At 51.2% G+C, this 227,619-nt stretch overlaps 1 protein-coding gene and 1 long non-coding RNA gene across 5 annotated transcripts; one reads left to right on the top strand and one right to left on the bottom strand.

The window, feature by feature from the left end:
- The first annotated feature begins 9,432 nt into the window (after positions 1-9,432).
- On the top strand, positions 9,433-222,311 carry GLIS1 (GLIS family zinc finger 1). 4 transcript variants are annotated; one of them, XR_016018632.1, is made up of 12 exons: positions 9,433-9,529; positions 10,570-10,870; positions 136,539-136,716; positions 141,671-142,553; positions 199,382-199,543; positions 204,227-204,337; positions 208,463-208,595; positions 213,654-213,807; positions 218,472-218,650; positions 219,268-219,435; positions 221,512-221,672; positions 221,782-221,917. XR_016018632.1 is itself a non-coding variant. In XM_019742765.3 (11 exons), exons 2-11 carry the CDS (start codon positions 10,612-10,614, stop codon positions 221,937-221,939), a joined length of 2,373 nt encoding a protein of 790 aa, XP_019598324.3. In that variant the 5' UTR covers positions 9,433-9,529; positions 10,570-10,611; the 3' UTR covers positions 221,940-222,311. The 4 variants fall into 4 exon arrangements, 3 of the variants coding, with proteins under 3 accessions (XP_019598324.3, XP_019598322.3, XP_019598323.3); XM_019742765.3 differs by lacking the exon at positions 221,512-221,672 and having other exon boundaries at positions 204,227-204,325; positions 221,782-222,311; XM_019742763.3 differs by lacking the exon at positions 221,512-221,672 and having other exon boundaries at positions 221,782-222,311.
- LOC141572106 (uncharacterized) lies at positions 163,366-176,186 on the bottom strand. Its single transcript, XR_012497227.2, has 3 exons — positions 176,037-176,186; positions 175,073-175,167; positions 163,366-172,852 (listed from the first exon to the last, which is right to left on the bottom strand). It is a non-coding gene; the product is annotated as an uncharacterized LOC141572106 (long non-coding RNA).
- Positions 222,312-227,619: the final 5,308 nt, after the last annotated feature.

Raw genomic sequence — 227,619 nt, 5'->3', positions numbered from 1 at the left:
CTTGTATCTTTTGGGCTGCTATAAAAGGACATTTGGTTCTGGAGTCAGTCTTACAAACTGGCCCGACATACTGCTATTATTATTTCAAATTTTGTAATGTTGTGTGGTTGCTATTAACTATATTATTAGAACAGAAAACAGCATTAACCTTTTAGATCGTCTTAATTAACTAATAGATGAAACTGGCTTATTTTTGTCAGCAAATATTTAACAAGCTTTCACAGGGATAGCGTGTAGCTCAGAGAAGCAAAGCGAAGGCTGTAGTGAGGGGAGATAGACAATGAATAAAACGTGCATGTGGTGGTGAGTACCCCCAAGAACAAGGAGAAAGTAGGGTGGGATTCTATTTTCGGTGGTACCTGGTCAGAGAAGGCCTTCCTGATAAAGTGATGTTTAGCCAGAGGCCTGAGTGAGGTAAGAGAGAGCATAAGTGGGTATCTGGGGGAAGAGTTCCAAGAGGCAGAAGGATCCTGAGACTAAGAACATGACTGATACGTTCAAGGGATAGTAAAGAGGGCCGGATGCTGAGCACAGCCGGTGAGGGGAACAGTAGAAGGCGGGGTCAGAGACACAGGAGAAGCCCAGATCTGTCAGGCCTGGGAGGCTACAACAAGGACTTTGCTCCTACTCTGAGTCAGAGGCAGCCATTGGAAAGTTCTAGCAAAGGAGTAATGTTGACCCACTTATGTTTTATAAAATGAAGTCTGGCTGTCCTTTGGAAAATAGACTGGGGAGAGGGGGTGGCAGGTACGAATGAAGGCGGGGAGGCTCGTTACGGAGCTACTGCTGTCAACCAGGTGAGAGAGGAACCAGAGTGACAGTGGCAAAAACGATGAGAAAACAGGTCTGGGGCTCCAGGGAAGGAAGATCTTTTATGTGAAAAATAAATTCCCATGATATTTAAGCCATCATTATTTTGAGTTTTTCAGTTATATGTAGCCAAACTTAACTAACGCATCTTACTTGCCCCCCCCTGTAAACCCGTTCCTCTTCCATCTCAGTAAATAGCAATTTCATTCTACCAACTGCGCAGGCCAAAAACCTTGGAGTCAATATTAATGACTTGTTTTCTTTCATAACCCACAACCATTCTGCCAGCAATTCTCAGGAGGGTTATCAGGGATTCAGGCTCATTCTTGCTCTCTCCTTATCTCCAAGGTGTGGCCCTCATCCTGGTCCCACACGGCTGCTAGAACTGCAGCCATCATATCTGAATTCCAGGCAACAGGTAGGAAGAAGAGAAGGGAGAATGGTGTATACCTTCCCTTTTAAGGGGACTTCCTAAAAGTCCACACACTTAACTCTTGCGTCTCATTGGCTGAAGTCGTATGGCCACATCTATCTGCAAGGGAGTCTGGGAAATGTGTTTTAGATGTTGTGTGTAACCCCTAAATAAAATTGAGGTACTATTACTGGGGCTCCGAATGAATGTTAAAGTAGGCTGCCAGTAGTTTCTCCTCTAGAGTTTGGAGTTTGACTTTGGAAAAAATGAGTTCTAATCTTATCTCTGGCACTATTTAGCTTTGTGACTTTGAGCTAAGATTCTATCACCTAAACCTCTATTTCAACTGCAAAATAAAAGAATTGGACTGAATGATTTTTAAGTTCCCTTCTAACTGTTACATTGCATGAGTCTTTGAATTTGTTGTATAATAAGGTAAGTATAGTTTTCATAAAAGAGGTAAGTCTTGAAGAGAAGATTATGCAAGAAGATGTCTATCAAATGTCTTAAAATTGAGTTTTGTAATTGAAAGATTCATTTCAAACTTATTCATGAATACAACTCCATTCTTCTATTTTTCAGAATGCTTTCTGCATATCGGTATAGATGATTTTAATACATGCTTGAAAAGAAGAGATGAATTACATAAAACTAGTATATGCTGGATAAACCTGATATTTATTTTATAATAAAAAATTTAAGTAAAAATATGAGTAATAAACTATCCCACTCCTTACCCCATGTATATATTAGTTGTAGCCTCACTTACCAACTTTTGGCCTATTTGAAAAATGGAGTACTTGTGTTCAAAACCACACACTGCTGCTTATCCCGCATACATACGCATTAAAGTCTATGGCTTCAGTGGGTGTGCAATTGGGAGTACAATAAGTACACAAATAGGTGTATAAGTATGCGGAAAATAAGTGCTCTGAGCGGAGCATTGTGTGCTTGATTGGGAGGGGATGCATGCGATGTGGAGAAATGCCATCTGAGGTTAGCCTTGCAGATCTGAGTGGGTCCGGGTGGGAGTTGTCAGCTACAAAGGCATTCTGGATGAAAGAGAAGGAGCGGTCAGGCGACAGTTCCAGTTCAACTGTAGAGGAGGTACGGTGGCACAACTGAAAGATCGTGGTAGTTAGGATCTAGTACACCTAAAACTGAACCCTGAATCTGTTACTTGGCTACTTGAGACCTTGGGCAAGTCCCTTAACCTATTTGGGTCTCATTTTCCCCATCTGTCTCCTCAGAGGAGACAATACTGCCCTCTTCATAGGGTTGTTGTCTGTACGGAATGTATGTATGTCCTGTCATCTGCAGTAATTTATATAAAAGAAACTGCCACAGGGCGTGGTACTCTGTGCTTCCATAAATAGCTGGCCCCGTCTCCTATATGGATAATCGGTATTGGCCCTCATAACTTTTCAAGCTGTCAAATCATTGTCCTCATCAGCAGCATTTGCTGTGCATTTTATATTAAGTCCTATTCTGTTTCCCTACAAATGCAGTGATGTGCTGCGAAACAACTAACATGTTTATGGAAAAGCAGTTGCATAGTAATGAGAGTGAGGAAGGGGTATCACTTAGTGGCGTGGTAATTGTGGCATCTTTGCTTCCAGAAACCACCATTTAGTATGAGGAGTGCCTTGGGCCACCCAGTGCAAGTTCCAAACTCGAAAACTGCTGTTCTTCCAAACATCCATCCTCTCCTTTTCTTTCACTCCCATCACCCAGGCTTTTCAAATGTATTGCATTCCAGCCACTTCTCCTGACTGTTCTTCCAGCATCCACAGTTGTCCCCTTTCTCAATCTGTCTTCCACACAACAGCTTGAATATTTTCAGAACTGACCCGATCGTGTCAGTCTCCAACCTACAGTTCTTCACTGATTTCGGACCCAGCCCTCCCTTCCCGTCGCATCTGGTGCCTTCCCGCCCCTCGCCCCGTGGCTCCAATCACACTGCCCTTTGTTGGCTGCTTGGAAGGGATCTCAGTTCCCATCGTTTCAGGACTTTGGCACGAGCTCCTCCATCTGCTGGAATGCTTGTCCTCAAATCTACAACCAGTAACTTCTTATCCTCTTACATTCGAGTTTAATCATCACCTCCTCAGGGAAGACTTCTTTGACCCTTTTAGAGTCTGTCAAGCCTCTGACCCCCTCCCCACGTCATGTCTTCTCATCACATGGCACATTTCTCCTTCAGGGCCTTTTCCTTGTTTGTAAGTCTGCATTCATTTATATGATGAGCTGAATACTTTGAGTCCACCAGCAGTCAGAACCTCCATGCCTCTCTGGCTCCTAGGGGCAGTGCCGGGGATAGGGTAGGCGCTCAGTTGATATTGTTGGGTCAGGATGGAGGCCGCTCTGGGATACAGACCTTGGTGCTTCCCCCGGCCACTCTTAGATATTGGCTTCTGACCTCTCTGAATGAGTTTCTGGAGGGCCTGCACATCCTTGAACAACTCCTTCATCCACTTTATTAATTTATACATTTATTCAACTGTCTTTCACGTAGTGTGCATAGATACCAGGCACTGTGCTTGGTATTAGGGCTACAGTGGCAAGTAAACCAATTCCTGGCCCCAAAGAGCCAGGGACACTCAGAAGGCTTTAAGTTAGGACAGCGACATGGCTGGATCAGTGATTTAGAACGAACACTCTGGCTTCAGGGAGGAGGATGGGTTGGAGGGGTCAGGCTGGAGGCAGGGAGACCCAGATGAGAAGCTGGTCCGGTGATTCAGGCTACAGATGAGGCCCGATGGGGGTCCCGGCTGTGGAGATGGAGAGAAGGAGCATTTACAGAAGGTACATAGGTAGGAATCACAGGCCTAGGAGTCTGAATGTGGGCAGGAGGAGAGAAGGGGACCTAGGATAACCCCTAGGATCCCAACTTGGTGGTGTCATCAATCAGGAAAGAGAAAACACGGGATGAGGAAGGAAGAGAGGAGGAGAGCTGGAGGAAGTGAATTTAGTAGAACTTGGCTTCCCAAACCGTTTAGCAGTTTCTATGTCTAGAATGTGTCTGATTCACCTGAAGCTTCATTCAGAAAGGACTCTAATGTTAAAAATCATCAGCTTGACTCTTTTGTTTCTTTAAATTTACGTGCACTAAAATTCACAGTGTACAGATCTACAAGTTTTGACAAATGCGTAGAGTCACATAAACACCGCCACAGTCAAGAGAGCAGCTCACGGTCCCTTCCTCCCCCAAATTCCCTCATTCTTTTGTAGTCAAATAGTTTCTAATCCTTAACTCCTGACAACTATTGATCTGTTCCCTATAATTTTGCCTTTTCCAGAATGTTACATCGTTGGAATCATACAGTATGTAGTCTTTTGAGTCTGGCTTGTTTTACTTACCATAATTCATTTGATTCATCCATGTTGTTATGTTTACCAATAGTTACGTTGGCATTCTCGCTGAGTAGTATTCCATTCTGTGGATTTACCACAGTTTATCTATTCTCCAGCTAAGGTACTTTTAGTTTCCAGTTTTTGAAGATTACAAAGAAAGTTCCTAAAAATCTTCATGTACAGGTTTCTGTGTAAACATAGGTTTTCATTTCACTTGGGTAACTCCTGGCAGTGGGATTGCTGGCTTATATGGGTTGTATGGTAAGTATCTTGTATGGTAAGTATTATGTTTAACTTTATAAGAAAGTATCAAACTCGTTTCCAAAGTAGTTGTACCTTTTTGCATTTCTATCAGCAATGTTCGAGAGTTCCAGTTGGTCCACATCCTTACCAGCATTTGGTATCGCAGGTTTTTTATTTTTTTAAATTTAACCATTCTAATTGGTGTGTAGTGATCTCAATGTGCTTAAAATTTCATTCCCTACTGACTAATGATGCTGAGCATCTTTTCATGTGCTTATTTTTCCCCCCACTTTTTTCTTTTTAAAGATTTTTTTGTTTTAAGATTTTTTTTTTTTTTATTGGGGAAGAGATACAGGACTTTATTGGGGAACAGTGTGTACTTCCAGGACTTTTTTCCAAGTCAAGTTGTCCTTTCAATCTTAGTTGTGGAGGGTGCCGTTCAGCTTCAAGTTGTCCTTTCAGTCTTAGTTGTGGAGGGCGCAGCTCAGCTTCCAGGCCCAGTTGCCGTTGCTAGTTGCAGGGGGCACAGCCCACCATCCTTTGCAGGACTGGACCCGGCAACCTTGTGGTTGAGAGGATGTGCTCCAACCGAACCATCCGGGAGCTCAGCGGCAGCTCAGCTCAAGGTGCCGTGTTCAATTTTAGTTGCAGGGGGCGGAGCCCACCATCCCTTGCCGGACTCGAGGAATTGAACTGGCAACCTTGTGGTTGAGAGTCCACTGGCCCATGTGGGAATCGAACCGGCAGCCTTCGGAGTTAGGAGCATGGAGCTCTAATCGCCTGAGCCACCGGGCTGGCCCCTCATGTGCTTATTTTTCATCTGCATATTTTCTTTAGTGAAGTATCTGTCCAAATCTTTTGCTCATTTAAAAACTTTGGTTATTTTCTTTGTATTAAGTTGTAAGAATTCTTTATGTATTCTGAATAAAGTCACTTGTTGGATATATGATTTGCAAATATTTTCTCCCAGTTTTTTCGTACTCTTGTCAGTGTCTTTTTTTTTTTTTTTTTAGTTTCAAAACAATTGTTTAGTGTACAAAACAATGTAATAGTTAGACATTTATACCCCTCACCAAGTGATAACCCCCCTCCCCAATCTACTATCCCTCTGACATCACATATAGCTGTTACAATTCCACTGACTCTATTCCCTATGCTGTATTCCACATCCTGTGACTATATATATATTAACTTATAGTTGACATTCATTATTATTCAGCTTCAGCTTCAGGTGTACAGTGCAGTGGTCAGACACCTACACTGTCCATGAAATGTACAGTCAGTGTCTTTTACAGAGCAAAATTTTTTAATTTTTGATGAAGTCCAATTTAACAATTTTTTCTTTTATGGATTGTGCATTTGGCATCATATCTATTTTCTGTTTATCTAACCCAAAGTCACAAAATTTTCTTTTAAGCTTTTTTCTAGAACTTGTAGCTTTGCATTTTGAGCCATTTTGAGTTAATTTTTGTATAGTGTGTGAAATACAGGTAAAAGTTCGTTTTTTTGCATATGTATGTGCAGCTGTTCTAGTACTGCTTGTTAAAAGATTATCCTTTCTCCACTGGATTGCTTTTGTACCTTTGACAAAGTCTATTGGCCATAGATGAGTTTCCATAGAATATGGAATATTCTATTCTATTGATCTATGTGTATATTCTTTTGCCAATACCACACTGTCTTGATTACTATAGCTTTATAGTGAGTTTTCAAATCAGGTAGTGAGTCCTCTAACATTTTCTTTTTCAAAACTGTTTTGGCTATTCTAGTTCCTTTGCCTTTCAAATACATTTTAGAATCAGCTTGTTGGTTTCTATTGAAAAATGTTGCTGAGATTTTGATGGAAGTTGTATTGAATTTATAGGTTAATTTGGGGAGAATTGACAACTTAAAAATATTGAATCTTATAAACATGATACAACTCTTCATTTATTTAGATCTTTGATTTCTCTCATCAGAGTTGAGGTTTTCAATATATAGATTCTACACATATTTTCAGCTTTATACCTAACTATATCATTTTAAGTGCAATTATAAGTGGTACTTTAAATTTCTAATAGTTTATTGCTGGTATATATAAATGCAATCAATTTTTAAAATATACATCCTACAATCTCAATAAATTCACTTATTAGTTCTAGGAGCTTTTTTTTTGGGGGGGGGGGTGGCAGGGGTGTAGTTTCCATGGGATTTTCCACATGGATGAGACAGAGATTACTATGAGAGTGTGAGTATGCAAGAAGAAAATAATTCTAGCCAGAGGATTCAGGGAAGGCTTCTGGGAAAAAGTGACACTTGAGCTAGGTATTAAATGATTCATAGAAGGAGCAAGAAGATGAAAAAGAGGGAAAAGTGTTAGTATAGGAAACATATAAAGCTGTGATGGCATGAATACAAGTTCTGGGTTCTAGGAGATGAAAAATATTCTGGGGTGCTTGGAACATAGGATAGGGATAATTGGTAGGGTGAGAAAATGCTTTGACTATCTAAATGGCCATTAGAATTTGTTAATGATTAGTGGCTTAAACAGGGAAGTGACAGTGTCAAGTCAATGTTTCAGAGATTGATAGGTATGGAAAATGGATGATAGGGAATAGGATGAAACTGGAAGCCGGAAGAAGAGTTGGGAAGAAATGTAGAGGATAAAGAGTGGGGGATCGATAGGTGAACTTATGGCAAAGCAGATATGGGGGTATGGGGAGAGGAGGGGCCTTGGATGACGCTCAGATTTCTGACTTGGGGACTTGGCTATGGGGCCATTCACCCATACAGGGACATCAGAATAAGAAGCAAAGTTGGAGAAGAAAACATGATGTTTGCTTTTGCAGATGGATCCAGATGGAGACATACAGTAGACAGACTGTACGTGGGACTGGAGGACAAAATAAAGTTTGAACTGGAACATGAGTTAGTGTTTAAAAGCACATATTACTGTCTGGTCTGCTAAAGGGAGGAGTGGGTTTTATTTGTTTTTCTTTGTTTTGTTCTTGACAATGAAAATATTGGTGACTTTTATTTTAATAGCAAAAGTCTAAGAAAAAAAATACAGCCCATAATCCTACTTAAATAACCCCTGTTGAAAGGAAGGAGGATAATGTATATTACTTGAAAATACAAATAGTTCAGAAAGGTATAAAATGAAAAGTACAGGCCTCCCGCTAGTCCCCCATTCCCTTAACTACTGTTAACACTGTCCGGTGTTTCCTTCTAGGAAAACACAATGTATGTATCTCCAAAGTTGTCCTGCCATATACAGTGTTTAAGAAGCCCATTTTATCGAGCAGGTTAACCTCATTACTTTTTCAGGCTTTACAAACCCATCTGTCTGAGGGAGTGGAGCCGTGTGCTAACGGGGGGAAGGCAGGATAGGATCCCCGTATCCCAGCTCTGGGTAGGTGCTCAGTGAAGAATAACTGAATGAGCCATTGCTGCATCTTGGAAATGTGGAGCCCTTTGCCTGCAGTTCCGGTTGGTTAATTGACGTATTCAGCAAATGTTTTCAGAGTCCTGACTAAGTGTATGTGTGTGGTGATGGAGGAAGGGCAGAGGACTTGGCTCCCAGACTCACTGAAAGGTAGAACTAGAAAGGCCAGTGATCTTCTACCTTCTTGCTTTTTGAGGGGGAAACAGGTCCAGAGTTAGGTTATGATTTGCCTAAATCCACAAGGACTTAAATGATTCCTAGGAAGGAATATGAAGATGGACAAGAAGGAAGAGTGTTAGCATAGGAAACACAGAGAAAGCTATGAAGTATATGAGCCAACACTGGACCTTCAGAAGTGTGGGGCAGGGAGGGAGGAGTACCTGGTAGCAAGTTGGAGGGATTGGTGAACTACTCTCGCTCCTTTCTACCCCTCCCCTTCTGCCATAAAAGTAGCAACAATCCCCAACTCTAAATCCCCAGACAGAGGCCAGAACTATAGCACTTCCAGACAGATTCACAGATTCAATTGGAATATTTTCTAGTCGGGATCTGGGATTCTGTTTCTTTGTTTGCCTTTTATCCTTGGAGTTTGAAATCCTCCAGCCAGGGCTTTTCCCCGTGAAAAACACCATCAAAAACAGAAACGTAAGAAAAGTGGTCTGAGAGCCTTGGGTTTGGGTCCCAACTTTGAAGCTGACTCAGTGTGAAATCTATGCGAGCTCTAAAGTGAGCGGGTTGGAAGAAAACTTTAAAGCACTTTCACATCTACTGCCTTCCCCTTAGCAGGTTTCACCCTTCCCATTTGAGAAGAAAATTGACCAGGGACGCGGAAGGGCCTTGCCCCAGCCACTGGGAGAGACGGGGACAGAGCCGGGTTGAACCGGCTCTCCTGACGCCCAGTGCACTCCACCTCCCAGGCCGGCCCAGTCTCAACGACAGAGCACAGCCTCTGTCTCCCGCGGCGCCTTCTTAAGCGCCTGGCCCACTCGTTGGCGGGAGTGTGGCAGGCAGGGGAGTGCTTGGGCCGCCACCGCCTGTCAAACCCTCCGCCCAGCCCCGCCCAGGCCCCCAGGCGAGGAGGCCCCGCCTCGCGCCGCGATTGGCCTCAGCAGGACGGCCTCAGCGAGCCAGTGGCCGGAGTGGCTGTCGAGCAAGCATTGGCCCCGCCCCCACCCCGGGGTGCCGCCCCGCAGGACGCGGCGGCCGCAGCCGCGGCTGCGGGGGCTGGGGCGCCAGTGGAGGCGCGGCGAGCCTTGCGCCTCGCGAGCTGCTGCGGCTGTGGCAAGGTGAGAGGGGGCGCGGCCCGTGCCGCTGGGAGGGGGCGGCGCCCGGGACCAAGGTCTGGGGCTGGCGTCCCAGCGACGCTCGAGTCTGGGGAACTTTGGGATGGCGCGGGGAGCGCCAAGGGGAAAGGAGATTTTGGGGTCCCCGGTCCCTCGTTCTAGAAGGGATGACGGAAAGACCGAGGCTCTGTGGAGGGGGAATCAGGGCGCGCTTGTGGAGTGTGAAACAGTGCGGCTGCTAGTGGTGCTGAGTGCCTGAGCGGGTGAACGGGAGAGTAGTATATGTGTACGTCATGTCCCCGAACGTGCATTGGAGGGGGTGTGTGATGTGCGTGGGAGTGGGCGTGCATTGGCGTCACTGACTTGGTGCGGGTTTGAGCGCGTGGTGGGTTCGATTTATCTGCTGCGCGTGGGAGCGTGCGTGTGTGATGGTTTCACCTCACCGGATTGAGCGCCCATCCTTGGACTCCCATTCGGACTCCCATTTTCGCAGCTTAGGTGGTCGTGGGTGAATCTCCGAGGGTCTGCGCCTCGACCCGTGGGTGCGCAGTTCCCGGTCTTTGGGAGCCACCTGGTCCCAGAGCGCCCCCAAGGCGCAGCCTGCGACCCACCTGGAGCAGTCTCTGCGGCTTCGCCAGAGCCCTGCCCGGGGAATCCTCGTTGCCGCCTACTCCCTTTCTCACTGGGTAATACCGCACAGGCGCTCTCCCCTCGCTAGGCCTCAGTTTCCCCATTCGTTCAAAGAGGGCTGAAGTCGGTGGAGGCGGATTTGGGTAGGAGGGCGTGGAGGCTTCGGGGATGAGCTGTGGCGGCCGGCGGCGGCGACCCTCGACTAACCAGGTAAGGAAGTGCGGGTCGCTTACGCCTCAGGAAGGAGCTTTTACCCGGGGTCAGGAGAGTTTGCCAGGTTAGGGTAAGTGTGCTAGCCCAGTTTTGAGTAAGGAATGAACTGAGGGGTGGTGACCCGCCCAAACCGCGGCCCCGGGACCAGAAGGGAGCCGCTCCCCTCCTTCTAACGCTCCTGTTCTGTTTCTGCTCCCCAGGAGTCCGGCGCGACCCCCAAAGGCGCGCCCAGCCCCGGCGCCATGCACTGCGAGGTGGCTGAAGCGCACTCAGAAAAGAGGCCGAAGGAGGCCCCCGGCGCCCCGGGTCCTTGTGGTGGGCCCGCAGGCCTCAACGCACACATGGCCTTCAGGGTCACCGTGAGCGGTGGCGGCTGCGGGGATGGGGACCCTCGTGATCTGCTGTCCCGGCTGCCCGTGCCACAGCCGCGCGCCCACGACCTCCTCCGGCCCCGAAGCCCCCGGGACTATGGTCTGTCCAAGGTCGCCGCCGCTGGGAAGGGTAAGTCTGTCTCTGCCAACGTACCAGGCCGCGGCGTGGAGAGATTCGGGCAGCCTAATGTCGCCACCGCACGCCTTTGTAGGAATCCTCCGGAGAACTTGGTGGAACTTTCTCCAGAGGTCTTCAGTTTCTTTCTAGTTGTTTGGGACTAGCTTGTGTGTCATTCTAAAGCGATGCCTGTTTAGGAAGCATCTAATTTAAACTCAAGTCTGTTTTGGGCAAGTGTGTGTCTAGAAAGGTCAGATTACATCATTTTGCTTCTGGATGTTTCTGATAAAAGTTATGTGAAACTTGTTAAAATCTCATAAATTAGGGTGAGTAGCCAGCCACTTGAGTATCTCTCTGAGCCCGCTAAAGGCATATTTTGAAATATTCCAATCTCTCTCAATAACAAAAACCAGAGGCCTTCAGGAAGACTCCTCTCCTCTTGGGACCTCAGTTTCCCCACCTGTCAAGTAAGAAATTAATTACACCAGGTGATTTCTGGATTCCTGATGGAAAATTTTATGAATTTGTGATCCAGCTTCAGTCAAGTTCTGACTTGAAAAATGGTTTTTCTGTACTGGATGCTTCAGAAGCATAGTCTTTGGTTAAAAGTTATTTTGCAATACTATTCCTCTACCCATTAGGGTGCAGTCCCCAGTACCATTTACGGGCTCAAAATCAGCGATGTTGCCAGGATTCTCATGAGCATGTTCTTTTCATCACAGTTAATTATTATTGAGCCATTATTTATAAGTTTCATGCTGACAGATAATTAACCAGAAATTAGGGAAATTGTTAAGGCTCTGTGCCCTCCTGCCGCCCCCCACATACTTTTTTTTCCCCCGGGGAGAAACCAAGGTTTTGGGGTTTCATTTTTTTCGGCGTTTGGGGCCTGTTGGTTCTATTTCCAGGTGATTCTCAAGGAAGACAAAAACAGTTTCTTTTATGGCTCTACAGGCATCATCCTTTAGCAGCAGCCCCAGCAATTTAGAAAAGGTAGGGTGGTTTCCTTTTAGAATTGAGAGCTCCCGGGGAAAACATACCCGACTTCCCAATTCAGGGACTGGCCAAATGAAATAAACATAAACAGGTTTTTTTTTTTCTTCTTTTTAATGAAAACACGTGATTTTGTGGGCGAGCACTATTTCTTGACTTGTTGTTTTAAACATCAGCCTCTTTTCCAAGAGGTAGAGATCATATTTTAGAGGAAAGATAGAGAAACACCACCATTAGAGTAATACTGCTCGAATACACGTATGAGGTTCTCTTTTACTAGGGAGAGAAGACTGCTACGCAGCAAGACGTGAGTAATATTTGCTGCCCTGAGCTCCCTGGTTTGCCTCCCTCCCTACACAATCCTCACTTAAACGAATACCCTCTTACAGCGTTTTGTGTCTGAAAAACTCGTAGCTGTCTTGTGAACATCGCGGTTCCACTGACCTGGTGATTGGCTTTCCCAGACATAGCCTTTGTTCCAAGCTGTGGTTAGACACCTTTCATCTGGATGCTCGTGTATGATCTTCCTACTTCTATTTTCCCAAACCCCAGTTATTTTTATCTATAACCCCTTTCCCCGCAATGTCTAAAACATGAGCTCTTTAAATCAGGATGGTATTTAGAAAGGCAGAGGAAGATGAAGGGATGGGAGGAAGAACCTCTTTCTTTGTACCTTAAGATGGTCATTCTGGGTAAGCTTTTTGTAAGAGGCTGTTTTCCTCACAGCCTGCAGTGAGGCTGGTGAGATAGGATTTATCACACCCATTTGAAAGATGAAGAAACTGAAGCCTGAGGGTGAGGGTAGTGTCTCATTTGTAAAAGGCCACCCAGCAGGTCTGATTGGGGATCTCTAGCCAACCCATTGCTCACGGACCTGGGCTTGAAGAGGTTTCAAGAGGTTTCTGACCTGGCTTCTGTCCCTCTGGGCAAGTTCTTCTTCACAGTCAAGTCACCCAGTGGCCTGAGACAAAAGCAGAACTGTGGTAGCTGTCTTAAAAGTGCTAGAAGGAAACAACACCTTGTTACTGCCCTTATTCCCACCAAAATATTCCCCAGACCACGTAACCCTTTCAATGTTTGTCGTTTAGCTCCAAGTCTGAGGCTTATTGGAAACAGACAGATAGAAATACCAATTGCAAAATATTTATTGACTGTGTTGGAAGTTGTAAGACCCTGCGGCCGATGATCTGTGGGACCTCGGGGGAAGTTATTTCACTCTCTGAGCCTTGGTTTCTTCGTTTATAAATCTACCGGGAGACTTACTTTGAAAGACTGAGGAGAGCATCAGTGATAGAGTGTGAAAGGGCTGCTTCAGTGCCTGATTATGTGGGGTATTACTCCTGTAATGTGTGTACCGTTCTCAGCCTCTGGCTTTTTATTTGCACGAGCGATCATAATACTTACCTCCCAGGGTAAAGGAAACAATGGTTGTAAGGATGCTTTATAAAAAAGGAAGAAGGGGTTTCTTTTATTAATTCATGCTGGGAACCATGCTGCAGTCAGGAATACTTGAGCTAAAGGGGGTAGGGCAAGCGGGGAGCAAGGTTTGGTTTTTAAAATGTTGAATGTGAAGAGCATTAACTGACGCTGTAGCCAGGGAAGCTGAGAGCAGCCCGGCTTCAGGGCTGGTGTGGCCATTGCTGCGCAGTGACGGGAGAGGAGACGATATTGCTCGGTCTGGAGTCAGGTTTCAGATGATCTGCCTTCTGTCTTGGACAAACCCGAAGCTGAGGAAGGGAGCGAGCTCTTGCATTCGGCAGCTTATCCATAAATGTTGGGGTCCTCTGTGTTTCCAGATCTGGAGTCAGGAGGCATTGGGATGGTGCAACGTTATGGACTAACATTATCATCATTTACAATAAGAATCACGATCTGTTTATGGCAGAGTCCCGTTTATCCAGATTCCAAACAGCTGGAAAGGCCAAAATACCAGATGCTGCGTTTTTCTTTCTTATTATTAAACACCCGACATTCTGCTTGTGGAAGTCCTGACAAGGAAAGAAGGTAAACATCTGGGCTTCATGGAGGTGGTCAGCTCTTGTTGGCGATGGCCTGATGGGGCTCATTCTCCGTGCACAGCGCTTTACAGTTGTCAGCGTGTGTGCCTACATATTCTCTCATCTGTCCTCGCGCCAGCTGTGTTCTACCTTGTGGGCTGTTCTGAGGGAACAGATGTAGAAGCACTTTCTAGTCTGTAGAGTGCTGGGCAGATACTGGCTCTAATTACTATGATTCCCGTTTTATAGGTGAAGATATAAGGTTCAAGGATGTGCTCAAAGCTACAGGCAGTATGTGGCCATTTTCAAGGTTTCCTGTTCCAAAAATTCAATTCTGGTTCTACAACTTGTACCTTCTACATGTGTCTGGTTGGGGCCGAGAGCTGGTGTTCAGCACGGCCTCCCAAATGTTCCCAGAGAAATTAAAATACTTTTCGCTGTTAGTATTTCTTCTGTCTTAAATCTTTGGAAACTGGTGACTAGTATCTGTGACATTGTTAGGAAATGTCTCTGTTTACCAGATGATTCCATTTGTCCAGAGTCGCTGTTCCCAGACGATACCAGATAATAAACTCCCTTTTTAATTCACAGAGACTCACTGGGCCCTTTTCACCATGTGCTGAGATTAGACACGTCCTAGCAATAAAAACAGGACTGGTGATCACGACAAATGAGGACCCTGCCATTAGTAAACAGCCGTCATACCAAGGCTGTAAATGCCCCAAAGTAGTCAATCTTGTAACTTAAAAATGAAAAAGCATATATGCATATATATATATATATATATATATATATATATATATATATATACACACACACACACACATATATATACACACATACACATATATATATAACACATATAAATATATACATATATAAATGTATATGTGGAAAACAAAGAAGGAAAGCAATTGTAGGTTGTGTGTAGGGACGTTGGAGGCTGCTGGTGCTAGAGAGTAAATGTAATGGGTTTGGTGGCGTTACCTGGTAGAGTTTCTCCATCTGAATCAGAAGCCACTTGTTCTGGGGCAGCCTTGGAGGGGCTATTGCATCCGTAATAGAAAGGTATGAGTTATGGTGAAAGCATTTACCCCCTCCGGCTCTGGTGGGCAATTTGCTTGCATTTCATCCATTTTAAAGTGCTGGTCCTGTGATCCGGAAATAATCAGATCCAAATTTTTTCGGGGCTTGAGGTTTCAAATAAGGGGGAGAAAAACCTGCTGGCCAAATGTCAGGCTCAGTGAGACAAAGAGAAACATGTTTGTGTGTGGGTACACAAATAAGATAGGAAGTATGTTGTGTCTACATCTCTAGGAGTTACGTATCTGACAAATCTTCTATAGACATAGTGCAAATATAATTCCCCAAGATTCCCTAAAAATCGTGTACAGCTAGAATTTCTCTTCCCTTCTTGCCTCCCTAGCTCTCTAGAAGCTGCTAAGACTTGGCATGCATACGATCTCATATGAGATCGTTACTTAATTTAGGCTTAGCTGTTTCTGAGCAGTTTACCTGCAGTGCTTAACTGGGCTGCGATCTCAGGACGCTCTCAGCTGTGGAATCACATTGATAGACTGTGTTGTTCTGTCTGTGATTTAAAAACATGGTTCTTCATATGCCGTGGTTTTCCCTCACACTTCTCCTGAATTAAAAACCAAAACCCACCCCATCTTTGAGTTACTCATCTCCCTTCGCTGCATTTGCGTGAGAAGCTCAGTGAGCCAGCGCACTTATTTTTACAATGCACTTATTTTTACAATGCGTTAAAATCTCATTACAGGCATAAGTGCACAATGAATCATTTTAAAAAATATATTCTTATGTTCTTTGTTCTGAATGTTGCATAATTGTCATCATTTTCTTCGGTTTTATTTTGTGGAGTTTGGCCAGCACCCTAGAAAAAAAGGAGAGAAACTAAAGTTTGGAATAGGGTTTGCAATCCTTTTTTGGATCGGATTAGGGAAAAAAACAACAAACAAATAGATACCAACTTTATTTCTAGGTTGACCAGTGACTCTCCCTAACTGTGTCTTTTTTGTAGACAGTGTAATTTCCCTTTCTTCTCTCAACTTTCTTGGAAAAGAAATCTCTGTATTGAAGCCCATGTGGTGGTATTTCAACAATCTCACCTTCTAGCTATGATTATATTCAAAGTTAAATTCTAATGTGTGGTTTGCTAATTCATTTTCTTAATACCGATTTTAGTTGCAATTAGTTTGGACCTAGAGAGTTGTGTTGCTTCTTTTGGTAGGGGGTAGTTTATTTTTGTGTTTAAAGAAACAGAAGACACTTAGTGCAAGCGGGAGAAGAAATGAAACAAACTTTGCAGTGGGCCTTGAAAAATTCAACTGCATTATGCAAAGAGCACAGCTGTAATACCAGGGCCAGGAAAAAAGAGCACACTTTGAAATATTTGTGCTGCTTGCCTTCACTGTGCTAATGATTCTAGCAGTTTAAAAACCGAACTTCTTGTTTATCAACAACCGCTGCCCGAATTAATAGTTTACAATGAAAAAAAAAAATGCTTTCAGCATTAGAAGCAAAGTCCGGGACTGATAGCTGAGTTACTGAGTAAGGAAAGCAAAAAAAAACAACAACCAAAAAACGGGGGGTGGGTGGAATGTTTTGTGGCTGCTTTGGTCTCCCAAGGCCTTATTTATAAGAAACTGAAAGAAAACAGAGGCTTGGGTGGGGTGGGGGTGGAGAGGATACAACCCTAACCCAGTGGTCTTATAGTTTAAAGTCACTTTAAAGCATCTGTTTCTTCCCCCACCCTTCCCAACGTCTTTCCCTAAACTCCAAAGGGTTATTCCTTCAGAAGGTTTCCGGCTGGTTGAGGCGGATTGTGTTAGCATTACGAGCTGTGTTTTTAAAGTCAGCATTTGAGTCAGATGCACTGAGAGGAGACCTTCAGTCCGCTAACTGAATAATGCATTTCCTGTATGGCCTGAATTTATTTGGTGGTTATGGTTGGGCCTGTCTGGAGCAAACACATGCGCCATTGTACAGCCTCCATGCATGTGGACCATGCCCTTAGCTTTAAGCCTCGGGTTCCCTATCTGTAAAATGGGAAGCAGTTTAATGGGATGAACTATAGTCCCTTCCTGCTCTAATGCTCCAGGATTCCACATGAACTAGGCTGGGAAGGTTGGGAAGAATCCAGGGTGTGGAAGGAGGCCACTTTTGTCTGAGGCCAGGTTATAGACATGACCTCTCCTTGGAACTCTTGACTCTTGAAGCTGACCATCGAAGGAACCGGAGGAGGGAGGTCAACTAACCTTTATTGAGTACCCACTCTGTGTCAGGCCAGGTACTTTCTAGCTGTGATTGCATTTAATAATGCCCAACAACCTGATGAGGACAGGAGGCCTTATTTTAATTTTACAGATGGGGGAACTGAGGCTTGGAAAGGTTATTGATTTATCCTAATAAGCTCACTATGTAATTCACAGCGACTCGCCATGCAGGTAGTAAGTAGTAGAGCCTGGGATTCGAACCCAGCTCCCTCTGACAGCAAAGCCGGTACTTTCCCACTAAAGCACAGGGCTCTCAAGGATAGCCTTTAACACCCAAGCGGTGGCAAGAAGTCACTGTGGCTGTAGAGTGTGCCTGGAAGTGGAGGGGAAAGGCAGCGGAAAGCCATAGGCCGGGCCAGACAGCCATTCCCTGGAGCGGCACTTTCTGAGTCACAGCTAACAGGCCCAGGTGTAATTTTCAGGGGGGACTCTGTCTTGGGGCTCTACCCACCGCCCTGCTTCAGTGGTTCCCAGTTGTGCCATGGGGTCCTCAGGCAAGGGCTCTCTGAGGCTATGGAGGGGCCCCTTACAGCACCCCTTCTCAGAAGCAGCGGCACACACGTACACACCCCATCTGTGAAGGCGGGTTTTAGTTCCTGTTTGAGACTTTCACGCAGTTTGGGGAGGTTCCTGGCCCAGGCCCTGGGTGCGGCCTCCCTTCTATGGTTTTTGAAGACATCTGTTTGAAGAGAATTCCTCACAATCTCCACCACGCCTGGTGTGTAGAATGCGTGCTTCCCTGGGCGCGGTGTCTTGAGATCTATTAAACAATTATTTCTTATTAAACACTTGGGATGAAAGAGGGTTTGGGAGGGAGAAAAGGCCAGGGATCAGAGTGAACCTGAGAGTTTGTTTGTGGGAAATGGGCATTGTGTGTCAAATGATGACTGAACCAAATGACCCGCTATGGAAGGAAAAGGTCTCTCCGCTCGTCTGTGTTTGTGGCCTTGCATAAGGCCAAGTGCGTTCATGAGAATGTGCGTGCCGATATTCTCAAGGCATCACACTTATTCTGAAGGTGAAATTGCAGGAGTCTTTATTGCCCAAGGCTTCTCTGCCTTTGGATGTGAAGACGGTCTGAAAGGGAGAGTAGGCAGAAGTATCAGCCTGGCTCTGGCTGCCAGGTGGCCCAGCATTTTCCTATTTGTATCTTTCCAGCAACAAGATTACTCTTTTAGATATTATTGCTTTTGTTTTTAAATAACAGGTTTGATGGAAAATAAGGCTTCAGTAAGAAACCAGAGAGTTATTATAAACCTGACTTAAAAAATACAGATCCCATTTGCTGTTTTCAAGCTCTCCCCAGGGCTGGAGATTGGGTTTATTTTGGACGGTTGCTGGACTATATGAATTATTTCTCTGAGGCTTGAGTATTTAATACCTAGTAGAAGTTTGTGTAAGAGTTGATGATGTATTTTGCCGACTTTCCAACCCTGTAAATAAATTACACGTGCCGGCAGAAGCTGCCAGGATCCACTGTATCAAATGAAGCTTAATTTTTATCCCAAACCACTTAATACTTTTGTCCTAGCAAGGAGAGAAAGTTACGGGGTTCTGCCCGGCAGCCGGCCCATTCCGAGCGCGTTGAACAGGCCTCCGTGGATTCACTGATCTTGACACAATTTTCGGTGGTTAAGTGGCTTCACCCTCTCAAGTCCAACCCTCAAGGCAGAGAATGAGAATATAATTTTAAGTGTATCGTAAAAATGAAACTCAATCGCTTCCACTCCCCAAACCTGTCTCACTCCCCTTCTCTCTGGAGAAATCGGCCGTAATTGTGTATTTAATCTCAAGACCGCCTGTGCATTTTATCTTATTTGAGTGCAAAGCCCAGGTAATAACGTTGGCATTTCCAGCGCGAAACAAAATAGGGTTTCTAATTTGGAGAACACTATTAAATATTTCATGCTTCAACCAAACTCAATTCTTTTTTCCTATAATAAGTTTAAATATTAATTCCCTGGAATGTCAGACGCCTAAAGCTAGGCATTTAGTCATCTGCAGTTTCAAGTATCTCGAAGAAGGTTTATGAAACAGGATATTTGTCTGGGAGGGATGAGTAGTGAGTTTCAGCGATATCTGAATTCAAGGCAGCGTCTTCTGATTTACTTTTTAAAGGGAAAAGGTCATAAATAAGTTGCTTTATGTGCTGAAGGATTAAGTGGCTTAGGCTGAAATAACAGCAGAGACTTTACTGTTTTCCCCCCGTTATATTTTAACAATGCTTTTTGGGGGAGGGAGTGGGTCATTTTCCCGCCTGGTTGTCTCCTCCCCCATCACCCCCCCCCCCCCAAGCCAGATGGCTTTAATTCTAACCAAATCCCACGCTGAGGCCAAATGATTGATCAAACAGTCATTTGTACTTATGCAGCGCTCTTTGTGAGAATATCTCTGCATTGGAGCGTCTCGCTGGGGTAGGCTCATCTCTGGGCTCCCAGATGGTTGATTTCCAGCAGCTTGAGAGGCTTGGAGAAGGTGGGGGTATAGGGCAGGGGTATAGGTAGAGAGCAAATATCCCAGACCTTGAATCCTAGCAACTCCTTGCTTAAAACCTATCTGTTACTTCTATCCCTGACAGCAGAGATATTCAAGTTTTCTAAATCCAAGGACAAAAATCTTTCCCATGTTCACATGCTAACAATTATATTTTTTAGTATCTGTTGATGGAAAAAATACCTAATGAGATTGCTAATTTTAAGAGGTCTCTTAAATAGGTTTGTATTTTATCAACTACTCACACATCTGTAGAAATGTGCTTTAATGCTCTCCTCTGAGAGACTTGGCTTGTAGATTGACAACCGCTTGGCCAATAGGAAAAACCCAAAGCGCTTTGATCTGGCAGTTAAGGCTTTCCCGCCAGTCCAGCATCATCCTTGCTAATGCCTGCTTGGCTGGTTCTCGGGCAGCGTCAGACTTCCTTATGCAGCTCCAGACCTGGAATTTTCTCTTTATTTGTCCTGTCCTGATACATGCGAGCTTCTTTTAATTAACCTTTGTGCCTCCTTAAATCATTTTTAGAACAAGTTGGAAAATAAATAGTTACCCAAATATTTCCCTTTGTACCCTGAGTCCAGTATCAGGTCTGGCACAAAGTACACATGGGAGAAGCATATATGGTGTTCATTGAGGTTGCGGGTGTGGAACAAGGCCACGAGGCTCAAATTCTGGCCCCGATGCTGACTTGAAGATCTTGGGCAAGTTACTGAGCTCTCTGGGCTTCGATATGTAACGTGGGGGTAATAATGCTGATGCTCTCAAAGGGCTGATAGGAAGATGAAGTGAGTTAATACTTGTACATGTAAGTGCGGATGTACAGAGATGGACACATGGTAAATGGCTCAGTGCATGTTGGAATTCTCCTCCTCCTTCTTTTTCTGTAAATGTTTAGTAAACAAAAGCCTTGGCAGGGCCTTCCTGCCCTCCCTTTCCACCAGACTGACTCCTACGTATTCTTTAAGACCCAGCTGAAGTGCCGCCTCCTCTCAGAAGCCTTCCCTTTCTTCCTAGGCTGGGTCATGCTAGAGCTCTGGCCCCTACGGCCCCATCCTTCCTTCTGCTGTAGCACTGGTCACTCTCTCTGGTGAATTTCTGTTTACTTAAGTGCCCTTGAGGACGGGCTGAGTCTCATGATCCCTGCACCCCGCGTGCCCAGCACAGGGCCTGGCTCAGAGTGGGTGACCAGGAAGGTTGGTGATGCCCTCAAGGAACTTGTAGCCTGTACAGGAGGAGCTGAGTTTTGCGTTCTTTTTCCTACAAGGTTGACCACACGGAAGGCTCTCAGCCCACACGAGACTCCAGTAAACATGCAATGAGTTCTCCCGTGCAGACCCGGTCATATTTTCTTTCTAGCACCATCTTGGGGGCTCTTCATAATGACGTCTTCCCCATGGCTTTCAAGGTGACCTTGGACAAGTCTTCTTACCTATCTGGGCCTTCTTCCCTTCCCCTCCCTTTTCCCTCCCCTCCCTTCCCTTTCTCTCCCCTCCCCTCCGCTCTCCTCTTCTCCCCTCTGTCTGCCTGCCCTCCTCTCCCCTCCCCTCAAAGACTTGGCTTCAGTGATCACAGACCCTTCTTAACCAAGAGCTGCCAGGCGACTAGAGGAGCTGGAGGCCTGATGGCTGTCCTGCCTGGCCTGCCTGGTCCAGGGTTGTAGACACACTCTGTGCACACTTACCCTCCCTTCTAGGCAGTGCCAGGCGCTGTAAAATGTGTCTTGTCTTGTGGTTTAAAGAGCAGATATTGGTGGTTGCAACACATCTGACCCAGATTTCTCTAAGATGAAGAAGAACCTTGGACCAAGTATTGGAACTGGGAGCCAGAGCCCGCTCTCGGCAGCCCTGCTGGGATGGAGACTGAGGTACACACCCCAGATCCCCATTCCAGGACAGGCTTAGACAGGGGCCTGGGGGGATTGTATTGGTCTCTTGGCTCCTCTCCAGGCTCTGCTGTGGTTTGACCTTTGTAAACTGTCAAGTTCCGCCCAAATCATTATTCGTTCAATCCCCCTTTGAGCAGATGGAAAGACTAAGGTTCAGAGAGGCCATATTACTTGTACAAAGGTGGCCACATGGCTTCTGGGGTCAGAACTGGTTTCAGATCCCGACTAGACCACTTGCTGGACCTTGGGCACGTTCATTGAACTCTGAGCCCCAGTTTTCCTCACTGGAGAAAATTTAAAATGACGATAATTCCTATCTGATAGGGTTGATGTGGGGATCAAGCCGAGAAGTCTGTAGAGCACCTAGCTCAGGAGCTAGCACATAGTAGGTGTGTCACAAAGCTGAGCTGTTGTTATTAGTCTTAGTGCAGAGCTGGGACTAGGTCCCCGGTCTGACTTGGTCTCATGCTATTTCTCTTCTATACCACAGACCCTACCTCTTTACTCTGATATTTTTTTTTATTTTTTTTTTTGGTAAATGAATAGAATAAGGACTTTGGAGTCACAGACTGAGGTTTTAATCCATGCTAGAGACACAGATCTGATTGGCTGGCATCTTGGCTGCGCTTAGGGTGAGGGGAAGGTTAGGAGCTGTGTCCCTTGCTGAGCTGGGCATGGGCTGCCTCCGCGTAGCTCTCTGACAGGTGCTGGCCCTGGGGTCAGTCCAAGGCGCTCACTCAACCTGTGGTCGCTGTGATGTCCAGAGGAGGGCCTGTTTGGGGGGTGGGCCAGGAGGCTCGGACCTGCCCCCATCCCTGGGTCGCAGTTGCCTTCTGATTCTAATACCCTCCTTGATTGTGCCTCCTAAGTGTCTGATGCCATCGCTGTTCTGCTCCCACTTCCCCTCGCTGGCGACTCTCGGCACTGCTCCAGGGGCTTCCATCGGGGAGCCCTGCTGTGAATAGATAGCTCATGAAGCCGTTTCCTTCTTCCTACGCTTACTCCTGGTGAGGGAGTGCCGTCACCCTCATTTTACACATGAGAAATACTCAGGCCCAAAGAGGCTAAATGACCCGCCTGAAGTTCCAGAGCTGATAGGGGGGAGCCGCAGGCCTGTCTGACTCCACACCCACCATTTCTCACCTCACAGGGTCTTCCCTCAGGTCGTCTGGACGTCTGCTGCCAGGAGTCCAGTCTTACGCATTCACCACAGAGAGAAACTGCCTCCTCTGGCCAGAAGGCCCATTTCCTTCCTTCATCTTCCAACTGCCCTTTGTCACTTTTCTCTCCCTGAACAGTCAGGTATTGAGATGCTTAGTTCCATGCTTTCCTCCCTGACGAGACTCCTTGGAGCAGTGTCTGTAATGAATGCATGTCTGACTTGCAGAGGGAGTGTGGACCAGAGAACAGAATGCACGCAGGACCCCAGTGGAATGAATCTGTCCCTCTCCAGTCACGGTGTGGCTTTCCTGAAAGTCTTCCAAGCAGATTTTCAGGAAAGCAACCCAGAGTGGCCCTCTAGTTCTGAGCCTCAGCTTCCCATTTGTAAAGCATCTAGAGTAATCCGTGCTCAGTTGTCAGGAGCATATGGGATGAAGTATGTGAAAGAATCCTGAAAATGGAAGGGCTGCCCCTGATTGTGGTTGTTACTTGGTTGGTTCATCAGTGTGTACTGAATGGCTGCTGTGTTGCAGGTTTTGGGTTGGTCCCCGGGACACCATGGTGGGCTCACAGACAGAGCCCTCACCTGCACGGAGCTCGCAGTCTGGAGGGCAGAGGACAGCGGACGAGTTTTCACAGCCTGGCCAGCTTCTCAGTCCTCTGTGTATCTTCACTGCTTTATCACCTGGCTCCCTGTGCTAAGCAGCCTCCTGGGCTCCAGCCAGTCTAAACCTTGTGATCTCGGACAATCTCACGGAGCTTTGGTTTGCTGGCTCATAAAATGGAAATATTTGCTAGCGAGCTCCCCTTGCAAGGCGAGTGAGAGAGAATCAGTGAGGTCGGAGGGCTGACGGCTCAGCCTCTGGGGACAGCGGAAATGCCCTCTGCAGGACACTGACGGTGAAGTGGCATAGGTTAGTCAGTCCTTTTCTTGTACCGGCGCAGTTCCCGTTGACTGAAGTCTTCCTCTTGGAGGAAATGCCTCTCTCCTTGTCTCTGGCTGTGCAGGCCAAGAACCGGCCGTTTGCAAAGTGTTCGTTCTCTCCTCTCTTAGCCTCAAACCCCTCCCTCTCCTCTCTTCCCGGTTTTCCATGCTCTCAGTGGCTCTGGCTGCTTATGTACTCAGAATACATCGGGCAATTTGCTAGGGAGTCACAGACACAAGGAAATTCCCACTGTGTGATTGGCCGAGTAGGTGGGCCCTCTGGGCAGTTAGGGACCCTCCCTCTTCCTCTTCATCATTTCCAGTATCTTGCAGGGATCGTCTGTTGAGGACTGTAAGGCACTGGATCACCTTGTTTCCTTTTCCTAATTGATCTCATGCAATCTTATAATGACCCCGTCAAGTACGTGTTCTTATGGAAGACCTTCTGAGTACTTCAATTTAAATTACTTACAATTCATTCATTCACAATATAATTAACGAATTAAAAATTCAGGCCCTCGGTCATACTAGCCACATTTCAAGTGCCCAGTAGCCAGTGGCTACCATGTTGGAGCAACCATAGAACATTTCTATCACCACAGAAAGTTCAGTTGGACAGCGCCAGTCTAGAATATCATTCTTTAATTTATTCATTTGTTCCACAAACATTTCCGGGAGCCCTGTCATATGCTAGGCTCTATGTCTGGCCCTGGACAAGTAAGTGTCACCCAGGCCTGGCCTCTGCCTTGGAGAGTATCCAGTCAAGAGGGCAGGCAGATGGGCCTACCAGCTTGGAGGTGGGTTCAGCATGCTGGGTACCAGGCCTGGCTCCTGTTAGGGATGCTAACATGAGTCCTCGGTCTGTCCTGCTTTCAGAGAGCTCACAGACCAGCACTGGTGAGAGAGGTCAGACCAGGCTTCCTTGAGAGGCGGGATTTGAGTGGCCAAGCCCTGGTGGGTGGGTTCTGCCGGTTCCCCAGGGCAGCAGCCCAGGGAGGGCAGTTGGTTTATGCAAGTGCATCGCTGCAATGGGCACCACGCTCAGGGCTCCTGATGGCGCCCTGCAGAGCCGCCTTGTGGGAATGCATTCCTGACCGCCAACAAAGTACTCAGTCTCGCTCCTAACCCTTCTTTGCGACGTGGCTGACCCTTTAAAGATACCTTCATTTCATCATCTTTCTTTTTCCCACATACGTCAGTAGTACTTCTTTTTTTGTAGAAAATTTGGAAACTACAGAAACATGAAGCTAGAAATAGTATTTGCTCACAATCTCACCCTCAGTCAGGACATCCATTTTTATTTCGGTGTATTTCGTTTCAGTCTCTTTACTGTGCTTACCTGTCCTATGTTAATATTTTTTCCATCATTGAAATCATTCTGAATATGAAAGTCTTGTATACTTACTTTTAAACTTCATATTCTAACATAATAAACCTTTCCCATGTTATTAAAACTCTTTGTAAGCATTCAAAAGTATGTCACATTTTATTAAGTTTGTTAAATTAGTTTGAATAAGCGATACATTAAAATGATTCAAAATTCAGAAGACCCAAAAAGGGTTCTTAGGAAAAGCCTTCCTTTTCTCTTTTCCCCCGCTGTTCCCAGTTCCCATTGCTGGAGGCAACTAGTAATGCCTATGTTTTTGTTTGGCCTCTCAGAGATCGTTTATGTTCACACAAACAAATACGGACATATATTATTTGTGTGTGCATAATGCTTAGGGTTTTTCAGCTTCTCCCCTAGTATAGATGCTGCTGCAGTGAATATCTTTATGCGGTAGTCTTTATTTGCATCTCCGAGTATTTTCTTAGGATAGATTCCCAGAAGTGAAAATTGCTGGGCTAAAGGGTAGTAACATTCGACACATATTACCAAATAGCTCCTTAGAAGGTTACACAAATGTTCACAGCTGCAGGCAGTATCCTAGAGCGTTTACTGCCCTGGATCTTCACCTGTTTCCAAAATAATTTCCTAAGTCATAGGTGGAAATGATATCTGGTTATCATTTCATTTCACATTTATTTAATTGTTCATGTAGTCAAATGTATATTGTGTGTTGACTCACAGTTCATAGCTCCTCTTTTGCGAGTTGGTGTTTGTGTTGGAGTCTGAATATTTTACTTGTAAAATTAAAAATTTACATATTTTGAAGTGCTCAATTAAGTGAAGAGTATTAATGCCCTGTTCGTATTTGCTGCTAGTATTTTTATGAATATACTATTGAAAAGTTTTTAATAATGATTTTGAAACAAAAATTAAAAATGTTTTATATAGTCATACCGTGTTTCCCCGAAAATAAGACCTAGCTGGACCACCAGCTCTAATGCGTCTTTTGGAGCTAAAATTAATTTAAGACCTGGTCTTATTTTACTATAATATAAGACCAGGTATAATGTAATGTAATATAATATAATATAATATAATAAATATAATACTATACTATACTATACTATAATATAATATAATATAATATAATATAATATAATATATTGGGTTAATATAATGTAATGTAATACTGGGTCTTATATTAATTTTTGCTCCAAAAGATGTATTAGAGCTGATTGTCTTCCAGTTAGGCCTTCTTTTCGGGGAAATACGGTATTTCTAAGATTTTTTTCCTTTGTCGTTTCCTTCATTGTTTTTCTTTTCCTCGTTCACCAAGTCCTGTTGCTTGCTGTTATTACTATTTTGAGGAGCTTGTTTTATTAACATTCTAAAAACAAAAATTTTTTAGTAAAATAAGGCTAAACATAGCTTTAAAATCACCTTATACTATAAGAGTTTGAAGAGAGTCAGTCAGTCCCCTTTCCTTCATTGTCACCCCCGTGAGAGGCAGCTGTCTTCGAGCAGGGCTGCTGGGATGCCCGCCTCCAGGGGGCACCACGCATGCCCCGTGTATGTGGATGGTGCTGTCTGGACGTGTGCAACACGGTGGCCCTGCCTTCAACCCATTTAGTTGTCGTTTTCTAGTATTTTTGTGCATATGTCTCAGTTACAAACATAAAAACAACATTAGCTAAACTTGGTACTTAACCATGGTCTAGTCAGGCTCTAAGCACATTACAAACATCATTCCTTTAATTCTCCCAACAACCCTATGAAGGAGTTACTGTGATTAGCCCTGATTCGAAGAAACAGACCCAGGGAGGAAAGTGACTTGTCCAAGGTCACACAGCTGGTCAGTGGTGAAGCCTTAGCCTCTGAGCGCCGCCGCCTCTAAGGAAGACTTACACTGCAGTGTCTGCATCAGTTGTACTCACTGCCCACTGGCTTCTTGTTGGGAATGATGAGGATTTAGTTCACTTAAACCCCACCTGCACCCCACTTCTTTTCCCACGTGCACTGCCCCTCCCTTCCCTCCTGCTCTGGTTGCAGCAGAGTTCTTTGGCTAAGCCAGTGCTCAGGTGGGGCTGTGTGTAATAGGAGGCCACTGTGGGGACTATTGGCTGAGCCCCAAGACAGTAGGTACTGACAATAGGTATTGGATGCTACCTTCTAAAGTGGGACTTTACCCTCTGCATTGGGACTTGACGTGTCTAAAGTCTGGATTTGATCCTTACCAGGCACACGCTTTGAGGGTGTAAAGGGTTCAGGTAGAGACCAGAGAGGGTTTCCTTGGCAAGAGCTGTGAAAATGCTGTGACATTTTCTTCCCCCAAGCCAGGTGGGTGGAGGGGATTGCTTTGTCCTCAGCACAGTTCAGGTGAGAGGCGCTCTAAGATGCCCACTCAGAGCTGGGCACAGCCCGATGCTGCAAGAACACGTGTGTGTACCCATGTCTGAAGGTGTCAAAGATGAAAGCTGTGGCTGCAGCCCCTGCCCTGGGCAGAGTGGAGAGGCAGCTGTACTGTTGCGTTGTGTGGGGCAGAGGGTTGTGTTCCAAGGGACCTGCCTGTCCTTCGAGGGCTTCCTGCCAGGCAGAGGTGAGAGAGACTGGAGGTATCCCATGGGGCGCAGTGGGGTGGGGGTGGGGGGACATCTGTCAACCAGGGGAGCTCTCCTGGGAACCCACAGAAGTGGGCACTGAACATCCGAGTCCAGAGAGCTCCCGTGGTATGTGACAAGGGTGTCCCTTCCTGCCATTCCAAATAGAGCAAGAGGACTGGAGAATTGTCCCTCCACCCTACCTAGGGTCCCCAGCCTGAGGCAGGCCTGAGCAGGGCAGGTTGGGAACTGGACTGCAGTGAAGCTCAGAGTTGAGATTATTAATCTGGACGGGACATCTTAATTACTAAACGGAGACTGTTCTTGGGACTAAAACTGTCTGGAAGATGTTTTATGATCTAAGAGTGGGCCAGAGTTAAGGGAACTGCCATAGACCTCACAGGATGGAGAACAAGTCTGAAGATTGGGTTTTAAAAGGGACAGTGGAGGTGGGGGGGTCATTCCATTGTTTCTGTGGCTCCCTCTGGAGTCTGCTCTTCAGCACAGTGATTCCATTTGGAACAGGTGTTGGATCAAGTCAGGCACTACAGGAGCTGTTCCTTTGGGTACAGCCTTTTGTTTTCCTGGGGTTACACAGGACCTCTTTTTTCATTTGCATAGCTTTATACTTATGTATCTATTACCATTTTCACTAAATGTTCCATCAGTTTTGTCAAATGCCTGTCTTCACAATTTTCTAGGTGTGCAAACGCGTCAGCTTATCTTAGTTCCACGTCTCCCGCGTCCCAGAGAGGCAGGAGGTACTTGTATTGCAAAGCTGACCCCCAGGGACTCTCTCTGAAGCTCTCCTGGGTGGGACTCCCCATTTCCTGGCTCACCCATGTGTCACATACTGTGACTGATTTAAAGCAGAAGAGAGATTTTATTATAAGGATGCTGGGTGGCTCTCAGAATTTCCTACTGAGGCTAGAGAACCAGGCTCGGAAGCTACACAGCCAGGAGGATTTCGTTCTCTCAAGTCCTGCCACAGGGCTGTGTAGTGAAAATGCACAGTGAAAGTGGGTACCAGACATTGGCAGAGAGCTGGCTGCCTCTGACCTATGTGGGTAGATTTGAGCCATCCCCCTAGAGTCATGTTCCGGGGCGGGTGCTTCTAATTGGCTTAGGCCATGTGCCCAAGCCTTGGCTGCAAGGGAGGCTGGGAAAGCATGTATTTTCCTTATTCAACAGCTTTTTATCGAGCACCTGCTATGTGCTAGGCGCTCTTCTGGAGTCTGAGAAAAGAAGCAAACAGGCAAAACTTGCTGTATTCATGAAGCTTACATTCTATAGGGGGAAGACAAAATTATCAAATAAATCAGTTTACCAAATAATGGTACAGCCTGTGGATAAAAAGCAAGATTGAGGGGCTGCTGTGTTACAATGTGGAGATCATAACAGGGTGACATTGAACAAAGACAAAAAATTTGAGGGAGTTGACATTTTCTGTGTGTATGTTCGCACGTGCGTGCGTGTGTGCGTGCGTGCGTGCGTGTGTGTGTCTTGGGGTTGCCTTCATAAGGTGAGTAATTTTCCTAGTAGAAGAAAGGTGTTCAGATGCTGGGCACTCAAAAAGAAAGGCACGTGTCCTTTGCATTGTAGTTTCCTTTTTCTTAGTTTAATCCTATAATTTGCTGGAGAACATCCTCCAATGACTTTGTAAGAAAGATAAGAGAAGATGTTTGTCTGAAAAGTATCTCATTCCTGATTAGTAGTTTGGCTGGGGAATTTTAATAATAACTAACTGGTTAAGTACTGGTTGCTATGTGCCAGGCACAGTTCTAGGTGCTTTACAGGGATTCATTCTTCCTCACAGCAATCCATTGAAGTAGGTGGTAGAGACTATTAGTATTTTCATCTTGCAGATGAGGAAATAGACCCAGTGAGGTTAAGCAACTTGTCCATGGTCACACAGCTAGTAAGTGGCAGGGCCAGGAGTTGAACTCAGGCTGTCTGGCCTCAGAGCTGATCTTGTTAATAATTTTGAGGATAGTTTCCAGTGGGAACTATCAGCTTCCCTTACTGCTGTTGAGAAGTCCAAAGCCATGTGGATTTCTGATACTTCGCACAGATTCTTGGCCCTCCCTCTATTTTCTAGAAGCTTTCTGGATATTCTCTCCATCTCTGGTATTGTGAAAATTCCAGTGATGTGCCTCGCTGTGGATTTTCTTCCGTTAATTGGACTAGCTGCTTGGTGGGCCCTTTGTTTCTGAAGATTCATGACCTTCTTTTCTCTTCTAGACATTTTGGTGTATTAGTTCTGGGAATTTTTTTCCGTATCCTTTTTCTATTGTCTTTTTTTGAAAATCCCACTAGTTGCATGTTTTGCTTTCTGTATTGATCCTCTAATTTTCTTATTGTCTTTGACTTTTTGATCTGTTTTCTGAGAATTTCCTTGACTTTGTCTCCCATTTTCTTTTTGTAAGTTTTAGTTTGCAGAGGCACCTTCTTGGTCTCTACTGGTTCCTTTTCATGCATTCTATCTCTTTATGAATTCACAATCTTATCATACGTCTCAGCAGATTTTAGGATTTGAAACCATCATTTCTCCTATGGCCTGTGTTCCAGTTTCCCATTTGTTTGTTTTCCATTTGCTGATGGTGCGGTCTCATTCTTTCAGGTCGAGGGCTGTCCCCACACGCTGGTGACAGTGCTCTGACCTTATGATGACACCACATCTACAAACCCTACTGCTTTTTGCTGCCCAGCGCCTCTTGTGTCCTCACTGCCCTTCTTCCCCCCTTAGAGTCCATCATTATGGTCACTCCTTTCCCAGCAGCCACTCTTCTCACTGTCAGGCCTCAACAGCCCTGGGGACTGGTGCTGGAGGACGCACAGCCGTGCTGAAGGGGACCTGTCTTCATTCATTCGTCACCTCACAGCTCCCATGCCCCCCCCCACTGTGTGCTCGCCTTGCCACTGCTTTTGTCAAAGGCCAAACTGTCCTGAGAATCCCATCTTCAGTCCTTTTCCTCAAAGACTTTGCCTCCACAGTGACCTCTCCTGCAGCGTGAATCTCGCGCGCTCTAAGCGTCATTCAGTCACCATGCTCACGTGCTCCAGAACCTACTGGCCGCATTCCTTCCTGGAGCTCACACGCCCACCTGCTGCTGCTCATTGCTCTGCTTCTGCTGAGGGCGACGCTTCCTCAAGGAGTTGCCTCAGTTTGCAGTCTTTCTTCTCTCACTTCCCGGTCCCTGTCCTCCCCTATCCACAGACTGCTCTTGTCAAGGTCCCCAGGGCCTCTGCGTGGCCGGATCTGCCATCACGTGTGTCTTCATCTCAGTGCCCTCACAGCAGCATTAGGCGCCCTGGGGCTGCCCTGGTCACCGTCTCCACCTGCAGCGCCATGTTCCGCGGCCGCTGGCTTCTGGGCTCAGTCTTGCGTCTCCACCAGACCAACTGGTCGGTGCCTCCCCGGCTCCTCTTTCCTGGTAGCCTCCGAGGAGTTGCTCCTTTGTCTCCCTGCTGCCATCTTGCCTCTCTCTAGTCCATTCTGTACCTAACAGCTGGTGTAAGTTGATTTAAAATGTAAATTATACCATGACAGCTCTCTGTTCAAAGCCCTCCATCGTTTTTCTGTTCTCCTGGCCTGGCCTGAGGCTGGTGTGATGGCCATCCTCCTCTTCTACATTCCTCTGTGCCTCCCTTACCATGCTTCGGCCAGGTTGGCCTTTCTGTCCCATGAACACAGTTAGCTTGTCCTCTCGTTAGGGCCTTGACACGGCCTGTTCCCTCGGCCTGGTGTGCTTTTCCAGCTCACCTTTGCCTGGCAGACCCAGGTGTCTGCTCAAGTGTCATCTCCCAGAGGGCCTTCCCTGACTACCCAGCTGCTTTGTGTTATTTTCTTCTGCTGCATTTTTACCCGAACGCTTGTCATTACTTAGTATTCTCTTGTTCACAGTATTCCTTCCTCTCAAGAATGAAAACTGTGAGAAGCCGGGACCTGGTTGGGGCCTAGAACAGTGCTTGCAAAGAGTAGGCCTCTGAGCCCAGTGGGTGGAATGCTCCCTCACTGCTCCTGCCTATCTCAGCCATGGGCGCATTGCATTGTCCATCTCCCCAGGGAGGCAGGGCCACGCTTCATCCCTCTCTGTGCCCATCTCTGCACAGGGCCTGGCACAGCGTGAGTAGCGGCTTGGTTCCTCCTTGTAGGAAAGAAAATGCATTCTTGTTAATCTTGTGTGGACCTTTGCTTCGATGCCGCCTGCAGCTGGGATAGGAGAAAAAGTGGGGGGCCACCGTGGACTGAATTTCCACACTGTTTTGAGCACTGAGGTTGCCACATAAAATCTCTTGGTTTCCTTTTCTGTAAAATGGGGTGATACCTGGGCTCCTGTGAGGTTTAGGGGAGATACAGGATAGGAAAGGGCTTAAAAACAACAACAAAGGCTAGAGAAGAGGTTGTTTCTGTAACCCGTCCTGCAATTCAAATGCAGTGACCATTCGTGAAGCATCTATTATGTGCTAGAACAAGGCCGTGTTCTCATGGATACATAACTCATTTAATCTTTTCAATAGTCTTGTGAGGCTCTGGTGATTCTGTAGCTGAAGGAACTAAGACTTGGAGGAGCTGAGTGATTTGCTGGCTCCAGATGAGTGACTCCAATCCATGGAGCTTGTGTGGCTCCATTTTCTTAGGCTCAGCTCAGTCTCCTGCAAGTTTTGGACCTCGTCTTTAGAGGAAAAAAAGAAAAAAAAAAAAAGAACATCAAATTGCTGTCCCCAGTTTCTTTCTTATTCTTTATTTAGTAATTTATGGGAGAGGGGGAAGATTGGGAAAGGTAGAAGGAAGTGAGGAAAAGGTCTTAGGACTGACCCTGTCCAGCCGCATACCCCAAAGCCAGGGGTGGAGATGGAGGCACAGCATGAAGAGACCTAGGTACTCAGGGGTCCAAGGTGACATTTTGTGGGGAGGCTGTCCTACATCCTGTCAATGAATGCCTTTCAGGATAAGTTAGCTGCAGCCTTAGCGGCTGTCCCCTCCCCGGCTTTCTCTCTCCCCCCCATCTTTCTTCTTTCCTTCTGTCTTGCTCTCTAGCTCGTGCTCTCTGTATCTGCTTACTTCTTTCTGTTGCCATCTCTTTACTCCTTTTGGGGTCTCTATACTGTTTCTATTTCCCACTTTCTCTTTTTTTCCCTGTGGAGCATTCCATGTCTTCCTATCCAGGCTTCTCCCTGCCTCATTTTTCCTCTGTGTTTTTAAATTCCTTCTCTCTATTTCTGCCTTTTAGGGTCCTTATTCACACTTAGGCCCCTGCTACCTGCTATTTCTGGCAAGTGCCACTTTTGCAGTTGTGTTAAAGAAGAATCTGTGTGGCAGCCCATGGCCCATTGCTGCTCTTCACTGCACTTGAACTGCCTAGAAACAGAGGCCTGGAAGAAGCAGATGAAGCCTCACGTGGGCCAGTCCTGGGGGCAGGGCACCCTCGCTCTGTGCCAGTCCTGTGTTGGGCAGCAGGGCACTGCCCCAGCCTCGGGCTCCTGGTGGCAACGTGGGCTTGGAAACTGCTTGTGTGAGTAGCACTGGGCCGGTGACTCTCAGGGATACATCCAGGAGAGCAGCAGGGGCTTTGCGAATCCTGCTGTGGTGCGGGCTTCTAGCAGAGGGGTGACCTGAGCCAGGCTCTGAAGGACGAGGAGCTGCTTTACTAGAATAGGGAGAAGGCATTCTAGGCCCTCGCTGTTCAAAGTGTGGTCTGCAGACCAGCAGCAGGGCCAGTAAAACATGCAGAGTCTCAGCCCCACCCGGACCGACTGTGTCAATCTGCTTTTCAGCAAGATTCCCAGGTGAGTGACGTGCCCGCCGAGCTGGAGAGCACTGCTCTCAGCGAGGGCTGTCTGTGCAAAGGCCTGGTGGGGAGACGGCCCGTGCGTTGGGCAGTGGGGAGGAATTAAGTGTTGCAGGATGAGGCTGAAAGCGGCCGAATGAGGCTAGAAAGGCAGATTGGACTGGAACCGTGCTGAGCCTTGCATCACCCATCAGGTGAGGACGGAGCTGTGCCTGCTCCTTCCCGGTACCTGCCAGACCACAGGCTACAGGCTGCCGTGCCAGCAAAGGCCTTTTGCGATCATCAGTCCCTGTCTTCTCACGAGACCAATGGGGACCCTGAAGCCCAGAGATCCCAAGTGACTTGCTTAAGGTCACACAGTAAATAAGAGGAAGGATGGGACTGAAAAACATGGCTCTCTGATTGCTCAGCTAATGCTTTTTGCAGAACGTATTTGTTTTGCTATTTATTAAAGTCACACTACAAGCCGTGCATGAGACCAAGTGCTTCCCATGGGGCTAATGAAATAGGTCAGTCCCCTATTGTGATTTGCATTTAACAGACAGGAAACTAAGGCTCTGAGACGTAAAGACGTCTGCCCCAAGATCAAATGACATGAGCACAGAGCTGGGCTCTGAACTTACGATTGGCTGACTCCAGGGCCTGGACTTCGCGGCCGCCGTGCTTACCCACCTGGCAGATAGGCAGAGAAACACAGCTTTATCCTTGAGGCGGTGGGAAGCCCCGAAAGGCTTTGGAGCCGGGGAAGGATCTGGTCAGCCCGGGGCTTTGGGGAAGGTCACCTGGTGTGGTGATCACTACGCTCGTTGGGTGGCCTTGGGTGAGCACTTTCCCTCCTCTTAGTTTCCTCACCGCTGGGGTTTCCACGGCACTTCCAGTAGAGGGTCTCATCCATTCTGAGTCTGGCTTTGTGTATGTCATGCTCCGATGACAGAGCTGCTGCTGGGTGGCTTGATCCGGGTCCCACAAGTGTTTTCCTGTTGGTCTGTAATAGGGTGCGGGTAGTTTCAGTCCTGGGGTGTGCGTAGTCAGAGAAACAGGGCTTACGGGAGGCAGAAGGGGTGTGAGGGGAGGAGACTGACCGGCCCCCTTCAGCTCGGCCACCATCGCTGACTCCATCCCACATGTGATTCTGATTAGGGGCCTGTGTCAGAGTTACCTAAACACCGCTCTAATTACTCTGTTTGGGAACATTCACATGCGTGGGAGGGTGCCTGGCACTGGCTTCCCACATGTGCTGGGGGTCTGCGGGAAGGCACCACGTTTGCACGAGCGTGACCGGCACCGTGTCGGAGCTCCGCCGTCACCCGGGGCTCAGGGATCCTGCAGGACGAGCTGAGGGAGCTCTTCCCAAGGGCCTGGTGGGCAGATGGGTGGGAGTGACTATTCTAGGCACTGGCTGGTAGAGGAGAATCGCTCACCCTCCTCGTGAAGTAGGCCATCTCGTCCCCACAAGGAGTGATGGAGAGCCCTGCAGGGCATGTACCAGCAAGAGCACCGCCGTGGAGACAGCCGGATGGGTCCTCTCGCTGTATGACCTTGGGCAAGTCCCCTTAGCTCTGTGAGCCTTGGTTTCTTCATCTGTCAGACTGCCTGCCTAGCAGGCTTGTTGCGAAAACAAAATGAGATTTGACTGTGGCCGCCGTTTTGCACAGCTCCACTCGCAGGTTCTGCAGCTGCACACAACTCCTACATGTGAAACGTAAAAGGCTGTGGGCTGCTGATTTCATGTCCGTATAGTCCAGTGGGAGGGAGGCCCTCAGGTTGGGTACAATGAGGTGTGACAATTAAATTCGCAAACTTGTTGCACCGATGTTGCTAACCTTTTTTGATAACACAGGGATTATTCATTACGAATTTGTACCAACCAGACAAACAGTTAATGAAGTTTACTATTTGGAAGTGCTGAAAAGGCTGCGTGAAAAAGTTAGACAACCTGAACTTTTCGCCAACAATTCATGGCTCTTGCATCACGACAATGACCCAGCTCACACGGCACTGTCTGTGAGGGAGTTTTTAGCCAGTAAACAAATAACTGTATTGGAACACACTCCTTTCTCATCTGATCTGAGCCCCAATGACTTCATTCTTTACCCAAAGAGAAAGGAAATATTGAAAGGAAGACATTTAGATGACATTCAGGACATCAAGGGTAATACAGTGACAACTCTGATGGCCATTCCAGAAAAAGAGTTCCCAAATTGCTTTGAAGGGTGGACTAGGCACAGGCGTCAGTGCTCAGCTTCCCAAGGGGAAGCTCCTCCTTCGGAGGTGACCGTAGTGACACTCAGCAATGGCGTATGTAGCACTTTTCCTAGGATGAGTTTGTGAACTTAATTGTCCGTCCTCGTATTCAGAGTCCCCCCTGGAGGTGGAGAGGGATGGCATTTGGGGGGATCTGGCTGGTCACAGGGCAGCTCCCAGCACTCTTTGGAGCTTCAGGAAGAAGGAACGCTTGTCTGAGCTGACTGGGCAGACCCCGCGGGGGCTTGTAGCTCGTGGACAGTCTGTCAGGGTCTCCCCACTTCTTTAGGCTTGGATGAAGGGGTGTGCCGTCCTCAGAACAACTGGGACGTAGATAAAGGTCTCTCTTCTGCCCTGTGCGTCCCGTCTAGGGGCCCCCTCCCATCCTCTGTACCTCCGTGGGTACCCCCTTATGCCTCCCTGACTGGCCATATACCATCCCCCCAACGGCGAGGCTTTCCCCCATCCAGATGTGCACCGTCCTTTCGTCCATCCAGCCCCACGCCCGTCCTCATGCCCATATGCATGAACACCCATCGGTATTTTCATCCATCCACCCAGTCACCCATCAGCCAACAGCACCAGGCCCATCCTGTTCCCTGAGCTCGCTCTGCACTGGGTCACCCTGAGATGAATCAGAGCTGCCTCTGTGGGAGGGGCCGTTGGGGGTGGTCGTGGTTTTCTGACTTGGACATCAAGGAGGGCCCTAAACCCTGACTGTCCTTTAAAGATGAACTGGGTTAGAGAGTGAGTCCTTACTTTCCAGCTTTCCTTTGCCTCCACCTCCTTGTCCAGTTACCCATTCACCCATTCACCCATTCATGTGTCTGTCTGTCCGTCCACCCACCCATCTGTATAACCAACCATGAAGCCATCTAACTGCCAGGAGCCACCCAACTACCCTAGTAGCCATTCAGCCACACAGCTACCCAGCAGCTCATTCACCTTCACACCATCAACAAGGACTATGTTTGTAAGCTCCCAATATGTACGCGGCGTGTATTAGATCCGGGAATATGAGCCTGATGTATGACCTGGAGCAGGTGAGTTACTGGGACTTGATTTTAACGCTCGGACATTCTATACTACACAGAAGCACAAGACGGGGTTCTGCTCTCATTTCAATAAACCCGTATACCCGACTGTTGCTGACATTTTTATAGATACTTGGGGTCCTGTGGTGAACAGCACAGACAGTCCTTGACCTCGTGGAGTTTACATTCTAGTAGGGGAGACACACACTCACTAGTCAGCAAGTAGAGATTGTAGTGTGTGTCTCTGTGTGCCTGGTATGGACTAGGCTTCCTCAGGGAGCTTCCGATTCGTTGGGGGTGAGGCAGGTCTGGGCAGAGAACACGCCCAGGATCTGCGCACGTGCAGCTCCTAACTGGATGCTCTTCCACAGCAAGGACTGCAGGTGGTGAGAAGGACAGGCAAGGAAGAGGTTCTGGGGAAGAGACCAGAGTTCAGCCTGTAGGAGGTCACAGTATCAGGCAACCTGCCGAAATGTGCAAAGTGCCATCTGACCCCGAGTGCCATCCAATGTCTGGGATGCAGTGTTGGCCTTCCTGCCAACTTGCTGGGTGAAGCCAGTCCCTTTCTCACTCTGATCCCTTGTCCCAAGACCACAAAATGAAGAGGTTGGATTAGATGAGCTGTAAACTTTCCTATGACTCTGAGATCTATGAATTTAATTAAAAGGGGAGACATATTTATCGTGTTCTACAGTGGCATTCTTGAATATAGCTTGTAAGAATCCTGTGAGGGAGGAGGTACTACCCCCATTTTGCAGATGAATAAACTGAGTCTTCCCACTCTATCAAGCTGCCTTCAACCTTTGCTTTCCTTTCAAAGCTCTGGGAAAGCTTCACTGGGGGTGGATGGAGGTGTGTGTCTGAAAGCTTCAGCCTGAGCGGGGTGCATGAGCCCCATCTTTGCCTATCTAAGATGGCAAATGCTCGTTTTCATTTCTTTTTGAAGACAAAAACTCAATACACGGTTGTGATGTCTTTAATAGCAGGAACGCTGGAACAGAACATATTGTAATAAACTGCTTTCCTACTAGATGAGGGTCAGACGAGACTCTGGCAGCAGCTACTTGGTCTTACATGGCAGAGCTGGGACTCAAACCCAAGGCTGCCTGACTTCCTCAAACATCCTCATCCTCTCCCTCGTCTGTGTCAGGACTCTCGAAACAGTCTGGGAGTGTGCCAGGGAAGAAAGGGACTGACAGGGAAGAGGGAAGGTTGGTTTTTGTTGTTTTTGGTGTTGTTTTTTATCATACTCTCCTCTCCTGAATCCTCCATAGGAAGACAATGCCCCCTCTTTTAGAAAAGAAGTTTCTTGGGCTCTCTGAGCCTTTCTGCCATGGAGAGAGCCCGTTTGCGGTGTAGCCAGGCGTGCGTGGTGGTTTCACAGGTGCTGCAGAAGCGGAGTCTTTTGTTGGAAGCGCTTTGCATGCACTCGCACTGTGCAAACGGGACGAGCTCCAGCCTCCTATTAATTATGAACATTTAGAAATGTTCCCGACTAGACCCAGCGTTCCCGCTCGTGAAACTCCCCAGGTCAGAGGCCACACATGTTTTGATTTTCTTATTTGAGGTATTATGTGTTCAAGGTAGATTTATGCTACAACCTTTGTTTATTGACTTGTACTTTTCCCTGTGAACCTAATGGAACATGACAGATGATATTTACAAGGCACGTGTTTCCGATTAAATCATGTAAGACATTAAAGCCCGATAAATGAAAGGCCCTTTGAAAGGCCAGGTTCAGAGAGAAGGAGGCTGTCCCTGGTGGGGCCTTGCTGGTGGAGTCGCCCCAACTGGCTGCAGGAAATGCGGAAGGTGGCAGGCAGTCCCTTGGCTTTGGTGGACCCAGTGGTCACTCCATCCCAGTGAGGGACCCAGGCTGCATAGAGGTCTGAAAAAATGGGTATGAGAGCCCCTCTTACTCTCAACCACCTGAGGAAGAGGGAAGGGAAAGAATGCTCCTTTTTAGAGCACCTACTGTGTGCCGGGCTCTGTCGCATAAGTGCTTTCCTACAGGGTCTAGCTGAAGCTCGCAACAACCCGAGGTGGTTACCCACTTGAAGGGCGTCAGAATGGTGCCGGGTTAGGAATGCTGACTGGCTCAGCCTGCAGGAAGCCTTCCAGGTCCCGCTGGCTTTGCCAGTCACTGTCTGGGAGTCTGGGCAAGTTACTAAGCCTCACTAGGTCCGGTCCCTTCATCCGTACAATGGGGATAAGAATAGTATCGGCCATTCACTGTGCTTCACAGTACGTTAGCTAACGTTATTATCCTCATGAAATAAATGGAGGTACAGAGAGGCACAGCAGTTTGCCAAGGCCGCTGCCCAGAGCAGGTTACAGCCAGAACCCAGGTCTTCAGGTTCCCAAGTCTTTCCTGATGCTGCTCCGCCTGCTTTGGGCGGCTGGGTGTGGGGCACAGTGGGCAGCAGATGGCCAGGGAGGGAAGCCTGCTGACCCCTGCACCAGGACATGGAGTGTTCCCTCGGCCTTCCTCAGGCTTCCTGGAGCATTAATGGGAAAGCTCAGTAGGCAGGATTAGTCTAATCGGGAGTCTTTCCATGGAGGTCAATTAAAGGATTTGGGTAAATAGAAAAAGTGGAAACAGCTTGGAAGGCTTCCCCCACCCTCACCTTTCCTCCCTGGCTCTCCCTCCCTCCCTTTGCCCCCTTTAGTATCACAAGGGGTCTGGGGGGGGTGTGTGGTCTGCTGACCCATGGGGCTGAGCACAGCCAGACGACCCACCTTTTACTCCTGTTCTGGACACCTGGTGGCAGGTACCAGAGAACTAACAGATGGGATTTTCTTTCCCTTATGTTTAAAACTTCTTTTTCGGACCTCTAACTAGCTTAGCTGCTGTATAGGAGAAGCAGGAAAGATGCCTCCCCCTCTGCCTCCCTGAATGGAAAAGCTTGCTTTGGGAAACATTGACTTCCTTTCTGAGAGCCTTTACTGACCACATTGGCCATTTCCCTGGAGATGGGACATCTGATTTCCATGGGACGGCAGGGTAAGGGAGGGCTCTGGGGTTGTGGGGAAGCTAAGCTGGCTGTGCAGTCAGCGGCTTGGACTCACCCTCCAGTGGCTCTGCCACTTGCCATGTGGGTGTCGTGGGTAGGTCACTCTCCCATGGGCCTTGGTGTCCTCGTAGGATAAATAGTTGCCATAGGAGGCAGATGCTGTAGTAGATGTGAAGGATCTGGACTGGACACTGAGCTGGAATCTTCCAGATCTTCCCAGGACGCAGCAGGGGCCCTGAGAACCAAAAGGCCGTCTTCATTCATTGCCTGCTATCCGGTTAAGTGCATGCTGGGAGCAGGTGTGAGCTCAAGCTGCCCCTGCTTATTTCCCTTCCTCCGGCCCCCTTTACTCATCTGCAAAATGGGGAAGACAATCCCTTTTCTGCCTCCCATGAGGCAGTGCACGTGAAAGCACCTGGGAAACTGCAGACCATTCAAAGCACAGTAATGGCAGCAATGATCGTGCCTCACAGGGATGGTTACAAAGAGTATCACTGCCTTGAGCCTCACAGCACTCCTCTGGGGTGGCTGTCATCTTTCTCTCTAGGAGGCAGTGCTGGGAGGGGAGGTGACTTGTCAAGATTTGGGGGCTACTAGGTCCCATAGAGCCAGGAGCTAAACTGGGGTCTGTCCCACTACAGGTCAGGCCTGCGCCATCCCTGCCCTGATGACCCACTCTCGGAGAGACCCTGGACTCCCGGAGTCGGAATGGTCATGAAACAGGAGCTCTCTCTGTCCTAAGTGAGCTCTCCTCCTGCCCTTCTCCATCTCCTCCCTCCCTTTTCCCTCCCCCTTCTTCACCGTAGTCGGTCTACTCACCCGGGTTTAGGATGGTGTGGCTAAGGGGTACGAGACGGGGAGACCGCTGAATGAAAAGCTCTGGGAAGGAACAAGTGAAGGACCCTGCCATTAACTCTGTGTGTCCTTGGGCACGTTCCTTTCCCTCTCTGTGTCTCGATTTCTCCATGAATAAGACAGGATTGATAAGACCTGCTTTATTCCTGCCACAGATTTGTTACAAAGGGTTGAAAGTCGTGCTGGCAGTGAGCAGGTGCGACTCAGTGAAAAGCGCCGTCAGGCCAGGTGCTGTTTGAGCGCTGGGTCCTGGGAGAAGGCCCCGTGTTCTGTAGGCTTGGCTGTGAGCAAATGTTCCTTCCACGTTGGGAGAGAAGGAGTTGCAAAGGCCATGCACAGTCCTAAATGCACAGTGGAACTGAGGGAGAGAGTTTTGTTTCTTTAGTAGGTAACACTGATTCTCAGAGCAAGCTAAACAAATCCCCTCTTATTGAAGAATGTTGCTCGGGGCTAGACTTGATTAAAATCGGAAAATCTAAGAGGCTTAAATGTGTGCGGTTTAGGTTGTGGAGGGCTCTGGAGTGCTTTGCCCTGCGCTGCGTCTCCTGGGCCATGGTTATAGAACCGTGAGACCACAGTTGGTCTGTGGCAGTGACCGGCCCCTCCCGCACCCCGTGTTACCTGTGGGTCACTGGGAAGCCTTCCGGTCCCGGCAGGCAGAGTCCAGGGCACCAGCCCGGCTCCGACTGCTGCGGATTGGGAGGTTTGTGTTGAGGGCTGCAAGGGGATCAGTTGTCTTCGTGGCCTGTTTGGGGCAAGGGCTGTCCTATCGCTGTCAGACGCCCTAAGCCCTGGCCCCATGTACTCAGGGGATGGAGGACTCGTGTTTTTGAGCGGCTCCGAATGCCAGGAGCTGGGCTTGGCACCCTGTGTAGGTGTCTGTCCCCTGTACACCTTTCTGTCTTGTTCCCTTCTCTGTAACATGGGGACAAGAACAGTGCCTGCTGCATAGGGCAGGGGTCACGGCAAAGTGAGTTAATACCTAGAAAGAGCCTAGAACAGTACGGGGCGCAGGATAATGCAGTCAGCGGCAGCCCCATGACCACCCTGCCAGGAAGGGATGGACTTACTTTTTACTTTGAACGTGGCTGAGACTTACAGGCAGTCACTTGCTCGTACTCGTGAGTGGCAGAGCAGGGCTTCGAGTCTGGGTCCGACGGACTTTAAAGCCAGAGCAGTTCTGTTGAAAGACGAGTGAGTGCTTCCATGCTGCAATGCCCTTCACACCGCAGGAGCACGCCCACAGGGGACAAGCTGTAGTGGTCTCCAAGGTCACTTCCCTCATCAGCCCTGTGAACAGGCTTCTGAGGACAGGGTCTGTTGGAGGGTTTAGTAGACTGGCCTGGGTTGGCTCTTGGCTTGGAGTTTCATGGCCATGCAGAGAAAATGGCCAGAATCTTCCATGGCTGGAGTCCTAAGGCAGACCATCCCTTGCTGACACAATTGTTCCCTCTTCATTGGCTGGGTTCATTCACGGCAGACAGCCTACTAACAGTGACCCCTGCCCTGGAGAGCAGCCCCCACCCTGGGCTGACTCAGGAGTGTGAGCCCATGGCTGAGTGGCTCAGGGGCAGCCGTCTCTCTCCCCTGTTTGTACCTCAGCCAAGAGCCCTGCTCCCCTACGCCATAGGGCTCAGAGCTGTGCTTCTCTGTTTTGGCAAGGGGGGTGGATGCAACGGGAAGGTCCCTTGTGGGAGCTGACATTTACCGTACACTTCTCCTGAACCTGGACCTCCGTGAAGCTCTTTCTGTTAACTCCCTCATCTTCACCTTAACCCCAGGAAATGGGGACTGTCAGTATCCCCATTTTACAGGTGAGGAAAGAGCCTTGGCATTTTCCTGGAGAGGCAGCTGGGTGAGGGGGAGGAGCACTGAGCTTGGAGGCGGGACTGGAGCTCTAACAGCCCAATCAGGACCCTGCAGTGCCCTGCTGCCCCTGATGGAAAGGGGCTGGAAGGCATTGGAGGGAGAAGGCACCTATGTGAGCAAACACAGGGAGGGAGAAATACGGGAAGCCCGTCTCCCATAAACTTCTATTAAATACTTACTGTTGCTGGGCATTGCGCCAGGGCGTGGGGCTCTGGGCTGACCGTGGAGGAAGCTGGGGTCTCTGATAGCAGTAATAGCTAATGGCAATGCAGTCCTTTCATTTTCAAACAACGTATGTTCCCAGCAGTGTCTTTTTTGACTCAGGAGGTAGAAGAGCCTGATGGTTAAGAGCCAGAGCTCTGAGCCGGACTCCGTGGTTGGAACCCCGATTCCACCACTTATGAGCTTGGGGCAGCCACTTCTTTCTGCATCTGTAAAATGGGGATAATAATAGGGCTCAGAATAGCACCTGGCACATGACGGGCACCCGCGGTGAGTGTTCCTTTGGGCAGGAAAGGAGGGTGTGGGACAGGAGGGGATAGATGGTGGAGCTGATTCTGGAGACTCTGAACCCCAAAGTTCTTCTTTATGGGAGAAGTCTGTCCCTGAGTCAGGAGTTCAAAACCCTGCCTAAACCACAGTGAGATGCCTCGGCACCCAGTCATAAAAGAACAGACAATAACAAGTGTCGGCGAGGATGTGGAGAAACTGGAAGCCTCAAACACTGTTGGTGGGAGTGTGAAATGGTGCGGCTGCTGTGGCAAATCGTCTGGCAGTTCCTCAAAAGGTTATACGCAGAGTTACCAAATGACCCAGCAATTCCATGCCTAGGTTTATACCCAAGAGAATTGAAAACATGCATCTACACACAACTTGTACATAAATGTTAATAGCAATATTATTCGTCATAGCCAAAAAGTGCACACAACCCCAAATGTCCATCAGCTGATAAATGGGTAAACAAAATACAGTCTCTCCAGACAATGGACTATTGTGCAGCCGTAACAAGGAATGAGCACTGATACATGTGACAACATGGGGGGACCTCGAAAACCTTATGCTAAGTGAAAGAAGCCAGACACAAAAGGCCACATATTACATGATTCCATTTACATGAAGTGCCCAGAATAGGCAAATCTATAGAGACAGAAAGGAAGTTACTGGTTGCCAGGGGCTGTGGGGAGGGGGAAATCGAGAGTGACTGCTAACAGCTATGGCTGATGAAAATGTTCTGGAACTAGGTAGTGGTGATGGGTGTACTAAAAACAGTGCACTTTAAAAGGGCGAGTCTTGTGGTTTATCAGTTATATCTCAATTAAAAAACAAACAAAAACAAAAACCCTGCCTGACCTGACCCCTCTGTCTCCTCTGGGGACACGGGCTTCTCCATCCCTCGGCCCCGAGGCAGGCTGTCTGGGGCCAAGAATCACACTTCATAGGTGATCTCTCCGGAAGAAGTCCGGAGCTTTGGAGCCACTGTGCCTTGCATTCTCCTATTCTGGCCCCTGCCTCTGGATCTCAGTTTCCTCACCTAACATGTGGTATAGGACTGTTGTGAGGGGAGATGAGGGCAGGCAGGGGCCTGGGGTGGGTATTGACCAGAAGCATCTGAGTTCTCCATCGTGCATTCGTTCCTCCGGGTCGAGTGTCTTGCTTGTTTGGGGTAGTGTAGGACCCAGGCCCTGGCTGAGCACATAGTGGGGTTCTGCCATCACCTGGTAGAGGCAGCCCAGCTGAGAGTCCTGGCTATGAGTCAGGGAGACCTGGATTTGAATCCCAGCTCTTCTCCTTCTAGCTGAGTGACCTTTGCAGATCACTCAACCTCTCTGTGCTTCCGTGTCATCTTTAGTAAACACAGGCTGTGGTTGGCATGCTGTGGACTGAATTGTGTTCCCCCAACAATTCATATGTTGAAGCCCTCCCCCCGTACCCCCCGTGTGATGCTATTTTGTTGGAGGTGGGGCCTTTGGGAGGTGATTAGGGTTAGATGAGGTCATGAGGGTGGGGCCTTGTGATGGGATTAGTGCCCTCAGAAGAGGAGATGCCAGCGAGCTCTCTGTCTTTCTGCCGTAGGAGGAGACATTGAGAAGGTGGCCACCTGCAAGCCAGGAAGAGAGCCCTCCCCAGAAACCAACACCCTGAGCTCAGACTTCCAGCCTCTAGAACTAGAACTGTGAGAAATAAATGTCAGCTGATTAAGCCGCCTAGTCTATGGCATTTTGCTATGGCAGCCTGGGCTGCCTCTGACAAGACATTAAAAACAATAAAGGATATAACGCTTGTAGCACGGTGCTTGGCACGTGGGGAACACACCTGCTATCACTGTTAGGTGACTCCTTTTATGACTGTGGTCGTTAGTAGTTGTGGGAGCTTGAGCAAGTCACTTTACTCTCAGAGCTGTTTCCTCCTCTGTGGAACGAGGCCCAGATGCTGCCCACACAGGGCTGCAGCAAGGGCCGATGACACAATGTAGGCTGAGAGGCTCCTCAGCTCTGACACGGCGTGCCTGTGGAAGGGCTGGGTGTTTGTGGAATGGAAGCGATGGGAAAGCCCTGCAGACAAATGTGGGTGAAGTGTGAGCAGCACCATGGAGACAGCAGGTCTGGAGGGCACTCCTGGCTCAGAAGCTGTCCTGTGGCCCTTTCAGGATGTGACTGGTTGGCAGCAGCTTGTACACTGTCTGATTGTACCAGGTGGTAGCGGCTGAACAGAGGTCCCGAGGCTGATGTTTTGGGCTCACAAGTGTCTTCTCCCTGAATGAGAAAGGCGGACAGGAAGCGGGGCCAGTGCCACCAGCCGTGGTCTGCTCAGACGTGGGAGGAGGAGGCCCGCCTGCAGACAGCTCACGACCTTGCCTTTTGGCATTTCTGGACCCTCCGGGAGGGAGACCCTTGGGTAACAGAGAAACCTCACAGGCTGCAGCCAAAAGCTGCCTTTGGGGGTATGAGGAGACCTGGAAGCACGAGCCCAGCCGCCTCGTGTCCCCTGCTCCATGACGTCAGGGGCTCGGAAGTCTCCCATGGAAAATCCCTGTCTGGAACTCCTTCCTCGTCATCCTCTGGCGCGGGTCCCGAGGGGCTCCTGTTGCCTGTTGCATTTGTCTTCAGAGCTGTGGGCTGAGGTCGTCCCCCAAGTTGAGACAACTCCCCCAGCTCAGACATCCCTCACTGGAGTGTGTTCCGGGAGAGTTTATGGGATTTTCTGGTTGGTTCTTTAATCCTGTCCTGTTTGTTTGCTGTCTGGTCTGGGGCGGTGGGGTGGGGAGTCCTCGGAATGTTGGCCTGAGCAGCACAGAAGGCCTCTCTGGGACAGAGGCGGGCAGACGTCAGAAAAAACGGATGTGGACACGGGGAGGTTTGCAAACGTAAGGACTAAGGGGTTTGGTTGCTACAATAACTCTGGTCCAGCCCCACCCGATAGGTCCTTGTATTTCAGAGAGGCATGTCGTGTTGGCTGTCATGGTTACAACCGCTGGGTCTGAGCCCAGTTCCATCTCTGACGGGCTCTGTGACCGCAACAAGTTTCTTAATCTCTCTGTGCCTCCATTCCCTCATCTGTAAAACAGTAATAATAGCAGCTCCCTCATTGGTTCTTGTTAGGAGGTTATCATCTGCAAAAGCGATTAGAACCGCGTCCAGCACAGAGGACGTGCTGCATAAATGTTAGCTGGACTGCGCAAGACACGTGGAGGACGGGGAGGTCCTTCCAGCAGAACTGTTTCTCCTTCAGCTCCACTAAAACTTCCGGAGACCTTAGTGGGGCCAAGCCCCCCATTGGGACTTGGTCTGAGCCTCTGAGCCTACCCCAGGATAGGAATGCTCGCAGCCTGGGCAAGGGAGGCTCCAGAACAGACAGTGGCCGCCCAGAAGGGGAGGGGTCAAAAAGGCGACACAGGACTGTGCTGTGAAGGGTGAATAGGAGTTCCTTAGGCAGAGTGGTGGGGAGCAATTGCGTGTAAGGCAACTAGAGTCGAAAGTGCACGGCTGGTGACCTGCTCACAAAAGGCCTCCAATGCCAAGCTAAGGAAGTCTGAACTCTGCCCAGTGGGCAGGGGGAGCCATGGAAGAGTTTTCGGCATTGTCATGCCCCCCACACTTTTCTTAGAGAAGCTGTCATTACACATTCTTGGGGTCGTGTAGGACCGTCTGCCCTCCTACCTGGTTAGTGTCCAAGGGCGCTTGTCTTGCCTCCTCCCAGCTCCCTTTCCTGGTCTTGAAGGAAGCAGGCCTTAGAGGTCACTGAGTTCATTTATTAGTTCACCCAACGAATCTGTTTTCACCTCCTGTAATGCCCCGGGCACCATGCTAGGCACAGTGGAGGGACACACACAGAAGAGGCACAGGGCCATACCGTGTCGCAGGCGTTCTGTTCCCAGTCCCAGGAGGCTCCCCCAAGAGGCTGTCACTCAGAACTGGAAGGGGTAGGTCTTCATGAGACTGAGATCCACAGGTGAATGGCCTGTTCTAGCTGGGGAACTGGGCCAGGCTGCTGGAGGGCGTGGGCCTTGGCGCACGGGTGGGAAAAGGATTCCAGGCAGCACTGTCAGCGTGGACAGAGGCCGAGGTGGGAAAGCAGAGGGCACGCATGAGGAGCTGCATGAGTTCTGCTTGGCCGGAGGAAAGGGCGCATGGAGGGAATGGAGAGAAATAAGGCTGCAGGGTCTTGAGTGCCGGGCTAAGCGGGGCCGGGAGCAGGCAGGTTTGGTAGTTTCCCTGTTCACAGGGAGCTGGGGGAGCTTCTAGCTGTGCTGTAGACCCTTCGGTTTGGCACACTGTGGTCTTTGGAGAAGGGACACAAAGTGAATTTCTGAGTCTTTAAGATGGGGGTGAGTCGTGGATCCTGCATTTGCAGAAAGGTAACTTGCGATGAAGCCATTACAAAAATCCTTAGAGATTTCTGCCTTAATGAAGGAGGCAATTTTTCTCCCATAGAGTCTTTAAAACTTGGGCTTCAAGCCGGGAATAGCGACACATAATTTATTTCTCCTGGTGCTTGATCTGAGATCCCATGGGAAAGAACAGGAAGGAATTAGTGAGCTCTATATTACAATTTAATTGCTTGAAGGAAAAATATTATTTTTTATTGTTAGCCATTAGCTGCTTCTAGTTTTATTAAACTCAACCCTCTGCTTAGCACAGCATTAGCCACTTGGCGCTGGCCGGCTCCCTCGGGGGGGCGCCCTCCAAGTCGTCCCACCTTGTAAAACAAGGTGACCGCTGGGATCTGTGCGCCCCGGGGATGCTTGCGTTTCAGGCATCTCTGGACTTGGAGTGCAGCCTCCTGACGATGGGTTCAGCTCCCATTCTGTCCCCTGGCAGCAGGGACAGAGGCCAAGAAGGGCCGAGGAAAGGACCCTGGTGCCTGGGTCAAGTCCGAGTCTCTTCTAAGATGGACGAACTTGGCTGCATTGCTTCATCTACTGTTTTGTAGATGGGGAGTTGTCCTTTCTAGGGGTAGGTGCTAAGGCTAAAATGAGATACTGTATGTACACTGAATATTTTGGTATTTAGTAGGTGCTTAATAAATCCCAACTAACGGTCCCAGTGCTGTATTCTTCTTTAGGTGGTTTCCCAGCCTTGGATCTGACTCCAGGCTCCAAGTTCTTGCTTAAAGGGCCAGCCCCAGTCCACTCCCCGTGACCAGGTGGAGGGGAGAGGCCCCCTCAGCCTGACGTCTCCACTGTGCCAGGCAGGTCACTCCTTGATGCAGGCTTGACGCCAGCTCTGTGAGATATCTGCCATGTGTTGGCACTGAGAAATGCTGTGCGTTAGGCCTCTGCTCTCAGGGAGTTCCCAGCGCGATGGATGAAGATGGATGAGTGAACCTCAGTGGTGAGGAGTGGCCAGCAGGGCACCTCGTCCTCCTGCAGGTGCTGGGGGGACTTCTGAGGGATGAGCTCGTTGGGGAAAAGCGCCTCCGTTGGCTGTCACAGTGCCCTGTCGGCCACCGTCTGAGGGCTGGAAGGTCTCAGCTTTCCTTCAGTGACTCTCCTTGACTTCTGCTTCCTCCCTCGGCCTGCTCCTTTGCTGTTCACCTGCAGCTCGTGACTTATACACGTCTTCTCGGTGGACTTTCACCAGGACCTTGGTGGCTTATCACCCCCTTTTATAGGTGGGAAGTCACCAAACTGGGGATCCAGGCCGAGGTCCCGAGGTGAGCAGCAGACCCGGCTGCTGCACACACACGGCATTCTCACAGCTGTGGCCCTACTGTGGGTTGTCACATTTTCATGGACTTACTTCCCCTGACTTATGAGAGCCACTTGCTCCCTTGCATCTGTGGGGGAGGTAGCGAGCCAGCCTTTTTTCCAGAAGGGCCCTGAGCAGCCTCGCACCAAGGCTGCCCTTCCCCCCTCCCTGCCGGGATGCCTTCGGCCGCCCTCTGCATCAGTGCAATTGCCTGCACAATATTTCATGCTATGACCTAGATTTTGGGAGATAACCTCAATTACTATGATGGTGAGAATTTAGTTCCCATTGTTGAACACTTAATGGTCTGTGCAGGTCTGTGCTGGGAACCGTGTGTAACTGTCTACGGTAACTCCTTTTACCTCAGGTCCAGGCTCTGAGTCCTGGAGTGACTTGCCCAAGGTCACGTCGCCATTAAAAGGTGGAGCTGGGGCAGCATCTGCCCAGCCTGGGCGTTTTTCCTGAGTGGCACTTCTGCTTCACTGGCCTCTCCTCAGCATGGTCTTAATTCATGGGCCGGGTCCAGTGTGGAGCCCAGATCAGGTCAGCAGGGCTGTCCTGGAATACTGAGTCCCAGCCCATGGAGAAGAGAAGGCAGAAAGGGTCCGGGCTGGGATCAGCTGGTTCGCGGAAAGGGCGTGCGGCCTCCTGAGCTTGGACCTGAGTGCACGGGGCGTGTGGGGGCAGGAAGCGAACAAGCGTGTTCTATGCACCCATCCTCTCTCGTCACCCCTTCCCGTGAAAGCACCACCCTCCCTGTGTGCCCGCACCCCCCCCCCTCCCAGTACTCTTCTCTCTGCCTAGCGCGCCCTGGCACCCTTCTTTATTGGGCTAACTCCTGTTGGTCTTTTAGGACTCCTTTCAAGGTCACCCTGGAAGACCTGTGCTGACCCCACAGACCCCCGACCTTCCCCACAGCATCGGCCCCTGTGTCGTGATCACCTGCTCACTGTCTGTCTCTCTGACCAGGCGGCTCCCACGACCAGGGGGTGGCACTGTGTTTATTGCGCTGTGTCCCCTGTGCTTCCCGGTGCCCGGCACCCTCACAGAAAGCTTATGCAGTTTGAGTAGCAGTGATCGAACCCCCTTCTGTTTGAACCATATCGTCTGTTTTCCAAGCGTGTTCACATCCATTGTCACACGGAGCCGCACCATGGTTGGTGTTAGGTAAGGCTGTGGTGGTAAGGTGAGGAAACTTACCCAGGAAGCTGCCCAGCATGATGGTGGGAGAGCCTGCCTTCTAAGTCCAAGGCTTACTGCGCACTCTTTCCCCACCGCCTCAGGGGTGCCGCCGAAGGCGCCTGCTTATGGCGCCCACACCCAGGCGACCCCGCGGCCAACATGGCTTGTAATCAGATGGCCTCCCTCCCCGCTGAGCTCATGTTGCTGAGGGAATGGAAATTTGGACCAGTGGACGGGGGTGAGAGGCTGGGTTGGGGGAGCAGCTCTGGGTGGGTGGGGGTGGCTGGGCGAACACATCAGAACCAGACTTAGTTCTTTTCCACTGAAAACCATTCTCAGTGGTTGGCCAGACTCCTGACCCATGCGTCTGGGTGTCCAGAAGATTTTGGATAATCAACAGCAGCGAGGAAGATGAATGTGACTCCTCTGGCCTATTGAGGGTCAGTGTCTCCAGACACTGACTGCCCCCAGGGAGACCTGGGTTCGAACCCTGCCTCGTCAGTAATGCCACTGACTGGACATGGGGCCCTTCTCTGTACCTCAGCTTTCTCATCTATAACAGGGGGATAATAATAGTCTGTTAGGGGCTTAGGGAGGATTAAATCATCAAACAATGCCTGGAACAAACCAAGTAGCACAATTTCTGTCTCTGTGAAATGGAATTGTCCCTACTCTGCTTGTTATCTCCCTGGGTTGATGAGAGGTCCAGCGGTAGCAGTCTGCACACTGTAAAGTGCTGTGTACCCATCTTCTCTCAGAAAGAAGGGAGGTAGATGTGGAGGACAGAGCCTGGCTCTCAAGCTGCTTCCTGGGAGGATACGCCCGAGGAGCCAGCCCGAGGGCTGGGCTGGCAGATCCAGAGAAGACTGCGCCATCTGCAGCCAGAGCACGGACGAGCAGTCGACAGGCTCCAGGACGAGCCGTGGGGGGCCCTGAGGGTGGGTGTGCTGGTCCAGAGACCCAGGGCCTGCAGGGGCCCTGGGCCAGTGTGTGGTTCCAGCCCAGCAGAGAGAAAGAAGGCCGAAGCTTGAAGGGGGTGTGTGTGTGGCGGGGCTGGAATTCTCTCACTTCTCAGCCCTGTTCCTCACCACAACCCCGAACTCTGAATCAGGGAGAATAATAGCACCCACTTGGCAGTTTGTGATGACAGTTAGTAGAACTCTGTGAGGTAATGTAAGTAATATGTGTTAATATGTATAAAGTACGTATTACGTGCTCAGTAATTGTTACATGATATTTTTATTGTTATGATCACATTCTTCACTTTATTACTACATTCTTTCCCCACGCGTCCAGAGCACACTGGCTCCCACTTGCTGTTTTATGGTTGTGCTCAGGACTGTTACGCTTCAGGCCACGGGGAGCCATGGAGTGCTTCTGAGCAAGGGCATGGCATAGAGCTGGGCTCCACGATGATTAATCTGGCGGTGGGTTTACTTCATTAGGAGGCGTGCTTCGCTCAAAAGAGGCATTTATTGTTTCATGGGATATTTAAGGTGGAGCGATGCAGAGATGAAGGACCCTTGTCTGGCAGACACGAGCTCCGCCAGTGTATGGCTGTGTGGCTGCAGAGTGGCCAGTGGCACAGCTAGAGGGGAGGTGGGAAGTGGGTGGGAGGGAGAGGGAGTGGGAAGGGAGCAGGAGCTGGGGAAGGAGGGAAGTTTAGAGAAATTGGAGGGGGGGGGGCGAGCAGGCCACTCAGCTTCTCCGGATGTGTGTGCATGTGAGTCCCTGGGCCCAGGGGTCTTCCCAGGCTTTATCCCCAGTGACTGTGACTCAAGGAGTCTGGGGTGGGCCTGGAAATCTGCATTATAAACGAGGGTCTGTGGACAGAGGCAAAGGAGCAGTCTCTAAGGAACACGGATTTAGGTCCACCTCTAGCTCCCACGTAGGTGGAAGGAATGATGCCACAGGCAGCGGGTGGTGAGCCGGGCTGGGCCTGGGCAGAGGGCAGGAGGGACTCCCCATGGGGCTGCAGTTGGTGGAAGGGGAGGGAGAGAAGGTGGCCCTAACCTGGGCAGACGTGGGGGACCCTGGGCTGGGTGAGTGGGAGTGAGGTTTTGGAGAGCTTTGTTTAGAAGCTGGTCATGAGTGATGGTAAAGTTGAGGGCATGTGGGGATCCACGAGCTGGGTGGGGACTGGATAGGGAATCAGACTGAAGGGTCAGCAACGGGCCCACCGCTGGGAGACAAACGAGGGCCAGAGCAAGCCTGTTGGTGGTACAGATGGTGGCTCCAGTGGGTCCTGGCCAGAGCGGTAGGACCAAGGGCTGAGCGGGACCAGTAACTCCCTGAGCGTCACTCGGGGTTCCTTGAAACCTTTGCAGATTTTCCAGCTGGCGACTGGTTAGGCCCCAGAGCCTGTTGGGAATGAGCACACTGTGCTCTGTGTGTGTGTGTGTGTGTGTGTGTGTGTGTGTGTGTGTGTGTGTAGGGGGGTGTGCGTGATCCCAGAGACTGGTAAGGGCTTCAGACCAGGCAGCTAGTGTTACAGGTGCGGAGAGATGCCCAGACTCTCCATTCAGTCATCCACTGTTTGCTCATCAAATATGAATCAAGGGCCAGGAGCTGAATAGTCTGCTTTCACATGCTCCCTTCCTTTTCAAGAGGCAACGTTGCCTGGTGGTCAAGACAGAATGGGACCCTGGCCCTGGGTTTGCGTCTCCCTTCCTTCACCTGCTAGCTGGGCAGTGTTGGGAAAGGTGCTTCACCTTTGTGTGTCATCTTTGAAAAGGGGGAAATAATTGTACCCACCTCAAGGGACTGCCATGAGGAAGGAGTTTCTGAATACAGGCAGTGAGGTTCCAGTGGCACCCAGTTTTTGTTCTTGCTCCAGCCACACCCTGGGACAGGCCGTGCCGTGCACCATCACCAGCTGGTGATGCGACGCCAGTCCCTCTGCCAGATGCCCTTCCTCCCATCTCTGCCCAGTTGAAGCGTGCTACCCTCTGACTCACATTTTCTTAGCTGTGACAAGGGGTTAATCATTCTGCCCTGCCTGTTTCCCGGGGTGACAAAGGGGCAATGGGACAGTGCTGGCACACTGAATGGCGCTGTCCAATGTAAGCTGCGCTGCAATCTCTTACTTGTTCTGTTGTTCCCGTTTTAAGACGCAGAGGTTGAGGCTGAGAGGTACTTACTGGGTTAGAGTTCTTCCTCCATCACAGGGTTTGGTTCAGGCAGAGGCCACTTGATGTTTGGTGCTGGGCGGAGACCCTGCCACGTCCCACGTGAGACTGGCTGGAGGGGTCCCAGCTGCGTCTTGCATTACAGACCTTCAGAAGGACTTGGAGGTCAGCTGCTTCTCCATTGTAGTGCTGATGGGGGACTGGAGCTGTGTGTGTGTGTGTGTGTGTGTGTGTGTGTGTGTGTGTGTGTGTGTGTGTGAAGACACTGCCCATCCCTGAAGAGGCTCCTCCGTGGTACTCAGTGGGTGCTATGGGTTAGGCTCACCAGTCTGATGCCTTCATTATAGCATGTGGTTCAGGCTTCCACTGGACCTGCTGCTGTTTGAGTCCTGGTCTCTGCACCTTCTGGCCAGAGCTGGAGGCTGAGGACCCAGAGATAAATCAGGGCCAGGCCTGTCTTGAAGAGCTCCCAGCTGAGGGGTCAGGCAGCGGGGTGTGACCACACAGGGTGACTCCGGGTGGGGAAGCCTAGCGGGAGCTTCATGCCCAGAGAGGTGGGCTGCCTGGAGAGCCGCGAACCTCCTTCTTGCCTTTCCCCTCCTGCCATGTCTGCACCTCCCCGTTTGGGCGAGGACCCAGCCTGGCACACAGTGCCGCTGCCCTCTGCCACGTCTGTCTTGCTACCTTTACTCCAGCCGCACTGAGCCTTGAGCTCTTTGCTCACAGCGCTGGGCTTCTGTCTGCTGTTCCCTTGCCTGGGCCGCCCTTCTTGCTGTTTGTGCCTGAGTACTTGCTACTTGCTCTTCAAAATTTAGCTCAGATGTCTCCTCTGCGAAGCCCTCCCTGACCGCCTGCCCTCTCCCTGGGCCTGTGGCCCTCTCTGCTCTAAGTACCCCCTCTCCTTTCTCTGTGTGTCTTTCTAACTCACTCTGTTCAGTGAGGGATTAAAGAATGGAGGTACTGGCTTCGGGCTGGTCGCTAACCTCCCCTGTCTCACAAGGGTGGTGTCTATGGAGACAGTCAGATAACCTCAGAGAAAGGGCCCAGTTATCCACAAAGTGCTATTGAAAGCAAAGGCAGTGCTACCGTTTCTAAAATTACCATGATTGCGTTTTATCCCCCCAGCGAGGCCTGGCACAGAGGCGGCCTCTGACCTGGGGGGATGTGGCTGATGCCAGATCTGCCCAACTCCTGGGCAGTGGAAGGTTCTGCCAGCAGGTGCCCCTCGAGGGTTCTCACAGTGCTCGCCCAATGAATTCTCCACCATTCAGTACAAACTCGGAAATTGTCAAAGTGAGAACATTAATTTATGGACTTACTCATTTAGCAGATTTTTCTTAAGCACCCACTGTGGCACATGATACTTTATGGGTACTATGGGCCTGCCCTTTCTCCATCACAGGGAGAGCTTATGGTCCAGTGGGGAAAGCAAGTGTCAGATAAAGGAGGAAGCACATGCTGTGGAAGCTCAGGGAAGGACGGCATGGTCCCCAGTGGGGGCAAACCAGGGAAGACATCCTGGAGGAGGGGGCACTAAAGAATGGGAAGGGTTTTAGTGGCAGTGATGGGGGAAAGCAGAGAGGGTGGTGGGAAAGGCAGGCGAAGGTGTGGAGGAGGCTGGTGCCTGCTCGTTTGCTTTAGCAGGAGCTTGCACCTCTGCCCCAGGAAGGAAGGAGATCCTTCTTCCCTCCAGCCCTCCTGCCCTCCCACCTTCCCACCTTTCCCTTGCTAAGTGCCCACATACCAAGTGTTGTAGGCACCAGTCAAAACGCATAGACACAGAAGTATGTATCCCCCGTGAGCCAGGGTCTCATTCCTGGGCACTGGAGGGGTGTGGCCTGTGGACATGTTTTCAGAGAAAACATGAGAGTCTGAGGAGGCGCTCATTGTGACCCGGGTGGAGCAGTTGTCACCTGCCACACATGAGGCCAGGCCACGGGTGCGGAAAACACTACTAATCTGGCAATGGGGCCAATCCGGCCTTCCGCGGGGTGGCCCCGGGTCCTCAGCCTCAGCAGTCACCCTGCTGTCACTCGTGGTGGTTGGACTATGATCACAGGTCTAGTTTACCTCTGTGACTGTTTCCTCATCTGTGACAGGTGACATCACTGGCCTCCCCTAGTCGGAGTGAGAGGTAGATACAGGGAGGTGAGCAGCTGCCCAGAGCCTGCAGCTGGGGCAGTTGTCCCTACTACCTGGTGACGTGTGGTTGCCATCAGAGCCTGGGGCTGATAACCTCAGTTAACTGGAACCCCTGTTACCTAGAATTCATGCCCCATCATCCTCCCTGTGGAGAGGAGGTGGCCCGATGGTGGAGGACAGACCCCTGGCATGGGTGGCGGGAGGCAGGGGCTTTGGTCCAGCGCCATCTCTTAGCGGGGGAGACAAACCATTTGTGAAGCAAATCTTATGAATGGAGGAGGCAAATGAACAAACATATTCTCTAGCGGGGTGACCTTTTAGGGAGGAAAGGGTAACAGGCAGATAGTAGTATCTCCCCAAACACATCATGGTGGGGAGTAAACTATACAAGGCCTGACACGGGCTTAGTGCGTTGAATTTGGATAAAAGCAGGGTTGGCTGGTTGGATCGGCTGGTCAATGTCTCAGTCTCCTTGGAATTTCTGGGAATAAATAATTAGTAAAAGAACCCCATGAGAAGTCCTCAGGAGACCTTTACTTTCTTTCCTCCTGCCTGTCACCCCCCCCCCCCCCCACACCCAAGAGAGTGTCTGAGAACCATGGGTAGGCGGAGGCTTGAAGGGTGTGAAAGGTGTGAGCTGGGACCTACTTCCCTCCCGTGTCTGCAGAAGAGTTGAGTGGCCCCCTCCCAAGTCCAGCTCTCCTGCCTGGCTTTGGTTCTGGCTCCCTCCTCCCCTTGTTCCTCTGTCTCCATCCTGTGAAAATCTTCTCTTAACTCTGTAAATGCTGGGTTCCAGCCCCAGTTCTGCTCCTCACAGGCTGTGTGACCTCAGCCAAGTCACTTGGCCTCTCTGAGCCTGTGTCCTCACAGGAAAATCCTGGCATTGGAACAGCTCTTGGGAGCCTACTACACACTGTTCTGGAATCCTTTGAATATTAAGGCCAGGGAAGGGCTCAACACTGTCACAAGTTCAGTTAGGTGACAGAAATAGTGATCCTGGAGGACATGGGCTGACCTCCCTAGCGTGGTGGACACGGTCCTTTGTGATCTGGCCAGTAAACTTACCGTTTCTTTCCTGCCCCGGTTTTGGAAACCCTTAACCTTTTTCATCCTCTGAACATACCATGGGCTCTATGTTTCTTTCCCTTTGCACGGTTGCTCTTTTCTTGGCTGGAGAGCTCTTATTTATCTCTCAAAACCCAGCTCAGATGTACCCTCTTTGAGTCCTTCCCATCTCTTTCAAGGTGACCAGGTACCAGCACCCTGACTCTGTGTACTAGTTTATCTGCTCCCCTTTCTGCAGCCCCCAGGTGGCTTTGAGCTTCCCAAGTAGGGTCTGCTTCGTCTGGGCCTCAGTGCCCAGCTCAGGGTCTGGCACAGACCAAGCGAGGACCTCTGTCAGAGAGGCTGAGTTGCTGCTGGCAGTGGAATGGGGCTGAGCCCGGGGAGAATCGACCCGCTAATGTGCTGCTTCCAAAATGGGCTGCAAGGGAATCTTCGTTTGTTCGTTCGGTCATTCATTCATCATTTAGTGGGAACCCAGCTTCATGTCAAGCATTGCTCTAGTCCTCAAGGAAACAGTGGAGAATAAGAGAGAGGGGCTCACAGTCTGGTGGGGAAGATGGAGGAAGCACGGACCGTGGGGTGACTGGGAAGGAAGCCAGCCCAGCAGCCTGCGTGGTGAGCCTGGGCCGAGCGTGTGAGCTGGGTGAAGGGTCCAGGTGGCGGGGAGAGCATGTTTGTGACAGAACCTGTGCATAAGACTTGGGATGTCCATGGTGGGGGTGGGGGAGAGTCACAGGTCAGGTTGAGGGGTCAGCAGGGAGCCGTGCCTGTGGCCAGATGTTTGGGGACAGCGGTGGCTCTGCTCCGATCTGGCTGCGGGTGGCAGCAGGGGGAGGAGGGGTGGATCCGGGCCCCCTATTGGAGACTTGGCGACCGATAGGATGTGAAAGATGAGGGTGAGGGAGACAGTCACCGACAAGTGGGGAAATGACAGTTGTCTCAGGAAATAACTTGTTGGGAGAGAGGGGAAGGACACAAAGAACTCAGCAGGGATCCCTGCAACTCGGGTAATTTTGGCTTTGGAGACCCAGCTCTGCTAATCAGATTGTAAAAATCAGGTACTGGGGTTTCTGCAGAAAATGAAGCAGATCAAAGCCAGGGTCGATTAGGCTCTGATTAAACATTGCCGAGGAGGGTCAGACTCATTACCCAGGAATGTACACAGGCCGGCAGCCCTGACGGGGGATAATAACAGATCGCACCCGGCAGCGCAGACACCACGGCGCTCTGGGGCCGCCGTGCTCCGCGGCAGGGCGGCCGCAAGGAATGGTATGTCCGCGGGCTTGGATGGGAATGAAGGTGGCAGGGGGCGCGTGTGGAAGTCTAGTCCCCTCTCCGTGGCCTCTGTTTCCTTCTCCACAGCCTCCATCGACAGGACTGCTCTTGCCAGCGGGGCATTGGCTGCGGTCATCCGGGGCCCGGGACTCACTGTTTCCACCTTCTCATGTTTGCTCGTGCCCTTCCTGCTGTTAAACGTCTGCCTCACCCTCTTCTATCTTCTGTTTTCCCCAGGACACTGCTTGCTCGCACCTCCTCTAGGAAGCCTTCCCTGACGCTCAGTTCAGGTGTCTCCTCTGGGTCCCCAGAGCCCTGCTCACATGGGGTTGTCATCATCTATTTCTGTGTGTCCCCAAACCTCTTCATGAGCCTCTCAGTGGTAGTGCGCTTCTCCATGCCCTGTGTGTCCAGCTCAGGGCCAAGCACAGAGCTGCATGTCAGGCTGAGTTCCCTGATCTGCACGGAGCCAAGTCCCTGAAGCCACATGGCTGGGAAGAGCACCGCAGGGGTGGGCTCTGCCTGCCTGCCTGCCTGTCCCGGGAGCAGCCCCAGCGCTTCTGCCAAGAGCGGCTCTTGGGTGAAGGTGGGGTGCCAGGAGCCTGCCGGCCAGGGTCAGGAATCCCCAGGTGTCTCACTCACCTGCTGCCCCGCCGAGGAGAGGCAGGTGGCCCCACGAGGCTGGAGTGCACGAAGGAGAGTCGCTGGGAGGGAAGATGGAATGAGTGCCAGGCTGAAGAGTGTGGATTTGATGCTCTGGGCACTGGGGAGCCACTGAAGGTTCTTGATTTGGGGGTGCTGACAGAAATGGAGCTGTGCTTCAGGAAATGCTTCCTTTTCCTCTTCTGTGAGAATGGGATCTCTTAACAACCAGCTGCCCTGGTGGATCTGACCTTGACTGCTCCACCTTGCGGTGTACCGTGAGGCCCTCCTGCACGGTCCCCATGTCTGGCCCCATTCCTGACCATGCGTGGCTGGTCCTGAGCACGGAGTGGCCACACGGCCCAGGAGTAAGATGGAGCAGGGCTGGGCTAGCCTGAAATCTGGCTGGGCGCAGTTTATACACTCTGCACACAGACACCTACTGTGTGCCAGCTCCCTGCTGAGCCCTGGGGGCGCGCTGAGGTCCTGGTAGCTTGGCTCCCTTTGGCACTGGACTGCAGAGTCTGGGAGGGGGCGCTGCCCACTGAAGGAGACGTGTATGCCTGCAGACCTGGCGGGCACGTTTGGGGTTTAGAAGGAAGGAACACAAAACCCTTAACCTCCCGACTGGAGTGTGGACACTTCATCCAGCCTGCTCTTCTGTCCCTCTTCCAGCCCCATAAGGGGCCTATTTGGGGAAAGGATTCTGCTCTAAGCACCAACGGAAGAAGGTTAAGAAACTGAACTCCATAAAATTGTTCATGCTCTCGCCAGCTGGTGGGTGGGGAGAGTCCCCGAAATTCAGGTCTGGAAAGGACTGTGCGAAGCCCTCCTCCTCCTAATCCAGGTCCTCCCATCGTCCGATCCCTTCTGCAGCGTCCCCAGCAAGTGGCCACCCTGTGCATGCTTGAGTACTCTGGGACAGGTGCGCGCTACCTCCCTGTGTACCCACTTCATGACCATAACGCTCCGTAGCTGACGACCACTGACGGCACCTGGCTCCTTCCTTCGTTCCACATACTGGTTCGGTGCCAGGCCTTCCCCCGGTGCTGGAAACACGGTTTGCTACGGCGAGTCCTGGCTTCCATTCTTTGTGCTCGCTATGAGCCAGGCACGGTGCTGACTCATTTGTACCGTTTGATCCACTTGGGGGACTCTCCGCAGTAGGTGGTACCATCATATCCCTGTTTCACAGGTGGGTTCACAGTGATAGAATAACTCACCCAGCGTCACGCAGGAAATGAGAAGCAGAGCTCGGGCTTGAACCCAGGACTCTGACCCGCGGTCGAGACGGGGCCTTTGGTAAGGGGCTCGGGCTCTGGAGACTGCCTGCCTGGGTTCATAGTCACCCCGCCAGATGTGAGGCTGGTGGAAGGGATTTAATGGCTGTACTGCTCAGAGGAGGCCAGCCCTTGGTAAATGCTCGGGGTGTTAGCCGTGTCCACCAGCACGGCAGGTGGGGGAGAGAGGAAGTGGACCCCAGCCTCCACGTGCCCGACTGAGATCGTCTGGTCCTTGCCTGGTGTCCCAGCCTCACTGAAGGCTGCCACCATCAAACCTTTGGAATTGTTCTTGGGGGCAGCTCTGACTCCCCTACTTCTAGCCCCTTTACCAGCCCTGTCATTTGGACCTCCTGGATCTCGCTTGAGTGTGTCCCTTCTCTCTATCGCCACTGTCACAGCCTAGGCCAAGCCTGGCCAACGGAGTGACCTCCCTGCTGGTCTCCTGTTTTCCCTCTAGGCTGTTTCCCACCCTGTAATTAGGGTGACCTTTTTATAACAAAAATCTGATCCTGTCACATACCCTCACCCTGCTTAGGACTTGACTCGTTTGCTGCTGTTTTTAGAATAACACTCACATTTTGTACCTTGGCCCCAGGGTCCTGTGCAGCCTGGCCCGATTGCCCCTTTGGCTTATTCCTCGGTGGCTGTCCCTTCATTCTCCACACTCCAGCCACACTAGCTTGCTCGGTTCCCTTCCAAAGCACTGTTACCTCTGCCTTGGGCCTTTGCACAGGCTGTTCCCTTGACCTGGGATGTTCCTTCCTCTGCTGCAACCTTTGTTCACTTAATATTTACTCATAATTCATGTCTCAGTTCAAATGCCACTTCTGCAGGGAAGCCTTCCCTCACTTCTCTCCTGTGCTCCCATAGCTCCCTGTACACACTGTTCATACCACTGACAGAGATTATTAGGCATTTATTTGTGTGATTCTTTGGCTACTTTAGCACGCTCACTAGACGTTAAGGTCAAGGCAGGGACATCTGTATAGCTCATCGTTATGTCCATGGTGTCTGGCACATAGTAGGTCCACACAAATACTTGTTGAATTAAAGTTCAAAGGAAAGAATGGCAAGGTACCTGGGGCCTTTGGAAGGAGAGGAAGAGACCTCAGTGGAGCTGGCTGGGTCTCAAGGTAGCCAACATTTCCAGGGACCCCACCTGCAACAGCGACTCCTCATTGTGACGCTTGGTCGGGAAGCTCACTAGTTAACGGATTTCTGCAGGTTCGTCAACATTCGCCTTCAGCTTCGAGCACCTTTCCCTGGAAGGCAGGGGTGGTCTGGACTAATGAAGCCAGGCTGTCTGCTGGATACCACACCTGGCTTCCTGTCCACGTCCTGTTCCTGCGTCTCTGTGAGGCCTCCGGCTGCCCCTTTTCTCTTCTGGGCCTCAGTCTCCCCATTTGTAAAATGGAAAGGTTGTTTGAGAAGATCGTAAGGTCCCTTTCTACTCTCTGGTAATATGATTTAATGTGTTACTGCGGCTCCCCCTACCCCCACTTTCTTAAGTGTAAAAGACAGAACCTAATAGATGGACCAATGGTAAAAGGACCTCTCCTAGTTTTTCCTCCTTGCCTGCTCTTCCTGACTCTGAAGTTATTGCTCATGAAGAATCAGTCCAGACGAGAGCGTGGGTGTATTCTAATGAGCGATGCCAAATCCACCCTCGTGAAAGTTACCTGCCTACAGCACCGACACTAAGGGCCGCAGCCAGGGTCCTTGGGACCTGCTTGTGCCCCAGCGTGCCTTATGGGGACACCTGTTGAAAGGTAACCCACAGAGGAAGGCCTGTTCTGGTTACATTCTGTTTATTTCAGTCACATCTGTAGAGTGAGAGGGGAATGGCCCTTGGGCATCCCCCACCAGCCTGTGAGCTCCTCCCACAGGGACACAAGGGACTGTGTCTGATTGACCTCTGATCCCCCAGCCTTGCCCAGAGCCTGCCACCAGGTGTCAGCTCTGTCAGTGGCTGAACAGCTGAAGGAGAGAATGATGGTTGCAGAGTGGGTCCCAGGGTCAGGGTCATTGAAGGGGCTGCTGAGAGGGAGAGAGCCTTCTCACCTGTACAGCAGGAAGCATCTGTGCGGGGCTGCTGCCGACTCTGCCTGGAACGGCCCGGCCGGCCAGATGCCAAGAGTTTATTGCATGCAGTATAGCAATTTCAAATTTCCTTTATTCTCCAAGAACCAATGAATTAGTTGAGAGATTAAGAACACTTGTAAAGTAGCTGACAAAGTGGTTTAAGTTAGTGTAGTGTAAACTCAGTGCAGGCGTGTGTGTGTGTGTGTGTGTGTGTGTGTGTGTAGGGGGGCAGGTGGAATGGCCAGGAAGGTCCCTGAGAGAAGGCACAAACGGCTGCCGGGGTGCTTGTGGCCCTATAGAAGGAGGTGCTGGGAGATCAGAAAGCGGGTTTGAGTCCCAGCTCCACCGCCTGCCAGCGGTGTGGCCTTGAGCACCTCACTCAGCCTCTGAGTCATCTGGGAGAAAGTGAGGTGTCCACTGTAAGCTCCCTGAGGGCGGAGGCCATGCCTGGGTCCTCTCCTGTCCCAGGCACCACATGTGGTTGTGGGACAGGTGGCCACTGGTGGGCTCGGCCCTTTCACCTGCCCCTCCCTCGTATAGCAGTCGTCATCCTGGAGCTGGGGGTTTCAGGAAGCCCAGTCCCTCGCTTTGTCAGCACAGAGAGAAGGTGAATGTTCTCTTTATGGGCCACCTTTGACCGGACACACTTGCCCAGGCCGGCAGCATCCATTTCTCTCAATTGCACTCACCGTTTGACATGGTCTCCCAAGTCTTGCTACCAGGTCCAGACCCCTCTCCTGCCTCTCACCACCATCCTCCAGCCCACTTGGCATCGTCCCTGGAGCAGTGAGGCAGCAGTCCAGACGAGAGGCTGTGCGGCCCGGAAGCCCTGCCTCGATCGTCTTTGCCCACTCTGGGTGAGGCCCTGGTCCTGGTGACGAATGCCGTGCTCCCATCGCCCCGTCCAGTGACTAAGAACTGGCGCCCCTCCTCAGGCAGCCAACTCGGAGGAAAGCCCGGCTCTCCTGGTGCAAGTGTGGATTCCAGGGCAGCCCGCAGAGTGCCTTAGTTTTCCTCTTTGACTTAATTTCAGAGACTCAGAGGCTTGTGTGGGCCTCAGGCTGAGAAAGAAGGGCCAGCGTATGTCCCTCTGATACCGGCAGATGGTATCAGTGTTGTCGCACCCAAGGCCCAGGAAACGTTTACTCAACTGTGTCCAGCACTGAGCTTATCTGGCCCGTGTCTGCTGCGGAATGGAGGTGTCAGATGGTGGCAGGTGTGTGTGCCATCACCTTCTGGGGAAGTTCACCTTGGGTGTGGCAAGGGGTGAAGCGCTCGCCCACTGTCAGTCCTAAGTCTTCAGACATGTCTCACCTGCTCATTTGTAGCGGTAGAATTGGGGATATTTTATTCCTACTGCGTACTTATTAGGGCGAATTAGTCTTAGCATATTTTCAAGGGGCCTGAACAGCTCTGTTTTTGGAGTGTCCTTTGTTCATTAGTCCACTCATTCACTCAGCGTGTACCAGGAGCTTCACACACACACTTGTGTGTGTACCTATCCCCTCCTCAAATACGATTGATCTGTTTTCTGACCATGTGAGTTTTAAAACCTTCCCTAATTATAACAGGATGATAACCTCTCACATTTCCATGTTGTTTACAGTTCATAGACACCTCCCCTTCCATTATTTCATCTGATGTTGAGGGGTGGGGATTTTATCCCTATTTTGTAAGAGAAGGAAACAGGCTCAGAGAGGTTAAGTGTCTTGTACAAGGTGACACAGCTCTGTCAGTAGCAGTGGTGTGTGGCTGTCCCCTTTGCCCACAGGGCCCCAACCTGGTACTGGTGCCACGTGCCCCATGCTCATGACATGGGTAGCGGCATCCACATCCTGCCAAGGAGCAGGGATTTGTGGAAAGGGAAGTGAGTTTTCTTTTCATTTTTTTCTCTGTTTTTTTTTAAATTTTGTTTTTTTATTGGGGAATATTGGGGAACAGTATGTTTTTCCAGGACGCATCATCCCCATGTCAAGTGGTTGTTTTCAATCTAGTTGTGGGGGGCGCAGCTCAGCTCCAAGTCAAGTCGTTGTTTTCAGTCCAGTTGTGGAGGGCGTGGCTCACTGACCCATGTGGGAATCGATCCGGCGACCTTGGTGTTGTGAGCGCCAAGCAAACCAGCCGCCCCGGGAAGTGAGTTTTCTTAATCTGTTTGGCGTCTGTGTTCCTGCCTGTGAAATCAATGTGATGGAAATGTCTCTCCTTGCCTTCCCTTATGAGGACATTGAGGAAAAAGGCTGTATTTGATATGAAAAAGTTTTAGAGCTATTAGCTGAGACGTGATGGACCACCTGTGCCTGTCAGACCTTTGCTAAAGCAAGTGAAGGCTCCTTCCTTCCATGCCATCTCACTCCTTCATTCAACAGATGTCTGGGCACCACTGCTCTGTGTCCAGCCGTGGGCTCTGACCTGGTCCCCGGACTTGAGGAGTTCACAGAATGTGGCAGTGGCCCTCCCCAGGCCAGGTGCCTCAGGTGGGCAGCTTGGGTGTCCGTCTTTACAAGAAGACCGACCAGCCAGAGGGAAAAGGAGAGAAGTGGGGCTGGCTTTGCCGTCACGGAGCCCCCCTGTGGCCAGCGCTGTGCCAGGGGCTTTCCAGACCTCCCGTTTCCTCCTCCCTGGAGGGCAGGAGGCACGCATGTGCTGTGCCCGTTCTAGAGCTGAGGGTATGGGCTCAGCGCACAGTGACTTGCCCAGGGTTCCACAGCTGGCATTGAACTTTCATCTCTGATTCCGAAGGCCAGACTCCTTTGTGGGACCCCTTGTGTCTGAGTAGCCCTCCTGAGTGTCTGTGTAATGAGGGAAGTGGGCAGATGGAGGTAGGGTGCTGGCCTTCCGGGCCCTGGACAGCCTGTGGCTTGGGGCAGGAGTCGGGGGCTCTGGGGCTTCATCGCCTTGTACGGGCGGCCCCTGCCCCCCAAGCATGCGGGGATCCCGCCGGGCAGCAGATGCTACATGTCAGATGTGCAGCCTCACATCTGGTCTCGCTCCTCCTTTCATCTGAAACCCAACTCACAATTGTCTCAGTAAACAAACAGTAAATTCAACAATACAATCTTCTTGAAATGCCTTGTAGTTATTTTAAGGCTGTTTGGGGGTTTATTTTAATTGCGGACCCAGCTCCCACAGTCATCCAGCTGCTGCTGGGGGCATTTGCGGCTGCTGCCTCCCTCTCCCCTTGTGGACCCGTCCCCTCCCACCAGAGTCCCAGGGTGGCCTGGGGTAGCCAGGGAGATAGAATGAGGTGTAAGGCTACTCCCTCCCATGTCCACCTGCTCCATCTAAGAACCCGACGGCTGCAGTGGCCAAGAGGTCAGCTTCGGAAAGGGAGACATGGGGGTGGGGGGCCACCTCTCAGGCTGAGGAGGGGTCACTAGGGAAGGACCAGCCGGGCCTAGTTGTAGGGTCACACTGGTTACCAGGACCACGGACACATGCCCCTGTACAGCTGAAATAAGCTGCAAAGTGCGATCCAAATAAATCAGATTTTCTAGTTAGGAAGGGATCCTGACGGTCATCAGTGCCTGCCTTTCACAGTTAAGGAGACAGGTCCAGAGAGGGAGGGGGCTCACTGCCTCTCCTCACCTCCCCCAGACCCACAGCTTCACTCCTGCTCTGCCCCCAGCTAATCGCGTCTGTGTCCCAGCTGAAAATACCAGGTATGACCCCCCCCCCCCCCACACACACACGCACACCCTCGGTGAGTTGCGTTTGAGTCAGTGGCCCTGGAAGTCTGAAGCCTTTAAGTCACAGGGAAACTGGCGCTGATGGTGGGTGTGACTACTTGGCTGCTGTTTCTGTGCCACAATGTGTCCCTGCGGTGGCCTTCCCATCACGGCTTGGGGGGCAGGTACCAGCTTTTTCTCATGAGTCTGAATTAGAAGCTATTGGGGCAGAGAGTCCAGATACCCGGCTTTCTGCCTGACGCCAGGCACGTGATCTAACCTTTGGGCCTCAGTTTCTTCATCTTGTGTGTGGAGGGGTGAAGAACCTCTGCCCATTGAGCGCAGCATCTCCCCAGCTGTCAGAGACCTGCTCACCCGTCTTTGTGTTTTGGAGACAACTGCCGCGAGGCTTTCGATGACAGGCTCCCTTGGGGGCGTGATGTGCTGGGGTGGGGGTCTCCAGGAGGGGTGGCCGGCGTCTCCAGGGACTGGGCTGGTGGGGAGCGCAGTTGGAATGATGGGGGCACTCCCTGCCTCGGGAACGTGGGGGCACCAGGCTCAGCTGAGCTCCGGGCCCTCCCCAGTCAGTATGTTCCCCAGGGGGCTTGATTCCTCCACAGAACAGTGGAGGAATTCTACATTTGGGTCCGTCTTCTAAGTGGCAAGTGCTGTGGTGGGAACATCAGGTATTTTTATTCTCACAACAGCTCTGGCAGGAAGACACCACTATGCCCGTTTTACACATGAGGAAACTGAGGTTCTGAGGGAGAAAGTGATGCCGGGAGGCTCCCAACAGGGAGGTAGGACCTCCCTGATACCTTGCTCTTACCCTTGGGGCAAAGAGGACTGGAGGAACCCCCACAGATGGACCGTTCTTGAGGTGATGACAGAGAAGGGGAGAGGAGACAAGCACGCGAGCAGATCCTAGAGATGGCGTGAGAGCAAGTGAGAAGTGAGGGTGCTCCTCGTGGCGCCCTGGGCCACATCCAGTCGGAGCAGGGCCCAGGCCCTGGGAGACGTCTGGTCTGGGCCTGGCGAAGGCCCCTCTATTTATTTGTACATCACCAGATGTAAACTAATTTGTTTAGCAAGAAAAAACACATTTTTATTGCCTTCCAAACTGAGCTGTTTTTTTCTCCACTGGCCATTGTGTGTCGAAAGGCCAGGCTGGGGGAGCAGAATTTTTGGGAACATGCTGAGGTGTTGGTGAGGCCAGGCTGTCATTTACAGGGTGTTTCTCTCTGGTGGGCTCCGGAGCCAGCAGACCCGAATTCCATCCCCAGCTCTGTCACCATCAGCTGGGTGACTCTGGCGACTTGTGTGGCTGCTCTGTTTCTCTACCTGGAAGATGGGGATGCCCACACGTCCTGCCCAGAGGAACCTCTCTGGTGCAGAGGGAGGTGGGAGGATCACCGGGGAAGACCAGGGGAGACGGAGGTAGAACTGGTGGGAACCTGCAGGCTTGGAGGTTCCTAATTGGGTGGCTGTGCCAGGGTGTGGGGGAGGGGCAATGCTGGGGGGCTGGAGGAGGAGACAAGCTCTTGGGCAAGGAGGGGTGCTTCTCAACCCGGGCCTGGGTCCTGCTCTCAGAGCTCTAAGGAGAATCAGGACTCCTGCCGGAACGGTGAATGGTCTTTTCTTATTTCCCGTCCCTTAAATGGAGCCAATGAGACTGACGCCTCTGGGGCCTGTGGAATGAGGTTCCCCAATTGTTGCTTCCCACAGACCTGACCAAAACCGCAAACCCCAAACCAAAGAAAACGGTGTTAATTTGCTGGATCCCAAACCAAACCCGAGGATTTTTTTTTTTTTAACTGTGAACCAAGTTGACAATTTCTTCCTCAAAATAAAAGAAGTTTCTGTTTAAGAAGTTTAAAATCTTAAACTGTGCCTCTTTCCCCTTTCTGCTTTGGCCTGGGGGTTCTTGGACAGGGTCCTGGTGGCTGCTGGCTCCAGGCTGGGCTCTCTGGGCCAGGTAGAGGGGGGAGGTGGAGTGGGGTGGGGTGGCTAGGGTCGCTGTTCCGGGGGTGACTATGGGAGGACGTTTGGTGAGTGAGGTGGCAGGACAGTGAGAACCCTCATGAAGGGGCCCTGGCCCAGGAGCCAGATACCCTGGTTTCAAGTCCAGGCTTGGGTGCTGTGTGCCTCTGTGAGAACTTCACATCTCCAAACCTCTGCTTAAAGGAGGAAAACAGTCCCGTTGCCTATGGGTCATGAGCAGTTTCCCCTGCAAGTGTCTGTCTCTTGCAGCCAGCGGTGAGCAGTGACCAGACAATGACACCCCTATGTTTGCACATCTCCCTATTTCTATTTTCTGGTGAGATTTCTTGAGACAGGCCTAGGAGATAGATATTTCCCCCCCTGGCTTTAGGGAATCTGGGCTCACTCATAGGGGGACTGTGACTTGCCTAGTCTGGGACCTAATTTGGGGCTCAGCCAAGCCCAACGCCAAGCTTCTAATTCAGGGAAGAGCACGAGTGGACAACGAGCTTTGGGGTCGGCCCACTCTCCTCGGCCTCTCTGTCACTGTGTAACCACAGGTGGTCACGCGCTCTCTCTGAACCTCACTCTAGAAGCAGAATAGTAATCCCACAGGAACAATTTTCTTGTCATTGCTGGGATTGAAGGTATCTGACGATGCCTGATGCACAGAGAATAATGGATGTGAGTTTAAGAGTCAGGATTGGGGAAAGAGACTGTTGTGAGGAATTCTGGGTTGCTGGAGCATCCAAAGCTCCACCGTTACCCCAAGTCCAGCAGAGCAGGGGGCCCCAGAGAACCAACCATCTCCAGGTGAGACGCTGTGGCTCCTCACCTTGAACTTCAGCCCGTGTGAGGCTCCTAGCCAGGAACGAGTTGGGAGTATTGAGTTGGCCCCTACTGTGTGCAGGCAGCCTGTCCTCACTGTTCTTGGGCCAAGGTGAGTGAGGGGTCCTGCGTGGGCACGTGGGCTTGAAATCTCTGTAGAAGCCCTTTATCCCAGGTTTGGCTCACCCACACTGCTGAGCGACCTTAGGCCAGGCTTGCCCTCTCTGGCCTCAATTTCCCCCTGTGTAAAATGGAGTTTGTATGTTCCTATCCTCTCTTACGGGGACAGCTTCTGTTCAAGGGCCTCTGTGTCGGCTGTGAGTTTTGTGGCCCCAGCCACACTGGGGAGCATGTCATTACTCCTCCCCTCAGGTGTAACGTGGCTTTATCCCACGCCTGCACTCTGGGGAACAGACCTCTGGAGGCAGAGTGGTGCTGTGTCTGCTGTGTCTGTGTCCCTCCGTGCTCCGTGCGAGCCGGGTTCCTGGTGGAGGCGCTTAGTGACAGCAGCACGCCTCGGACTCCCCTGAGCGTATTTACATGCATCGTCCTCATTTTGCCGAGATGGACACCGGCACAGAGGATGTGAAGGACTTAGACCTGTGATTGAAACCAGTGTTTCTCCAACTTTCCTTTGCAGAAAAGTCCTGTCAGGCTGTTAGAATCCAGATTCCTCGGCCCCATGCCCAGAGAGTCTGCTTCAGTTGGTCTGGGGTGCGGCCTGGGAACTTGCATTTCTCCTAAGTTCCCAGGTGGTGCTGATGTCCTTCAGGTAGCCCCAGTCCAAACCACCGTCACACAGGTATGTGCAGCGTGTTCACCCGCATCTCAGCTGCCCCTCCCCGCAGCCCTGCGGAGCCGGGCCCCACAGGCTCCTGCTCATTCTCGCCTTCTCGTGGTCATCAGCACCGCACACCAGGCCTGGTGCTTAGCGCTAGGTACAGTGGAGGAGGCGTAATTCTTTTTCTGAAGATGAAAAATAGGCCCAGAGAGTTGAATTTTGTTTGTTCTTTTGTTTTTCCATCCATCTATCTGTCCATCCAACAGATGCCTGCTGCTCCTCTGTCCCAGGCCCTGAGCTGGGTGTCCTTGGCAGAGGAAATTCCAGTGTAACAGTGGATGCACGGGAAGCTCCAGGAGTAGTGGGTGCCCATAGACAGGGATTGGGGTGGGGAGAATCAGGGAAGGCTCTCTAGAAGAGGTGACTTGCTCAAGACCATGTGACTGATAAGTATAGAACCAGGGCTTAAAGCCAGTTCTCCCCTGAGCTGCGCTGTCTCTCCATAAAACCCTTTTGGCTCATTTTCTCAACATGGTCTAATTGGAAGGATGGATTTATTTTGTTTTTCCTCTGTATCTGGGGCTGGGTTTCCCTGGGCAAGTGGCCCCGATGTTAATCCAGGCCCTTTTCGAGTCATTTTATCACTGCTATCTCTCTCAACCACTCGAATGTTCCACTAATAAAATTCTGTGGGGACACTATGGACAGGAGGTTAAAGACATAACACGTACAGTCCTGAATTGAGAGTAGGCTCGGGGCGGTGCAGGCAGCCTCCTGGGGACGCAGACTGGAGCAAGGCTTCCATGACCACTGGCGCCGTGCTGGCCATTACAGGCTTGAGATTATGGGAACATGACGTGTTTGCCAGCTCAGGGAAGAACGTACCCAACACTGGAGTGACCTGGCTGGGCACAGACCTGGCGACAGTCTGGCCTGGCTGGACCAGGCGGAGGGACCTGCACTGCCACCTCCTGGCGGGTGGGTTTCAGAGTCACTGAGGGCCAGGTGCCATTACCTGCAGAGCAGGGTAAGGTTGCGAGAGCTCCAGGCACTCTCGCTGCTGTGGGCAGGTAGGTTTAGGAGGCATTGTCTGAAATAGTACGTGGCTAGGCTGAAATAGTATTGTGGGGCACAGGAGCGAGAAAACAGGCTCGGGTGGGGCAGGTGGGGTGAGAGGAGCAGGTAGAAAACTTGCTCTCAGAGGCTCCAGGCAGACGGCACAGAGATCTGCAAAGGCAAGACTTGAAAGGCTACATTGGTTTGGGGTTGGCAGAGAGGACTTGTTCTCAGTCCAGCTCACCAGTCTGTGCAGCTGGAGGCACATGGCACCTGCTCCAAGGTCCACGGTCAAATAAATAGCCCAAAGGTAGGGCATGTTCTGAGTGCTAGAGAAGCACAGAGTAACTTACTCTGGGCCTAGGGATGGAGGTAATCAGGGCAGGCTTCACAGAGTAGGTGACATTGGGCGTAGCCTTGAAGGATGTGTGGGAGTTCACAGACAGGATGGTGAAGGGGCATTGCAGGCAGAACCCCATGCAGCTCCGAGTTGGCCAGGTGGGTGGAATGGTTCCATTTTGCGCAAAGGCAAAGCAGGGCTCGGGAAGGTGGAGTGGCTTGCCCAAGGTGAGGAGTGTCAGACCTTCTCCTGATTTCTTATCCGGTGTTCTACCCACTGCCCCACACTGCTTCCTAGATCTACTCTCAAACACCCACAGTAGCCCTGGGAAGGCTTCGGATGTGTCCTGGGCTTCTGTTGCATTTTAGCACCTGGACTAGTGGGAATGGCTGGGCACGGTGTCTTCAGAACTGCCCGGAGGCAGGGCTTGACTCCCTGGCCTTGGCCCTCGTACCCTGCAGAGGGGCCAGGATCTGCTGTGTTCCCCAGGCCACAGCTCACCGATGGAGAGTTGAGAATTTCCTCATCCTACAGTTGGAGGAGGTCTGAATGAGGATGCAGTCTCCTCTTGCTAATGAATGAAATATTTAAGAAGTTAAAAGAGTGAGGGGAAGGAGCTTTGGCGTTGGCAGATCTGGGTTTGAATTCCTGCTCTGCCTCAGCCCGCTTTGAAAGCTTGAGCAAACCATTTCACCTTCCTAAGCCTCGGTTTCCTCATTTGTGAAAACCCATGAAGATTCAATGAAATAATATATTCAGAGTGTATTCATTTTCATATAGGTGCTTAAAAAATATGTTTTATTTTCCACAGCATACATGAAATTCATCTGCTTATTTCTCTCAAATATTCCTGATGGAAAGTCTCCAGTCTGTCCCTGAATACACGTAGGGATAGGGAGCTCTCTGCTCTCAGGACAGTTCTTATATTGAGCAAATCTGGCTCCTTGTAGCTTTTCCCATCGATCCTGGTTCTCCTTCATGAGGCCTCGGACACTGAAGGCCAGTGAGCCTTCTCTTGTTCAGGAGCCACATCCCCAGGCCATGAGCCTTGGGCTCTTCTCAAAGTAGGTACCCAAGCTCCTTTTCGAATTTGGTGCCAGAAGTTGAGCCTCAGTGCCCCAGGGGACCTAGCTGGGCCCAGGTAGGAGGAAAGTTTTTACACCTGAACCTTTCTAGCAAACACAGCTTCAGACGTCGTCAGCTTGTTGACTCAGTGTATACAAACATCTCCATCCTTCAAAACCCTCCATCCTTTGCAGACATCGTCTGCTATTATGGCAGGTTTCTTCCTTCCTGTTCTTGTGCAGGTTATTTTAAAAAATCCTTCACTGGTAACACTGTAGCAATAACTGATTCAAACATGAGATGCATTCTTTCATGAACCCACGCCCACAAAAAATCACCAGTTTCCCCTGCTCATTAATCCTTTCGACCTCTGTCCACATGCATAGTTTAAAAATAGTTTTTAAACCATGGCATAGGTGATACTTCTATATTCTACTTTAAAAGTTTTCTTCATGAGCTACAGCCTCTCAAAATAATGGCCACATGTGTTTCATTACCTGGACACAGCCTACTATACGAATCTTTCCTCTGTTGCTGGACATTTAGGTTGTTTCCTGCTTTTCACTTACTATTGTAAATAACACTGTGATGAACATCTTCAGATAACAGAGAACCAGTAACGTGGGCCAGGTGACGTGCTGGGTGCTGGCGAGCAAAGCTGAACAAGGCACCTTGAAGGAGCGCAGCTGGAGACGGGTGTGCACAGACTGGAGTCTGGTTGGTTTTCTGCTGGGAGTTTGCACAGAGGCTGGAGCTCTGCTTGGAGACCTTAGAGGCCCAGCACGTAGCAATTTGAACCTCATCATAGGACTCGACGTTTAGCCCTTTGGGATTTCATTTGGCTGGTGTCTGCGGGGTTGGATGGAAGGTGCCTCTTTAGAAAATTGTTAAGATGTGGAAACCATAAACTTTTACTAAGCAATTCTGTGTCCTGGTATCTGGAGCAGAGAAGAAATGAGTGCGACTCACCCTACCTTTGAGTCAGTCTTATTGGTAAAACAAAATAGACATCAAAGATGCGTTAAGAAGTTAAAGGGCTTAGAAAAGGAAGGCATCAGATTGAGGCTTTGCGGAGGAGTCTCACTTTGGGAGGATTTACAGTCTAAAGGGTTGTTGCCACAGTGAAAACCTTCACGCTGCCTGAGTTATTCCGTCTCTGTTTGGTCAGGTGCTGTGTGACTTGGGAAGCTACCTCCCCTCACTGGAGATGTGGGATTGAGCTGGGAAGGCACTCAGTTCCTGTCAGCCGAGCCCTTCGTGGCCAGAGCTGGTTGAATATTGAATCCAGAGAGAGATCCAGTCCAGAAATAGGATTCCCACCTGGGCTGTGGCTACTGAGCCATTTTTGTTTTATGCTTTGGGTCACTTAGGTTCAAGCAGAGAAAAAGCCAGACCAGTAATCGCCATGTGTTGTCATGAAGGTTGTGCAGCAATTTCAAGTGTCTGGTGTGACAAAACCCCTCTGGGCTGCAAGCTGCCCTGGTCAGGAAGTCCTCTCGAAAGCAAACAGAACAACTCTCACTCCAGTCCTTGGACCACACCAGCAATGGTCCACTCAGGGCCAGGCTCACAGCTGGGTGCTAGGTGTGGGGACTCAGGAAGAGTTCGACCAGCCTTCGCTTCCAGGGAGCTCTCAGGACACACGTGTGGTGAGAGGCGCGGGGACTGAGGGAAGCACGGGGGCCGTGGAGCCTGGACGCTTTGCCAGCCCGTGGGGCCCGTGGGGGCTGGGGTGTGTTGGGCCTGTTTGCCACAGTACCTCCAGGACCCTGGGCGTTGCCTGGGATGCAGTAGATGCTCAGTAAATGTGAACTGTGGCAGAGCTCCACTCCTGCCTGGCTGGGGGCCCACGGGATGCAGTGCCCTGATCTGGGCCTCAGTTTCCTTGTCGACAACATGGGAGTCATGAGAGCTGTGGAAGTGGCCATGCAAAAGCAAGGGACAGAGGCACTTTGGATGGGCTCCCAGCCAGCAGGGAGCTCGTGTTTAGGGAGGGTTGGGGGTTGATAAGTGTCATACATGGAGTGGGGCTGAGTGTCATTGTGGGGGAGCAGGGCCCCCCGGGCTCCCGGGGAGGTTTGGGGTGGCGCGTATACACAGTACTTTACAGTTCCCCACGTGCTTCCTGCTCCTGAATCTCTTTATCCTCATTATTGTGCTAAGACGGATACATTAATCACCAGCCACGTTTTCCCAGCGAGAAACTGGGTCCCCCGACGTCAGGGGAAAGGAGGTTCCCTGTAGAGATGAATGGATGCAGCAGCTGGGGACGAGCAGCGTGGTACACGGTCACCAGGTGTGTGAAAGGAGCTGTGCTCCGGGCACAGAGGCAAAACTGGGCTGCTGGTCCCTGACTCGGGGGCAGGCTGAGCCTGCAGGGAGACGCAGGGTCACTGGACAGTGGCGTTGGGAGCAAGGCCGAGTCTGACTTCACCACCCCTGTCCTGTAGCTCCCTAGCCTGGCCCAAGACCAGCAGCATGGAAGGGGTTTGATAAAGTGCTACAGAGGGCATAGGGGGTGTATGTGAGTATTTGCACCATCCAAGGGTGTGCCTGGCTCATGCCCCTCTCTGCTGCCCTTTCAGTCTGCCAGGCTGGGGCTTGGATCCCTAGGAATGACTGCAGTTGGGGGGAGAAGGGGGACAGGGCAGAAGATGAGGCGGGAGAGGAGGCAAGCCAGACCTTGCAAGGACCCAAGAGCTGCTCGCCGTGCTCAGGTTCTCTGTCAACCAGGGAGTTTGGGGGCCCTCAGCCAGGGCTGTGGCCTGGTCCCTGCCCGAGCAGAGGGATCAATTTGGGTGCCATCCTGGAAGCTGTCAGTTGTGGCCACAGGCATGGGAGTCACCCTGACCGGGCTTCAGACACTGGTCTCACCTCTTGTTAACCCTGAGTTCAGGTTTCCTGATCAGCGAAGTAGGGAAATAACAAGCAGCCTGCAGCCGGTGGAGGGGAGATGCCACGCTGTCGGTGGTATTCGTGAAGAGCTAGCCTGGCACACAGCAGGGGCTAAAACAGCAGGTGGCTGTATGTGCATTGAGTAACTGAGTAAGGACAGCAGAGCGGAGTAGTTGAGACTGGCCAGAGGGCCAGCCTGCCCAGGTTCAGATCTACCTTCACCATGTGCTGGCCAGGCGACTTGGGGCCCTCTGGTGAGCCCTCTCTGTCTCTTTTGTTTTGCTGTTTTTAATTTGTAGCTGAGGAAAGTCATACTGACCTCATAGGATTGTTGTGAGTATTCAATGAGTTACATTTTCCCTTGAATCGACTCCACTCCGACTCTCCTCCCCACCATGGGGGTCACCCAAGTCCATCATCAGTGCCCCCGGTGTTGCTGCTGGATCCAGGGGGTGGCTCTTAGGCCTCATCATACTTGACCTTTCAGCAGCGTCCGACGCAGTTGCTCCCTCCCTCCCCCTTGCGACATTTTCTACATTTGCTTGGAGGATGCCTCCTGGTTTCCCCCTTCCTCCTGGTAGCTCATTTTCACGTGCCTTTGCTGGTTCCTGCTCTTCCTTCAGACATCTAGATGTTCATGTGCCCCAGGGTTCTCGTCTCTGTCAGCACCACTCTCTTGCCGCTCTCCTCCACGCCCATGGCTTTAACTGGTAAATCCCAAATTTGTATTTCCAGCTGGGGCCTTGCCTCTGAACGCCAGACTGCCCTGTTTTTCAACTGGATATCTAATAGCTATCTCAAACTTAGCATATCCAGAGCTGAACCATAACACCCACAACATACCCCCCCGGCTCCCCCATTTTCTTACTAGTTGCTCAGGCCTAAATTCTTGGAGTCCCCTTTTCACCTCCTTCTCACGTCCTCCAGTGAATCCATCACCCCATCTTGTTGGAGCTCCCTTCACCACATGGGCAGAACCTGACCCCTTTCGTCCTTTCCCTGCCGTCAGTCTGGCCCACATGTCCATCGGTCTCCCTTCGATTATTGTCATTGCCACCTATCTGGCTCACTGCTTCCACGTGGCCTCCCTGCCTTTGGGGTCCTGTTCTGACATAAGCCCGTTGATGTCACTTCTCTGCTTGGAATCCTCCAGGGGCTGCACAGCAGAGTCTCTGGTGGGGCAGGGCTCTCCCCTGGACTGGGTACTATACAGAGCCTGTCAGGGTTGTTTCAGACTCCCTGGCTGGCAGGGCCCCAACAAGGTGTAGAGCACGTTTTGGGTTGCCCTTCTTTTTCTGAGCTGTGTTCCTTGCCCACTGGACAGGAGAAGGCGAAAGGGAAGTGAGTGAGCATGGAAGCCGGCCTGGGAGGGGGCCACCCAGGCTAGTCTTCTGCTGCACTCCTGGCTCTTTTCAGAGGTGTCTGGAGCCACATCAGAGGAGGCTTTTCCTAAGACATGAGCCCCATAAATCACGGCTCCTTGTAAAGGTCATTGCCTGGGGCCGTCTGGCCACTGGTCCAGAGGGGAGTCACAGCTCAGCCTCAGAACTTTTTGTCCTCCTGACCCCTGGCTCCAGCACCCTCCCCCGAGGGAGACCTCTGTGGGGCGTGGGCAGCCAGTGTTTCTCGAACTCCAGCTGCATGCCAGAGCTGGGCCAGTGAGTCACTGATGTTCAGCCCCCCTGCCGGGAAAGGATGGCTCGTCTCACTGGACAGACAAGGAAACCGAGGCACAGGGCAGTGAAGGGCAGTGACGGAGGCACAGAGGCCAGCCTCATCTCCCGTCTTAAATTATGGCTATCCCTCCCCCTTGCAGTCGAGAGGAGACATTCCAGCTGGTGGGACGGAAGGAGCCTTGATTTGTCGAGTGGCACTGTTACACCTGGAGGGCTCCTTGGGTAGATGAAAAGGGATAATGGGTGGAAAGCACTCAGCCCGTACCCGGCAACCAGGAGCCATCCATTCTGCTGCCTGCGGCCCCCACATCAGCTTCAGCAGCCCCCAGCCTCCTGAGTGAGTTTGGTTTGGTTCTGTGTAATTAGCGCTGATGGATGCCTGCCTGCTTTGGGCCAAGCCCAGTACCAGAAATTAGAAGCTTAGAAAAGAGCCAGCCAGGTCCAAGCACTTGCATTACTCACCATGGGTGTGGCAGACAAGTGGTCATACGGGCTGAGATGAGAGGTACTGGCAGCTTGGACCAGGGTGGTGGCAGTGGTCCCAAAGCAGAGTGCAGAGATGTGAGAGACATTTAGGAGATGGAAGAGGCAGTTCGTCGGCTGTAGATTGCCCAAGTTCAAACCTGGCTCTAGCATTTACCAGCCATGTGAGCTTGGGCATGTGCCTCACCTTCCTCATCTGTAAAATGGGGGTGTTAACGGTGTTTTCTTTAAGGGCCAAGGAAGAGAGCCTTGAGAAGGCTTAGAACAGTCTCAGCACTTGTGTGGGGCTCAGTAAACTTTTGTTGTCATGACTGTTCTTATTGGTGACCGATCAGGTGGGGGACCGGGCCAGAGGGAGGCATCGAGGATAGGGCCCTGGGTACCTGGAGGCGGGAAACGAGGAGCAGGTGTGGGGTGGCATGGCTGGGTGCTTGGCTGTGTCCAGGTTGCCTGTGGGGCATCCCCTGGAGATGGTGGGGCCTTCTTGGGGTTGGCCAGAAACTGCTTCCCGGCCGCCTCCAAACCAGGAGGCTGATAGCCCCACAGGTGACAGATCTGCCTTCAGGATCTGCGGGTAGATTATTTTTGGCCCCTTGGGGTTCCCGAGTCAGGAGATGGGAGAAGAGCAATCGTCATCACCATCATCATCGTGATAATGGCAATGATAACAACTACCATTTGTGTGGGGATTTACTTTTTACAAAGTGCTTTCTCATCCATTACCTCACTGGGAACACATGGTTCCAATAGAAGCAAAGGATGCTTTTCTCTGGGGTCCTGTGGGGCCCACTCCTCCGAAAGTCTGTTTCAAATGATGATAATGCTGCGCGTTTTTATAGTGCTTTGTACTTTGCAAAGTGCCCTCACATCCGTGCTTGCCTTTGGCCCTCACTGTGGCTCCTCACAAGGCACATCAACCAGGAATGAACATCCTGTTGGACAAGAAAATCTGAGGCCCCGAGAATTCCAGTGACGTGCTTGAGGTGTCCAGTTTGTGGGGCTGCGACACAAGTGGTGGAATGGAAGGCTCACGACATCTTCATTTGCAGTTTAGCCTCCAATGGGGCAGGCCTCCCTTCTGGAGCAGCAGCTTAGCCACTTGGTGACGGACCTCCAGGATGGGAAGCTCACCACCTGAATCGAGTGGAGGTCTGTCCCCAGTCCATGGCTCTCTGTCCCTCCCGCTCATCCCAGCGGTGTGGCCTGGCTGAGGCATCCTGGGTGTCTCCCCTCATGTGAGCCCTGGGCTGAATTGCCTTTCAAAGGACCAGGGGGGACCCAGGCTTCCCCCCCCCAGCTTAGTCCTCGTCTTTGTGTTGTGTCTGTCCCACCGTCTCTGCTTTCTTGTCCCCCAGGAGGGCAGACTCTGGTGCTTCCTCAGAGATGTGGCAGACTCAATGCCACGTGGGGAGTGATGGTGAGACGGAGTCTTGGGCTGAGTACCTGGGGGTCTGGGCTCCGTCGGACCCTGACAAGTCAGCACTTCCCTAGGCCTCCTTGAATCAGAAGGTTTTTGGGTCCCTCAGTGGCCCTCAACACTCAGTCATGTCCTCCCCAGCTGCCCCCCACCTTTAAGGTCTTTCCGACTGTGTGGGCCTCTGTGGAGTAGTCTAGGGGAGCTTAGAAGACCAGACGTTTGTGTGTGGGGGTGATGTTGAGGGATTGTTTTTGATGAAAGCAAATTCATTTTTGGGGGGAATTTTGTTCCAGAACAAAGGCCAAATGTATAGCCGAGCAAAGAAGCCTTTCATGGTGGGCCTTCCCTGCCTCTATGAACCTTCCTTTGCCCCTCTGCCTTGAATGCTCTGCCCTCAGTTTTCCTACCCCCCAACCTTCTGCCCAGCTCAAATACCCCTTCCTCCAGGAAGTTTTCTCTGACTTTCTTGACTGGGTGAGGAGCCTTTTCTGGGCTCCTGCAGTCCTCAGGCATCTCTCTGTCACCAATCGTTTGCTTTCTTGTCTTCCCAACAAGGCAGGGACCCCAGCCTTGTCCCTGATCCGCAAGAAGTGTTAGCATTTCTCACTTTGCACCTCTCCCAGTTGCGTCCTATGAGCCAGGCAGTGCTGAAATACACACACGTGCATGTGTGTTCACATATGTACACGTCTCCTTGCTCAGCCTTACAACCCTGTGGGGTGGGCATTGCCCAAGGCCATGCAGTGGATGAGTCGTAGAGCCACAGTTCAAACATGGGTCTGCCAATGCTCATTCCACCCCGCCTGGCCGCTTCCCCAGTGAATCCCACTGTGACGACCGTGGTCTTCCCTGCCCGGCTGGGAGAGCGGCCTGCTGGTGGACTGCGCTTTGATTTGCAGTGACCCACTGCTCTCTTTGTAGTTGCTCCTCCCCACTGAGCCCTGGGGGACACATTCCTGTAAACCTGAGCGCTGCAGAAAGCCGCTACCTCCCCCATCCAACCAGATGAGAAGATGAGAGGCAGGAAAGCCTAGGCTGGGCTCTGCGCAGGGATCTGAATCTGCATGCAGCCCCTGGGGCTGTGCTTTTCCCGTCTCCCTGCCCTACTCGAGGCCCACTCAGTTTCTCTCCTTTTCTCCACCCATGGCCAGGGGTCAGGTTTCACGCAGACTGTGCGCCCTGCTCTCTCCCTCCTCCACCCTTGCTCAGCCTAGGCTGCCTGGAAGCCACCTGAGGGTGGAGTGTGTGCTTGAGCTCCAGTCCCTTTTCTGCTGTGTACCAGTGTGACCAGGGCCGGTCACTTGCCCTCTGTGAGCTGGCTTCTTCAGGCACACGGGGGGTGCCATCCCCATCCCTGAGCTGCTGTGACAGTTACGTAGAATTACGTGCGTGAAGGGCCTGGTGCCCTACCTGGCACATAGTCGGTGCTGAATACATTACACTATTGATTAGAAACCGGCCCCTTCCTTGGTGAGAAAGGGAAAATTGTGTGTGTGTGTGTGTGTGTGTGTGTGTGTGTGTGTGTGTGTGAAGTGAGCCAAGAAATACCTTACATCTGGAGATGGAAATGAGGCAGTAGGTCCCTGGCCTCCGAAGGAAGGCCCTGATGCCTTTTGGATGTTCCGCCACCTGAGGTGTCCGGTAAAGCGGCGAGGCTTCTTGTACCCTAATGAGATGGTGCCCCAGCTTAGAGAAATCTGGGGAAACCTAAAGTAGATGTGAAGAACTTTTGAGCTGGCCAGGATCTTTGCAATCCCTTGTCCAAAGAGTTCACTTTAGATGAGGCAGAAGAACTCAGAGAGGGAAAGAAGCCTTCCGAAGGCCACTAGCTAGAGGGGAGCTGAGCCTCAAATAGTTAAAGGGGAAAAAAAGTCAGCAACTGACGTTTATTGAACCCTTGCAACATATTGGATCTATTCTGAGTGCTTTTTATCTTTTATCCCGTTAATCCTCACACACATCCTTTGAGGTGGGACCCATTATTATTTCTATTTTACAGATGAGCAAACTGAGGCTTGAAGTAGCTGAACAACTTTCCCCGGGTGGCACAAGCCTCTCAGTGCTGTAGAGCCGTGGAGTTAGGATTCAGTATCAGTGGGCGGGGCCTGGGAGGTGTCTGGGGGTGGAATTTGCCTACAGCCCCCCTCATAAACACCACTGGCTCTGGGTCATGAGGAGAGCCTGTGTGCGGTGATGCATTAACTGGGAGTGAGGAGACCAGGGTGTAAGTCTCACTGTCAGCAGCTCACTATGTAACCTTGAGCAATTCCTTTCGTTTCTCTGGGCCTCAGTTTCCCTGTGTGCATCTTGAGGAAGATTGAAAGACCCTCCAGCCCTGACTTTCCTGACTTAAGAGGTTACCCAGTTGCTGAATGCCCTGTGATGGGCAGCTCACTACCTGTCTCGTCACCCCATCCCCGTGCTGGACAGGTCTCCTCCACACAGAGCCCCACTAAGTGCTCAAGGGCTTCCCTGCCGCCTGTTCTCCTGGTCCCCCCCCCCATCCCTGGGAGTGGCAGCCACGCCCAGGGCCTGGCCCTTGGCTGCTGGCTTGGAAAATATTTTCTTCCTTTCCCTGGCTCCTTCTGGAGGCTTTCTCTGGGGTCAGAGCACCAGGAGGACTTCAGGGCCCGGGGTCATCCGTCCATCCCTCAGTGACCCGCTGATGCCCAGACGCCTGTTTACCAGGTATCAGTACACACTGCTCAGTGCCAAGCACTTACCGCCCCGCCCCTCCATGACTCCTGTTCACAGAGGGGACGTGTGGGGTCGCGCAGCCAGGACAGTGGTGCCGTCAGTGCCCCACGGCTCCTCGCTTCGTTCTTTGGGCCTCTCTGAGCTTCCTCCCGCCCACCATGCCTCCACACCCTCCTCCTCATTCATTTCCACGACCAGCCTCTTAGGGCCTAGTCTGGGTGAGGCCCAGGGCTGGTCCCTGTCTCTCAGAGGGAGGAGCGACAGAACCCAGTTATGATGCCATGGGAGAGGTCAGCTTGTCTGAACGCCCCTGGCTGGGGAGTGTGGATACAGCCGTGAGTGGGGGGTGGGACACGTGAGCGACCTCTGTGAGGCAGTCAGGTGAGTGCAGCCAGTGGGAGTGCAAGGGGCAGCCTCGGCCCAGAGGACTCTGGGAGAGCTCCTAGCGGAGGAGACTCTGACACCAGCATGGTCCTCCTCCTCCAGTAGTCCTCCCTGACTACCCGGGCCCAGTGGCTTCCGTCTTCTCTGACCTGGCGTCCGGATCACTGCTGCGCTGCTTGGCGGCATTCTTTGTTGAAATTCAACTTTCTCATGTTTTCCTTCCCTACACACAGCTTGGGGCCAGGCCCTGCACTGAGCTTCCTGCATCATGCGTTTGTTATTTTATTAACTTATTCTGTAAAACTCTATTGGACTCTATGGCAGGTACCACGTTAGTACTGAGCAGATAAAAAACCAAGAGCTTCTGTCCTCTCCTCCAGCTGCGTCCCAGCCTAATGTATGACAGTACAGGATGGTGAAGGCTACAAAAGCCCAGAGGAGGGAGCCAACAAATGCCCTGGATTTCAGCTGGGCACTGGAGGTTGAATAGGAGTTTGCCAAGCAGACAGCAGGGAGCAGGGCATTAGGTAGAGGGAACAACATATACAACAGCATGGGGGTCTGGGGAATGGTGAGCATAGGGTGTGAGGGGAGTGGTGGGTCAGGTGGCTGGAGAGGTGGGCAAGGCCTCACAGGGCTCGGCGGTTGGGTGGATTAGAGCCTCAGCTTGGCAAGGTCACTGGAGGCCCGGGGAAGTGTGGCTAGGCGGGGACCAGACGGGAAGCTGGAAGCCAGGCCGGGGTGGTCCTCTAGGCTGAGGTGGTAAGGCTGTGAGCAAGGGAACAGGGAGGACGAGGAGGAAGGAGCAAGGCTGGATGAGCCACATAACAACTTCCCCAGCACTTAGCGGTTGAAATCACTAACGGTTTCACTATGGCTCGCAGTTCTGTGGGTCAGGAGTTTGGAGCAGGGCTCTTCCAGGTAATCCTTCTGCTCCACGTCACGTCGCCTGGGTGACTATGGGGTATTCAGTTGGCGGCTGGGCCGATCGGAGAGTCCGGGAAAGATTGATCGTCGTCTGCTGGCACGTGGGTGAAGGTGGATGGAAGGCTGGGTTCAGCTGGACCCTTCTCCCTGTCCTATAGTCTCCTGCTGGGTGTCACATCACCAGCAGGGTAGTCAGGCTTCTTGTGACGGTGCAGGGCTCCCAGAGACCAAGCGGGAAGCTGCCGGTCCTCAGAAAGGCAGGCGTATGAACAGGCACAGCGTTGCTTCCACCGTGCTGCTTTTGTCTGCACCGTCACAGGCTGGCCCAGATTCAGAGAGGGGCACAGACCTACCTCTTAATGGGAGACTGGCAAAGAATTTGTGGCCATCTTTAATCCACATGCAACCTCCCTCCCTCCCCCCCTAGAGAGCCGAGCTCCTCAGAGGACTTGGAGGACTGGGAGGTGGAATCTTCCAGATGCCGGGTATCAGCCACTTGGTAAAAAAACAACTCAACTCTGTAGCGCAGATTTGAATCTGTGACCTGTCAGCACTCACCTCAGCTACTGACCCATTCCACACATCTGCGTCCCGAGCTTCTCAGTACGTACCGAGACCATTGAGAGGTGACTGCACACCACTCGTGCTTGTGCCGCCAGCGCACACCCTGAGCTCCGGGCGGGCAAGCAGGCTTCTGCTCTCAGCCCAGCTTTGGCCACTTGCTCGTGCTGCCTGGACAGTTGTGTTGAGAAGGATTCTGAGCTTCATGGGAGAGAATTGGGGTGATCTACTAGTGATGTCTGCTTTGTCCAAGGCCTGGGGAGAGGCACTGTCACTGTCCCTCAGCTCACTATTCTGTTGTCCCCTTTCCCCTTAGCACCTCCAGGACCACTGCCATCGTAGGGACCCCTCCACGGCTTTGGTCTAGCCGTGTGTACCCAGAGGGTCAGCAGGTTTGCGTCTACTTATCCCTTCAGAAGCCTGTCGTGCGGCACGCCTCTGCTCCCAACCCAGTGCCACCCGCCGGATGAGCACTCCAGTGGCACGCGTCCGAGTTGTGGACGCATTAGCATCCTCGGGTCCTCTCCTGCCAGCTGGTACCTGAGCCGCAGACACCCCGCTCCACGGTGCTAACACCAGCCGTTATCGGCCTCACGCCGCATTCCTTAACTTCACCATCTCCTGTTAGCCCCCTCCGACCCCTTTCTCAACCGCGGAAGGTTTAATTGTTGCAAATGGAATCCGTGTTCTACAGAAGTCCAATAAATCTGCAGTCTGTCTTCCTGGTAATCAATCACAGATTGCAAATCGCACGAGGAGAAGGCTATAAGATATGTTCTTCATGTCTAGTATGTTGGGTTATTTTCATGTCTTGTGGTTTGAATTTGGCCACTGTCATTTTAGAGGAATTTCCTGCCATCTGCGTTCAATTGGATTTTCTCACAGATTTGTGCTTGCTTGTAAATACTAGGGGCTGGCAGAAAGGGGAGCTTTGTTCTTGGTCACATTTCAGAAATCCGTTAATGCAGGCTTGTCGGCTGATACGCAGCTTGGCCGGGAGGGAGGCGTGAGGTGAAGGGAAGGTGCGGATTCCCACATGGCAGCACTGCTTCTCGGGCGCAGGCCGGGCTCAGCTCCGGGTTGGGGTGGAGTCGGGCGGGGCTGCCAGGTCCGCTCTGTGCCCCTCCTGCCTCTCCTGCCTACACTTGGGCTCTGGTTCCCTCTGTGCTTCTGCTCATTACGAAGTATTGTGCATCTGGCCAGCTAGTCCTTCCTCTTCTGCTGGGGGCAGGGGGACAAAAGGCTGAGAGTCGACACCCGCCCTCCAAGCAAGCAGCCAGGTCCCAGCAGTATATCCTGGCTGCACCCCTGGTGATGGTCCCAGGCCACTAGCCGTGGGACTGGGCACCCAGCTGCCCTGGTGTGGGCCCCAGCTCTGCTGTTACTTGCTCTATGACCTGAGGCGATTTATGTTACCCCTCAGAACCTCAGTTTCTCCCATTGTAAAATGAAACATTGATCCCCACCTCCGTGGCTGCTGCAAGGACTGAGTGACGTGCGGCTCACAGCTGGGTCCCAACAAGTGGTGGTGGTTTATTCCAGCAGCGGACTATTGCCTACCTGCTGTGCCAGACCCTCAGCGAGGCATTGGAAGTCAAGCATGAATAAGAAACAATTGGTCCTTGAACTTGAGGACCTCACTGTGTGGACCAGTGACCACTAAGCTGGGGCACCAGGACTGTCTGTGGGATGCGGGAGAAATACTAGAACGTGGTTTATAGTTACGCCATATCTCATTTTCGGTGTAATAACAATGATGATGAACTTATGTGTCAGGCTCTGTTCTGAGCACTGCATGTGTTTTTAACTCATGTCGTTTTCACAACAACCCTATGAAGCAGGTGCTCTTGTTATCTCCCACTTTATGGATGGGGAAACTGAGGCACAGAGAGGTTATGTGGGCAGCTCGCCCAAGGCTGCGTACCTAGCGTGTGCTAGAGTGTTTTAATATGTATAAGAATCGTAGTTTGTGTCTGTGCTTTATGAATGAATGTGTTTTCTCCTGTAGGGACCAAACAAGCTTGGTCCCCAGTAGTGATTGTCAAACTGTAGCGTGCACGCGGAACACTTAAGGAACAGGCTAACATCAGCTTCCTGCCCTGACTTGGGCGTATAAGAGGTTTCTAAGAGGGGACAGGTGGGGAAGGAAAGCCCGGGGTGACCGCTCTGGAGGTGCAGGCTAGCGCTTTCAGCTTCAGTGTCTTCATGTGAAAACTGAGGACAGGTACCCTGGCCCGCCACCTCTGCGGTGTGTGGGTGTCAGGTGGACCGTGCACGGGGTGCCCCTCTGCGGTGTGTGGGTGTCAGGTGGACCATGCACAGGGTGCCCCTCTGCAGTGTGTGGGTGTCAGGGGGACCATGCACAGGCTGCCCCTGTGCGGTGTGTGGGTGTCAGGTGGACCGTGCACAGGGTGCCCCTCTGCAGTGTGTGGGTGTCAGGTGGACCATGCACCGGCTGCCCCTGTGCGGTGTGTGGGTGTCAGGTGGACCATGCACAGGGTGCCCCTCAGCCACTCAAAGGCTCTGCCCGAGCAGCATGCCTGCTCCTGCTGCCTCAGCACTTCCTCCTGCTGAGTCACTCCCATCCCGCATAAGCAAGCGGTTCCTTCTACCATATTACAAAACAAAACAGACCTCTCGACCCACTTGCCTTGCTCTGGCCTTCCTTTTAGAGCACCGCTCCTTGGAAGAGTTGGCTGTACTTTGTGTCCCGTTTGGCTTTCACATCCACAAGTGCTGTGACGCGGCTCCTCCAAAGGCCCCGTGGCCTCTGTGTCAGCCGCCTCACTGCCACCGCACGCTCCCCATCTCTGCCCCCCCCCCCCCCGCTGCTTTCTCTGGCCCCTTCCCTGGGTCCACCTCATCTCACTGACTGGCTCAGCCTCGCAGTGATCGCGTCCAGGCTGTGGCTGGAAACCACCTCAGGCGTGGATGCCTCCCACGTGTACATGCCCAGCCCAGGCCTTCCCCTGGAGCTCAGACCTGTGCATCTAGTTGCCTCCCCTGCACCCCCCGGATGTCCAGGTGGCACCTCAGATGTAATGTGGTCAGATCTGAGCCGGGGATACTCTGGCCCCCACTGGCTCTTGTCACAGTAATGGCCGCTCCATCTGCACCCTCCAGTGTAGTCCATATGTTGCTTGTCCGTCTCCGCCCACTAGCAGGTCAGCCTGACGCAGGCAGGGGCGTTCGTCCGTCTTATTCCTGCCCTATGCCAGGACCTAGAGCTGTGCCTGACACCGAGGAGTGCTCAGTAAGTACCCGTTGAGAGGATGGCTGGGATGTCAGGCCTTGACATTGAGAAGCACTGGGCCCACGCGTGCAGGTGACTAGCGTTGCTGTGGTGCTGGGCATCTTACATGTCTGATCTTAGCCCCAAGCCAGCGGGGCTGTGGTGCTGTCCTCACAGAGACAGCCCCCGATTCTGCCCACTCACGGTGGCAGTACTTTGGCTGGGAGCCCCTGACTGCAAGCAGAGCCCACTGGCTGCATGGCACCTGTTCGGTAGGGTCTGGTCCAGTGGAGGCCTCTCCCTTGGGTGCCCTCCTTCCTCACCCACTGCTGGCACCCGGGAGGGCGGGGCCAAGGGAGGCACAGGGATGGGGAGGAGGTGGGATGCACTAGTGGGGGGGCGCATGGCAGAGAGCCTGGTCTCCCCTGCCTGGGACCTGGCTCACAGCTGCACTCTGGGCCACTCCCCCTTTCAGTAGGGGTGTCCGTCTCACCCCATCCTCGCTCACTGCTTGTAAGCAGTGTCTCTCGGGATAAAACACCTGCAGGCTCACCTGTGCCTGCGGGAAGCGGGGCTTTCACAGGGGAACTGGGAAGACAGGCGGGCAATAGGGTGCGGGGTAGGAGAGGAAAAGAGAGAAGCCAAAAAGAGAGGCAGAGACACCAAGAGAGAAGGAGGAAGACACCCACCTATAGAGAAAAACAGAATGAGACAGAGAAAGTCAGAGACCCGGTGAGAGAGACCGGAAGCCAGAAGAGACAGACGGCCAGAAAGAGACAAAGAGGGAGGACAGAGACTCAGTGGAGCCTTCGGCCGTGATGCACGCTGTTTACAGGCACTTGCATGGGCGGTCCTTCATTCCTTTGTCCCCATCCATATGTCCATCTTCTGTCTGTCAATCCAATTTTAAATAAGCGCCCGTTCATGCCAGACAGCCTGTGTCCTTTTCTTACCCCTGCGTCTCTTAGGACCACTCTCACCTCCAGTCCGACCTCTAGTCTGGGTTCTTCCCTGTGGGCCCCAGGGCTTTGCCCACAGTAGGTGCGCAGTCAGAACTTGCTGAGAGAGAGACAGAGATAGCAGAGAGGAAAATGGTGAGACTCACGTGTGTGCAGCACTTGTCATCCCCTTCCCTTCTGTCATTGGACTCTCTCAGCAACCCTGGGAGGCAGGATTGTTGCTATTCCATTGCCCCACTTAGAGAGAAAGTAGGAGCTCAGCGGCACCCCCTTTTTGCTGGCGGTAGCCTGTCCTTGTCATCCTGGCCCTAGGGTCTGAGCCCCTCCATCACCCCGTGGGTCTCAGTTTTAAGAGGGGCAACGTGAGAGATCTGTATGATGTAGGGACCCAGGCTTCCACCCAGGGCCACCTTCCTTGCGAACCACAGAAAACTTAGGGAAGGTGTTGAGGACTCATTTGTTTATTAATAACCTTCCCTGAGTTTTGGGCTGTTCCCAGCTCGGCTGGGCACTGAGGACTCAGAGATGAGTCAGGTGCTTTCCCTGCCTTCCAGAGGTTGACAGTTACAGGGCCTGGGGGACATGGACACATAAGCCCTCCACCCCAAGGTAGTCTGGGGCTCCTGTCATCCTAGCCTGGCCTCCTCAGCTGTCCTTGCCACCCCTTTCCTGGTCAGCACTGGTCTGAGTGTCAGCAGCTAAGGACCCCCCTTCAGGAATGGCACCTGTGAGATCCCCCCCCCCCAGCCTCCGATCCAGCCTCCTCTCCCCGAGCTCCCACAGCAGGCCATACTTCCTGTCCTAATGAGCTGCATTTCCGCTGGGAACAGTGGCCGACTCTTGTCTCTGCATCCATAGCACAGAGCTGTCCCCGCAGAAGGAGACTAAAGGGCCCAACATCAGATGACCACCTGCTGTGTGCCAAGCATGTGCTGGATGCTTTACATGCAGGGACGTATCAAGTGCATAGAACAGCCCCATTGTACAGAGGAAGACACGAAGCCCATCAAGCGACAAAGCGACATACCTGAGATTTAAATCCATGTCTATCTGACTGCCAGTCTTGCAGTCATTTTTGCCCACAATGGACATTGTCCTCACTGGCTGACCACGTTTCTTTGGAGAAGCCGTGACACTGCATTTGTCTCATTCACCCCTCGTTCCCTCCCTCCACTCAGGTGGAACCCAGGACGGAGGGCGCCCCACACATCAACTGACAGTTGAATAAAGGGAACAGCACTCTGCTCACCCGCCCTTGGCACCAAGAGGCGGCTGCCCCACCCAATCCCCCCGGGGACAGTGTCCCAGGAACTTGGGTCTCAGTTTTGGTTGCATCTGCGTGCTCCTCCTTGTTACTTGTTTCTAAAGAACAACTCTGGGGAAATGTTCTTGGAGATTATGTGGTAAATTTTGTGTTTTTGTTTAGGGAGGGCTGGGAGGGGGAGCTCTCATTAGTATCAGTGTGGAAAAAATACTGAGGCATTCACAGCCAATTGCTTAATAGTCTTCATTGAATTAATTGAAAAATGAGAACCGTGTTTCTTTTATTTAGCAGTAGAAAACAACTTCCACATTCTGCCCAGTATCAGCCTCAGTTACAGGCTCTCCACAAACAACGGGCACATTAAAGGCATCGCTCTGCCCATATGTGGAAGGAATAATTTGGGGCAAACTATTTATTCTAATAAGCACATGATGCACTTAACCATTTCTTATTTTTTACTGTCGTGGTGACAGATCCAGCCCAGAACCGGACTGTTAAAACAGACTCCGGCTCTTCCAGGCTGTGAAAAAGTGGACTAACATTTGAGAAACACCATAGGGCTGAAAGGAAATTGTTAACTCATTTGGTCCATCGTCTAGGGCTCCCCGGGCCAGTGTGCAATGCCAGAGAGAGGCTGGTAAGGGGGTTTTAATAGAGGCTGCACTAATTAGGCCAGTGCCAGCCCCAAAGAAACATAAGCGTGGGGAGAGGAAGCTGGGACATGGGTGCTGTGAGACGAGCACATTGAGGGGCGTGTCTTGCTTCACTTATTCGTTGGTCCATCCATGTCTTTTCCCCCCAGTTTTATTGAGATACATGATTGACATATAACATTGTATTTGTTTTAGAGGTACAACATAGTGATTTGATGTAAGTATATATTGCGAAATGATCACCACAATGAGTTTGGTTAACATCCATCACCTCACATTTTTGTTTTCTTATGGTGAGAACTTTTAAGATCTTCTCTGTTAGCAACTTTCAAATATACAATACAGTATTGCTAATTATAGTCATGTGTGCATTACATCTGCAGGACTTATTTATCTTATAACTGGAGCATCCATCTCTTTATTCAGTAATTATTTATTGGAGCTCTGCCTTGTTCTAGATGCTGAATTAAAATCAAGAAAATGATATTTATTTTGTTCTCGCTTTGACAGGGCACTACACCCCTTATCTCATGGCTGCATGAGGGGGGTGGTAGTGGTTTGATTCCAGTGATTTCTTCCTGGAGTGCGGCCCTTTTCATACGTTTATTTTTTTAATCTTAAAGGCATAGAATTGGATAAAGCACAGATAGTAGTTTGCCACTATCTTGTTTGGTCCATTGATGTGCCCACTTCTCTTCTCCCCTCCCTCCCCCTCCCCTATCATTTGAACACTAATAAGCAAAATTACAGTTTCCTATGTGCTCTGCCCTATGTGGTCTCCTGCCTCCAGTCTGGAGGTAATCACTTTACCAAATTTTGTTCCTGCTATCCTATTTTAATTATCCTTTTTATTCAAGTGAATCTTATATATAGAACATGCATAAACCATAAGCATGCAGTTTGGTGAATGTCACATGTGAACATAACTGTGAGACTGATACTTAGATCAAGAAATAGACCATTACTGTCCCCTCAGGCAGCTTCGCTCACTCCTCCTCCCAGTGTGTCCACTTCTTGCCGCCCTCCCCAGGATGGCCTCAGGCCTGCCTCCTAGCCCCACAGAGCAGCTTTACTTGTTTTTGAACTGATCTAGCTAGGGCTGTATCCTGCGAGGTGGCCTGTGGGTTCTCTGCTCTCGCTCCCCACGTAAGAACGCAGGATATGGCTAGGCCAAAAAGGAACACCCACGGAGCCATAGATAGGGAGCCATACCACTGTAGTCTCACTGGCAGCACTATAATCTCACTGGAGCCAGGATCCACATGACCTGCAACCTGCCGTCCGCTTCTCTACCTGCCAACCAACCGACTGACCAACCAATGCAGACGCTGCAGTTATATCAGTGGCTAATTGGCTAACTGGTTATAGCTGGTGGCCAACTAGCCACAGCTGATGGCCATCTACTACCCGAGCCAGCACCTCTCACATGAGGCCGAGAGCCTGGAAACTGCTCTTTGGGGCTCTGTCCCCACAGGCTGTATTGTACATACTCGCTGTCTAGCGTCTTGTACCCAGCAGCATGTTTCTGAAATCTGTTCATGTGGTTGTTTAGCTATGGTTTATTCATTTTCATGGATGTGTAATGTTATAGTTTGTGTTGTTCTTTTCCCCACAGCAGGTAAACATTTGGGTTGTTTCCAGTCTTTGAGCATTATGAGTAACATTCCTATGAATATATCTGTACCTGCACTTCTGTTGGGTGTCTGTGTAGGAATGGAATCGCTGAGCTGTGTGCTATGGGTCTGTTCATTTTTCTGTGCAGTGCCATGCAGTTTTCCAGAGCGACAGCACCCACCAGCAGAGCCGCAGAGTTCATTGCTCATCGTCGTTGCTCACACTCGGTGTTGCTTGTCTTCTAGATTTTAGCCATTCTGGTGCGTGTGTGGTGGTACTGCTGTGCTTTTGATTTGCATTTTTCTCATGATCGATTATACTGAGCACCATTTTATACATTTGACCGTTGAGTAGTCGCTTGTAAAGTGCCTTTGGAGCCCCCCCCCCACCCTTTTAAATGGCAACGATTTTTTACATTGTGATAATGCTGATGGTAGTATGGTAAGATAGCAGTGTCTGTACTGTGCACAGAAATATACATTGATTGAACTTTTCTGGTAAGCAATTGATGTATATGAAGACTCTTCAGAATACTTGCAACTATACTCAACTGAAGAATTGTAATCCTAGAGATTTATGCTGGAAAGTAATCAGTAATGTGGGTAAATACTTATATGCAAAAGATATTTATGACAACTGTATTTATAGTAGATTTTTTAAAAATCTGAGTAGGTTTTGCCAACTCTGAATGAAAGTAAAAACTATTAAATATCCAATATGGAAAACTATTAGATAGCCAATAAGGGGAGGAATGAATGCATACATTGTTGTTCAGTCATTGGATGGAATATAATTATTCAAGCCCTTTAAACAATTTTTTTTTGGGATTATTTGCCTTTTAATGTGTAGAAGTTCTTTATTCTAGATTTAAGCCCTCTGTTAGGCAGGTGTGCTAGAAATATCTTTTCACACTCTGTGGCCTGTCCTCCTCATGATGCCTCATGATGAGTAGAAGCTCTTAGTTTTAAAACAGTCTGCTTTACTCATCCTTCTTTTTATGGTTAGTGCTTTTTGTATCCTAGTTAAGAAATCTTTGCCTGCCTCAAATTGTAAAAATAGCCTCCTGTATTTTCCTCTTGAAACTTGCTTGTTTTACACTTCATATTTAGATCTAGAATCCATCTGGATTTGATTTTTGTGTATGGTGTGTGGTAGGGGTTAAGTGTCTATTTTTTTTTTAAATATAGAAATCCGATTGAGGGAGCAGCTTTTAGTGAACACACTGCCCTTTCTCCACTCTCCCTTGCCGTAAATCAGTTCAGTGAGCAGCTCTATTTCTGAACTCTTTCTTCTGTTTTATTGGACTATTTGTTTATCTTTGTGCCATCTTCACAGTCTTAATTACGACAGTTTTACAATAAGGCTTGCTATTTAGTAGTGAAAGTTGTTTGACTTTGTTCTTCTTCAGGATTACCCTCGCTATTCTTGGCTGTTTGGATTTTAATATAAATTTTAGAATTAACGTGGTAATTTCCACACATGAAAAGAGCCTGCTGGGATTTTGATTTGGATTGCATTGAATGTCTTTGATGCTTTTGGGAAGATAAATGTGGAATTTTCAAATTCATGTTTGGAATCTTTTGACCCATGAATAGGTATATATCCCTCAATTCATTTAGGTCTTCATAATGTTTTGTAATATTCTATGTAGAGGTTTTGCACATCTTATGTTAGATGTATCTCTAGGTATGTGATGTTTTTCAATATGCTCATAAATATCTAAAAGTTTTCCTTTTCTGTTTATTGTAGATAGACTTGCAATTGATTTTTGAGTGTTCACCCCGTGCATACTGACCTTGTCAAATTTGCTTATTGATGTTAACAATTTGTTTCTAGATTCTTTTTGATTATCATTTGTGAATAATAACAGTTTTCTGTCTTTCTTTGTAATTCATGTATATTTTATTTCTTTCATCCCTGCTTACCCACTAGCGGTAAATTTATTTCTTTCTATTTCTTTAAAATAGTTCTTATGAAAAAAGTCTTTGTCATATATATGTGTGCTTAAACAATATATTGTTTAGTTTCAGTTGGTTTTGGACTTTAGTCTAGATTTTGGGATGCACTTTTTAAATTTAGCATTATGTTACAGGTCACGGCAGGTGCCTCTGGTTGATTCATTTTCACTGCTGTATAGCATTCCATTGTATGACTAGCCCACAGTTACTGTTATCCACTCTGGTTGGTGGGTATTTGGGTTGGTTCTAGGTTGGTTTGTTTTTTGGTTTTTTTTTTGGCTGTTACTAGTGGTGCTGTGATGCAAACTCTTGTCCACATTTCCTGGTGCACGTACACAAGGGTTTCTCTAGGGCAGCGGCTCTCAAACTTTTTTGGCCTGAGGACCCCTTTTACTCTTAGAAATTATGAAGGACCCCCAGAGACCTTTTGCTTATGTGGGTGATATCCAGCAGTGTGCTAGTAAGTGTTTAACAACTGGCTCTCTGGGGAAATAAAAAAAGAGCCCTGATTGTAGTATTTGCTGATTTCTGTGGTCTGCAGACACCACTTTAATTACTCCTGTTCTTAAATGTCACCGAGGTGTGGAATCTCTGGGCTGAAGGGCATGTGAATCCTTCTTTGAAGATGATGCCCAGCACGTTTCCAGAGTGATGGGCCAGTCTGCACCTCACAACAAGGCATGGAAGCTTCTGTTGCCATAGCCAAGCCTACACGTGGTACCGTCAGACTTAGTAGTTTTTGCTTATGAAATGGGTGTAAAATGGCACCTCATTTTGGTCTTGAATTGCGTTTCCCTGTGGTCCCAGCTTCCTAACACATTTCGCATCTCACGAGGAAGGCCTGACTGCTCCGACTCTCTCCTGTTTCAACCTCCTCTTGCAGGTCTCCGTCCAGACCGCAACACTCACCTCCAGGCTTTTGTACATGCCATTCCCTCCATGAAATACTGCGCTTCACCTTGGCCCTCGGCCCCCTAGTTCCCTGCTGCCTTCCTCAGGACCACGTGTCAGGCATGGCATGGCGGGTCAGTAAAGCTTGATTTGAGTAAGAACTGGAAGGAGTCAAGTAGACTCAAGTTCAAATTCCAGCTCTATATAACTAAATTCTGTGACCTTGGGAAAGTTACTTAGTGTCTCTGAGCTTCAGGTTTTTCTCTTGAGTAGAAGAGATAACACTGGCTTTGTGTGGTTACCAAGAGGTAACTTGCCTTGAAAACACACAGAGGGCCAGCCCTTCCTTCTGCTCTGGCCTCTGCCTCTAGGGCTGTGGTTGATGGGGTCTTGCTGTTGGGCAAGGAGTCCTCGGCCATCCGCTGCTGCCCCGGCCCAGCACCCTGCTCACTGAGCAGACAGCGAGCGTTTTCTGGCCTCCTGCTGTGCGTCTGTCCTAGACACCAGGGGTTAATCCGTGACTAAAACAGAAAACAATCTCTGTCTCCCAGGAGCCTATTTTCTAGTGAATGGAGACAGACAGTAAGAAAGGAAAATATAGAGTATGTCATTTGTAACAAGTGCAACAGAGAAAAAGGTGAGCAGGGAAGAGGGATAGGACATGTTGGAGAGCGATATTTGGTATGCCCCTCTCAGATCAATTGTCCAGGAAAGGCCTGAGTGTGCAATGACATTTGAGTAAAGATCTGAAGTGAGGAAATAAACCATGAAGATATCTTAGGGGAAGCGCATTCTGGGCAGAGTTCACAGTAAGTGCAAAAGCCCTGAGCCAGAGTGTGCCCAGCATGTATGAGGAATAGCAAGAGGCCAGTGTGACCAGAAGGCATGTTTGCCTATTTCAGTCAGTCTGTCAGTCATTTCGCAGACATTTCCTGAGTACCTGTATGTGCCAACCCTAGTTCTGGGCACTGAGCTAATGGTGATTAACTCAGATCAAGTGTTACCCTCATGGGTCTCGTATTGTTGTGGAGGAGGCAAACAATAAACCAGAATACAAGTGAGGCAGTCTGCTGTCAACACAGCAGCCCGAGTGATCCTATTATACTGTGGGTCAGATCTGTCACTCAGAGCAGGAGCCTGAGTCCTTAGAAAGCCGCCTCCAGTATGATACCAGGCCTGGGACCCTACTGACCACAGCACCGTGTGCTTCTCTACTTCCTCCTTCCTCCACTCCACTGAGCACACTTCCTTTTCAGGGCCCTTGCACTGTCCGTTCCCTCTGCCTGGAAAGCCCTTCCCCCAGGTGTCTGCTGGACCAACTCGTCCCCTTCTCTGTGACACCCGCCTCAACACCCTGTTTAAAAGTTCTGTACCTTCCCTTCCCTGGCCCACCTAATCCCATTACCCTGCTCAATTTTTTCAAATGACTTTTCACATTCTAACATACTATATATTTTATAATTTTATCATGTTCATTATTTATGATTTATCTCCCCTTCTGGTATGCAGACTCCAGGAGGACAGGGATTTTTGTCTTGTTCACGGTTATTTCCCAAACATCTACAGCAACTTCTGGTCCATAATAGGTGCTCAATAAATATTTGTTTATTGAAGGAAAAAATTGGTACTGTGTCTGATAGCACGATATAAGGTGATAAAAAAAAAGGAAGATGAGAGGCTGGAGACCGAGGGGCGGGAGTGGTATTTCAGCTGGATGGGGAGGGCTCTCTGCGGTGGTGTCATCTGAGCAGCGGCTGGGGTGCTACGAGGGAGGGCCCAGCGTCCTGTGGGGAAGGGTGTCCTGGCAGCCTGAGCGCAGGGGAAGCCAGTGATTGGGGAGGTGGGACAGAGAAACAGGCAAATCGGCTGACCCTAAATGGTGTCTTTTAGGCACATTTTCCAATATATGTGAGTTGACCCTAAGATGGATTCTTGTCCACTTTGCCCCTTCTTTTCAAAACAAGATGACCTAGAACATTCTCTGTCAGAGAAAGAACAGTGGATTGGCATTGGGAGTCCAGGGCTGGGCTCCCAGCTCACTGAATTACAGGCAAATTAAGGCCCCTCTCCAAGCGTCATTTCCCGCGTCTCTAAGATTGTGTGCTCCCTTTCTTCCCTGAGGGATGAATTTGACTAGGGATTTGGAAGGACCTTGTATCCACTTCTTAGCATCTGCTGACTGAGGGTGGGGAGAGAAGGCCCACTGGCAGAGTGGAGAGGACTTGCCATGTGCCAAGTGCTGGTCTGTACCCTTCTCTACCATGAACCCCCTTAGTGCCCATAGCAGCCCTCAGAGGTAGGTGCCATCCTGGCACAGTTCTCAGTGACTTCCCCAAGTCACGTAGCTAGTAAGATTCTAACCCACAGCTGCTGTGTTATGCAGTTTCCTTGCACATTAGTGCTAGATCTGGCCTAATCTCCTTTCCTGTGGTCATTGCACAGAAGGGGAGACTGAGGCCCAGACTTAGCTTATCAAAGCCACACCCATGTGCGTAGCAGAGTCTGTACTTAAACTCAGGTCTCAGGCCCCATCCATTGCACCTTGTTGAATGACTCCACCTACAGGGTTACCTGGAGGACAGGAACATCGGGGAGCCCCTTTTTTCTCCCCCAGATAAATGGGCGATTTCCTGTTGCACTGAAGGTTTGTTCCCAAGGCTTGCTGGGGCAAAGGTAAAACTTTACAGAGCTTCTGGAAAGAAGAAACCTGAGTGTAAATCAGGTTTATGGCCTGGATAATAAAGAGTCTGTTCCAACTGATACTTTATTCCTCGGGCCTCTTGATTCCTTCCATATGAAGCCTTCTGCGTTTGGGTCTTGGCAGTTCTTGGTGGTTTCATTTATTTAGTTACTGGGATCCGGGTCTTCTTGTCAGTCTGAGAAGACAGGATACAGAGGACCCAGACCAGTCTGTGAGCCTCTGACTGTCCTGCCTCTTGGCTGTTTGATAGTGATTGAACACATTTCTTCAGCACATGTTCTCTGAGCACTTACTAAGTGGCCTGTACTGGGTGCTGGGGACAGAGAGCTTCTAGGTTAGGATGGGACACCAACTGACAATTAGAGTCCGAGGCAAGTGCAGGGAGCTGGGGAGCCAGGGCAGCACCCAAAGCAGCCTGGTGGCAGATCAGAGTGAGCCTCCCAGAGGAGATGGCGTCTAATCTGAAACAGGACAGGTGAGTTGGAGTTAAAGCTGCAGAGAAGGCAGGGGGAATGGCATATGCGAAGACACGAGAAAAGATGGAGCTTAGCTCACGTGAGGCTTGAGAGACAAGCCTTAGAGCAGGAGGAAGGCGTGCTTTACTACGTGGGATGCTCAGAAGGCTTCCTGGAGGAGGTAGCATTTGAGCTGGGTGTTACAGGATGTCTAGGCCTTCATCAGCACAGGGAACAACCACTGCAAAGGCCTGGACATGTGTAATAGTACGGCGAGTGTGGGTCTCAATGAGCCGTTCCAGTGGGGTTTCATAGAGGTGGGGGTCCCGTGGTAGAAGGCCAGGCAGCAACTTGAAACTCCCTAGCAGTGTGCCGGGAAGTCGGTGTAGAGGACCCTGGCTCCTCCTGCCTGTGATGTCCAGAAAAATCTAAATCAAGCCACTCTGCTGCTTGCCCCCATCAAAGCAACGCGCTCCCCCAATCCCAGATTGCTGAGCTGCTGATGTTTATAATTACAGCATCCCACCATCAGAATCTTTGTTCATCAGACTTCATACGCCTGATTTATTTGACATGCACTGGTCCTCACTCATAATGGGGAACAGAAGCCGGGCATCATGCTGCCTGGGGATTCCTCAGGGGGGTTGGGGCCTGGCCCAAGGGGCTGTGGGCCTGCTGGGCCACTGAGGGGTCCCAGCTCTGGCCAGCTGGCCTCAGGAACAGCCTGTGAGGCCCGAGGCCTGGCAGCACCCGAGGGGGGAGTGGACACTCTGTCAGGAACAGCCTTGGCCTCCGACTCGGGTGGGAGGCTCCGGAGTGGGAGTATCCTGAGCGGGAGACCTGGGCCGAGCAGCTCACTCCTTGGGACCAGTAGCTCCCTCAAGAAAGAGAGGTATTAGGCACCCACCCCTCCTGAGGGGCTAGCTGTGGCACTTCCCAGCACAGATGGACAGACAGACTGTTCCGATAAGCTTGAGGAGAGGTGGACAGATGTCAGGAAGATGTGTTAGGAATATCACCCTCACTTCACCACTGAGGTTCCCTGTCCCCAGTTCCCCATCATCATCACTACCCCTCATTGCTGTTATTTATTGAAAGCTCCATGATTCACAAAGCATCTCCATACCCTCAATCTTGTCACACCTTTTTGACAACCCAACAGGGCAGAGTTTGTTACCCACATTTTTTTCAGGTAAGGAGCCCAAAGCACAGAGAGGGGAAGTGAGTTCCCCAAGGTCACACCGTCGGCAAGTGACGGAGTCAAAACTTGCACCCAGGGCTCTTCCCAGAGAGCTTGGCTCCCCTGGCCTTCCCTGCCTCCCTCCTTTACCAGACACTGCTGGGGCTCCTGCTGTGGCACTGGGGCGTGCCATAGAAAAGCTGCTCCTGCCCTGGAGGAGCTTGACCGTGGGAATCAACAGAGGGACAGAGTCACTGCACACTGTGCCAAGCAGGGCATGAGAGAAGACAGCAGGAGCACGGAGGAGGGGTCAGGGAGCACATCCTGGAGGAGGTGAGCCCTGGGGCAGACCTCCTAGTATGAATTCTCCAGGGGAAGAGGCTTTGCAGCCAGAGAGACAGCATGTGCCAAAGCTGGGAGGCCCACCTTTGCTGAAGGATGGCAGCCCTGTTCATTCGTGGCAGGACAGCTGCCATTTCCAGGACAGGCTGGTTTTGCTGTTCATAAATCCCTTTTGGCTAATGGCTCAGGAAGGCAAGTGCGGCCCTTTGTCCGGGTGTTGGGCTGGACCAGCCAAAGCGGCAGGGTTCCAGTCGGGTCTGGATTTAGACCCTGCGAATTCCAGGACTGACTGGGTATCTTTGGGCGAGTCCCTTTGCCCTGTGGACCTCTGTGTGAGACATGAGATAGGAGAGCCTCGTGTGGGGTGCTCATGGACTGAGCAGCCATTGGGTGAGGCGCCAGGGTTTTTGCAAGCCTGGGTTTTTGGGATTCTCTGGCCTTTGGGTTTAGGTTTCTCCAAATGCAAAGTGGGAGTAGGGACATTTGTTTCTGAACTACCCCAAAGAGAAGCCATTGACCAGATGCTGCAAGGCTAGGCAAGGGGAGGCAGGGGATTGACAGGGCTTCAGGTGGGAAGCGTTTCTGACTCTGTCAGGAGAAGAACAGGGAACAGAGCAGCTTCACTGGCTGAGTGGGAAGGGAGTAATGGTGTGTGTGTGTGTGTGTGTGTGTGTGTGTGTGTGTGAGAGAGAGAGAGAGAGAGAGAGACAGAGAGACAGAGACAGAGACAGAGAGAGACAGAGACAGAGAGAGACAGAAAGAGAGAGATGGAGTGAGCACCTTACCCTGTAAAGATTTTTATTCTCAGCTTCCAGGAGGTTGGATCAGGCGGTTTGCTACTTCTCTCAGAAAACCTGCCCTCCAGGAGTGTTGTGCTTGAACCTGCTGTGGCTCCCTACTGCCTCAGATAAGCCACAGTCACCTTTGAGAGGCAGGCAGGCTGCAAAATGGCAAATGCTAGGCTCTGGGTTCAGACAGACCTGGGTTTGAGTCCTGATCTGGCCTCTTTCCATGGAAAGCACGTGGCACAGGATCTGACTCCGTGTTCATTTCGAGGATCCTAGCCCCAGTGTCCCTTCATCTATTTGTCCATCCGGCTCACACAGCCAGGGCGACCCTCTGGAGCCAGGAGGCCTGGATGCCGCTGCTTGTCGAGTCCCAGCTGGGCTGCTGATTGTTCAGAAGAGCTGGGGGCTCTTTCAAAGGAAACTGCAGTCAATTAGTGGAGAGTGGAATTTGAAAAGCCCAAATCCCTTTTTTCCCCAAAACTTCAAATCTGGTTTTCGTCAGTGGCTTTGAAAACAAATACCAAAAGAACCCTTTTTTTATTATTTTTTTTCCTTCTCCCTCTGCCCTTCCCTCCCTTGTGTGCTCTTGTTTCCCCGAGCTTTTATCTCTTTGCAGAGTCAGCTCTGGCAGCCTGGCCTGCCTGGCCCGGCCACACCATTGTGGCTGAGCAGGTGGCTGGCGGGATGTCACAGGCCCTGCCCTCCCAGCTCTGGTGGTTGATGGGGCATCCAATGGGACACTTTTACCTGCAATTTGCAGCCCCTCCTGAGTCCCTCTAGTTCATTTCCACGTTCCTGTGCCCAGCCCAGACTAGGTGCTGGCTCAGCATGGGCATGAGTGAATGTGTGTATGTGTCTGAATCTCAGTATAGGTGCCCCAAAGGAGAAATGTTAAGAGAGATGGATGGGTGAAATGCTGTCAGGTCCCAGAGGGGGTGCACTGTGGGGGACAGACAGAGCTAGGTCTCCAGAGAGGGGTTCTGGCCACTCATCCCTGCCTCAGCCATCTGTTGAGTTACTGACTCATGCGTGTCATACGTATCCCCCGAACACCTGCTCTGGGCCAGGCCCTATGCTGGGGACCCCAGGGGAACAGACAACAGACACAACGTCAGCCCTGGAAGAGCCTGGCCTAGTGGCTCTGGAGCAGGGCTGGGACGGAGAGAGGCCCGGAGTGGCGGAGCCAGAAGAGGCACTGATGTAGCCTGTGGTAGTCAGATAAGACTTCCTGGAGGAGATGCTGTTACACTGACTTCTGAAGGATGAGTAGGAGTTTGCCGAGGACAGTGGTGAGGAAGGACGTTCCTGGTAGATGGCTCAGGGAGCAGACGCCCTGGGGCAGCAAAGAGCCAGACTGCTCTGTAGGTGATTGGGTGCCATGTACCCTGAGAGCAGGTCACGGTGAGAGGTGGGCAGAGGCCAGGCTGAGCTCTCGCCATAATTCTCCATGCTTGGCTGTCCCATTAACTCCTAAGGCTAGGTTGGCAGTGTCAGGGTCACCTCTGAAACTGTCATCTGGTGTATTTTAATCGCTAGGACAACCCTATATGGCAGGTGTTATTATCCATATTTTGCAGATGAGGAAACTTTGGCTCAGAGAGAATAAGGTCACAGTCCTGCTATGAATCTCAGCTGAGCCCTGACTGGGGGCTGCTTCCTCATAGGCCCAAGTGTGTGTGTGTATATCTGTGTGTGTGTGTCTATCTGTGTGTGTCTGTGTCTGTATGTGTGTGTGTCTGTAGGTGTGTGTCTGTATTTGTGTGTGTCTCTGTGTATGTGTGTGTGTGTGTGTGTGTGTGCGTGTGCCCGGGCACAGGGCAGGGATAGGGGCAGCAGAGTGGCTCAGGGGCCAGACTGCCTTCGTTTCCAGTCCTGCCTTCACCTCTCTGATGACTTTAGGCAGCTCCTTTTCCGCCTGGTGACGCTCTTCCTGCCTGCAGTGGGCACGGTGGTGGTGCCCCCCGCCTCAGCGGGTGTGGTAAAGCGTGAGCCATTGTCCAAGTAAGCGCTCAGCGTGGTGCCTGCACCTAGTACGTGCTCAGCAAATGGCTGTGGCTGTTGGATTCCACACACCCACCCACAGGCAGGTTCGGATCCAGGCCCAGAGAGCGGCAGAGCGCCGGGAACCTCAGACATCCTGCTGGCAGATGAAAAACTGAGACCCAAGGAGAGGCAGGTCAGGATTCTGGCCAAAAAAGGGGCAGAGTAACTGGACTGCTTTTAAACCAGACTCGTGGCCTTTTCGTATTCCTTCTGTTTGGTTCCAATGAGAAGTAGTCACATCACTAGTTGGATCTGGCTGCAGACTCAGATATTTTTCTTTCATTCTGGGCATTCTTCATACAAGGGGTTTGTGGGACCTTGGAAAGGTGAGTTGCTGTTTGCCCGGAAGCCTGGCAGCCCGGAGAACCGGATGGGTGGCGCTGGGTGTGGCACCATGACTGACTTCAGGGACACGTCCCTGTCTCATGGGCAGGCCCAGCATGCAGACGCACCCATTGGGCGCATCTTCCGTGCCTTTCCTTCTCTGGGACCAGCTGTCTTACTGCCCCCTGAAGTCATGTGGGGTGGGGCTAGGCCATCCAGTTGGCTACAGGGAACAGTGAGAATGAGCACGGACTCTGGAGCTAGTCACGTATTTTATTTTAATTGAAACCTCACCTCATTACAATTTGTTATGTACATGATCTCTGTTAACAAAACAAAAATAGCAAAAATATCAGTTGAGGCCCAGTGAAGTTTCAGAGCTGGGATTCGAACCCAGGCCCCTCAGCAGCAAAGCCACAGCTTTTGGGCACATGGACACTGCTGGTTTCCTCAGGCAGAGCCTCAGGGGTAGCTGTGAGGAACATGGAGTCCTGGGAGAAAAGGCCTTCGCACGCTGGGAAGCCCACAGCAGTGGTGGCCACCCTTGTGACTGGCTTCCCCGAGCCTGGGGGTCTATAAATATGCAATGAGTAAACCTGGGTTTGCTGTCAGCCCAGAATAGAGGGCTGGAAAAAACTCCACCCTGTCTCTGAGGTAAGACAGGAAAGAAAATATTATCGTCACCCTCGAGTGGATCTAGGCCCAGCCCGTCAAATTGTGAATCACCTGAGAGAGTCTGGTTTCATGGCAACCGCAGAAAAGGGCCAGGGTTCCAACCCAAACAACTTGTGCGCGTCTGCTTGGAATTCATTGATTGATTTATAGGGCGGTCCTGCCAGCCCTGAGGAGATGGACAGGACTTCCCAGAGCTGCCACCCTGAGGGGACAGCACTCCTCAGGGTCCAAGGAGAACTCCTCTGAATGAAGGGGGAAGCTGGCTGCAGCTCGAGAGGTTCCCCCGCAGCCTGGCGTGATGGCAGCAGACTTGGTGCAGTTGGGAGAGGCATCCAGGTCCGGTGGAGCCTGCTGGCCGCACCCTCCCTGGCCTTCCCCAGCTCCCTTCCTTGTAATGCTGGACAGCGTGTCATCATTGTTAGGCTGCTCTTCATCACCTGGTGAAATTTAATCTCTAGGACAACCCTAATGGGATGGTGTTATTATCCCCATTTTATAGATGAGGAAACTGAGGCTCAGAGAGAATAAGGACTTGCTCAAAGTCACATAATTCCCAGTGGCAAGTCCTGGTTTCAGTCCTTTCGTGTTAAAGCTTGTGTTATCAGTGCGAAGCTGAAAGGTCTTCGGAGCATCTGGTCCAACTCTCTTCTTCAGCCTTCCACTCTCTGCCCTCAGTTTATGGATGAGGCGATGCAGGCACCGAGAGGGGTCATGATTTGCCTGAGGTCTTCCCCTGAGTTGAGGCAGATCTGGGAAGCAGCAGCCCCTTCCCACTGGTCTTGCTGTTTTCTAGCCCACTGGTCAGACCCCCCTTTTCCAGCAGCCTCCCTGACCTCTCCCCTCCAGGGTCACTGCTGGGTTACGTCCATTGGCTCCTGCTGCCCTCCTTCTTTGGCCTCTGGGTATGTGAAATTTGGGGGTTGGAAAGTGGCTTCTTGACAGCTGTCTGAGCTGAGGTGACAGTGAGGTGAGCTGGCCAGGAACACACAGGAGTATGTAGCTGGGACAGGGACACAGGACCCCTGGGTCCCTGTGGCTGCTCCACACTGTCTCAGTGGCCTTTCTGGGCTTGAGCAGCAGCCCGGCTGGGGAAAGGGCGGGACAGACCAGGCTCCAGACTGTGTGGCCGCTTCTAGACTCTGTGACTCTGCGGTGGCCCCTGGTTAGCCCTGTGCAGGTCTCGTCCTCATCTGTCAGTGGAGGGAAGGTCCTGGACGCCCGAGCCTCTGGGCCCGCGGGGGCTGACCCGGAGGACACCGGTCCTTCCGGGCCAGTGTCTGTTCCTCTCAGCCTTTTCTTCCCGCAGCCGGCACCCATTACAGTGCTGGTAAGGAGCTGGCGAGCACCCTTACCTTTACATGTTAGGTGTCCAGCACCACGGAGGCCTGTGGTTATTATCTGTCAAAATGAACAGAAACAAGGAAATCCCCTTTTCCCAGAGATGCCCTGCCTGGTCCCCCTCCCACATATATTTCCTCTTTCAGGTAGGGCCCCCCTTGAGCATAGCCCCACTCAGGTCTAGAGCTCAGTTTAGAAGCCCCCTCGTCCTGGAAGCCTCTCCTGATATTATAGGCTGGATCTGGCACCTTCTTGCTCGCACCACCCTGTTTGGCCATTGTCAGCCCACCAAGGAGGGACAGGGTTTCAGTGTGCACTTTTGTGTCCCCAGCGCCCACCCAGCGTAGAGCCAGTGCAGAGCTGCTCAGTGCCAAGCAGTGGAAATGGTCTCTCAAGGAGAAAGGAAGAAGCTGATTGTTGTGGGCGAAGTAGGAAGGCCCTGCCTGGGAGGCAGGGTCCTGCTGCTGCCGTCATGCTGCACCGACTCAGCCATCGTCCCACAAGCACTCGCTGGGCCCTGCGGCATGTGAGGGGGTGGGGCCCAGGTGAAGCAGACCTGGTCCTGCCCACAAGGACCGGAAGCAGCTGTGGTCGGGACAGTGACGCTCGCAGAGCAATACAAGAGTTGTCCCTGCCTTCAGAATGCAGTCTGTGTGCAAGGGAAGGCAGAGACCCAGCACAGCACAGAGCAGGTGATGACTGGTTCCCAGAAGGCTCAGGGGGCATTTGCTGAGTGACTGAGGGAGAGAAGAGGGAGAGGATTGAAGACAGGTAAAGCTCAGGTTAGAATTAGAGATGGGAGCGCTCTACGTGGCCTAGAATCAGAGAAACCTGGGAATGGATGTCTGCTCTATTCGTATATCCTTCATCTTTGTCTTTTGCCTTCATCTTTGCCTTTCCACGCTGGCTAGGACCCCCATGGTATAATATACAGTATCATCATATAGGCTGTAATAAGAGTGGAGGGTGGGGGATAGACGGCAAGGACGGAGGGCTTCTTGTCCTGCCTCCATCATCAAAGGGAACGCGTTCAGCATTTTACCACTGACTGCGCAATGTGCTGTTGCCTTTTTGTAAATAGCCTTTATCGCATTAAGGAAGTTCCTTGCTTTTCCAGATTAGCTAACAGTTTTCTTTTAAAGCCATGAACAAATGTTGAATTTTATCACATGCTTTTTCTGCAATTATAAACATGCTGGACTATTTTCTTTCTAAATCTACTAATGTGGTAAATAACATTAAATGATTTTCTAATGTAAAACAACTTTGAATTCCTTGGATATACCCAACTTGGTCATGATATATTTTTCCTGTTACTTACTGCTGGATTCAGTTTGTTCATATTTTACTTAGAAATTTTTGCATCTGCGTTCATGAATGAAATTAACTTGTAATTATCCTTCCCCACGCTGTCTTTCTTGAGGTTAAATATCAGGGTTTTCCTAGCCTTACACAGTAGATTCAGGAGTATTGCCCTCCTTGTAGTCTTACAGATGAGAATTATTTCTTCCTTCAATGTTGTATAGAAATCACTAGAAAAGCCTGGAGTTTTCTTTGTGGGAAGATTTAAGACCATTTATTCAATTATTTAATGCCTATAAGACTATTCAGTTTTTCTAGCTCTTCTTTAATCAGTTTTGGTCAATTATATTTTCCCAGGAATTTGTCCATTTTGACTATATTTCAAAATTACTGCGTAAAGATATTCACGAACATCTTTTTATTGCCTGGAGCATCAAATATGGGATCATTTTTATTCCTGATTTTAGTTATTATTTCTTCCTCTTTCTTTCTGTAACCTGTCCTATCAGTTGTTTGTGAATCTTATTTATCTTTTCAAAGAACCAGTTTTAGCCTAATTTATTGATCTTCTCGATTGTGTGTATGCGTGTGTGTATATTTCCTATATTTTTTATCTCTGTCCATGTCTTTATAATTTCTCTCTTTCTGCTTTGTTTTGCTTTTTTAAAACTACACCTTGAAATGAATACTTAACTCATTAAATCTGAACACTTTTTTTCTAACAAAGGCATTTAAGACATTAAAACCCACACATTTGTCTTGAGTACTGATGTAACAACATCCCATAAGCACTGATATGTAGAATTTTCATTATCCGTCAATTCAAAATATTTTCTAATTTCCATATATTTTTGACCCCTGGTTATGAGGCATGTTTTCAAATTTCCAAATACATGAGATTTCTAATTATCTTTTGTATTGTGTTCAGAGAATGTGTTCTGTTCATTTCAGTCCTTTGAAATGTATTGGGACTTGTTTTGTGCCCAGCCCATGGGCAATTTTGTAAATAAGGCTGTGGACCCTTCTCTCACTTACTCAAGGACAGCACTGCTCCAGCCATTCTCCCCTCTCTCTTCTACACCAATTTTTGCCCCCCTCCTGGATCATTCCCATTGGCATATGAGCCTGCTGTTATCTCTAACATCTTTAAAAAAACCCAAACCCAAACCCAAACCCTCTCCTGACTCCACGTTCACCTCCAACCTCCTGCTCATCTCCTTGCCTGGTGCTGGTATTTTCCTTGGGAGGTGACCCCAGGGAGCAGGAATGAGAGATGGGGGCCTGGTACAGGGTGGGGGGAGACCCTATCAAGAGTGCATTCTTGGCTCTTCCCTCTGAGGGGCCTTCAGATGCATTTCAGGCACCAGCAAGGGGGAAATCATTCGTGGGCACCCCTCCCCACTGGCCGGGCTGCTCCAGAAGCATTAACCCCGACCCACTTTAAGGTTGGGTGTGTGAGTTGACAGCACATGCGCTGGCTTTGTAGGAGGCCTGTCAGGCTGCCCCTGCCTGAGCGCGGAAGCCTGACTGCAGTGGCTGCTGCCACAGTGACAGCAATAGGAGGTGGGGCTGAGAGACGGCAGAGGCGCTCAGGAAGGGTCTGAGAAGCCCTTACAGCAAACCACAGGGCTGCCATGTTCAAGGTCGCAAGGTTCTCTCCTCCCGGTCCCTCACGAATGAACTCCAGTCAGGCCCTCATGCCACCCTCACCCCTCAACAGTCTTGGGAAGGTTTCTAGTGGCTTCCATGTTGCCAAATCCAGTGGACAACTCTTCAGTCCTCATTTTCGTTGTCCTGTCAGCAGCCGTGAACACAGCCGATCACTCCACTCCTTGCAGCACTTCCTTCTAACAGCTTCATGACACTTCTCATGCCTGGTTTTCCTTCTATGCCTCGGGCCCCTCCATTTCAGCTGTCTGACCTCTAAACATAGGTCTGCCCAGGGCTCAGTACTTGGACGGCTTTCTTTTCTGTGTGTGTGTGTGTGTGTGTGTGTGTGTGTGTGTGTTTTAAGAGTTTATTGGGGCAGGGGAACAGGACTTTATTGGGGAACAGTGTGTACTTCCAGGCCTTTTTTCCAAGTCAAGTTGTTGTCCTTTCAATCTTAGTTGTGGAGGGTGGCATTCAACTTCAAGTTGTTGTCCTTTCAGTCTTAGTTGTGGAGGGCGCAGCTCAGCTCCAGGTCCAGTTGCCGTTGCTAGTTGCAGGGGGCACAGCCCACCATCCCTTGCGGGAGTTGAACCGGCAACCTTGTGGTTGAGAGCCCACTGGCCCATGTGGGAATCGAACCGGCAGCCTTTGGAGTTCGGAGCATGGAGCTCTAACCGCTTGAGCCTCCGGGCCAGCCCCTCTTTTCTGTTTATACTCACTCTCTTGATTGTCTCTTCTTGTAGAACTGCACTTTAAACACCATTGATTTGCTATGGCTCCAAAGTAAGGTCTCTGGCCCTGATCGGGCCCCTAAACTCCAGACGTGTAAATCCAGCTGCTATTCAGCACCTCCACTTGCATGTCTAAAAAGTGTCTCCACGTACATGACCAAGGCTGAGGTCCCAATGGTCTCCCCACACCTGGTCCTTCTCCTGTGGTCCTCATCTCAGTAAATGGCAACTCCATCCTTACAGATTCTCAGGCTAAAACCTGGGGTGTCACCCTTGACTCTTCTCTTTCTCTCACTCCCGAGAGCTGATCTGTCAATAAATCCTGATGCCTCCGCCCTCACAGCGTATCCACAGTGCAGCCACTGCTCACCACCCTGGCTGACGCCGTAGCCTCCAAGCTCGTTTCTCTGTCTCTGCCTTTGTCTCCATCAGCACTGTGACCAGAGTGATACTGGTAAAGCAGCGGTTCATACTGGGGGCCATTTTGCTTCCCAGAGGACATTTGGCAATGTCTGGAGACTTTTTTAATTGTCACAGTGTGTGTGTGTGTGTGTGTGTGTGTGTGTGTGTGTGTGTGTGTGTGTACACGTACGTAGATATGCGCATGCACATGAGCTACTGCTGCTAAACATTCTGCAATACATAAGACAGACCCCGGAACAAAGACTTATCCAGCCTAAGTGTCATCAGTGCCGGGGTTGACAAACCCTGTGTTCAAACATTAGCAATGCTGCTCTTCTGCTTAAAACTCACCAAAAACGCATCCAGATGTGGGAAGTAAAGCCAGACCTGTGAAGGTTTGTGTGAAGCAGACACACACGCACACACACACACACACACACACACACACTCACACACTCACACACTTCCTTATACCTCTGGTCTCAGCCCTTCCTTCATGCCATCATGTTTACTCCATTCTGGTCCCACTGGCTGTTTGCTGATCCTGGAGCATATTTGCTCTCCTGCTGCCTCAGGGCCTTGGAACTGGCTGTTTCCTCTGCTTGGCATGTCCTCCCCGCAAGCCCAGACATCCTCACCTGTGTCAGGTCTTTACCCACGGGACACGTCTCAGTGAGGTCTTCCCTGAACGTTGTATGTAGAAGTGCATCCTTCCCACACATACTTCCGATGCTCCTTCCTGTTTTATTGTTTTTCTTATCACTAACATTCGGTATCATTCACTTATTTATGTTATTTCAACCCCCCTCCCCGTTAGAAGTTGTGCTGCATGAGAGCAGAGATGATTATGTATTTTATTCACTGTGGTATTCCTAGCATTTAGAATAGTCTCTAGTGCAAAGAAGGCGCTCAATAAAAACGTGATGAATGAATGATGAATGAATAATTTTTTGTAAAGTAAGTACATACATGTGATATTTGTGATTATTAATACACTGTGGTGCTACTACGGAGATGGTAGAAACCCTGCTCTACAGGTCTTGAGAAAAATAACACAGATGGGGGCAATTGGTTAACTATTCAGGGAAAAAAATAAATCCTCACCTACATTATCCTGCAAAATACATTCCAGATGGATTAAGGAGTTAAGAGTGAAAAATGAAGCCACACAAAAAAATTAGAAGGTATTATAGGGAAATATTTATCTTATGTCTGGTTGGAAAAGGCCTGGCTTTACATAAAGCCCATAGAAGTGATTTCAACTAAAGACTTAGATACAACCACGTGAAATATTAGAACACTTTTACATGTAAAAGTTTATAACAATTAAAGGCAATAAACACACTAAGTATTTGCTACAGAGAGCAAGACTGATATCTTTCTTTATTTTTTTTATTTATTTTTCAAAGATTTTTTTATTGGGGGAAGGGGAACAGGACTTTATTGGGGAACAGTTTGTACTTCCAGGACTTTTTTTTTCCAAGTCAAGTTGTTGTCCTTTCAATCTTAGTTGCAGGGGGTGCAGCCCACCATCCCTTGCAGCAGTCGAACTGGCAACCCTGTGGTTGGGAGCCCACTGGCACATTGTGGGAATCGAACCAGCAGCCTTCGGCATCAGAAGCACGGAGCTCCAACCACCTGAGCCACCGGGCTGGCCCCAAGACTGATACCTTTAATATGTCAAAAAAGCCATGATCCAAAATGATAAGAAAAATGGAGAAAGGACAGGAATAGGCAGTTGGCAGAAGAAGTACAGATAGCTAAATAGTATTTTCAAATGTGTGCCTCTACTAGTAATAGAATCCAAATAAAAGTGAAGCATCATGTCAGTCTCACAAGTTAGAGATGAAGGAAAGCCTGCTTCCCCTTGCTGCCAGGTGTGGTGACGTTGGCCGCAGCAGGCCCCGGGGAAGTGTGGGTTGGGACAGTTCTGGAGGGCGGTGTGACCACGTGTTCCATGAGCCTGGAAAGTATTCAATCCCTTTCACCCAGGAATTCCTCTTCTTGGAAGTTACCCTGAGGAAACATTTGGAGATTCAGACAGTGATTTATGTTCAGGGTGCGCGTCACAGCATTATTTATACGAACCCAAACCAGGGAAACAGCCTAAATGTCTAACAGCAGGGACTGGCTGAATAAATTACGTTGCAAGCCCATGTCAGAATACTATGCAGCCATTCAAAAGGCGTTTTTTTGAGAATCCTTAGTGACAAGGGGAAAATGCTCGTGATTTGATACTGAGTGTAACAAATACTAAACAAATGTCTCTATGTGGTAAGATGCTAAATGTGTGTGTGTGTGTGTGTGTACAGACAATCACACACATAGGTATAGCAAAAAAATATGAACATATAAAATCTATGCAGTCTGAGAGTTGGGATTGTGGGATTTAAAGTTTCTTTGAAGGTTTTTTCCCTAAAATTCACCATAATGAACATGTACAGTCAGCCATGCATATATGTATGTCTCAGAAAGGAAAGCCCAAGGCTCACGTATTGAATGGTCTAGGATGGCCTTCTCAGGGGTGTGTGTGTGTGTGTGTGTGTGTGTGTGTGTGTGTGTGTAGGAATGATCGAGTCCACTTACTTAGCAAATGTTTACTGAGTTCAGAGAGTTCCTGCCACATGGAGTTTGTGCTCAAGTGGGGCAGATGGACAGCGAACAAATAGAATACTCTGTGGGTAATGGTATGTTCTAAGGAGAAAACTGAAGCAGATGAGGGACTGGTGATGATGGAGGAGGAGGTCGGAGGAGGTCTCCTGTAGGAGTGAGGTCTGAATGACCAGAAACATCCATGACCTGCCAGGGCAGAGCACATCAGGCAGAGGAAACAGCCCGTGCAGAGGCCCAGAAGGAGGAGAAAGCTGCCGGTGTGCGCGGAGCCAGTGTGGCTGCAGCACGGTGGGGCGCGTGGGACAAGGCTCCCAGTGAGTCCCCTGCTTCCCCTCTTTGTCCTGGAGTCGAGGCCTGTTTTCCAAGACCAGCACGTGCCTCCTTCGTTTCCAGGGGACCCTTCTGAGCCAGGCACTGGGCCAGGAAGTCAGGCTAGGGGATTAACTAGAGAGAGCTCCTGAGAGCCCACTGTCCAGTGATGGGAACAGCTGGGGCTTATTCACGGGGCTGTGAAACATGGCAGGGTCTGCGAGGGCTTCAGGGGGAAGTATTTGAGCTGGGCCTTGAAGGATAAGTGGAATGAATTCACCCGGTTGAAGTGGGTGGGAAGGCATTTCAGGAGAGGGAGCAGCATGAAGCATGCGTGGGGGTGAGGTTGCACATTCAGGCATATTGGACCGATGGTAAATAGCCGTTAGGCCTGGACTATTTGACTGTACGTTTTGTGTGTGTGTGTGTGTGTGTGTGTGCGTGTGCGCGCGCGCTAGTGCACAGCCCTGGCAGATCAGACCAGAGAGGTGGTGGTTTGGAGCCAGGCTGTGAAGGGCATTGAATGTGTCGGTGCCAGACCAAAGAGATGAGACTTTCTCTTGAAGACACGAGGTAGGGCTGGCACCAGCCTGGCCTCAGCAGGACTCTCTGGAGCATTCGTAAAAGTAGAGCTTGCCAGCCCAGATCCCCTGAGATTCTGACTGACACATCTAGGACAGGGCCCAGACATAGTTTTCAAAAGTTCCCCAGGTGATTCTGATGTGTCAGAGAGTCTGCGGCCCATTGCTGTGGCCGAGGACTCTGTCCTCCGCCCTGGGAGCTCTCCCCGATGGCCGTCCCTTCTGGCCTCTGAGGACGTCGTTTCCTGCCCCTGGATGGGAGCCTTTGGTCATTAACTCCATCCTGTCCCCACCCTGCATTTTGCACTAGTGGCCGCTTGATGTTCAGCATACAGTAGGTGCACTTAGACCTGCTCCTTTGGCGAGTGGGATGGGGCTTTGCTGACGCAGGGCGGGCCTGTGGCGGAGGAGCCTTGTGGCAGAGGGGGGCCAGGGGTGCATCCCACGTGATCCTGGCCGAGTGGCTTCAACTTCTGAGCCTCAGGTTCTTGTCTGGTAGGTGGCTGGCGGTAATGATTCCTCCCATAGTGCTGATAGGGCTGAATTCGTATTTTATAAAATGCCTAGTACTTGGCTGTAAGCTCTGTGAGGGCACTATGTCTGGTGCAGGGTTCTATCCATGGTGCTGGTACAGAGTGGGCACTCAAAACGTGTGTCGAATGAACCAGTGAGGTGCTCTGTACAGATTAGCTTCCCGCCCGGCCATCCCCCTGCCCTGGGCAGATGTGCTGCTGCTGTTCAGGGTGCTGGGGCCTCAGATAATTCAGTTAACAGCATCGAGCACCTCCTGTGTGGCCATGGTGGACATGGGGATGGATGAGGCCATATGTATTTGAGGCAAGCCCTCTGGGGATAAACAAGACAAACACAGAAATGCTGTAATTCAGTGCTGCATGCTGTTGAGATCAGAGACCCAGGCAAGGTCCTGGCCTAAGCATGAGCTCAGGAAATGACACTGAAGGCACCTCAGGGAGAGGGCACAGCAAGGCTAGAGGCCCTGTGGTGGAAAAGTGCACCGGCCACGTACAGGAGCTCATGCCCTCCCTGGCTGTCTGTCTCAGGTCCCTTGTGCTCTCATGTTGGGCCATCGCTTTTCCTACATTTGTCGGGTGAGAAGAGCAGAGTTAGAGCCTGCGAGCTCTGTGGGCTGGCACACGCTGTCTCAGCATCATGGAGTCCTCATCCTTAAAATGGGGACAGTACTGTGGTTGGCATCGTAGCGGAAACAAAACAAGTCATGCCCAGCTCCGTGCCTGGCACACAGCAGGCACACAATTGGTGCGGGGTTTTATGTCCCTGCTCTCATCCCATCCCAGCTCTTCTTTGGCTGATAATCCGCCTTAGGAAGTCCCCAGTGGCTCTCCCAGCCAGGCGCAGTGGCCCTACGTTCTGCTATCTCTTTGAGATAATAAATACGAACAAAACTGAAATCCATTATTAGCTTCTTCTAGACTGTCTGCATGATTTATGGCTTCAAAGTGTCTCTAGTTAATCTGTCGAAAGGGATTTTAAATTTCATCCGTCTTCTCTGCTGGCAGCCTCCTCTACCTTGAATTCAGCTGTTTGACATGTCTAGTACCGGGGTCCCATTTTAAAAACATTTACAGTGGGCCTGCAGGAAAAAAAGTCCGAGACGGAGCAGCAAGCGGGAGGCTCAATTTGGCACATCTGCTTTTAATTCCACGCATCTCCAAAAGTGCAAATAACTTGAAAGTTCGCCCAGGGAAGAGGTTCACTGTGCCCACGAGGGCTGCCTTAGGTGACTTTAAAGGAGAGAGGGGTAATTACTGAAAATGAATTGTCACTGAAATAGAACCCTCCCAATCGCAGGGCTGACCATCTGCTGCTCACATGTGCAGGCTGCTCTCCGTACTTCCTTCCCCCTCCTGGGTCTGTGGGGCACTCAGCTCTGTGGTTTTCTTAACCTCTGCCTCCTGGGCTGCTCAGGTAATGAGTGGTTCAAGACCCACGCCAACTGTGATAGGAGCTGCACTGTTCCAACGTGTGGCTGTGGTTGGGGGACCGGGAGTTAGGGCACAGGCGGGAACTGCCCAGAATTCAGTTCAGCATCTGTGTGTGAAGGCCCTGTCACCGCAGGCCCTGGAGGTGTGTGTGTGTGTGTGTGTGTGTGTGTGTGTGTGTGTGTGTATGTGTACACAGCACTCTACAGTTTACAAAGTGCTTCCACATTTATCACAGGTGGGAAAGCCAAATTGCATTCTTTTATTTATTCAGTGAAAATGTATTCGGCCCCTGTGGCAGGCCAGGCCCTGTGTTAGGGGCAGAATAAGGAGCTGAATCAGCCGTAGCCCTGCCCTCAGGCACCAGGGGGAGAGAGGTGCAGGAGGGGATGGTGAGGTCTGCGCATCTGAGGGAGCTGAGCAAGGGTGTCCAGGGAGGTCTTACCCAGGAGGTGTCGTGTGAGCTGGGTCTTGCAGGGTTCATGCCCAGGACAGATGTTTGTTGAATTCCTGTTATGAGCTAGGCAGTGTTCTTGGATCTGGGTGGTGATCAAAACAGACCAATTCCATGCTCTCAGAGTAGAATATAAAGATGTGAACAAAGACACAAATGCTTTTAAATAACGATGAGTGCTGTAAAGATGGTCAAATAGGATGGTGTGACACTGGGACTCCCAGAGCATCAGGGAAGGCCTCCCGGAGGAGGTGGCATTTGCACCAAGACCTGAATGGTGACAAGGAGCTGCACAGACGTGGAGAAGAAAGGCCAGAGAGATGAGAAACTTCAATGTGTTTGAAGATGAAGCCAGGATCTTAGTGTGTTCAGGTTGCTATAACAAAAACACAACAAATGTTTATTTCTCCCAGTTCTGGCGGTTGGGAAGTCCAAGGTCATGTCGCCGGCAGACTCAGTGTCCAGTGAGCACCTGCTTCCTGGTTTGCAGACGGCCGTCTTCTCAGTGTGTTCTCACATTGGGGCGCACAGGGAGAAGCAAGGTCTCTGGTGACAGTCATAAGGGCACTAATCCCATTCATGAGGGCTCCACTCCCGTGACCTCTGCCCTAATTACCTCCCAAAGGTCCTTTCTTCTAATACCATCACATTGGGAGTAGAGTTTCAACATAAGAATTTGGGGGGACACAAACATTCAGTCCATAACAGTGAGTGTGGCTGGAGCAGAGAAATAGGGCTGATAAAGAGGCAGAGAACTTAGCCCAGCCAGCTCAGGGATTCCCTGGATGCAGGTGGGGGCCTTCAGGCCTCGGTAGTGGGGGCCAGTGCAGAGCATTTGGAGCACAGATGGGGGTTCCTGGGGTGAGGTGGCAGGGTGCAGAGCCTGTGGCTGCCAGGCTATCGAGGACAGACTTGGCAGGAACTCCAGAGGGGTGTGGGAAGGCTGCCTCCTGGGGAAGTTATGGGTTGTGTCTGATGTTTGTTTATTTGACTTGCCTCTAACTGGATTAACAACCCCACTAGCTGCAATAATGAGGACTGCAGTATTTGGCCAGGGTCTGGTTATGCCAAAGAGAGGTGTGGGCTTGCAGGGGGGCGGGGCTGGACCTTGGCACCATGCCCTGCCCCCTTTGCCATTCCCAGGAGCAGCCCCACTCTGAGCCAGGTGGTTCTACCCGGAGGCAAAGGGACAGATCACCCATTGTCATGACCGAGTCCACGGTCATTCAGCCAGGCATCGGGGGCTCGTCGGGACCGCTGTGAGGGAAGGTGACTCTGCCTCTGATGGGAGAGGCAGTCCAGGCAGGCAGGTGTGAGCTCCTCAAGGGCAGCATTGTAACCACCTGTGTCCCATCTGTGCTCCTGTGCTGGTCACAGGACCTGGCCCACAGCCTGCACTTGGGCACCGTTTCTGCGCAGACGGGTGGGTAGATATGAATAGGGATTTGGGAGTCAGGTAGGCCTGGGTTTGAATCAGCTTCTCTGAGTCTTTCGTTTATGCATTTGCAAAATGGAGAAAACATGAGAATTGAATAAGATCTTGCTTATGTAGCATCAGCTCCAGCTACTGGCACACAGTAGCAGCTCACTCTGTGGTGGCTGTACATTCCAGAGAAAGGACCGGGCTGGGAATGCGGGCTGCTCTCTAGGCGAGGCAGACGAAACGCGTCAACAGTAGGTGTGCAGTAAATGTTTGTTGAATGAATACTTGAGTAAAAAAAATGAATGAATGAGTAAATATGGTTTGCATATTGGGATTTGGGCTATACCTGGGCCGAGTGCTAAAATGATAGCGAACAAAGTCCCAGGTTACTGATGTGGCCCACCGGGCCTTACCTGCCCCAGTCCCTGCTCATCTTCCTTCCTGGGCTTCCTGGTCCCGGGTGGGAAATACTCCACGCTCCCAAATACTTCCTGCTGTTGCAGGTCTCTGGCTGGGTGCTACTCCTTGCACTTTTGATGTGCTTCTTGCTCTGTCTTCTTTCAGGATTTAGCTCAAGAGTCATTTCTTCCAGCAGTTTTTTTCTCGTTTCTTCCTGCTTAGACGCAAGAAAAGGAAGTCCGTAGCAATGAACCCAGTGTATCGTCCAGACCTGGAGCTGCCAGAAGCTGGACTTGCGCTTCGTTTTCTCTTCAGAAGTGGCTGCAGGAAGGCAGCCCTTCGTGATAGCAGCATCATCAGACCTCCAGGGGGTGTCCAGTTACCCACGTTTCAAAAGCCAGGGTTGCTGTTGTCCTCTGGTTTTATTTTAATTTCCCTGATGACGAAAGCTGTAGAGCATCTTCTCATTTTCTCATGCGCGTGTTGGTATGTGCATATCTTCTTTCAGGAAGCATCCAGTCTATTCAAGTCTTTTGTCCATGTTTCAATTGGATTGTTTATATCCTTTTATTGTTGAGTTGTAAGAGTTCTTTCTATATTCTGGATACAAGTCTTGTTAGATATATGTTTGCGGCATATTTTCTCCCATTGTAGTAAGCCTTGTCTTTTCATATTCTAAATGGTGTTTTTCAAAGAACAAATTTTTTTTTATTTCGAAGCAGTCCGATTTACCAACTTTTTCTTTTATGCTTCCTGATTTTGTCTTCTATCTTAGAAAACTTTGCCGGCCCCAAGGTATGCTCTCTTCTGGAAGTTTTATGGCTTTAGCTTTAAGTTTAGGTTAATGATGCATTGGGAATTAATTTTTGTGTATGGTGTGCGAGAAGGGTAAAAGTTCATTTTTCCAGTTACCCAGTTGTTCTAGCGACATTCGTTTGAAAGACTTCTTTCCCTCATCGATTTGACTTGGCACCTCGGTAAAAAATTCCTTGATCATATTAGTGTGGGTTTATGTGTGGACTTTGCGTTCGTTCCATTGATCTGTATGTCTCTTCTTACACCAACTACTGCACTGGCTTGGTTACCGTAGTTTAATAGAAAGTCTTGAAATCAGATAGTGTGACTCCTCGAACTTTGTTCTCCATTTTCAATATTGTTTTGGCTAGTCCAAGTCCTTGGTATTTTCATATATGTTTTCAAATCAATCTGTCACGTGTTACCATAAAGCCTGCCGGAACTTTGGTTAGGAGGGCATGAAACTTACCGATCAATTGGGATAGAACTGACAACAATATTGACTGTTTCATCCAGGAACATAGCACCTCTCTCCATGTATTTAGGACTTGACTTTCTCTCAGCAGGGTTTAGTAGCTTTCATTGTAAAGGTCTCATACACCTTTTGTTAACTTTGTTCCTAAGTGTTTTATGTTTTTCGGTGTTATTGCACGTGGTATTGCTCTTTAAATTCCATGTGCCCATTACTTCCTCTAGGATATAGAATTACAGTGGATTTTTATGTGTTGACCTTGTATTCTGTCACATTGCTAGGTTACCTTATTCTTTGTATGTGTTTGTTCTTGGAGATTCCTTCAGACTTTCCATGTAAATAATCATGTCATCCGAGAATAAAGAGTTATGCTTCTCCTTTTCCTATTTTCATGCCTTTTTCTTTCTTTGCCTACGTGCACTCACTAGTGAAGGTCTCTAATGCAATGTTGAATAGAAATGGTGAGTATGGACATGCTTAATTTGTTCCCAATCTCAGAGGAAAGCATCCAGTTTTTCACCGTTAAGCATGATGTTAACTAAAATTATTATTGATGTGCTTTATTATATTGAGAAAATTCTTTCTGTTCCTACTATGCTGAGAATTTTTTTCATGAATGGATATTGCTTTCTCTACATCTGTTGAGCTGATCAGAGGATTCTTCTCCTTTATTCTTTTGATTTAGTAAATTATGTTGGCTGATCTAGAAGCTTGCATTCTTAGGATAAACCTCACTTGGTCATGATGATTTATCCTTTTTTATATATTCTGAATTTAATTTGTTAACTTTTAAAAAAGAGGTACAGGCGTTCAGTTATAAAATAAATAAGTCAGGGGGATCCACTGTACAGTGCAAGGAAGGTAGGCAGTAATATCGTAATAACTTCGTATGGTGGCAAATGGTTATGAGACTTACCATGATGATGACATCGTAAGGTATATAAATGTCGAATCACTATGCTATGCCCATAAAAACTAATATAATATTGTATATCAACTATACTTTATTTAAAAAGTGTAGATTTGATATACTTTAACTGTAAATATGAAATTGTAAAGAAAGTAAAAAAAAGTTGGTTAAAAACCATAAAAAGTCTGAAAAGATGGGCAAAGTAATATATAAACTAAAAAGTAGCACAAGCAGCCATATCACAGTTGTGTGGTAATTGCTAGAAATAAACAAACTAAAGTTAAGTTTCTTGAGAAATTAAGAGTCTTTTAAAGGAAAATTAAGAGTCTTTTAAAGGCAAAAAGCTAAGAGCAGGTAAAACAGAAAATGGCATGAACTAATCATTAAAAAAATGTATACTAGTTTCCTGAGGCTGCTGTAACAAATGATGACTAACTTGGTGGCTTAAAAACAACAGACGTTTATTCCCTCACGGTTCTGCAAGTCTGGCATCGCGGTGCTGGCTCTGGAGGCTTGAGGGGAGAATCTGTTCTTTGCCTCTTCCAGCTTCTGGTGGCTGTTGGCATTCTGTGACTTGTGGCCGCGTCACTCCAGTCTGTGCCTCTGTGGTCACATTGTCTCCTCCTTTCTGTCTGTGTGTCTCTCCTAAGGACACTTGTCATTGGATTTAGGGCCTATCGGGATAATCCAGGAAGATCTCATCTCAAGGTCCTTAACTTCATTACATCTGCAAAAACCCTTTTCCCAAATCTGCTAAAACTAGAACCATCTCCTCCAACATAAATTGTTGTCATCTTTATAAATGGTTCAAATAAACAAGTTTTGGGTAACTGGGTAATTTGGGAATGTAGCCATTTGGCGAGGTTATTTGTGGCTAATTGGCTTTTGATGAATTGGTCATTTGACACATTGATTTTTAGCCAACTGGCTCTTAGAGAATTAATGTTCGTCAAGTTGGACTGCCTCCCACACAGGCCTGGGGATTGGTGTCGGGGGCCAGGCTGTGAGGCCCACATGGGCGCCTGGCAGGCGAAGCGCTTGGTCTGGGCTCCAAAGATCATCTTAGACGCGGAGGGGAGAATCCCAGAAGACCTGGCCACCCCCAGCCTTGGCCGCCCGCTTCATCCTGAGAGCCTGTTCTGTCAGGCAAGGCTCTGTGAGATTTGGGGGATACAAATCACAGAATGAGGGTGACTTTTATTGACTGTGTGCTGAGCCCGGAGCCAGGCACCCATGGACATCTTCTCATGTGACCCTCACGACGAACCCCTGCCCCAAGCACGACTGGTTTGCAGCTGACAGATAAGGGAAGGGAGGCTTAGAGTGGTTAGGTTACCTGGCCAAGAACTCACCAGCGGGAGAATGGCTAAGTTTGGATTCCAGACCCAGTAGGTAGGTGTCTGTCTCTAAAGTCCATGCTATTCATGGCTGGGCCAAAATGGATCGGATATAGCCCTTGTCCTCAAACAGCTGCTGCTGCGGTTAGCTCATTCATAAAGAATTTCTGACAGTCTCCTTGCAGCCTGACAGTGGAGCCCTTTCCTGTTTCTCCATATGAGGAAACTGAGGACTGGGCAACATGTGAAATTTGCCGAAGGTCACACACCCATGTTAGAGCTAGGATTGGGACCAGGCAGGGCCTCATTCCTCCCCACTCGCTGCCTCCACCTCCAGCCTGGCTCCTGGATTTCTTCCTTTGTGTTCTTGTCTCTGAAAGTGGGACAAACCCCAGTGGCCTCTCCGCCTCCCATCCCCCAGCTCTCCATGTTTATGTCCCTGTTAATGGGCCTTTGCAGGCCGGCCCAGCTGCCGAGTGCGAGCCAGCGAGCCACCTGGAGCTGCGTCTGCCACAGAATGTTTACGGTGCGCGGAGCCGAAACGAAACAACATCCATCTTGTTGACTGGTCCCAAACACTGCACTCATTCATGGCTAGCCTGCTGACAGGGTCCCTGCGCTTGGCAGGGAGCTGCCGCAGCTCACCCGGCAAAACCTGGCAGCAAGAAGAGCGACAAGAAAGCAGGCAGACGTCAGGGAAATCACATCTTGTGCCCGGGAGGCCTTCTGGCCCATTTTCTATCCACCCTATTCTCTAACCAGATACATCCGTTAAGATGGTCCATGGCGACCTCAGGGTTGATCTGAAGAAAAGATGCTGGGCACTGAGCTGGCATCAGAAGTGCGGGTGAGTGCTGTCCACCAGCCGTGGTGAGGACCGATGAGATAGATTATCTGTGGACATGTGAAGGGCCACGTCATGGAAGCCAGCAGCACAGCGTCTTGGAGCGAGCCCAGGCTTTACCCTGGGCAGACCTGGCTTGAGTCCTGGCACGGCCCCCTCCCCTCCCAGACAGTTTCCTCATCTCTCCAGGGGGTTAACGATGACCTCTGCCTTGCAGAGCTGATGGCACAACCTTTGAGATACACTTGTAGATCAAGTTGTCCCTGTAAGTGTCCCATGTCACCTGGGATGCCAAGGAGAGCGTTATCCCCTCTGACTGCATTTAAGAAGCAGCAGTGAGGTGTTGTGGAGTGACTTCCTGGTGGAGAGCTAGGTCTGGTCCTGACGTGGCTACGGGCTGTGTGACCTTGGACAAGCCCCTTGTTCTCTGTGGGCCTTCGTCTCCCTTTTCTGTGAACTAGGAGGCTGAGATTAGATTATCTTTCAGGGCCGTGTTAGCCCTGACATCTTACAATAGGATGATTGAAGGATGCTCCTCGGGATGGGTGCTGTCCCCCTAGGAATCTGGGCCTGTGGGCAGCCTTGTGGGCAGCCCTGTGGGGGGTGGGAGGGTTGCTTTGATCGCTGTAACTCCAGCCAATTACTGTCATCTGGAATAACTGGCCCTAGGATTGAATGCCAGGTCTGCTTCTTTCTAGGCAGAAGTGATTGCACCTTCCAGGGTCTCAGTTTTCTCATCAAAGAAATGGGCTACTTGATCTATCTAATAAGACTTTTGAGAGGCTTAGATGAAACATATAGGAGAGTGCTCTGCCCTCCCAGATACATACACAACTCTTATATCACACGGTAAGGGCCACAGGGGAGGGATTCCAGCATGCATAGGAGTGGAGAACCACGTAGGGAGAGGGTGACAGGGTCAGAGAAGGCTTCGTGGAGACAGTGAGCGCACTGGAGGAAGGATTAGGGAAGGCAGGCATACTAGCTGGTCCTAGGTAGTGGGGGCGACGTTCAGCCCTAGCGCTGAGCCATCCTAGTCTTCTTTTTTGTTTAAGGGTCCATGTCGCTCACCAGCCTCCTGAGAACACCACTGGTGCTCGGCTCATGTCTGTGTCCTAGAGTCCAGGCCTGACACACAGTAGGAGCTTGGGGGTGGATATATAGGTGCTGTCTTTGGCCATTCCAGAGAAAGCCTGGGCTTCCTGTGGGAAACAGTAGGTCTGGCAGGTAGTGAGGCCTCGCAGACATTGGGGCTAGGCCCGCCCGGTGCCAGTTCCTTCCTTCTGAATCATGAGGCCTTTTGACGGGATTCATGATGGCTCTCCGGGATAGAAGAGATCACACACATTTGGTGGCATCTCCAGTCCACTTCCTTTGTTTTACAGCAAAGGAAACTGAGGCCCAGGGGCTGAGGGCTGCCCAAGACATGTCATGAGTCTTCGGTGAAGCCTGCCCAGGGGGGCCTTTCCCCGCCTCTTGACCTGAAGTGTGAGAAAGGGGATCAGGACTGAATGTGGGGGCTACTGGACCAAAACACCTGAGCATTGATTCATTTATTGTGGTGAGAACCTGGCTCCCTCCCATGGAGGCGCAGGCTTTCTCCTCTGCAGCTGCCCAGCCGTGGGAGTCCCTGCGTGGGCTGCCTTGTCAGCTGTGTTTCCCTAGAAAGCCTCCCTTGCAGCCTCAGAAGCCAGGGCAGTGTGGTCGCACGAGGGCTGGTGCAGCCCAGAGCGGAGCCCTGGCTGGGCGGGCTGTGTCTGCAGGCTGCCCTCCCTTCAGAGGCCTGCTCCTGTTTGCAGTGCAAACACTGCTAGGTGCTGTTCATTTCATGTCCCCGCAAACATGTTTGTGGAAATGCTCATGATGTGTCATCCCCCGTCTCTCCAGGGAAAGCACTGGGTTACAGCCAATAAAGTGGTAATGGCTAGAGTGGGGTCTATGGCTCAGCTAACCCCCCCGCCCCCCAGGGCTGCATCGTAGAGAAAAGTCTTCTGACTCTCTTGTCTTTCTAGGTCTGTTTTTCCTGGCGGCTGTTCAGGTGTCACTGAAGGCCTCTCAGTTCTCACCCAGTGTACTCTTCTCTGCGTTTGTCCCTCCGACTGGCGTTTGACGCGCTTCCCCATGAGCCACACTACACAGCGAGGGAAGCTCTGATGGGACACACAGGGCTGGAGCAGCACAGAGGAAGCAGTGAGGGCACGCTTGGTGGGGAGAGGGGACAGGGCAAGTCTGGGCGGCTGTGAGCAGTTGGGCACAGCCGCACGGTGGGGAGAGTGTTGGGTGTTGGGAACCAGCAGAAGAGGGGCTGGATGGTGGGAACAAACAGAAGGTACAGGGTCTCGTTTGCCTGACTTAGGCATGGAGAGGGTATCTAGTGGGTAGTGGGAGCCATGGAGGTTTAGGAGCAGAGGGAGATGCGTCAGATTTTTGTGCTTTGGAAAGACCCCGCTGGCTGTGGTGGAGTGACGGAGGAGGAGAGGAGACTGAGCCAGGTTTGTGGGTGGTTTGATCTGAGGCGGAGACAGCGAGGATGGGGAGGAGGGATGACTGTTAAGTGGGAGGAAGGGGACTGAGGCTGACAAAGAGAGGAAATGGAATCCAGCAGGAGAAAGGGCAAGGCTGGGTGCAGGAGGACGGGAGTGGGGAGGTGAGCTCCATCTCATGTCTCCCTCCCCGCCCTCCCCGCAGCCTCTGCTTATTGTCCAGTCCTCGGAGACTGCACCCCTCTAGGCTGCCCCTCCGAGGGCTTCCCACCGTCAGCCTGGCACCCCCCACCTCATGTCTCTAGCACAAGGCCTAGACGAGCGACTCGCCTTCCCTGGGACGCCCCCTTGGGAACTGCGTGCCTCCCTTCTCAGGGTCCTTCTGGGCTCAGGGCTCTTTGTGTGTTGCTGAATCCAGAAACAGACCCTGGGATTCAAAGGCATCAAGACACGGCTGTGCCTTCGGTGTGTCTCAGCGCTGTTGAGTCAGAGGCACCTGGCCAAATCCCGGCTCTCCATGTCACCTCACGGTGTGGTGTGACTTTGGAGGAGACCTTGCTTTCCCCACCTGAAAAACGAGGGCTTGGCCTGGGCCCGTAGTTCCCAGCAACGCTTCCTTTTCTGAACAGGGCCTCTTTTATTCCCCTGAAATGAAATTCATACCTAATGTAACCGGCCTTCACCAAAATTCTTAAAAATGTCATCTAATGTTTCAGTTGCATTATCAAGAAGAAATACAAAGGAAGTAACTCATAAGTAATGTGTATTTGCCTGTGTAAGCGTTCAGCCACGACTGGGCCAGAAGACGGGGTGCTTGTCAGTTGCTTGCACCCTGCGTGCAGCATCCTCGAGCCTGACTGCTACAGACACACACACGTCACACGCAGAGTGACCGAGGGTGACGTGATTTTCTCAAATAGTGAATGCCTCCTGTTTAAGTTCCAAACAAAACACAGTACAGTCTCTCCTCAATTTACATGGTAGTTCCATTCCTGGAAAATTCAGTGTATGTTAAAAACATGAAAAAAGTACTTTGTGTTTGTGTGTAAAATGGAGCTGTGTTCTAGGCTTAAATGACCAAGTTGCTCGCTTACAGTTATTTTGAATACATGGCAAGATACTCAAAAGTTAGTGTAAGGCTGACCCACCCTTGGCAGTGAGTTGTCTATCCCCGACTCCTCCCACTAAATTAGTGGTTCCCAGCCACTGTGACCACCAGCCCCTGCCTCCCTCCCCCCACCCCCAGTGGTTTTCAGTGTACCCCCTGGGATGAAACCCCACCCTGGAGAACCCCTGCTGCCATGCTGCCCCTTGTGCCCTGGCAGGTGAGGGTGACTGGAGCACTAGTTATAGGTCCTCAGAGAGGGCAGAAAAGAACAAAAAACCTTATGGGACAGGGCTGGTCAGGGAGGGCCTCCTGGAGGAAAGGCCCTAGCTGCTGATTGGTTTCAGATCTGGGGAGTTTTCAGAAGCCAAAGCAATTTCTGTGACTTCTCCAGTAGGTTTTGCCAGCCTTTCTGGCCATACTGTGGAGCGCATCATCTTTTCCACAGAGTCTAAAAGCTCTGAGCCTCTCTGAGGGATGAGGACCCATTCCTGCTGCCTGCTTTGTGCTGTATTTCCGGTGGTGTCATTTCCTGGAGGTTGCAGTGTCTTCCCGCAGGATGGTGGTATTTTCTCAGTGAGAACAACTGATCCCTCTCAGAGAGACAGGGATGGAGGGAAGGGATTTGAAAGTGCTGGCGTCTCGTGTACCCCCGCTCCGCTCCAGGTGCCTGGAGCTGTGCATCCCCGACCCCCCCACCCCCCACCCCATTGCCCTTAGGTCTTCTTTCTTTATGTATTTTTTTAATAGTTGGGGGATGTGGGGTGTGGGGGGACCAACATGGGCATGGGCATAAGAGTTAACTAATTAGCTTGATTTAAGTGGAAGATGTTAGGGAAAAAAGGCCAAACATAAAATAATAAATATATGCCTGATATAACATTAATGTCCTGTATTTACTGAAAAAACACAGATGGAAATGTTTGTCTTTGAGAAGTTTTTATAGATTTCAACAGCCTTTCCTCTGGTTTTCTTGTCATCTCATTACTCTCCTGGCTCTTTTGGGCTTGGAAAAAAAACAAAGGGTTTTGGTGATTATTACTATTGCTCCCTGATGATCTGGGCCAAGCATGGGCTCGTGCGGGGCTCAGGGCACCCTAGGACGCCGCAGGCTTTTTAACCTGGGATTTTATGACCTTGGAATCAGAGAATCTCCTTATGTCCAATCCATGACATCGGAGAATCTTAGAGCCATAGTAATGTAAACGCTTAGCTTTATAAAATGGCATCATATCAGAATCAGAGAATCATGGCATTTTCGAATCCCAGATGCACTGAAATTTCTCATCTTAAATGTTGGCAACATGATGGCTCAGTATGATGAAACATAGAATCTGCGAATTTTAAAGTATATCATGTTCATCTCCTAGACCACCTCTCCCCAGCCCCTGGGAGAGACTGAAATACACTAAAGGCAGTGCTTTCTTCTGCCAACCTTTGGGTCCCTTGCTTTGCACTGCTCCCGCCACTATTCAGTCTGGAATGTCTGTCCCTCCTGTAGGGGACACTGGCAGTCATTTACAGTCGGGGTGAGTGCAGCCTTTCCTGCGAAGGGGCTGGGAGGAGGAGGAGAGGCCCATCCTGGGGATGCACTGGGTAGCGCATCCTTCCTGTCAGCAGCCTTATCTCATGTGAACGTGCCTGTCTCCTTTAGGGCTGCTGTCCTCTTTGATAAGCCACGAAGAGGAAGGCTACCCTGGGGTCCCCACACGTCCCATTCCCTGGTAGTGCTGGCGATGGGCTGAGAGGGACAGGGCCTGTTTGCAGACCAGTATGCTGGAGGCTGGTCCATGCCCAGTTAGCGGCAGCACTTGGTCTATTCTCAAGAATAGTTTGCACACAGTTTTTAAAAATTATTAAAACAATATGAACTATTTTGAAATGTAATATGGAGATTATTTTTAAAAACTATTTTAAATTTTATGTACAGTACAATTCAGTTTGTGTGTGTGTGTGAAGAGTTGTGTGAATTTTGACAAATGCATAGTCATTACATCAGAAATGTAAATACAGTCAGGAGTCGGGACAGTTCCCTCCCCCCAAGAAAGAAGGGAGATTTTTGGAAACACTTCTGTAATAAAGCCACCTTTCTCCCTGCATCTACTCTATTCTTTCTAAAGTCTTTTGTCAACATAAAACTCAGATATCGGTCCGTACCACCGGTCAGGTCTGGTCACTCCTGCTGGCACCCTCCAGTGGCTCCCTGCCACATGGGCATAACACCCAGCTCCTCACCAGACCCACAGGACCCTGCACATCAGCCCCGCTTCCTCATCACCTGCCTCGCTCACCTTGCTCACTGGGCTCCAGTCACACCTGGCTGTCTCTGTCCAGCCTTGGACCTGTGTGCTTGCCGCTCCCTCTGTGGATGCTCTTCCCCCAGGTGTCCACATGGCTCCCTCCTTCACCTCACTCTGTGCAGATGTCAGCCCTTCGGAGAAACGTGGCCCAACTCTCCCCATCTCTCTGCGCTTTCTAGCTTCTTACTTTTAATGTTCATTCACAACGTTTACTTACCTAATATCATGGTGTGTGTTGATGTGTTTACTTTTGTCTTAAATTGTCTTCTCTCTTATTAGAATGTAAACACCATGACAGTAGAGATTTTCGTTTCTCGTTCATTCCTGGTGACTGATACCTAGCTGCTGCATGTCTGGTACTCAGAGCCGGGTCCTGGTATATAGGAGGTACTCAGTATACATGTGTTGAATGAATGAAATGAAAGATTAATATTTGATGTATTGATTTTTCTGTTTTTTTTTTTTTTTTTTAACTATTCAGGTTATTTTTATGTATATGGAATTTTGAATCCTGCTCTTTTTCATTTAATATAGTTCTTATCAATATTTTCCCATCTAATTGAAACCTTTAGTAAATCCAGTGAAACCCGTGATACAATGCCTTTAGGATGAGGCAAAATCATATAAAACATGATCGGCAGTTAGCACTTTCTCTTGTCCAGCCTCTTCAAAAATCAGACAGAGAGAGTTCTTTTCTATGGGGTTTTCAGGGGATGATGGGTTTAGGAAGTGACTGCCTCATAACCACTTGATATCAGTTCTTAGTGTGGTGTGCACTTTGTGATAAATGACCTGTTTCCTACATGTCTAATAAGTGAAAACTTCCCCCCCCACACACACACACATTAACTAGAAAAACCACCAAAAGTGTATTTTTTTTTTATTAACTACATAATAACACAACTCTGCATTTTTTAGTAATTGAAGGTTTTGGACCATACTTATTGGATTATTGGTGGGATTTTATTATATCATGTTTAATGCCTACATAAAATTCCTGAGGAACTTACTATAGTTTACTTGATCATTCTTCTATTATTGGATATATGCAGTCTATCTCCTATTTTTTTCTATTATAAATAACTCTGAGCTGGTAAATTAAACAGGTTTTTAAAAATGAGAATACTGAGTGCTGAGAGTGCAAGGAAAGAAGTGCTTTCCTATACTGCTGATGGTATAGGAAATTGATATATTCCTTTTGGAAAGCAGTTTGAAGTTCAGGTAGCAAAATTCTTTAAATTTTGCATGTTGTTTGACTCAGTAATCCCACATCTAGGAATTCATCTTAAGGTTATAAATATGGACGGACATGAAGGTGGGTCTATAAAGATATTCATTACCTGATTGTTTCTAGTTTAAAACTCTTCTAAACAATCTTAATCCCAAGTATGGATAAATAGATTAAATAAAATATGTACCACCATATAATGTAATACTATATAGTCATTAAAGGTATTTGTTGGAAGGGGCTTTTTGCATCTCACTATACCAAATAAGCTTGGATCAGACATTTCTTCTGGATGAAACATAAATACCAACTGTTTGAAGGTATCAAATAACAGCCAGAACTTGAGAGACCAACATTCTGAAGAGAAAGGAAATGCACTGAGGTGAACCTGACACTGTGCCTCTTCCTTTCACGTATTTGCCATTTTGCAAGTGATGTATGACCAAGAGTCAGAGAGCTGAACAGAACTTCCTGCAGCCTACACTGTGCTGGAGAGACAGAAACGGGGGTTTAGGGCTACCATGACAGGTAGATCTTGAGGGGGTCAAGATTCCATGGAGGCAGGAAGTAATGAAAAGTGAGCCTAACATTTACTGTTGCTTTTCCTTCCAAGATAGTTGTTGATTTTTAAGCAGCACCAGCTAAGCAGCTGAGAAATGAACCAAGTGTGGTAGTAAAGAGGTTGAGATGCAAGGCAGACCTTTCAATAGCTTTAAGTTCTGGGAAAACATATACCGAAGTTCACTGTCAACTAAGGAGGAGGAGCCCTGGCATCCCAAACTTTCAGTTGGGGCCCCTGAGGGCGACATCCTAGAGGAGAGAATGAACAAGAAGTAGCACAACCTTTACAAAGCCTGAAGCCCAGCTTTAAAACAGCTAAATCCCAGACTGGATAAAGATCATCTTTCCCTCTTTTAACTGCCTATAAGAAGCAAAAGAAAATTCCCTCTGGAGGAAGATAACATCATCTGGAGCCTGTACAAATTTCATACACAATGTTGGGCATTCAGTCAGATATTACCGGGGATACCAGGACTAGGAGGGAGAAAAAAACATGATAAAAACAGACTCACAGGTGGTCCACTTGTTGGAGACACAGGATTTGAAATAACCGTGATTAATATGTTCAAAAAAATAGATTACCAAATGAAGAATTTCAACAGATACCTGAAAGCTATAAAATTAATCAAGTAGACACTTTAGAACTGAAAAATATAATAAATTTAAGAACTCAAAAGATGGGTTTAATAGATTACAGTTAAAGAAAAGTTTAATGAATTACAAAAATAGATTAGTAGACAATGTCTAAACTGAAGCATGAAAGATAAAAAAGGATGGAAAATTCAGAAAAGAGCTTAATAGATATATAGAACATGGTGAAAAGTTCTAACATACATTTGTTGCCCAAGAAAGATAGAAGAAAGGTAATGGGCAGATGTAATGTCTGAAGTGATAATGGCCCAAACTGACAGAAGCCATCAAGACACATATTTAAGAAGCCCTATGAACCTCAAGCAGAATAAATACAAAGAAAATCACATGTAGGCATGTCGTAGCCATAGTCAAGCTACTGAAAACTAAACACAAAGAGAAAAATCTTTAAAATGGGGGTGATACAGTCTTTAAAAGACTTGCAGATAACTTTCCAATAAAAATGATGAAATCCGGAAGACAGTGGAAGAATTCTGTAATATACTGAAAGAAAATAACTGCCAACCTAGAATTCTATACCTAGTGAAAATACCCTTCAGAAATAAAGGTGAAAGAATAACATTGTCAGACAAACATCACTTGAGAGAATTCCTTGCCAATAGACTAAAAATTTTTTTTAAAATCTTTATGCAGAAGGAAAAGGACTCTATATGGGAGCAAGAGGGAGGGAAAATATTTAAGTAAATGTTGACTATACAAAACATTGATAGTATCTGGTGAGGTTTAAAAATAGATGTAGAATTAAAATGCACAACAGTAATAACAGAGAGAAGAGAGAGAGAGAGAGAGAGAGAGAGAGAGAGAGAGAGAGAGAGAGAGAGAGAGAGAGAGAGTCAGAGTCCTGAAGTTCTTGCACTTTTCAGGAAGTGGTAAATGTACTAGTCTACATTAGACTGCAGTAAATCAAGGATGGATGCTATAATTGCTAAGATAACTATTACTACTAATAAGAATGTGTATTTTGCAAGCTAAAAGAGGCAATGGAATAATAAAATCATACTTGATTAATTTGAAAGAAGGCAAGAAAGAGGAAAAGAATATAGAATATATGGGACAAATGAAACATAAATAGTAAGGTTGTAGATTTAAACTGAAATGTAAGTTACATTAAATGTGAATGGTTTAAATGGACTAAATACTCAAATTAAATACAAAGATTGTGAGAGTGGATAAAAATTTATTTTATAGAAGAATATCATATTAATAAGGATGCTTTTGGTCGTAAGTGGCGTAAAATACATCCGAGACAAGCTTAAAACACTATAGGAATTTTATTGCTCACACAAGAGGTTCTTGGTGCCACTAGTGCTGTGACGTAGTTACTTTGCTGTCCTGGTTGAGACACCTTGGTTTATTGACATTGTCTTCCCACAGACTTCCCTTAGGGTAACAAGGTGGCTTCTAATAGCTACCAGCGCCACACGCTTCCTTATTCGCATAGAGAGGAGGAGAGGCTGTTCTTTCTTCAGTCATTAAACAGAAATTCCAGGCCTCTGTCTAATTAAACCAAGTCGTGTTACATGCCAGTCTTGGAGCCAATCGCTGTGACCCTGTGGCCAGGGAGAAGAGGTCATGCTGATCAGTTAAGGTGTCCACAGCCACCCTGGAGTGATGCTGACCATGAGAATGACCATGAGAACAAGCACTGACATAGTGTCCTACTGTGTGTCAGAGGTGTGTTCTAGGAACTTTACAGAGGGTGGATGAACTCATTGCAACTTCATAAACTGTGGCACAGAGAAGCTAAGTCATGTGACTTAGACAAAGTCACAGCTAGTAAATGGCAAAACCAGGATTCAAACCTAGTTGCTTGGGCCCCAGAATCTGCATTCTTACCTGCTGTGTGATACTGTCTCTCTTTCTCAAGATACATATCTCTAGATACAGATATGAAAAGATGGGACTCTATTAGGGAGGGCAAAGGAGGGAATGAACACCAGGTATTACAGCCTGGATGTTTGTGTCCCACACCCCCACCCCTTGCCCCACCAAATTCATGGTGAAGCTCTAACCTCCAGTGTGGCTTTATTTGGAGATGGAAGCTCTAAGTAAGTAATTAAGGTTAAATGAGGTCATAGGGTGGACTGTGATCCAATAGGGTTAGTGTCCTTGTAAGAAGAGACACCAGAGCAAATTCATTATCTCTCTCTCTCTCCCCCCCCCCCCGCCTTCATTCATGCACTGAGGAAAGGCCATATGACGGACATAATAAGAGGTCTGCAAGCCAAGAAAAGAGCTCTCACCAGAAACCAAATCAGCAGGAACCTTGATCTTAGACTTCTAGCCTCCAGAACTATGAGACAATACATTTCTGTTTAAGCCACCCACTCCATGGTATTATTTTGTGATGGCTGACCAATACACTAGGAAATAAGCTGCCTTGGCTCTGAAGCCCTTCACGATGTGGAATAATGCACTGCCCTCCACATCGGAGAGAGCTGGTCTTGCATCTTGACTCCACCACTTACCAGCAGGATGACTTTGGGCAAGTTGCTCTTCCTCTGGAAAATGGCGTTAATAAGACTGGCACAGAAAGACCCTGGTACTACTGGGCGGGCACTCCATGAACTTTGGTATTCATGATATGTTACTAAATGAAAAAAGCCAAGTACAAGAAAATAAATATATAATCTTGCTTTTTTGGTCAGAAATCTATGGAGATGCATAGGGAAATATCACAGAGGTTTATATGTCATCGTGTCTGCTGTGGCTCTCTCTGGTGGCCTTATAGGTGATACCTGTTTTCTAATTATTGCCTAGGTACATTTTCTAATGTTTTCATACTGTAAGTATGTGTTAATTTGGTAGCAATAAGAGAATGTGAGGGAAAATGCAGCCCATATATGTGTTTATATATATACATGCCTGCACCTACCTGTGTAACCAACGTTGGGCTGCTCACTTCCTGCGCTGGATTGGGACAGAGCCGAGGGCTCGCTCTGGTTTCTTTGCGGCGCCGTCCTGAGGTGAGCCTGCTCAGGTTTTACTGGCCTGAGTCCCGTAAATCGAGCTTAGCTTTAAAGGGGAATTTATGGAGCTTTTGTAATCTGGGGTAAGAGACGACGGGTGGCCATAAACCTGGCATGTGGCCTCGAGCATCAGGCTCTGTAGCTCCGGAGGCCCTGCCAAGCTTACCGCCCCCTTCAATGGCCATGAACCCCCCCACCCCTCGAGGTGGCTCCAGGCTGAGTGAGTGTGTCTCAGCTAGCCCATCCTGCCAGGCTGTGGAGAATGGAGAAAAAGCCCAGCTGTCTGCCTCCCTGCTTCTTTCAGAAGCCCCCCACTTCCTGCTGGTTGCCAGGCCTTTGGATTTGGTGAGGAGGGAATAGAGGAGAGGACGAGGCAGCATGGAGAGGAAGATGGGCCCTGGAGTGTGGATGCAGTGTGGGCTTGCTTCTGCTGTGTGTCCTTAGAGAGCCACTCACCCTCCCTGAGCCTGAGAAGTGGAACCCTGTGTCTCCCACTCTCTGGGATCTCTAGTGCCCCTCCTGCCCAGCCTGGCACTCCTACTGCTCAGAGGGGAAGGCTCAGGGGGCTCAGAGAGGGCTGAGGCCCTGCTCTGCACAGACTCAGCCTGCAGAGCCTGGGTGCCAACTCAAGGTTCTGTTTGCCTGAAGCTGCCCTCTGTGGCCAGCGGTGTTCACTGCCCAGGAAAGCAGGCCTTTGTTCCTGGAGACGCATGTCACCCCAGGAGGCTCACATCTCTCCTGCCGGTCAAGAGAGCCAAACCAGGGACCTAAAGTGCTGACTCCGTGCCAGACACCATGCCTTTACATATATTATCTCATTTAATCCTCACAGGCACCCCCTGTAACTGGGGTCCTTATCCCCATTTTACAGAGGAAGAAACTGAGGCTCCAAGGGGGAGGTAACTCATCTAGGATCAAATAGCCAGAAAGTTAATGGTGGAGCCAGGGCTTCAACTTAGGTGTGTGTGTGTGTGTGTGTGTGTGTGTGAGCGAGAGAGAGAGTGTGTGACAAAAGCTCGTTCCGTTTCCTGTCACAGTGTTTGGCATACAGTAGGCAGGAGAGTCAACTTGAGAAAGTCCTTTCAGTCACCCACCCTCCCAGGGTTTCCAGGCACCTCCTGTGGGTCTAACCGTGTGCTAGGAATGAGGGGAGCATCCCCAATGGGGCCCGGGTGTCTAAAGAACCTGCTTGCTGAGTGGCTGGCACAAGCCTCTCCCTCACCTGGGCCCCTGGTTTCTGTATGTGAAGGAAATTGGACAAAATCATATGTCAGGACGCTGTGACATTCAGCAGCTCGGGGGCTCCAAGACCCTGGTCCTAAAGGGTCTTCACAGACTCATGGTGGAGGCAGGACTTTAGCTGCCCTTAAAAACAGCCACGTGCCGGTACAGAGCGTTCTCATCCCGACTTTGGGTGACGTTGCAGAGACTTAGAGATCAAACATAATGAGTGTTCAGCCTATTCTGGGTGAGCAGAAAGAAGGGGCACCTTACATAGCGACTATTCACAGGGACTGCTGTGAGCTGAGGTAGAGGAGCTCAGAGAGGTCAGGAGAGACCAGGGAACATTCCAGAAGGAGATCCACTTCTGCGGAGCTCTGAGGGCCCAGACGGGTTTGGGAGGTGTCAGACCGCCCTGACTGGATGGGTTAGAATGTGCGCAGCACAGCAGCAAAGCATCATGGGAGTGTGAGGTAACAGTGCCCAGGCAGAAGTGTGAGCCCAGGCTGTGGGGGGGCTTCTTGAGCCAGGTGCAGGCACTTCCATTTATTGAATGCCCACCAGGAGCCAGCCCTGCATTCACTGTTTGACAGTGGTTTTCAAGCCGTCAACTGCACCCTGTGAAATTCTCCCCGTTTCACAGATGCAGGAAAGTATGATAGATTCAGATTTTGAAGCCCTGATTTTCTAACTGCACAGCCCTGTCTCTAGCTGCTGCACTAGCTCAGGGGTTGGCAAATTATAGCCCAAGAGCCAGTGAGCTGTTTTTCTAAATTAAGTTTTATTGGAGCACAGCCCCACTCATTTGTTTACACATTGTCTATGGCTGCTTTTCACAGCCCAAGTTGAGTAGTTGTGACAGTAGACTGTATGGCCCACAAACCCTAAACTATTTACCATCTTGCCCTTTACATCAAAAGTTGGCTGACAAGATGGCCGAGTCCCGCTATCCAGTGTAAGTCTGAGCCCTACATTTGCTTCGTGAGCTTGGGAAATTGCTTGTCCACCGCCCCCTCACCCCCCAGCCTATCCAGCTCTGCTGAGGGTGGTAGTGAAGCTCCTAGGTGATGGCTGTGAAATGTTTCGTAGACTGTCACCGGTCTGTCACCAGTCTGGTGCCTGGTGGGCACTAAACATTTGCTGTGCTTGTCCATGAAGGAGGAGCAGTCGCTGCGTAGGCCGTCCTAGACCTGCCCACTGGCACTCCCGGGGTTGCAAGGAGGCGGCCTCCGGGCCTGCGAGGCTGAATGCACCACTGTCCCTCTAATGCAGTCTTGGCAGCTCTGGGCGCACATTAAAATTCCTGTGGGGAGTCACCTTATATGTGGTGCCGCTTTATAGCCAAGTCATTACGGTAATTTGCAAAGTTCTGTGCTGTGTAACTGGAGACATGTGCTTCAGATTTGCTGGCTGTGACCTCATTCAGGCTGCCTGCTCCTGCATTTGTGACCCCCCGAGCCTTGGGGGCTTGTCCTTTTGAGTCTGGCCTCAGGGTCATCCAGACCTGACCTTCCTGGGGACAGAATGCTTGTCACACAGGGCCCTGCCTCCTGGTCCCGTCCAAAGCTTAAGGATAAAGGGAAGAAATCATTAGCATGACCAGCATCATTACTTTTCAAGTGCTTGCTATGAACCAGGCATGTTCCAAATGCATTGTGATCATATCTCACTTAATTGTCACCACGACCTTGTGAGGTCAGTTTTAGCACCATTTTACAGACGAGAAAACTGAGACTTGAAACTAAACCAACCTTTCCTTAGTCCCCCACGGTGCCTGTCCAGCTTCTGTATAGATTTGCTGTGTGACCCAGGAAGGTCCTTTCCCTCCCTGAGCCTCAGTTTGTTCATCTATTAATGAAATAGATGGTCAGTCAGTCCCAGCCCTGCTGTTCTAGGTTTTCTCATCAACTTGTAGAAATGAACACGAGATCCCCCTCGTCCTCTAAGCCTCCAAAGAAGCTTCATTTACATGGGGAAAGCCAGGTCCAGGGTCTGGTCCCCTGTGGCACAGAGTGAGACATGGCTTCTGGGTACAGCCCTTTCCCAGGGTTATCCCCAGCCTGCCTCAGGGCAGTGGGGCCAGTGTGCCCCTCTCCTTCCCCTGCCTCCTCTGAGAAAGACTCAATCCGTGCTCCCTGGAGGTGGAGAGTGATCAGGGGTGGGTCCTGTGATGCACTTGGGGACAGAGAAGCAAGACACCAACAGGTGGGAGAGCAGTGGGAGGTCCCCAGGTGGACTCGTGCCTGGGGTGGGCGGCAGCCATGACAGGAGCCATATCTTTCCAGTGGTGGCAGCTTCTCTGGGACACATGTTACGGTCTGTCATTTAATTTCTAGCCTTTGAGAAAGCAGGTGGCCCAGGGTAGTGTCTGGCATAGGCCTTGGGAGAGCTGGGTTCGGGCCCTGGCTGTGCCAGCAATTGGCATATGACCTTGGACAACTATTTGCCAGCTCTGGTGCTCGCGTTCCTCTGCAAGGTGGCGAGGCCCATGCTTTCATCCAGGGTCTGTGAAGTTACGCAGGACGAGGTTTGAATGGGCTGGGAACCCTGAGCAGTGCCAAACTCTGACCTGAGGGGCTCCTTCCTTCCTCCCTCCCAGAGCCGGCTTGCTTATGTATTATAGGAAAACTCCGTACTGTATCCAACAGAGAAGAAGCCAACAGGCCCCAGTTGTTTGTCCCGTCATGACTGTCTCTTTCCACATCTTGGCGCAGCCCCTGACTCCCAGTGTGTCTTTGGACAAACCACTAAACTTCCCTGTGCCTTCGTGTGCCCATCTGTAGATGGAGCGGTCCTACCACCTGGCAGTGGTTGTACTGTCACTTCCCCCAAAGGTCCGCCAACGTGGTCTTCATTGGAGTCCCAGGTGGGGATGCTTGTTCGGGGCCCCACTTGTTCACCAATTGGCTGAGGGGCAACAGGACAGAGCTCGGGTTTTGAAGTCTGAGACATCTGGGTTTGACTTGTGGCCCCGCCTCTTATATACCCCTGAGTTTGGCTGAAAGCCCCTCATCTCTCCAAACCTCAACTTTTCTCATCTGGAAAGTGGCTATAATGAGCCCGCCTCACGGGGATGGAACTTGAAAGGACTGAAAGTTCCTGGCGCCTAGGAAGGGCCGGATGAATAAAGGCTTGATAAGTGCTGGCCTCCCCGGTGGCTTTCTATCACGCCACACATCCTCCTGAGTGAAGGAGGGGTAAGTGACCCAGAGTCCCCAATGGGCCTGGTGGGTCCTGGAAGGAACCTCAGAACCGTGTCCCCGACCCAAAGACTCTGGGAGAACAGCCCCGTGTAATGATTAAGCTTTCTCTGCTCCAAATGCTATTAATGGTCATAAAATTATCCACAGTTTTCTGAGGCTCAGTCCCAGGATTTGCCTCAGTGGGACAATAAAATCGCATGCAGAAACGATTTGGAAAAGGCCAAGACCGCCAAGCACAGACGGAGTTAAACGAGCGGCAGCCTGCTCTCATTAACTCAGGCCATTCACATTTGTTACCAGGGATTTCTTTTTAATTAAAAAACAACCAAGTTATTAAAAAATAAGCTTGTGAGGGGCTGGCTGAGCAGCAGCCCAAGCCAGTGGGAGTGGGTGTTTCTCACAGCAGGACCCGGGCCCAGCCTCCGCCTGGGAAGGTGACTCAGAGGGCGGCTTCTGAGCAAATGTTCATCCAAGCCACCTCAAGCCGCTTGCCTGGGCCTGGGGACCTGGAGACTTGTCCGAGTCCCTCACCCGCCGTGGGACCTTGAGAGCATTGCATTCTCAGCTGCAAACTGTAAAGTGCTTGGCCAGTGAGTGCTGGTGCCTATCCAATGCCGTGGGCACATGGCAAGTTAGCTGCGAGTGTCTGGCCTTGGGGGTGGGCTAGAACTAGGGTGGGATTGGATATTTGGCTAAGAGACCCCTTTTTATTACACAGCAATTACAAGGGGAGGTTTTGGTCTGGCAGACCTGAGCCAGAGAGCCAGCCTAGACTCTTTATAGCTGTGTGATCTTGGGTGAGTCATGTAACCTCCCTGAGCCTCTGTTTTGCGCTCTGTGCAATAGGGATCATAATACTCTACCTCCCCCAGAGGGTAGTGGGGGTGCTCCATGAAGATAGTGGCCTTGCAGCCAGCCAGGCCCTGCACACACTGCTCAGCAAATAGTACGTCTGTCGTTCTTGTTCTTACATGAGGGGCCGATGGTGTTCTGGGTCAGTCCTTTCCTCATCGCTTAGTGGTAACAGCACCTGGACAATACTTGGGCTGTTAATAATGTTTTATTACTTCTCTAGGGTACTTTACGCTTTTCAAAGTGTTATTTGGCAATAAAAACAATTTCTACTCCTGGCGCACCTGCTCGGTGCCAGCACTGTGCTCGGTAGGGCGTCTGTGCCTCAGCCCTCAAAACCTCCCCGCGTCTCTGGAGAGCTGGCGTGCGTGGTGGAGATGTCTCCATCGTACTCCACCAGGGGGCTGAGCGGCAGCCTCAGGGAGGGTCAGCCGTGGGGAGGGACTTGGCCAAGTCACGGGCTTGTGTGTGGGCAGTAGGCGCTCACACCGAGGTCCGCAGGGCCCCAAAGCCCACGCATGTCCTTTCCTCCTTAGCATAACCCTGCCAGGTGACAGGGCACAAATCTAGTGGCACTTTAGAAGAAGAGAGTTTCTAGACTAACCCTCCTCACATTGTAGATAAGAAAACTGAGGCCCAGGGAGGGGAAGTAACGTAACAACCACGCCTAACATTTTTGTTACATGTTATATCGTTTTCCAAGGGCTTTCATATCTACTGCCTCAGTTAGTGTTCATAGAAAGCCAGCAGCTTGGCCAGGCAGGGCACACAATCGTCAGGCGATCCAAGAACCATGGAGGGTACAGAGGTGCGGATTACTGGATCCTGCATTTCTATGCTGCGGGGCCATTGGGGCAACAGCATAGACTGAGCTTTGGTGGTAACGAGCAGATGCTGTTCAGTGAGCAGCTGCTCCCTGACATACAAACACCAGTGATGCTCACCCGGCCTGTGCAGCCCCAGCAGGTGGCCACACACCTTGTCAGATGAGCACGCGGTGATGGACACGAGGCTCACAGGTGATGAGCTCCCAGGCCGTGCTTGTCTGGCTGGCTCGGCCGTGTTTCCTGTGCCCAGCGTCATGCCTGGTCCTCTCGCTGATCCCGCTGCTGATCGTGGGACTCGAAGGAGGTGTCCCGCTGCCGTGAATGCAGCAGAAGTTCCGTGAGTGTTAGCTCACGGTGCTCTGTTCCATGCGGCACCAGTGACGACCGTCTCCCCGCAACGCTGAAGGCTGTCCTCACTCACTCTGTGCCCTTCTCCTGTCTTTCTCTGCCCAGTGAACGGGAGCTACGGCCACTGTACGCCGGCCTCGGAGAAGAGCTTGCTGGACCTGGACCTTGCCGAGGGCCCCAGCCCCACCTGCCGCCAGGGCTTGTTTCTCCCTGCAGGAAGCCCCCCGCCCCGGGGCCACTCCCCTGCCTGCGAGAGGCTGCTCCATTTCCCTCACCCTAGCAGGTATGTGCTCCATCCCACCGTCAGCTGCCTGCTGTGGACATTCCCTGGAGGCCAAGGACCGCGGGCCTGCAGACCCCACCTTGTCTGCCTGGTCCATGGGATACATAGGGCAACAGGCACAGGCTTGCCAGGGACCAGCCAGAGCCCAGTAGCAGTGAGGCTGCCTGGTCTAGGCCCACACCTCCTGCATCACAGGGTCTGATGAGAGACAAAGGTGGTTTTATTCAGGTATATTTCCCCATTGCAGAAGCTGGGGTAGCTTGTCACAGAGAATCAGCCATTTCAGAAGAGGAAGATTCTGGCATGAGTTGGGGAAGGAAAGCTCAGCTCAGGGTTCACAATGTCAAACTCTGGAGTACTCGTAGCCCGGAGAGGGGGCTCCTCCTCCTGGGCCATCTCCGGCCCCAGGAACCGTCGCCCCTCGGCGCCCTGCCAGGTAACCCTCATTCAATGCTCATACAATTCTAGTGACATCCGCCTCTGCACAGATGTTCCATTAGATTGCATAGTGAGCTGGACTCTTCCTCCTGCGGCTTTCTCCTGGGCTCCCACCCTTACCTTCGTGCCCTCTGGTTTGCTGACAGGTGGAGGTCACCCACACACAGGCCTGTGTGCCCACCCACTTGGCGCCCAGGGCCCTCTCCCCACTGCTTAGGGCTGCTGAGATTCTAAAAACTCGCCCAGTTGCCTGTTTGCAGTTCCTTCCTTTTCCAGCCATTTATCAAGCGCCTGCTGTGTGCTAGGCACTGCGCGTTACTGCGGGTGCCTTGCGAAGGAGGCAGAGATCTTCCCGATGGAGCTGACTTTCCAGTGGGAGCGCCACAGTGGGAGATATTACTCAACAGCAGGGTGCTTATTCTTTCTACATGGAACCATTTTTCTTTGAGAATTTAGATTCCCTGGGGCCTTCTTTGATGTTAGTGAGTCTTCTGAGGTCTAGGAGAGTATTAGTCTGCTCAGGCTGCCGTAACAAAACACCACAGACGGACTGGCTTAAATAACAGACATTTATTTCTCACAGTTCTGTGGGCTGGAAGTCCAAGATCAAGGTGTCAGCAGGATGGGTTCCTCCTGAGGCCTCTCTCCCTGGCTTTCGGACAGCCGCCTTCTCGCTGTGTCCTCAGATGGCCTTTGCTCTGTGCGCACACCCCCGCTGTGTCTTCCTCCTGTAAGGACACCAGTCCTGTGGGATTAGGGCCCCACCCTCATGACCTCATTGAACCCTGAGTGCCTCCCTGAAGGCTCTCTCTCCTAATAGTCACATGGGAGTTAGGGCTTATGAATTTAGGGGGACATAAATGCAGTATATAGCAAGGAGCAAGCTTCCTTCAGACTTTGAGCTGTGTGTTGTGTGGTGACAGTCAAATGCTTGATTATTCACTGAAGCTCCCGAGATGTGTCCAGTGTCTCCATGAAGTTCTTTCTATCACAGGGTGGAAGCTATGCTAACCTAGGGAAAGCTAAGGAAGTGGCCTTTGTGTCTTGATAGAGATGATCAGAAAGATCACTTGTCATTTTGAATGTCATTTTGACAATTTAGGGCACAGGAGAGTCTGTGCCCAGAACTCTACACCAGCGTCAATCTAAGTGGCTGCCACTGAAGTAGTTGAATTAGTCTGGCATTTTTAGACTCCCTCATTTTCCTAAAGAAAAAGAGGACCCAGCCCCTATCCCACACCCATCGAATCCTGTCCCTTCTCTCTCCCACTAGATTGCCTTGTGTTTGCGGCCCCTCCTCTCATTCTTGCTGTCCCCTCCTGAACTCCGGCACCTTGTTCCCCTGCCGGGGTTCCTGCAGCAGCCACACCAGCCAGCCTCCTTGCCACCAGCCCAGCTTTCTAATACTATCAAATAGCTCCCACTTTCTGAGTGACTGCCACCTGTGCACATTCTTTCATTTAATCCACACAGTCATGGAGGCCCAGGTCCTACTGCTAGTAAGTGACAATCTTGGAGCGCTTACTATGTGCCACAGTGGGCCAAGCACTTTACACGTGTTAACTCGCGCAACTCACAACCACCATTGGGTGGGGAAACTGAGGCCGTGAAGGCTACAAAACGAGCCTGAGGTCACCCAGCAAAGTGTGAGCAGTTTTAAGGACCTTCAGCAATATTTTGATTTTGTCATTTGTGTGCTTAAAATGACTGCCCGCCATCACCATGGCCAGCAGCATGTACTGTTAAGTGCATAAGTCCTAGCTCCATCACTGGCTCTCTAGGCGACCTTGGGCATGATGCTGACCCTCTCCAGGCCTCACTTCCTTACCTGTAGATGAGGATAGAAACACAGGGCAGGCCCCAGTAGTGCCAGGAGCTGCCCCTGCCTGCCATCACACCAGCTTCCTGACCTTGCTCTGAGTGGGCCACACATGTCACAGCTGCACGTCTCAGCCTTCAGAGGCCCCTTGCTGTCTACTGTTTGCCACGACTCTACCCTCCCCTCTGCAGTTTAAGCGTTCCCTTGGGCTGGCCCTCAGTTTCCCCATTAGAAGCGGAGCTTCTCAAGGGCAGGACCTGGTCTTTGAACTGTGTTGAGTCCCTAGATCACCCAGCGCAGAGTGAAAAGCCCGTGGAGTGACCACGCTGGCCCGCAGCCCAGGCCCCAGCTCCTGAACCACCAGCGGGTTCACGGACCCCACGAGGTCCAAGATTACCCTTCTCTCTCCTTGAGTCGCTTCTAACGAAACACTGAGTTCCGCAATTTTGGCAGCTCCCTTCTAGGGTCCAGCGTGACAGATAGTCAGAAGCACGTTTGAGTCCTTGAGACTCAGGAGGTTGAGGCTGCCAGGAAACGTAATGGTCATTAAATTAGATCCCTGTACAGATGAGGAAGCAGGACCCTGGGCAGAAGAGTGTTGCAGGAAAATCCCAGGCTCTGATTCAAACAGATCTAAGTTTAACTTCCTGCTCCATCACAGACTGCCTCTGCCAGCTTGGGCGAGGGCTTCAGCTTTCGTAAGTGTAAAACAGATGGCGGCCTCTCCCTTGAAGAATTTGGTCATGCATTCAACAGATACCATGCGTGGTTCTCCTGCGTTGATTGCACGAGACAGCCCTCGGGAAAGTGTCTGGCACGTGGGGCTGCTCCGAGGTTGTTTGCTCTGTCTGCAGGGGACTCACGCTCACACTTTCTAGAGGTGTGATGGGAGTTGCCTGGGGTGCAAAGGGTTCGGTGGCAGAGCAGTGCCGGAACTGGGGCCTGTCCTCCCAAGGACAGTGAGGGAAGTGGAAGCCAGGAGACACCAGGACCACAGCTGCCTCCTCTCCACCTGATGTCATTCGAGCTTCTGCTGTTGATTATTTGGATGACTAAGTCACAGACTGCTACAGCTACTCTCTTCTGGTTGCTTTCACCTGCCACTGTTTTTAAAGGGATTGCTAGAAACAGAGGCTTGCCTGGCTGGCCTTCCCTGCCCATGCCCCCCTCTGCCAGGCCCAGGAGCAGCTGTGCTTTTATTTAATCTTTTAAGTGCCACAAAGTCACCACTTGTATATCAGATCTTTAAGCTTCTCAGAGCTCTGCTGGTGATGGTGGGCCCAGCGTCCCCAGGCTGGGGAGGGTTTATGTGTGTGTTGTCTGCATTGGAATCTAAGCTCCTTCTGATGCCACCCACTGACTACGCTCTGGGCAGCAGAGTGCCTGGGAGGGAAGAGGGGTCTCCCTCGGCATAGAACTGCGCAAGTGTAGTTGAGAAACAAGCTTAAGAGCCCCTCCCCCAAGCCTTTATGCAGGGAGGGCTTCAGGTCAGTTCTATACAGGAGAAAGGTATGCGGACACGTTCTGGTCCAGCCCTGTCACTGGCTTGCTGCTCGTGACTGTGGGTGAGCCCTTTGCCGTCTTCACTCCTTTCCTGTCAGAGTAGTGAGGGGTTGGCGGTGACGCTCTCTGAGGGCTCTGGACTCTCACTTTCAGCTTGCTGGCCTCGCCCCTTCTCAGAGTCCTCTAGTGACCAGCAGGCCCTGGACTCTCTCCCTGTACTTTCTTGCCCCCAGTTTGGGAGATGCCCTCTTTAGGAATGTATGGATCACATGTGTGGAGAAGACACACCTCAGCTAGCCTGCCATCACAGCAGCCTCACCCACAGAGGGGAACCGTTGTGAGGTTGGGGTGAGGGGAGAGCCCCAGACCACCTTGCTCAGGTGTGCCCAGCTGGGAGTGGCAGACCCTGGCCTCGAACCCAGGTTTCCTGCCTCGCACATGCCGCTCTGCTTGGCCTGCCTGCCCACTGCTTCTCCCCAAAGTGGCATTTCATGCAGTCACATTGTCTGGGCTTGAAATTCTGGGACATCCCTAGCTAAGATGCTTTTCCTCAGTTATTCCTATTTCCAACCATGACTGTGTTTGCAACCCACCACCCACTGACGTTCACAGTGGAAAAGACAGATTGTTTGGGGGCAAAATGTCACACAATTAATATTGTTCAGGATTATGAAAGATTATAAAAATGAACAAAGATTTAAGGAACATGTAAAAGCAAGATTTAAGACAGATTGGACCTGGGTATCCTTCAAAACGTCAACCTTGGCTTCCTTCCTCCAGAACTCACTAGAAGGTCAGGGGGAGAGGGTCAGAGCAGACCCTGGGGAGGCTTCAGAGGGAGGATGGGAGGGCACCCAGGGGCAGAGGAGGTGGCCGGCCTTGGTAAGCAGATGAAACAGTGCCGCTTCCTGCATTCTCCTCTTCAGGCCTCCTGCCCTTTTTGAACCTCTCCCCAGCCCCACTCCTCTTCCCCTCTCTATCCTTTTTCCTCCACATTCTTCCCTGCTGACCAGACAACCAGTCTGTCCTCCTCCGTCCCCTGCCCCCCTTTCTCTCTGCTTCCAGCCCTCTGCCTTCCTCTCTTGCTCTGGGCGTCCCTGGCCCTCGGTCCTCAGGCTCCCTGCTCTCCCCTACCTGGGCCTCCCCCTGTGCAGTACCCACCCTCTCATGGCCTCTCTGGTCACTGTCTTCCAGGTCACCCAGACCCCAGGCCATGTATGTGAATGGCGGCCTCCCGGCCACACAGCACATCAAGCAGGAGTCCCTTCCTGGGTACCGGGCCATGATGGAAGCTCGAGCACCCCTGTCCGCCCACTGCCGGGCCCCTCCAGCCACAGGCCTGCACACAGACCTGGACGTCCCAGGCCGAGGCCTCGCCAACCCCGCGCCGTCCTGCTACCTTCTGGGCAGTGAGCCCAGCTCCAACATAGGCCCCCCGCCTGAGGCCCACCTCCCTGAGGGCGGCCTGAAGCGCTGCTGCCTCCTGGGCCTGCCGCCCACCTCCTCTGCCTCCTCCTCACCCTGTGCCGCCTCCGACATCACCTCCATCATCCGCTCCTCCCAGACAGCTCTGGTCACCTGCATAAATGGACTTCGGAGCCCCCCTCTGCCGGGAGACCTGGGGGGCCCTCCCAAGCGGGTCCGGACTGGCCCTGTGACCACTGAGAGCCATGAGGGCAGTTTGCAACTTGAATCCTGCCGGAAGGCGGGCTTCCTGAAACAGGAGCCTGCGGACGAGTTCTCAGAGTTCTTTGGGCCTCACCAGCAGGGCCTGCCACCCCCGTACCCCTTGTCTCAGTTGCCACCAGGCCCGGGCCTTGGTGGCCTCGGGCTGGGCCTGGCAGGGAGAGTGGTGGCCGGGCGCCAGGCGTGTCGCTGGGTGGACTGCTGTGCAGCCTACGAGCAGCAAGAGGAGCTGGTGCGGCACATCGAGAAGAGCCACATCGACCAGCGCAAGGGTGAGGACTTCACCTGCTTCTGGGCCGGCTGCGTGCGCCGCTATAAGCCCTTCAACGCCCGCTACAAGCTGCTCATCCACATGAGGGTGCATTCGGGCGAGAAGCCCAACAAGTGCATGGTGAGTTCCCACGGCCCCCAGGCCGCGTCCAGCCTGACCGGCAAAGCAGCACCCCCTCACTGCCCGGAGAGGCCTACCTGAGCCTCTTCACCTGGCGGCTAGCTAGAATCTCCTGTGGTTAGGAGGGAAGGACCAATGCCATGGATGTAGCCACTGGTCAAGATGGCCAGTGCCCCATCCCATGGAACCTTGGCGGAGCACCCCGCGTGCTATCCAGGTGCCCCATCCCTCACCCCAAGGTGAACTACATGGCCTCGTGTCCCACGTACTCGTTCAGTTGATGACACACATGTTCCGAGGTCAGAGCAGGCTTGGCCAGCCTTCTCGCTTGCATGCACGTGCTTGAGAGCTGTGGGTCCCTTGGGGCATTGATGAAGCAGAGGAAGGAAGGAAGCAGTGTGTCTGGTTTGCAGGGCCAGTGTCATAGCCAAGGTCGAGTTCCTCTACATTCTGTGTTGTCACTGTCACTGGGCCCTGCTTCATGGAGCACTCAGTCTGGGAATGGATGTAGTGGGAACAGGGGACACACATCTGTCCCTGCTCAAAGCCCAGGGCAGCATTTGTGGGAGTAGGGAGGAAGCAGGAAGTACTGGCCACCAGCAGCATAAACTCCATCCTGCAGGGAACAGGTATTTGCCCTTTGGTCCCCATCTGCTTGTATTGCTGTGAGCTGGGGATGCACTGGCCCAGCTTATTCAGCTTCAAGGAGGCTGGGTCTTGAGGATGAGAAGGAGTTCACTTCAGAGACAAGTAAGAGGCAGTGCACAACCTCTCCAAAGGCCCAGAAGTAGGAGGGAGCCTGTGGTTGGCGTGCAAAGGTCATGGGGAGAGGCTGGAGGGAACAGGCTGAGAATTTGAGTTTATCACATGCCTTTGGCCCAAGAGTATGCTGGAGGGAGAGCTGGTGGCTGGGCCACTCTCTGGGGAGTGTTGTGACACATAGCTTGCAGAAAGGCGTGTCCCTGCCTGGAAGGATATGACCAGTAGACAGCACGGGCCAGGGTTGCTAGAGACAGAGGGCCCTGTCTCCCTCTGAGACCCTGGAGCTGACAACTGCTGAGCTACAGTTCTCATTAATACCCTGTCTCCTGTGGGGGATCCTACTGGTGTCTGTGGGGCCTACGTGGAGGCTGCGTGACCTGAACCCCAGAGTGCTGTGGTCAGTGGCCTTCTCACACTAGGCCTCCCATGTGGAATCATAGCATCCAGGAGTTGTTGTGTTGGCCATTAGGGCCGTTGGAGTTGACTGACGCCTTCACTGCCCATTGTCCAGTTTGGTAAATGCAGAACCAGCACGTGGGTGGGAGAAGCCCAGATTACTCGGTGTCGTCTTAGGATGTCTCTCCAGGGCTCTTTCTCCTGGACCAGCCTGCCGGGATCTTGTTTGATTCTGTGGACTCCCCAGCACCCTGGCTTACACCTGGCTCACGCCTGGCTCTGGGGACCCGACCCTGACCTGCTAAGGTCTTTGCCTTGGGAGCACTCACAGTCAGGGATGGGTGTGGAGATCCATGACAGGTTCTGGGACGGAGTTTGCATCGGCTGCGGGCGGGGCGGCCCAGAGGGGCTGCAAGGAGGAGACGATGTAAGAGCTGTGTCTGCGCTCACCCATGGTTGCATTTAATCTTCACAAGAGTCTTATAAAACCAACGCTTTTTATAGATGAGGAAACAAAAGTCCGGTGGGGTCCAGCTAGCCTTCCATCCACCGCTATGAGAACTCCTCATCTTGCCTCTTTGGGGATTTCGGATTATGGCGCTAATACCGGCCCGCAGCTCCTGAGTGTTGACCATATGCAGGGGATATTCTAAGTGATAATTCCACGTGGTCTTCACAGCTACCCTATGGGGTGGGTACTGTTAATCCTCATTTTACAGAGGAGGAAACGGAGGCTGAGAGAGTACATAATTTGCCCCAGGTCACACAGCTAGTTACAGATGAACAATAACAACAATAATAATAGAGGCTGGTAATCATGATAGTAATACCGTGTTTCCCCGAAAATAAGCCCCAGTTAAGATCTCAGCCAAACAGATGCATTGATACATTATGACGATGTTCCAGAAGAAGATGACATGACTATATTTGAATAAATGTAGATTGTTGTACATGAAAAAAATATGACATCCCTTGCAAATAAGCCCTAATGGAGCAAAAATTAACATAAGATCCTGTCTCATTTTTGGGGAAACACGGTAGTAGTAACAAAAACAAATAAAAATAATCTGCCCAAGATTACGCAGCTAGTAACCATTGGAGTGGAATGTGAACTCGCGTCTTTCTAACCTGTGTGCTGTGGTTTGTGTAGATCTTCTCCCGTTCAACTGATTATTCTCTGGGGTCCTAGGGCCCGCGCTGCTGGGTGCCACATCTGGAGATGGTAGCAGAGATCTCCTCTGAGCTCCTCCCAGCAGCCATGGGCGTGCTCCCCCGTCCGCAGATGCTGGTGCAGTAGGCAACCCCTGGGAAGGAGCGGGCCCCAGCCCGCACCCAGATAAATAAAATCACCCTTCCCTGTAAAATTATTAATTTCTCATGACAGGCCTCTGCTACCATGTGCTGTAATAGACAAAGGAATTTTGGACCTGGAGCCTCTGGAGAACAGGAAATAGATGAGACATTTTGATTGAAGAGTAAATGGCCCACTAAAATAGCAGTTAATCCTTTTATTATCTTTCCAGCAGCCGTTTCCACAGTTCTTTCATGAGGTAAGCCTTCCCCACTCCATCCAACTGTAACACTCCCGTCCTTGCAGCTGGTTTACATTTAACCTAAGTGTGGAGCCTCAGCTCCCGCACCAGGCGGGCCTCGAGGTGTCTCAAGGAGCCCAGCTCTCCTCGGCCGAGGCCTCTTAGACCTCAGGCCAAGCCTGGGACTGGCACCCACCTCGCTGGCCGCCCAGTAGACCACACCATCCATCCCCCACCCTGCCCTCTCCCTGGCTCGTCCATGCCGTCCAGAGGAAGCGCCGTAATCTCTTTGCAATATCCTGTTATGTTTCTTACATTGTCCGAGTTGTCTTAGCCTTATTAAATTGGGGGTTTCATCTGTGTTACGATAGCAAGGTTATGTCCAACCCAAATACCGCCACGACGCCTCTAAGACGTTAACTTTGAAAAGATTAATTTCTTGCTTTGTTAGATTGGCTCTCCCAGACAGTTGGAATTCTGATAGTCTGAGACTGCAGAAATTAGCAGACTGTAGTTTGCTTTTGTCCATGTCAAGAAAAAGAGAGGCAGGGTGAAAAGGAAAACCTCTCATCGTCTTGGGTTTTATAAGAAATAAGACTGACTGCAGTCCCTGACTTTTGTGGAGTTTTACCAAAGCTGTGAGTACAGCGTGGAGCGTGTGTATAGATAGGTAAAACGCACAGACCTGGAGTCACATAGACCTGGGTCCCTTCCTCGCCCTGCCGCATACCAGCTGTGTGACCTCAGGCAGGTGAGTTGGCCTCTCTGAGCTGACGCACACTTGGTTGTAAGATGGGTTAATAATAGTACCTGCCTTTTGGGATTGTTGTTTGGGTAAAAGGAGATGACATAGGGAAGTTCTTAGTTAATGCCCTCCTTCCCCCAGCACACTCTTTCACACTGATCATTTCGGGACATTCGTACAGTAGCCCTAGGACTTAGGACAGGATCGTTGGTGACTGTTTTACAAATGAGGAAACGAGGCTCAAAAGAGCCAGTCAGTGGTAGAGCTGGATGGTGAGGTCGACTAATTGCAGCAGCCTCCACTGTTGGTGAGGCGGGCAGGGCCGTCATCCGTGCTGGTGGCTTTGTCAGGTGTCTGCCAGTGATCTCGAGTGCGGGCTCTACACCAGGCAGTGTCTGGTGACTGGAGCTAGAAGGGGGCTCCGGGGTGGGGGTTCAGGGAGGAGGCTGTGGTGCAGTCCTCCCAGTCCCAATGCTCAGCTGGAGCCGTGGGGTTCCATCCTGTCCGGGTTCCTCTGGCAGCTGCAGTGGCACTGGCCATTGGTCCCCATCCCTCTCTGCCATGTGCCAATCTGTCCTGGGTGCCGCTGCACCTGGGACCAGGGAAATGTATCTGACCAAAACCTGAGCATTATCGATTGGCCTTAACCAGCCAAGGAACTCAGAACACTGGCCACCTGGCTGGACTTTTTGGGAGTGCCTTGCTCACCTCCCAGAGGGCCAGCCCAGGCCAAATTTACTCTCATCTTCCATAATCCTGGGGCTCCCAGCCCCCCACCCCTCCTGAAAAACAAAACCCTGGGTGCTAAGATGGGTGGGGAAGAAGTGGGCGTTGCTGTTTATTGAGATTCAGAGATTCTTATATCCTGGCTCAGTGTTGGCCCTTCCCCATTCCATCTTCAGAACAAAAACTGGTGAAAACTCGGCGGCCCAGAGAGGCTAAATCACTACCCAAGGTCACACGTCTGCCATGTGGCAGGGGACAGATAATGACTAAGTGCCCAGCCAGGCTGTGAGTTGATAGTCAGGCTTGACTGGCGGTCTGGGATCATAGCTCATGGGCAGTCCTGAGAGAAAAGAGAACTGACATATTCTGGGACATGCTATGTCCACCATGCGTTACCTTGCCCATGTTACTGACATTCCCAGAGAAATGGCCTGTTCTGCATCACCTTACTCAGCTGCCTGGACCATTCCGTAGGCCGCACTGCCTTCCACCTACCCGCCTTTGCCCAGTCTCTTCCTTCAGCAGAGTAGAGCCCTCTGCGCTTCTCAGATCACAGCCAGTGGAGTCCCTGGGCATCGCTCCTTCCCCGCCCACCGTGGCCTGAGACCAACCTTGTGGGCTGGGCGTATTTCTAGGCCAGCAGCCGCCCTGACGCACCTCAGCATCTCAGGCTCAATCCTGGGAATTATCCAGGAGCCTGAAATCTCTGAGCAGGCAGGTCTGTTAGTCCATCCTCCTCATGGAAAGATTGGATGGAGAGGACGGACCCTGAGAGGGTGGTGAGGGGCCCGGAGTGCACAGCAAAGGGGCTTCAGTGGGGGGCTGTTTCCCGAAGGAGCTGGTAGCCGACAGTTGGGGAAGGTTAGACTGTGGGAAAGTGACCCTCAACTGAGGGAAGAATCTTCCTGAATCACTTGCCTCACCCGAGGAGTAGGCTGCCCTGTGTGCAGGGCCTCGTGCTGGGACCTGGGGGTCTGGAGACAAAATTATGGGATGTGAGACTTCTGGCACCGTGGGAAGGATGCTGCCCTTGAATCTTGTGATATTATTGCTGGACGATGGAGGAAGGGAGGGAGCCAGGAGCTGAGGATTTGAGGCCTGGCTGTAAAACTTTGTCCAAGTCGGTCAAGGGGGACGAGAACGTTATTCAATTTATATGGGGCTTCCCCACATGTGTGATCGCAGCCAGAACATTCCTAGAGATTGGAATTATTATCCCCATTTCACAGATAGGGAAAGGGCTGTCCATTTCACGCCCAAGTTCAGGCCCCAAATGTATCATGGGTCAGATTTGAACCCAGGTCTCAGCCTGACTCCAGAGACCCCATGCGACCTCCCAGGCAAAGAATCATTAGTCTGCTTACAAATATCAAGAGAATATCCAAATATGAAAGTCATTCAGCAAGCGGTCACCGAGCATCTCCTGTGTGCCAGGCCCTGGTAGACCTGAGGTCACAGAAGGGAATCAAAGCCAGCCTGGCCTCAAGGAGCCCTCAGTCCAGCAGGGAAACTGACAGACATTTGCATTTAACTCGTTTTCCTAAGTCAGTGGCCCAGTCACCTTGAGAGCCTGTTGCTGTCCCCTGCCCTGATGACACGATGGGTCTTTTGTTCTATCTTGGAGGAGAGAGTGCTCATGGGATAAGGAATTAGACATTTCACCTTCAAAATAAATAAGTCATCTGAAAACAGTCTTCTTTCCTGGAGGCTGGGGGTTCTGTGGAGCTTAAAAAGCTGCAAAAGGGAACATGGTTCAAAACCCCTGCCCTGGAGAACCCTCCTGTAAATGAGCCTAGAAAGGCCAAGCTGGTCCAACCAGCTCAAGTCACCAAGTCCAGCTCCTTTGGGAAGGGGAGTTGGAGTTGGAGCCTCGTCTCATTCCAGATGGAAGGGTCTGGGTAGGAAACCTTCCTGGGTGAAGGCAAGCTTCATCTTGGCATCCAGATGTGCCTCATTAACAACCCCTCTGGGGTCACATCAGTTCTTGTGTCTATTCATTTATTAGATGGGCACGCTGAAGCCCAGAGAGGGGGTTCTGTGGCCCAGCGTCGCCCAGAGAGTTAACAGTAGCCCTGGGATGCCTGCTTTATTTCTCCCTGCCCTGAGGCTTCCTTTCCTCCCAGATTCTTTCACTCCTCTGGGCTATGGCTTTTGCTGGTCCCTCCATCTGGATTGCCTTTCCCAGCCCAGCAAATTCCTAACCATCCTTCACAGCCAAGTCCGGTGTCCCCGTTTCTCCTACCCCTTCCTCTGTGCCTCCTGCTCTCCCAGCACGTGTTGCCCCATGTATAACAATGTTTCCTGGTGCGGCTGAGTGTCTTGGGGACCACATGCCCTTTGATGCCTGGCCTGGCCTTGGAGGCAGAACAGCTGAGCCTGCTCCCTAGTACAGAGGCTCTCCCCTGGTGGACATCCAACCTCTCTACTCCAAGGCTCTGTGAGGTTGCCTGGATACTGTCCTCCAGACCCATTTCCTATGAAGTCACACGACTGGAGGGACCTTAAAGATAGTCACGTTCACCCCCCTCATTTGGTGCTTAAGGTTTTTCTGCAAGAAAGCCTTAACTTGAAGCCTGGCTTGGCTGTCTACCAGCCTGTGATTGTGTGCAAGTAACTGACTTCTGCAAGCCTCTGCTTTCTTACCTGTAAAGTGGAGGGAATGGAACAGTGGTCGGGCTTCCATAACACATACTATACATGAGCTATTTAACATAATGCCTGGCACACAGTAAGTGCACAACGGATGGATCTGATTTTTCTTGGCCGTTTGTATTAGGAGATGAGAAAAGGGAGAGTCTAAAATGGATAGTGACCACGCAATGGCCAACATTCCCAAAGGAGTAGACATGGCTCTTATAAGTCCCTACTCTGCCAGGGACAGGCTTTGTGATCTTGGATAGGACTTCGCTGTGCTGAGCCTCCGTTTCCTGTGCTGTGAAATGGGATAATGCCTAGCATTCTGTGTTCAGTGAGGGCCCAATAGAAGCAAAGATCCTTTCCCTTCTTGAAGCCAAGTTTCCTCCTCCATAGATCTTGGCTTATACTGGATGCTTTCCCCCTCCCCTCGTTTTTAAAAATCAAACTCGGGCTTTCTGAAGCTCCAGCCTCGTGATTAGGTCAGAGCCCTAAGGGCCTTCTCTTGTCACTGTCCAGAGGGGGAAACTAAGGCCCCAGAAGGAAATGCCATGCCTGGGGAAGGGCAGAGGAACGGGAGACAGGTGGAGCTGGAATCCCAGTTCTGCTGCTCACTGGCTGTGCAGCCTTGGACAAGTCACTTCACTCCTGAATCTCAGTGGATGCACCTGTAAAATGGGCTTGTGATGCCCCTGGAGAGTCCCTGTGGGGGGTGGAGGGTCTGTGCTGTGCGAACTGCAGAGTGATCCCCAGAGGGGATCAAGTTGAGTTTCTGACTCCCACTCCAGTGCTTCTGCCTGTAACGGGGCCTCGGAGTCCACAGTTACCCTCACAGGAGCGTCCCCCCTGGTAGGTTTCCCATCAAGCATGTAACTTGCTAGCCACATGCTCCCCACATGCAGTTTCTGGTCTGCAGCTCTCCTGGGCTTCCCCCTTCCCTGCCCTACAGGCCTCCCCTGCCCATCCCCCACCCCTCACCTCCACTTTCATCCCCTACCCTACCCTCTTCCCATCCACTGCCCTGTCCCCACCCCTCCCTCTTCTCCATCCCTGACCCCTCCTTTCCTGCCTTATTTAAATTCTGAGCCAGGAATTGGTGAGCCAGGGTGGACCGATGGCTAAGTAAGCACATAGGGTAACCCGTGGGGTTCAGATTCCTGCTCTGCCCCTTACTCACCTGTGAGATCTCAAACAAGTCACATGGCCTGTCTGAGCCTCAGTGGCCTGTCTTTGTAAAGGGGAGAGTGTTGTAAGAATTCAATGAGATCATGTATATGGAGCACTTACCTCATGCCTGGCAAATACTTGGTGCTTAAAAACAGGAGCCCTTGTTCCTTTTTTTTTTTTTTTTTTCCGAGTCATCAAACCCGAGTTCTTGTAGAAATGAGAATTCCTGGGAGCACCACGCTTGAGGAACGCTGGCCAAGTTTTGTGAATTCAACACTGCTTTATGGAATATGAAAAAAATTAAGGATGAAAAAAAACATACAACCCTCTGAATTGAATTTAAAATAATAAAAGGGGGAAAGAGCTTTTGAATTAAATGTAAATGGAATTGAAATGATTCTCTTACTGGAATGAGAAAGTCAGATAAAATCAACAGTGACTCTAAGAAAGCGTCTAGACCATGTTTTCGAAGAGGGACATCCTGGAAATGGTAAACTTCATGATTGGGCATTAATAGGCTCTGTCTCCGCTGATGGCAGATGGGTTAGCTGAGCCGACTTCCTGGGCTTCATTTAACTGCTGCAGTAACAGACCTCAGTGTCCTGGCCTCATCTGTTAAGTGGGTGATGGGTCACACGACCCTATGGCCTCGGTCACCCTGGACGCTCCAAGACCCAGAACACTCAGGAGTCCCTACTTGTGCCCCCACCTAAGGAGAGAGCCTTAAGCTCAGCTATACTGTCTCCCCGCTGCCAACTTTTCAACGCAGCTGTATTGACACCCGCACTGTGCCGGATTTTACTCTAGAAGCAGGGGGTACAACATCAGATGAAGATGGGGGCAAGGGAATTAACCAAGGGCCACAGAGGAGAGAGAAGACTTCCCCCAGGACGTCATAAGAGCTGGGCATTGAGGGGAGCCTAGGAGCTTTTCAGGGGCAGACCATGAGGAAAGCTATTTCAAGGAAATGGAACAACTTATGCAAAAGTTTTGAGATGTGATAGTCTTGACCCTTGAAGGGCATGTAGGTGTCCTCTTTTGCATGGAGTGTGTTATATGCATAGGAGCTGGGAGCAGAAATAGCAGTTGGAATTGGACCTGAAAGGGCCTCAAAGTCCAGTATGAGGAGCTTGGACTCTACCCTGAGGGCAGTGGAGAAAGTCGTGGGAGGGTTCTGAGCAGGAGAGTGACGCAATCAACGTTAACATGTTGAATGTTGGTCAAGGTGGGTACATGGGGGGCTGGGAGTGACAATAGGCAGGTGAGGGTCCAGAGGCCCAGGAAGGAGCCCTCTTCCCTGGCTCCTCCAGAGCATCCTGGGTCAGCTGTGCCCCGAGACAGCAGTGCTTGGCTGGCAGCCAGGGCCTGGGCATCGTGTCTGACCCGATGGGGTAACGGAGCCCAATCCTCTTTGGAAACGGCGTCCAGCACATTTACCAGTGGGAAATGGGAAAGGCATTTCCCATAATGTAACTCCGTAAAGTTTGCACAACTGTTCTTTGTTTTCCATCCATCTCCACAATAAATCTCCTTCCACTGCCAGGACTGGGGCCAGCATGGTCTGTAAGTGATTACGGCACTGACTCGCGCCGTGCTGCCTCCTCACCACGCATTCTTCTGACGAGGCTAATGATAAAGTGAGAGTCCATCACGGGGACTCCATGACCCTGCTAGTGGTGATTTCCAAAGGGCTGCGAGGTGGCTCCCTGAGGGAGCACAGCCTGCGCTTGGCCCCACCACACCCCCCCGCCTGGCCTCCCTTGATCCGTCTGCGTGTTGGGGGCAGATGGTATGGTGGTGCTAAGCTGTGCATTTCTTGCTGAAGGGACAGTGGGACTGGAGGTCTCTGCAGGACTATGCGTTTCTGGGGACATGACTGGGAGGTCTCTGCTGGACATGGAGCAAGCCAAGCACCTAGTGAGTGCATGTTCAACTGGTGAACCCTCCACCAGCCGCTTTGTTTTATCAGCTGAAAGGCTTAGGGTTTTCGAGCTGAGAGTAGCATTTGTACCTGCCCAGGCGTGGCCAGGCCCTGGGTGGGGCCCCAGAATGCAGACTTTCGATGGATAGTCGCTGTGCTCCAGGAATGCACAGGGAGGTGGCGGGCTCCCTGTTTCACAGTGGAGGTCACTGAAATCCACAACGTGGAAGCTACCTGGCCAGGTGTCACACCTGGGACTCTACCTCACGTCCCTGGCTCCCTGCTCCATGATCATCCCACTGCCCAAAGTTGCTTTCCACACCCCCGTTTAACCACGACTTGCGCTTCCCAGAATCGGCTGAACTCCAAGTGTTGGGAGTCAGTTGAGCCTACAGGGTCATTTCTGACCAGGAGTTGCCAACGAACATGAGCGCAGTTGGAAGTCAAGAAGGAAAACGAGTCTGCTGTGCCTCGGAGACTTCCTCAAGATGCTCTCGCTCACTCCCCACCACCAGCCGCCATCCCTTCTCCCCAGGTCCCCAGGACGGAGGGGGTGGCTCACCAAGTACCAACGCCTGTGTGTGCACTTGTGGGGTTTGCTGATGTGGAAACTGAGGCCCATAGAAAGGATTTGGCTCATGGATGGTCACAGAGCAAAAGTGATCCAGAGAACAATGCCCCGTGCCCTACCCACTAACAGAGCCACCATCTGTCAAGTATCTACTATGTGCTAGGCCCTGCGTTGAGGGTTTACATGCATTGCTTCCATTTACACCATCACTGGCCTCCCAAATTCTGAAGAACGCTTCCTAGTGTTGGGTTTGCACTGGCGAAGAACCTTCCAGGGACTCTCCTCTGATGCTGCTCCAAGCTCTTGGAGCACCCTTTGACAGATGGGGACCCGAGGCCCAAGGCAGGGAGATGACCTGCTGGAGGTCATGCAGCGGGAGATGGCAGGCAGCTTGTATAGTCCACACGTGTCAGAATCACCTTTCCTCCTGGCAGGGTCTGCTTCACAAAGCACCTCCCAGCAGGCCCCAGGGAGACTTTAACCAGTGGCAGGTCTCTCAAACATCACACCTCCTATGTGCATGAGAAAGGCACGATGATGGATTGCTGGGCAAGGGCCCACGCAGGCATGGTACGTGAGTTTTCACTTCCACTGCCCACCCACCCCTTGCTATCTTCCTGCACACAGAGCCACCTGACCTTGGAACCTCAGTTTCTTCATGTGTATGATAAGGATTTTGATTAGTTCAAAGCTCTGAGGCCTCATGACCCTGATTCAGTCAGTCTTGGTCAGTCAGAGAGTGTGGGCCAGGGGTTTAGAGCTCAGTTTCTTCCCCACCTCTGCACTCAAATTGCCTTGTTGTTCTGGGAAAGTCACCAGACCCTTTGGGGCCTCGTTTTTCTCATCTGTAAAATGGAAGGCTTGGACTCCAGAATCCCTAAGATCCTTTGAACTGAGACATTCTGACATCCATAGTTATCTTTCCATATTCCTAGCAAGGCCCAGGGGAGGAGGAAGGAGATGGAGGACAGGAAGGGGTATGTGTGTGACCCATATTGAGTTCTCAGACCTCAGTTCCTTCCACATTCTCTCTTGCTCTGCGCCAGCCTCAGTGGCTCCAGGCTGTTCCTCAAACATGCTAAGTTTGTTCCCACTTCAGGCTCTTTGTATGTTCATTCTGTCTGCTCAGAATGCTCTTGCTCCAGCCTCACCTCCCTATACTCAGGCCCACAGAGGCTTTCATGGAAGTTCGTGTCTCCTCCTCCAGGAAGCCTTCCCTGACTACCGCATGTCTTAAGTGGCACCTTCAGCTGCGTAGCTCCTCATAGTACCTGGTATTTGTTTGTCTGTGATCTGTCCCTGTACTCAAATGTAAGCTCCATGAAATCTAGTCTTCTTAGGGCAGGTTCCCTGCTGCATCTCCAATGCCTGGAATAGTTCCTGACATACAATAACACAATCAACAACTGTTTGCTCAATGAATGTGATTGAATGGAAAGGGGAGTGTGGGGTAGAAGTGATGGAGTGTGCTGGGAAGGGTTCAGGCGGAGGATCAGGCGTCTTACCCTGTATAATGAGGGTTTTTGCAACAAATTCAAGGCGGGGGTGAGGATTGCTCAGGTTCAAGATGCATGTCTGGGTTCGGCTAGGTAGGTAGTGTGCCCAGAGTGGCCAGCACAGTGCCTGGTGCACAGTAGGTGTTCAGACATGTTAGTTCACTCCTCTCACCCCATCACTTGCCCTGACTTCCCTCCCTAGTTAATCTACAGTGACACCCTGAGTCCACCAGCTCATAGAACGTGAGACCCAGGCAAGAGCTTAGAAACCATCTGGCTCAATCCTTTTATGTATCTGGAAACTGAGGCCCAGAAAGAAGGAGTTCTCATCAGGTTCCCACGCTGTTTCTGGGGCTCGGAAATAAATTTACAGTCAAGTCGTCCACGTAGTAGATGTTCGGTAATTAGCTGCTGTTGCTGCAGCTGTTTATCATTAATTCCATCTCCACAGACCCTGTTTTTATGACCATGGGCCCAGAGATAGAGCAAGAATACAATTTTGCATTAATTGATGACAAAAGGCCTATTTTACAGCCAAGAATACAGCAGGGGAAATGATGAAACTACCCCGAGGCAAATACTTTGAAGTGTGGGAAAAGAAAGTGGCATTGGTTAGGGAATGTGCTCTCTTGTCTGTGTTTTCTCAGTGAATCTTTTGATACTGGCGTTACTCTCCCACTTGCTGGATGAGGAGACTGAGGCTCAGAGAAGTTAAGTGCTGGGATTCCAAACCCTGGGCTCCCACTGCTTCAGGATACCTTCTGTGTCAGCGAGTTTCTGTAATAGAGCATGCACTGATTACTTCCTGTTTTCATTGCACTCGCCCCAGAGGACCCCTCACAAGGCACCTGCATTAGTTACTGCAGCTCTTCAAAACAATCTCATGTAATCTGAGCTTTTCAGAAGCTGATTCAGTACCGGGTGGGGGTTGCTGTATCAAGACTCTGCACCATGAGCCCCAAGCGTCCGTCCTCGTGTCCCACCCCCACTGGAGTCTATGTGAAGTACGAGAGCTGACCTCACAGGTTAGGGGAGGCAGAGGAAGAGAGGGGTTTGGGGGCAACTGCCTTGGGCTCCAGCCCTGAGAAAGGGTGAGGGAAGCAGGTCAGGTGGAGGGGCTGTATGGCTCGTGGCCGCACACACTGGGCAGAAGAGAGGTTGTGGGGACGTCCCACAGCCAGGAGAGCTGGGTCAGGACTTGAATCCAAGTAAGCCTGCAGGTGGGACCACTCCTCGGGAAGACCCAGACCCTGCCTTCTGGGCTCCTGGATCCAGGTCTATGTCCAAAGCCTCACTGGATCCCTTGTTCTGGCAGGGCGAGCTGTTTCCTTGTTCTGGTGTCAGTTACCTTATCTGTTCAGTGGGAATGAGAATCCTGCCTCATCTGCCTGGAGTTCTTTACTGCCCTTCGCCCCATATAATCCCGTGACAACCTTGTGTCTTTGGGACCATTGCCCCATCTTCCCAGTGAAGACCCTGGGGCCTGGAGAAGCAGGATAGCCAGCGGACAGTCACACACAGGGTCAGCAGTAATGCCTGGGGTCATTCGGGGTCAACAGTGATGCCTGGGGTCATTCGGGGTCAACAGTGATGCCTGGGGTCATTCGGGGTCAGCGGTGATGCCCAGGGCAAGCCATTTCCCTGCCATACCGCTCCTCTGAGCTCTGTTGCCACTTGACCCTGAGTGGGATGGTGTTTCGCAGGACAGCTCCGCTCCCACTCTGCCCGCACAGTGAGCCCAGCTCAAGGCTGGGGAAGACAAGGTGTGGTCCTGAGGCGTGAGGAAGGAGGGTCTACCGCCCGCGTCAGCACCTCCGTCAGGAAGTTCTCAGCTTGTGCCTTCAAAGCCCCAGCTCTTTAATTGTCTCCACATTTTGAACCCAGGAAGGTTTGTCCTGACAACTCGTTGGCAAAATCAGCCAGGGGATCCCCTCCCACAGCCGGGCGGCGGTTTCAGCCTTTCAAGAGCTGTCTGAGGTGGTTACTGCAGGGTATAAATTAGATTCACCTGGCAAGGCCCCACTCTCCCTACAATGTTCATGAAAACGCTCCCTTTGGATCCTGTCAGAAAGGGAAGTGCAGAATAGGCCTGGGCCCCCAGGAAGCCGGCAGGTGGGAAGTAGGAGCTTCCCGTACTCACCGGTGAGATGGGTCAAGCCAGCAGGGCCTCCTCGTGACATTCGTGATGCTGGCACTTTTGGCTTTGGCCCCACCTCCATCAAAAACATGAAAAATCCCATTGGTGTAAAGACCACATATTCACATTATGTGTTAAAACATTTTCTTGGACTTAAAAGTTCTTTCTTTTCTTTCGATTTTACTTTAAAACATTTTCATGAGTGAGTTGACCTTGAACAACATGGGTTTGAACTGTGTGGGTCCATTTATCTGTGGAAGTTTTCAATTGACCCGCACAGTTCAAACCTGCATAGTTCAAAGGTCAGCTGATTCTAGGTAGTGTGCCTGCTGTGCCAAGTGGATAATTCAGGCCAGAAGCCAGGCCTGCAGAGGCTGGGAGCACTTGAGGTACGGTCCATGCTCCCCTTCTCTGGGCTTCAGTCTCGTCCTGTGAACAGGGATAAGTGGAGGAAACACCAGAAAAATCCTGCTGTGGTGTCCTAGGCCATTCCCTTCTGTTCTAGCCCATTTTATTCCTTATTGAGTTTTGGTCTTCTATTAATACATGGGTGTTTACAATAAAAGATCTATATGTAGTTAAACGGGTGGAGATTAGAGAAAAGGACAGACATACATGAAAAAAACCTAAGCTCATTTAGTTAAATTGTGATTGAATCCTGTATTTTCCTGGAGCTTCCTAGGAGCCAAGGCACAGAAGGCAACTTGTTGAAGTGCAGTGTTATTATTGTCTGGGAAAGAAAGCAGGTCAGCCAGTTTGTGCGTTGGGACCCATTTTGTCTGGATAGCAAATGCTTAATGAGAGTATCCTGAAGCAATGGGAGGCCAGGGTTTGGAATCCCAGCACTTAACTTCTCTGAGCCTCAGCCTCATACATAAAATGGAGAGTAATGCCAATATCATAAGATTCACTGAGAAAACAGACAAAAAGCTGAATCTGGTATCTGGAGGAGAGCACATTCCGGACAGCCACAGCAAGGGCAGTGTGGGGGATGATTTTGGTTGTCCTTTCCCAGTGGACACACTGGGGTAGTTCAGGTTGTTCACTCCCGCTGGGCCGCCTTGAATTCTCATCCGTTTCTTACTGACTGCACCTGCGCGTGTCTCCGAGAAGAGACAGCAGGCTGGTGGGCCGGGCCCTCCTATGCAGTGGCTGCTGCAGCAGCCTCCGTGCCTGGGGCTGCTCAAGGGCCAGCTCAGAGCAGGTTGGTGTGTGTGCAGCTGTGTGCATGTGTTACTCACCTCTATGCACCTACTGTGTGCCTGCCTCGTGCTCAGCATTGGCCACGCAGCCAGGAGTCCTGTCCAGGAGTTGCTCATGGTCTAGAGCGGGGGCAGACTCAGGACCCCAGTTACAAAACCCCCAGGATGTATCCCCTGAAGGGATATAAGTGGGGACCGAATGGAGAGGATTTAATCCAGGGAGGGAAGCTACGTAAGACTTATCCTGGTGTGAAAGGATGGGAAGGGTGTCCCACATGAGAGGGAACAGCATAAGAAAAGGCCTGGAGGCCCAGAACACTGAGTGATGGAGGGGTGAGCAGGGCTGGTAACAGGGCTTGGTGTGTCAGGTGGAGGAGCTCGGGCTCTGTCCTCAGGGCTGCAGAGACGTGAGGCTGGGCTGCAGCGGGAGAGGCGTGAGTACGTGTGAACATAAGTGTGTGTGCCTCAGGAGCACGTCCACACACTCCTGCCAGGGGGGTAACTAAAATCTCTGCCCCCTTCTTGTTCACTAGCAGGTAATGACTTGATTCGAGAGGCTTTTCCAAGAATGTAGTTAGTGTCTTTGGTTGCAGTTTCCCAGGGTTTAATAACCCCTTTTCTCCAAATTTATATAGGTTGCTGGAGAGCACTGCATTTGCAAGCAGTTTTCCAACTTGGCCCAAGTATCCTCTGTGCTGGGCCAGGGTGTCCAGTGAGGGCCCCTGACGAAACGTCAGGTCCAGATGGGGCCGCCCACTCTGCCCCTGGAGTGACTGCACCGCTTGTTGAGAGGGTAGGGCGCCCAGGCGTTGGGCGGGGTGGACGTCTCCCCTCCAGCAGGCCTGTGGTCAAACCCTGGCTGAACTCAGCCCTCCTCCTCTTAACTGTATTCACATCTAGACCCCACGTCTAACGAGGATCACAGAGCTCCTGGCTAATGGCACAGCTGGAACCGTGAATGTGGTTTGGGCATGCGGGTAAAGTGGGCTGTTTCCTCTACCCCAGTTAGGAACCAGCAGACATCAGGACCTCATCAACACCCTCAGATGAGGGGTGGGGAGGCGGCCTCCCCAGAATTAACCGCCAAGGGCAGGCTGTGCTGTGTGACATTAGAAAGTGACTTTACCTTTCGGAAGCTTCCGTTTCCTCGTCTGTAAGACAGTGTATAAGTGCGTGTCCCAGAAGCAGACCCTGAAAGGAGGACTCGTGTACACGTGATCTCCCAGGGAAGACCGAGAGGGAGGGTCTGCCACTAGTGTCTTCCAGGGTGGGGAGGGAGTTCAGCAGTCCTAATGGAGTCCTTGGAATACGCCCAGCAATGTGTAGGGTGCTAGGGACAGAGGTGAGTGGGACCTGGGAGAAAGGGAGGGTCGGTGGGCAAGTTGCAGGGGAAGCTGACCAAACGTCCAGTGACATCTGGGGCAACTGAGGCTCAGAGCTATGCTTGACCAGGGCCTCATGGAGAGTGACCCTGAGGGAACTCAGAGCAGTACCTCACAAGTGGAAACCAGAAGTGCAGATGGCCTGGTGTGGGCGAGGCCGATCCCAGACCACAGGATCCTGCTGTGTAGAACATCTGGAGCAAGCAGGCTGCAGGCTGGTATAGGGAGTAAGTGGCGAGGTCTCCACACTAGTTAACTGGTCTGCGACAGTCGACAGTCGCTGTTCTAATTGTTATTATCTTGCAATTTGTGTGATGATGTGTGTGGCATGGAATGAAGCAGAGACTATGTCTTGAATATCTGTTTATGCCACTTCTGAAAAAGCTCCTCAATGTCAGGCTTGCTGAGTGACTAAGGGGAGACCTGTGGTCTCCGGCATTAGCCTGAGCTGCCCCCAAGGGACATGTTCAGGGTAAAGCGAGTCCCTTTCTAGGAAGGCCTGAGCCCCGTCCGCTAATGGGCTCTGACCCGGGCTCCCTGGCTTCTAGAGTTGCCCAGTGCCTCTGGGGCCCTGTGTTTATATGTGTTTGCCTGTCTCTGAGTGCCAATCACCGTGGCTTGATGTGTGCTTGTGTGTGTGTGGGGGGGTGTACATGCGCACGTGTGCACAGGCGTATGTCTGCACGGTAATATCTGTGGCTACTCCTGTGTGATTGAATGTGTCTCCAGGGGCCAAGCTGCCGTGCGCTGCTGTGTGTGTGTTTGTCTGTGGCTGTGTGACTGTGTCTGCACACCTCTGCGTGTCCGTGCAGCATGTGTCTGTGAGTGTGGGCTCTACAAGCCTGAGGAAGCCATCGTTCCTCCAGGATGGCAGGCAGAATGCCCACTGAGTAGGGCATGCGGATTTGGGCCCTAGAGAGTGGGTACAAATGGGGGTGGGGCTTCTCCTCCGCACTGTCATCCCCCCATCTCAGCTCAGAGGGAGGAAGCTGTTAGGAAGCAGGTTCAGCTCAGTGTCAGGAAGGACTTGCTAACAGGCAGGACCTCCGCCAGTGGAGGGAAGGGGTGAGGTTCTCCTCCGGAAGTGGGAGCAGAGGCTGGCCTGCCACTGGGCAGTGGTGTTCAGCTCACACTCGCTGATGCTTCGTATTTGGTACCAGGCCTTGCTCGGGGCCCTGGGACACAGCCATACTTCAGGCTGAATTCCAGGACCCATAGACTAATGACGATGACCCTTGAGACTGGGTCCCCAAGGGAATCATAGCTAAAAGTGATGGGCCTCCCTGTGGTAAGCACTGGTCTACGTGCACTAACGCATTTGATCCAGGTGCTGTTTTACAAATGAGAGGCTGAAGCAGCCTGCCTGGGGTCCCTGCAGCAAGCAGAGGCAAGGCTAGAAGTGGAGCCCCCCCCAAGTCAGGACTGAGCTGCCGGCCCCCCTCCCTTACCCCAGCTCCAGGTAATGGTACCAGCCAGGGCCTGGAAGAGGCTCGTTTCTGTCCCCAGAGCACATGTGCATCCAAGAAGTGCCTGTGCCATCCCACCTATTACCTGCCAGCCATTTTCTGGGGGCTCTTAGCACTAGGCCAGGTTATTAATAACCAAGGCCCCGAGGCCACTACAGTGTGGGCTGAGGATTTTAATCCAGCAGGAATGTAAACATCGCCTGACTGCAGAGGGGCTGTTGGCCAAGGCGCTTCTGATGCAGCTCCTCTGACAAGGTTGGAAAGAGCCCCCCTGCTTCAGCTCACAGGGGCCTGGGGACCCCAGACAGAAAGGGCATCATAGAAGGAGCACGGGACTGAGAGGTAGTGGTGGAGGCTGGGTCCATGTCCTGCCACTATGTTTATCTTCATGAATAGTAATAATAAAAGTAGCCAACACTTACTCAGTGCTTCATACATGCCAGACATTGCGCTGAGTTAGGATTGGCTCCAAACACCTCCGGAGAGAGGTGTTACTGTCCCCATTTGTTAGATAAAGTAACAGAAGCAGAAGCTTAGGAAAGAGACTTGTGCAGGTCACACGCGGGAAAGTGGAGACACCAGGGTTGGAACCAGCACTGTTCAGCCCCACAGCTCTTACTCATGTTTACATTTAAAGAATTATATCCTATTTGATACATTCAAAAGAATACATGCAAATATGTGTAAGTAATAACGCGTAGCAAAATGAACATCCATGACGTTCTGGAACCACTGCTCGTTTTCTGTCTAGCATTCTCTGCTTTGCGTAACGCGGTTTCATCATACGTCTAGAGCCATAAACAACGTATTGTTTGGTTTTGTTTGGTTTAAAACTTTACAAAAGTAGTATCCTACTTTATGTGATCTTGAATTGTTTCACGTAATCTTACGTGTTTAAGATTTTGTCCGTATTATTGTGTGTAGCTATTCATCCATTCATTTTCACTACTGAGTAGTAATATTACATTGTGTGAATAATCTCAACTTTAATCATTCTCTTGGTGGTGGACATTTGGGTTATTTCAGTTGAATGCTAGTTCACACTGCTGCTGTGAACATGCTTCTTCGTGTGTCTTTTTGGATCAGTGGAAGAGTTTCACTAGACTGTGGGCCTAGAAATGGAATTGCTGGCTCAGGGAACATAAGATAGTGCCAAATTGTTTTCAAAAGTGGTTATACTAAATTACCCACGTACAGTATATAGAAGTTTTGTTCTCCCACATCCTCAAAAACATTACATAGCTTTGTCAGTCTGGTGGGTGTGAAATGGTGGTGGTCTTACTTTTCACGTAGCTGATTAGTAATGAGATGGAGTACCTTTTCATAGTTTGTAGGCCATTCATGTTTCCTCTTCTGTGAAATGCCTTTAATCTCCTTTGCTCATTTTTCAATTGGTTAGTTGTGTTTTTCTGATTGATTCATAGGAATTCTTGACATTTTTTGCCAGTTTGTGACTTATTCTTTCTCTTTCATGATGGTACTTTCCTAGAATAGAAGGTCTTAATTTTAATGAGTTGAATTTATCATCCTTTCCTTTCATTGTTTATATCTTTTGTGTCTGTTATAAGAAATTCTCCGCTACCTTGATATCACAAATAAATCCTCTTGCATCACAATAGGAGGATTTATTGTAAGGTTTTTAAAGTTGTATTCTCATTTAAGGTTTTAATCCATTGGGATTAGTTAGGGTGTATGGTGTGAGGTAGGGACCCAATTTAATTTTTTTTCCCATCTGAATAACTATTCATTTAATTGCCCATCCTTTGTCCAGTGAGTTGCAATTCCACCCTCTCACATATCAGCTTCTATATACCAGGGGTGCCAAAGAAATGTATACAAGCGGACACTTTGGTCAGCGTTGCTCAAGCAGCAGTTCACTGTCATCAGAAGTGTCTGGACGCTGATGGTAACCACTTTGAGCACCCCTTGTCATTGCAGAGTCAAACGTGACTTGGATTCATCTTTTGTTATTGGTATATATCGAGTATTACAATTTTAATAGTTTTTTCCTTACTGAAAATGTGTATACATTTTTTTTTGGCACCCTCTGTATTTATGAATCTGTTTCTAGATGCTTCTAATCCATTAGTCAATTTTCCTATCCCTGTGCCAGTATCAGACTATTTTAGTTACCATAGTTTTGTAAGAAGTCTTTGCTAATATCTATGTAATAGGAAAGACCGTCACCCTACTCCCACTCCAATCTTTTTTTAGGTGTCCCTTGGCTATTTTTAGGTCTTTTCTATATATATCTTAGATTCAACTTTAAAATTTCCATGAAAAACTCTTGAGATTTTGATTGGAATTCCATTTACTCTGTAGATCAGTTTAGGGAAATGGACCTCTTTATGATGTTAATTCTTCCTGTCTCTAAACATGGTTTTTGTTAGTGATTTTCTGCAAGATTTCATGTTTCTCCATATATGTATCACATACATTTCTTTCAAATATTTATTAATAGGTTTCTTTTGTTTTTTGTTGCTAACTTAAAATACATCTCTCTTTAAATTATTTTTTTTGTTTGTTCCTGGTGAATAGAAATACAATTGCTTTTTGTATATTTATCTTCTGGCCAGTCATCTTGACAAATTCTCTTATTCTTTCTATTACTTTTTGTGAAGACTCTTTCGAGATTTCTATACAGACTCTCATATATGTGAATAATGATGATTTTATTTTGTGCTTACAATCATTATACATTTTCTTTTATCTTTGAAAGAAACAATGACAGTTGGCACCCTTGTGTTGCTGCTGATTTTAAATGCTTTTAGTATTTTACCATTAAGTATAATGCTTCCTGTAGGATTTCTGTAGATACCTTCCATCAGTTGGAAGGCATTCCCTTTTTTAAAAATAGGTTGGTTTTTAGAGCAGTTTTAGATTCACAGACATTTACATTGGGTTCACAAAATAAAAGTACAGAGGGTTCCCATATATGCTCTGCCCCAAACACACAGCCTTCCCCACCATCAACATCCTGGACTGGAGCACATTTGTTACAATCAGTGGACCTACACTGACACATCGTTATCACTCCAAATACATCATTTACGTTAGGGCTGACTCTTGGTGTACAGCTATGAGTTTGACAAATGCGTAATGATATATATCCCTCATTAGCTCATCAGATAGAAGAGTTTCACTGCCCTACAAATTCTCTGTGCTCTGCCTGTTCGTCCCACCTTCTTCCCAACCCCAGGCGACCAGGGATCTCCATAGTTTTCCCTTTTCCAGAATGTTATGCTATTGGAATCATATAATAAGCAGCCTTTTAATACTGGCTTCTTTCACTTAGTAATCATATGCCTTGAACGTTTTCCATGTCTTCTTGTGGCTTGATAGCTCATTGCTTTTTAGAACTGAATAATATGCCATTGTCTTCATGTACCAGGGTAAGTTTTATTTACCCATTATTTACTGAAGGACATCTTGATTGCTTCCAAGTTTTGGCAATTACAAATAAAGTTTCTACAAACATCCATGTGCAGGTTTTGTGTAGATATAAGTTTTCCACTCACTTGGTTAAGTACCAAGGAACATAATTTCTGGATCAAATGGTAAGAGGATGTTTAGTTTTCTAAGAAATGACCAAACTATCTTCCAACGTGACTGGACCATTTTACATTCCCATCAGCAATAAATGTAAGTTCCTGTTGCTCCACACCCTCTGCAGCCTTGGGTGTTGTCAGTGTTTTGGACTTTAGCCATTCTAATAGATATGTGGTGGTATCTCATTATTGTTTTAATTTAATTCCCTAGTGACATATGATATGGAGCATCTTTCATGTGCATGTCCATATGCTTATTTGCGTCTGTGTATCTTCTTTGGTAAGGTATCTGTTCAGATCTTTGCCCATTTTTTAATCAGGTTGTTTGTTTTCTTATTACTGCATTTTAAGAGTTCTTTGTATATTTTGGATAATAGTTCTATATCAGAGAGGTCTTTGTTAAGTATTTTCTCCCAGTCTGTGGCTTGTCTTCTTATTCTCTTGACAGTGCCTTTTGCAGAGCAGAAGTTTTTAATTTTAATGAAGTCCAGTTTATCAATTATTTCTTTCATGGATCATGCTTTTGGTATTGTATCTAAAAAAGTAATTGCCAAAGCCAAGGCAACCAAAAATTTCTCCTGTTATATTCTAGGAGGTCTATAGGTTTGTATTTTGTATGTAGGGCTATGATCCATTTAGAGTTAATTTTTGTGGTGTGAAGTCTGTGTGTCTAGATTTCTTTTTCATGTGCATGTCCAGTTCTGGCACCATTTTTTGAAATGACTATTTTTTTTGCTATTGCATTATCTTTTCTCCTTTGTCAAAATCAGTTGGTTATATTTTGGGGGGTCTATTTCTCGGCTCTCTATTCTGATCCATCGATGTATTTGTCTCTCGTTTTGCCAATAGCACACTGCCTGGATTACTGTATCTTTGTAGTATGTCCTGAATCAGGTAGTGTCAGTCCTCCAACTTCGTTCTCCTTCAATATTGTGTGGGTTATTCTTGTTATTTTGCCTCTCTGTATAAACTTTCAAATCCGTTTATCAATATCCACAAAATAACTTGCTGGTATTTGGATTGGGGTTGTGTTGAATAGATAGATTAAGTTGGTAAGAACTGGCTTCTTGGTAATATTGAGTCTTCCTATCCATAAATGTGGACTAGCTCTCCATTTATTTAGTTCTCCTTTGATTTCTTTCATCACAATTTTGTAATTTTCCTCATATATATCTTGTACGTATTTTGTTAGATTGATACGTAAGTGTTTCATTTTAGGGGAGTGCTAATGTAAATGGTCTTGTGTTTTTTATTTCAATTCCTTTTTCTCATTGTTAGCATGTAGGAAAGAATTAACTTTTGTATGTTAAACCTGTATCCTGCAACCTTGCTATAATTGCTTATTAGTCCCAGTCATTCTGTTATTGATTCTTTTGGATTTTCATTCATGTCACCTGTGAAAAAAGACAGTTTTATTTCTTTCTTTTAAATCTGTATTCCTTTTATTTCCTTTTCTTGTCTTCATTAGCTAGCGCTTCAGTTCAATGTTGATAAGGAGTGGTGAAAGAGGACATTCTTCTCTTGATCGAGACATTCCTTTTTACTCCTAATTTGTTAAGAATTTTGGAATATATGAGCATTGACTTTTATCAAAGGGTCTTTCTGAATCTATTGAGGTTATCATGTATACATAGTTTAACTACTTCAATTTGTAAATATGGTAAGTTAAATTTATAGATTGTTCTGATGTTAAATCATTCTTATATTCCTAAGATCTACCCAACTTGGTTATGGTGTTTTCTTTACATCACTAAATTCAAGATTTTTACATCTTTCTTCATGAGTGATAGTTGCCTGTTATTCTCCTTTCACATACTTTGCTCATTTGATTTTAATATCAGGGTTTTATTGATTTGGGGAGTATTCCTCTTTTTTTTATTCCTTGAAGAATTTTTAGAAGATTGGAATGACATGTTTTTTAAATATTTGATAAAACTTGCCTATAAAACTATCTGAGTCTGGTGTTATCTTTATGGAAAGATTTTAAACTCCTGTTGCAGTTACCATAATTGGTATAGACCTATCAAGGCTTTCTAATTCTTCTGAAGTTAGTTCTCCCGTCCCTAGGAATGTGTCCACTTTGTATATGTTTTCAGATTTAATTGCATAGAATTTGTTATAGTGTACTCTTTTTATTTTAAAGTTTTTGCTGGGCCTGTATTATATCTGCATTTTTATTCCCCGTATTACTCTTTTTTTATGCCTTCTTTCTTTTTTTCTTAATTCATTTCACCAGAAGTTTTGTCTCTGTTATTAGTCTTTCCAAGAACTAATTCCTGGCTTTATTGGTTCTCTCTTTGTGTCTTTGTTTTCTACTTCATTAATTTCTGCTTTTATATTTATTATCCTCTTTTATATTTTTTAGTTTATTTTTCTGTCCCTTTTCTAACTTCTGAAATGGGTCACCTAGCACATTAATTTTCAGACTTTCTCTTTTTCTAGGACAATCATTTGCGAAATAAATTTCTCTTTCAATGCTGCTTTTGCTGAATCTCAGAACTTTTTATATGTAATGTTGGCATTATTGTTTAGTCCTGAGTATTTTAAATATCCATTATGATGCTTTAATTGACCCAGTGAGTCTTTAATTTTCCAAACATAGAGAAATATTTTCCTTTTTGTTATTGACTTCTAATTTAATTTCACTGTAGTTGAAGAACATTTATTTACATATCAGCCATTATAACTGTATAAAGCAGTTTTTTTGTAAATGTTCCATATGTGCTTGAAAAGAACGTGTATATTCTACTTTTGTTCAGTAGATCAAAAGTCTTATTTTATTCACAATTTCTATAGCTTTACTAATTTTTTTTGTTCTGTTAATAATTGAGAGAAAGGTGTTGAAATCTCTTACCAAGATGATAGGCTTTGTATTTCTATTAATATTTGCAACATAATTAGTTTCCTAGAAGTTTAAAACTTTTATCATTAGATAACTCTATCCTGAATCATTTTTTTGTTTGTTTTGGTTTAAATTCTATTTTCTCTAATATTAATACGGCTATGCCAGCATTGCTTGGAAGAGCATTTTCATGGTGTATCTTATTCTATCCTTTAACTTTCAAATTTTTCATGTTCTTATGTTTTAGGCGTGTAATTAGCAAACAGTGGGAGGTGTTATTTGTTTTGTTTCTTCATTCTGCTGAGCTCTCTTTTAATTAGAGTTTGGTTCGTTTTCAGTTATGATTACTAAAGTATTTGGACGTGTTTCTTACATTTCACTTTCTACTTTTGCTTTTCCTGTACTTTTTTGTTTATTTTGTCTTAATTTTTGTTGTCATTTGTTGTGTTTTATTTTGCTTTATGACTGATTAAGAGAAGGGGTTTTTTTGTTCTTTTTCTCCTTATTACTTTACCCCCTCTGATGGTTTGGAAGTTATACATGCTAATTCTTTCTGTTTAGTGATAACCTGTGAATTTTTACCAGGCATTCTTAACCTAAAGAAGCCTGAAGTTAGTACCTGAACCTCTTCTCTAGCCATACAAGGACCTCAGAACACTGTGTAATTAATTATTCCATCCAAACTTATATTCTACTGTATTGCAGTATTCTAGATCTGCCCTTGTTTCAACTCCACAAATTAGTGAGCATTATTTTATATGACAATGTTTGTTTAGCTCTACCTACATATTTACATATTTATAAATTTATTTGCCCATCATTAACTCTTGGCCATGTTAGACCTTCTTTCTGGTACCATTTTCACTTAGAAATTCCCTGTCTAAGTCCATCAGTGTCTCTCTCTCTCTCTCTCTCTCTCTCTCTCTCTCTCTCTCTCTCTCTCTCTCTCTCATTTATTTATCTGAAAATGTCTCTTCTTTCACCCTCATTTTGAAAGATAGATTTTGGAATACCCATCTCTAAGTTGACAGTTATTTTCTGTCAGCACTTTGAAAATACTATTCCATTGCCTCTGGCTTCCATTTCCGTTTTGTTGTAGAGAAGCCTGTTGGTATAAATATTGTCCTTTTGTGGGTTATCTATGTTTTTTCTCTATTGCTTTTAAGACTTCTAATTTGCACTGCTCTGTGAGTAGGTGTGGATTCCTTTTATTTTTTTCCCTCCTTGCAGCATGGAAAATTCTCAGTTATTATCTCTTTAAATGTTACTTCTTTTCCATTCTTTGTTGCTTTTGAAGCTTTGGTTAAAGGTATATTATGCCTTCTTATTCTCGTCTCTATATCTCTTATTTTCTAGCTGCTTGTCTCTTTGATTTGAATTCTGTGAAATTTCTTCAGCTCTTCCCGTTCAGTTGTGTCTAATCTATTTGACCCATTTCGGTTTTTAAAAATTCATTTCAACAATTATATTTTTAATTTCTAGAAATTCTGTTTGGTCCTTTTCAAATTTCACTGGTTATTTTTTACTAGTCTTTTATTACTTGTTTATATTTTGTGATCCCATCCTTTATTTCTTTAAACATGTCACCCATATTAGTTTATGTTCTAAGTCTGTTAGTTTTTAAATTTGAAATCCTTGAAGAGGGCATCTAATTTTGTGGGGCTTTTTGTTTGTTTCTTCAGGTTCTCCCTCTGCTTCTTTCCTTGTCTGCTGGGTAGTTTTGAGTGTGAGGTCACGTAGTTGATGTTTCCCTCTGAGCCCACTGGAGGCCTGAGTTGAACATGCTTTCCTCCCTAGAGGATTAGCATCAGCGTTTGCCAGAAGCAAGGAGCACTGAAAACCAGGTTACCTCCAAACCTGGCCAGGTCCCCAAGCGCAATCTAGGAGTTGAAAGTCCAGCCCTCACACCTTGCTGCAGCTCTGATGTCAATATCTGCTTCAGGACAACCCCTCCACCACCTCGTTAGTCTGGTTTTCACTTATGGCTTCTTCCTTTTGTTTCTTCCCTTGCCTCTGAGATTGTCCTTACTTTCTAGGATATAAGCAGCTCCACAAAAACTATATTTTATGCATTTTGCCGCAGAAGTGCCCAGAAGCAAAACCTCAGTTTCCTCATCTGTAAAATGGTCATCAATAATAAGAACAGTAGTAACAACTACCCCACACATCGTAAGAATCCTAGGAAATCATACAGGGCAAAGCACCATAAAAGTGTTAGTTTGAGAACAATTGCTGTATGTTGTTGATATTTTATGGTGCTGAGTGTTCTACGTGCAATATTTCATTTAATCCTCCAGCAGATCTGGTTTTTTCATCAACCCCACTTTACAAAAGAGGAAGTAAGGTTTCAAATGGTTAAGGTTCAACTGCATCACGGTTATTCTGATCGTTATTGTTACCTCGTTGTTGGAAGAGGAGGCAATGGGAACACCTGTGGCGATACCGGTCTAAGGGAATGGGCTGGGGGCCTGCCCATTGGTTGAGGGGCAGCGTGGTGTACTAGGGACTGCTGGGATTGCTGGGACTCAGGAGAAGGGGTAGGGTTGTGGTTCTGACTGGTTCTTGTTCATGCTCTTGAACCAGCTGAGCTTGTGGTTTGGGGTGCTGGCTGCAGGAATCTCAGCCTGCTCGTCTGTTAGGAGCAGAGGGGTGAGCTGTGGGTGCTGCAGTGTTTGCACACTTTGTGAGTTATCACGGAGGTATGGCCCCTGTTGTTTCCCTGGTTGGTTGCACTTCTCTGATGTCCTCAAGTTCCTTGTGTGTCTCATCTCTGTGTGCAGTGGAAGTTTTGGTGCCGTTTTCTGTTCACCACTTAGCTCTTGAGCGGCCAAGCTCCTTGAAGGCAGGCACCAACTCTTCTTGGCTCTTTGTCACCTGGCAAGGGCCTGGCGTATCACAAGTGTTCAGCAGATGATGAATCCCGGACTAAACAGTGGATCCTTCCTACTGCATCGTGCAGGAGCCGCACTGACAGCACCTTCGTAAACCTCTGCGTATCCAGCTGGAAGCTCGCTGCTTCCCCCAGCACTGTGTTCCGGCATCATCCCACATTCCAGCGCTCCATCGCACTGTCCTCGCACCCACACGTGTACTTGTCATTCTGGGTGGACAAATTTTTGGTTTGGCAAATATGATCTCTGTATCCCATCTGCCCCCAGGTCCTCGCTTCATGTGTGGTATGGAAAAGGGCTTTGGAACGAGGCATCCCTGGATCCAAACTGTGGCTTCTCCCCTCACTGGCTCTATGAACAAAGGGTTTAACCTGTGTGAACCTCAGTCTCAGTCTTCCTACCTCCAAAATGGGGAGAGTGAAGCCAGCCTCCCAGGAATGTGGAGAGATGGGCATTGTGTGGGTGGGTTTGTGGTGAGGGAGACTCTCCTCCAGTTTCCCTCGTGGGCCTCTGGACCTGCTCTGTTTGCCGGCATATTACACCCGACCTGAACTCTGTGGCTCCCAAAGGGCCTGAGCGTCTTTGGCTCCACACCACTTATGGCTGGGCCCACAGTTTCCTTCGGCCTCCACCAAGCCCAGCACATTCTGAGGCTTCCCCAGGACGGGCTGGGCCCCCACCCCAGGCTCATTGCTCTAGTTCTTGGCTAGCTGGGAGGCAGCTGCCAGCCAACTGTTTACTTATGATCATGGTCTCCTCTGTGGCAGCATTTGCCAGCCATGGAGCGAGGGCAGATTTATGAACTCGGTCACACAGAAATTATTTAAGGCCCTGGTTGGCCAACAGTAATGTAAAGACTTACAGTCCCTGTGTGAAAAAGGATTGCATTTAGGTGCCCACACTTGGGTCTGATTTACAGTGTAGGCCGAGGATCCAATTAGCATTCACAGCCGTCTTTTAGCTAAAACCCAGCGCCTTCCAGGATTATGCAGACTTTCCAAGGCCTGGGCTATGATGAAATTATAGCTGGAGGCTTGTAAAGTCATGCACCGTTTATAAATACTCTATATTCTTAACTGCCCTACTGCTCAGCTTACCTGAAAGGTCTGGGGCCCCCATGGCCTAGCTGCTTGTTAAAGTGACCCTAGGAGATTATTGGAAAGGGGGTTCTGGTTTCAATCCTGGATCTCTACTACTTGCTGTGTGACCTTGGGCAAGTGGTTTAGCCTCTCTAAGCCTAAATTTCTTCATCTATAACTTGACTAATGTGGTAGAATGTGACTTGAGAAGAGTCACACACTCTGCTTTGTGGAAATCCAACCAACTAGGTAATGGCTATAGATACCCATCACAGTTCCTGGCACATAGTAGGTGCTCAGTAATGGTGTGTATATTAGAGTTCCTGAAAGGAACAAAAACCCGGTATGGTGCTGGCCTCTTCTCTGATACTCTGCCTGATTGCCTGACAGTGGCAGGCAATAGAGTGTGGTATATTGCCTGCAGTCCTTGGGGCAGCAGGGCCGGGAATGGGTGCTGGGTGGGCTGCGTGGGGGCTTGTCACCATTACCATGGGCTTCTGAACAGTCTATTGAACAGACTGTGCTTGAGGCCTTTTTAAAGCACCTTCTGTGTGCGTGAGCGCTGCGTGCCTAGCACAGTGCCAGAGTCATAGCAGGCATAACAAAAATGTGCCGCAGTCGTGGGAATGTCGGTCATGCTGATGTACTCACAGACCAACCAGACAGACCCGGACCCTGTCTCCAGTCTTCCCTGTGGCACACGCTCCTCACTGAAGCTCCTCCCCTCGGTGGGGGGTGGGGGGTCCACTGGTGGGCGTTGGAGGGACGCTGGCGTCAGGTCAGCGAATGCACAGGTTGTTGCCAATCAGTACTGTCCACTAGTGGGAATTCTGTTCCACAAGCAGGGAGTGAGCCCTGTCACTGAGGTGGGGAGCAGGCTGCGTGCTGCAAGGGGATTCAGTCACTGGGCAGGAGCAGGCCTCGTGACCTCGGGTCCTTCCACTCCCCCTGTGCTGGGACACAGCCACTCCCTCCGTGCTCAGCAGAGCCAGCTTTCCTTTCTCTGGCTTCGCTGATGAGCTGTGAACTTCTGTAGCTTTGTGTTAGATGTTCTGTGTCTCCATGATCCCTGTCCATGGCAACATCCAGTGAAAACTTCTTTATATCGCTGTGTGTCCAGGGCTGGGAATACAGCTGTGGGAACATAGAGGGCCCCTATCCTGGCCTGGGAAGTCAGGGAGGGCTTCCCAGAGGAGGGACCGCTTGAGCTGGACCTTGAAGGATGAGGCAGTATTAGCCAAAGGAGGAGGAAAGCTATTCCAGGAGAGGGAATGGTGGGCACAAAGGTGTATGTGTGTGTGTGACAGACAGTGCACTCTCGCAAGCCCATCAGGGCGGCCAGCTGCAGGTGGCTGAAATGGGCTGGAGATGGGTATGTCGTGGGAAGATGAGCCAAAGGAGGGACTCACGGGGGCTGCGGACCAGGCCCTTAGGCCACGCTAAGGCTGTCAGGCTGGACACCGGGAGCCATGTGGTGAGAGAATGGATGGCAGAGGCAGGCCCGATGGGGGATAGCGGTGGGCGTGTGCTGGTCACCACCCCAACCGGAAGCGGTGTGGCAGGGTCAAGGCAGGGACTGAGCAGATGGACGGCGGTTCAGGACTGTCCCTAGGACTGAGCGATTGACAAGCAGTCATGACAAAGCAGTGTTCTGACCTTGTGAGCTCTGGACCTTGAGTCCCCTCTTCAGGCTGCAGTCCCCAGTGACTGTCCATTCTGTGCCAGGTCGGGCTCTGAGTGGCTGGGCACAGCCACGAAAGCCTCGGTCCCTGCCTCAGAACAGCCAGGGATTTCAGAGAAGCCTGAAAAGACAGGATTTGTACAAAATAGCAGAGGCCAGCAAAGCCCACTACGTTATAAGTGACTGTTTCTGTGAAGTCCCAGGGTCCCAGGGCCTGTAAAATGTCCCAGGCCTTCTAGCTCTGGGTCTGATTCTTCTCTCTGCCATGGCGAACCCTCATCAGTCTGGGCTTTGCGTCTCTCCTGCTTTTCAGTTTCTACATGACGCAGGCCAGTGCAGGACTGTTCTTGTTACCTGCAGGCCACAGGGCACTGTGACGGTTCCAGGTGGTCCGGGGTAGGGAGGAAAGAAGTACACACTGAGGCTGTCCTACACATCCAGGGTCCTGATCGAGCATGGGGGATACAGGGTTCCCACAAGGGGAAGGTGGGCGTCCGTTCACTCGCTCACTCAGCCTTTGCCAAGAGCTCCTCTGGGCCAAACCCTGGGCTGGGGGTGGGCACCAGGACACAAATAGGACACTTTTCTTCACTTTGCCCCAAGTCTGGTTGAGAAGCCAGACACTAAATAAAGCAAGGGAAGTAGACATGTGGGTAGGCCCAAGGGGTGGGAGTTTGTTAGGAAGAGAATTGGGGACAGTGTGACGGAATGAGCGTCGTGTTTGCTAATGACAAGGAATCTACTGGGCCTGGGTGAAGGGCCTGGGGTGGAGGGCAGCAGATAGGAGACCAGAAAGGCCAGCTGGGGCTGGGGCTCAGGCTCGTAGAACCTGGATTGCTTGCATGCAGAGGAATTGGGACAATGTTTGGAGATCCTCCAAGAGGTGCTGTCATCAGCAGCGTTTTTCCAAAGATCACTTGGATAGTGACAGAGGAGGCTGAACCCTAGGGAATGGCACCCAGCACGACCCTGGGCCTGCCTCCAGGGGTCACACTGGGCCCTTTGAAGGTGCCCCTCTGGGTGCCCACATGTTGCTACGCTTCCCAAACCCAGGCTCCGATCACACTGACCGTGTACCCTCCTTCAGCCTGACGAGCAATCCCCATGCAGGGCCTGGGGCTGCCAGCCCCCACTGGCCGCATCCCTCATCATCCAGAATCCTGGTTCCCACCTCATTTTCGGCTCCGTCCTGCTTTGATTTGGGGCTCTCCTAAGGACGTTTGATTGGCAGTAACTGTAGTGAACCATAAGTTCATGCAAAAGGGAAGATTATTTATGTGTTTTCTGCTGTTCTGTTAACAGACTTCAGAGGGGCATATGGTATAGATAACGATTATTTAGAAATCAGAACTTTTGCAAGAGACTGGAAAGAACTTGGTAAAAATCATTTAGGTACTGTGACGTGCTTCATTTAATAGAATATTATATGTACATAGAGGCTTTCTGATTTTACAGGAGGTGATTTAGGAGAGGTATTCAGTAATGGAATCGGAGTGACAATTAGTTCCCGGTATCTGCTCAGCGGTACCCCACACCCACGTGATCTGCTCTGTGTCTGCGTCAAGGCACACCTGAAAGGGTCAGAGCCGCGCTCCCCCGCCGGCCTCAGCCACAGGCTGTGGTTGCTCTGCATCTGGGTACCAGCTGCCATCCCCGCCCTGCTCGTCCAGAACCCCAAGAGGCTTTGCGGACTCTTCCTCGCTGCCTTACATCTAGTCGGTCACCCAGTGCTCGCCTCCTAAACTTGTCTCGTGAGCAGACTGCTTGAGTCAAATCCCAATTGCTACTATTTTGTATCTGAGTGAACATGGCGGTTACATCACCCCCTGTGCTGCAGTTTCTTCATCTGTAAAATGGGGGTCCTGATGATAACGTCCACCACTGCGGCTGTTCTGGGGACTTGACGATAGAATGTAGAGCGTCCAGGGTGTCCAGCAAACAAGGCACGGGTGTGGGCTAAGGGATACACTGTTTCCAATTCCAGTCCTGGTCGGCAGGATTGCCCTGGAATTTAGGGCGTGAGTGGGGCTGTGGCGCTGGCTCGTGCTGTGCACACATGGCGCGAGCTCCGGGCTGCTGTCTCTGAGGTGATCACACTTCACACTGGCTGTGGGTGGTGGATGAACATGGTCTGCAGCTTAGCCCTCTCCTCCGCAGCCTGGAAGTGAACTCTCCTCGTTTTGACTGCTCCCTAGTGGGCCTGGTTCAGAGTTGAGTGTGGGCAGGCTGGCAGATGGAGGGCTTTTGTTTCTCGCGTGTCTCCTGAAGCCTGTCAGCACAGCCACAGTCCTACAGCCCACATGCACACGTGCCCGCAATATACCTGTACGCACACACTCACCTGCATGGCCTCTTCTGGTCCCCTTCTGTCCCGTGCTGTGGCCAGGATACCGGTGCACCGTCACTCTGAGAAGCCTTCAGAGCCACCACCAAGGTCTGAGGTGGAGGATTTACAGAATCAGAGCGGCCCATCGTATCATAACACACTGCTTTGTAGGGAAGGTAGTAACCTAGTCACCTGAGCGGGGGTGGGGTGGGGGTGGGGGGTGTTGCCAGTGTTTGGATCTGAGAGTCCCTGTGGCACGTTTTGGAACATACCAACCCTGTGCATTGCTGAGCCTAGAGAAGCCACCGGTGGGCAGCACTCAAGGCCATCCAGAGAGATGGCCATCCGTAACTGCCGGTCCCCTCAGATCCCAGGTTCCTTTTCCGTTCTGCACCCGAGAATGTGTCGTTCAAGCTTCAGAGGCTCTGATGGAGCCTGGGAGGATGACAGAGTGTCCTGTACTGGTGCCTTCCGCCCGATCACGGGTTGTCGGGTGGAGAGCCTTCCCGAATCCCCCAAGGCAGTGGCTGTCAGGGAAGTGTCCCCAGCTTCTTGGAGCTTGTCCCTGGAGCCTGATGACAGTTCAGGATTGGTGGAGCCTGTGTCACTGCTTCCCTGATGTGACGCATCCACACCCACACTTTTTTGCCCAGGGTCTTTGCCACCAACAGGCTCAACCCCGAGTCCAAATTGGCATCAGAAGAGGAAACTTGCCTGAACTAATGAGCTGCTTGATTAGTCCTGTGGTGCCAGACTAGAATCAAGTCCTGGCTCCGCTTCAGATTTGCTGTGTGGCCTTGGGCAGGTCACTTCCCCTTTCTGAGCTTTGGTTCTCTACTTTTACAAACTGTGTAAATAGCCTGGCCCCTACTGCCTACTACTACCTCAGTTAAACAAACGTTACCCCACAGGGCTGCGGTGGGGTTGGTGGGGTCCTCTGGGCACCCCAAAGAAAGGGCTTGAGTTCAACTCTACTCACCATGTGACCTCAGATGATTTTTCCACCTCTCTGTGCTTCAGTTTCCTCATTGGACAAAAGAAAGTTGTCGTCCTTGAGATCTCAGCTTAAACGCCACTTCTGCAGAGAGGCTTTCCCTGGGCACCCCGGCCCCATCTCAGTACTCGTGTCGCATCACAAGACCAAGTGCTTTTTCCCATAGCACTCACATGGTCTGATATTATCTTATTTATTTGCTTACTTGGTTGGTATCTGTGTCACTCCAGCATGTGAGCTGCACAAGGGTAGAGGCCATAAGTGTCTTGTTCAACATTATGTCACCAGCAGCTGGAATGCTGCCCGGCATCTTGTAGGCACTTCACACTGGATGCATGATGGATGGGTGAGTGTGTGGATGGATAGGTCACGGTGGATGGATAGGAAAAGGCTGCCTCTTGCTGGCCAGCCGGGGCAACCTCTCAGCAGGCCTGTGAACCGAGGGCAGTGGTCCCTGGCAGGGGGCTGAGGAGTAAATTCCTATCCTGGGGGAGGGTTGATGAGATAACACACAAGTCCCTCCAGGCCACGCTGTGCTTTCCTGGTTACCCTAGATCTGAAGCACAACTAGGGTTCCCCAAGGCTTCCAGCGATGGTGTTGGCTGCAGCTGCCAGACCAGCCAGTGTAAACATGCTGGGTGGGCACAGAAAGCAGAGAAGGTCAGTGGTCCCCTGCTCGGGATATGGAATCAGTTGGAACACCAGTTCTGTGTTGACTTGGTTGGGACCCGCCACCAGTTGAGGGCTTGAACAAGTTGCTTCCTTATTACCTCTGAGCTTAGTTTGTTTGTATATAAAATGGGGATAACACTAATACCTCGCCCCGCAAGATTGGTAAGTGTTTAAAATGGCTGATTAAATGGGAGTCCCCTTTTCTGTTGCTGAGGGATTTGTCTCTGCTTGCCCAACTATCGGGTTGACAATAAAAATAAGAATAGAAAAACTCCTAGAGATAGTCTCACTTGGAGCTGTGGCCACTGGACGGCCAGATGCTTCTCCTGCCCCTCGGCTGTCAGGCGGCAGGGGTGGGGGCTGGGCAGCCAGCCGTTCCTGGGAATGAGCCGAGGGGCTGAGCCGATGGATGGTGGAGCGGGAATGTTCCTGTTAGGCCACGGGAATGTTTGCTTTTCTTCTCCAAGAACTGGTTGTGGTCATGTAAATCACCCTGGAGGAAAATCAGTGGGTCCCCAAATGCATCTGTTGGTTTTTATTAAAAAAAAAAAAAAAAAGTAAGACAACAATCTTTGTGGTTGGCTTAAAAGTATTTTAATCATCAATGAACAAGGGAAGAATAAACCCCTGGAGCAGGCAGGAATGTGGCCAGGGGACCTGAGAAGGAAGGCCTGGTGGGGGCAGCCTATCTGCCTGCCACCTGGTCCCGCTGTGCAGGCAGCCGTGTACACGCTTGTGTTCGGGATCACAGGGACCTGCCTGGTTCCACTCCCATGGGGACATGCTCTCCACCCAGAAAGTTTAAGGTTGTGGTGTGCGGTGAGGCCTGGGGGGCTGGTAGGGAACAGTCTTGGGAGGGGGGTTTCCATCTTTTGGGGTGGGTGAGGTTTTTGTGGGAGTGCGTATGTTGGCTACACCTGGGCGTGAGTTAAGCGTTGGGGGGATTGAGAGAGTGGATATGTGTATTTGTGGAATTAAGTCTGTGTGGATGTGTATGCGAGTTGTCTGCAGTGTGATTGGAATGTGGACGGTTGGAGAATCTATGTCTGGGATTGTGACTGGGGTGTGTGTGGGGTTTAGCATGGGATGGGGGTGTTTATGCAATTGATACGTGTGTATTGGGGGTGTGGTATATGTTAGAGATAGACATACACCCATTGCACACCCCATGGGGCCCTGTGCACGACACCCGAAGGACACCCAGACACACCCACGACCTGACCCGACACACCCCACACCTACTGAGCACCCCACACCCCACACATACTTCCATAGCACACTCAGACACACTCCTGTAATAGTTATGCACACGTGTGTGGGTCGGGTTGAGCGAATGTGTGTACTTGTGTATATGTTGGAATTTGAGTTTAAATTGGTGGGGGGGCAGCACGTGGTATGTGCTTGTATCAGAAGAGGGTAATTTGAGAGTGTGGCTGGGTGTTTGGGTATGTGTTGTATGTGCAATGCGTGTGTGTTGGGGGTATGGTGTTGCATTGGGTGTTGGTTAGGTGTGGATATGGGGGTGTGTGTGTGGTTAAGGCAGGCATGTGTTTGGATGAGTGTGTTGGAGAATCTGTTCTGTATGTTCCTGTGTATGGAGTGTGGGAATGTGTGTTGGCATTGGGTGTGTGTGTGTGTGTCGGGGGTGAAATGTTGGATGTACGTGTGTGGTAGGTGTAGGGAGTTGGAGTAGAGCTCACACTGGTGGGGAGAGATGAGTCTGCTGACCCAGCTCAGCCTGTGATTTGAACCCAGGAGCCTGTAGCCCCCAGTCTCTCCTCCTCAATAGAGGGGGCATCTGGGAATATTCTTGGGGGGGAATGAGAGTGAGCAGGGCCTAGAGGGGTGAAGAGAGCACTGAGTCCATGACCTTCTGGGCAGAGGGAGCAGGAGGCAGAATGTCACCTGGCGCGTCCAGGGAAAGCCGTGGACATGGAGAGTGGAGTACAGGGTGAGGGAGAGCAGAAGGAAGTGGGGCCATAACACGGGGACTGAATGTCAGGCCAGGAGCAGGCCTCGATTCTGCGGGAGAGGGAGGAAGAGCTGGAATAGGCTGGACTGCAGAGCTCACAATGGAAGAGGCCCTAGAGGGGCCGTATTGCCAACAGGGCTCTGTGAAGTCCTCATAGGGACCCTGAGAAAGGCAGTCCCTTCATGAGGCTTCACGTTAGTCCCCCAGGCTCTGAGCTCCCGCAGTAGAGTGAATGTTTGACTGGGGGTCCTCCCAGCACCCAGGGAGGCCATAGAGTAAATCGTTAGCCCATTGGGCTGATGAAAACATGGGCGGGAGGGAGAAAGAGGCCTGTGGCTTGGCCTCAAAGGAGAGACTCCTCTTCCTCAACCCGGGAGTCTCCCATCACCTGAGAGAGGCTTCCATCCTGGGCACGTGGTTCCCAAAGTTCTGCCTCGTAATGTCCCCCGGCTTCACTGCCAATCCAAGTGGCGGTTATTTTGAATTTCTTTCTATAAATGGGACGTCATCATATGCTAGAAATTTTGCAAAACCAAAAAGAGAGAGCAGATGACTCCAAACCAGCAGAGTGGAAAGTTTTCTTTGGGCCTGTTCCTGTCCCTGTGTGACACTGAGAGCGCTGAGCACAACGTCTGGCACGTAGTAGGTGCTCAGCAAGGGGTGAGTTAAAATGTATTGCTGGGATTTTAGAGTGAGAAGGGTCTGAATCCCAACCCAGACTTTCTCTTGGGTGAGGTGTTCATCTCTGTGTGCCTCCAGTTCCCAGTGGGGTTGTGGAGAGGATTATTGACAATAATTTGCATTGATAAGTTTAGCATCGTGGCTAAAACTTTCCCATGATTCCATGGAGCATCATAGGCATCGTTTTTCGTAGCAGTTTTATATCCCATCTTGCAGATTGTGGTACAACGTACTCAGCTTTGCTCGCTCTGCTGGATATCTAGGTTGTTCCTTAATTTTCCACGATTCCTAGTTCATAATAAGAATATTTCATTAACCATCTTCTCCCATAAATCTGGTCTGATCTCCAGCCTGGGTGGTCACCTAGAACTGAGATATCAAAGTGCGATTGGAACCTGACTCTGTGTTGAGTCGGTGTTCGCTCTCAACGTACGGTCACATCTAACCCTCCAAACCCTGGGGGCCAGACTTTCTCCCCTCTGGGCCCTGTGTTTCCCCAGCACGGCCTCCTGCTCCCTTCCGGCCCAGGGCCCGCTGCAGAGAAAAGCCCAGGATGCTCACTTGCCAATGTGTTAATGAGCGAGGCTCCCTCTGGTGCTGACGGCTGAAAACATCCTCAGCCATGATTTGCAGTGGGTCAGTTCCTGAGCCAGACTGGAATCTCCTGGGAGAAAATTCCCTTTTCACCCAATTCTGAGCAGGCATGGCTCTATGGAAACTGATTCCTTCCTGAATAAAATGGAACTCAGATCCCTGAAGGTTGGTAAAGGAGACAGAAAACCTCGTGAGGTGGGCTCAACCTGGTGACCCTGGCTCCTGGGTGCCCTTTGCGGGGTCTCTTGCTGCTCTGCCTCCATCAGCCCCAGGAGGCACTGTGACATTCCCTTCATGCCCCAGAGCTTCCACTTTGCCCCTTCCTAGATGGATGACCTGAGTAGGGTACTGCACTGTGTGTTTAGTCAGCTGTACTATGGGGCGATAAAAACAATAACAACAAAAAGAATACCTACCTTGTGGAGTTTTAATATATATGTATATATATTAGCTCTTGTTTTAGCTCAAGAATGACTTTACTTTTGCAATCACATTTATGGTAAGGGACTTGTGTCCAGGATATATTAAGAACTCTTGCAATTCAATAACAAAAAAGAGAAATAACGCAATTTTTAAAAAGAGCAAAAGACTTGAATAGACATTTCTCCAATGAGAAAACATGGCCAAACGCACATGAGAAGATGTTAACACCAATAGACATTAGGGAAATGCAAATTAGAACCATAATGAGATACTTACTACTCCATGCCCACTACCCTGTTTTCCTGAAAATAACACCTAGCCAGGCAATCAGCTCTAATGCGTCTTTTGGAACAAAAATTAATGTAAGACCTGGTATTATATTACATTATTATATTATTATATTATATTATATTATATTATATTATATTATATTATATTATATTATATTATATTATATTATATTATATTATATTATATTATATTATATTATATTATATTAAGACTAGGTCATATATTATAGTAAAATAAGACTGGATCTTATATTAATTTTTGCTCCAAAAGACGCATAAGAGCTGATTGTCCGGCTAGGTCTTATTTTCGGGGAAACACGGTAGGATGGCTATAATAAAAAAGATGGGTAATAAGTGTTAGCAAGGACGTGGAGAAATTGGAACCCTCATACACTGATGATGGGCATGTAAAATGGCGCAGCTGCCTTGGAAAATAGTCTGTCAGTTTTGCAAACGATTAAGTACAGAGTTACCATATGATCTAGCAATTCTGTTCCTAGGTAAACAAATGAAAACATATGTCTACACAAAAGCTCGGACATGAATGTTCATAGCAGCATTATTCATAATAGACACAAAGTGAGAACAAATTAAATGTCCATCAACTGATGAGTGGATAAATAAAATGTGGCAAATCTGTACAATGGAGTATTACCCAGCCATAAAAAGGAGTGAAGCGTGGATACATGCTACCACACGGATGGACCTTAGAACATGCTGAATGAAGGAAGCCAGTCACACGAGGTGTGGCCTGCCAGAGCCAGAAGGGACCCGGGGGATCATCCTCAGCCTTCTCCCTGGTATTTTACAGATGGGAAAACCGAGACCCAGAGCGGTAGAGTGGAAAAGAAGAAATACATTGGAGTCAAGACAGGATTGCATTCAGGTCCCAGTCAGCCAGGAATCCTGGGGTGGCCTTGGGCAACAGTCGCCTTTAAAATGGGGTGTTGCCGAGGAGGTAAATTGCGCAGACCCAGGATCCAGTTAGAGTTTGGCAGCTGGAGGGGAAGGACTCATCCCGCGTTCAGCAGGAACCACCCCCAGGCAAAGAAGCGAAGAGGAAGGCGGGCCAGTAGGGAGGAGTCGGAAAAGGAGGAAGATTCTGTTCTTGGGTTTTTAAAAAAATAAATATTTATGAAAGTTTTATGTGTTTATTGCGGAAAACATGGAAAATACAATAAGCACAGGTTTACAAGAAAGCAAAAGTCCTCTCTACTGCCCCCTCACACAGAGCCTCAACTTGGACCTTTTTCCGCTGCTCTGGCTCCTTGAGTAAAATAGAAATGGGCTTTATGAAACATATTTCTAATGAGAAATTACCGCCCTTCTGCTCTGGCAATCCCTGGCAGCCCAGGTTTGGCTCGGCACACGGAGAGAGGCAGGGCAACAGAATTTGTCAGACCTGGACCCAGCCCACCCAGTTCACCAAGTTTGTGTTCCAGAATGTATAGTCATTCCCAAAATGATGAAAACCTCTGTGGTACATGCAGTTAGCAAACACATTTTAAAGCAGGGCCCTATGGTTTCAGGCTTGAAGGGGGCCTGCAGGGCCCATTGGAGAGCTTTGGCTGTTGGTGAAGTTCTGGGGGCCTAGGTATATTAGGGGGGATTTCACCTGGGTCAGGGCCTAGGAATGGGACCTCACAGAGATAAGTAACACCTTCTATCCGTTAAAGGCAGTAACCAGCGGTGAAAGATGGAAAAGCTCAGGACCCAGGAGTCAAGAGCTAGTTCTGTGAGGATGCAGGAGACGGCTCTGCTGCCCTTCTCTGGGTGTGAGGAGGAGAGTACCCCCAAGGCCAAAGGTCAGGGAGCACTGGGCGGGATCTGGAGACCTGACTCCCTGTCTTGGCGTCACGACTGACTTAATGGGTGGCCTTGAGCCAGTGTCTTCTTCCCCAGCCCTGGTCTCCTATCTGTAAAGTGGGCAGGCTTCCTCTAACAGCCCTTGCAACTCACCCTTCTGTGATATTAAAAGGAAAGAGCCTTTCCCCTACCCACGGCAGGCGGTGGGGCAAGGGCGGCTAACCCTGATTGAGGAGATTGTTCTAGTCAGCAAACGTGCCCTGCGCGCCTACTGTTTGTCCAGTCCATTGCTGGGCCCTGGAGTGAGAGGCCAGTTGGTGGGACAAGCACCGTCCTATGTCTGCTCATCCCCCTGGCTGGTGGGAGAGGAGGATACAGATGCCGATGGTTACAATCCTGAGTCCTAGGGGTTGTGACTAGGGAAGGATGGGGCTGTGGGACCCCTGAGGAGCCCGGCCCTAACGGTAGGGAAATCAGGGGAGGCTCCTTAGAAGAGGTGGCATATGAGCTGAAGCTTGTAGGATGAGCAGGATTTGGCCAGGTGAAGTGGCAGGAGAAGGGCACTCTAGGTAGCATGTGGCAGGAGCAGAGGCACAGTGAAGGCGGCATGGAGTGTGACACCCATCACTGGCGTGTCATGTTGCTGGGGGAGCCCTGTCCCAACCCCAGAGGTGGTGGGCCATCTCCTGTCTGGCCCTTACAATAAACCTATAAGGAAGGAGTGTCAACTCTTTTCCAGAAGACAACTCTGGACGAGAGAAGCTGAGTAACATTCCTAAGGACACAGCCAGTAGGCAGCAGAGCTGGGACTTGAACCCAGGTCTGCCTGATCCAAAGCCCATTCCCCATCCAACTGGCTCAGAGATGTGTCCCCAGACGTTTGGCTGAGGCTGTAGAGATGGCTGTTGTAGGAGCAGTTGCTCCTTCCTGGTACTCTGTGCTTGTGGCTGCTGCTGGGAAGGGAAATGCAGCCTTGCCCTCCCCCGTCCAGGTGGCTCAGACTTACCTGTGTGTCCTCTGCCCTCGGAGTGATCCTGTCAGTCACCACAGTTTAATGAAACCAGCCACTCTGTCTCCTGAGACTCTTTAGTCACTAGCCACCTCAGGGACATCACCCTGTGAGGTGTCCTCTGCGTCCCTCACTGCCTCCAGGGGGGTGGACCTCGGGTTCCCTGATGCAGGCACACAGCTGTCATCGCCATGGGCTTCATCCCGAAACATTAGAAAGTTGGTCACCACCCATGTCTTCTTTGATCTTCAGATTCCCTCTAGAGCTCCTTGGATTGTCCTTATATATTTATGCACAAGCTGAGTTCAGAGGAAAGTCCTTTGCCCACATCACATAGGACGGGAGCAAGCGTTGGGTCCCGACCTGACTCAGGTCTTTCTGGCTCCACATGGAAGGTGGGAGAGGCCATCCCCAGGTCCTGTGATGCAGGACAACTCCCCCAAAGTCACTTGCAGAGAAGTAAGAAGGAAGTCTAGTTCTGTAGCCTAGAGCAGTCTGTGAAAGTGTTAACTGCCCTCTGTGACTTTCAAACTTCAACACAGCAGAGTAGTATAAAACATAAAGCAATAAGAATGTATCAGGAAGTGGAATGTAGAGAGTGCAGTAGGAAGAAGAAAGAAGAAATTATCCCTAACCCTAACTCCACCACTCAGAAATAAGCACTGTTGAACATTTTAGAGTATTTTTTCCAGGCTTTTCTCTGTGGATGTGATAATTATACGCTTTCCTAGAATGGAATCAGGCTATATATACTGTTTGGTAACTTGCCTTTTTCACTATGTGCCCTTAGCTGAGTGAGTGAGGAAATGAATGAATGGCTGGTGAATGACTGAACGCACTGCAGCCTACTCTCTCCTGCCTCCGGACAAGGGAGGCTTCGTGAACGGCTCACACTGCCTCCCCAGAGCCACGAGCCTCTGTCTCTCTCCTGTCCCTGACTCCCTGTCCTCCGTAACCTTGGCCGTTTGTCCATCTGCGCAGGGGGCTGTGGGTGGCAATGGGAGGTGTTACAGCAGTGCCGATGCTAACTCTCCACCCCTGGGAGTGGGTAACCCTATACTGTCATCACCATCCCCATAATGCCAACCAAGACACTGACTCCCAGAGAAGTTAGGTGGTTTCTGCCAGTCACAGAGCTGGAAGGAGTTGGGATTGGAACTCAGGCCTGGGTGGCTCTGGAGCACTCTGTACCCCAGACTGAGCATGTAGGAGCAGGAAGAGCCTGCTCTAGGAAGGGGGACAAAGCAGGCAGAGGGAGGCAGGAGAAGCCTTCATCAGCCCTGCGCTCTCTGGGCCGCCTCAGTCCTCCCAGCTGTAACACAAGGGCCTCTGCGGCCAGTCAGTCCTGATGTTGTGTGAGTCTCGGGTTCCCACACAGCCGAGCCCAACCACCCTGCTTTTACCCCAGGGCCATAATGGACCCAGAGAGGAGTCTGGCCCAGGCCCTGCCCCAAAGCCCAGAGCCTCCGAGCTGGGCCAGAGGGAATTCTAGACTGGAGGAACAGCATATGCAAAAGCACAGAAAGTACAGAAGTTCTGAGAGCCCAGGTAGTTGGTGTAACTGGAGCCTAGCAAGCAAAAGGGCTTGGGGAGCCGGGCACAGCGGGAAGCCCACAGGTTCCGATGGGAGGAGGCTGAGGGCCTTGGGTTGTATCCTGAAATCAGTAGGGAGCCATCGATGGATTCTGAGCAGTGACAAAGCAGGTTTGCACACTAGGAATCTGTCTGACTGGAGGGTAGATGATGGATTTGGGGGCAATAGCCAGGGTGGAGACAGGGAAGCCAGTGAGGAGAGTGGCAGGGTGGGTGTATACCTGGCACTGCCCCGGGGACTGAGCAAGTAGAAGGCCTCACCTGGGCCCTCAGCCCCAGCCAGGCTCCCAACTTGCTTCGCCCAGGACGGAGCTGTGGACTCAGTCTCAGTCCTCGGCCCCAGCTGGCCACCCAAGGGCCCTAGCTGGGCTCAAGTGCTACATGGCAATTTATTTTCTGTAAATTAGTGCCGCCCAGGTCATAGCTGAGTGGCTCAGCACAATGGCCTCCTTCTCCTTTTGTCCTCCCTAATTTTAGAAGCCAAAGCTAAATGTTTTAATTTTGCATTATTCCTGACATAATGCTGATGGGTTCCAGGTGTCCCCCTGAGTCAGCCAGTGCAGCCAGGCCGACATGGGGGCGGGGCCCTGCTCCCCAGCATGCCCTCCCACCCCCTTGGTTCTCCGTGAAGTGTCTTGCAGCGGGTTTCTTCTTAAGGACCCCTTCCCACTTTATCATGTGGTTAGAATTTTTTTTGGTTTGCATGGTTGTTCTCTCATGTGTTGACTACAGGGTATTTATTTCCCTTGCCCGAGGGATGAAAGGCTCCCGCAAGGGCTGGAGGGCCTGCTTGTCCCAGCAGAAGGCATAACTTTCCTTTCAGACCCGGGGGCATCTCCTACAGACCCTTCTAGAGTTTTCCAACCTGTGTTGGGCTGAACAGCTGGAGAATTTAGGTCTTAAGGGAAATAATCACTCTCAGCGAATCTGAAAAATGGTGTAGTGGCTGTTATTGGTAGTACTGTTAATTTTTTGATAATGTGAAACATTTAATTCTTTGTTTCTAGTCATTTCTTTCCCATGGCCTAACGTTTCCGAAATCTATAGACCGCTCTGCTTTTTGTTGAGTGTGATACAAGAACAGGGGCAGGGCTTTGGCGTCAGACAGCCGTGGGTTCGGCCCTAATGCGGCCCTTACTCCTTGGCGCCCTGAGCCAGGCGCACTGGGAGCCTGTTTCCTCACCTGCGCAAGAGGGTGATACAGCACCTTCCTGCCAGGGGCCCTGAAGTGTCAGTGGGGCAGAGCACAGAGAGAGAGCTACACAGGCTGGCCTTCCAGCCGCATTTGTTGTCCCTTCTCCCTTTCCCACATCCCCGTGAGGGAGGCGGACAGACGGTGGTCTCTGTGTTATGATGACAGGTCTGAACCTGAAGTCCACACACACAAGTGAGAGAGAGACAAAAATGTGGCTGTAACGTTTTCCTTGACTCCCTTCCTATTCTGAGCGCACAAATGCTGGGTAGCAAATCACAGGCAGCTCACAGACTCGTGCCCATCTGTCCTTTTAGTTGCGTCTAAGTTCTGGAGTGTGGGGGGCTTACACTGAACCAAGGGCTCCTCCTACTCAGAGCGTTTTCTCCTGTGGGCACCTGCTGAGCTGTCCCACATCCTGCTCCATCTTTGGCCGGAGTCCACCTGTGTCCCGTCCCTCTGAAAGGCTGCCCGGGGCCAGGGCAGACTCAGCACCTCTCCCATTGCACTGACCGTGGGATCTCCTGAGACATCCGGAGCCCTGCCTATAGGGCACCTGAACCCCATGATGGAGGAGCCCTGCTCCAAATCCCACCAGCCTAGCTGGGGGTACTGTCCACACCCCCAGGGCCTGGCCCAGGAGTGAAAGAGCAGAGTTCAGAGCCTCCCTTTTTAGAGACCCCCGTCCTCTATACTTGTCTTCCTTCCCCTCCTGTGTCCCTATCCCACCGGGAGCATTGTTCCAGGGCAGGAGCACAGGAGCCCTGGCCTCCACGAATTTGAGGGGTTCCCTGCCCTGCCCCCCACTTTCCTCAAAGCTCACTTATTTGTTATCGGGTTATTTCATTCATTAACAGATATTCACAAAAGCCCGTTCTGTGCCAGGTCCAGGGTTGGGCACTCTCAGATGCGTTTATGGCAGAAAAACTTGTCTGAAATATTAACTGTGAGTGACTCATCTCTGTCTCCAGAGTTCTTTCCATTCAGCCCTGAGGCCTGCAATTTTGAAACCCAAAAGCCAGGAGCTTGCTCCTGTCTGCTCAGCTTTCTGCTAAGTTATCTCCTCCCGAGGCCTGCGGGTAGAGGCACAATGCTATTCTACACGGATCCATTTGACAGATGAAAACTGAGGCCCAGCAGGTAGAGGGACTTTCCCAGGACGTCTGGCCCAGGGGGCTCCTCGTGGCTGAACCAGCTAGGTGCCACTTGCACAGTGGGACAGTTGGGGTGGGGAGGCATTGGCAGCAGCTGCCGGCTGCTGAGAAGCCCCGAGTGAGCCTCTGCTTCCTGGTCCCGCCTCTCACGCGGTTGCTGTGATCCTGTGAGGACCAAGGAAGAGGGGTGTTGTGCAGACTGAGGTACTTGCTGCTGGAAAGGGTTGCCTTTGTCTCTGCCCAGCTTCTCGCCCCTCCAAGGACTGGATTTCATTTGTTCTATGTTTTTGTTTGTGTAATTGGTTGCTAGTTGTAGTTGCCCTTCCTTCACTTGCTTGAGTGTGAAAGCTGGGCTGTCACCATTCCTTCCGTCCCCCATGACTAAGTACCCACCCACCATGAACCCAGGCACCAGCCCAGGGCCAGCCCACCTTGGGGCCCCTTAGTCGATCTGTGGTGGGTGAGAGAGGGGTGACAATGCTGAAGCAGGTCAGCCTGGCCTGTTTATCCCGCCGGGCCCCAGGGGGCAGGTCCAACCCGATTTAGACTCGTTGGATGCCCTAAAGGTAACTTCAGAACCATGTGGCACCCTCCAAGCAGCCCTAATGGACATGTTGCCGGGCTCTGTTCCTGAGCATGTGTGAACCGGTCACTCACCTCCTCACGATAGGGTCCCTCCTGACACTGAGCACGTCCCTCTGTGACTCCCCCACCCCCACCATGACCCCCAGAGTTCCCTGCTGCCCCTAGAGCTGCCCAGCCTCAGTCCTGCCCCTCACAGGCCTGGTTCGGAACATTGCCCCTTCACCAGGTGGGGGCCCAGAGCCTACTGGGACATCCTGGTGGCATCTGAGCCCTGGGTACACACTGGGCAGGCTGCTCCCACCCACCCATGACCTCAGACGGGAGCTTTGCGTGTTGTACACCTGTAATGATTCCCAGTGACCCAACGTGAGGTTTTCTTTTAGGGGATGGGGGGAATGTATTCGATCTCTTTCCTCCCCTGGTAACCCCAGGGTGCCATGGGTCATGCCAGGCTCGGCATTGATGCAACTGCCACCTGTGTGACCCTGGTACACATTCACCCCACTCCCCTACCCATCCTGGGCAGGTGGCCCTGGGTAATTAAGCCCAAGGAAGGTAAGTGACTGGTTTAAGGTCACGTAGCAACCTGGGACAGAGCTAGGGCTGGAATCAGGTCTTCAGACCTTGATATTTTTCACACCCTGGACCCATCCCCGCTGTTCCTTCTTGGGATTCATGAGAAGAGTCGAAAAGGGGACTAACTGTCCTGCCGCCAGTACCAAGGCCACACCCTATTGTCCATCACAGGTGTCTGAGGCCAGGTGTGGCACCGTATTTGGCACTGTGAGCACTGAGGTTCCCATAGGCCAGGAAGAGAAGGAGTCGGACCTGAACGTGGGCAGTGCCGATGCCGGGAAACATCCTGTGCCGGCTGTGGGAGCGAGGGCTGGAGGTGGAGGCTGCAGAGGACCCTTTGATTCATGCTGGCCCCTCCGTCCTCCTCCTGAAGCAGCACTCACACCTCCCCCTGCTCCTATGGCCGGATGCTGTACCACATGGGCCATGTGCCGCCTCAGCACATGACACCACGTGCTTCTGCTCCTCAGTTGGCTGCTGAGATGGAGTGGCTGCCATGTGGTCTCCTGCCTGGGCCTGCCTTCCCTCTTGGGCGTGAACTCCTAGAAGCCGGAAAGGCCGCAGGCAAGACCCCAGGGAGCGTGCAGTGTCTGACCCCGGGCGGGCAGTGAGACAGGCAGTCGTGGCCTAGCACCAGGGCTGAACGGGAAGGGTGGCCTCGGAGAAGGGCGGGAGCAGGAGGATTAGAGAAGGCCTGGTTGGTGGGTGGGTGGACGCTGAGGCTTGAGACAAGCCTAGAGGGACAGGGCCTACTGGACAGGCGAAAGGGGAGCCTTGTGAGCAGAGGACACGGCCTGGGCAGAGGCCTGGAGGCGAGAAGGTGTGGCCGGTGGCAGGTAGGACGGAGGAGGCATTGGGCTAGAGGTCAGGGGGCCAAAGAGTGGCCTGCAGCCCTGTCTTGGGGTTCTCTCAGGCCATGCGTGCCCTCCCCAAAGCCAAGGCCAGTCCAGGAAAGTCGGGAGGTACAGGGGGCTCAGGCCCTCCTGCCTGCAGCCTCAACGCCATTCCCGCGGGGCTCCCTGGAGGCGAGGAGAGAGGTGTGTAGGAACATGACTGTCCATGGGTCTGGCATGTTGGATGTAGAAATGTGTGAGTGAGGACATGTCTTTATGCACTGACCTCTGGGAAGCCTTTTCTGGATGTTGTCTCTGGGTGAATGTCTTCTCCCTGAGCGCACACAAACCCCCACGAGGTCATCATATGCTGAGGCATCGGCCAGTTTATGGCCTGCGCTGGGCTGGGCCCCAAGCTGTGTGTCAGTGTCTGGGGTCTGCGGAATTTGTACGTTTGTGCCTGTGGCGGGGTCTCGGGCTTGCGTGTCCTTGGGTATATGTGTGAGCATGTGTGTGCTGGCCTGTGTATCTCTGTGACAGGAGTCATGTGTATGTCAGCCAGTGCTGTGTGTTGGTGTCCTGGGACTGTGTCCTTGATGTGTGGCTTGGTCGGGAGGGGCGTCAGAGTGTCAGAGTGTGTGTGTCTGCGTAGCCAGATCTGTGGCTGGTGGCTCAGTGTGTGTATGTGTCAGTCATTCTGTGCAGTTTGCTTTCTGCTGGGCCCTGGCCCCTCGCCGAGCCTCTTTCCACATCTCCAACGATGTCGCCACAACTCAGCCTGAGGGGCTCCCCGCATCCCACCTGTCTCCTTGGTGAGCAGACTCAGTCCCCTCTTCCACCTCCTACTTCTGGGGCCTCCATACACCCCTGGAAGGGTGGCCTAGCCCTCTTGGTCCTCACGGGCTGGGAACAGAAACCCATTTCTTGCCTGGACAGGCCAAGCTGGTAAAGGCCAAGCCCAGAGCCTTCAGTGCAGTCCTGGTGAGGGGTGTACACCCGCCCCACACACCCCATCCCCATCTTAGAAACATCCTCCTAAAGGCAGGCGCAGCCCGCCCGGCTCCGGGAGCGAGGCGTGTCTCTGGCCATCCCTCCAGCCCATTCTCCTTTTGCCTGTTGTGTGCCCCAACCCCTGCCTCAGCCTTCCAGCTTCTCTAGATGGTGTGAAGGCCTAGAGAGCTGAGCAGATGCTAAGAGCTCCCACACCAGCCTCAGATTTCATGGCACAGCCTTGGTCCAGGCTGCTGGGGACACTAGTGTGGCCCAGGGCACAGAGCTCAGGCGCTGGAGTCACATTCAGGCTCCACCCTCATGAGCTCTGGGACTCACACATCATCTCTGGGGGCCTCAGTTTCTGCCTCTGTAACAATGGCAGGGGCGGGGGGGGGCGGCGGTTGTGCTGGCCTAATGGGACGGAGGAGATGTGTTTAGGGAGAGTTGGGCCCAGTCCCGGGTACATAAAATGTGATAGCTGCTGTTAACAGTCAGTCTCCCTCCTGCACACATCTGCCTGTTCGTTCATTTATTCAGACAGCGCTGTGTACCCGAAGCTGGACCGGACCCTCAGGGGCTTCGCAGAGCAGAGTCCAGGCCGGTGCCCTCCAGCCTCACCTCCCAGAACCCTCTCCACATTTGTTCCTCCCCTTCCTGCCTTGACCTCCCCCCCACCAGGACTGGGCAAGCACAGGCTCTAAGGAGACATCCTCTCCCCGTGCCACCCCGTGGAAACCCCATCGGGACCCATTGGACAGTGACCTCAGGGCCAGAGTGCCCCCCCAGGGTGTGGGGTTGGGGAGTGGACCTCAGCTCCCAGCTGGATGGCCTTTCAAGCTGGCCAAGCATAGAATCATTTGACATCTTAGAGAAGGATCTGGCACCACACAGTTCTCCCTCCAAATCATTGTTGCAAAGTAAGTTAAAAGTTTGTACAAAAACGAGAAGCTGATCCCCGAACGGCCTGCCAGACTGCTGTAACCCAATATATTTTACCCTTAAACCAGAAATGTGTTTGTTTAGAAGCAAGTCACTGGCAAATGCCAAAAGTGGAGACATTTCCTCCCCTTCCCGCCCATGCCCTGCTCCCCCAAACCCCCTCCGTACCCTTTGTGCCGAGATCCTTAGCCAGAGCATGAGAAACCGGGGCCTCCCTCCTCTTTGGGCCATGTCAGCTGCAGGGAGGAAACTTGACATTCGTTAGGTACCCACTGTGTGCCAGGTCCTACACTGAGCATGTCCTTTTATTTACTTCTAACAGCCATTTGTAGTGGCCCCATTTTAGAGACAAGAAAAATGAGGACAGTGATGGGAGGTGACTTGCCCAAGTTTGTGGCTGTCAGTGGGACCCCAGCACAAACCCCCGAGTGACCTCATGGCCTTCAGCTTGTAGCCCAGTGTCCCACACCTCACGTGTGACACAGTGCCCTCAACCCTTCCCTGGGGGCCAGAGGCACCAGCTGGCACCATGCTTGTGCTTCCCTGAATGATCTCGCTTAGCCCTTCGACCCATGGGGGGAAGGCACAGAGAGGGCAGCTACCTGAGTGTGGTGAGCCCAGCGTTGCAGATTCTGCCATCTGACCCAGTGCCCTCTCCCTCCCGTAGCCCGAGCTTGAAGGGTCCTCAGGCTTGGCCTAGAGGGGAGGAGGGTGCCCGTTCCCCAGCTCCGAGATAGTTCTCCTCTCTCTTTCATCTCCTGCCCTTGGTTCTGTGAGCTGCACACAGCGGTAATGGATTGCAGTGGACTTTTTTCAATTAGGTTCTGATTTTCCCCTGCCTGTTACTATAAAACTCCAGATGGTCTAGGGCTTCACGGTTCCCGGGGTATTTTCCCCATTATTTTAATCTTCTTTGGTAACACACCCCACATGTGGGAACTGGGCCTTTCAAGCCTCTGTGCTCTATGCATCAGCGGGGCTCTTTCTTCTCCGCTGTGCCGCCTTGATTTTCCTTACTGTGTGGTGGCATTGCCTGTCTTGAGGGGCCGGGAAGAAGGAGCGTGTCCGCCTTTCCTGGCATCAACTCTGCATCTGATGGTCCTGGTCTTTGCCTGGGGAGGGAACCCAGGATAAGGGCCCAGTTGGAAAGCGCTGAGTGAGCCCAAGTAATAGCTCCTGAGTGCCAGACATGTTTTTGGTGCTTCATATAGGGGTCCCTAAGGTAGTTGGCCAGAGTGGTTAGGGACACATGTAGACAGCCTTGCACATTAGTCAGACTTGAGATCAGATCCCAGCTCTGCTAATTGCTGGCTATGGAGCCACTGATATCCCCTTTTTGAGCCTCAGTTTCCTCATCTGCAGAGTAGGACTGGGAAAGAGCCTCACCAGCAGGGCGTGTTGTCACGATTAAAGGTAACACACACAGTTGCCGGCCCCTGATAGGTGTTAGGAGGATGTCGCCCAGTTACTTCCATCACTCTGAATTCACCCCTATTTCATCTTAGGATATATTTTAATGTTTATGCATTTTAAGGTAAATAATAAAAACCTGACATCCATTCTTACAGTTTTTTTCTAGACTGATAGGTGTCCCTTCTGTTACTTCTCCCCTGTCTGTGTACCCCCTACGCACTGTAGCCACACTCTCTGTTATCCATGGCACGTGAGCCTTCACTCCTAGCCAGATAAGTCTGTTGTGTGTTTGGTTATTGGAGCCGGTGCATTTCAGATTCAGCCTGAATAAGAGGTGCTCAGATAATTCGCTGGGTGGACACAGATGGCATTAGGGCTCTGGGCCACGGTATGCTGCATGTACCCCGTGCGCAGAGAACGCCCCTCTACCTGTGCCCAGGTGTGCGCATTTTACAGATAAGGAATCTGGGCTCCAACAAGTGAGATGAACTTGCCCAAGGTCATCCACTTGGGAAGTGTGGAGGCAGGATTTGCACCCAGATCTCTCTGATGCTGAAACACAGCAGTGTGGGAGTTGGGGGAGACAGACACTACCAAGCCATCATCAGGGGCCAAGTCACACCAGCCCGAGAGCATCTTGGACAGACCCATAGCCTTAAGTGTTTGGTCTGGATTCTGGATGCCATATGGAAATGAGTTGGGATGGGAGGGGAGGGGCCAGGCAGAAGACAGGGAAGGGGCTGGTACAGGCACCAGAGAAATGCCAGGTGGTGGGTCAGGACAGTGGGCAGGTGAGAAGAGAAGAAGGCAGGCATGTAAGATGTTTAAGAGACGGCATTTCTCTGTCCCCTACAGACAGATACCCAACCCTCACAACTGGTGGGGGGCATCCCAGGGGGTCTGCCCCTCGGGGTTGTATACCTGGACCCTGAGAGCAGGGAGGAAGGGTTCTGCCCAGGGCAACATATTCCCTAGAACTCAGGGGATTGGGGGGGGGGGGACTTGGAGGTAGGAGAAGAATGTCAGAAAGGCTCCACCCCCTGGGGTACGGACCCCATGGAAGCATCATTACACTCTTGGGTCACAGTGGCATTGCCTGAGGGGCCCATCCTCCACCCCCCTCGGGGAAACTGATGCCCAAAGCCAGGGATGTACCTGTTAGCTCTATTTCTGCTTCAGCAAGACCCACATTTCCCTTCTGGCAGCAACTGTACCCCCACAACACAACAGTGGTGGGGCACCTCTCCCTGCTGCCCACTTAGCCCCCATGCAGCTGATGGATGGGGCCCCTTCAAACTATTCCCACCCCCAAAAGGCTGCCTCGCTCTCATTGGGAGCTGCTTCTAGCACCCGAACGGGCTTGGCATGGCAAAGGCTCTAGGGCCAGACCAATCAATGGGAGCACATCAACCAGGGGCCTGAGTGAAAGCAGACCCACACTGGTATCCTCCCTCAGGGCAAGACAGGAACACGCCCAGCACATCACAGCAGTGGCATCGACGCGGCAGGTCCTCCTCACTGAGTGCCATGCGGTGTGCACGTTGCCCCACCCTCACGGCACTCTGAGTGGTCACCATCATCGTCACTTTACAGCGCAGGAAACAGGCATAGAGAATGGCACCGACTCACCAAGCTCACAGGGCTGCCTGCTTTCCACGTCGGGACCCTTCACCTGGGCTCCGGCATACCAGACAGCGGAGGGTCTCGCATGCCAGGCTAGAGGCACTGGCCGGGGGTCAGAAGGCACGATGAGCCCGGGAGGGTCCTGAGCGGAGCGGAGCTCCTTGTATGTACAGTTCAGAACTAGACTCCTAACGCCTTAGAGCCGGAGGGGTCTTGGGGGCTGTCTGGTGAAGCTGCCAGCTATCAGACAGCAGGAGCACCAGCTGTTGGATTCCAGAGCAGGCCCTTCTGCCACTGTGTGAGCCCTGCCAGGTCCTGGCTCCCCAGGGAGGGCGCAGACCTGCCCAGGTGCCTGCTGGTCAGAGACGGAGCCAGGACAGCCTGGGCTAACTCCCCATTGCAGGAGCTACTGAGGCGCATATATATCCCTCTGAGCTGTCCCCAGCCTGCTTCAGGCCCCATCCCTCGGCTGACACCCAGATACACCTGAGCCAAGGCTTGAGAGCCCAGGGTGTGGTGAGAAGTAATGTCTAGATATCAGGCTGGAGAAGAGGGTAGGGAGTGAGGTGAGGGGTTAAGGAGTGAGAGGTGGAAACAGGACATGGGACGAGGGAGCCTGCCATGCTCAGTGAGACATGTCTTACACACACACACACACACACACACACACACACACACGCACGCACCCCTTCCAACTCTGCCGAGGGGCAGAAGGACCAGGAGTTGCCACCCAGGCAGAATGCCACTCCACTACTTACCTGCTCTGCAGCCTTAAATGACAGTTCCAGTGACGACATTGGGTGCCAGTATAAACACTTACTGCGCATTATTTCACTTAATCCTCACAACCACCCTCTGTGGTTGGTAGAACTCACCCCGTTTTGTAGATGAGGAAACCGAGGTTCAAAGAGTTGAAGGCCTCGCCTTAGCTCATTCATAAGTGGAGCAGCCCGGCTTGTCCCCCACCAGAGCCCTGCAGCAGCCGCTGTGCTGGTCCCCCTCACGCTCCCGCAGCGAGCACACGTAGATGCTGACCCCGTGAGTGTTTCTGTCCTCCTTTCTCTGCCTCTGTTAGGCCATCGGTGTGGTTGTTGACAGGAAGGATGGAGGAGACCCTGGAGGCAGCTGCAAACAGAGCCCACACATCCGCAAGGGCCCGCATGTCTGGGGTGCGGCCCGGAAGGGGGCGCTGCTCTGCCAGAGCTACTGTGGGCTCCTCATCCCAGCCCAGTCCTAACGGGCAGCACCCCTTCTCCATTGCTGCTACCTCTGATTCTACCTGAAACGATGCCACCCTGGCCAGCCTGCAACTCAGCTTTGGGGAGTTCTGGGGGCAGGGGCAGGACAAGGCTGGGTGTGGCATGGGCACAGGGCACATGCCCAGGTCTGTGGTACCTTGATGAACAGTGCGGGGAAGAAGTGCTCTCACAGGGGCAATGCAGCCCCCGGCCCAGAAACCCCCATTCTTACCCCCATTGGATCACATGTCTAACCCACCCTTTGCCCTTGAATGCGATGCCAGCCCTGCCCTCAAACTGGAGGCATAGAGGGAAGGCGGTGAGTGTTCAGTGGAAACCTAATCCACTCGCCGAGGAGGGCTGGGGAGGTTGGGGAAGGCTTCTCAGAGGAGGTGGTGCTTGAGCACGGTGAGTAGATGTCTGCTAAATGAGCGAAGGAAGGAGGGCAGACCAGGCTGAGGGGACAGCTCCAGCAAAGGCTTGGGCGCACGGAAGTTCCTACTGCCTTCAATGGGTCACTCACTGCTCCCTGCGGCTACAGCGTGACACCTGGGGTGTGTGCAGTAGGGAGAGGGTTTGGGGCCATATTGGAAGAGAGTGAACCAAGCAGCAGATCCTGAGCTCTTGAAAAATATATGCATTAATTGTCAGCGAGCTGGAAGGGAAGGTGCCCCAGAAGGGGCGTGGCCTGAACAGCGGCATGGAGGGTGGGAGAAGCTGTACTGAGACAGAAGGGTGGCCAGACAGGCGTACAGACCCTCGTGGGGAAATGATGTAGTAGAAGAGATGATTCTCCAGAGGCCGGTGGACCCTCCCACGCGCAGGAAAATCACGCAGCACCTGAGGAGTTATCGTGGCTCTGCTTCAGATGTCTGCCCTTGCAGCTCGGGCCAGAGAGGAACTCCGGGACCACCTGGGTGCCGAGAGGCGGCCCCTCTCCAGCTCACTTTGGGGTGGACTTGGCATAAGGCCATCGCAGAAGAGCAAGGGGTGTGGCTTGTGGTCTGTTTACTCCCCAGAAAGGATTTCCTTCTGGTTTGGATGCATGGAAAAGGCACATCTGGAAGTAGGAAGCAGAACAGTGTCTAAAACCCAGCTGTGGGCAGCTTGCTTTGGACCCGCAGCTAGACCTTCAAGGGAGAGGTGGGGAGGGAGCTTGTCCCGGACCGGTCGTTGTCTCTGGGCCCTGTGCTCATGTCTGGCGGGCACGTCTGGCCTGGTCTCCACCCTGTCCTGCTGCCTTTGCCCTGGATCTGGCCTCGGTGACCCTCAGCTGTGACGCAACACCTGCCTTCTCACCAGCCCTAGATGTTATCAGCAGCCCAAGTGGTGGGGGGGTCTTCTCCACGTGCATATCTGGCCCCGTGCCCTCTCTTCTTACGGCCCTTCTGTGGTCGCCACTGTCCCCAGGGTGGAGTCCAGACTCCTCAGCCTGCCATTTGAGCCCCCACTCTCTGGCCTCTGATCTCCTTTTAGGTTCCTCACCTACTAGAGCCCACCCCATACCCCCAGTGTGTACCCCCCACTCAGCCCCAGAGGGGCCTCCACAGGGACTCTGTGCCCGCCCCGCACTTTGGTGCCCCTGGGCCTGCCTCCCTTGGCCTTCAGTGTCCATCGCCCCACTCTTCTGTGGTGTCCTGGTCATTGCTCAGGGCTCAGCTGGGCCAGGGACTGAGTGAAGCGAATGTCTCCGTGGTACGTGCCTGACTGCATGTCTCTCCGAGCTGCTACAGCCCCCACCTATGATGCCTCACCTTTCCCAGGCGGGTTAGGTGCCGCCTCTGTGCTGCTGTGGCCTCGTGTTACCCCTCGGCCCTTTCTGGCTGCTGTGTTTTTTCCTGACGATGTATGTGTGTGCCTCCTCCTGGGCTCTGCGCTCCTGGGGGTAGGACCCGGGTCAGGTTGTCTCTCTGACTTGGCCTCACCCAGCATAGGGCTGGAGCTGGTCAGTCCAACTGAACAACCCACACCAAAAATGACCAAATGTGCTAAACTGCCCTGGATGGGGACACTGACCTGTCAGTGAGAAAATAAGCCAGGTGGGCGCCTGGGTCTGAATCCACCTGCAGTTCCCTCCAGGCTCCCACCCGTAAACTATTAATGGAGAAGATACCTTTAAAGTTGGGAGGTAGGGCAAAAAGGAACCCAGTGCCCCGCTCAGAAAACACGGAGGTTATGTCTTCCAAATGTGGACACAGGCGGGCGCTGTCAGCTCCTTCCTCCACCTGCAGATAAGCCCAGAGAAAGGGTGGAGAGGGGCCTTGGTGGGACTGCGGGCCCTGGGAGACGCTGCTGGTCTGGCTCAGAGGCATGGGGTCACGAGGGGCCTGATCTGGTTGGCAGTTCAACCCTGGCCTGGGGGATGAAACCGATGGCTCAGGAGAGGGAACTGGCGTCCTCTGCTCTCATCCTCCTCAAGGGTCACCCCACCCCCACCTGCCCCAGGAAGGCAGCTGGTAGCAGAGCCACTTGGGCTTTGCCATCAGACGTGGCCTGCATCCTGTCTTTTCCTGCAATCACCACGGGAAGCCTCCGTCTCTGAGGTGGGGACGTTGAGGCCACACACTTGATGGGTTGTTCTGTGGTTAAACACCCAGCAGCAGTTCTGGACGGACAGAGAGGTGTGGGTCAGTGTTGAATCCCCCTTACCGCTGCACACACCACGGGAGGACGGGCCAGACAGTGGGTGGGGAGAAGCAGGAAGGAGCAGCCAGTCACACCAGGCGGCTATCTCTTCCTCCACCAGGTAGCATTTAAGCTGGACTTCGAAGGCTGGGGGGTCACGGGGGGGCGGGGATTGGATGGATGGTTATTAGAGACAGAGAGTAAGTGGTGGGAGTCCGGCGGGTTCGATGCCAGGCCCACAGGGCTTTAAGCAGAGAGCAGCAGGGTCCCGTTACTACGTCAGAGCCTGCCTCTGGGCAGCGGTGTGGAGAATAGGGAGGGAGGGTTAGAAATTAGAGGATTCCAGGGAGAGAGGTTGGAGCTGGGCAGAGGTTGCTGGGATCAGGTTGACCTGGGGCCACAGGAGGAGGGCGCTGCATTTGCCACCCCCACCCCCACCTCCCCCCAGAGGCATCACGTGTTTGTGCTACACCCACTGCATGCCCACTGCCCAGCACAGGGCCTGGTATGTGGTGGGCCTTGGATGGCTTAAACGGCCAAATGATTCATCAAAGACCCCAAGTTTACACATGTGGTCATTGTGCTGACAGCAGTCAGCTGAAGCTGTGCTGCAGATGGGCAGGCCCTTTGACAGTCAGTGTCCTACCCCTTGGGGCCCTCATTTCAGCCCCGAGTGGTGGCCACACAGTCTCAAATTTGTAGGCAAGGAAATAAAGCACAGGGAGGCCGAGGGCTGTCAAAACCAGGGCTCTCTGCACTACGACACGTGCCTGCCATCTGTCCATTCAGGGCTGTGCTGCTGTCAGAGCAGCCATTGTTTCCAGATGCCATTGGAGAGGGGATCCTTCCAGATACACAGATGGAAAGACCATTCTCTTCTCCAGCCCTAGTGGCCACTTCTAAGTCAGGGGTGCAGTTGTTTCTGTACTTATCAGGGCTTCCCAGAGAGAGCATGGGCTCTGAGTACGTCATGGGGAGCTGCTGAGCCAGGGCACCTGGACACCTCGAGCAGGACACGGTGCTGGGGAGGGGGAAGGGAAGAGGATGCTGGGGCCATTTCCAGGCTGGGTGGGAGGCCCACAGGGGCTGCAGAGCACCCCTCACCAGCCTCTCCCACAGTTTGAAGGCTGCAGCAAGGCCTTCTCACGGCTGGAGAACCTCAAGATACACCTGCGGAGCCACACGGGCGAGAAGCCATACCTGTGCCAGCACCCAGGCTGTCAGAAAGCCTTCAGCAACTCCAGTGACCGCGCCAAGCACCAGCGCACCCACCTCGACACGGTAGGCCTGACGGGGGAGGCGAGGGCGGGAGGGGGCAGGACGTGCACTCCCCCCCACATGGCAAATGCAGGACGGGAGCCGGGGTCCATGCAGAAACCCTGCCTTCATCCTTGAGCCCTGTTGACATTTGGTAAGGATGACTGTTTGAGAGGAGAGAGAAGTCCTGTCATTATAGGATATTTAGTGGCATCCCTGGCCTCTATCCACTAGACAGTGATTTCCCATCTCCCAGTTGTGACAACCAAAAATTCCTCTGGACATTATTCCCAGATGTCCTGGGGAGGAGGGAGTAAAGTGTCCCCTCGTTGGGCACCACTGCTGTAGCCTAGCAAGGCACCGTGGCCTTGCATATCCCCATGGAGAGGGTGAGCTCACCATCCCGAGTCCTCTCCCCAGCCCTGAGTGGTCAGCCACCCCCAGAGCAGTCTCTCCCTGCCCCTCCTTTCCCTTCTCCATAGAGACAGACCAGAGGCTCTTCAAGGCCATTTTTCACCCCTTGAGCCCGGTGGGTGAGGAGTTGAGGGGAGCAGGTCCTAAGACTCCAGGCTCCTGGAATAGTGACCTGGCCCCAGGTGCCTGTATGTCACCTCCAAGACAGTGAGACAACCAGTGGCTTTTCCAGGGTCAGTGCAAGCATTACCTCTGTGAATACACACCTCAGCAGTTAACAGAGCACTTCCTAAGTCATGGTCTCCCAGGATTTCCTACTGACCCTGTCAGTCAGGGGGTCACTAACCATTTGACAGATGAGGAAAGCAGGGCTCTGGGAGGTTCAGTGCCTGCTCAGCTAGAAGGTAGCAGAGCTGACTCAGAGCTGTGCCTCACCCCAGTCTCACAGGGCCCATGTGAGGGGGTGCATGTGGCCTGGGAGGACCCCAGCCCACCTGTGCACCAGGAAACAGGTCTTCAGCCAGAGGCCAGTCTGGGACCCTGGCCTACCTGTGTCTCCTCTCTTCATGTAAATGTTTGGGGAACTCTGCTGGTAGGGGCTAGGATACCTGAGTGGCTGTCCAGCCCAGCCCGTCTAGTACGCAGATATACAAATGAGGAAACAGAGGCCCAAAAGGGGGATCAACACCCCCCCCCCCAGGGTAACCTGGAGGCCTCAAAACAACAGAGGTCCGAGCTGGAGGCCCTCTGGTCCGAACTCCTTCTTTTATAGCTGGGAAAAACAAGACCCGAAAAAGATGGGGGGATGGCAGAAAATAAGGAAGTCATGGATTGGGTTCAGGCCAGGCCCTGGGCAGAAGGTTCTAGACATCTTCCCCACCTCCATATTACACATACTTCCCCCGTTTAATCCTGGTGACAACCACAAGGTCGGGGCCATTATCCCCATTTTGCAAATAAAGAACCTGAGACTAGGAGAAATGACGTCACTGTCTGTCGCCCAGCTAGTAAGTGGCAAAGCTGGGATGCAAACCCTGGGTCAAATGCTTGCCTTCATTACCTTCTCACACACCCAACCCTGGGTCCCAGCCCAGGCCCTGAGAGGCACAGACTGTGCCCCAGCACCCTGCTTAGGTCTCCCAGAGGCCACACGGCAGCACCAACAGCACCAGGCCTGTCTGTACCTCCTCCCCCCAGGCCTGGGCACTGTCCCTCCAGGCCTCTCAGGGTCACCCACCCTGACTTACCCCCTCCTCCCTCCCTCCTGACTGCATTTCCTGGACCCAGCCCCAGACCAATAGGCCTCTGGACCCCACTTGGTGGGTGAACAGCGCTCCGAGGCCTAGGTCAGCTCAAGCCCAGAATGAGCCCGCAGGGTTGTGTCAGGCCTGCATCACCCCAAAAGGTCCTGGTGAAGCCTGGGAGATGCAGCTGCCAGGCCCAACCCCTGCTTGCACGCAGCCCCACGTAAACATCACAGGCAGCTCTGAGTGGCTGGGTTGCTGTCCCAGCCCCCGAGGCTCCGAGGCCCAGCCGCTCAGCCCCATGCAGGCTGGATCTTGTTTTCCAGAGGGGACCCCGTCATGTCTCCAGCTCCCGTCTGGTACCAGAGAACACGGGACTCTGTCCATGGGCAGGAAAGTGGTGGAACAGACTGGAGAGGACCAGCCTGGATCTCAGTCCTGGCCTTCCACCTGGTCCCAGAAGTCCAAGGAATGACTGCTAGCCTCTCTGGGCCTCAGTTTCCTCAAATACCTACCTCACAAGAGAGAGATGGCAATCAACTGAGATGACAGATATATAACCTGACACACCATCTCCACAGGAAATACGAGTCCCTCCTTTCCTGTGTGCTGACAGAATGCTGACCAAAGCCTGCCATGTCCCAGGCACTGGGTGCAGGGCTCCAGTCCTGACTGCCTCAGACTCCCTGACTAAGCCACTGCCCGCTCTGGCCTCGTTTTCCCTAATGGCAACATGGAGGTGGTAATCCCTTCTTTGCCCTGGACAATCCGCTGCTGACTAGAGGAGGTGCCCTAGTAGAGTGTCGTGGGCACACTCTTATTCACTTGGGATCTTGGGCAAAGCATCAGCCTCAATTTCCTCATCTGCAAAGGGGGAGGCTTCTCATAAGGGTGAGTGTGAGACGGAAAGGGCATCACAGATGGCAGGTGCCTGCACATAGGGGGGCGCACTCGGTACGCGAGCACCGACCTGGAGGGCTCTGGGAGCCGCGGTGCTCCATCCTCACACCCAGGCTATGGAGCCTGTGCTGTGACTCCAGGCCTGTGACTTGGCTGCTGCTTGGGACAGCCACAGGGTTTCCTGAGGGCTCACAGGGGCGCTGGGCTGGAGGACTTTTCTGCGCATGTCAAGCCCTGAGAAAACAAACATGGAGATGGGCCTTGTGCCCTCCTTCCAGACAAGTGCACCTGCACACAAGGAACTCTGCTTTTCTACAAAAGCGTGTGGATTTGTATCAGTGTCCCCAAGGGACAGAGCCTGGGGCGGGGCAGGGCAGAACCGGAGACTGAGGGTGAGAGTGAGAGAGAGAGTTGGGATGGGTCAGGCCCATGAGAGAGGGTATGTGTGTGTGCATATGTTGGGGTGGGGTCAGGCCGATAGGAAAGGGGCCATGTGTCTGTGTGTCTGTGTGTGCATGTATGTCTGTGTCTGTGTGTGGTTGGGTGGGGGCGGGTCTGAGGCGTACTGTCCACCTCCCACCCCCACACCTTCCTTACAGCGAGGCAAGCTTCTCACTGCTGTCTCTCTCTTTTTGCTCTCCTCCATTTCTTTAACCTGGCAACTCTCCGTGGCAGGACCAAGGTACAGTCTTCTCTTTCTGCTTGCCTCTCCGCATGGGTCCTTGAGTCTGAGGTCACCTAACCTCGCCTCGGTCCACAGGGCAGAGTTACCTTGAGGTTTGGGGGGCGGTTCCATGTGGGTGTGTCTGACAGGAACACAGAGATCCTTGGTACTTAATCCAAGAGGTGTCACCTCCTCCAAACATTCTCCTGTCCCCTGCAGTTACTGGAGGCCAATGGGCCTAGAGAAATAGGAACCACGAGGTGTGTTCCAAAAGGGAAGCCTTTGGGATTTTAAGCCCCAGTAGCAGCTGGAGTCCCCAAGTAGGGCGTAGGGGTATCCCCCGTGGGAGAGCTCAGAATCCAGTTATAGCCACGGAGCCCCTGCCTTGGGCCCATCCCTGAGACCTGACAGGGATCAAGGGACTGTCCCCTGAGGAAGACTCACCACCTGGTGGAGAAGGACAGTGGACAAACCCAGCAGCACAGGTAGACAATGCTGCCGATGGGACGCTCAGGAGGTAGAGGTGGGAAGAAGATTCAAGGAGGGCTTTAAGAGGAGGTGACGAGGGCTGGAGGCAGGGGCAGGAGGAGCGGGAGACGTAAGGAGGGCCCAAGTCGCAAAGGGCTTTTGGTGGCCAGAGATGGGCTGTATCCAAAGCCCCAGGGAGCCAGGGAGTGTTTAGAAGGTACAGCATGGCGAGCTGTGTGAGAAAGGCCCCCTGGCTGTGAGCGTGAGGGGAGATGGGAGGCGCAAAGAGCAGGGTGGGGCCTGGGCAGAAACCAGGGGAGGCTGTGAGCATGGATTTGTTCTAGATGAGCGACGGGAGCCCCAAGGGAAAGGGACACAAAAGGCACAGACCCTCAGCCTCCCCAGGCCAGTGTCTGAGACTCAGTTCCCTTCTGACCTCCCGTGATTGTCGGGCCAAGGACCAGAGAGCAGTCTGGGGACTGTGGCACCACTGCCAGGTTTCGTCAGCCACTCCCAGCCTGGGGCCCTGCTCTACCCCAGCCTGACCCCATGTCCGTGCCCTCCTGGCACCGTGCTGTCCCTCTCTGTTCCCTCTCCTCCTCTCCAGCCACTTCATTTCACTCTTTGTCCACTTGCTGCTTCTCTGCAGCTCTGGGCTACAAAGGGTATTCTTTTCTCAGAGCCAGTGTCAGAGCTGGAAGGATCCTCAGTTGGCCCCATTTTGCAGAGGAGAAAAGTGAGATTCAGAGAGGGGAGGCGACTTACCTGAGACCCCTGAGTGAGGGCAGAATGGAGACACAAATCCCCCCTTTGCTCCCAGGCCAGGCACCTTCCCTGCACCCGTGGGCAGGACTGGCTGAGAGACCCCTCCTGGCTGGGGACATGGCAGGAGGGTCAGCAGTGAGCCTACAGCCTGCCCCTGGCCCAGTCATCCTCCCCACTGCAGGTCACACAGCAGGACCTTGGGCCTGGCAGGTGGCCCCTCACTCACACAGCCTCTGCCCTCTGGTGTTACAGAAGCCATACGCCTGTCAGATCCCCGGCTGCTCCAAGCGCTACACGGACCCCAGCTCGCTCCGCAAGCACGTGAAGGCCCATTCGGCCAAAGAGCAGCAGGTGCGTAAGAAGGTAAGACAGCCCCGCTCCTGGCCTCCCAGCCGCCTGTCCAGCACCAAGCCACACTGCTTGAGTGCATTCGCCCCTCCACATACCTGAGGACACCACTGTCCATCGTCCACCATCTGTCTCCTACTCATCCCCTGAGTGTACTTCCTCACCCCCTGCCAGCTCGACAGACCGTCCAGCTCCTCTCTCATCCATCTGCCCACTCACCTTGGCTCGTTTAGTAAACATTTGATGTCAGGTACTGTTAAGCATTGGAGATGAAAAAATGGAAAACCATGGTCCGCACCTCCAGTGGAGACCTGGTGGGTAAGAGGCAGACGTAAAGAGCGAATTCAGTACAAAATAATAAACACTGCAAGGAGGCATGCAGAGACTAGTCCAGGGCACGGAGAAGGGCCTTAGCCCATCAGGCCGGACACAGAAGAGTCGTGGAAGAAGCAGTAGAGCACAGTGGGGTGCGCTCTGGAGCCTGCCCGCCAGGCTCACCACAGGTTCCCTGTGGCCTTGGGCACGTTTCTTACCACCTTCATTCTTCGTGCTCCTCAACTGTCCAGTGGAGACAATCAAGGACTTGCTTTAAAGGGTTGTCATGAGGATGAAATGAGTAAATACATGTTAAGGGTTTAGAGCAGTACTTGGCCCAAAGTAAAAGTTCAGGACAGGAGGTGGTGTGTTTTGTCATTAAGTCTTGAAGAAGGGGAAGTGTTGGGCAGGTGAAGACAGGAAGAAGAGTGCACCCCCGGGAATGACTGAAGCTTGAAACACTGTGCGAGGACAGTGGGCAGCCTGCCTTGTCGAGGCTGAGCAGCGAGGCAAGGAGGGACGGGACGGGACAGCCCCGAAGCCCTGCCAGGGAGTTGAGGCCGTCCTGCGGTCAGTGGGTGCCATCGAGGCCCTTAAGGAGGGAAGGGGTGTCACCTTGAAAGACCGCTTGGGGGCCGCTTAGAGAATGGGTTGAGGGTGCTTGGAGGGAAGTCCGAGGCAGGGAGGCCACTGCTGGGGAGCGGGAGAGATGGTGGGGGCTGACGGGGGCAGAGCAGGAGGGGAAGGAGAGGGACTGGGCTGGGCAGGAAAGCGGCAGAGGAGCACCAGGGCCAGATTTCGGGGGGCAGGATGGATGGTGGTCCCCTTCACCAGGACAGATAATCTAAGAAAGAAGCAGGTTTGCAGGAGAGAGCAGCGGGTTCTGTTTGGAATAAGGTGTGAGTCACTGAGGGGCCCAGCACAGTGGGAGGGTTGGGACTACCGTGTTTCCCCGAAAATAAGACCTAGTCGGACAAGCAGCACTAATGCGTCTTTTGGAGCAAAAATTAATATAAGACCCAGTCTTATATTATATTATACCTGGTCTTATAGTAAAATAAGACTGGGTCTTATATAAGACTCAGTATTTATTATATTATATTATATTATATTATATTATATTATATTATATTATATTATATTATATTATATTATATTCCCAGACCCAGTCTTATATTATAGTAAAATAAGACTAGGTCTTATATTAATTTTTGCTCCAAAAGACACATTAGAGCTGATTGTCCGGCTAGGTCTTATTGGGGTACAACGGTACAACTTGGGGCAGAGCATACCAAGCTGGGTTTAGTCCACATCTCCAGAGGACCACTGGGGCCATGGGAGTGGGGGTACTTGGGTGCCAAGGAGGGCATGGGGGTGAAGAGAAACACCAGGGCCCAATCCGGGGCCGTCAGCATGATGGAGGAAGACAGAGGGGAAGGAGCCCATTCAGTTGCTAGCAAGCTTTGTGGAGCACCTTATTGTTTCCCGAGCAGTGTTCCAAGCTGTGGATACGGGCGTGAATAAAGCAGAGAAAGGCCTAGAGTTTAGAAAAGCAGACCGCTTTAGTCCATGGGATAGAGGTTTGCAGAGATGGGGGGGTTGGAGCAAGCAGGCCTCAGTGGGAAAGATGATGGGGAGGGCAGCCAGGCTCGAAACTTTGGTCTTCATCCTGCAGGCACTGGGAGCCACTGGAAGCAGGAGAGCAGAAAAGGGACATAGTTAAAGCCTGGACCATGAACTCACCAGTGAAAACACCACATCCATATTCACCCTGAGAAGGGAGGGCCAAGCCTTATGTTTCAGACTGTATCTCATGTCATCCTCACTAGAACCCTAGGAAGTGGGCACTAATTATTTTCCCCATTTTAGAGATGTGGAAACTGAGGCTCAGAGAGTTCACAAATCTGCCCAGAGTTGTGCCATATGGGAGTGACAGAGCCAGGGTCCCATCCCAGACCCATCTGTCTCCAGGGCTTGAGTTCTCCCCACCATGCTCAGGTTGAGGGGCCTGAGCAGGATAGGGAACGGCCTAGGCTTTGTGCCAAGGAGGCTTTTGTCCCCAGCGGACTGGTGCCCGAGGACCAGAATCCTGCCCTGGTTTTCCCAGGCCCCATGCTTGGCTTGCACTGGGCCCCAGGGACCTGGGGCCGCAGATCTGCAAACTTCCCAACAATAAGCATCCATTAAGAGCCATCGGGGATGATGTATCTTTCTGGGTAAAGCGACCCTTGTATTATGACAGCTCCTTGGCAGCCCTGCTGCGTTTCAGAGAGAATTAGAAATGCTTTTCTTCCTTAATTCTCCTCTCCCGCTGCTCCTAATCCAATCGACATTGTGGTCTGCAAGGCATGCTTTGGCCCTCTTTTGCCAGAAACTTAATTTACATGGAAAACAGCTGCTGGGTCAAGGAGCTGAGGGCCCATGGAGAGGTTGGGCATGCCCTCCCCAAGCCTGGGTGCTGGCCCTTCTGGCCTTGGAGGGTGGAAAAACCCTTGGGGCTGGCTCTCAGCTGCTGTGTGACATGAGACAAGGCTCTCACCTTCTCTGGGTTGGTTTTGTCCCAGATAAAATGAGGATTTGAACAAGTCAATCTTCAGGGCTCCAGAAGTGAGGCTTTGGGATTTCCCTGGGAAAAGCAGTTTTTCCCATCCAGGTGCATGCCCTCTCATCTCCTGATGTCCCTAAGGCACCAACCAGCCCCTCCCTGTCCCGATCTGTCCCCATCTGGAGAAGCAAAGATGTTCTAAGGTGTTGGTCTCCAGTCTGTCTCTGGGACTAACTGAAGGTTATTGGCCAAAGGTGTGCCAGCCCAAGCTTGCTCTTAGCCAATGATCTCAGGTCCGTATATTGATCAGTGTGCCCACTGTCATGTGACCTTGTGAGACTCGGCCAGCCAGAGTCAGCCAGCCCTTTGCGCAGCACATTTAACAAGTATGCTCGTACCCATCATCTCATTACGCCCCGGAGCTGCCTGGGGTGAGGTGATTATTGTTGCTACAGGCAGGAGAGAAAGAGCCAGAGAGGTTATTTGCCCGATGTCAGACACAGAGTAAGAGGAGATGGAGTGGGATTGGAACCCAAGTCTTCTGTCCCTAGCCCTGGACTATTTCCCCTGGACCTTATGCCAGGAAGGAAAAAAGGTGGTGGGATGGGTGAGAAGGAGGGAAGAGACTGCGTACCTGCTGTATTTTACTTCCTCCGCACCAGTCCTCCTCCGTGGCAGCCATGAGGACATGCCTCGCAGACCTCCAGCCACCTGCGGGAGGCCCCGGCTGCTGCACTGACACCCACCTCGGCGTCGTGCTGAGGCTGTGCCTCCTGCGGGCTGCTCCCAGCCAGTGACTAAATGTGGCAGGCCCTGCGGGGGTGCTGAGACAAGACCCCTTCCCAGGAGACACAGGATCCCGCCCCTCCCCCGACTTACTTCCAGGAGACTCTGACTCCCTGAGGACCCCCTGGCTCCCTAGACTCCCAGTCCAGGAAGCTCCCACCCACATCCTTTCCCTCCCTCCTTTCCTGGTGGTCAGACTCGTACCTCGGTCTGATGGCTCTCCCAGCTTGCCCAGCTCTCTCACGCAGGCACATCCCCTATTAACATTCTTACATGTTTAATCTCGTCTTAGTATTTGCTTTTCAGACCTGAACTAACAACCTTCACAATGTACACAATTAGCTCCATTTTACAGATGAGGAAACTGAGCCTCAGTGAGATAAAGAGTCTTACCCTGGGGCCACTGTCCTTCCTGCCTTGTCCCCTAAGCTGAGCGTTACTGATGGGCAGGTGGTCTCTTGCTGATACCCTCTCTCCCTGTACTTGCCCTCCAGCTGCACGCAGGCCCTGATGCTGAGACTGATGTCCTGACCGAATGTCTGGCCCTACAGCAGCTCCACGCGTCCACACAGCTGGCTGCCAGTGAAGGGAAGGGTGGCCGCACCCTGGGTCAGGAGCTGCTCCCAGGTATGCACGTGGGGAGGCAGGGCCAGGCACGTAGCCTGGAGCGTCCTTTTGCTGCCACCCAGCCCTGCAAGAAGACAGGAATGCTCTGTGGGCCACTCGGAGCCATATAGGCACGACTTGCTGAGGGACACCCACTCCTCTGGGCTTAATTGCCTCTGCAGCGTATCTAAGTGGGCATATAGTCCTTCAAACTTTCCTGTGGTTCCCCGTTGCCCATGGGAGGAAGCCCAGGCTCCTCTCATCCTGGCCTCCGAGGCCGCGCAGGGCCGAGCTGCGCCTGGAATCCTCCTGGCCCACCCTTGGCACACTGGACACAGTTCCCTGAACACCTTCTGCTCCCTCTGGCCTCTGAGCCACTGTACACACCTTGCCAGTCTCCTCCCCCCTCCTCTTCACTAAGGCAGCAACTTTGCTGCCTTCAGGACCTGCCTTAAGGTTCAGGCCTAGGACTCAAGTTGAAGTCCCACGTACTGCAAACCACGACCCCTTGACTCGAGGGGCTCTGAGAGGGTGGGCAACTTGGCGATGATCACTTCCAGCCCCTCAATAAACTCTGGGGCCCAGAGATGGGGCCCCCAAACCTTTGGGTCCCTGCAGGCCCATCCAGCTGGACACTCAGAGGCTCTGGTCCAGCTGAGGCAGCCTGTCTGTCCCTCTCTGCAGCCACGAGCAATGGGGCAAGTCTCGGGCCCCAGTAGGAGTTCTTGGTTGTGTGGCTTAGGAATCTAGCCCAGATCAGGACAGTGTGGCTTGTGGATTCCAGCTGACAAAGTTGTGCTCTGCCCTCTCCTCCCACAGAAGAAACCACAGCATCAGAGCAGAAAGGTCTTCCCACCCTCTGGCATTTCTTGAATTACTCCAACCATTTTAAACATTTTTTTATTTTTCAATTTTGTATTCTTTCCTCTCAACATGGAAGTAGCAGCAGATTTAAAACTATGTCAAAGCACTTACCAAAACAGCCTTGGAAAGAGAAGGTGTTTGTCCTTTTTCTGGATTGCCCTTCACAGGGGTATGTGCTCAGACAGGCCTGTAAGGGCAAGGATACCCCAGAAGGATTGGTCCATGGAAGAGGGACCTGCCCTCCTCCCTCCAGCCACAGGCTGCTTCTCACGGGATCAGAGTTGCTAAATTAGCAGGGCAAGAAGGTACCATAGGGATGACCACCCCTAGGGATGAAGGTTTGCATCTCAACTGCCAGCTCCCTACTGCTTAGAGCTCTGTGTTGAGAAAGATTCTGAGACTCAACAGGAAAGAGGGCTGTGACTAATTAGCAATGGCTGCCCTGGGGCATAGTTCCTGCAGCCCATCAGTTTTCAGCCTGGGAGGACTCAGGAGAAGGATTGACCAGAGGTCATCAGGAGAAATCTGCAGCAGGTCCAGTTTATAAGCCTTTTCTCCCAGATACCATCCTAAGGCTTGTCCCAGGCGGAGGGGCCGGAGCCAGTAAGAACCATCTCTTGAGCACTTGGCCAGTCGCTCTACAAACGTCATCTTATTCAATCCCACTGAACCCATGCTACAGATGAGAGTCACTGAGGCAGCAGCATGGACGAGGCAGCATTGGGATCATAGCGTGCCTGCCCAGTCCTGCTCTGACAGTGAGTGAAGGGTGTCTTCCCTGCTTTGAGCCTCAGTCCCCTGCCTCCCCGCCTAGACCTGCTGTGACCACAAGTATGACTGTGGGTGTGATCACTTATATAAACCTAATGTGACCAATAATTTTATCGTTATTATTGTTGCTCATGGTGAATGAGAAGAGTATTTACTCATCCATCTCACAACAATACGATGGCCAACATTTTGAGAGTATGTACAACAGCAGTTCTAGGGACTGTACGTGTGTGTATTAACATAATCCTCATAAAGTACATGCTAGTGTGCTCTTTGTTTACCAGATGAGGAAACTGAGGCCTTAAGAGGTCAAGTCACTTTTTGCTGAGGTTCCACAGCCTGTAAATGGCAGAGGCTGGATCTGAATCCAGACCGTCTGGCTGCAGGCAGTGCCCTTACCCACATAGTCTGCCGTCTCCCCTGCTGCGAAGGCTCTGCTGCACCGAACTGGGCACCTACTGTATGTCAGGCCCCATCCCGGTCCCTGTCCTCGAGCAGCTTGCAGCATAGCAGGGAGGGACGGAGTCCTGGATCCTCTGGGCTTCGGCCGCCAGGCCTGCTGCAGGCCGCTCAGCAGATGCCTGAGGCACAGTTGGGAACAGATGTTAGGGCCAGAGGTTAAGCGCTCATGGCTGATGATTGATGACGCTGATTTACAGCCTGAAGTGGTGCGTTTTGGGGAGAGGCTGGGCCGGCCCCATGGCGTTCCCACTCCCGCTGCCCCTTGCATGTAGTGATTCCCTCATTTCCATCGAGCATCTCTTTGCATGCTCAACATGCCTAGTTCACACACTCCGACACCCCCCACGTGTTCATCCTCTGGGGTGGTACAGGCAGGGACCCAGACTAGGGCAGGGAAAGCAGGGGAACAGGTTCAAGTCCTGTTAGGATAGAAGAGTCTCCGACAGAAGAGTGAGGGTGAGGGAGGAGCTGGTGAGGGTGACATTGAATTTGCATTGTCAAACTGTACAAAGTGCCTGTGAGTTTGTCCTTCATCAGGACGGCCAGCTCTCCTCAGAGGAAAACCTCAGAAGCTTCTCTGGCAGGCCTCCTTTAGCAGACCCAGGGGAACACGATGGGCAGTGAGGATGTGAGAAGCATGAGGTCAGCATGGCTGAGGGAGAAGGAGCGGGATTTATCAGGATTCTAGGCCTTCTGAGCTGTCAGGCTCCCAAATTGGTTCAAGATGGCAGGTGAAGCGGTGCTGGCGAGAGTGGTGAGTGGAGCAAGCCATGCGCAGCACTGAGCCAGCTCCATCCACAGAAATCCCCTCTGGTGCTTTTCTGACCAAGCTGGGGAGAGGTCTGTGGCTGAGGGAGGCAGTGGATGGATATATGGGCGGTACATGCCGTGTGAGCAGAGGTCCCTGAGACAGGGAGGGGTAAGAACTGGGCCTGAGAGGCAGTGTCCCTCAGGAACCCATTCCGAGCCCCATCCTGCAGTGAAGCCTGAACCAGGGGCCCCTCGCCAGACATACAGGCCATAGCCTGATCTGGAGCCCTAGACCGTTTGCTGGGCATGGCTTTAAATGGACTTTCTCTTGGTATCCCTTAGGAGGCCTGATTAGCTGCCCACTGTGTGACTTGCGACAAATCATTGAAGTTCTTAAAACTTAGTTTCTTTGTCTTAAAATGGGATCACATTATCTCCCCTACAGACAGTTGTTGAGGTGGTTAAACTGGTGTGGAAAAAGTTTGACATATAGCATATTTTTGATGAATAGTAACTTGCTAACATACATTTATTGTAAGAGTAGAATTTCACCTAATAAAATCCATCCATAGTGTGTCTGCTGCTTTAACTCCAGGACAGGGTTTGCAAACTGTTTGGTCGCAAAGGCACAGTGTTTCATTCTTTTCTTTTCTTTCTTTCTTTTTTTTTTTTTTTTTTTTTAACAGTTTCAATGTAAAGGCCTTAAGAGGCACATTCTCTCCACTTTTCCGCAGTCCCCACTACTCCCTATGGTAACCCTGCAGTTTCACTTATTTTGCTCCTTATCACGCCATGTAAGACACTGAGCTTGCAATCCCTGTCATAGCTCTGCTCAATTCCTTATAAAAGTTTCCTGAATAGCAGGCCTGGGCCAGAGGGACCAGCCTGGGGTGGGCTAGCCTTGGAACCCCAACCGCCTGAGAAGGTAAAGGTCCCTTCTTTACCCCATCCGTGAAAAAAGTGTGATGTGTTCTCAGATGGTCCTCATGAGGTGATAAAGAGCATTGGGTCTGGATCCACTGAGACCAGATTGCTATTCAAAGTGTAACAGCTGGCCCAGGATGAGCTTTGACCAATCAGAGTGGGCACTGCATCAGTGCAGTTCTGGGTATGGCCCCCGGGGCCAGAGTCCTCCCAGGGCACCAACTTGATACTTGATGAATTGATTTCTGAGAAAATGATGTCAATTTCTATTAAAATTCAAATAAACACAGCCAGATTAAAGAGGGGGATGCAGAATCAAACCAATTTTTTTCAGATAAAATAGGGAATGTCAAAAATTTGTAATTCTTGCTGTGTCTCTCTAATTGGGGTTCCTTGGTGAAGGCATTTGGGAGTCACTGTCCTCAGTAACTACACTCAGACCCTCAGTAAGGTCCCTGGAGCAATAACTAACTCTGACCTAGGGTCCCCATTTGATTCATTGGCCCACTTATCTTAACAAGGATAAGACCCGTGGGAGTAAAAGGTGATAAAAGGTGGTATCAACCTGCAGGTGTCTTCTGCAGGCTTAGAATCTGAGGCTAGAGCCTGGCTGACTCCTCTCCTCAGTTGGGACCCTTGTGCGGTGTACAGGCTGTGCAACCATCTGTGGCATCCCTTCCCAGAGGTCTCCCAGGCCAGCCTGCTATCCAGCTAGCATAGTCATGCTCTCTTTGGAACCCCTTGCAGTGGACATCCGGGACCTCCTTGCACATCTCCGGGGATGATGGGGAGTTCATTTTTTCCAAAGGCAGCCCATTACCCTACAGCAGCTCAGCCTGTTAGAAAGAATGGCCCAGCCCTGAGCTTGAGTCTTCTTCTCTAAAGCTTCTCTCCATTCCAGGATCCTTGTCTGCTTCTGAGGCTACACGCATACACAGAGTCAGCCCCTTCTTTCACAGAACAGCCCCAGAGATTTGAGGCAGCCTGCTCCATATAACCCTTCTGCCCAGCACACGCACACGCACGCACGCACGGCCTGACCACCCCATGTCTCTGATAACTCCTCGTCGGAACTCTGCTATCAGAATAGGCCTGAGCCCTGCACAGAGCCCTTCAGCCAAGGCATAAACAGAGCAGAATAAAACCATCGTCCCCCTTGTCTGGGCCCCTGACCTTCTATTATCACAGCCTTGCTGGTTTCCCTTCTTATCTTTCTGTCTATATAAGCACACACACAGCTCCCAGGTCATCCACAGCCATCTCTAGGGAGTGGCCGAAGCCCAGCGATATTTGTTTGCTTCCCTGCAGGCGTGTATCCTGGCTCCATCACCCCCCATAATGGGCTCGCATCAGGCATCCTGCCCCCCACGCACGATGTCCCTTCCAGGCACCACCCAATGGACGCCACCACCAGTTCCCATCATCTGTCCCCTCTGCCCACGGCTGAGAACACCAGGGATGGGTATGTACAGCAAGCCAGCCCTTCTCCAAGGCAGCAAGCAGGCACCTGCATGGGAGGAGGTGAGGGCAGGCATCCCACACACTCAATGGTTGTTACTAACAGTGAAAGTAGCCCGTGTTTAGGCAGCACTTCCTGTATACTGCGTCTGTACCAAACCCTTTCCATGCGTGATTTCACTGGTGCCTCACAGTAACACTACCTGGTAGCTGGTCTCGGCACCTGGACTTCTTGATGCTGCACCTTCTCCTCCCCTTTGGGGCAGCCCTGGGGAGATGCCGTGCCCTCACGTGACCCCTGCATTCTGGGCTGCCACACCCAGGCCTCCTGGTAGCCTCACTCTGGCTTCTGTTTGGCTCGCACTATGCATTTGGTGAGCACACTGCCTGCTGCCCACTCCAGAGATGCCTGCCTGGGCCTCGCCCCACTTTTCACCACTGTGGCTGTGACCGTTGCGCTTCCTACAGGATCACTGCGGGAGGGGTGGCCTCTTTCCGCATTCAACGTGGTTCCCATTGTGGCCACTTAATGGGTGGAGATGGTGCCTGTGCTTATTGCTGGCCTCTAACGCTGCAGAAAACTTTTTCTTGCCCTACCACCTGCCCTCCCTGCCATTCTCGCTTATCGCCGGCAGGACATGGTCACACGTGTCCCCTGAGGCCTGGCCCCAGCTCCTTCCACCTCCCTGAGACCACAGCCTTGGCCACCTGGGCCTGGGTCGGACCTGGCTTCATTACCAAATGTGCTGCCTACGCTCCTCACTGGGCTCCTCCTCCTACTCACTCACCCATTTATTTAATGTCCAGTTATGAAGACCCTGGTGTGGGGGGCCCTGGGCCAGCCCTGGAGAGGCTCCCTGTGAGGAGGGGAGATGGACAGACCTGAAGAGGTTGACTAAACAGGGCAAGTGCTCTGAGGGAAGGAAGCAGAGGGGACTGTGGGAGCCCAGAGGAGAACCCAGTGCGGTGGGGGCAGATGGCAGGGAAGGCTTCCCGGAGGAGGTGCTAAGCTGGACCTCCAAGGTTAAGTAGGAGTTGGCTGAGTGGAGAGGTTGAGAGAAAGGAACAGCAAGAGTGGAGGCAAGCATGGCGATAGCTTGGTGTGTTCTGGGAAACAGGAACCTTTGTGTGGGGTGAGAAGCGCAGGGGAAAGGTTACCAGGGCCAGACCAGGAGGCCTGTGATGGGACTCTGTCTGAAGGGTGTTAAGCAGGGATGTGGTCACGTTTGGGGATGAGAACATACATCCTGCAGCCTGGGCCTAGATTGCTGGGGGGGCATCGGATGTGGGGTGGAGTGTGGGGCGGGTGGCAGCCTGAGCCAGGGCTGGTAGGTGGGCAGGAAGCACCCCCAGAAGCATTCATGACATAGAATAAGCAGGACTTAGGTAATCTCTGATTTGTGGGGAGAGAAGGGGCCTTCAGGGGTGAGCCCCTGGGTGGGCAGAAGTGCCATTCGTGGAACAGCAGAAGACTGTGGTTGTGGGTGGGCAGAGACCCATGAGGAGGCAGCTGATGTGGTGCAAAGGAGGACCCAGAAAACCAAGCCCTCCCCAAGCCTCAGCTCCTCCTCTGTGAAGTGGACGTTAAAATACCCTCCTGGAAGAAGGTAGTGAGATCCCAGCACATGCCTGACGCTGTATGTGTTACAGCTTCCACGGACACAGCCCCCGTCCCCCACCCACCCACCACCGGCTCAGGCCACCTGCTCACCCAACAGCCAGCCCCAAACATCTCCAACCCAAGAAAAATAAACCACAGAGGCCTTTCCCCGCTCGAGCCTGTGCACTCTGCTCTGCCTCATTCATCACCTGCCTGCCGCCTGCATAAGTACCCGTCAAGAATTCGTGCAACGAGTGGCAGAGTGGTGACAAGACCGAGACAGACCCCCAGCCTGCCCACCCAGCCATGCCTGCCGGAGCCTGGGCTCAAGTCTTCCAACTGCGAGGTGCCCAGGCTCCTCTGGGCTGCGGGAGAGAAGGGTGCTCACGCCTGACACCAGGCCTGGGCCCAGCTTGAATGGATTTCTTTTTTCAGCCCCTGAGAAGAGGGGGGTGGAAAGGCCTTCAGCCTCCACTCCCTGCCAAAGTCAACAGGGAAGGCCACTCGCGGCTCCCCGGTGGTTTGCTGGGACGTTTAAATAGCTTGACAGAATTATCTGATTCACTCAAAAGTATGCTAAGAGGGCCTGACTTCATGACCAAATTTATTTATTCTGGCTTGGAGGAGACGCCGAACAGGGTGGTGTTTTCCCCAGCCCTGTACAAGGTATGAAGCCCTCAGTCTGCCAGGCCAGTGGGGTTTCATAGTAATTTTTATAGGTTCCAATTGTAGCAAAAATATTTGATTTAGGAATCATTTGCATGACTCAGAAGAGGAGCTCCAGAGGATCTTTTTTCCTTTTAAAGGGTTCAGGTAGAGCAGCATAACCTCAGCCTTCACGTCTGCTATGGAGAGAGTCATGTTCTGTTTAATTTCACTGGCTGTGAAGGTGCCAAATGTGAATTTATGGCAGCTTTAAGACAAGAAAAACAAACTTTGGAAATGCATGTTTTTTCCCCTTCAGATCTGGTTCTCCTTAATTTTGTAGCACCGTTAATTTCTGGGTTTTGTCGCTGAGTGATTCAGAAACCCATTTGTCAGTATGTATCAGCTGTTTGCTGTGTGCCAGGCCCAGGGCTGAGCACCATGGCACGGACAGGACCGAGACCTGGCCCTCCCCAAAGGAGCTTACAGGGCAGGAGGCTGACAGGAAATCAGGAAAGAGCTGGAGTGTGGGTGCCAGGCTGGGGTGGGCATACAGCAGGCGGACACCACCCAGCAGGCCTGAAGGAGCATCCACCCTCCTGGCCATACCGGGGTCCAGCCTCAGCCGGGAGAGCTGGTCATGAGATCCCATGGCTTGTGCAGAGCCCTCCACCGTTTACAGAGCACAGTGGCAGACCCGACCCACCTGCCAGCCCTGTGAGACTGGCCTATTCATGATGACGAGAATGATCGTTCATTCATAGAGGCTGGAGGAGGATTTAGTCCATTAACTTGAGGCTGACGAGTACGTACAGGGTGTTAGGTGCTGGGCTAAGGACCAGGGACCCAGTGCATAGGCCCCCCTTCTTGCTGCCTTCAGCACACTCACAGTGGTCGGGTCCCACACGTATGAATGGTGACAGTGCAGTGAAGGAGCAGTGACATCAGGATGCCCCGGTTGGAGGGAGCAGACAGGGACCCAGCACAGGTACAGACATGGAGCCCACTGACCAATTTCCAGATCCCCGTTCTGGTTTCAAGATAGTCCTTCCCCAGAGAGAGGCGCTGATCCAGCCGTGAACACCTTGTGTCTTGGCCATGGTAACATGCCTAGCCTGCAAAGGTCACCTAGAGCTGTGACATTCAGTTTGCAGTGTATTTTAATGTGGATGGTCCAACAAATCCACAAATGCAAATAAGAAAATGGAGATCAAACGCTCACTCTCTCCCTCTTTCTGCAATGCACATAAATGCATTATAGGTTGGGAGCCTTCAACCTGGTCCCAAAAGCCCCCAAGTCCAACTGAGCCTAGGATCATTTCCTGTGAACAGATCCGGAGGCTTCGGAAGGCAGCACGAGGCAGTGCCGTCCAGTTAGATGGCCCACCTCCGCTCAGCTGGGTCCGGGTGACTGCACAGCTCAGCCACGGCAGGCTTGTTTCAGAACATGAGCTTCCAGCAAGCACAGGCTTAGGGCTGCATCCCCTCAGGCTGTGTATGAAGGGAGGTGGTGAGTCCCCCATCACAGGATGTATGCAAGTGGAGGAGAGATGGCCAGGGATGGGGACAGAGGTCACTGAAAGTGCACATGGAGGGAAATAAAGGCCAACTTGGACATCAAACCTACCTGCTAGGTTTCCTTCCCTTCATCTTGGTAATAATGACAGTGATTCACAGAGTGTCTAAGGATATACTTGACGTCATACTGGGTGCTTGTGTACATTGCCTTCTTTATTTCACCCTCCCTAGATGTGCATGGCAGTGCTGTGTGGCCGGGACTAACTTAGGCATCCTCTCTGAACCTTGGTTTTCTGGTCGGTGAGAAGGACACAGGAACATCTCCCACGGGGCCTGGGGTGAGATGGAGGCTCAGTGAATGGTGACTGTTAGTGCCATGGAGTCTTCTGCTAAGGAACTGCCAAGGCTTTCAGCGTGCCCGTTCCTGCATGCACAAAGTTAGATTCAGCAAGGTCGGCTGGTGTTCTGCGCGGGGTTATAAGAGTTGCAGTGTGCCAAGCAGAGACCACAGCAACCCTGTCAGAAACCAAGGCTCAGAGATATTAAGCATCTTGCCTCAAATCACATGGCCAGTGAGAGCAGATGGGCTTTTAAACACAGTTCTGTCAACTCCGAAGGTCACGCCTATAACCAGTGTCTCTTGCTGACTGTCAGTTCTAAATGCCAGAAGGAAGCTTTTCTTTACTGATTCCTTTGGGCCTTAACGCTTACAGGATTTTAAAATTTAACTCCAGTTTAAACATAATCAGAAATAAAACTTCCTCTTCTAACTGCAGTGTTGTAAGTTTGAGCAAGTCAGCTAGTGAGCTCACCACTGCTGGAGGGGAGCAAGCAGCAGTAGCCATGCCTCTGGCCCCTACAACCCCAGAGCCCATATCGCTCATGGCTATCTCTGTTCTCTCCAGGTTGGGACCCAGCCTCCTCTCACCCATGGTCAGCCCACTGAAGGGCCTCGGGCCACCACCGCTGCCGCCGTCCTCCCAGAGCCATTCTCCAGGGGGCCAGCCCTTCCCCACACTCCCCAGCAAGCCACCCTACCCACCCTTCCAGAGCCCTCCACCCCCTCCTCTGCCCAGCCCGCAAGGTAAGCTCTGGCCCGGGTCCCTGTCCTATACACGCACTGACTTCTGCTAGGGTGCCCAAGAAAGATGGGTCACCGACCAGGGGGAGGCAGGTGGGGAACAGAATGACAGTGGTCACTAAGGCCACACTGGGAGAAACCGGCATCAGGTGACCCAACACGCTTCAGCAGGAGCGCTTCCTGGAGGAAATTCGTTCTGAGCGGGGAAAGAGTTCGCTCCATCTCTAAGGTGTCAAAGGGCTCTCCCAGCAGAGGGAGCAGCATCGGCAGAGGCAGGGAACCACCTACTGCTTGGAGAAGCAGTGAGTGATTGGTTATCTCAGAGGGGAGGGGAAGAGAGAGCCAACGGTCCCTTCCCTCAGAGCACTCTCGTCAGCCGCAAATGACACGAGTCAGGCACAGCCACATGAGGCCACCTCCCCAAACCCCTCCAATGCAGGGCAGAAAGGGGGGGCAGGACACCTGGTACCTTCTCCGCCTTGGGGCTCCCTTCTCTCAGTCACACCCACCACACCTGGACAGAACAATGTGCGAGGCTGAACAGTGCAGTGGGGATGGGCCCCTCCCTGCCCTGGGCCTCTTTCCTCTGTGAATGCAGCCCTTGCTGCCTCTCTCTGCAGGGTACCAGGGCAGTTTCCACTCCATCCAAAATTGCTTCCCCTATGGTGACTGCTACCGGACCGCCGAGCCAGCAGCCAGTGGAGATGGGCTGGCCGAGGAGGCCCACGGTTTCAATGCGCTGCGGCCCAATGGCTACCACAGCCTCAGTGCACCTTTACCTGCCACAGGTAAGCCCCCTGCCTGCCTCCCCTGAGCGCCTACCAAGGGCCAACCCTGTGCTGGGTGCTTTATGCACATTGCCCCACAGCCTGGGGACAGCCCTATGAGGCAGAGGCATCCCCAGGTTACAGAGGGGGAATTAAAGGCACAGTGAGGTCCCAGGATCATACAGAATGGGGACTTGCCTGACTCCACGGTCTGTTCCTCCCACACTGTCACTCGGCTTGTACATGTCTGCACTCTGGCAGGTTTCTGAAGAGCAGAGAAGAATCAGACTGGAGCCCACAGCCTAGTTGATGTTTCCTTTTGAACATTTACTGAGCACCTACTATGTGCAGGCACTGTTGTAGACCCTGGGGATCCAGCAGGGAATGAGACAAATACTGATCTCCAGTTAACAGATGAGGCCACTCTGCTAGGAAGGGACAGAGCCTGGAGGTCGTGCTTGTTCCTTGTACTACATGTGTGTCCCATGCAGGGCCGTGGGCCTTCCCCAGGTAATGCCCCTGGCTGGGGTGCAGAAGCCCAGTGAGAGGGGAGGTCTGTACATGGCCCGAGGTAGAGTCGGGCTCAGGCCGGCAGGGCAAGTCCTGGTCAGAGCAGGACACGTGAGTGGTTCCCAAGACAAGTCCCCTCCCAGACCAGCCCCAGAGCTCGGGTCCAGCTGGAAGCTACAAGGCCTCGGTAGGATGGGGGCCCTAGGCAAAGGGGAGCCTGAGACCCTGTCCCAGATACCCCTGGGGCTGCTCTGGGTGAGTGAAGCTGGGGTGGAGGTTAAAGACACAGGGACGAGCTCCGAGGCCACAGTCGAGCACACACAAAGCTGTGAGTGCATGTTTCCTGTTCACACACGTGCTCCCGTGCCTGTGGCTGTGTTCTTTCTTCGCGTGTCCATGGACACATCTGTGTGTGTATTTGCATGTGGGGCCAGCGCCGGTGGGTTCCAGGCAGTGTGAGGCCCACGAGTGTATAAGGAGCTTCAGTGCACGTGTGCTCACATCGTGCTTCTGCCAATGTCCATGACCCGTCTGTGTGCACATCCCAGGGTTCCCCATTCTGTGACCCCATCTGTGCACACCCCGGGGTTCCCCATTCCGTGACCCCCTCTGTGCACACCCCGGGGTCCCCTATCCCGTGACCCCATCTTTGTGCACAGACTGTGTTTGAGTAGGGTGCAAGTATATCTGTGGGTGGACGTGTCATATGCATTCACCACAGGCAGATGGGTACCCAGTCACAGGGTGTGCAGGGACAGGTGGGTGTGTTCTGTGTTTGCACGCATGTGGATGGGTGTATGATTAGGCACCGGCCGCTGGCCCAGCACTGCTCACTCACACGGCCCGGTCCTCCACCCAGGTCCCAGACAGACGAAGGCAGGATTTCTTGGTTTAGGAGCAAGGCCTGAAATAAACCGTTTTTAGGGGGTGAAAAGGAACTTCCCTCCCCCCACATAGATTAGGGGGTTCTTTTGGCCTCCCCTCTCCCCTGTCTGGGTGGTAGCGTAGCATCCAGCACCCATCCCAGGCTGCCCACACCTCCTCTTCAGGAATAGTTCAGCCTGGTCTTATAGCACAGATGGGAAGACTGAGGCCCACCTGTCTTAGGTTGTAGAAGTTCATGACAGCAGCTCAGGCACAGAGCCCTTGGGGCAAGGACTGGATAGGCAGCCTGTGCAGGCCCCTCTCCAGGTCCTCCCAGGTTGAGGGCCTCTGAGCAGTGACCCCACACTTAGACAGCATGTCCAATGGAAGAGCCAGGTGTCTTGGAGCCAGATGGACCTGAGTTCAAAGCCCAGCTCCGCCACTTACCAGCAATATGACTTTGGGCAAGTATCTCGCTCTCTCTAAGCCCGTCTTCTCAGCTGTACAATGGGATAATGAGTCTCCCAGGATTGTTGTGAAGCTTAAATGAGATTCCACTTCTTCGAGCCCTTAGTGAGTGCCGAGTGAGTGCTGGTCCCATTCTTTAGGCTTCTTGTGTCTGGTGGGGTGGAGGAACCTGAAAGGGTGGGCTGGGCCGGGGTCCTTCTGCCAGAAGGGAACCTGCCCACCCTCACCCCCTCCTCTACACATTCTGCCCCACAGGCCAGCACTGGGTGAAAGATACCCCAAGCCAGCACTTGCCTGTCTCCCCAGCTGCCATGGGCCTCTTAAGGTGCAAGGACTAGGGCGCCTCCGCACCCACCATCCACCTCCCCTACCTGGAAGGGCAGAGGGCTCGGAGCAGGCCCTGTGGAGGGGATGCTGTAAGGAGAGACCCTGGGCAAGAGGGGGGGTCTGGAGGTTGGGGAAAGATGACAAGCCATAGCCTCTGAGCTCCCCAGCCCAGACCCTGTTCCCCCCACACACCCCTAGGCTACGAGGCCCTGGCTGAGGCCCCAGGTCCCACAGCGCTGCCACCACAGCCATCTGAAGACATCGTGTCCAGCGGCCCCGAGGACTGCAGCTTCTTCCCCAATGGAGCCTTCGACCACTGCTTGAGTCACATCCCCTCCATCTACACGGACACCTGAAGGAAGGCCCAGCCCACACCTGTCCACCGTCTACTACAGATGCTACCTTGCCCACCTCCCATGTGTTCCCAACCTCCATGCACCCAGCCTGAGCAGCCAGAGCAAAGCTCTCCACGCCCTCAGGGTGCTGGGTTTGTAGCGGCCGCCCAGCACTGGCCGGGAGCAACTGTCCAAGCCTGAGCCAGGCGCTCAGAGGTACCCATCAGGATCTGTGACCTGCGACGTTCCCTGACTGTGTCTTCCCTTTCTCTCCCAAATAGTTTTAAAATCACAGACCTCGTGTATATAAAATGTACAGAACTTGTTTTCCATTCCCCTGCCAGTTTTATATTTTGGGTTTTGCAAGAAAAACATTAAAAACTGTAAATGAAACTTGGGGGCCTGGTTCTGCTTAGTGATTGCAGCCTAGAGGACGAGACCAGAACAAGGGTGGAGGAGTATTTTACAGAGCCAGTGTGGGGGCTCCCAAGGCCCCGTGGAGACCAGCTCGGGCCCTGGGTACCCCAGTGGGAATGAGTGCCTGAGCCACATGTCCCCACCATGGCTGTGGGCCTTATAGACTCTGGTACTAGTCCCAGGACCTCACCTACAGGCGGGCTTATCCCCATCGGCAGGCGAGCAGACCAAGGTGAGACTGAAATTGGAAGCCAGATCCTTCTGACCCAGAACTTTGTTCTCTGCCCTGATTTCTCGGCAGGTGGAAAAATACTTCATTTCTGCCATGGCTTTGGGTAAACAGAGCAGGCCTTCCAGGGACCAAGCCCAAGCACGTTCTGAGGGCGAGGGGCAGAGGCAAGGCCGCTGGAGGCAGGCCGGGATGCTGAACCTCCTTTGCACACACAGCCCCCGCCCCCCCCACCATGAACGGCCGGGGAGGGAGCGTGAGGAGGCTGGTTCTGAGGGCACCATGTCTCCCTGGGCTGCCGCCCTGCCCTGCCTGTCTCCGTCCCCATCATCCAGCACCGGGAACAGACCCCTGTCCAGGCCTGTGCAGGTGGCCTTGATAGTGTCCTACATCACCACGTCACCCTGAAGGTCACCTGGTAAAAAATCCTCAAGGCAAATTCCTGCCTCATCACTACTGAAGTAGGGAGATCACGTTTGCTGCGCACCTATTGTGTGTTGAGCCCTCCTGTGCTCTGGAAATAGCCTTATGAAGCATCCTTCTATCCCCTCTTTGTACCGCATGGCAGGGTTAAGTAGGCAAAGTGAGATGGAAAGATCTCAACCTCTGTCTTTATAGAGGGAACTGAGGCTCAGAGAGCCTACCCAGCCATGGATGACAGAACCCATGGTGCAGGCCTGGTCCCTCCCCAGGTCTAAGGAGGCCGCACTTGCATCTGACCAGGTCCCCGCAGCTCTGAGCCAGGCCTGAATGTGCTTCACATGACTCCGCTCTCCGACTCCTGTTCACCCACCAGGTGCGCGTTCCCCCCAAAGCTGTGTCCAGGGCCGACCTGTGGGGACTGTGTCTTCCCTCTGGCTCCAGCCAATCAGGAGCTTAGCATGGGATGTAGGGGGATAGGGAGGGCCCCAGCGGCTGTGGCCTCCACTGAAGTCCAGCGGCCCTGTCTACACAGTCCACCCCCTGTGCACCCCCTTCAGGCATGGGTGGAGCTGGAACGGCTCCCACTTTTAGGGAAGTCAGGGCGCCCTGGTTTACCTGATATGCTGCCTACACCATTGTATGCAGTCCCTTCATGACACCCTCAACTGCTTCAGTCAGAGGGCCGTCTGTTTCCTGCCAGAGCCTGACAGTTACCCCATTTTACAGATGCAGAGACTGAGGGAAGGTGAAGTTCAGTAAGTAACTTGCCCATGTAGCACAGCCAGCGGGTGGTAGAGCTGGGATTCAAACCCCAGCCTCCAGTGCTGGCACACATCCTCTCACCCACTGTCCTGCCTACCCCCCAGAGACTGGGGGCAGCCTGGCTCCCTCCTCCTCTCTCAGCCCCAGCCTCCCGGAACAGGGCCCATCCAAGCCTCCAGTGGGCAGAGACTGACCCAATGCCGCTCCGAACAGCGGCTTTTGAGATGAGGACCCAGGACTCCTGAGTCCCACCAGGCCCCCCTCGCCCCTTCGTCCCACCCTCCAGTAGTGTCATGGAACTAATTAGGCCGTGGCAAAATTCCTTTAACAGGGAAGCTCAGCAATCAATACTGCATGTCATTGTACACGCTTAATCCTCTCCAGATAAGCAGAATTAAGCTGTACAGTGAGGACATTTCTATTAATAACGGAAAGGGCTGAGGCCATGAGCAGAACACACATGGAGCTTGGCAGTTGGATCCCATTTAATTTCAGAGAGAGAGAGAGAGAAAGAGACAAGGAGACAAAGGCGAAGAAACAGAGAGAGAGAGAAAAGACAAGTGAGCTGGAGAGGAAGGCATCCAAAGCTACAGTAGGGTAAGCTGTAGCTTTCATGGTGACCTTGCGCGGTAAATGTGCTTGTGCCCCTCTCCCGCTGGGGCCTGCCCAGAGCCTCTGCTCCTCCCCTGGCCACTTAGGAGCCGCCTGGCCTGACACTATGATACGCCCACACCCGCCCCGCCCCTAGGGTCTCTCTCCTAGTCCTAGGTGAGCTCAGCAGCGGTGGGGCCCTGGGGTAGGACTGAGCCTGGACCTGAGCTCCCTGCCCAGCCAGTGCTTTTTTGATCTCTTATTTAGAAAACACCACAGTCCTTCCTGAGATCAGACCGTGGCCAGGGACCCTACAGCAGGAGTCCGTGCCATCACAGGGGGCATGGTGATTATTGCCCCTAATGGGCAGGAGGGATGACTTCACCCTCACACAAGGAAGTCTGGGATTCAGGGGGGAGGAGGTTGGTATTTTTCACCTGGAGAGCTCCTGGGGGATGGCCAAGGCTGGGGGCCCTGTGGGGCCTCTAGGGCAGTGGAGCTGAGCCTGCTGAGGGCCCCCAAAGGAGACCAAGAGTGCAGGGGACAGTGCCCAGGCACACCAGGCGACCGTGCTGCCCTTCCAAGCCAGCCACTCCAGGCGGCCCCCGCAGCCCTAGCCTTTGTCCAGTGCCTTGTTTCCGTCTCCCTCAGGGGCCCTCTGTCTTCTGTCTCCCTGTGTCCCTGTCAGCCAGCTCCCGGTCCCTCTGCCTTCCTTCATTGCTCCCCCTTGCTCCCCTGCAGTTCTCTCTGGCTCTCTACCCTTCCACTCTCTGTCTCTCCATTTCCCTGCTGTTCCCCATTTGTCCCTTCCTGTCTCCTCCCAATTCTCTCCTTCCTCTCTCTCCACTGTTCCCAGTTCATTCCCTTGGTCTCTTTTCCCTCCTTTTTCTCTTTGCCTTACGCTCTTTAAGCTTCCAGGTCTAACGCAAGACAAGGACTTCTTTCTTCTCTCTCCCCCTACTCTCCTTTCTTTGCTCCCTCCTTGCTCAGTGTCCCTAATTCTCTGTGGTGCCTTTCCCAAGGCGACATAGAACATTGGTGACTGGTGCAGAGAGCCATGAAAAGGGGGCATCCAGGAAGAGTGCTGTTGGAGAGGCCTCGGGGCAAGGCGACCCCTCCTCAACCTGAATTCCACCTGCCACAGGTCTGGGGGAGACTGGGTATTAGGACCTCTGCTTCTGCCCTTCATCCCCTTAATGCAGGGCACAGGGATTCCCCATGCTTGGATCTGCCCTGCAGGGACTCCCCCTGCCTCCCATATTCTCTGTTCCCACTGGCCCTTGCATACCCCCCATGACCCAGCTCTCCCCCCTCTCACTTCACAGATGAGGAAACCCATAGAGAATGAGACGCCAAGCAAGGGGCAGGTGGCAGTGACCCATCACATTTATACCTGAGGATGCTTCCTCCCACCTACTGCTGTGGAGGGAATGGACTGGGGAATCTCCCACGAGAACGTACACCCTGAGGCAGGCCATCTGTCCTCACTACTGACTGCCCAGCTCCTGGAACTTCGCCTGGCACACAGCAGGTGCTCAATGCCTGTTTGTTAAATCCCTCGATGGAGCAGGAGAGATGGGAGCAAGGAAACATAGATCTGTCTGTACCGAACCCTGTGTGTAGCATGGCTACCATAAATATTTGTGAGCTGGTCCCATGTCCAACCCCTTGTTTTCCAAATGAGGAGACCCACGCAGACAGAGCCGGCCGGTGACGGGCAGCAGAGAGCCCAGGCCTCCTGGTCCCGAGCCACACCCATCTGTCAGTCTACCCAACGAACTACTGCATCCCATGCTTACAGCTCCTCCAAAACGTATGTGACCTTGTTACAACACTCTATAAGGTACGTGTGATTACCCCATTTTCTAGAGGAAAGAACTGAGTCTCAGAGTGGATTTGCCTGAAGCCACCAAGAGAGTCAGGGCGGAGCTGGAATTCCAGGGCAGTCTGTGGCCCCCGGGCCAGCCATCTGCCCCTGCTGATCTGCATTACAGGCCCAAGACTGGTCCTTAGGAGTTCTGGCACACGCCCGTCTCCTCCGCTGTCCGGAGGGGACCATTACGCTTTTACAAGTCCCGATTTATATACTCGCCTGGGCCATCAGCCCTGCCAGGGATTTATAGGTTTCTAAGTGATCATGTCTCTGGGGGAAAATGCAAGTGGAACGTGAACCGGGAAGGAATTGCCAGCCCTGTCAGCCCTATGGCTGCAGAGCCAAAGCTCTTTGATTTATTCCCAGGGGCCCAGTTGTGCAACAAGACCCTGTGGAAGGGCCATCAAGAGGCCAGCAAGGAAATGGGCCTCCAGGCAGCCCCGAGCAGGGCATTGCCACCAAGGAGATGGATCCTGTCTATACAGAAGGTTGGGCCTACTGAGCCTTGCGGGGCCAGGGAGCCCCGTGCATGGATTCTAGGGCAAAGCAAAGAACTGGAGCAGCCAGGCTTCAACTCAATTTGGGTGGTGGGGCGCAGAGGAGATTTCACCTAGAGGTGAAAATGCTAAGCTGGAGGATGGGTCCATTATACACGTCTCTGGGGTTTATTACACGATTCTCTGTACTTTTGTGTATGTTTGAAATTCTCCAGAAAAGAACTGATGCCGCCCCAGTGTGGGCAGGCTGGGAATTCTTGCTGGTCTGGCAGCCTAGACGGCTCAACTCAGCAAGCCCAGGCTCGGGCCCCCCTGGGGGAGGCCTGGAGTCTCACCTTTACTGTGCCTGCCTTGTCACAGCAGGAACCGTGCTGGTGGCCCGGTGGCCCCAGTGCCCAGCACAGGACCTGGCACATGTTGGAGGTTTAATAAGTGCTTCTTTGTTTTGGTTAATTTGCCAGTGACAAATAAGAGTCTGTGCAGAACAAGGGCCAGGACACAGAGAGGTCTGCTCACCTCACACCTGAGGGTGGCTGAAGGTGCTGGAGGTGTGCCTGAGAGCACAAAAGACCCAGGAGGACTTTGGTCTGAACCCCAAAGCTCTGCAGGGAGCTGACTATGCTAGGAGACCCCCAAACAGCCTGAGACCAAATCTCAGATTCCTAAAAGGCAAAGCCCTCTAAAGCAGAATTACTACTTTGGAATAAAGTGAGCTCCCCATCCCTGAAGGTGTACAAACAAGAGTTGGCAGGAAGCTATGACGCGGTCCTGTCACTGGGTCAAGGGCTGGACTGCACAACCTCTAACGGCCTCCCAGGCCCCACCAGGACTCTGTGACAGCAGAGCGTGTCTCACTCCCACACAGCAGCGGTGGGCCAGCCACCCCAGCGTCATTCCTGAGGCTGGACA

Source organism: Rhinolophus sinicus, chromosome 14, assembly GCF_057876585.1.
Source record: "Rhinolophus sinicus isolate RSI-liver-muscle chromosome 14, RSI-T2T, whole genome shotgun sequence".
NCBI lineage: Eukaryota > Metazoa > Chordata > Mammalia > Chiroptera > Rhinolophidae > Rhinolophus > Rhinolophus sinicus.
Note: the sequence above shows the minus strand (reverse complement) of the source record. Positions and strands in the feature narration are given on the sequence as shown.

Bases quoted from the DNA above. Each gene is read 5' to 3' on its own strand.
- GLIS1 (XM_019742763.3), top strand. From the start codon at position 10,612: ATGCACTGCGAGGTGGCTGAAGCGCACTCAGAAAAGAGGCCGAAGGAG. The intron at 136,717-141,670 runs GTATGTGCTCCA...ACTGTCTTCCAG, and splicing joins CATTTCCCTCACCCTAGCAG to GTCACCCAGACCCCAGGCCA. The intron at 204,338-208,462 runs GTAAGACAGCCC...CTTGCCCTCCAG, and splicing joins AGCAGCAGGTGCGTAAGAAG to CTGCACGCAGGCCCTGATGC.